Source organism: Sturnira hondurensis, unplaced genomic scaffold (assembly GCF_014824575.4).
Source record: "Sturnira hondurensis isolate 20B ecotype Veracruz unplaced genomic scaffold, ASM1482457v3 Scaffold0007406, whole genome shotgun sequence".
NCBI classification, from domain to species: Eukaryota; Metazoa; Chordata; class Mammalia; order Chiroptera; family Phyllostomidae; genus Sturnira; species Sturnira hondurensis.
The window spans coordinates 11,559,974-11,804,836 of NW_028080037.1; the positions used below are offsets into that span (position 1 = coordinate 11,559,974).

Here is a 244,863-nt window from a genome sequence, read left to right on the forward strand (position 1 = left end):
TACCTTTGTCGGGTACCGGGGTGGAAAAACCAATATCATCATTGAGCTCCTATTTGGTAGCCAAATGTTAAAAAGAATAAAAACAATAAAAGAAGCTTACACATAATGCAGTACTTTACCTAATCTTTACACACAGGGTTAAGTATTGTTATCACCCCCATTTCACAGATGAGAAACTATTATGGTAGGTACTGTTATAGAGGAAATTGAGGAAATCTTATAGAGGAAATTGAGGTTGAGAGATGTGACATGACACTCTGTCTGCAGTGCTTGGTCCCCAAGGCAGGTGTTTTGGCAGTGACGGATTTTTGGTATCGCAGCGGAGATGTCTGAAGCACCAACTGTATAACGAGGCACCGAACTGAGCCCTTTATCTCATGGAATCCTCACCACATACATGGGAGGCAGTCACTGGTATTCTCCCCCACTTAACAGATAGGGAAACTGACACCCCGTTTCACCTGGGTTCCAAATTTCGAATCCATCAAACTATACTCTATCTTGCCTTTTCCTTTCTAAGCAGCGTCATAGGTTCTCATTTGGTTGGCCTGAGAGCCCATTAATGGCCGTTAGCAGTCCCATTCCACAGCTGGCAAAACTGAGTCCTGGGAAGAACAGTTCCTTCAGCTGCCATGTGTCTATCACACAGCAAGTTGGGGAGCCAGCTTCCCAGGAAAAACCGCGGGATCCCTATGGAAACGCAAAGCAGCAGCCAGAACCCCTCCCACCACCCGCAGACTGTGTCCATGGGACCCCATGGAGTCTCACAGAACCTGGGAGGGGTTCTAGCCCTGTCCTGGCTAGTTGTTGGCCTTGAACATTCATCTTCATGACTCTGTGCCTCAGTTTCTTGTCTGTGCATCAACCCTACCTGACAGGGTTGAGTGAGGGCAAAGTGGTTATTGCATGGAAAGGACTCAGAACACAGTAAGTGCTCAATAAAGGCCAGCCCTGGGTGTCAAGAAGCAGAGGGCTTTGGAGACCCTAGTGAATGTTCGCTGTGGTATGAGCTGATTGTAGTCAGCCCTGGCCTACTTCTGGGAGCCAACCCACCCCTGCCCAGAACCTGGGAGAGGTGCCCATGGGGGAGCTCCAGGGCGGGCCCAAGTAGGCCACCTACTGCCTTATCTAGGGCAGAAGCTGGCCCTGTTTCAGGATACTGAGCAGCCGCCACACACACAGTTCCGGGCAGCTTGCACGCAAGTGCAAGGCCCCTGAAGTATTAAGGCCCCTGCCTTACTACTTTAGTTCTCCCCGCAGCCCCACCCAACCCAACACCCCTGGGAGTTGGGGTAGGGGTGGGGATTTACCTGGGAATGTGATCCCGAGGCCAGCTGCTTCCACTCTGGGGCCAGCCGCCTGACCTGGCAGCAACGTCAGGGCACGTTGCCTGGGCAACGCGCTGGGTAGACTGGGGCGTGGACAGATGGGGAGAATACCTGGCACACCCAAGCCAGGTGCAGGGCAAGGGACTGCAACAACAAAAACCCTGGGAAGGAAGAGAGCAGGAAGGAGAGAAGCACGCTGCTGGCTACACCACAGCCTTCCCAAAGTTTGGGATTTTTGTTCCACTGTAGGTTACCATGACTTGACACCACCTATGGGCCAGGCCGTGCTATTTATATCACCTATTTCCATCTCCTTCACCTTCACCCTGTGTAGTCTGTGTGATTATTACCCACATCTTACAGCTGAGGAAGGCCACGTGACTCGCACAAGGTCACACAGTGACAGAACCGGATCCCAAACCCCAGCCAGCACCCCGACCTTGATTTATTGCCCACAGTGCCAGCCACTAATTGACTGGGCGTGACCTTGAGGTCAAGCTTCTTCTCTCTGGACCTCAGTTTCCTCTGCTGTGAAAAGGAGGGCGGGGCTCATAACCCAACCTACCAATAGGACTCTGGAGCTGGCACCCCCTCCCTGCCTCAGCCGTCTCCGAAGTCCCCGTGTTATTTCAGCGTACAGCCAGGCCCACCACCTCTGGAGTCTGTGAAACCATGATGTGTTAATAGTGGGATTTCAGGCAACAGCAGGTTCCAAGGTGGCTTTGTAGGTGGAGGGGTGTCTTAGAGGTGTCTCTGACACCCCTCCAGGCAGGTGAACACCTCCCAAAGATGTTCAGTCATGGGCCTTCACTTATGTCCCACCCCAGGCACTCACACACCCCCCCACGCCACCCACCACATGTCCCGCCCCCTTTCCCACTCCTACCCTCCATCCAGCCTTCCCTTGCTCTTGGTTGAGTACAATAACTCTGCATTATGCCAATAGAGACAGTGTCCAGACAGATTTGCCACAGTCCACAGAATGACCAAATGGGCAGGCCTCTGAACCTTGGCTGTGGCCAGGGGTGCAAGAGGCCCTGAGGAGGCAGGGGACATAGGGTACCTGGTTCCTCACTGGCCCTGTATGCTCCCTACACATTGGCCTTGCTGAAATACCTGTACGTCCTCTCAGGTGTCTCTTGAACTTCTAGGCCCATGCCGTCCCTCTCCACCCAGAATGTCTTCCCTCCAGGTAGTTGATTCTTCTTGCTCCTCCTTCAGATTTCAGCTAGGGTACTGCCTCCTCTGGGAAGCCTTCCCTGACTGCCAGTCTCCAGGCTAGAGTGCTTCCCCATTTAAAGATACTTCCAGTCTGTGTTATAATGGCCCACTGATTTGTCAGTCTTCCCCACCAACCTAGGGGCTCTGTGAGGGGAGGCGCTGCACTCAAACTGTTTTATCCCTTGCACAGGCCTGGCGTACAGTCAGCGCACAATAATGGTTTGTTGAATTAATCTCTGAATCAAGAATGACTATGCCTCTTCACTTAGGGTTTTTTGTTGCTGTTGTTTTCTTGTAGGTAGGGAGGGCAGGGAAAGGATGATGGGGATAATCCGACTGACTGGTTTGAACCCTGACTCTTCAGGTTACTAGCCACGTGCCTCATCTGCTCTATGCCTCAGTTTTCCCCATCTGTGAAATGGGGTTAAACACCACATAGGCACTGCTCAAGGGGCCTGGAGGCTGGAACTTTGTATGTATGTAAGGTCAGTCACGTCCTCACTCCCCGAGGCCTGCTCATTCATTCATTCATTCATTCATTTCCTAAGGGCCTTTCCTATGCCAGCCCCTGGGGATTCAGCAGTAACCCAGACAGTCTCTGGCTTCACAGAACCCGAGTTTCATGGGGTTACAGAGAGAGCAACTAGCAGTTACTATCTAGGGCAACAGGGAAGGGAAAAGCCCAGAGCAGGCCCCTGACCCAGCGGAGGGGCTAGTGAAGGTAAAAAGGCTGATCAGTCTCCCTGTGAAGCATGAGTAGAAAGTTATTAGGAGGGAAAGGAGCATCTCACTAGAGAAGACCGCTCTTGCGAAGGCCTAGCGTCCCAAGTGAGGGAGCTGGGAATGTCCCAAGAGCCGAGGTAGGTCAGAGGCTAAGCTGGGGCTGGGGAGGGAGGCAGGGAGGCAGACACTGAGCCTCTATCCTGGTAGGGGGAGCAGGCCTGCCCCAGCCTCCCTCCCCAGCCCCCAACTGCCTACCTTACCTGCCCTCATTGCTGTAATCTAGGCCAGAGCCTAAAGGGAGCCGAGCCCCCATTGGTGCACACCACGTAGATTTTTCAGAGATAATTTAATCAGAGCTATTAATAAGCAGAAAAGAAAGAGCTCTTTATGTTCCTCCTGGAGAAAAGGGAAAAGAAGAAGCACGTGTAACCTTGTTATTCACCCAGCCTCCCCCCCGACCCTGCCAGTACCTGGAGCCTCTCTCTGGGTCAAGCCTAGGGGGATGGGGCAAGGAGGCCAAAAGAGGGGGGCTGAGGAGGCTCAGGCAGCCTCAGGGACTGGCCCCTTGCCAAGCTCTCTGACCACAGTCCAGCCTCACACCTCTCTAAACATTTTGGCCTCTTGGTTACTTGAAGGTGCCAAACTGTTTCCCACCTTGAGGACTTTGCACACACCGTTTCCTCTGCCCAGAAATATCCTTCCTTCTGCTCTAGGCATGGCTGGCTCAGTAGCCTACTTTAGGTCTCAGCTCAAATATCACCTCCTCAGAGAAGCCCTCCCTGACTACCCCATCTGAAGTTATTCTTTCCAAAGCATCGTCCTTTTGCTTTTCCCTTCTCAGCACTTATTGATGTTGGCAACTCCCTGAGCAACTTGTGGGCTGACTTGTTTATTCCTGACTCCCTGTCTAAACTGTCAGCTTTGGGAGGGAAGGGACTCTGTCACCACTGCCGTGTCCCCAGCACCTTGCATAATCACTAACACAGAGTAGATTTGATGCCAATATTTGTTGATGGAGTTGGGAGGAGTTCAAGGGGCCTTAGTTGTTGGGACGGGAACCAGGAAGTGGTGGGGGTTCCTTCTACCTGGGAGAACCCTCAGAGAATCTGGGAACCATGGAATGCCCCTCCTAGTTTGGCCACTGGGGGTCAGAGGTCCAGAGAGGGGAATGCACTTGCCCAAAGTCACGTGGCAAGTTTGTGCCAGAGCCCGGACTTGAACCCAGAGCCTTTTTGGGAGTGCAGAGTTCCATATGAGTCTCGTCTCAAATGCCAGCTCTGTGCCGCAAAGGGAAAGAGGGCTGTGCTGTCATGGAGTAGTCATGTCAGCCACCAGCCCGGGTTGGGGACTAACCACAGGGGCTACTCCTGTGAACGGGGTCAGAGAGAGCACTGGGCTGGGAGCGAGAAGGCTCGCTGCCTTCCGTCAGTGCCATCACCTCATCACATGAACCCTAGACAAGTCAGCCCACTTCCCTGGGCCTCAGTTTCCTCATCTGAAACTTGGGACTATCTACCCTAGAGCCTGCCTATCTCAAGGACTGTGGTGAAAAAATAACGGAACATTTTCCAAAGCCTAACACATGGGCTCTGCACCCATGATCCATGATTGTTTTGGTAAAACATAGCTACCAGAACAATAACATCCACCCAGTGGGTCCCCATATGGGCCAGGCAATAATACCCCAGGTGCTCCTCATACGGGGCCCGTGAACCTGGCAATCAGCCCACAAAGAGGGACCAGATGTGGATCCTGAGGCTGGGGTTCAAGGAGGCCTAGAGCTCCTGAGTGGAACGAAGATTTGAACCCTGGTGGAGTCTCTTTGCCATACAGGGTTTCTGCCTTAGCTGTCAGCCTTAAACAGCAGGAAACAGCGACTGGAGGTGGGGGGTGGTCCCCGCGACCCCCTAAGGTCATCTTCCAGCCAGCTGGGCCTGGTTCTCCCAGGCTCTGAGTGGCGGGGAGATTTCCAGGGGATTAAACACAGCCGGCACTGCCTTTTCTCTGGCCTGGAAAGGCCAGCAGGCCCCTCCAAGCCCACCCGGCAGATCTCCTTTTGTATGAAAAGTTATTGACTTATCAAGGTTAAAATACATTCGGCGCAGGCCAATAAAACAGGGATCCCTCCGCATCCCCGCTGTCATGTGCAGCCTGGTTTTCATGGCAACAGCCTCTTCTGCACATGCAATGGTTCAGTTGTGCAAAGTTCAGGCGTTACATAAACAGAGAGTTAACAACAGCAGCAGAAATCAATGTCTGGCCAGGCATGGCCTGGGGAGATAGCATTGATTGGGCCCTCATCATCGATAGGCTGGGTCCCTGCTTCCTACCCGGTCACCTGGGGCTCCTTCCTGCCGCCCTCGCCCTTGGCTCAGACCCAGAGAGCTCCAGGAAGGTGCCTTTGCCCTTGCCCCAGAGCCCCTCTCTGGCTGGGAGCCAGCAGGCACGGGGCTGCTCAGCTGTCTGCAGCTGTTTTTGTAGACCATTATTGCTCAGAGACACCATTCCGTTGCCTTAAAATATGTTCGTGCCATTGTTGGTGGAGGAAGCATCCCTTTGCCTCTCGCGCTCTTCTTGGCGATGAGGACCCATCCCATTGCCTCCATGTTTAGCCATAAAAACCACCCACACAGTAAGATGTACCCCGATGAGGTCAAGTAGACCAGGCTAAGAAACCAAACTGGCTGTGCAACCTTGGGTAAGTCACTCCACCTCTCTGAGACTCGGCTTGTTTTTCTCGAGTGGTGAGAACGGTCACCCCAACTCCATGCGTGCAGGGAGGAGGAAGTGAGGGGACACACGTGAAGCTCCTGGCTTAGGGCCTATGTCACGAAGGGAAGCTGACCCTGTGTCCGTCTTCTACTACATATTCTAACAGACACCCTCATGGGACAGGAAGGAGCGGGGAACAAGGAAGTGCTGTCTGGGCCCAAATCCCTGTTTGGGTACTTTCACCAATTTTCTAGGAACCTGGGAGTTTCAGGAAGATGCGTCGGGCAACACCAACTGTGGTGGGGGCGGGCAGAGGGAGCTCTGGATCCACACTCTACCCTCCACCTCGCCCACGTCAACGTTCAGTTTCGCTTCTCTTTCGTGTGTGAGTTCAGTGTGTGATTGAGTTTGAAAAGGGGTTTCAACTGTTCCAACAAGAGGTTTGAAAATGACAGAGCTCAATTCTCTCATGTTGCAGACGTGGGAACTGAGGTTCCAAGAAGGAAAGGGACTTGTTCAGTCCTGGCCGGTGGCTGGCCAGGGCTCTAAACCTAGGTCTGCTGGCCCCCAGGGCAGAGTGTGCCTCCGTGGTTTTGTAAAGCTTCTCTGGGGGTCATCATGCTGGGGGCTGCTGTAAGGCCAGGAGGACCCCCTCTCTCCCTGCACCTTCCAGCCAGATCCTTTTGCCTTTGATTGTCTTATATGTTGGATTCAAAAGTGATTGGCCAAGAAGTTCTGCAGGTTGGGAATGGCCATTTGGGAGGTGATGGCGGGGGTGGGGCTTGGGGGGGGTCAAGATTTCAGTGGGGCCAAGAGTTTCCTGGCGTGGGACCCCTCCTCCATCACAACACCACCCCTTCTCTCTAGCTGTGGTGGAAGATGGATGGAAGGAGGCGGGGCTGGGACAGAGCACTCAGAGATGATGGATTTGGGTCCCAACGAGAAGCCTTCGGAGTCATCTGGGGTTGTGAGCAGAGGTGAAAGGTCACCTAGCTGGGGCAGGTGGGTCAGAAAGGCACAGAGACAGAGTCAGTTTGGGGGTGGTAGGGCTGATGATGGAAAGGGCAGTGTGTGCCCAAGCCTGGCTCCCCTCTCGTACTGGCTGGCTCATTTACTCACTCATTCTTTCACTCCACGGCTCCAGTGTGCCAGGCCCTGGGCTGGGCACTGAAGAGGTCAGAATAAATGGGCACCATTCCCACAGGTAGGGAGGAGGGGGAGAGTGAACAGCGTCACTTCACCCCACCCAGCCAACAGACAGCCTGTGACCTCGGGCAGGTCCCATCACCCTGCTGGGCTTCGGTTTCCCCCATCTGGAAATGAGGACACCTGTAGTCCCAGACTGAGAATGTGTGTGATGCATGCACGTGGCCCAGAGCCCGGGGTGGAGAAATGGCAGCTCTCTTCCCCAGACCTCCAATTAAAAGCAAAGAGAAGGGTCACGTGACCCTATCTGAACTGCTGGTGTTCAGGTAAGACAAGGGCATGCATTCAAGTCTTGACCCCAGTTATAGCTGGGTGCCCTTGGGCCAAATCACTTCTCCTCTCTGGGCTTTGGTTTTCTCCTCAGCAAAATAAGCCTAATAATAATGGTAACTGCTGTATCTGGTGGTTATGAGGTTTTGATGAGTTGGTATGTATGGAAGCAGTTAGAACAGTGCCTGGCCCACAGCTAACACTCAAGCAAACGTTAACCTTGGCTGTAAGGGCTCTGATGAGCTCTGAGCCTGTTGTAGTCGTAGTAACTCAGTGAATATTGACATTGTGCTACAGGAGCATTGGCAGAAGATCTAAAACCAGTCTGGTGCCTCCCTGTGACAATTTTAACCTATCTGGAAGGGTCTGGAGCTCTCGCTTTGATCAGTTTTGCTATCCCGTCTGGACTCAGTGAGTACATGCTGTGATCGATTAGCAATGCCTGCATGGGCAAGGGAGCTGAGCGTTACAGGAGGCATGTCATCTATTAGCCATTCTTGAGGCTAGCCTAAGCCCTCCCCTTGTATAGATGGGGAAGCACAGGCTCAGAGGAGGAAACAAGACTTGGTCAAGGCCACACGGGCAGTCACAGACAGGGCTCCTGCCCCAGCCTTTCTGATTTCTCACTGGTCTATGTCATTTAATCCTGTGGAGAAAAGTCATTATTTTGCCATTACATTTCCCAGCCCATTTTCTGGAAGGGAGTTAATTGATTTAAACTTTTCCAGGATGATTCTCTCTCCTCCTCCTCTCCCCTGGGCCTCCTGGAAATGAGTAGGTGGCATCTGTGAGGACAGGCATGGATGTCACTAGGTGGGGCCGTCAAGCCGGTGTGGGGAGTACAGGCCTTGCCTGGGGCTGGGCCTTCTGGGGACCTCCACGTTTAATGACCATGGCTTCCAGGGCTCACACCCATGGTGTTGATAATCCTCATAGTGGCTACCTCTTAGGCTGTGTGCTAGGCATGGCTCAGAGCATTCATTGGCTCTTCACATCTACCCAAAATACAGAAGGGGAAACTGAGGCACAGGGATGGTTCCGGACCTGGGATTCAAACCCAAGATGTCCTGGCCCTGAATTCTCTGTTCTTTACTCTTCACAATCAAAACCCAGTTACCCCAAATGTCCTTTCAGATTCTGACCCCAGAGCTGTGAGCTTGGCTGAGGAGTGGTCATTGACACCCCATCTGATGGAGGAGGAAACTGAGGCCAAAAGGTGGGGAGTGACTGATCCTGGGTCACCCAGCAAGTGGGGCCAATGCTCTGTCCTTTGCCCCCATGGGGAAGAATGACAAGACAGGCTCAGAGCAGAGCTGGCCACAATAGTCTTCCTGGCCTATTCATCTTCCAAGCTGAAATATTTATTTACGCACCCCATTTAATCAGGATATGCCGTAATTAGCGGCAGCTTTGGGCCTCCTGCCTGTGGTATTATTTATTTCGGGTTCCGGGCAGCCACTTCCCAGGGCTGAGTGTGCACTGGGCCTGGATTTCAATCAGACGGGGCCACAGCAGAGCTATCCCGGGGGACCTCCCAGAGGCAATGCCCCCCTCGGAATGATAAATGAGCCCACAGACAGCAGACATGCTGCCCAGCTGCTCTGGGGGGTCGGCGTGCACGGCGTGGAGAAGGGGGTGTTCTCTCCAGTCCCGGGATCCTGTCACCGAGGAACGCCCCCTCCCCCAGTGCCAGACAGTAGCCTGGCACTCCCCGAGCCCAGGAAGGAACGTGTGGCAGGGACGGCACTGTGCAGGCCCCACTGCAGTCCCGCTTCTAGAATCCGAACTCGGCGAGGAACTTGGAAGGGCCATCTGTCCCTACTGCTGCCTTGGGCCAGGGGTTTATCTCAGCATCTCTCAGCCTTGGCCGTGGGACATACACACGCTCTTTTGCTTACAGCCCCCACAGCTGGGAAGTTCCCTCGGCGGTCCAACTCGACTCAAGGTACGAGCATTTGCAACTCTGCCCCCCCAGGTGATTCCACAAATGATACCCTCTGACCCTCTGTTGCTCTCTGGAAGGAGGCGGGACACACGGGAAGGGCAGGCAGTGTGGGCCAGGGTTCTTTGGACACCGGAAAGAGCAGAACAGAAATAAAAGCCAACCTTTATTGAGGCCTTCGTTGACAAGGCCTTTATCTGTGTTTGGGTGAGTTTCTTCACCTCTTGGTGCCTCTGCTCAACTGTAAAATGGGGATAAGAGCCCGCATTACTTCTTGAGGTTGATGTGAGGATTAAAAAAGTTACTACACACAGAGCCCCCTAAAAGTACCTGACACACAGTAGGTGCTCAGTAACTGTACACTTATTATTTGGTGGTTACTTCTTATACTAACCTGCTAAGTCAGATCCACACAATTTTACAGATGAGGAGACCGCGGCCAGTGCCTTCCTTGCCCACAAAATGGGCCTCATCACCCCATTTTCTAGACGAGAAAACCACGGCTTGGGGTGTCACCCCATGGCAGGTGCTCTGGGGGAGGTTCCCTCTGCCACCCTAGCTCCTCCTTTGGAAAGTGGAGACCTAAGTACTGACCTCACCAGGTGCTTTGGGAATCCAGCGAGGGCCGGGCAGGAAGCCATATTCCGGCCGCACAGGAGCTGGGGCCTGGGACCGGCTCTAAGGAGCTCCAGGCGAGTGTCTCATGGGTCGAGAAGTGATCAGAGCGAAGCTGGCACAGCTCCCAAGGGTCCGCTGCCAATTAGGCCAGGTGCCCACAGGGGGATCCCATTGTCCCTGGCCTAGTTGGGACAAGGTTTGTGGTTGAGCCTTCCCCAGGGACTGCTGCTTCCAGGCCAACTTCCCTAATGAGGCCAGTGAGAGACGCGGCTGTTAACAGGTAGGGTGGGGGTGGGGGCTTCACCTGCGTCTCATTTTGCAGATGAGGAAACTGAGACTCAGCAGGGAGAGAGAACTCGCTGAGAGCATGAGCCGTAAACCATGGAGGCTCTGGGAGGGCCCCTGATAAACTGTTCCCCGATGCCCACATCCACCAAGCTGATCTTTTGCTGTGTGGCCTTGGGCGAGTTACTCAGCCTCTCTGAGCCTCCCTTGCCTTAGGTGTCATAATGAGAATAATGGGTGGGAGTGAAGATCTCAGGGTGCTGGACACACCTGCCACTCAGAGGATTCTGACCCTGAAATAGGACAGGGGAATGTTGTAGGCAGGAGGCCCCTTCTACGTCTACAGCTGTGCCCTCTCACTTCCCCGCCCCCGGCTGTCGCTGTTGCCAGAAATGCCCTTCCAGGCCCCCTTTCCCAGGCTGGCTTGTCCTCATTGTCTGGGTCCTAGCTCTTGCTGACGCTCCTCCACGTATGGGTTGAATTCCACCTCTGTGCTCCCAGCCTTGCCCCGGTCACGGCATCACCTGCTTCCTCTCTGCCAGCTCTGTGGGGCAGGGGCCCTGATGATCTGGGGCACTTGGTGATCAGCATGAGGCCTGGCTCAAGACAAGGGTCAGTAAAGAACTGTTCAGTGACGAACTCGCCCGCCGAACGGGTGGGCGATGAGACCGATGGGTGGAATTCACCGGCGTGATGCCGTGGTCTGAATGTCTGTGTCCTCCCCACGTGGTCAGAAGCTAACACCCAAAGGGATGGTATTTGGAGGTGGGGTCTTGTCACGAATGGGGTTAGTGCCCTGATAAAAGAGGCCCCACAAGCACCCTGGCCCCCCAGCCATGTGAGGACACAGCGAGAAGTCTGCAGCCCGGTAGAGGGCCCTCACCCAACCACGCCGGCACCCTGATCTCAGACCTAGAGCCTCCAAAAGGGCGAACAGTAAATTCCCATCAGTCAGAAGGCACCCAGTCTCTGGTTGTTTGTTAAAGCAGCCCGGACATTCCAAGTAAGACCCACACCCCCTCTCCGGACTCCCCACCCCTCACTCCTCTTCTCAGAGAGCCAGGGAGCCGGGTGGTGGCAGCTAAATTGGAATCCCTGGTAACAGAAGCTGCACGGTGGAAAGCCAGGTTCTCAGCTCTGGGACCTTGTCTCACTTCTCTGGAATGGCTGGTCGGGTAGATGCTGCAGGGGAGGAAGCCGCTTTTGGGCTGCCCACCTTCGGCACCTCCTGGCTGATCTGGAAGCAGCCAGGCCTGGGTTTGAATTCCAACCTCGGCACAGTCTGGCTAAGTGGCCACTGGCAAATGACTTCCCTGCCCTGGGCCGCAGCTTTCTCAGCTATGAAACGGGCTTGCCACCCTCCTGAAGCGGCTGTGCCCACTTAGGGAGGCCTTCGGTGGGGCAGGGCATAGCCTGTCTCACGTCCTGACCTCCTCGTCCAAAGGACAGCCCAGGCCCCAGCTCCCAGGGGACTGGGTTTGAGGGACCCTCGTCATCCGCCAGTCCTATTCCTTCCTCTCCTGCCCGAATGCTGTGCGGTCCCTTTGGAAATTTCCACCGTGAGGCGAGCCAAAAGTGTCCACGATCATTTACCGAGCACCAACTACGTGCCAGGCATAGGATATTCCTGCCCTCACTGGCTCCTCCCCAGTGCCCCCATTTTATAGATGAGGAACCTGAGGCTCAGGGAGGGAGAACTGGGCACAGATCTGCGCTCACACCCCTTCCCCACCCCCACCCCAGGCCCCTGGCTCTGGAAAGAGCCTTTCCTTGGGTAACAACAGCTCTTGGCCTCAACGACTTCACAGAAAACGTAAACGAAACCCATTCCCAGTTGGGGCCCCCGCAGACAGAAGGACAGAAGGGGAGGTTACCTGGGGGGAGTGGGAGCCAGCCAAAGGAAAGGGGGCCTCTGGAGAGACCACTGATTAGGATTTTTGCTGCGTGATTAATGGTACTGATGGCCCATGTCTGAGCCTGAACCACGTGCCGACGTGCCGTGCCCACTGAGGCCTAGCGATGGCCCCCTTAGGACAGGTTCAAAACGTACCCCCATCATACAGGCGAGAAAACCAAGTCTCAGGGACATGAGGTGGTTTTCTGGGTGTCACCCAGCTGGGAGGTGGCAGGGCTGTGATTCCAATACTCGGGATGCACGTTGGGATGACCGACCGACTGAGTGACTGAAAGAATGAATTAAAGGCCAGCTTGAGGGTGCCTTTGGGGGGCTGAGGGGGCCTGAGAGGAACCTTCAGATATAAGCCAGACCCTCCTGGCCCACTGACCTCCCTCAGGGCGGAGCCTTCCGTCTTTGGCCTCTTTGGTGGAGAGGAAGGGTAGCCATCTGGTGGGCAGAGCAGGGGCAGGAGCCAGCCTCCCCCGGCCTGTCTCTGGCCCCTCAGTGCTCACACTCTTTGTGACTTATTGTTTAACTTTACAAGCCCCTTGGCTTTTATGAGGGTTATTTATAAAGCTCTGGGCTTTGATCCGCAGCATAAAAAGCAAACTCCTGTGTCTGAAAATGTCACCAGGGATTAGGGGAGCCTTTGAAGTCCCCTCCTCACAGGCAGCACCCGCCCAGCTTCCCCCTCCAAAGCACCTCCAAGCCTGGGAGCCCTGGCCAGGGCCTAGGAGCCCTCCTTTGGGGCGAAGGGGCCCCTGTCCACATGACTGACGGGTAGGGGTTCCCCACCCCCTGCCGCGCTCTTTCCAGCTGGGCACTCTTCCCAGTTCCAGGCAGTGCTGGGCCTCCCTGGTCTCCAGATGTTGGCAACATCTGTCTCTCATGTTTATGCACAGCCACAGGCTGCTGCATTGTGTCCCTGGGCCCAGCAGTGGGGACTGCGGGGCTTTTGAAAATGGATTACTAGTACTGGCTTATTGGGAGGGAGGTGGGCAGGGAATGTTAACAGGCAGGTAGGGTAGAGAGAACAGCTCTCAGTGAGGCAGGGGGCCATCCCCTGCCTCCTAACCCGGGGGTCTAATCTGCCACTCTGCTGGGGCCCCTCATTTGTTTCTTCCCCTCTATTCAGTCAGGCGACAGCTGGAGGGGTCCAGGAGAGCTCAGAGGGGCAGTGGAGAGAGGGGCTGGAGTGGACCGTGCTGGGAAGCAGCAGGATCCCCTCCTCCCGGCCTCCTTCCCCAGAAGGAGGCCAGAGGGATGACCTCGTTTGCCTCCGTTCAGACGAGCACAGTGGCCTGAGGATGTTGCTCTCTCACTCTCTCCGCCTATCGTAGGACCTCTGTGTATCGCAGGTGCCGACAGCAGGTGAGGAGATGAGGTCGCCCCTTGTCCCCCTCTGAGTTGTGTGATCTTGGCAAGCCCTTCACCTCTCTGAGCTTCCCCTCAGCACAGCAAGCATGTGCGGAGGATTAAACAGGGTCATTCCCGGGAGCACGTGGGATGCTTGATTGCCTTGGAAGGAGCCAGCGGGCGCACCTGCCTCCTTCCCCAGGCCCAGCTTCCTTTCTCAAGGCCCGGAGAAGGAGAAGCTGGGAGCCCAGGGGAGAGAGGCCTCAGCCAAGGTCCCCTGTCTGTCTAGCTTTACCCCAGACCTGGCTTCAACTAGTGGAGGGGACAGTCACTAGCTGGCGTCACATCACCATCTTCACTTACACCTTTTAAAGGTCACCGAGGAGGGATGGGGTTCTTCCCTTTATGGGGGAAAGGCAAGAAGGTGGCAGTGGGTGAGTGCAGGGTGGGGGGCGCTGAGTGTGAGGGTGAGGGGGTGGCGAGCAGGACCTCGGGGAAACTAGGGTGGGTGGAGGCGGCGCCCTGTGAGCAGGGAAGTGGACAGGCACGCAAGGAGAGCGAACTGGTGAACGAATCAACGGATTTCGATCCCCATTCCCATGGACTACTACTCAGCCAGCAACAGGAGGGACTGGACCCCAGATATAAGCAGCAACAGGCATAGATCTCAAAAAAAAAGATACATTTGCACCTGCTTTGCCATCTGCCTGCAAAACTTCCTCCCTCTCTGTGTATGAAGTTCTAGAAAGGGCAAAAGTATGTGATGGAAAGCAGGTTGGCGGTGGCCTGGAGGCCGTGGCGGGGGTGGATGGGACTTGCCCATAAGAAGGCCCGAGGAAAATTTGGCAGTGATGAAAATGTTCTTTATCTTTTTTTTTTTTTACCTTACATGACATTTATTTAATAAAGGCAGTCACTAAAAGAAGACAGTACGACAGGAACAAGAAACAATGTGAGACGCTTTAAACAGGAGCTCCAACACAAGGAAAGGTTCCGTGTCCTCGTGGTGGTGGTGTGGACATGATCGCACACATTAGGATGCAAGTGGCATGCATTTGCCTACGTTTGCGCACACACAGAGAGAAGGGCTCATTCACAGGGTAAATTACTGTGGGTTAAGGAATCTTGACATTTCAATACGTGCAAGATTCAAAAAGTAAGTCTCTCAAGCTGGCCCTCTTCCTGACGTGTAGGTGTGTCTCCACTCCTCCCAGGAAATGAAACCAAACCGCCCCCCACTGACCAGCCCCGTGGCACTGCCCCTGCCCACCCCTTCAGCTTTGGACAAAGCCCCCCCCCCTCAAGCTTCCCCCCTCCCCTCCCCGCTTCACCAGACTAAACTTATTTTGCAGAATTGGCCCCAGAGGAAGCACTACTTCCTCCAGGGGGCCCTCCCTGTTGCTCTGACGAGCGACTCTTTTAGGGCTCCCAGAGACCCCACTCCTGGCCCTGCTGACTTCCCCTCCATTTATAGAGATGTTCACTTTTCTAGGATCTTGTGAACCACACCTTTGTCCCCACGAGACTGTGAGCTCCACGGGGCAGAGATGGGGTCTTGGTTTGGACCCTGGGACCAGGACTGGCGCACGAGGGACTGTGGAAGGAGGTGATCTCGCAGGGGATGAGTTAGGCAGAGAGGGAAGCCGCATAGGGTGCAATTTCAGGCAAAGAGCCAGGGAGGGCGGCTTCAGCCGGATCCCACACCCACACGGGAGGGAGCTCAAGCCCTATCCTGACCTGGAGCGAGGGGGCTGAATTTCACCCAGACAGTCAGCCACTGGCTAAGGGCTGCCCCGGCGGGCGGGTGGGGCTTGAAATAAGCTCCCTGTCTCTCTGCATGTGCCGGCAAAGCAGCCCGAGGAGAACTCTCTGAAGGAGTCACACATGTGGGCATTTGAAAGAAAAGTACCCGGAATCTGGCGGAGGGACACAGAGAAATGGTCAAAGGGGCAGAGGGGCTCTGAGCAGGGGGATAGGTTCCACCCGCTGGGATGAAGTCTGTTTTCTTCACTGTCCCAAACACCTGCCCGGGGCAGAGCAGGAACCCAAGGAAGACTCGGTGAGTAACTAACTACGTGGATGAAGAAATAAACAGGACGGCTGACATGGCTCCTTGGTTGGAGTGTTATCCCGTAACCAAAGGGTCGCCAGTTTGATTCCCAGTCAGGGCACACGCCCAGGTCATGGGCTCCATCCCCAGTTGGGATACGTGCAGGAGGCAGAGGATCTCTCTCTCTCTCTCTCTCTCTCTCTCTCGTGAACCAAATAAACCTTGAAACAAACAAACAAACACGAGTGTAGGGCAGGCATACGCAGAGGCTCAGAAGGGGAACAGGGTGGTGGCGTTTCTGCCAGTCCGACGACAGCCCGTGGTTACATGTTCAGGGAGTTTGTGAGCCAGCTGCGAAACTCAGCACAGTAAGCCTCCACTTCACATCATCAGTCGGTTCTTGGAACCGCGGAGAGGCGACGTGTAACAAAACCAGTCTCACCACAGGGTTACCCGACGTAAATGGGAATTAAGTTCCCGTGGCATCCCGTCGACGTGGTAACAAAACACTGCTGGACGAAACGATGCTATTCAAGGACCTGCGAAATCCCGACACCAGCGGGCACGCTGCAGTGCAGTTCGGGTCTGATGCCCGACCACCAGGGTCAGGGTCAGACTCCGTAGGGGAAGGGGCACAGACCCCACCCAACAAGCCTGCCCTCACTTCTGATGATGGCTGCAAGTTCCGAGGTCCCTGCACTTAGGACCAACTGGCTATAATAAGTTCAGGTTTGATCATTTACTAGCACAGAGCACAGGACACAGGGAAGCACCATGTTTGCCGTTATAATTTTATTATAAAGGGTGAAATCAGGATGAGCCAAATGAAGAGAGAAACAAGGGGAGGTCTGGGAGGGTCCAGAACTCCGTGCTCCCGAGGCTCGATCCTCGTGGAATCAGGGCCCCTCACCCTCCCCGCAGACCAGTGTGTCTGCCAAACAAAAAGATGTGCGGAGCTCCAGTGACCGCAGTTCTGCTGGTGTGGCCAGCTGGACCACTGGCCACGGGACTGAACTGGATCTCTGGCCTCACCCCTGCTTGAGGGGTGTCAGGGGTTGTGGAGAGGGGCAGTGTATGCCCTCAAAGCCCCAACCTTTTAATTACCTTGCTGGTAGACAGCACCCCCTCACCGCCTAACTGAGGTGTGAATCAAGGGGTTCCTGGCTGACAAAGAGAACCCGATTACCCCAGAAATCCCAAGTGTTTAGAGTGCCCCCCCCCCCCCCCCCCCCCCCCCCCCCCNTTTAGAGTGCCCCCCCCCCCCCGCCCAGCATCCAGGCACCAAAAGCCAGGCACAAAATTCTTTTGACACAGCACACGGGGACGACGAAAATTTAAATGATAGCAACGTACAGCCAGATAAATCAGAGTAGAACAGTAATAAATATTCCAAGCTCATCATTTCATAATGTTTGACTATGTTTTGCTATCCTCTACGCTCTTGAGGTTATTTCCGTTCTCTGTGTCCATATAGTGGAAATACGCCCTGGCTGGTGTAGCTCAGTGGATTGAGCGCGGGCCTGCAAACCAGAGGATCACGGTTCGATTCCCAGTCAGGGCACATGCCTGGGTTGCAGGGCAGTTCCCAGCAGGAGATGCATGAGAGGCAACCATACATTGATATTTCTCTCCCTCTCTCCTTCCCTTCCCCTCTAAAGATAAATGAATGGGAAAAAATAAATATATAGTAGAAATACTGCATGGTGCTCTCTGTGTGTCTCTCCCCAGCTCCGCGTCCCTCAAAAAGTTGGTAAGTTTCAAACCAGAGCACGGACACCACCGAAATTGGCAAGTGCCGCAGGTCTGGGGCCTGAATGTACTGTGTCATTCAGCATCTAAACTTGGAAATGCCAATAACACAGATTAAACTTCAAAGTGTGTTGTGCTTATAGCCATTACCATGATTAGCACAAAAAATTGAGGACCCAGCCCTGGCTGGTGTAGCTCAGTGGATCGAGGGCGGGCCTGTGAACCACACAATCGAGGTTCGATTCCCAGTCAGGGCACATGCCTGGGTTGCAGGCCAGTTCTTGGCAGGGGACACACCAGAGGCAACCATACATTGATATTTCTCTCTCTCTCCTTCCCTTCCCCTCTAAAAATAAATAAATAAAATCTTTAAAAATTACTATTAAAAAAATTGAGGACCCACTCTTCCAGGATTCAAAAAAACCACTTTGCAGTTCAGCAAAGAAGTTGCTCACATCACTGACCAATGAGTGATGCTCCGGCACATCTTCATCGCTCCACCTTCAGCTTCCCCAGTAACACCGTGATGGGAGTGTCTACCCATATTCACGCCTGAACTAAACGTGTTCATCCATTCCAACTGCAGGTTGGCTATCGATACCAGAGTTTGGTGAAAATCAATAAAGGCATTTTATGAGAGTCAAGTGGTCTCTATGGAACTTACTTGCTGTAAGGACTGTTGTATATTTTACTATTATTTTTAAATTGTGGGCCATGTGTCACTATCTATACTCTATCTATATGTAACAATAGAGGTTACAACTACACACACACATGTGTGCATATAATGTGTACACCTTTCTCCCCAGAGAGCTGGGGCTCAGTGGCTGTTGGGAGGGCAGGTTGGATGGAGTGGGAGGGACAGGGTGCCCGTAGGAGCTGCAGTTGGAGACGAGGCTCAGTTCAGGCAGTGCAGGGGCCCGAATGTCAGGCTCCGAGAGGCTCCAAGTCACACAGGCAGGAAGTGGCAGAGCTGAGTTCATCCAAGGGTTGTGGTAGGGCCTTCCCCTCTGTCCTGTGTCCCCTGCCCACTCCCCCGAGGCTCCAGCTCACTGATTGCAGGTACCAGGGGGAGTGTGGGAAGGGAACCCATCCCAGCCCTGGATGGGTTAGGTGATTTGTCAGGTCTTGAAGTGCCAGTTATGGGGCACAAGCCTGATTAGTCACTGTGACATGGCAGTGTGACATATCTATGGGGGAATTAATCAGGCCGGAGGTGGTGGCAGGGAGGGGGAGGAGCAGAAAAGGAGGGGAAAGGGGGCACGGGGGCTGACTGCTGGAGGCCCTGGGTGGCCAGTCCTTACAAGTGGCCATCAGCCCTGCCTGGGAATGAGCAGCCACTGCTCCTGGGAGATGCCAGTGGGGTGGGTGGGGAGACAGGAGGGTCTGTCCACCTTCCCCAGAAACCCAGTGTCCGTTTTTAGACCGTTGTGGTTTTATAAATGACCACTGATGGGACCCTGCCTCTCTTGCTTGGACTTCAGAGGTTAGAGCTGGGGGAGATGGGAGCTCGGTGGGGTAGGAGGAGGAGGAGGTGCCCTAGGGCAACTAAGCAGAGTGGACGGGGTCCCAACCCCCCTCCTTCTTGGTCCTGGCTCGCCTGGGAAAATGTCAGGAACAGTCTCCCATCTGCTGGGGCGGGGCCGGCTGCTCGGGCACACGGGCCCAGGGGACCCCACCTGGAAAGTGTCATCCTAGAAGCTGGGCAGAGTTTCTTGGCTCATGCCAATGAGCTGCCCTTTCAAACGTGTTTCCACCAGGACTGCAGGGGGGCCATCTGCCGGCTTTGTTGGGATTAGGAAAAGGCATCCCCTCTGGGCAGGCCAATTAGGAAAAGGCCCCCCTCCGGGAGCAATCATTGCCCAAGGCTCCGCTTTCTTCCGGCCACTGAAGGCTCTTGGCACATACCTCAGCTAGTAGACGTGGAGCTGAATTTCGGATGCATTTCAGCCCTAATTGCACCCTGGGCAGGGTACAACCTGGACAACTATCCCTTGCAGTCCTCTTCCCATCTTTGGACGCCCAAGGGCTCCCAGGGGCCCTGTAACACTGTACAAAGAACACGGGGCTGCAGAACCAGCTACCCAGGGTCCAGTTCTGCTCGACCTCTCACTCTGTGTCTGCCCTCCCACTCCCTCTCTGGGCCTCAGTTTCCTCATCTCTCGAGGGGGGAGGATAAACTGCTCTTCCATCCTCAGGGCTCAGGATTGACGAAGATGACCTGTGCAGCTACATGGGGCCCCTCCTACAAGCTCAGGACACTTTGGGACTTTATTCGCTGGCCCCAGCCCAGGTCCCAGGCCGCACCCTCCCGAGAACCAGGTCTGCTCATTTCTCTCCCTGTGGCGGACGAAGAACCCGGGCTGTGGCCCAATGACTAAGGGGGGCTGGCAGATGACCTGAGGACTGTCCCCGCAGTCTGGGGCCTGGGTGAGAACATGACAGGGGGCCAGACCCAGCCCTCAAAGCAGTGGACCTTGGCTTTTGGGGGTCACAGACCCCTTGGGCATTTGATAGAAGCTATGGACTCTCCACCCAGAAAAATGCATCTGCACACAGTTTTTGCATATTATTCAGGGGTTCATGAACACAGTAAAGCCTATCCGTGGACCCCAAAGAACCCCCACCCTAGAAGCAGCAGGCTCTTTTCCCTCTCCCTGAAGGGGGGCCATCGGGGCACTGATTTCTTCCACAGGGCAAAGAGAGAAGAGGGAAGGAAGTAAACTGGCGTCTACAGAGCTGACTTCACATGTATTGCCTCACTTAAGGCCCTGGGCTCTCAGCAGCCTAAGGGGTGGCGACTGTTCCCAAATTACACTGGTAAGGAAGCCGAGACTCAGAGGCTAAGAGGCTCGTCCAAGATCACACAGCTGGTGACGGAGCCAGGCCTTGAGTCTTGGTTATCTGATTTCAAAGCTGTTCCACTAGGCTGGGCTGAGGCGCTTTCCCGGTGGGCAGATGCCCTGGTTGTGCCTTTGCCAGGAGGAAGAGGGGAGCCAGAGGCTTGGCTTTGCTCGTCTGATCCCGAGTGCGGGGAAGCGTCGACTGCTCTGTGCCTGAGTCCTCACGAGCCCTCTCATTGCTCCCAGGGGTGCCCGAGTCCTATTTGCTGCTGCCGCCATAAGACGTTCATCCTCTGCCCTCCAGATTATCCAGGCTTTGTCCTTGGATCAAGTCACATCAAATTATCCTTTTTCTGGGGGAACTGTCCACCCAGAGCCACAAAGTGATGGTGCCCTCGACAGTTCAGGGTTTATATGAGAAAGAATCTCATGAATGTCTCTGTGCAAAGTTGGTATCAAGAAAGTGGTCCGTAATGTTGCCCATGGTCATTCCATGTAATATGGGTTCTACAATGGCCCAGGGGGACACGTCCTTCCCAGGATTCAGCTCTGAGAAAAGTCTCTTTCTACACAACCTGCAGTTTTACTTCCCTTAAACTTTGCTTTTGGTAGATAATGAGAAGTAGGAAAACTAACTTGTTTGTCTTTTTGCCATGGCTGCTAGGAAGCTCAGAACCAGGTCTAGATTTCCAATGTCATCATTTACCTTCCCCAAGTTTTTTCTGGTATAATTCATTTCCTCCCATACTGTCAGGGGGAAAGGTGCCTTTTAAACAACTTCCAAAGGAATATGTTGACCTAGTAATTGCCTTGCAAGACTGTGGAAAACAGAGAGAGGGGAGGCAGAGAATGGAGCCCGTTATTGTACATATCTCCCCACACCCCGTTCAACAGCACGGGCCTCACACCTGCTCACTCTTGCCGACATCAGAACCTGGCTGCCTCTCTCTGTCCCTGACCCTCTTTGTACCTGGCTCTTCTATTTTATTTCCAGTTTCAACAATGTAATTTTAACAAGGGGTGTTTTACACGTCAACTGCCTGAAATCATTTTTTGGGAAGCAACACGGTTAGCGGTACAAGACACCACCTGTTTTGAAATGCACACACATGCACAGAGACACACGTACACACATTGGGTCTGAAGGCCTCCCTATGCCCTGTTTCTTGGGACTCCAGTTTGTCTGTGCTCTGCCCCTCCTCCCCTCTCCTGCAGCATCCTGGAACCCGGTGCTAGCCTGGAAGGGAAGTCCTACAGTGTCGCCTCCCTCTCCCCCAAGTCCCTGAAGGCCTCTCTCGTTTTCCCACTGGCCTGGTGTGGCCCAGCGAGGGGCACCGGAGCTGACCGCGGGCCTGTAGACTCAGGTGCGCCCAGGGAGTAAAGACAGTTAGGTCTCAGCTCCAGTTCCAGCTCCACCACTTTTTACTGCTGGGGGACTTTGTCCAAGTTTCTTGACCTCTCTGATCCTCTGTGTCTTTCTTTGAATCGTGAGAAATAACAACAAGACTCTTCCGAGGATGAGAGAGGACGTAAGATGGCTGGCACACAGTCAGGACGTAACAAACGGTCATGACTTTCACTGTCCCCTGTCCACAGTGGGCAGTTATTTCAAGTGCTGAGTCTGGACTCTTCTGGGTGACTGAGATGTGAGGAAATATTCTTTTTTAATACTTCATTTATTTATTTTTAGAGAGAGGGGAAGGGAAGGAGAACGAGTGGGAGAGAAATATCAGTGTGTGGTTGCCTCTCATGTGTCCCCTACTGGGAACTGGCCTGCAACCCAGGCATGTGCCCTGACTGGGAATCGAACCAGAGACCCTTTGCTTCACAGGCCCGTGCTCAATCCACTGAGCTACACCAGCTGGGGCTGAGGATATAGTCTTAGTCCTAACCAAGGGAGCTACCAGAATCAAAAGTCAACAGCTACCAGTCCATTCACTTATAAGTCTGTCCGTCGTCTGTCCATCCAGCCATCCATCCAGCCAGCCATCCCCCCATCCACCTACCAATTGACCAGTCTCCAATGCATGTACCAACCCCAAATCCTTGTGTCTTTACCTGTCCACATATCTGTCTGCCCCACCCTTTCATCAGCCATTATTCCAGCGCCCATTCTTCCACCTCTCCAACTTCTTTTCCTTAGCTCCTGCTCAGGGCTAATTTCCAGCGATAGAATAAAGTGTAATCCTCGCTCGGAGAGCTGCTGGTGAGATGCAGCTGATTATACTCTCCTACGTGTCTTCCCCACCCCACCCCAGAGGGCGGGGAAAGAAACTCGGGAAATGCTGCCTCTCCGAGCCCCTCTCCTCCCATTATTATCTCATTAAAGGATGGGACCCGTCCTGCCGGGAAGACCTACTTTCAGTCCTTCCCAACCCCTGTTACCCCGAATGACCTGCTTCTAGAAACTGTTTGAAGACTGCCTGTTAACAAATCCCATGGAACGAGATGGTCTCAGAAGAGACTTTGGGAACTGCTGATAAGCCAAGGAAGAAAGAACCAAGTGTCATGGAAAAAACACAGAATGGTATTGGGTTATCAGCCAAAGTGCAAAATATATATCCATGGGTTCATACTGATACAAATAAATGACTGAATAAATAAACAAAAGGGAGAATACACAAACCTCCTGTGCGGAAGAATTCCAAATAATTTTTGTGGATACTCTGAGCTCAAGGAGAGTGAGCATACCGCCCCTCCCCCAAATCCTGAAGTGTGGGCTGCGCATAGTGGCTTCTTTGTAAGGAGGTCAGCATGGAAAGGAGAGAAAAGGCAATTTTGATGGACAGCCCGCGCTCAGTCCACTGAGCTACACCAGCCAGGGCAGAAAAAGCACCTTCACAGGGGAGAAGGCTTGCAAATGTTCCCCCAGCCCCATGATCAAGGTTAAGGTCAACAGTGGTATGTGGGACATAGTATATAGCCTTCATGGGACGTGATGTGCTGTGATATGATGAGAATGGCACTTTACCTCTATGGTCTTCTCCCCCAAAACACATACCCTCAGTTTAATGAGAAAAATATCAAACAAAGGGACATTCAGTACAACACCTGACCTGTCGTCCTCAAAACTGCCAAGGTCATCAAAGACTAGAAAAGTCTGAGGAACCATCCAGGACAAGAGGAACCCAAGAAGTGATGACTAAATGTAATTTGGGATCCTGGAATAGAAGAGACATATTAGGTTTAAAACGTCTGAATAAAGAATAGACTTAAGTTAATAATAATGTGTCAATATGAGTTCATTGACTGTGACAAATGTGTCACAGAAATGTAAGGTGTTAATAATGGGGAAACAGAGTGCGGGACACACAGGAACTCTCGGTACTAACTGCGTATTTTTTCTGTAGGTCTAAAATTGTTCTGAGAGTCACAATTATTTAAAAATAAGTACATGGATAGAAGAGTAAATAAAACAAAGTAAAGTATACGGCTTGGGGAACAGCTCAGGGGATGCAGTCTGTCCTGGTTAGGAGGGGATTTCGGAAATCATTGAAGCTCGTGTGGCCTTCAGAAAGATACTTATCTTTCTAGGCTTCGGNTAGACTTAAGTTAATAATAATGTGTCAATATGAGTTCATTGACTGTGACAAATGTGTCACAGAAATGTAAGGTGTTAATAATGGGGAAACAGAGTGCGGGACACACAGGAACTCTCGGTACTAACTGCGTATTTTTTTCTGTAGGTCTAAAATTGTTCTGAGAGTCACAATTATTTAAAAATAAGTACATGGATAGAAGAGTAAATAAAACAAAGTAAAGTATACAGCTTGGGGAACAGCTCAGGGGATGCAGTCTGTCCTGGTTAGGAGGGGATTTCGGAAATCACTGAAGCTCGTGTGGCCTTCAGAAAGATACTTACCTTTCTAGGCTTCGGTTTCTTCATCGGTAAAATGGGGATTTTACAATGCCAACTACTAGTTGATTTAGAATAAGTGAGGCAATGCATATGAAGAATTATTCACCAATGAACACTCTGGGACTGTTGAATTGACCACGTCATTATTTTTGGCCAGATAAGTGGGAGATCTGGGAAGGCTTCAGGGAATTGAGCTACTGGGACCAAGCCCTGGAGAGCCTGTAGCAGACGAATGGGGTTGGGAGGGGAAAGCCAGCTTCCCCCCAAGCAAAGAGGTTCCTCCTCCCATCCTTCAGTCCTTCCCTTTGGTTCCAGGGCTAAGGGGCCTGGGAGGAGATAGAGACCTCACAGATAGGCTCCTGGCTTCCCGCCCCAGCCACGGCCCTGGCCCTGGCTGGCTCTCCGTCTGCCAGGGTCTCTGGGCTAAGTAATCGCTAATCCCTCTCTGATGAAGCACCTGTATCTGTAAGCAAATGAGCTGGCAGGTGGTGGCCCGGATCAAATATGACCTGCTCAGCAGGGGATTTGCTTACCCGTCGGGAGGCAGTCCATCCTGCTGCCTGCAGCCTGGAGGCCTCCAGGATACAGCCTAAATCGCCCATGCTCCCAGGGCAGGTGGGATGGTGGGGAGGCACCCAGAAGAGTGAAGAGCGAATGCCCCCTGCTCAGCCACCCCCCCCACCCCGGGCTGCAGGCCTATGGACACTTTCTCAATGGCTTGTGGGAAAGAACCAGGACTGGGAATCTGGGGGCAGAGGAGTTCATTCTGGCTCCACCACATACTTGCTGGAGAGCCTTGGGCAAGTGGTGTTCCCTCTCTGGGCCTAGTTCTCAACTGTCCCAGACATGATTCATTGTTCCTCTTGCCCTCAAGGGTTTGCTCTAAGTTAGGGGAACTCACAATGTTTGTTATAATCTTCATTATTAGTAGGTTGTTACTATGTTGGAAGTCCCAGGAAGCAAAGCTCAGGGGCTAGCAACTTTCCGGCGGGCTGGTAGCTTTAGGGAACTACCTTCAAGGCTAGAGGATGTATTGGCAGAACGCTGATCCAAGACTTTCCCCGAGATGGCAACATGATAGATGGCCATGCGCAGGCAGAACTTCGTTTGAATCCTACAACTGCCTCCCGTTAGCTGGAGGGACTCGGGCATGTCACCTTTCCGCTCTGAGCCTCAGTTAGCTCATCTATAAAGCAGAATGAAGAATATAATTTTGGGGGGTTGTGATGATGAGGTTTAAATGAGAGTACCCAGCACATAAGAAGCTGCCTGAGGAAGGTTCATTCTTGGAGGTCGAACCAGGTTGACCAATCAGATTTCCTAACTTTCTACTCAGCTCTTTGCTGAGACCTCAGAAAGCCTTGGGGAACTCTCCCGGCCTCCGGCCTCCAGCCTCTGCGAGCCAAATCACTGCCCACCCCCATCCCCCGCCAGGAGACTTCTGCAACCTGGACCTGGAAGAAGACCCCTTGGGAAGCGCTCCAGCCCAGGAGCTGCGGGGGAGCATGATGAAGACAGAGACGTCTGCTAATGCCATGTGGCTGCTGTGACAGTCTGTTAATGCCATTTACAACGTGCCATAATTATGTCTCACACATGCTGGCGGCCCAGCCAGCAGGAACGGTCCCCGGGCGGGGCCTCGGAAAGATTCCTTTAGCAGGCTGGGGGGTTGGGCTTTCTCGGGACGCTGGGGACTAGGGGTTGGAAGCCACTGTAAGCTGATAGGATTCCTCTCCTTGCGCAGCCTTCTTGGCTGCCCTGGGCCCTGAGAAAACTCACCCTTGCTTGGACAAGCAGAGCCCATCCTGAATTGTGGTAGAACTTTGGACAAGTCATAGCTCCTCTCTGGGCCTCAGTATCCCCTTCTGTAAAATAAGGGTATGGGCCCTGGCTGGGTAGCTCAGTTGGTTAGAGCGTTGTCCCCGATACACCAAGGTGGTAGGTTCGATCCCTAGTCAGGGTATATACGAGAAGCAACCAATGAATTTGTGAATGAGTGAAACAGCCAATTGATGTTTCTCTTTCTCTCTCCCCTCCTCCCTCTCTCTGAAATCAGTTTTTTTTTAAATTAAAATAAGAACATGGAGAAAGAGGAGAGAAAACTGTATTAAAACATTTTCTGGAGCATCCTTCCAGAAAAAATGCACACACTCACATCCAATCACGAAGGAGCCTACTTTTCCGGGGGCTCATGGGTCACCGAATTCCATCCTAAAGCTCCAAGACTCCCAGGTCAAGCATGTCCGCCTAGGTTATTTCACGGACCTACCACCAATGTCTCCACCTGGGTTCTGAGGCTGCTGTCTGCTGGATGGTGCTGCCCTGTTGTTTGGGACATAGGTGTTCACAACAATGAGCTGCTCCTTCTGGACTGGGCTCCATGTCATAAAGGGCCCGGACTAGTCTCCTAAGGTTTTTTGCTCTGAATTTGCCTGAGGCTTTTTGCGCCCGCTAATTTCTCCGACGCTGCCCGAACTCTGACATGCTAGGATCTGTGCAAGTTGGTGATGCTCATTATCCTTGAGGTTTGGTTTTTAAAAGGTCAGCTTTGGAGCCGGACAAGTCTGAGTTAGAATCTCGCCCTACTTCCTTGCTGGCAGACAACCGGCCTCCCTGAGCCTCAGTCTCCCCTTCCAGGAAGTGGGTTGTCGAGAGGGTTAAACGCATCAAAGCCCCGCAGGTGCCTCGCACAGAGGAAGCACCCCATACACGCCATTTTTCTGTCCCCATCACCCCACCACCACGCTGAGAGTCCCCCCCCTCTTTCCTGGAGGAAGCTGAGGAGCCTTGGAGAAAAGCTCTCGGGAACGAAGAAGCCTATTTCCAAGTCATTAGTCCCCCAGCGTCGGGCTGCAGGATGGATTTTGATCACGAGTGGGGTGACATTTGGCAAAAGTTGCTGATGAGGGATTGAATGATTAATCGTCATGACAACCGGGCTGGAGTAATGACAGGGAGGCGATGGCGCCCGAGTTAGACACAAAGCGGCCCCGCGAGCCGGGGCGGTAAATTACTAGGCATGTCACTGCTGTGCTTTTGGAGAAAGCGGCCGTGCGTTCCTAATGAGAGGTTAACTGTGTCCCCAAAGTAATTACAGCCGATTGAAGAGGTGGCTGGTAATTAGAGGATCAGCAGTGATGAGGCTCACCTGCATGGTTGCCATGGTGACAGAGGGTGGGTGGGGTAGGGAATGGACTCTTCCCCAAGGCAGGTGCCAGAGGCTTCTCTCGAGGTGCTAGCTATGGTGTCCACCACCAATGGGACAGGCCTTGGGGAACCCGTGGGCAAGTCCCAAGCTTCTGCCTCTAATGGCTGGGCCTCAGTCTTCCCATCTGTGAAAGGAGGGCTTGAACCCATTCGAGAACATGGACTAGGGAAGCTGAAATTCCGGAAGGTGCTGGCTGAGTCGAGTGACCACTCCTTCGGAATCCAAATAGTCTCAATTTGCCACCTCGCCCAAGCCTACCATTGCTGGGACCCAGGGAATCACTCACAATTGCCCTTCTTGGCTGAGTGACCCTGGCCAAGGATCTCAGTGTGCGTTCAGTTTCCTCACCTCAAAAGTGGGAAGAAGAACAAGGGCTCCTGCCGCCTGGGGTTGCCTGGAGAATAATACAGTGAGACCGAAACTGCGGGGCACCTAGGACAGGGCAGGGCTGTGGCAAGGGCTCTGCGCATGCCAGTGGCTACAACCCCCTTTATAATTGCCCCTTCTCTCCGCTGACCTCAGGTGGCTGAGGCCAAAGAGGCAACAGGGGCCATGACCTTCTGTTGGGAGATGGGCTGAGCCCTCCCACAGACCACAGATAACAGAGCAAAGAAATGTCCACTTGGCTCACTTGCTGTGCATCCTTAGCCAAGTCTCTTTGCCTCTCTGAGCCCCTGCTTCCTACCCATCTGACTGTCCTGCTGGGAGTAAGAGACTAAGTGCTGGATTTGCGGAGCACTTACTATGAGCCAGACCCTCACTCTGTACTTTATAGTTATTATTTAATGCCACTCTCCTATAACCCGTAAGACATTATCATTTTGCCCATTTTTGAGAGGAGAATACCAGAGAGTGAAAGTGACGATCCCAGAAGCACACAGCTGCAGCGTGGGAGAGCCGAGAGGCGAACCCGGGTTAGCCCGAATGTCTCACACTTCCTACTATGTAAGAAGGCCGCTTGCATCCCAAGGAGAAGACAGGCCCACCACCTCCATCTAAGGGGGCTGGGCATCACCCCCTGCATGGGTGGGCCTTCTAGAAAGGTCTCACTGGGATTGGCCAGGGCAGAGCCACCCCAACTGCCGTGGGTGGAGTGCACGCACCCCAGGGCCTCGTGTGAGATGCTGGGAGTGCAGAGGGCGACAGCCAAGACCCCAAACTAGTCCCTAGCTCAGCTGCAGGCGGCTCCTGGTGCCTGGGTGTGGGCCTCAGTGAAGCGCCGAGCACAGGGGCTTAATTATTCCATCCATAAATGATGAGCCCCGCTCATTTCCAGGCCTTCATGACAAATTTATGACCTTATTTAATGTGCTCGCTGCCCGACCTGCCGCGGGATCTCAGGGAAACCAGGGGCCTTCTGTGGGTGCAGCAGGTGACTTTGGCCGCCCTGAGTGGCCACCAAACCACATGTCCCCTCCAAGCACCCCCAGGAGCAATCGAGGCCTTTGCCCTAGGGTCTGATGGCCCTGTTGCCATTTGCAAACCCATTTTTCTCTGCCTTGTTTCTTTGGGGCTTAAGAAAGAGCAAGGGCTCTGGAGTCAGCAAAGCCACGGGTTCAGGTCCGAACTCTGCTACTTCTGAGTGGCACGACCTTAAGCGTGCTTCTCTGCATCAGCTTCCTGGTTAAGAGGATGAGATGAGATTAAGCAGATGCTTGGTGTGTAGTAAATACTCAGTACAGGCTAGTGGTTATCACTGCTACCGTTTTATTATTGGGGGAGCCCGGGCTCCTGAGCTCCAGCGCCAGGCTCACCCCCAGCTCCGGGCTGGCCTTGGTCATGCTCCCCCCTTAGGTTCCTCGTTTGTCACAGGGCCGGTCAACACAGTGCTCATAGTTGCCACATGCCAGAGATTCCAGGAAAATTGAGGAATGGCAGAATCACTGTTTTGGCGGTCAGTTTCTGGAACTTATGCAAGGCCTCCCGCCTGGGTGGCTGACAGGCTCTGTGTACGGGGTGGGTGTACCCCACGGAACCACAGGGCCTTGGACCTGTCGGGGAGCTCCACACTTCACGGATGAGGACGCCATCGCATGGCTGCCATGTATTAGAGGCTTACTGTATACCAGACCCATCGCTCTATCTCCTCACCTACTGTCTCAGCCAGTCCTCACCACAGCCAAGTCTGGGCCAGGTCTGCCTACCCCCGTTTTATAAGGAAGGAAAGCAGAGACTCAGAGAGGTACAGAGACTCGAGCAAGGTCACCCAGCATGACCCACCTCCAGGTCCAGGCCCCTCCACATAGCTGTACCTTGTGTATTTGCACACTCGTGCATATGACTGCCTTCCTGCGTATGTGCAAATGTGTGTGGAGGTGGGTATCCACACACATGCAAGCATGGACACACTGTCCCTGTGCATGCCATCCACAGAGCACATCTCCCAAGTCCTTGTCCAGGGCCTTTCAGCAAAGAGCTGGTTGGAGACCGGAGCCTTTTCACTTGGGGTGTGTCCCACTTCCCAGTCCCTGTGAATAGATTTGATTTGCATACTCATTTGCATAACAGTGCAGCCACACCCTCAGCAGGGCCCAGCCTGGCCCCGGACTATGCCCTGTTGACTCCCCACACTGCCTATAACTCCACCATCAGCCACCCATTGGAGGGTCAGTTTTTGTGAGGTCATTTCTATCACTATCTCCATTGGGGAGGCCATGAAACTGAGGCTTAGAATTGTGGGATGCCAGGGTCATGTTGGAGCGCCAGCAGGTGGCCCAGCCCAGGTCAGAGTCTTGGTTTGGGGACACCAACTCCAGTGTTCTTTCCCTAAGGCCATCCTGACTGCAGCCTGGAGGGAGATGGACAGGGGGGACTGGGCGGTCAGGAGGGGCTTCAGGCAGAAGAGGCTTGAAGCCCTGGAAGGCTGAGGAAGCAGGAGTGGCGGAGGGCAGGGGAGGTTTCGTGTGCGTGTTTGTGTTATTTGTGTTACAGGCTCAAGGGTGTGGAAGGGTGTGTTTAATCATCTTTCCACAAAGTGATTCAGAGCCTATTATGTCACAGGCACATAAATAATGGTAATAATGATGCCAGCAAATCTGTACTTATAGAACTCACAGTGCATTGGGCAAGTGAGTTCCAGGACTCATTAAATCCTCACCACAACCTTATGAGATGGTGATGTCATCACCCCAATTTTACATCTGGGGACAGAGAAGCAGGGAGGGGCATAGTGATGTGCTCAAGGTCACACAGCCGGTAAGTGGCAGAGTCTGGATTCAAACCCAGGCCTCGTGGGCCCATGGTTCATGGATCCACCATAAGGCTCTCAAGTTGGGAGACTGTGGTGAGTGGCTGTGCTACTCCCAGCGAGGTGCACCTCACAGTGGTATGTGCATCCCAGTCAGCTGGGGCTGCCCTAAAAACATCACAACCCGGCAACTCCAACACCAGAAATTCACCTTGTTGGTTAGAAGCAGGGGAGCCCTATTCAAGGTGCTAGCCAGTTCAGCTTCCTGCAAGAAATATCTTCGTGGCTTAAAGACAGTTGCCTTCTTGCTGTGTGCTCACACTGCCTTTCCTCAGTTCCTGGGCACAGAGAAGGATCTCCCTCTGGTATCTCTTCTAATAAGGGCACTAATCCCAGCAGGAGGAGGGCCCCACCCTCATGACCCCACTGACCCCTAATTACTTCCCAAAGGCACATCTCCAAATACCACCACACTGAGGGCTAGAGCCGCAACATATGACATTTTTTGCAGGGGGACACGAACATCCAGTCCACGACCATATGCATGCCACACACATGCATGTGCACATGCATGCGGGTGTGCACGCACACACATGTGTTGCATGTTCGCGCGTGCATTTCTGATAAGTGTTTGTGTGAAGGTGCCTATGGACATATAAGGATGTGGATGCATGTACATATGTGTGTGCATGTAGGCACATGCTGTGCCTGTGCACGTGTACCTCTGAGCATGTGTTCACGCATCTGTAAGAGGTCAGGAAACCTCATCCCAGGTCAGCCCCTCTGCCAATTGGTTCAGAGCCCTGTGAAAGCCAAGGGCACACAGAGCAGGGTAGGGTGGGGCTTTGGGTGGCTAGGGCCCAAGAGCTAGCGTTTCCTGGGTTGGGGGGAGGGGGCTCCCCAGCTGCTCATGCCTGTCACATTGGCCTCCAGGAACCATTAATAATAGATCAGCAAATTCCAAATGTAAATAGGGCAATCAGGCCCGAAAACACAGACATTCATCACCCAGATACAAATTGCGCTGCTGGCCCTGATGCAATTACTGGAGTTCAGCTCGATGCATCGGGGCCTCCCCCAGCCCGCACCTCTGTGCACGGCTCTGCACTGGTGCCCTTCCCTGCGGAGCCCCTCAGCCCCCAGGGTCTCTCTGGCCACAGCCAAGGTCTTCGGCTGTCTCAAGCAGCTCTGAAGATAGAAGACCCACGAGACTCTCGTGCTCTGGTGGCGGAGCTCTGAAGGTCAAGGAGCAGACGCCAGACCACAGATCTGCTCCGGTTCTGGCTCCAGGTTTGAAAGGACTTGCTGTGTGACCCTGGGCGCGAGACTCACCCTTTCTGAGTCTCAGCTTCCTCCTCTATCCAAAGGAGCTAACAGTACACTATGTCCTCAGGGCTTTGGGCTTTGCAACCAGGGCGACCTGGGTTTACGATCCCAGCCTTACTATTCTTGAGTTGAGAGAACTTAGGTCAGTTTCTTCCCCACGCTGAGCCTCAACGCCTTCATCTGCAAAGTGGGTATAAGCGTGCCTATCTCATGGGAGCCTGTGAGTAAAGAATAAAATCATATTTTTTCTTTTACTTGGTGAATTTAACTCATTCACATTTATTGTGATTATAGTATAATATATATAAAAGATATCATCACTATATCAAAAAATTTATGTCCATGTGTATAGAGATAATTATGTGGTTACGTGGCTGGACCCTTCCTTGACACACTTGTTTATGTTTTCTATTCATCGAACTTTCTTATGTTTCTTTCTTTCCCATGGCTGTCTATTGTACCAAAACTTACTGGCCACACAACAGCCACTGAGTCTCGAAGTTTTGGTGGGTCTGGAACCTGGGAGGGGCTTAGCTGGGCGGCTCTGGCTCAGTGTCTCCCAGGAGGGTGTGGCCGTGATGTTGACCAGGGCCGCGGTCTCCTCTGAAGGCCTGAGGGGACTGGAGCTTCCACTCCCCATGTGGATCTCCCCACAGGGCTGCTGGGTGTCCTCATCATACGGCAGCTGGCTTCCCTTACTGCCTTGCAAGAGCAAGGCACAGGCTGCCGCATCTTTAATGAGCCCCGGAAGTCACAGACTGTCACTTCTGCAGTGTCGGTTACACAGGTCCGTCTCTCCCTGTGGGAGAGGACTATGCCACAGGGGAACGGCAGGAGGCAGGGGGCCACCTTGGAGCCTGGCGGTCACACCTGTCTTGTATTGGACTGTGTGATAATGTACGTAAAGCTCTTATCCCAGGCGCTGGGAGAAATTCATTAACCCCTGTGACCCCACTGCCCAGCATAGCATCGCGCCTGGCACTGAGTAGGCATCGGCAATAATGGCATGGCTGTAGCAGAATCTGGTCTCCTTTCCCCAAAGCCATTTCCTAGAGGCCAGCGGCCCAGTAGCTACTTGCAAGCCCACACCCTCCTTTCTCGCCACGGCCCAGGCCTCGGCTCAGGACAGTCTGCGCCCGGAGGACCAGGAGCTCCCGCCTTCGCTGCGGCGGAGAACAGAGTCTAGACCGAAAGCTGTTTCCAGGCCTGTCTCGTCCTGACTTTACATTGATCAGTAATTAAACGCAGCCTCCAATTACTATAACGTTTGGCGAGGCACCAAGCTCGTGTGAAACCTTGCAATAAACATCTGCTTTATAAATTGCCTCTCAGTGCAGCGCACCAGCGGGGGTCTTGTGGGCTGCAGGCAGAGAGACTGGAGAACTGGGGAAGAGCGGAGAGGTTGGGGAGGGAGAGAGACAGAAGGAGCGGTGAGGGCGGGGAGAGGAAGAGGCTGTCCTTCCGGGATCTGGTGGGATGGGGGGAGGGAAGGGCCCCATCACCCTCCGGGAGCCCTCAGTGCCCTCTAAGGTGGAGGGCCCAGAATCTAACCTAGAGCCAGGGAATCCTTGTCTCTTGAGATTTTGTCAAGCACCACACACATATTTAATGCAAATCACTTTTCTGCTGCTTTTTATTTTTCCAAGACCTGTAACATCCTCCTCGCCTGCCATTTACATTTAGAGGGAGAAACATATAGATTTATTTGTTATGTCAGCAGCCCTGTCAGGGGTGAGATTTTTCTGCCGGCTGCTGAGGAAGCAAGGAGGTCAGTGGGTTCTCACCAGAGACCTGGAACTCCCCCCACCCGTCCCCTGAGCCAGAAATGCGCTCACGCACGCCACTGTCTGTTTCGGGTCTTGCTCAGACAGGCCACAAGGAGAGGGGAACCCCCAGAATTGGAGGTCAGATGACGTTGGGCCAAGGTATGGCTCAGCTCCTATGACACTTCGGGCAAGTGACTCTGCCTCTCGAGGCCTCTGTTTCCGTGAAATGGGCATAAAATGACCCTTGGGGGTTTGGGGAGGATTCTGGGAGTGGTGGAAGCAGGACGGCAGGGTGGGCAGATAAGGAACTCTGCAGCCAGATGGACCCGCTCCTTGGGTGAGACATTTTGACCCTGGAGCCTCAGGTTGCTCATCTAAAAATGGGAGGATCAGAGCGTCATCTCACAGAAGTGCCAGGAAGACCAAGTTGGGTGTGCCACACAGGAGCCACCTTGTATGTCCCAGCTATTGTCCTTGCTGTTCTTACTGGGCACACAGAGAATGCTCGTGGATATCGGTTTCGCTTTGTTCCGGGGAGCACGGACTCTCCGGGGACTAGACTCTTGTCCCCCTGCCTTTTCTCCACCCCTTGCCTAATGCACAGGACGGCAAGGTGATTGATCTGCCAACCCTGCCCCTGGTACCGCCGGCTGCTCTCCAGCCTGCCTGCTTGTCCGCCCAGCGCGGGAGTAGCTCATGATTTTCTAGGGGGTGGGGCTGGGGATAGAGGGGAGGACTGTCTGAGCCCAAGCTGCCAGCTGGGAGACCCCCACCCCCAATGGTCCAGGGCAGCCGAAGGGAGATGAGATATCGCGCGTCACATGCTTAGCTGGTCACGTTATTATGACCTGAACCCCCCTCCACCCTGGAAGGAAGGTGGTGTCCTCTCTCAGCACATCTGTTTCAGTTAGGTAAGGTGTGAGGCCCAACGAGTGGGGCCTACTACCATTGCTATGCCCAGTAAGCTTCCCGAGTGCCCTGAAGTTCACTGTCACAAGCCCGTTCCTTAGCATTGGCACTGACACTTGATCCTCGGCAAAAATGAAAACAGCCCCCCAAACTGGCGGAAGGGGTCCCCCTTACTTTAGCAAGAAATCATCTATAAAATGACCTCACTGGAGAGCTAGCTGGGATTTGCGGCCGGGCTCCTGGCTGGTGGTAAATGCCTGATGAGTGAATGAGTGAGTGAGTCGTCCGCCTGCAGCTGGCATTGCCGTCACGGTGCTTGCCGCACGCCCCCCACTCTTTCGGCCAGCGCTCTCCCGACGGAGGAAGCTCGTCACCTAGAGGGCAGCCTGGTCCATCTCCAGACAACGCCACGCGTGGGCGCATGCTCCGTACACTGAGCTCCAACTCACTTCCCTAAAACTCCTCTAGGGACCCCCTCACCCCTGCGGCAGGGCTCCGCGGTCACTGTCCAGAAAACCCTAGGTCGCAGACACGCTGCTGCCAGTTAAGTTCTGCAAACGCTTGCCCTGCTATCTCAGGATGTTTGTCGGTGAGACCGACAGCAGGCGGAGTTTTATTCCCATGAAGCTGTGGGCCCAAGGCAGCGCGCAGGTGTTCCAGGAGCGAGAACGTGGCAGAATAACAAGAGTGCGCCCATGCCAGGTGTTAGGCACCATCTGAATGCTTCCACATGCAGCGACTCACCTACTGCTCCCAACCCTCCCCTGAGGGCGGTGCTAGGGACCTGAGAGACGCAGCAGGTACGGGATTACCCCAGTTCCCACCGCTGCTGAGTATCAGATCAGGGAGCCTGACCCAGCCTGTCTTGCTCCAGAGTCTGGGCACCTAAGCCTTACAGTAAATGGCTATGATACCTGCCTGTGACTCAGGATTTTCTCGATACTGGGCAACCAAAAGCAAACACGGAAATAAACTGGATATGGAACTGATACAGGCAGCGGCTGTGATCCCTAATTCCTGATTTTAAATGTTTGCATCTGTCAAAGCAGCCCCGTTGTTCTTCCTAACTGGCTTTATGAATAAATACATTTTATCGGTTAGCACTCCTTTGGTGGCAAGCGACAGAAACCCCAACTGGTGGAGAATAATGGCTCCTGCAACAAAAGCCCTCTAGGGCTGTGCTGGCTTCAGGCACGGTGTGAGTCAGGGGCTCCTGGGATGTCATTCAGGCTCAAGTTTTTTGCCATTGCTCAGCTCTGCCTTTCACAGCATTAGCTTCATCAGGATAAGACTCCAAGGTGAAAACTTGGGCAGCTCTAGGCTTGTCCCAGCCCTGTCCTAGGCTCAGATCCAGGAGGAAAAGGAATCTTCTCTCCCTCCGCAGTCCACGTGGAAGTCAGAAGCTGGGGTGGCCCACGTTAGTCACGATCTGGTCCCTGGACCTTTTCCCCTGTGGCCAGTTGTCTACCCCGGAGACACCCAACGGATGTCTCTGGTATCGGGTCTGTGCCCACCTCCGATGTGTGGGCAGGGGCGGGGGAGGGTTTGACGGGGACTTAGAATGGGGAAAGGACAAGCCTCCTGGAAGAAGGCCGGGCACTATCACCAAAAGAGGAAAGGACGCAGGGCGGCTAGAAGCTGTGAACGTCCACTGGGCATAAACGCCATGCTCTGAAAGCCACTAAAACATTTCCGTCTGACGCACACTGAGCTTCCACCGAGATTCCACGTGAAAATGAATGACGTACCGGAAAACTGTTCGAGGCTGTCTGGCCTGCCACATTCTGAATGGCTGCAGAGGGTCTGCCGCAGGGATGGCTGTTAGTTCACCAGCGGGGATGGCACGGGAGGGTGTGCCAACTCTCGATGGGATAATACTAATTATTGTGGTAAAGCGGCCGTTCACTGCATGCTGGCTCTATACGAACTCGTCACAGCCAATATTGCTGGGGGAAACGGATACTCAGAGGGGTGAACTGACTGCCTCACGTCACTCAGCTCATTAAGGGAAGCCCGAGAACGAGAACCAAGTCTCCTTGCCACCAAAGCCCATATTTTCTGGTGTAAAACACTCATATTATAGTTTATAGTTACAGATATAACAGTTGTTGGGAAAAAACTCCTCAACCAATAGAGGCTATAAAGGAAAAAATTAAAACACCCTCTTAAGCGGAACATTTTAAAAGATTTTTTAAATTTCAAAATGATAAAAGTCACACCACACTCAGTAAAAAGCCAATTAAACTAGCACGAAAGTGAATGAAATGAGTGTCAAAAGTAGGGCACCACCCCTGGTTCTTTAGTCTAACTTCCCCAAGAACCGCTGTGAATAGGTTTTTGTGTAACAATCTCTCCACACGTCTAACGCACATCAAGCACAGGTGTACTTTCTTTTACATAAGCGGCGGCACACTATACAGCATCCTACCATTTGCTTTCCTGGCCAGTAATGGCTCACGCCCATTCTTTACTATTGGTCCACACAGAACCACCTCATTCTTTTTCCTAGCTGCATAGTACTCCACTCAAGTGGGTCTGCTATAATTTACGCTTACTCAGTCCCCTGTTCCTGGATACTTAAGTGGTTTAGTTTTATGCTCTTGTTTAAGATTGCCACGGACGTCCCTGTACTTTTCTCTTTGCCCATTTGGATGCACAGAATCAGCTTCTGTGCTGTAACCACCAGCCACCCTCTCCCCGACCAAGTGTGGGTTTTCCACCTGAGTCAGCACTGGGAAGGCCCCCAGCCAAGCTCCGCCCACCTTGGGGGAGGCGTGAAGGAGCCGCCCTTCCTCACGTTCCAGCCAGTCTCCTCTGAGGGTCTAGCTCAGAGCTCTCGGCATCTCCCCATGATGACGTATTTATATTTTCTGTTACTTTTCTTTTTCAGCAAAAAAGGGGGCGCTTAAAGTGAAATACCTCTTGCTGCACCATGAACAAGGACTCATAAAAGTGAACCACTCACTTTGTCTGCCAGCGGCGGTGACGAAAGATCAATAGCACACAGAAGGACCCTGTTCCTCCCATCCAGCATTGCCTGTTCGGTGATGTGGACAGTGCGGGGAAGCCTGGCCTCCTCAAATGAGCCACTGGAAGCCTGGTGGGTCTGCATACGTGGGGCCCCTTGGCCCAGGTGACAGCCCAGGTCAAGGGCCAATGCAAGTGACCCATCATTTGGGGGTGGAAAAAGCTGCCGGGTCCTACACCTTCACTGCTTTGTTCCCTCTGTCACCACGAGGGCGTGGCTTGAATGTCACATCTCCTAGGAAATGGCTCTAGAGGGATGGGTTCATTCATTCACTCAACAAACACACACGGGGTACCCAGAGGTGACCCTGCATGGTCTCTGTTTTCTACAGCAGTGAGGGCAGACAGGTAAACAGGGACTCACCAGAGAGACAAAGTGGGGTGTGCTTTAGCAGGGGATACTTGGGGACTACTGGGGCCTGGAAGGGGGTGCTGGTCCAGCCTGAGGGGTACGGTGCTCACAGGCGGCTCCCTAGAGGGGTCTATGTCTGTGCTCAGAGCCCAGGGAGCCCGGGGGCCAGCCAGGCGGAGGACAAGGGAGGGCCATGCTGAGCAGGAGGAGCGGCACGTGCAAAGGCCCAGAGGCAAGGGGTGGAGGGAGGGCAAGCAGATCCGGGGGTGTTAGAGGTTTGGTCTGATTGCAGCACACGAGAGAGAGATGGGACGGGCAGGTGGGCAGTGACTGCCTGTGGAGACCCCACTGAGCAACGGGGACCTGATGAGGACTGACACCTCTGCCTGGTGGTACTCAAGGGTGGATTTTCATTTGTCTACGAAATTACCTCTAATTTCTTAATTTTTCTGTAATGACCATGTATTACCTTTTAAATGCTAATAAAAATTACTGCAGCAGGAAGAAAGGAGAAGGCAGAGAGGTAGTAATAGTAGCAATCATGTTAGTAGTAATGGTAGTAGTAGTAACAGTGGTAATGAAAGCATAGTGATAGTCATGGTAAGAGCAACAGTGTCCTATTAGCAATAGTAATGGTGGTCACAGTAACAGTAACAATAGTGGTGGCGACACAGGTAGCAGTAATAGTGGTGGTAGTAACAATAAGAGTAGTTAAAGTAACAGTGTGGCAACAGCGGTGACCGTGGCAGTAACGGGAGCATGAGTGGGAGTGTTAGCCATGGTGGCGGTAGCATCACTCACGTTGCAGTAGCACTGACGGTAGTAATAGCAATGGCAGTAATAGCAGCAACACTTGGGACTCTGCCTTGTAGGCAGAGGAAGCCACTGAAGGGAAGGGAAGGATGGGGGTCTGAGGTCCAGGAAGACCCAGAAGGTGACCAGTGTGGAGGTGGTGTTGAGAGGGGCCCTGCGCCAGCTCCGTGAAGTGGGGGGCCCTAGAGGCTGACCATCCCTCTTAGATGATTGACCGGAGGTAAGCAGTCTGGTTCCAAAACATCCCAGCACCCCACTGGCGGCGGGGCTCTGCAGCCAACCAGACTGAGCTGCGGCTGCTGGAAGCGCGGGTGAGGGTCCCGGCTGACAGGGCTCACACCAGCCCTTTTGCCACATCCTGCGCCTTGCTTGTCTCTCTCTTCAAAAGTTACAAGCTCTGGCTGGTGTAGCTCAGTGGATTGAGCGTGGGCCTGTGAACCAGAGAATCGCGGTTCGATTCCCAGTCAGGGCACATGCCTGGGTTGCGGGCCAGTTCCCAGGAGGGGACGCATGAGAGGCAACCATACATTGATGTTTCTCTCCCTCTCTCCTTCCCTTCCCCTCTAAAGATAAATAAATAAAATCTTTTAAAAAAAATCACTTACAGTCCTCATCAGTTAGAATTAGGTTCTTCTTTTTAGTTTCTTCATCTATTCATCCCCAACCCACCCATCACCCATCATCTATCCATCCATCTATCATCCATCGTCCATCCATGCAGCCATCCATCCATCCATCTTTATTTTGGTATAGCAAAATTCCTTGATTAAGGTCCACCACAGGTTAATTTCTCAATGTCCAGCTTTGAGTGTTTTTCTCTAATCTTTGCACTTTCCCTTAGTGCTTGACTTTTGACACCACACATCCATCATTTGTATTTGTATAAAAACAAGGTATTCACGAAACCAAACAAGCCCACCAACATTAAAAAAACACACACATGATTTCCAAATGCTTATTCCGATGGGGGTCAGCAGCCACGTGTGTGGTCTGACCGCTCTGAGACGGCCATCCTGGGAGGAAGCCCAAGCGGGCTAAGTGGGGAGGCGCGTGGCGGGGAGGGAGAGACCCTGCCAGCGCCAGCTGCCTCGGCCAGCGAGCCCAGGCCTCAGGCGAGAGACCGCAAGAACCACCCAAGACATTCCAGCCCCGGCACATGCAACCTGGAGAACCAGGGAACTCTTCTGACAGCCGGAACTGAGACCCCTGGACGTATGTCTAGCTATCCAAGCCACCCCAAATTAGGGCCCAGTCCTCGGTGGGCACACACAAGCTTTCCCCGTTATGCCCTGTGCAGGTCCACATACTAAATAAGCACACAACACGCAGAGACCTGGCCTGATTAGAGTCAAAAGGGCGAGGAAGAGCCAGATTAAACATGTTGATTATACAAAATTGCGTGCCTGTTTATTTCTCATAAATAAGACATGAGCCCCACTTTCCACCCCTGAAAACACACAGAGACTTTCTGGGGGTGATATTTATTTTGTGCAAATCAGAAACTGAACTGGGAAGAGAACTCATCACCTGCCTACCGCCTGTGAACTGGGCGGAAAATAATAACCTGGAGCAATGGCACCACACCCATCTGAAAGGCAGTGACAAAGGTCCCTGTCTGGATTTACCATACTCTGGACAAGACAAGGGCTGGACCCTCTGCCCGGTCAGGTCAGCCAGGACCCCTCTGCTCATCCCAGTGGCATTTTCTTCTAACTGGTGGGAGGACAGCTCAGGGATCGGGGTCAGGAGGAGCAGTTACCTGCCGCCTGCCTGCATTGGGCAGCTGTTTGCAGGAAAGACAATGGGCAGCAGGCAGACCTGCTTCAAATGCAGGATCTGTTGCTCCTAGCTGGGCAACCTTGACCGTGCTGCTGAACTGCTCTGGGCCTCTGTTTCTTCACCTGGGAAATGAAAACAGTGCTCATTCCAGCCTCAGAGGATGCTGGGAGCATGAGAAGATGCAAGGCTGTCTGGAGCAGGGCACTCGGGGTTCCCAGAGACCCCTCGCTTCCTTCTCCTCTGTCTCCACTTAAGCGCTGCTGGAATGTGCTCACTGCCTGGGACCCCCTGTAAGTGGCCGTGTCATTGTTCCGTCATCGCTGAGGTCTCAACACCTCTTGCAGACCGATCGCCTTGTGGCCTTCTCTGCACCTTCTCTAATCTGTTGCTTACCCTGAGGAGCAGTGAGAGGACTCTTTCTGATGTCAAAATCCCATCATCGCCTTGCTCTCCTGCTCACAAGCCTGCTGTGGCTCCTCGGCGCCCTTGAGACCTCCACACTCCTCCCTGCGTCCTGGGCAGGCGCACACCCCTGGTCTGCACACAGCCAACCTCAGCTGCCTCCTGGCTGCCTCCCGCACCTCCCTCCAGCCTCTGGGATCTTCTTCTCGAGCTGGCTCCTGCCCAGGGCTTTGTGTACCCTTCGTCTGCGACCTTCTGCCCCGGGCTCCTCTTCCATGAAGCCACTTAAATGTCACCTCCCCAGGGACACGGCTCCATCTAAATTAGGTCCCCTGCCGGCTAGTCATCCTCTCTGGGAACCTTGTCAGTTTCCTTCATGACACTGATCACAATCTGTCATGATGTTATTTACTTGTGTTGACTGGATCCGGGCTGTCTCTCCGGCAGTCTGTTTTGCTCACCACGGTAACCCTGTGAACGGGTGCACAGGTCACTGCTTCATGGGTGCCCTTTGGAGGGTCAACTGGCAGGGGGAACAGCCAGGGCCAAGGGGTGCCCTGGGCTAGGGGCTGTGTGCCCTGGACAGCTGGCCCCTTGCCCCTGCCCCAGCTCCCTGCCAACCCCAGGACCCCCCAAGGAATGTTTTCCTGCCTCTCCCTAATGGCCTGACATACAGGGTCACAGTGATAAAGCTCCCTCTGATAAAAGATGCAAAACTAACATCTGGCGGTTAATTAATAAAGAGCAGCCGTGCCTGGCTGGGGCACACAGCTTGCTGACGCTGGCTTTTCCTTCACCTGCCCCAAGAGATGCTGACGCAGGGCACGAAAACGGGGGGGGGGGGGAAGATCGATGTGGAGTGGGCCCTTGCTGACAAGGCTCCCGAGGGGCAAGACACCCCTTTGTCCCTCCTTCAGGGGGCTGACTCTCAGGTCCTCCACCGAAGGAATCTCATTTATTGAGTACCTATTACATGGCAGGCCCCGAATCTCATTCATTCCTCCCAGAAGCCCTGAGAGGTGAATGTTGGTTCCCATTTGCATAAGAGGAAAGCAAGGCTCCGCCGCTTGCCCCAGAACCTAGACTCCTCTGACTTCTCTAGGAATCAGGGGCGCTGGGCAGTGCCAGCTGGGGTGTCACTTGGGGCACTTGTCACAAATGCAGATTCCAGGGCCCCGGCACCAAGGCAGGGCCCAGAAGTCTGTATTTGTAACCAGTATCCCATATGATTCTGGAGCAGGCAGAATGGGAACCTCACCTTGGAAAATAATGGCCTTGTGAATATCATCAAACAGTTATGGAGTACCTACTGTGTGCCAGGCCCCTGGCTGATCTCACTAACACCATGAGGTGAGGAGGACAATGTCTCCAATATACACACAAGGCCCAGCTAGCGGAAGAGACTCGATTAAAGACACACAACAATGCAGGCAGGTTCCAACCCAGATCCACCGAAGGCTCCTGGCCCCAGGGCTTTCCAGCAGGCTCCACGGGGCTCCCTGGGAAGAAAGAGGACCAGGCCCCCCAGAGGCAGGAGTTGCCTGTCAGCACCGGGCCACTGAGAAATTAACAGAGCTAATGTTTCCGTTATCATCTGGGGCAGCTCAGCAGGGCTGGCCCCCAACCTCAGCTGAGGGTGGCCTTAAACAAGCAGGTGGTGGGGGCTTGTGGCCAGTTCCCCAGGCTTCCTGGGCGAGGCAAGTGGCTGGTGGAGGTTCTGTTTGAAGGGATCAGGTAAGTGGCATCTGAGCAGCTCTCTGCAGTGATCAGAAGGCCACGAAGGTGGGGTAGGGGTGAGGGTGGGCAGGACGTGGGCTAGAGCATGGGAGGGTCTGATGCTCCAGAGAGGGGCAGACAGAGGAACGCATGAGACCGAGATGAGAGCCACTTCCGCCTGAACCCCAGCTTCCTCCCCAGCTCTCTGCAGGTCTATGAGGGGTTGCACCTGGAGCCAGGACCCCTACGAGACCTCCCAGAGTTGTGCTGGGGAGAAAGCAAGGTGCTGGCTGCAGACGGAGGCTTGGATGCAGTGTGGAGTTTCTGCGAGAGGCTCGGGTTGCAGGCAGACAGGCTCAAACCCCAGCCTCACGGCTTTCGGGCTACATAAACTAGTCTTCTCACTGCTCTGGGCCTCTGTTTCCCCCTTGACCCTGATCATGGGGTTCTTAGGACAGTTAAATGACATAAAATGCTTGGCACTGGACCAGGTACAGAATAAAAGCCAGCAGACATGACTGTGCTGACAAATCACCACTGTCTTATAACTACTATTCTGTTACATTGAGAGCTCACGAGGGCACAGTACTTATGTGTTTGGGGTTTCCTGTCCCAGCCAAGTCCAGCCAGCGCTCCTGTGGCCCTCCTGCTCTAGGACACACCCTCACTTGGGTCTGAGGGGCGGTGTGGCCATCCGCTGTGGGAGGAGCGCCAGCCAGACCAGAATCCCTCCGAGTAATCGAATTGTTACTGACTTGCCCTTGCGACTTGTGCCCACAGACACGACAACACTCGCAAGGGGCCGAGTGGCCCCCCTCACAGACCTCCTGGCACCCCGGAGGGCGACCAGGTCAGTCTGGGAGCCAAGGGAATGATAGGACCTGTGTGTACTTGGGGCCCCTGGCTCTGCCACTGACTTGCTATGTCATTTTGGTCAAGTCCCTTATCTTGCCCGTGACTTGGTCACCACCTCCTCCATCAGCTTCTATGGCTAGGATGGGGGATCGGGAGGGGAAAGGGGCCGAACGTGGGGCTCGTGGAGGTTTTTCTCCCACCTCCCCCAGCCATAGACAGTTTCCCTCCCCAGCCTGTTCTTGGTCTTGCTTCCTAAAGCCCTTCCCTAATCACAGCAGCGAATATCGTAGCCTGAAAGGAGACCTTGGCATTAACTCCATTTCTCACGGGGGAAACTGCAGCTCAGAGAGTAAGGAGACATGCTCCAGGCTCATGGCCAGGGAGCACCAGATCCTGGACTTGAACCCAGGTCTGTCTGACTTTTGAGCACATGCCCTCCCTTCCCTGCTGTCCTGCCCTCCTTTCTACCCCACCCTCTCCTTGGCTTGAACCAGAAGCTGGGGAGCCCCCCAACCCAACTTCCTGCCTTTCCCAGTCACCGGCCTCCTCTCCCACCCCCTCCTGGGTCCTGCCCAGGGCAATCAGTCTCTTCAGCTATGATTTGGGATGCTAACGAACAGAATGATTTGGCATTTAAATAATTACCCACTCTCTAACCGTTAGCGCTGCTGAGTCGGGAGAAATTTCTGCATCTTATTTATGAATATGGTTCCTCCCCTCATCGGTGGAGGTTTTGTAGCCCACCCCCTCCCGACCTCCTCTCTTAAATGCCTTTTCAGCAACCTTTCCCTGTAGTCCCCCCCCCCAAGAACCCCTAAGTGCCTATTAACAACTTTTCCCTTCCGCTATCAGCACCCGTTCACGCCCCTTTTTATCTTTACATTTCAATATCATTACAAATCCTAGTGTTATTCAAATTGCATCAATTATTCAATTTCTCCTCCCTGAGTGGAGGCAGCGGCTTCCCAGTGGCTGAGCAGGATAAAGCAAAGGTCTTTCAAGGAGGGTTCGAAATTCACGGGGGGATTCAGCCGAGTTCCATTAACCTGGGCTTTTTGCCTCCCGCAAACCACGGGATTGATTAAAACCCGCGCACGGACTCGGTCGGGTTGGGGAGAAGGCCTGCTGCCGAGAAGCACTGAAGGGACGGTTTGGGAGGTAAAATGCTTTGGCTACCCTGCGATGCTCGTTCGCTGAGCATGCATTGAGTTGCGGCTGTAAGAAGAGCGGTCAGCATTTATTGAGCACTTACTGCATACCAGAACAGACATCACGGCAAGCTCTTTACAGAAGGTACCTCCTCAGCCCTCAAGACAATCTGATAGGTGGTTATCATTATAACCACCCTCCCTTCTTCCAGAGAACACCGAGGGGAAGGCCCTAGCCCACGTCTGCACACTGGTGGGGACTGGTTTTGTCTTAGGGTTGGGCCTTTTAACCATTACGCCATCGGTCATAGTTATGGGGTTTGGCTGACTCCACATAGCAGCCAGAGAAGGGGCTGAGGGAGTGGAAAGGAAAAAAAAAAAGACCATTTCTTCCCATAGGGCCCCTTTTTTGAAAAATCACATGAGAAATTGTTCCTATCTCATTACCGAGAAAAGCTTTTTTTTCCCTTAAGAAACTAGGAGTTTCTTGGCTTATAGGCACCAGGAGTCACCTCATCGTTACGCTTCTGTTTGTTCTGGCTGCTGGGGACGAGGAGCTTGAGGAGCTTGAGGAGCGGCCCCCACACGGCTCACCACCGCCCGGGACCTCGCCCCGAGGCCCGATGGCCAGGCCCCCTCAGGCAGGGTCCCCCCGTTTCGGTGCCGCAGTGCATGGTTGTGAACCTCTTCTAAGCCCCTTTGAAATGAGCCCAGATGTAAGTACCTTTTAAAAGACTTTGAAGTATCCATGACGAATCTGGCATTTTACCCAAGTTCTCATTTCCTCTTGGCCGAGGGTTTATTCCCACTTTATAGATGACAAAACTGAGGCCCGGAGAGGCTGTGTGACTCGCTCAAGAGGCAGAACCAGCATGGAAATGCAGTCTGGGGCCTCCTGCACCACCCCCTTCCCATGGCTCAGTGGACACAGAAGGTCACCTATGTCCCTGCCCCGAATCTCTCCCTGGCAGGAAGGTGTCAATGAAAGAACATTCAACTGCGAGTCAGCGGGAACATGGGTCCCACCGCTTTGCTGTGCGACCTTCCTCCCTCTGGTCCTCAGTTTCCCCACTGAGTCCTGTTGGCCCCATGCAGCTCCAACCTGTGGTCACTCCTGTTCTGCTGGTTGTACCAATGCAGCCACCAGCATCTGACCTGTTGGCACCTCTGAGTGGCAGCTGCCCCTCCCCGAGGCAGGTGTGGACCCCAGGGCATTGTCTCACCTCACTAGCAGGGTTTCCTGATTCCACAGACAGGAGAAGGGAGCAGCGTGGTGGTGACGAGGCTATGACAAGCACCTCCTACACCAGCCACCTGTGTGATTCATGACCCTGGGTCCTGTCGGGCAGAAAGAACCTCCCTAACAAGATGGGACTTCCAAGGATAGGGACAGAGGAGGGGTGAGGATGGCCAGAGGCTCAGATCTGGAGAGGGCTCAGCCCCTTCCTGAACTTGAGGGTCCTAGGTCTTGGGTCCCAGACCCCAGCTAGTCTAGGAAGGTCTGAAGTCAAAGCAGGCAGGTGGCTGCAGAGAGACACATGAGGGATAGTCTTTGGAGATGGGGCAGAGAGCAAGACCCCAGGCAAAAGGGACCTCGTTTATTGGGCACCTACTAAGTGCATTACCTTCTGCCAGAGGCTGAAAACTGAGAGTCCACAGATCAAACCCAGGCCACCCACAGGGCTTCTTTGACCAACCTTGTGGTTTCAAAGGACTTGAATTAGTTTCTCACACTTACAAATAGGTCAGTCCTACATCAAATCAGGATTTGGGGTTCTCTTGAGAAGCTGGAGTACCAGGCCGTACTGAGCCCTGCTTCCTACACAACCTTGCTGGGTGTGGCCGCCTCTTTCAATGGAGCTTGAATAGTCCTCGCCCCCCAGGTCCCTCCCAGTCCCCTTGTCTCCTTTACATTGCCTGCCTGGCCCCTGTGGGCACCGAGTGTCCACCCCCTCTTATCACCATGAATGCCTTCTGGGTAGGTGTTATTATCCCCATTTTACAGATGAAGAAACTGAGTGCATCTACGTTGCATCCATCACACCAAATCCCACAACAGGTGAGTAATGGAGTCAGGATTTAACCCCACATCTCCACCCCCAAGCCCCTATTTTTTCCACTGCCACGCACCCTTTCCCACCTGAGGAGGCCAGGGCAGGCAGCCTCAGCAGCCCCCCCTTACAGTGGATCTCTCTTAAGTCCCCGGTGCTCCGATCTGGGGACTTAAATGTGAACGGCTAAAATGAATGACTTCTGAGGTCTCTCTCAGCATTAATGCAGGGTGTGGCAAATTGAATTTGGCCTCCCTTGGGTTGGAGTCAGGAATCTAATCAATCATCATGCAAGCTTCAACTACACCGCCTCCTTCGACTCTCCCAACTTCACCGGAGGTAGGTTCTACTGCCACACCCATTTAACTGATTAAGAAGCAGAGGCTGTCCCATCACTCTCCGTGGTCAGTGCCTCTGGCTTCCTTTCAGCTCTCTGATAGTGCCCTGCCTCCTACCTACCTCAGGGCCTTTGCTCATGCAGTCCCCTCTGCCTGGAATGTTTCACACCCTCACCCAGGCAAGCCTTCCTCTTCCTTCGGGTTTTCCCTGGATCTCTGAACACAGGCTGGCTCTACTATTGTATCTTAGGGTGCCCTGTACACTTCCTAGTATTAATAATGTCAGTGAGGCTCGCTAAGACTTACTGAGCACTTCCCACAAGCCAGGCGCTGTTCCTAGCACTTTAATTACATTAGCTCACTTCATCCTTTCACAACCCTCGGTAGTGGCTGTGGTTACCACCCTCCATTTACAGATCAGGCACTGAGGCACGGGGAGATTAAGTAGCTGCCCAGGGCCCCACAGCTAGTGGCTGGTGTTGAAAGTTTTACTTTAGGTTGTGTGATTATTTGATTGACACCGGCAGGAACTATGTCATGGGGAACCGGTTCTCGATGAAGAAATACCTTTTAAATGAATGTACACACTGGGACCACGTCCATAACCGCCAGGGTCTACGACAGTCTCCTCCCTCCACCTCCCCTACCAGGGTGCCTCACCCCTGGAGCTGCCCCCAGCTCCCCTCTGACCCCCAGGGTCGTGCTGAGTTCGTCAGCCTCCCCCTTTTCCACCCGTTATCCTCAGCGAAAAAGAAGGGCTGGTGGGGTTCAGCACCATGGACAGCGCCCCGCACCTCCCAGGGGACAGCCTCTCCCTTCCTACCCAAGTCTGGGGCCCTGGACTGACTGGCCTTTGAGAAATCCCCAAGGAGACCCCCGCCCCTCCTTGGTCCCCTCCTTTCTCACCACCCTCTCCCTCGCCAGTTTACTGCCAATGACATTCAGATAAATGGCTGCTGTCAGCCAGGCCGGTCCCACCGAAAGGCGTGTCGGGTGATATATGGCACCATCTTCTAGAACCACAGGACTCGCTGCTCAGGAGCTCCGAGGGGCTGCTCTCCCACCCCCATCAGCTTCCGACCCTGGGCCACATCTGGGCTTCGGGGTCCCCCTCTTACCCAGCCCTGGGGATGCGTCCCCCGTCAGACACAATTACTAGGGTCTTTAATCACACGCTGGTAGCCGGGCCCACCCCTGTTCTCCGGGCTGCTATGCAACCCCACCCAACCTTGCGCGGGTTCCTGCTGGCTCCGGGGAAGCCCTCCTGGACCACCGCGGGGCACGGGGGCTGAGTCAGCAGCGGCCTGCCGACCACCAGCTTCTGGGTCCAGAGAGAGGAGACCTGTCCTCACACCTCCGATGGCACCAAAATGCCCTCTCCAGCCCTTGGGCTTCCGCCACCTGCCAGCTCTGGCACCAGATTTGTCGTCTCTAACAGGAGACTCACGACAGTAATAGCTAACACTCACACAGCGCTGCGCGAACGCTTCGCAGGCAGTAAAGCCCTGCTGTAATATTTCAAACTGGGGCCGAACTACTCAACTGCGCACAGCACAGTCACCTGTGATATTAAGCAAACGACCGGGGCCAGCCGACAGGGAGCGGATTCTGTTACACTCCAACTCACACCGCCAGGCTTTACATTTGGTCCTTGCAACAACAGTTTGAGGTAATTACAGTTCTTAGCCTTTGTCACAGACGGGCTAGACTGAGGCCCAGAGAGCTTCACAAACTTGGCCAAAGACACACGGCCAGTAAGCTGCAGGGCTGGGGTTTGAATCCAGGAGACACAACTCTGGAGCCTCTGCTCCCGCCCCGCTCCCCCAGGCTGCCTCCCAGTGCCCGGGTGACACTTTGGTGGGAACTGGCAGGCAGAGAGGTCTCTTCCTGGTCTCAACTCGGGCGCCAACATCGCCTGCCCCTCTTAGGGGCAGCAGCAGAATCCTTGTCACTCTCTGTGGCTACCCAGCCTATTTCTCCTCCTCCAACTCCTCTGGTAGAATCAGGTGGCCCTTTGTCTTTCTGGGTCCTGCACGGTGGGGGATCTGCTTCCTTACCGCTCAGGCACCTCTCTGGTCACCCCCTCCCTAGAAGAGGGGGGGATGGGAAAAAGAGCTGCCAAGGCTTTAAACACTGCAGGTGGAAAAACGAGGAAACCCCACCAGGCTCACAGGCAAATCAAGATAAATGCCCCCACAGACCCTGTTCTTCCTCTGTAATGATCTCTTGTGCACCTACTGTGTGCCTGTACTCTGCTAAAGGGAAGGAGGAAACTCATAGCTTTGAAATGCTCTCAAGAGTGCACAGTGTGGCCCTGGCTGGTGTGGCTCAGAGGATTGAGCGCGGGCCTGCAAACCAGAGAATCGTGGTTTGATTCCTCCCAGGCAGGGCACATGCCTGGGTTCCAGACCAGTTCCCAGCGGGGGACACAGGAGAGGCAACCATGCATTGATGTTTCTCTCCCTCTCTCCTTCCCTGCCCCTCTAAAGATAGGTAAATAAAATCTTTAAAAAAAAAAAGAGTGTACAGTGTGTCTTCATCAGTCGGGGCTGCCAAAATAAACTAAGTGGCTTAAACAACAGAAACTGGTTTTCTCACTAGTTCTAGAGGTTAGACATCCAAGGTCAAGGTGCCAGCAGGGCCAGGTTCTGGTGGGAGGCCTCTTTCTGGCATGTCCATAGCCCCTTTCTCTCTATGTCCTCACACAAGGGAGAAATAGAGAGCAAGCTTCGGTGTTTTTTCAGACCATTAAACCCACCACAAGGGCTTCATCCTCACATGGCATTGTGTCCAGAGTTAGGGCTTTGGACAGAGGAATCTGGGGGGGGGGGGGCCAAGTCAGCCAACGACAGTACTGTGTGCCTGGGAGGCAAGACTCACATGGGGATGGGGGGTTGGATTCCATTTCTGGACTCACGCTGACTCACCAACGTTGTGCGGAGCCCCCAGTAGGAATGTGGCACCTCTGGGCGCTAAGGCCACAGCAGAAAAAAGACAAGCAAGGTTCCTGCCTTCAGTGGGAGGAGACGGCAACACACACACACACACACACACACACACACACATCAGTGCCTGGGCACAGAAGGAGACAAAACACTCTCCTGGATTCCTCTTCACAAGCTTTCCCAACAGCTCTATGTGACAGAGTGAAGAAGGGGTCAGGAAGGACCCCAGCCAGGAGAGGACCAGTGCGCGGAGACATGCGGGATGAAAAGCCAGCCCCGGGGAGATCCGGAGGGGCAGCACTCCAGGTGGAAGGAACAGCAAAGATCGCAGGGTGGAAAGGACCAGGGGGAGCGTGGAGAACCAAGAGGTGGCTGGGGCAGCTGGACTAAGAGCAGAGGACAAGCACAGTCCATTGTCCCTTGGACTGGTCTCATGATTCTTGCCAGGAAAGAAGGCGAAAGGCCCGGAATAAGAGAAAGGAGGGGGTGGCCGGCGTGGCATACACCACGGTGCCTACATTAGTCTGCTCAGGCCGCCCTACCAAAATATAACGGCTGGCTGACTTAAGCAACAGAAATATACTAAATATTTTCCTCACAACTCTGGAGGCTGGAAGTCCAAGTTGGCAGGTTTGGGTTTTTTGGAATTTCTCTCTTTGGCTTGTAGACAGCAGTCCTCTTCTCTCTGTGTCTTCCCACGGGCTCCCCCCCTCCCCCCTGCCCTTGGCACGTCTGTGTCCTAGTCCATCTTATAAGGACGCAGCCATATTGGAGTGGGCCCCGCCCACATTACGCATCTCCCCCTAGTTACCCCGTTAAAGACTGTCTCCCTGTGCCGTCACATTCTGAGGTGCTGGGGGTTAGGACGTCAACACGGTGTCACGAATTTGAGGGGGGACACAATTCAACCCCTCATGGCGCCCCGCTCCTGTTCTCTGACCCTTACCAGCTGGGTACACAGGAGTCCAGCCTCTAGCTGCCAGCACCTACTTCTCTCTGCCCGAGGGCTCTCGGCTTTGCCTCCTGCACCGGAACTGGGATTCACGCCCCCGGGCCAGCCCCAGTGGTGGTGAGAGCCGGTCTGGAAGTGCCCCGATGCCTGGCGCCTTGAGCTGCAGTGTGTTCCTTTCGCTGGCTGCCCCCCTCCCCCTCACCTCACTGCCCCACTCCTCTCTTCCTGGCGGGTGAGCTTCCCCTCCAAAACCAGACGCCTGCAGACTTGCACTCAAACCCTTGTCCCAGGGTTTGCTGTCGGGAAACCAGCCCCTGGAAACAGATGACTTGTCCTTCCTTGCAGCTTGGGGATAATGAAGACGGCTGGAGACCGTCCGGGGAAAGGGGCAGGCCAGCGTGAACGGGGAGCCGGGAATAAAGCAGTAACCGTAGCTCCCATTGATAAAACATTTCCTCTGCTGAAGCCTTGCCAGCAGCTCTTTGTGGAGCAGGTACTATTCTTAGCTCCCTCTTACGGATGGGGAAACGAGGCACAGAGAAGTTGAGTCACTTCCCTGAGGGTGCAGAGCCAGGCTCTCCACCAACATCCTATCTACCGCCCTGTGAGGTTGGGACCTCAGACGCCCTTTGTCCCAACTTCCCTGAGGTGGCAGCTGCCCAGGGCCCCCTTGGTGCTCACCGGGGCCTGTGACAACTCCCCCCCCCACACCCCCCACCCACACACCCACCCACAGCCGGGACCGTTATCTGTTTTGCACACGGCCTGCGCCCGTCAGGGTAATGGACTGTGCTTGTCCGCGTGGAGGTGGCCTCTGGCAGGGATGATGTATGAGGCGCTATTGTTTGATATGAATGCATTAGGCGACATTCCCGATAAAGACTTCACGAGCAGAGCAGCACTCGCTGGCAGCAGCCCAGGCGGAGGGAAGGGGACAGAGGCGGAAGCCGGCATCCCCCTCTCAGGCCTGGAAGCGGGGAAGTGGCCGCTTTCGGGGAGCCAGACAGACACAGTCCCTGTGTTCCGGGAGCCGGTCCCCAAATACCACCTCTGTCAGAAAACCTGTCTCCCAGCGAGGCCACCCTTAACTTCCTAGGATGCCCACCACCGCCTGCAGCCAAGCTCGGCTGTTCCACATCTGCCTGCCTCACTGGACAGTGAGCACCTTGGGGACAGGGACTGTGTCTCACCCCTTTCTTGTCCCCATTGCCTGATGTGGGGCCTGGCCTATAGTAGGTGCTTAAGAAACAGCCTGTTCAATTGCACAAATCAGTGGGTAAGGGTGAACATGCTGATCTGATATACAGTAGGTGCTCAATGCTGGGTGACTCCAACCCACAGTGGCCCTGCCGATTGGCTCAGGAGCCAGAGAGGAGGTCCTTGTTCCTACATTTTGATGCTGGGTTCACACACATGCTCACACAGAGACATGCATGTACACACGTGTACCTTTACATATGCACACATGCTCACACAGGTATACATGTGTGCACACATGTACAACATCTTTTCTCTATCAGGTGTAAGGTGAGACAAGGAGAGAGAAGGGCGTCAGAGCACCTGGCTCACAGGCTTAGATACCTGGTAACGATATGGTCTCGGCCTGTCCGTTTCCCCATCTGTAAAATGGGGATGATATTTACACAAACCACCCTCACAAGGACGCGGTCAAGATTGGATGAACTGCAATGAGATGATCTGGGGCCCCTTGCGTCCTTCCCACCCCAGCATACAACCCCGCCCCCAGGGCTGGCTCTCGGACTCCTGAGCTGGTGTGGACGAGGGAGGAGGCACGGGGAAACGTGTGAAGCAGGCTTGGTGGCCATACAGACTCTGGCCCGCGCCCCTCCCCCCCCCACGTCCTCTTAGCCCCTGGTCCTGCCTCCCTTTCCTTCCCCCCCAGGAGGTGCCCCACTGCCACTCCTCCCCCTTGCGAAGCCTGTCCCTTCCGTGTCTACTGTCTGGGGAAAAGAAGCCTGGGCCCCACATGTCACGGACACAGACACATTTTAGCAGAAGCTTCCAAGCACAGCGATGTGAACGTCAGGGTTTCGGGCACGTGTGGGCCCAGCTTCTGCCCTCCCACCCACCCCACACCCACCCAGGGTTCCGCAGGAAACAGACTGCAGCGTGGTGGTTCCAGATGTGATGGTTAGAGCTAATTTATGCTCCGTTCACACAGGCTCCAGATGTCACGGCCCCTCTGTGGATTTACCCAAATGACAGGGAGGGAGGGGACAGGGCTGAGGGTGTGTGGCTACAGCACCCTCCCCCCACCTGCCTCCTTTTCTTAGCCCAGCTCGGAGGGCAGCATCCCAACAGGTGCTCTTCCCCACCCCCTCAAACACTCACCTGCCTTGCTGAGCCCTGGCCCTCTGCCCCAAAGCTCCCGCCGTGCGTTCTGGCCAGTCATAGAATGTAAGCTCCGTGTGGCCAGGAGCCCCACGTCTGGCCGGCTGTACGGGCAATGGGAGCTTATCAAACTAATGGAATGGAAGGCAGTGTGACTGGTCGCAGTGGGTAGCATCGCGTCCCCCTCAGAAAATGTCTGCTGGAGTCCTAACCTTGGTACTTGTGAGTGTGGCTGTATTTGGAGAAAGGGGACTTTGCAGATGTGATCATGTTAAGATGAGATCATACTGGACTAGAGTGGGCACTAATCCAGTGACTGGTGTCCTTATAAGCTGAGGGACATCGGGACACGGGCACAGAGAGGAGAACACCATGTGATGACAGGCAGAGATGGGGGTGCATGCACTCACCAAGGGACAGCAGCTAGACTAGACGCCGGAAACCAGGAGAAGGGCAGGCAACGGTTTTGACCGCCGCAGCACCTCCAAAAGGAACCAACAGTGTTGGCACCTTGGTCCCAGACTCTGGCCTCTAGAACTTTGAGGCAACACATCTCTGTTGTAGCGCAAGGCGCTGGCTTTGTGGCACATCCTTAGGGCAGCCCTGGACACTAATGCAGTGGCAGTGAGGGTGAGCAGTCCAGCTGGCCACTTGGGCCAAGGCTTCTTCGTTTGAGACCCCCAAGTCCTCCTTCCCCAGCCTCAGCCCCAGATGGGCTTGCCACTGTCCCCTGCCCAGAGGACTGCACCAGCCCCTCCCCAGCCTCCTTGGCTCAGGCTCGTCCCCTCCATCTGTTCTCCACTTAGCAAGCAGGGGAATCTTTCCAACCCCCAAGCCGGTGCCCTCACTCCACTCCCACCTCCCATCCACTCCTCAGCCCACTGCAATCTGCTGTGCCCGCCACCCCTGAGAAGGACCTCCTCAACCCTGGATGTGCCCCAGCCCCACCGCTCTGGGGCACCAGACGCTGTTCTGACTTCCTCGTTGCAGCTCTCTCCCCGCCTCGGGGCTGGGATTGGGGCACCGTCTCTTCTCCTCCTGCCTCCCTGGACATGCTGGTTGGTTTTCGGCATGTGCAGCCTCCTCCTTTTCTGCCGGCCCCTTGCACGCCAGTGTTCCCCAGGGCTCTGCTCTTCTCTGCCTTTGCTTCTCCTCCCACACATGGTGGTGGTCAGGGTGGTGATGCTGGTGGTGACAGTGGTGATGATGACAGTGGTGGTGGGGATGGTGAGGATGGTACTGGTGATAGTGGTGGTGGTGATGATGGTGTGATGATGATGGTGATGATAGTGATGATGGTGATGATGGTGATGGTGGTGATGGTGATGATGGTGATGGTGATAATGGTGGTGGTGATGATGGTGTGATGATGATGGTGATGACGGTGATGATGGTGATGGTGGTGGTGATGGTGTGATGATGGTGATGATAGTGATGATGGTGATGGTGGTGGTGGTGGTGATGATGGGATGGTGGTGGTGATGGTGGTGACAATGATGATGGTGGTGGTGGTGATGATGAGGGTGATGACAGTGATGATGGTGATGATGGTGATGACAATGATGATGGTGATGGTGGTGGTGATGATGGGATGGTGGTGGTGATGGTGGTGGTGATAGTGATGACAATGATGATGGTGGTGGTGGTGATGATGATGAGGGTGATGACAGTGATGATGGTGATGATGGTGATGACAATGATGATGGTGATGGTGGTGGTGATGATGGGATGGTGGTGGTGATAGTGATGACAACGATGATGGTGATAGTGGTAGTGGTGATGATAGTATTATGATGATGGTGATGATAGCAATGATGGTGATTATGGTAGTGATGATGGTGATGACAATGATGATGGTGATGGTGGTGGTGATGATGGTGATGGTGGTGATGGCTGTGCAGATGTTCTGCTGAAGGTGTTAAGAGTCTCTGAACACAGAAAGTGTGCTAGGCCAGCATGTGCTGAAGCCTCAGGTTGCCCCATTTGGCACACTGCACCCACTGTGTTTCTGCACCTCCATTTCTCCTCTCTCATTGTTCTTCTTTCTTTCACACACACATCTGTGTATACACACTATCTCAGTTTTCTAGGTACGGAAGTACCAAGCACCACAATCTTGGAGGCTTAACATAACAGACATGTGTTCTCTCCCAGTCCTGGAGATCAGAAGTCCAAAGTCAACACATCAGCAGAGCCACCACCCTTTGGAGACACTGGGAGGAACCCTTCCTCGCTTCTTCCAGCTTCTGGAGTGGGTGGCAGTCCGTGGCATTCCCGGGCTTTCAGCCGCATCCCTCCCATCTCCGCCCCAGTTACCACATGGCCTTCCCCCGCGTCTCTCCTCTTGTGAGAATGACCCCCAGGGTGGATTAGGGCCCACCCTAGTGACCTCATCTTGACTTGGCTGCACCTGCAAAGACTGGTTCCAGGTAAGGTCACATGAACAGGTAGTAGGGGTAGGGCTTCACATTTCCTTTTTTGGGTTGGTGGAAGGGGAGACACAATTCAATCCACAGCGTGCACATGTCTTTTTCTCTGCGCCTGGCTCTCAGGAGTATATCAACTCTCATGTAGAATGAGTGGTATGATGCGGATTCCTTGTACTATAAAATGTTGGCCTCGGGTTACCTTTTATGTTGTCTCCCTGCATTCTTTCTTGCATCTTTTAAAAAGACTTTATTTATTTATTTTTAGACAGAGGGGAAGGAACGGGAAAGAGAGGGAGAGAAACATCAGTGTGTGGTTGCTTCTTGTGCTCTCCACACCTGGGAACTTGGCCTCCAACCCAGGCATGTGCCCTGACTGGGAATCGAACCAGCAACCCTCTGCTTCGCAATCTAGAGCTCAATCCACCGAGCCATAGCAGCCAGGGCTTTCTTGCATCTTTACAGCATTTATTAAGCTCTACACTCTGCCAAGCTCTGTCCTGGGGAACTGGAGACATAGAGACAAAGGTGACAAGTGTAGCCCCTGTCTTCAAGGAGCTCATCCTCGAGAAAGGAGAGGGAGGCTGTACAGGTCATGGCTGAGCAGTCTCATGAGGGCTTGGCTGAGGCTCTCACTGTGTCTGTGCTCCTCTGTGCCCCGCTCCACCACCCAGGGCATCTTGTTTCCTGCCCGCCTCCACCACTCAATCACCCATCTGCCTGCTGGGTGGGTGGGTCCAGCCCCCTGGGCGGCCAGGACGCCTCTGCAGGTTGGCTCCTCGCCTCTGGCTCCTGAGCTCACCTCTTTGCTCCCACCCTCCCACTCCCTCTGCGCATCTCTCATTAAAGAGGCTGAAGATCGCCCAGCCTGTCTCTGGGCTGTGCACTGAAAAGGCTAAATGATATGCTGACACCTTAATTAGGGCCCATTGTCGCGCAGCGCCAGGGAAATTGTCGGAGTGATCCCCGGAGAATGGGCGCTAACAGGCCCGTCAGAGCCTTTGATTCCTCCTGGCAGATTAGAAAATGACACAAACGGTGGCTCCACTGCAGCGCTGGTGACATGTGTGGACCACCCCCCCACACATACACACCTGTGTGGTTGTCGCAGGCGGGGGGGGGGCGGGGGGGAGGAGCACCAGCCCCGCCCGACCTCTGCGCCANGGGGGGGGGGGGGCGGGGGGGAGGAGCACCAGCCCCGCCCGACCTCTGCGCCAGGGGTCTCCCGTGGCTTCATTCCCTGCTCCCCCTTCACCTCCCTGGGCTCCCACAAGGGGCCTCGGGGCTGAAGGAAACATTTGCTCATGTTTTCGGAGCCCTGCTCTGAGTCCAGTCCTATACACGTGACCCTGACACAGCCTCCCTGCGACCCAGCCGGGCGACAGCTATTTTGCTCCTGTTTCGCTGCAGATGAGGGAAGGGAGGTTCTGAGAGTTTAAGTCACCTGTCCCAGGTCCCCTGCCTGTGGCAGGCACAGCAGGTAACCGGCTCCCAGCCTGGGCCTGGGCCACTCTGCAGATGACAATTCAAGCTCCAGAGGGGTGGGGTTTGCTGAGGTCACTGGGGCCACCCGCAGCAGATAGGGGCCGGGACCCAGACCCTTCCCTCCCACTCCTTGACCAGGGCAGCAATCTGCAAAGTGCCTGTGTAGGGACGTTGACGATAATAATGACATAGTAACAGCTGTGACCTGTCACTGAGGCTGACAAAGAATGGGCTCTGGGTCTTACAGCCCCAGGGGAATTCAGCACCACAATCAACTGTGCCGCCTTGGGAGGACAGTGTGAGCTGGTGTAGGGCAAGGCCAGCCGTTGGGGATGGGGAGGCTTCACACCCCCTCCTCTCCTCACTAGCCCACAGCCCACAGAGGGCGGGGGCCAGTCCCTGGCGGAGCCGTCCCTGGGGATGGGAGGGGGCCATGACCCCCTCTGAGCCAGGCCTCCGAGCACCCCCACCGTGTGGACACCCTTCCCTGTGCTACCATTTCTGGGAGGGCAAGGCGGGGGCGGGGATGCTGAGCACCTAATAACTGGATTTTTAACATCCAGCTGTCATCATAAAATCACAGGTGAGAGGACCTCCTGACACCATGAATTGGCCCTGTCAGGTAGAAAATGAGTGGGGCACCTCTGTGCAGAGGAGACACTCAGGTGGCACCCCCTGGATGGGCGGGACGGTGGGGCCCAGTTAGGTGTGCGGGGACTGATTGACAGCACCAAGGCTGGGAAGATGGACAGGGCAGTAGGAAAGGGCCAGGTGCCTTCACGAACTCTGCTAGAGTAGGAACTGTCACCAGCTGTGACTGTCACCTCTGTCTCTTCGCAGACAACCCAGACCTGGGGCGGGGGGCTGGTCTCCCCCCAACATCATGCCCATGGGGAATAAGAGAGAAGTAGGAACTCCATCCGAACAGCTTGGGCCATGCGCCCGGGGCTTTCACCAACACCAGGGACCAGCTGTGACCCCCCATCTCACGGAGGAGGAAACTTAGTCACCTCATCACGCCCCCTTTCAGCAAAATTACAGCACCCACTCTGTGCCAGGGCCTAATCAAAATGTCAAAGGTTAAAGACAAAGGGAGGCTCTTAAGAGCAGCAAGAGAAAAAGCAGTTAGGTACCAGCAGGAAGCTCCCATAAGACTGTCAGCTGACTTCTCAACTGGGGCCACATTGAGGGACAAAGGGACAAATTCCCAGCCCTTGCGGGATGGGCACTCACACACAGTATCTGGCTTCTTGTTTGACCTCATACGCGCGGCCAGGAGGAGGCAGGGCCAGGCTGGGAGCAGGTTGAGGGAGGGGACTCAATCTGACAGACTGCAGGCAGGCTCTGTGACCTCCGCAAGAAACCTTGCTTGCCCAAGGCCTCAGTTTTCTCACCTGTAAAATGGGTGCCTTACAACTGCTCCTTCCCAGGGCCACAGAGTCGGTGCCCAGATGGCTGGACTCCTCTCACTCCAACCCCTGCAGGCAGGAACGGCGGGTTTCACAGCTGACACAGCATTGCCAGTGAAGGAGAGTGATTCCTAGTGTATCTTCCTCTAGCCTTGTCATTTCACATGGGTCCCCAGCAGCTCTGGGAGGTCGTCCCTGATGGGCAGATGGGGAGGCCAAGGTTCAGAGAGGGGACAACTTGCCCAGGCACCATGCAGCCTAGAAATGCTGCTTCCTCTATTATTCCCCCCACCCCCCACCCCAGGCACAGTCTCTCAGCACAGGCCCCACCCTCGCCAACCAGGAAAACCGCCAAAATGCCATCACGAAACACGAGCATATGACCCAGCAATTCCCTTCCTTGGTATCTACCTTGAGAAATGAAAACATACGTCCACACCAAGCAAGCCTTGTAAGTGAACGCTCGTTGCAACATGACTCCAAATAGCCTCTAAAGTGGACGGCTCACACACGTGACCAGAGGAACGAATCAACAAAAATGTGGTCCATCCATACACTGGAATGTCATTCAGCCTTACGAAGGAGAAAGCAGTGAGACGTGCTGCGAAACTCTGAAAACACCACGCTAAGTGAGAGAAGCCAGACGCGAAAGCCCACACAGTGTGTGATTCCATTCATATAAAATGCTCAGAACAGACGAACCCATGAGACAGAAAAATCAGTGGTTGCCAAGGACTTTGTGTGTGTGTGTGTGTCGGGGTGGGGGGGATGCTAATGAGAAGGGGGTTTCCTTTTGGAGGAAAATGATGGAAGTGTTCTAAAATTGTGTCGCTGGTTGCAAAACTCTGAATATACTAAAAACCACTGAGTGATCCATTTCAAATGTGTGAATTACATGGACTGTGAATTACATCTCACTGAAGGTGTTGCAGAAAACAAAAACCAGTGCGCACTGGTGAGTAAGTCTCTGGGACCAACTCTGAGCCCCTGTGCTGCAGGGAGGGCGCAGCTCAGGGGGCCACCCCCCCCCCACCCGGGCCTTCGGAAGCCCCATGAAAGCCACATGGCCCAGCCCAGGAAGTACCACAGGGGAGACCAACCCCGAACTTCGCTGCCAATCAAAATTCATTCAATGTTCCAGGCCCTTTGATGGAGCTGGCGTCTCTGTGGGGAGCAAGAAACATGCCCCAACTTCAGAAAGCCACCAATGGGTGGGATGGGGCGCGGAGGGCAGGGGCTGACAAGCAGGCAGAAACGATGGCCCAGTGTGGCACAGTTGCAACGGGGTCAAACAGAGCGGCAGGTCCCCTAACCCAGTTCAGGAGAAGAAATAAAGCGTCTTGGGGCCAAAAAGTATTTCAGGCAGAGGGAGCTGCGCATGTGCAGGCCTGGAGACCCAAGAGAAGGGCGTAGCATATTCAGAGGGGACAAGGGAGGACGGAGGGAGGGAGGGATGCAGGACGACCCCCCGCCGGCTCTGTGAAGAGGGGGCTGGGAAGGGATGAGAGAGAGAGAGAAAGAGGCCAACAGGGCCAGGCCTGGCCTCTGCGTACCCGCTTCCCAGAGGCAGATGGACTCCAGGCCACCTGCCCTGCCCTGTTGGCCTTTTTCAGGCTGGGGTGCCTGATACCCCACAAAGGAGGGTGTTCAAGCCCCCAAATAGCGAGGGTCCCCCCAACTCCTCCCTTCCCGTGCCCTGTGAGCCTTAATCACAGCGGACGGAAAGGCGAGGCTAAATTTAACTGAGTCATCTCTGGGATGTCTTAAGCTGCATTTAAACGCCCCTAAGCTTCCCCTGACAGCGCGGGGCGTGTGTCAGGTCAGGTAAATATTTACAGCTCTCCACCTGAAAAGCCAGGCCCATTTTTCATGCAGGATTTTAACCACACAGATCACGCCAAGAGAGAGACATAAATAGAGGGAAATGAAACCATGGGCGGCCACAGTGCTGGGGCCCTGAATTATGGATATGAACCTGTCCCCAACTTCTTGCTTTTAATTAAAAAGCCCTTTTCAGTAATTCCATTAAGAGGCGGCTGTGGTTTGTGAGTCTCTCACTCGTTCTCTTTAAATTATGAACTGTTCCGTCAGCCCCTTCGGGATTCAGGGGCCGAGGGTGGGAGTTGGGGTATACAAGGATTCATGAGGTCACGAGTCAGGCCTAGAGGGGGGGTGTCTGGGCCCCAAGCCCCCTCACTGCCATCCTGTTTCTCCCCTGCCTCATGCTTCAGCCAGATCCGTTACCGTGCACCTACTGTGTGCCAGGGCTTCCAGCTCCATCATCTGTTGCACCGCCCTCAATACCAGCGAGGGGTCAGGACGAGGATGCTTAGTTTACAGAGTAGGAGAAGCCGAATCTCACAGAGGGAAAGGGCCGGGCCTGACGTCACACGGCTCTGCGGCAGAGCTGGAGCTCAGACCCAGGGACAGCTGACTCCAAGTCTCCTGCCTTTGGCCCCTCCACCAAGAGTGGAGAAGGACTGGAGCCCTCGTCCCGTCCACTGGAAGAGTCTGGTCAGGGACAGAATGCCCTGGGGCCTGGATCAGCACAGGTGTGGGATCTGGGGAGAGGGGTCCCTGAGCACCTGTTCCGTGTGGGGAACTCAGGCCAGGAGCTGGGAGTTCAGAGCTGAGAGATGCGCGCAGCATCCTTCTCTCTGCTCATCTGCAGCTTGCCTCCTCCTGGAAGCTTTCCCTGCCTACACCAGCCACCATTCCTCCTGCCATCTTCAGTCTTCTTTCCACCTGCTACCCAGACCCTCATCTCATACTCATCCACCCACCCACCCATCCTTCCACTCATCTGTTGATCCATCCATCCACCATCCATCCAACCATCCAAAAACAAACAAACCAATGCATCTCAAGCCATTACTACCTGTGAGCATATGTGTCTCCCTCGTGGAGTTCTCATAGCACCTCTGCTCAGCAAGAGCCATCATCTCCATTTTACAGATAGAGAAACTGAGGCTCTGAGGTGTTTAAGTTGCTTGTCCAAAGTCAAGGGGATAGAGGGCTAGTTACACACTTTCAGGGATGTGACAGGATGCTTAGGGTGAAGTACTAGGGCCAGGAGAGAGAGACCACCAAATCCTACCATGTGGGTGGGCTCCCATCACCCAGACCCTCCTAAGCGGGGCGCTGGCTCCAAGGGCCATCTCTTGTCCCCAGAGTGGAGCAGGGAGGGGCAGGCCCCCAAACACAGGGTGCCTATTGTGCCCGTCCCTGGGGCACAGGCTGCCTATTGTCTGCGGGAGGCTGCAGGTGGGCTCCAAGCTGCTCCTGAAGCCCAGCGCCCAACATCGGCTTGGGCTGTCACCATTGTGTGGCCACAGCTGCCCTTTGTCCCAGATGGGCTCTTTCTCTTCGCCTGTCCAGCCCTCCCCGGCCCCAGCCTCATGATTTGCACTCAGGATGGTAGAGAGAGCAGGGAGGGCTGGCAGAGCGCTCTGGCTAGTGAGCCCGGAGACCCCAGACCCTCACATGCCCTCTTTGAGCCTCAGTTCCACCCGCCCCCTGCCCCACCCCCCGGAAAAAGGCAAATCACTCCTGTCATGCCTCATCTGTGCTGGAGACAATGGCAGGGGATGCAGGGGTTCTTCTGGGTACAGATCCGGTCCTAACTCCATTAGTCTCATACTGTGTGGCCTTGAGCAAGTCGTTTGCTCTCTCTCAGCCTGTTTCCCCCTCTGCAAAGTCAGAATAAAAGAAAAGAAAAGCCTGCCTCCAAGGAGACAGAGCATGGAAGTGTTGACCCAGGGCCTGTGCCGAGACAGAGTTGCCCTTTGCATTGTCGCCCGTGGTGGCAGCAGCAGAGCTCTGTGCCACGTAGGCTACCTGCTGCCGCTGCTGCCCTCCCAAACCATCTGGCCCCTTCTCAGGTCAGAAGGGGAGCTCGTGCCTGTCCTGTCCACACTCTGGAAACCAGAATCCCGAATCCCCTCCCCCAACAGCCTTGAGTTGACTCCAAGGCTGGGGCATCCTTTCTCAGAGTCTATCTGAGGTCCACCCAGGAGAAACCTGCTATCCCCATGAGTACCTCCAGGCCCCAGGGGTTGAGGGGTGGCCATGGCGGGCATTGGCATGGACTGAGCTTGGCTAGGCAGGCTGGTGTCCGATGTGTGTGTGAGACCCTTCCCGCTGGCTGGAGTTGGGAAGAGAAGTCCTGGTCACCTGGTGCTGGGGCTTCTGTCTGCGCCCCGATCTGGGCTCACGCAAGCCTTAAATCCCACCAGGCTCGTGGAACCCCAACCCTGACACAGGGCTGCCTAAGGACCCAGGCATTACAAGCTGAGCTCTGGACTGAGTCTACGATCCAGCCACAGACTCAAGCTCATCCAATCAGGGTCACCAGGAACGACTGGGGAGACTCAGAGGTTCAGTCTGGCCTGGGTTCAAGTTCTGACTCTGATACCAGCTGTGGGACACCTGGAAAGCTACTGAGACTCTCGGAGCCTTCGTTTCCACTGTTTTGAAAAAAGTGGAGATAAGACCCGCTTCCTGGGATGTTGCTGGGATCAAATCTAATCGTGGCTTTGAATTCTCCCTGTCCCCAAAGTCGTCACACAGACGTCTTTAGCCAGTCCTGGGGAAGTGTTCACTGAATGGATGATATTTCAAAACAATCTAAAAAGAGGGACTGAAGGAAGCCAGAGATCCCGGCCCAGCCCCTAGCTCCGGAATCCCTCCCTCCTCACAGCTGCAGCCCCGCCCTGGCCAGGACCGCGCTCCGAGCCCCGCCCCAAGCCGCGGGAGGCCCGGACACGTGTTCCGAGGGGGCATTATCTGTGCTCAGTTGGCTGTAAACGTTTAAGCGGAATTGACTGTGTACTCAGCCACTTTCAAACACAACTAATCTTCATCGGGGCGACGGGAAGTGAAATATGTTATTGTCGGCGGCAGTAAATTACCCGTGCCAGAGCTGGCGCGTGAGGCATTATAGGCCGCGGCCGGCGCACTCCTTCACCAGGCCGCCACCCGGCCGCAATCCATAATGGCAAACAGCACTGGTCACCTCCTCACCAGCCCTCCCCCGGGATGTGGGACCAGCGACCAGCCGCTGGGGCCTGGCCCCGCCTACCCTGTGCAGCAGGCAGAGAAGCGACTGAGGGGCCGGGCCTGGGTTTGTTCCCACCCAGCTTCCCAGGTGCCTGGGACTGTGACAGGACCCTTGCCCAGTAGATTCATGGAGGCCGGCGACCAGATGATGGGGAGATCGAGTCCAAGGCCTGTCTGAGCCTCAGTTTCTGCATCTGTAAAATGGGGGTGCATCCACTGCTTTCCATTTTTGCCAATCTCTCTGATGTCTGGCTTAAGAGAAGACACCTGGATTCTCACACCTGCTTCTGCATTCAGTCTGTTGGGACACGTTTTGGTTGAGGTAGATGAAGAACATAAGACCCCACAAACACGTCCCTAGAAAAGGGGAGAGAGTCCAGTCGCCTTCTCAGATCACGATGGATGTGCTCTGCGACATCAAACCCAAACCCACTGGGTAGTCTGCTAACAGCTACAATATGGCACCTGAAACCACGTCGGTCAGCTTTCATACTTCATTCATTTAAAACCCATCAGTCTGTTTTGCACTTTGAATGGATCTTCTGCTTGTTTTGTAATATCATGCACTGGCCGTTGGGAACACATTGCTTTACTGAGGTATGCACCTCTTCCAAATGCTGACATATTGCATTATGCAACATCAAAAAAAAAAGTCACCTCCACGAATATCACTGCCGGTCTCTTCAGGCAAGTCTTTCCGTAGGAAGCTGTCGCACTCACAGTGGCAGATTCAAGTTCCCCCAAATTCGAACTTTTGCTCCAGTCAAATGTGATCATCAGTGACACTTCCTGCCGGCTGACAGGCAACTTTGCTCGCTTTCGGGAGAAGACCTGCCAGTAGCCAAGGCTGAAAGGCTACTGCCAGCCTGTCAGTTGATATTTCAAGTAGAAATGGTGTTTCATGGAGAGTGGCTGGTGCAGCTCGCAATTCAGTCACACGGTGCTTTTCTTTCTTTAAAAAAATTTTTAATGGATTTGAAAGAGAGAGAAGAATGGGCAGAGAGAGAGAATGAGAAACATCGATTTGTTCTTCGACTTATCTATGGATTCAGTGGTTGTACATGCCCTGACCAGGGATCAAACCCATGACCTTGGTGTATCAGGACGGCGCTCTGACCACCTGGCCGGGGCCACGTGGGGCTTTTCTGACGCAATGAATGGTACAGCTGAGGGTCTTTAGGTAGGCACTTCCTATTTGGTTACCTGGAATATTTAAAAGATGTGTACCCATAGGTTGACATTTTTAAAAACAACTAATAATTTTTACTTTTTATCAAGAACTCCCTTAAGTGAAACTGGCTTTTACATTTTTCCCTGAGAATGTTTAAGGCAAAGAATGTAACCACCTCTGAGACAGTTCAGAGCCTCTGCCGGGCTCATGCTATGAGAGAGACCAGCAGCGTCATTCACCTGTTACTTTCACCCCCTTGGCGTCACAGTGCAGGAGGCCGATCACGTCTCAGTGTCACTGTGGAAATGGGGTTAATCGCCCCGACACCCTGCAAAGGTCCTGGGAACCCCCAGAGGTCTGTGGGGCGCAGTTTGAGAGCCGCCGCCTGGGGCGATCGTCCCAGGAGCACTGGAAGACGCGGATGAAATCTGATGGGTGAAAGGACCTTAATAAACTACCCTCCATCATCGGGGGCCACCGCGTTTCTACCCCCATCGTCTAGGGCCTCCTCCCATTCAGGGACAAAGGTCCCTGTCCCTAGGCTCAGCTCCTCCCCTAATCCCAACTGCACTTGGGGGTGCAATGAACACTTTCCGGCTCCTTAGAAACCCTGCTCCAAGTCAGCTTATTCCTCAGGCTTTCCTGACCGGAAGCTCTGAGCGGGGCTCCGCCTCCTTCCTCTGCAGCTCCTGACCCCTCAGGAACCCCTGGCAGCCTCACCGCATGCCCAGCACCCTGACTCAGATATGATCAGCCCTCAACAGGGCTAGGGGGGTCCAGATGAATGGGATGGAAAGTGTGACTTGGCCAATGGCTGCGGCTGATCGGTGACACTGGCTAGTTGGTTAGCAGGACAGAAGATTCCAGGAGATCCTGCTATGGACCCCAGAACATAGGCATAAACCCAAGATCTGAGTGCCCGGAGCCAGTGCCCTCTGGGGGACTGGGACAGGTGGGGCCTGCAGGAGAGGAGGGGCTACCAGTTCTCTGAAGACTGATCTAGGTAAGTGACCTGGATGAAACTTAGGGATCCTTCTTGCTGTGTTGCCTTTGGCAAATCACTTAACCTCTCTAGGCCTCAGTTTCCTCACCCATCGACGGAAGGGTTTGGACCAATCTCTCAGACTCCTTACAGCTCCAAAATTCTAAGAGTCAGTGCTGGTCACAAGCTAACAGTCCATGACGCTGACACTCTGACTTCCTAGGAAAGGAACATTCAAGCTTTCTGGGGTCCACTGACGTTTGAACACAGCATGATGTCGACATTCAGATGCTCTCTGACATCATCCAGCGAGACTGACATCAGACAGTCCAAGGCTAACATGTGAAGAGCCCCATCCTGTGGTGTTCAAACCTGCTGCTGCTGACGTGGAGCGCCCCAGGACAGCAGTGTTCACCGAGTGCCAGCTGTGTGCTGGGTCACGCGCCAAAGCCCGGGAAACCTATGAGTCCATCACTGTCCCTTCTCAGAGCTCCCCTTTCTAGGAATGTAGACTCCCAGAGTGGCACTACAGAGTGGCTTAGGGGGGCCTTACCTGTCCCTCACCCCCAAAGTCTCATACATGAAGGGTTGATGTGGTCTCAACATAAGGCAAATGCAGCTTCGACACAGTCCTATGACCCTTTTTCTAACTAGATCCTGCCCCCCGAGAATCCAGAGCATCACTGCTGTCGTCCCAATTTGCTAAGATTTCCCTGTTCCCTGCTCTCCGTCCAGGACCTTGCCAGCAGAAACACGCTGGTGGAGGGCAAGGTCATTGAGGAAAAGTCAAAAGTCTGGGCAAGACCCTCAAAGTACCCTGCAGGGGATGTCCTGGGACTGTGGCCCAGCCCCTCCTCTTGTCTCCTGATCTCTCTGGCTGTGCCTATGGCTCCTGGGGGGCCTCCAGGAGCAGGGGAGGCTGTCACCATGGTGACACCTGCTCCCCTCCCCACCCCCAGGCCACTGCCCGGACAAAGATTCCAAGCCCCGGATTGGCTTTGCCTCTCTTGGAAAAAAAAAAAAAAGGAAAGAAAGAAAAGAAATTCCTGCAAGTTGAACAATCCTTGTGTTGGATTTGGGAGATGTTATTCCTAGTGACAGACAAGGGCAATTATCTGCAATCCGCCAGCAGTTTTAGCCTAATTTCATTACTGCTGTGCAATTCTCCCTGAGCCGCTAGTCTATCAATGTCTTGCAGAACGGATTAGCGGGCACTTTCTTCATCTTCAAATGAATTTTAGCTGTCATGCCCTTGATGAATAGAGCAGGGACAGGCGGCTGACCTGAGCCAGGGGCGTGGCCAGGGGGCGACAGGGAGGTGGCCTCGGGGCCTGGCAGGAGGCGAGGCAGTGAGGGGGGTTAGGGGAGACCAGGACATAAGTGGACGGGGAGGCACCTGAGCGACCCAGCCTTCCCAGCTCCCCCGTGTCCAGGACTTAAGGCTGTTGGCCCCACCTCCCAAGGCTTTGTGCCCCTTACAGAGGAGAGAGCTTCCCAGGTCCTGAGCTAAGAATACAGGAGGGGGTGCTTTTTCACCCTGCAGCCTCTGGGCCCCCCTTCACCATGGCACCCAAACCTCTGGAAACTCCAGCCTCTAGTCTGCCTCCCTGAGACACTGTGGACTTCACGAGGATGGAGTCCGACACTGTCATGTCACCGCGGTGTCCCCGGAGGGGACGCTCTGTCAGTTTTTGCTGGAGGACAAATGATTCTCAGTTTCACTGCGCTTGGGTCGGGGCCTGGCACATGGCAGGAGCCCAATCACTATTAGATGAATGGGTGGAGCCCTGGGTGGCGTATGAGAAAGAGGGCGGGGAGGAGAGGAAGCAAGTGCTTTATGAAGCACCTACTATGTGCCAAGCGCTGTGCTAGGGGCTTTGCTGTATGGCCTCGTCTAATCTCAGAGGTGAGGCTGCTGAGTCCGGGACAGAAGCATGTTGGGGACTGGCGAACCCAGGCCTGTCTGGCCATCCTCTGCAACTCCTGGGGGGCGCTGGGTGCAGAATGAGATTTTTATGGACAGAGTGAGTCCCCATGAAGAGAGAGGAGAAGCTTGCGGGGAAGTGATGCGGGATTGGCGACATGGGGTGCAATCCATGCCTGCTTAGGACCCCCTTGCCTCCCCTTGCCCTCCTACTTATCCAAAGTCCTGGGAAGAGGGGCTGCAGTGGGTCTGTCCCTTTTACTACCAGCTGTCCAGTCCTCACCTCCCAGCCCAACTCTGTGCCCTGGGAAGCCGACCTCCACAAGCCGCCCCACCCCCTGGCTTCCAAAGGGACCATCTGATGGGAGGCTGGAGCAGGAAAGGGAGAGGCTGGGGTACCTCTGCCCGGCTCCGCCCACCTCCACGTGGCACTGCTGGCAGCAGCCAGTGTCCCTTCAAGTCCACGGCTCCCACCTGGAGGCTCCTTCCCAGGTTCCCTATTACTGGCCTCTCCTAGCGCCATTTCTGTCCCTTCCAGTCCAGGGCTCAACGTCGCTGGCCGGCTTACCCCTGTCTGTAACTCCCTAACCTGAACTCTCTCCACCTGAAGCATTCCAGTGGAACGCTGTGTCCTGCAGGATGCTGACGGATGCGGGCGGGGTGGGAATCTAGGAGCTCACTGTGGCAGCAGCTTCCGCCCCCCCCCCCCCCCCCCCCCCCNCTTCCGCCCCACCCCCACCCCCCCACCACTCTGTGCCTGCCCTGGGCTGGGCCACAGGCCCACAGGAAACTCCCGACCGCTCAGTGGGGTGTGCAACCTGCAGAGGAGAGCAGTGAGGCTCAGAGAGGCCAGGGGACCAGCTGGGGCACCCACTGGGGAGGAGGGCTGTGTTGGGATTTGAACCATTGTTCACCTGACCCCCAGGCCTGTCATTCTAACCCGCGAGCTGCGCACACTCCACTCTTTGCCCTGACCAGAAACCAGCGCCAGCGGAGAGCAATGTGGGGCCGTGGGCCGAAGATGCTTTAGAAAGGACAGATGTTCTTCTCTGACCTTGGAAGGCAGCCGGGGTGAACCCTCTGCGCTTCCTCAGCCCCCAGCAGGCTGCCACGTTGGCAGAGGGCAGCCAGGCCCAAGAGAAGAGGGCTCCCTCCACGGTGGCTGCCCGCTGGCCCACAAACCCTAGGGAGGCTGCTTTCCTCCCGGAGCTTGTGGGAGGAGAAGGAAGGTCCCTGGCCCAGGGCAGCCCAGCCGCATTTTACATACAGGGAAACTGAGGCTCAGCAAGGCGAAGGGGTGCGCTCAATGTCCACGGGATGTCACGCAGAGCTGCCCCGACTCAGGAAGCTGGCCAGCCTTCCTCAGGGCCAGAAAACGAGGCTCAGACCAGCCAAAGCTGGGCTTCCTCCCCCCGCTTTCAAGTCCTGGCCCTCCCCGCAGGCACCTGGGAGACCTTCCCAAGTTTATCGATCGCCAGGGCAGGTTCAAGTCAATATGGTGCACTTTGCTAATTAATCTTTTCCAGATAATTGCAGGAAATTATTGGTTGGTGTGAAGGGAGGATGGAGAGGCGGCCTCCGTCCCCCACCTGCCCGGAGCAGCTTCTGGCAGAGCCCCGGCCCTGCCCCCCACCCTCGTGGGCCTCCCTCCTCCTGGGATCCAGGGCAGATGAGCCCTGCCTCCTCCCGCTCCCTGCCCAGCCCCCTTCCAGTGTCCTCAGTCCAGGGCTCCCACCAGGCCAGTTCTCATGCTGCTCTGGGATGCAGGGGGAAATGCTAGTCCCTGGTTCAAACCCCAGCTCTGCCAATGACTAGCTGTGCAACCTCGGGGGAGTTGTTGAACTTCTCTGCGCCTCAGATCAAAGACAAAATAGAGTTGACCATCTGCACCACTGGCTGCTTCTGAACACAAGACAGAGAAGGAGGCATTGACATACTGACTGACCGTGGCCTCTTTGCCAGGTGGGAGCAACCCCGACGACAACGGCCAGCACCGGACGAGGCTTTCGCCACGTGCCAGGTACTGCTTGGCAAGCCTGATGGGCGCCATTGTTATTCTCGTTCTATTAGAAAGGGAAGCTGAGGCGCTGAACGGAAGGTGCGCAGATGGTGAGAGGCGGTGACTGAATCCCTGCTCAGCACCTGGACTCTCCACTTCACGGGGCGTCACCAGGCCTAGCCCAGAGCCCCGTCGCCAGGAACAAGCCCTTCACGTGCTCATTTCAGAAACAGGGGACACTAGCCAAGGGTAGGGGTGCAATGCTAGGGATGGCACAGGCCCTGGTGGCACTGTGGCTTCCCCTGGAAGTGCCCTCACCCCAAACCCTGAGTCTGCCTCGAAGGGCCGGAGGGAGGCCTTGGGCTGGGGTGGACTCAGGGCTCCCAGGGCCTTCCCTAATGCCCCACCGTAATGAATCCAAGCCAGGCGCCCCTGGACAAAGTTTCCATCCCTTTGGGGCTTCTCCCCCTCTCCCAGGTATCATTTAATGTATCACCTCGCCGGGCCGTATATACCTGCTCCTAATAAACCTCTAAGACTTTAATGAACTAAACAGCAAATTACTTTTTTATTCAAGAATGAAATTTCATCATATTCATAATTCATATTTTATTTCAGACATCTGCTGCTGATTACATTACATTTAACTAAAATTAGATGATGCTCAGAATGCAATTACGGCTGTGCCAAACTCTCTGGCCCACCAATGCCAGCGGAGCTCAGCGGGGGCCGCTAGGAACCTAATATGTAATTAGGAGCTATTTTCTAGCTGTTTTTAAAGTCTGAAAATTAGCTGCCTTTATTAATCACACAGACAAATATAAAGTGGAACCAACGCGCGCTGAAATTTCTAAAAGGGATTTTTTGTTTAATTATACGCCGCCGAGCGCTGCGACTCGTTTTGCATGTTGATTTGTTGTGCGCTGACATTTTGACAACTGGTTCTCAATTTGTCTGTCGTAGTTAGGCAACAACAAAGCCGACGGTAATACTTTAACTTTCAAAACCTTCCGTGTGCCAGGGAGAGGGAGAGCGGCATCCCTTGCTGGGGGCCCGGGGCTCGGGCGCTGGGAGCCGCGGGGGACCAGAGACACGGGGAGAGGCCAGGCGAGGCACGGGGTTTGGGGGGTGGAGGGGCAGCTCATCAGACCAGCTGGCCGGGAGGCAGCCAGAGCCCGGCCCCAGGAGTCCGGAGGCTGGGGAGTGAGGAAGACTTCCCCGTCTAAGGCCTGGGTTTCCTCCTGGGCATCTGGAGGGGTGGAGTCTGAGGCCTCTAAGGAGCTTTATGTGCAATTATTCTTTCTGCCTGAGTCAGACCCTGCTCTAGAGCTTTCCACATTTAGCCCCTTGACCCTCTGAGGGGGGATCTTCTTTTACCATCTCACTGGACAGAGGCTGAAACCGAGACTCCGTGAGGTTCAGTGACTTGTCACTGGTCAGCTGGTGGTCACACCAAAACCCAAGCTGCGATCTTGTTGGCACCAGAACCCCTGGTCTGATCTCCAGGACTCAGCGGCCTGGCTCAGCAGCTCTGAGCAGGCGAGGCTCTGGGGCCTTGTTCTCTGCTGGTGCAGCCTGGATGGGCTGAAGCAGCTTGGTGAGGCCTCAGTCTGACGCTGTAACCGTAGGACCTTGCCCCTGCCTATTCGGTAACGTGGCGCCCCACCGGCACCCCTGCTGGGGGCTGGGAAGGGGTGCGCAGAGAAAGCTGTGGCATGGAGCAGGACAGGGCCCCCAAGCAGGCCCTCAGCCCCTGTGCGGCCCTAGCCCACTCCCTGCCCTTGGAGACCTCTGTGATGTCTACGGAGTGCGTGGGACCAGCGTAGGGGGCGGTGCCAAGGGTCTCTGTCCAGACAACAACACAACAGCAGCGGCAGACAACTTCTCCTTGTGCATTAGGGCCACGTGACACTTTGTCCCCTGTGCTCTCCCACAGACCTTATGAGGGAGGTTCTCAGCCAGGCCTCCAGGGTCCGATGAGGACTGACCCGGAAAATGGGCGCTTGGCCCAGATGCAGCTTGGACCAGTGCAGGCTACCTGCTGCCACCCCATTTGACAGATGGGATCACTGAGGCTCTGCAGGGCAAAGCACCTGCCCCCATATTGCTGAGCCATGAACTCTGATTCCACTGCTTCTGCTCTCATTGTCGCACCCCGATGCCTCCCTAATGGCCACCAGGGAGGGTGGGAGAAGGGCCTGAGTATCCAGGGCAGGACCTGGGCTGCCCTGCGTGGCCACCCTCCTACCATCCTGGCCTGTCTCCCACTTCCTGCCTGCCTGCTGGAGGGAGCACCAAGCAAGGTGGGAGCCCAGGCCTGGGGGAGCTCCCGGCCAAGGTCTCCACCGCTGCCGGCCCCAGGCCAGCAGAACCAGCGCCCACTGCCTGCCAAAACCTGTTTTCAGGAGCCAGCCCTGCATCCTCCTCCTGCCCCCAGACTCGCCTGATGAAAATGCCAACGGAGAAAAGTAGGGTTTTTTTGGGTGACAATGAAACTGTCAATAAAATCTCAAACGCAAGGAGAGGCAGTGACTATTTCACTTACTCTGACAGTTGAGATTGTGCCGGGGAAGGGAAGTGACAGGCATCTGCTGACATCAACACCACTTCTTTCGGAGAAGATCCTGCGGGGAAACGGCCCGGAGACCTGCCTCGCCCAGATGCCACTGGGGCCTGGGGTGGCCGTGGTTGGCCATCAGGGCAGCCAGAGTCAGCTGTGGAAGACAGGCAGGATGCCCGGGCTCGGTCTGCTCCCTTGCTCACGCCACGGCTCCCCTGTGAGGACGGGCAGATGCCAGGCGTGGAGCTGGGGCTGCAGAGGCAGAAACATCCCAGGAAAACCCTTCAGAGCGTTACGAGTTCTGTTGTGTCCCCGCAAAAGAGATGGGGACGTTCTAACCCCTGGTACCTGGGAATGAGACCTTACTCGGAAACAGGGTCTCTGTGGATGTCAGCACGTGAAGATGGGGTTGTGAGGGTGGGCCCTGATCGAACGTGACTTACACGGACAGGAAATGCAAAGACAGGGACACGGGAGGAAAAGGGTGCCGTGTGGGGACAGGCAGAGATGGGAGGGATGCAGCTGTGAACCAAGGGACATCGAGGACTGCCAGCCACCACGGGGGGCTGGAAGGGGAAGGAAGGGTTCTGCCCAGAGTCTTAGACACAGGATGGCACTGCTGGTGTTTCGATTGCAGACCACTAGCCCCTGGGATGGTGAGGGGGTGTTCCTGTTGTTTTGAGTCTCCTGGCTTGTGTGCTATGTCTCGGCAGCCTGAGGAACTAAGACAAGGGCTTTCCCACCCACCAGGGAGTCCACCGAGAAGCCCCGGCCCCTGGCAGGGACCACTGAGAAAGGAGCGCACCTGGTCCAAAACCGAAAGGCCCCTCCAGGCACCTGCAACCCCGCCCCCCTCCCCTGTTGCCTTCTTCTCTCCATCCATCCCTAATGCTGCCATTCCAGCCCTCGCTGCGTCTCACCTCCCCCTCCATCCACCATGCCACAGCCTGAGGACTTTCTCAAGCACAACTCTGACCTGCCCTCATGCACCCAACACCCTCTCCAGCTCCCCAGGGCCCTCTGGACGAACCTTGTTTCATGTCAGCCCAGGCTCCCCCCCAAACAATAGGTGTCATCTGCGCCTTCCCTGCACCTGCGGCAGCACTGCTCACCTTGGCGCCTTTGCTGCCTGGAATGCCCTCATTTACCTCCTGGCTCAGCTGAAATTCTACCCAGGCACTTCCTCCTCCAGGAAGCCTTCCCTGATTACCTCCCTACGCTCCAGGCTGGCATATGCACCACCCACTCCCTGGGCTCCCACGGAAATTTGGAACCAGCAGTTCTACACTGCCATTGTCAGTTTGCTTAGCCAGCTCTGCCCTGCGAGCTCTGGAGGGCAGAGTCAGATTCTGTTTACCTGTGACCCCAGTGCAGAGTTCAAGCTCAGGCAGTATGTTCAGTTGCTACCTCGGCCCCAGCCAAACTCAGGCCTTGGCCAGGGAACTAGCTCTGAAAAAACATGCTGGCTCAGCCACCTAGACCTGGGCCAGTCAGTCTCCGGCTCACCACACTGAGAGATTGCCTAGGGTTGGGGAAGAGCAACTGGTTTGGCTGGGGGCAAGGGATCTGGGCTGGAGCCCCACTCACCAGCTGGCTAGTCTCAGGACACCATCTCTCTGGACCTCAGCATCCTCATTGTGAAACGGGAACAGCAACACCTACAATGTGGGGTCTCATTGTAGTTATTATTAATGATTTTTGTCACTATAATGATGATCAACTCATTGTAATGATTACTGTGTGGATGTCTGTTTCCAAAACCCATGTGTCTTTCAAGGCCAGCTTCCCTGACCAACTCCTCAGAACTGTGGGTCATACAAGCATCTTGCAAGAGTGCTCCAGGTTTCTGTTTGTTGTTTAATTCTTGTAACTCTTTACATATTAATCCACCAAGCTCCCACCTGGATGAAATCTCCCTTACCAGTAGGGACCATGTCATACTTCAGGGGCTCTCGAGGGACCCCACAAGTGCCGGGTGAGTGATCTGACCCCTCACCACCCACCCGGGGCCCAATAAAATTCTGTGACAATCTGGGCACTTGCACGGAGGAACCAGCTGCAGGGCAGAGTGTGCCGGCTGGATCTGGGATCAGGCAGACCTGTGTTCCCACACGATTCTCTGCCTCTTAACAGGCCGAGACTGAGAGCTGGCCATGTCACCTCTCTGAGTCACAGTTTCCCCTTTTGCAAAATGGGGGACAGAATACCCGCTTTTCAAAATGTCAGGGGCAATATACACGAAGGTGCCTGGCACAGAGCGGTGTGAGACGCACGAGCAGTATTGAACCTCAGGGTCTTGGGCTGCGGCCCAGCTCCACACCTTCTGGGCTGCGTAAAGTCAGGCACACCGTGCACTAAGTGGTGGCTGTCATTTTATTGCACTGAATTTTATGAACGTCCAGACCTGCACTCCCGCAGGCCCAGGGGCCCCCAAGGGCTCGCAAAGGGAGGGAGGACGGGGTGCAGACGGGTGTCGGCAGCATCACTCCCTCCACCAACAACAGGGCATTCTTCCACCTGGGGCCTTCCAGCCATCACTTCAGAGGACGCTGGACACACTCTGTCTCACCGGCCTACTGGTTGCTGGGAGACGGAAGGTCTGTGGGGGTCTTTCTTTCTCTAAGGGAAGGAGGGAAAGACTCCCCTTCTTGGTCAGTCTTCTAAGACTCCCACCCCCACCCATTCCCAAGCCCAGCAAGGCGGGCTCGGGGCAGCCAGGGTTCCGGAGCTGAGCAGGGCGGCCATAGTGCGGGTAGGAGGGGCCCTTTTCTGTCTACTTTCCTCCTCATTTTTTCACTTGCTCATTCAGAAAACCTCAAGCTCTCACGTGCCAGGCACTGTACTAGCCCCGGAGAGGTCACCGTGAAGAAGACAGCCATGGTGCCTGCCCTTGGGGGCTTGGCAGTTTCCTGGGGAGACAGGTGATGTAACAGAAAATGACCGCACAGTTGGGAATAAAACAAAGGGAAGGTGAGGTGGGGAGGCTGTTTCAGGCCGAAGGAGCAGCAGAGACAAACACACTTCGATGGCACCTAAAGGTGCCTGGTGTCATCACCATCACCATCACCATCACTATCTCTGCCCTCATCTGCCCTGCACCCCCTGGTGATGCAGCACCATGAGTGGGGCCTGCTTATCTTCTGTCCCCGGCCCTGGAGTGTAAGCTTCCTGACTGATGGCAGCCACCAAGTCTGCTGGGCCCCCATCAGTCCCTCAGTGACTAAGACCAGTGCCTGGCACAGGGTGGTGACCCAGTCCCACTTGTTGGGCGAATAGGCAAAACGAATCCCCAGGCACCATGGGAAGTGCCTGTGTTTGTTTCCTCCCATAATCCCCTTACAAGTTAGCTGTCTCCACGTTCCAGATGGAGACACCAAGGTTCAGAGAGGTGAAGTCACTGGCCCACGGCCACACAGCCAGCCAGTGGCAGTCCTGGGATTCAATCTTAGAGTGTTCTGGGATCTTCTGCTGCGCTGCCCAGGACCAAAGTAGGGTTTTGGGGTGGGCAGGGGTGCAGCAGACAGCAGGGTCCCCTGCACCGTCCACAGGAAGCAGATCGAGAGGGACGGTACTGCGGACTCCATAAATAACGTGGTTGCCTGGGCCCTGCTGGCGGGTTAGTAGCCTGAGAGTGTGTGTGTAATACAAACAGCTCTAATCCCCTGTCAGTTAAACTGGATATCAGAGGAGACAAGCTTCCGAGAGCAGGAGGCCTAATTGAATCGAATTGAAAAGGCGGAATGGGCAGCCTGGCCGAGGAGGCGGGATGCCGGAGCCAGCAGGTGCTGCGGGCAGCTGTCTGGGCCTCCCCTGCCCTGGCTCCTGGGGCACCCCAGCCCCCGCCGCAGGGAGCTGGGCTGGGGGGCGCACCTGAGCCAGGGCACTTCACCCACTTCGGCCTCCCCTTCATTGCCGGCTCTGCCATTTTCTCTCCATCGCTGACCCTTTCTCTGTTCTCTGTTATCTCGAATAATGTCACTGCCTCTTTAGAATTTATTCATCAGAGCGGAAAGAAGCCAATGCTGACAATGATAAAAAATAATACCATCTGTGCCTCACAGGGAAGAGCTCTCACCCCAACCCCTGGTGCCACCCCCGCCAGCCCCTGCAGCCACTGCCTGGGGCAAGGCGCCCAGGGGTAATCAGATTCCCGGGGGCAGGGTGCCCTCCCACGGATGGTGCCCCCACTCCCACGCTCACTCTGCAGCGCTGGGTAGATGGGGGGACAGGCTCTGAAAGAGGTCTCGACCTTGGGCGGTTCTCTGTCTGCAGAAGAGCCTGATTTGGCCATTTTTTTAAAAATTAAATTTTTAAAAATTGGTTGACAGTATTTGAAAACAACGGATTTTAGCCGTGGCTGGTGTAGCTCAGTGGATTGAGTACGGGCCTGTGAACCACACAATCGTGGTTTGATTCCCAGTCAGGGCACATGCCTAGGTTGCAGGCCAGTTCCCAGCAGGGGACACATGAGAGGCAACCATACATTGATATTTCTCTCCTTCCCTTCCTCTCTAAAGATAAAGAAATAAAATCTTAAAAAAACAAAAAAAGCCACGGGATTTTAACAACGTACCCACGTTTCTGAATTCTCTTTTAAAACTAGATAGGAAAAGGTTAGGCACAGTGGGGTCTATCACCCCATAGGGCAACAACTGGCCTGAGCTTTGGAGGGAGCCGTGGCCTGCCTCCTCCCACCCCCAGCCTGACCTCGGCCCTCCAGGCCTCCCCTTCGCTCCTGCATCCGAGCAGCAGCAAGCCATCACCCCCTGGGAGCCGGCTGCAGTCAGAGGCCCCCGAGGGCACGGCAGACACACTGGCATCTCCAGGTCGGGGAATGCCCCTGATGGGAGGACATCCCTTCTTAAACGGAGAACTGGCCTCTCTGAAGCAGGTGGCAGGACGTGGGGATCTGGGGGTGAGTGAGAGCCCCCAGCCGGCTGCGGCAGCGCTCCCTTGCAGATGTGACCAGCTTGGCAACAGAAAGCCGGTGCTCAGTCGAAGGAGAGCTTCTTCCTCCAGGGTCACATCCCCCACCCCCCAGACCCATGATAATCTGGGGCTGGCACTTGGGGCCAGTGTCTGAGGCAGCCAGCCTAACCCACCTCATGACCCCTCTTGCCCTGTCTTCTCCCTCCTGGACTGGATGGATGTGTCCCCCAAACCCAGCCCTGCCTGCTGAGAGGGGAGGGAGCCCAGGCTTTGGGGTTGGACACCACTGTCTTCCCATCCTGGCTTGGACCCCAAAACACACAGGACAGCGATCACTGGGAAGAAGAAATGAGGGCACAAGGGCAAGCTTCCGGCACAGTGAACGGCAGCAGCATTTCTATGGATGGGGAAACCAAGGCCCAGAGAGGGCAGGACACCTGCCTAATGTTGCACAGGAAGATGCCTTTTGGTTTTCTCCTCAGAGTCGAGATGCCACGTGGACAACACTCTACTTGGAGTCCAGAGACCCATCCCAGGGCCTGGCATCCGCACCTGCTGGCAGCTGGGGCAGGGACTTCCCTCTGGGCTTTGGTTTCCTCACCTGTCGAATGGGGCTAACTACACATTCCTCGAGGGTGGCTGTGAGTGTGGGGAGAGCAAAGGAATACGGAAGCATCCAGAGCACAGGCCGGTGAGCCCACAAGGGTGAACACAGCCCCACCACTTGACTCACCTCCCCAGGGTCCAGCCCAGTTCCTGGTATGTAGTCGTCTCACATTTCATGTTTGCTGAGTGAACAGTGACCATGAGCTGAGGGGCCAGGGTCTGCCTGCAGCCCTTGGTGATCGCAGGGAGGACAGCAGCTCCCTTCTCCCTGGGCAGGCAGGACACCCAGGAGGCCCCAGGGGGCCTCATGCATCGCAGCAGAGCCTCTGTGCCTGTCAGCATTCAGGGGGTACCTTGGCCTCAGCCAGTGCATTATGCAAATGCCTGGAAATGGATGTTTTCCTTATCAGATTCAAACATTGTGTGAGAACAGACCCAGCTAATCTCCTGAGCCGGGGGGTTGGTAGAGCAGACTGTGACAGAGGCCCATTCCCTCTCTTCTGTGTGAGTGTGTAATTAGGCAACTGCCCCTTCTGCTAGCCCACGAATAGGGTGAAAATTGGTGCATTCAGGCTCACCACTCCTTCTGGCTGCTCGGAGGGAGTGGGGGCAGGCAGGAGAAGAGGGAGGCCCCTTCTCTTTCCCCGGGGCTGAGGCTCCCCAACGCCTGCCCCAGTTTTCAGAGAGAAGCTAAAAACCCCCAAGAGGGGCCAGTAGCTGGAGGTGTGGGGGAGTCACTGGGCCATTTTCCTGCAGTCTTGCCACATGACAAGTTTTACGGCTGGAAAAGAAATAAACAGTACGGGTGGTTCCGATTGGACTTCCCAGCCTGAGCCAGTGTACCTGGGCCCCGGTGCCCCTTGCCTTCAGCCGGCACCATGGAGGGCAGCGTCCAGGGTCCAGGCCCGTGTGCAAGTGCAGAGCCTTCCCACCCCAATGGGCATAGGCAGGCCCTGGGCAGCCCCGGCAGCATGGGAGGTTGTGTCCAGCCTGATGGCTGGGGCTCAAGCCTGGGCTTCACCCTCTCTTAGCTCTGTGGTCTTGGATGAATCCCTGAGCAGCTTCGGCCTGTTTCTCTGCACAATGGGAGAACTACTCAGGCGCACGGTCCACAACACTCTGAAACCCAGAAGCTTGGCATCAGAATGCCGTTGGCAGCAAATGAAACACAGGCTGTCACACCATGTACACAAGCTTTACACCTTTCGCCGCAGAGTCTGGGCTGGTGCTGCCCCGGGACACAGGGTCTCTATCCCTAACGCTGCAAACTGCCGAGTTCCAGATCACAGCTGGCTCCCAGAGTTTCACGAGGGACTGCGGTTCTGTCCTCCCTGCACCAGAGCTGCTACGGGGATTAACGGTGACAACACCTGAGGTGCTGAGCACCCCGCCCAGCATTGTTCACTTGAGGAAACTGAGGCCCAGAGGGAATTCCTGCTCCAGGCCATAGGGTCCGAAGGTGCAAAAGCTGAGCTCTGAGATGGGTCTGTGGATGAAGCACAGTGCTCGCTCTCTCTCTCTCTCTGACACTGTGGCTGTGAGAAAACCCAGAGGTAGCTCGTTACGTGACCTTAGGCTGTGTGACCTCTCTGGGCCTCAGTTTACCCATCAGCAGCCAATGAGACATTGGACTTTGTGATTTTCAAGGGTGCCCCTGACCCGGACCCTGTTCGATTCTGATCACAAGCAACTGAAACATCTGTCTGGTTGACTCTGGAGACAAGTGCCCTTGTCTGTCTCAGTTTTGAGGAGACGTGGGGTGTGGGGCCTGTCCGATTCAGCACTGAGGTATTGCTTTGAAGTGGGGAGACGGCGGCCCGGGCAGTCTGTGGTCTTCGGCAGTTCAATCAGCTTGCCCGTCTATTGTGTTGGCAGGGCCATGGGGGTGCACGGGGTGGGCAGCAGTGAGGATGGAGGGGGCTGGCGGGGTGGGCTGGGCAGGTGCCACTGGCACGGATGTGACAACTCACTTATGAGAAATAGGCAGGGGTTGGAGAGGGGGCTTTGGGAGTCACCAGCCATCCCCCAAACAGTACAAAATAGTGACTGGGAGCAGGGCTCTGTGGTCACACGGGCCTGGGTTCAAATCCCCACTCTGCCGCTTACTTGCCTTGTGACCTTAGGAGAGTCCCTTCCCTGGGCCTCAGTTTACTCATCAACAGAATGGGCATCGGAACGATACTCATGTCACTGAACTGAGCACCTTCACAGCGAGAAGACACTCGGGGCCGTGATGGGCAGGTTAGCGATGCAAAGGCTGGTAAAGCCACGGGGAGGGTCTGGCTGAATGACCAGCACAGAAGACGGCTCGTTCTGCGGGATGGCTGGCCAGGACCCTTGAATTGGTCACATGATGGAGAAAAAAAGGTATGTGTGTATAGGTGTAGGGCTGCTGTGCATGGTTAAAAGAGAATGAAAGCCAGACCTCAGGCCCTGTTCGGGATTCTGGACATTGTGGGGACAAGTGAGGTGGGGTCCGATGGCGTCTTGGGCATTACACATGAAACCTATCACAGGCAAGTTGCTTGACGTCTCTGGGCCTCAGTCTCCTCATCTAAGATGATGGCTGGGCCTCGCATACAGTAGGTGCTAAGACAGCCAAGGAGCTGGTCCAAAATCAGCTGAAGCCTGGCAGGGTTGGGCCTTGGCCATGCCCGCTGACCTGCAGCCAGCGGTCCACGGGGACATTCTCGGAGAGAAAAGGCCCTCACTCACAGGAGGAACAGCAGTGTGGCTACGGCAGCCACTCTGTTTGGTAAGAACCACAATTCTCACCGCCCGCCCCCTAACCTGAGCCTCTGCCAGAGGACAGGACATCTTCTGTGGACTTCAGGCCGTGAGCATGGCTGTTCAATCCACCAATGACTGCAGAGGCTGGGGCAGCTCTGAGTGCCGACTGGAGGAACAGCTGTCCCTTGGCTGGCAAAGAGGCCACCAGAGCTACAAGGCCACCTCTTCGGAGAGGAAGCTGGGAGGCTGGAGAGCCAGTCGGCGGTAGCTATTTCTGGAATATCGATTGACCCCAGGGATCCCAATACAGGGGGTTTAGACAGACTAGGCTGGGCACCTCTAACTGGCTTTGTGCACCATCCTGGAATTTCTGAACTCTCAGACATGTAATTTTCCAGCACAGGACAGTTATAAAACTGAGCATCTACCGAGTACTTATTATATGCCAGGCACTGTGCCAAGGGCTTTATGTGCATTTTCTTACTCAGTCTTCATGAAACCTCTATAAGGTAGGTGGTATCATTATCTCTGTCTTCAGATGTAGAGACTTCGGCCTCCAGGAGTGGACTGGCTTGCCCAAGGTCACATGGGCAGTGGGTGGCAGAGCTGAATGAGAGCCCAGGCAGAGGTGAGCGCTGAAGCACCATAACAACATACAGAAATGACCTTCGGGCTCACCTAGCTCAGTGTCCTCAGCCCTGGCTGCACACTAGAATCACCTGTGAGCCAGGAGTCCTGCTGAGATCAGGTAAATCAGACAGTCTGGGGTGGGGCCAGGCATCGATGGGCGGTTCTGATGTGCAGCACCGAGGCAGCCAATGAGAAGGGGCAGTGCTGCAAAGGCAAACTGTCTGCAAACGCACTACCACAGACAGGTGGCGGGTAGCAGTGGCTAGCCTGAGTGGCTCTGCTGGCCAAGGCGTGCAGGTGGCTGCTTTATGGGGCAGGATAAGGGGTTGGCCTCTGCTCCAGGAGTGACACCCAGTGCCCAGGGAATCAGGAACCTCTTCCTGGGAGGGGAGCAGATAGGTTCTGGGGGCCTGAGCTTCCGGATGCTCCCTGCCCTGGATTCGTCAGCTGTGTGGGTGCCTCTGGGAGCTCTGGGGAGGCTCCCAGGCCTACCTCCAACAGGCTGGAAACACCATCAACCAGTACCATCCCCAAGATAGCACCTTTTAGCTCATTCAAATCATGTGGGAAACTCTATAAAAAAACACCCAGGCCCACAACCCATCCTAAACAAATATATCAGAAGCCAGAGGAAGTAAGAGCCGGAGTGGGGGAAGCAGCAAGAATGGCAACAAACTTGCATCCGGGCAGAAGCATGCAGGGGCTGCGGGGAGGTATGGGGGTCGGGTGGCTGAGTCGGAGTCCCCTCCAATGCTGATTAGTGCTGTGTAGCCTGGGAATAGTTACTCAACCTCTCTGAGCTTCAGTTTCCTCCTCTGCAAAATGGGGCTGAGACTAGCAACTACAATCCAAGGCTGGCGCAGATGTAGAGATGATGTGTGTACTGTGCTCAGCAGTGCCCAGCACATAGTGTTCAGTATTAATATTATCATTTTATGCATTGTTTTAAAGGGTGGGGACCGGAAACGCCCCATCAGTGATGCTGGGGCCATTTTTGCCAGTTAAGCTGGGGCAGGTGTCCTTCCTATCACCCTTACATTCCTGGCAGAGCCCGCAGAAGCCTGGCATGGGGGGTGGGGAAGAGAAGCTCAGATTCTGCTTTCAGGTCAGCTCACTCACCCTCTGTGCAAACGCTGGGAAAAGGCGCCAGCTGCCCCCTAGTGGCTGAGGGCAGAAGCACACTGAGACATTTTCACCAAATCCTGAAACCCCTGTGGACACACCCTTCTTGCCCTAGGCCTCCCTTTCCTGCTGAGAGTCCCTCTCTCAGGTCTGGGACTTCTGGAGCTTCTCCGGTGGCAACGTGCTAGCTACCTGGAATTTTGATGGATTCTGCCATTTCAGAAAGAGCCTTGCAAGACTGGTACTATAAAGTTCAAATCTGGCCAAGTAGTACGTGCCAGGCTGTAAGCCCTTGTCTGTTTTCCCCACCCAGTTAATTTTAGAAATATTCCAGGACCTACATACAGCAGGTCTGTTTCCAACATGTACAAAAGTCTGTGAATTAGCAAGTGCTTGTGATTCTGGGATCTAGGAAGTTTAAACTTCCCTGTTTTGGAAAAGCAGACTGGGGCTGTGCTGGTGGACAGAGCGCCCAATGTCCTGGTGTCCACCCCCTGTCCAACCACCCTGCCCCCCTAGACACCCAATCAGGTGACCCAGAGCCCTTCTCCCCTCAGCTCCTGAAGAGCTCTCCTGGGAAAGTGCCTGGAGAAGAGGCGGGGACAGGGGAGGCAGGTGTGGGTGGGCTGGAGACTACTGGAGCCTCATCTTTTCTTCTGGACACAGTGAAGCACTGTTTACGCAAAAACCCTTTTATTCCTCCTTTGCCATCTTTTCTGCAAGCCCCTCGGATACAGACAGGAAGGAACTGCACACTGACCCTGCCTCTGGGCAACCCTTGGGCTGCGGGGCAGAAGGCAAAGACCACCACCTGGACACTCCCTAGGGGAGCCCACAGTCTAGCTGGAGTGGGGAGCAGGCCTCACAGAGTACTGAAGGTCTAAAAAGACTGAAGGTGTGAAAGGAGGGAGGAGATGAGGGTCACCCCACCAGCGGTCAGGGAAGGCTTCCTGGAGGAGGTGGGCAGGGCCTGGCCCTGAGGGACAGGTGGGCGTGCAGAGGTGGAAGAGGGGCAAGGCACGCTGCTCTAGGAGCCAGATCTCTCTGCACATGAGCGTTCCGCCAGGTCAGCCAGGGAACTTGAGGTGAGGGCAGAGGCCCAAAGCAGAGAGATCTGGGGGAGCCTCAGGGAGAACCAGAAAGAGCACCTAAGAGGCCAGCAGTCTCAGAGGGCTGTGTGTAGCCCCCCTAACCAGCTGGCTCGTGGGAACGCAGAACACGGACCACATCTGGGCAGCCCAGTCCACTGCGGGTTCCAGGTTGGCGGGACTGCAGAGGCACAGCCAGCGGAAGGGACATCACAGAGGGCTGGAGGCCTCTGTCAGTATTAGGAGCTGGGTGCCCACTGGCCAGCACAGAGGCCAACTCCAGACCCCAGAATAGTCCAGGAAGGGGCTTCTCGTGTGGGGCTGCAGCAGCATGGGCTCCTCTCAGAGGCCATCCAGGGCTTGCCGGACCGGGGCGTCCAGGGAGGCGGCCGAGTGGATGGAGACGCCAGGGGCACCAATGCTGGTTTCCCAGCAGTCGAACCCACAGCTGATCAGTGCCTGCTTCGTGGCCTCCACCTCCGGCTCCTCCAGATCTGAGGGGAGGGAAAGCAGCAGGTCACCTCTGAAACAACTGTCTGCCTGCTTGGAGAAAGTCTGCCCCATCCAAGAAAAAGGCGGGCTTTCAAAGCACACAGACCTGGCCTGGTCGTGTGTTGGATGTGACTTCCCCCTGAGCCTCTGTTTCCTTGTCTGCCAAGGGTGCTAATAATACCTAGTCCTCAAGGGATCATGGTGAGGCTTCCGTGGGATAACACAGGTAAAGTGCCTGGCACAGCACCTGGTACCATCCAAGCGCAAGGAACATTCTCTCTCACCATCATCAACCCTGAACAAGGAATCAACAGGCAAGGTCTGCCAGTTAGGACCTGGTGGCCTCCTGAGGCCTGGGAGTCCCACTGAGGGTGACTGTGGGCTTACTACAAAGCAAGGAGGGCAAGACAAGGAAAGAGAAAGAAAGGAGGAGACACTGAGGGGGAGACCAACGAGAGCTGGCAAAGGGCACAGGAGGAAAGGGAGGCGGGCGGGACCATTTGGTTCTGGGTCCTGAGGGCAGTCTGGTGTGTGGGTGACTGAGCAGCGCCAGGAGCCCCCTGCCAGCCTGGTTACCAGCACGAGGGCTTCGGCAAGCCCAGTACTTGCCTTGCACTTCCCCCAAAGACTAAGGGGAAGGAAACCCCTTTGTGTGTAGCAAGGTCATTGCCATAACAGCCACATCCTGAGGTGCCGGTGGGGAGTGTAAGGCTGACATGGGTGGTGACAGTGTCCTGGTTATTTCTCAAGCTTGTGGGAGGCATGACAGGTCAGAAGGTGGGAGAAACAGCCATCACAACGTGAGCCCGGTCCTGTGCCAGGCTCTCTAAATGCATTCTTTCCTGGGATCTTACAAACTAGGTATTAGCATCCTTAGTTGACCAATATGAAAACAAAGGCCCAGAGGGGTTAATTAACTTGCCAAAGGCCACACAGCAGAGGTGAGATTTGTTTAGAGACCTCGTCCTCCTCCCAAGGGAAAAGCCCAGGTAGAACCTTTGCGTGAGAACAGCTGGCAACCCTGCCTGTCCCCAGTACCTGGCCTGAGGAGTGTGATGCCACAGCCACCGCCACCGCTGCCAGTGAGTTTGCTGTGTAGTCCGTGGGCCATGGTCACCTGGCAGAGCCGGTCCAGTGAGCTGTGGCCCACACCGAGGGCATTCAGATGGTGCTGGTTCATATCAATGAGCTCCTGGAGGAGAAGATTGAGTCTGTTTCCACTTGGCCACATGGCTTTGCCTGCCCAGCACACAGTCCCTCTCTGCTAGCAAAGGAGCCTCTCCTTCCTGCAGGACTTCCCTGGGGCTGGGATGGAGCTGGTAGGGAGCACATCCCAGGCCTGGCCACGGACGTCTCAGCCTTCCCAAGGTTTCCTCTGCCTCTTTCCACCAGAACTGCTAAAACTTGTTGATTTCAGAGGCAGGCCACCAAAGTTACCCACCCTGCACATGGTCAGAGATTACATGGAAGAGAGATTCCCAACCAGGTTGTTTGGCCCCTGGATCCAGCTATACCTGAAGCTAACCCTGATGCTCTCAGTCATACACCAATAAAAACTCCTTTTCTGTTAAAGCCTGATTAAGATGGATTTCTGTCATTTACAGAAGTCTCAAGTAGTTTGCCACCCTATAGCTGCCTCAGATACTGATATTCAGAATAAAACCTGGTTGGCACTTTCAGCAGGCCTCACACAGTGGGGGAAGCAGTTCTGCTTTCTTGGACTATGCATGCTGAAGTTCCTTCTCTCGTGAGGATCAAAGGAGGTGTGGGATGAGGAAATAACAGAACTCCCAGCCCCCACTGCCCCAGTAGCCCTTATTACGTCCCATTCACTCCAAAGTGTTCCACACACGGTGTGCTGGGCTCCATGCTGGGTGCTGGGCTCCCCGAATGAGCACCAGCTCGTTCCCTGCTGCCGGGAGTTACTGTGTGGCAGCTGCAGTCGGGCGGGCCTGGTCTGAGTGTCAGCTCTGCCACTTCGAGGTCGCGTGTGCTTGGGTGAGGTCTCTCACTCCGAGCCTGTTTCCCTTCTGCAACTGGGTGAGAAGGGGAGCTGCTTCGTTGCCATGGGGAAGAGAGGATACCTGGCCCCGGGTCAGTGCTCAGCAAACATCAGCAGCCACCAGTACTTTTACGCTTACAGCACTGTCACCCCCATTTTCCGAAGGGGCAAACTGAGGCCCAGAGAGGAAGGTGACCTGCCTGGGGTCACTGAGCTAGGAAGGCACCGAGCTGGCCTGACACAAAGCTCATGCCCGCCCTGGCTGGACGAGCGCCCTCACGGTCCTGCTGCCGCCCACTCGCAGCGTGTGGCTTGAGCGCGCAGCTCTGCTCCAGGGTACCAGGCACCGTCCGTGGAGACCTACCTGGTTCTCCTGCCCAGGGCTATCCAGCAGGGTGGGACCAGCCCCACCCCCCAGCCTGCCAGCCCCCCTGATAGGCCCCAGCACTTCTGACAGAGCAGCAGACGGGCGTGATGGCTGGGTGGCAGCCCCGGGTGCCTTTCACCGGGCCCGAGGGCTGGAAGCGAGAGGGAAAACTTCTGGGGGCCCCTCTCTGCGCCTGAGCTCCAGGCATCATGTTGCCGAGGCAGGTTCCAGGCACCTGTCACATTCTGATCCAAAATCTGTCAAGGGCTGGATGACAGGTTGTGACACAGGAGAACAGCTCGCCGGTTTGAGCGCAAAGCTGTCCGGGAGCCGAGCTACACAGTTCAGTGGCTGCCACAGCCAAAAATACACACAGTGTATAATCAACGTGCTGTGCTGTTCTGGGGCATTCTCCAGGGGCTCGGCGGGTGTATTTTAGGCAGTACTCTATCATTATGAATTTCCCACTCAGGAGGGCTGTGTTCCCTCCTTTCTACATGAGAGGAATTGAGAGCCAGCCAGGCAAAGGCTCGGGAAAGGAGGGCAAGAGCACAGTAGGCATGTGGAGTCCTTGTGCCTGGCACAGAGTAGGTGCTCATTAAAGATCTGTTGACTAAAGAAATAAAGAAGTCAGTGTGACCCCTGGCTCAGCCACACACTACCTGGAAAACCTTGGAGGAAGTTGCTCCTTTCAGGACTCAGTTTTTATACCTGTGAAACGGGGCAACGTACCTACTTCATAGGTAGGGTGCTGTAGGGATTCAATGAGAAACCATTTGTGAAAAGACTTATGGAGTAGCAGCTTCCGTTCATCACAGAGGCTGTAGACTCTAGTGCTTAGAGTAGGACAGGCAGGCACCAGGCAGACTACAGTGGCTGTGAGCAAACATAGGGAGTGGTGGGGACTGCGGAGAAATGGACACCCACAGGGGGCCCCTTCTGTGCCTCTAACCACATCAGCTGGGGCTGTCTGATCCTGTGATTCTTCAATGAAGCCAGACGGGTTTTAGTGCCAGCCTGCACACACCAGGCCAGATGGACCGTGTCTGAGGAGGAGCCCTGGTGCTCTGGCTTCCTGAGCTGGTGGCTCACTAGGCATTGTCCTTGTGCGTCCCCATGAAAACTCACTGCATTCTTCAGACACTCCAGGGGGTGGGGCTGGGCTTTAGACCCAAGCCTGATTAAATCCAAAGCGTGAGGTCTTAACCTCTACACTAGAATTATGCAAAAGGCGGTGGGCTGGGGTAACAATGACCAAAGAACAATGTCAGACTATGTCTGATCCGAAGCACCCAGGTAATAACGAGCAATTGAATGAACGAATGCAGTTACAAAAGTAGCAGGAAAGAGGCAGCCAGGGAAGAATTCTCTCCTGGACCCACTGACTGGTCAGAAAAGTCTTGGTGCTCCTTACATAAACCTGGCCCATTGCATTTAGCCCACACCAGGCACTGCCCTCAGCGTTTCCTGCAAATACCCTCGCTTCATTATTCCAGCCACCGGGGAGGAGGTTTGAAGCATGAGGCGCGCTGGCTGGCATATGCACACATGGGCCCCCGGGCCCAGATCTGGCCCCTGAGGACTCTGAGTGCGGTCATAGCGGGGAGCCCCTGCCTAAGACAGTGGTGTGGGTGAGTGGCCCCGGATCCCGCAGACAGGCTCTTACTTCCAGCAGGAGGTAGTGCTCTGGGGCTGGGGCTGCCGCTGCCATCTCTCCTAGCACCCGCTCGCACTCCAGGGAAATGGCGTCTATGGAGGTCAGGAGGGGGCCCACGATCTCCGGGAACTGGAGAGAAAGGAAGCAACAGCCTGTGAGGTGCAGGGCCAGCAGGGGCCGGATGGCTGCCTCACAGGGCAGAGGAAGGCGGTGTCCCTAGAGCCCACAGCCACCCTCGAGGAACCCTCCTGCCCTGGCGGCCCCATCTCGGCCTTGCCCAGGTGCCCGGTGTACGCGGGGGATTCTCGTGGCAAAGCCAGCATGACGGGCGGTCCCTGTCCCACCCCCCAGCTGGAGTGTGAATAGGTAGCTCTTCCTTTTCCGCCACAACTGCCTTCCCAAGTCACCATTACCCCACCTAACCCTTCCATTAACCCATGAGGCGGAAGGAGAGCTCTGACACATAAACGCGACTGTCGCGGCCCTGCTGGACACCTGCCTGTGGGTGGACTGAGACGCACCTTGAGCAGTCTGTTCCTGGCAATGAGAATGAGAGCCTTGGTGCTGCGAGGGACTTTGGTGTTGGTCAGCAGGATCTTCAGAGCTGGCGGCCTGCAGGGTAAAGAGGGTCCACAATGAGCTCAGGATGGAGGGACTGGGTCAGGGCTAGGGGCAATCCTGGGCTCCCCCCTGCCCCATACAGAGGAGGAAGCAAAGGCCCAGGGAGGTGACATCAACAGCAGGGGGAGCACAAGCTCCGGACACCCGGCCCGACGTGCCTGCAACCCCCTGCAGCTGCACCTTCGCTTCAGCCCGGGGACAGACGGACATCTCCCTTGGCTCATCACTCGCCCATTCATTCATTTGACTTTGGCCACCTATATAGGCAAGGGTGAGGGCCTAGCCCAGCCTGGAGGTGGTAGAGCGTGGCACAGCCACAAAGTCAGAAGTTCAAAATCTCTACAGTGGAGAGTAAAAGAAGGGGCTGTGGTTCCATCACGTGAGCTGTTCCAAGGAGCTAGGGTGGAGGGAGCTGGAGCTTTAGAAAGAAAAAGTGACAGGCCCTGGGCTGCTGGGGTACACGGAGGGCAGGCAGGGAGGAAAGGAGCCAAGTTAGCTGGTTCAGTCAACACAAGGGTGCAAGAGGGTGCAAGAGGGTGCAAGAGGGTGCAAGAGCGTGCAAGCTTGCAGAGCAGATGGTTTGGGCCTGCAGAGCCCACCCTTGCCCTGCTCCAAAACCGGATGTGCTGAGGGGCGTCAGCTGCCCCCACCTACCTGCCCTGAGTAAGCTGGCTCTCCAGCGTGACCCTGCTGTCCTCACCTGCTCTCTAAGCTTTCTAATCCCTCCTAAAGCCACAATCGCAATTGTCCTTGTGGTGAGCTGTCTCTGGGGACCCGAGCGCCCCGTTCTCGTCATCCTAACCCGCCTTTTGGAGTGCCGCTGCCCAGTGACAGCGGGCAGAGAATCTGGATGAGCCCCGGCCGAGACAGCTGGAGATGGGTAGACCCCCTGATACCTTTATTCACTTTTCTTTTCACAGCCCAAGACCGTAAAAATCCAATAGGGGTGGAAAAGGCTGCCAGAAACCTGCTGGATCTCACCGCCCATAAGCCCATGAAATTAATATTGATTCTCAGCCTTGGAGGCTGGCTCTTTTTTTTTTTTTTTAACTTTACAAAAGATGAACATTCTATTTGGCTTTTCTCTTCCCTTCAAAGACAAGCCGTTCCTCACAGGGGCAGCATCCTGGGAAGCCGCATCTTGATCCACTTCGCAAACAATGCATTTTTTTTTCTATGGAGAAGTGCCATGCGTGGTTTGGTGCAAAGGGCTTCTCTATAAGCCATCGGCGGGATTAATGTGGTCTGGCCCCTCTGCTGCTCAGAGAGTCAGCCATCTGCTCACCACGGGGATCTACAGCCGGCAGCGAAGGTCAGTTTGCTCCAAGGCCCCACCCATCGGGGTGGGAGGAGTTCGGGTACTGCCTTTCATCTTTCTTAGAGAAGTCCTCTATAAACGGTCTCCCAACAGCCCCCCAAAACTCAGGGCTCCCTTGGAATCTGTGACCACACCCGGGGCTATGCCCAGTAGTGCTTGTGCGTCCTTGGCCTGGCTGCCTCCCCGGCCTCATCTCGTCTCATCTCTGCCCTCCCTGGCTGCTCTCCCCACGCAGCCACGCCACTCCCCCTGCTGCTGCTCAACACCCCAGGCACACTCCATCCTGCTGTAGGGCCTTTGCACTTGCGATTCCCCTGCCAGAGACCCTCCCCGTCCTTGAGAGCCCCATGACTCACGCTCGTATCTGCTTAGAGGTCATCTCATCAGAGGCCTCCCGAGCATCCCGTCCACCAGCTTCCTCCTTCACCTCGAGCCCCCTGCCCTGCTCTCTGTTTCCCAAAGGCTCCTAGGACCGCCTGATGTGCTCTTAAAGAGCCATCTGTTTGTAGGCTGTGTCCTCCCACAAAACGTGAGCTCCCTGAAGGCAGGACCTTTTGTTCCTGCGGAGGGCCCAGCACCCAGCACAGGAACGGCTCCATAAAGACATGTGGAGCAAACAAATAACTATGGTCAGAAAGGAGCTAAGAACTTTGCAGATACCGTTTCTGATGTCACACTCAGGATCCACGGTATAAATGAGGAGATGAAGGCCTTAGGAGACATGACTCGGCCAAGGGCACCTGGCTACCAAGTGGCAGAGGTGGACACCCCCCTCCAGACCTTCGGACCCCAGAGCCTCATCCACCTCACCATTGCCAACTGGCCCGGAGCACACTGGGGCTGCTCCCCCTGCCTTGGAAACACTCCACTCCTCACCTCCTGTTTCCCCGCAAGAGACTGTGCACGTGAACAGACCCACTCTTAATTGGTTTTATATCCCTGGGGCAGACACACAGACGGAATGCAACGGCACTGCCTCCATGAAGGACCCCAAGCCCACAGCCTGACTTATCACATCCCTCAATGTCACCCACAGCAGACGGAGAACCCTCTGGATGCCTTCGTTCTAAAGATTACGGACGAGACTGCCTCCTCCGACGGACTGCGAGCCCTGAAGGGGGAAGTGAGGCCCAGACGCCTCCGAGTCCCCGCTCTGCCCTGCTCTCACCGCATGTGGACTCAGCAGGCCCGGCAGAGCAGGCCAGCCCGGCCTGGAGGACCCATTACCACGATCCCGAGAGCAGCCAGTGCAAGCTGTTCCCCGCTCTCAGTGTAGAGCAGAGAGGCGGTCACCTGGGGGATTCTGCCCTCCAGGGAACATGTGGCAATGTCAGGAAATGTTTTTGGTTGTCACCCCTGGGAGATGGGGGAGGTGCTACTGGCATCTAGTGGGTAGAGCCCAGGGTTGCTGCTCAACATCCTACACTGCACAGGGCAGCTCCGCGATAAAGAATTATGCAGCCCTGGCCAGTGTGGCTCAGTTGGTTGGAGCGTCGTCCTGTAAACTGAAAGGTCACAAGCTCAACTGCCGGTCAGAGCACCTGTGTGGGTTGCAGGTTTGATTTCTGGTCAAGGCACATGCCTGGGTTGCAAGTTGGGCCCCTGGTCAGGGTGTGTGTGAGATGCAACCCGTCAATGTCTTTCTCTCTCTTTCCCTTCCCTTCCCTTTCTAAAGTCAATAAGTATGCCCTGGGGTAAAGATTAAAAAACAGCTATCCAGCCCACAATGTCGACAGTGTGGGGTTCAGAAACCCCAGTGCAGAGTCTCAGGAAGGCAGGCTTGGCTCCTGGAAGCCAACATGGCTGAACAGGAAGATCCCAGAGGTGCAGGAGAGCAGCCCCTTGTCACCACAGGTCATTGTGCCACTAACGGAGTGGTCCAGCTGGCGAGGGCAGGGGTCCGGGACCCGCTGCCCATCTACAAAGAAGACAGCCCTGGGTAAAGAAGGTGAGAGCCAGCCCTGGGACCCTCACAGCCTGGGGACTAATACCCCGCCCGACTTTCGAGGGCTCGGGGAACAGCCGCAGAGCACTGGTTCCAGCTTGCTCCAAACTACATCTGACATTGCACCTGACATTGCCACTAAGTGCAAGCAGAACAGAGGATGCGGAAATTTAACATGCACATTTGTCATTTCAGCTACTTCTGAAGAAGGGTAGAAAGAAACGTATAAAACGGGCTGAAAGCTGCCAGATGGCACCTCTGCGCTAAGCCCCTCACGAGCGACCCTCTTGCTCTTGCCCTGGCGGCCCCTGGCACGGCAGCTCTCTCATCGTCTTGTGGTGGCTTCTGTGTGCATGTCTGTCCCCGCCAGCCCAAAACTGTGTCCCAGATTCATCTTTATATCCTCGTTCCCAGTACCGTGTCATCAGGGACACAGAAGATATCAATTCCTGTTTGCTGAGTGAATGAGTAACTAAATGAGCAGCCCGTTCTGGAAGGTGAATGGCACAGCCATGCATGACTTCCCCTTTGATCTCTTGGCGATTTAACAGCTGACTCGAAAGAGTAGGGCTTTCTCGTGGTGATGGCCTGCCTGCAAGGGCCACTGGGGGCAGGGACAGCCCAGGGCCACCTGCGACACATACCACATAACAAAGAAACAGGGGCCCCCCACTGGACAGCCAGGCCCCAAGGTACCGTTCCACTCCTGAATTACCTCTTCAAGGATGAGATCTTTCCCTGTTGGTATCGGAGCGCTCCTCCTAGAGAGAAAACCCAACAGGTCAGAAAAGCAGATCTTTGCCTCTTGGGGAAGATGTTAGATTCGGGGGGTGGGTTTCGGTTTTGCCTCATCCAGGGAACAGACTGAATACCGTAACTGTCAGCTCAGCTCAGCTCCAGAGGCCCAGGAGGGCACAAAGGCACCCCAGGCCCTGCCAGGCAGCTCGTGCCAGGCCCCGGGCAGCAGGGTCACTCCCTTGCCCCCAGGGTGCCCAACTCCACTCTGACGGCCTCAAGGTGACACGGTGAAGGCGGCGCCCATGACTGTGTCTAGGTCCCATAAACAAGCATCCTCACCAGAGGGGGGCTTGGCTCGAGTGGTCTGCAAAGTCCATTGTTATGGCTCTGCAGCTTTAACTTCGGACGCCCCTGGGGACTCCACTGGAGCTGGAGCTTCCTAGCCCCCAGCCCCCCCCCCACCCCGAGATCTGCATCCAGGAGGCATGAGGCTGAAATCCATTCCCTTCAAAATAGGAAAATGCTAGTTTTCCCTACAACCCACTGACTGTATTCATTCCAAACTGACAGACTCCAGGCATCTACAATTGCCATGGGAATGTTAACTGTACCTGAACAAGAATTAAATTTAAAAAAATAAAAATAAAAATAAAACATAAAAAAAAAGGATAAAAGTAAAGAAGAAAAGTCCAAGGCAGCACATACCCCAGGTGCTGACAGCGTTGTCCACTCCGGAGGGGTTCCCGTGAATCACCCTCTCCCCCTGGAAGGCCCACTTGTTAATTAATTCCAAATCCTCCGCTGTCCACCTGAAGACGGCACAGAAATTCATCTTTAACACAGTGATGAGTGGGGGCCAGGGGTCTCTGCGGGCAGCAGAGGCGGGGCCGCAGGCTGGGCTTGGTGGAGACTGAAAGACAAAGGGGCTTGGGCCCTCAAACTCAGAAAAAAGAAAAACCGCTCAGAACCTCTCCAGCTAATTCGCATGCCCTTCCTTCCCTTCCCTCCAAAACCCTCCTGTTTGAGAGCCCCAGGGTGGGGTTCACACAGTCTTACTTTGCCTCCTACTAGCTGAGTGACTCTGGGCCTCCCTTTCCTCATATGCAGCCCCCAACACACACACAGACACACGACACACACAAGCCACCTCCCAGTCTGTGGCCTGTGGGCAAGTGTTACGCAGGGGGCCCAGGGTAGCCAGGCCTTCACTGACTGGGGCTATAATCAGCAGTTCACACATTGTCATGAGCAGCTTTCTCGAAGCCTCTGTCCCGAATCAAAATCTTGATTCGGGACACCGCAGAACCACCGAATGTCAAGGCTGGAAGGTCCCCCAGGGGATCACCCGGTGCAGTCCCACACTTTCAGATAAGGGAACAGAGCCCCCGAGAGAAAAAGGGGTTGCCCACGGCCAATGGCGAGGTAGCGGGTAAACCGTACTGACATTCCAGAAAACCACCTCCTGGTGCCTACAGGTGCCACACCTCATTTTTGGCTGGATTCTTCCCCCAACAGACAGGCACTGCTCCCCAGCCCCTGCTCCCCTTCTCCCTGCATGCAGGAACCATCCCATGGGACCCTGGAAGATGCTGGCAGAGGTGAGACATCAGCAGCCTCCAGCTCCACGGTGGCCGTGAGGACCAAAGCAATCTTGGCTCAGTCTGAATTCACCTACATTTTAACCTCCCTGTCTCAGAAGAGGAATTACGGGCTGTGACAGAAGTAGAATAGGTACAGCGTTTCAGGGCAGAGGAAGACAACCTCAATTCAAAGCCAGACTCAGGACGGGGGCAGTTCCTCGGCCATAGGCCAGCACACAGCATCTGGCACAGAGGGCACGCGAGCTCGGCTCTGGGTGGGAAGAGCCAGCTGTGTCCACCCTGGCAGCCAGCCCTGCAGAGCGGCCTTCTCTTCTGCTCGCTGACCCAGAGATGAGCATGGCCAGCAGGCCGCCCAACACAGCGCAGCTGGGCCCCCAAGGCTGGGACTGGAGGCCTGTCGGTGGGAGGACTCCCTCATGCCCCAGAGACAGGGACTTGTAGGTCCAGGGACAAGCCTCGATGAGAAGCTGCCGAGCTGGCTTCTGGGGTCTTGTCCCCAAATCCTGGGGCAAGGCCCAGGGCAAACTGCATCACCCCTGTGCTAAGGCAGCTTCTTGGGGCACAGTCCCCAACCACAGAAGCGTCTACTGGCGGCCCTGTTCTGACAAGCCTCACGGATGCACAGTGAGAGAGGTGACACACCTCTGCAGAGACAAGGCCAAGGACCCGCAGGAAGAGAGATGCCTTCATCTGATAGACATACCTCCTGTGCTTATTTCTTGACAGACTGTCACATTCTCCATACCCATCTGATGTGGCCTGGCACTGCCTGTCTCGGCATCGGTAATACCGTTCACAGGGGAGGACACTGAAGTGGCAAGGGGTGCCTGGCCAAGGTCCCACTGTGAGTCCATGGCAGGGGCGGCCCAATGCCTCATCTACGCCAGTGCCCTCTGCATCTGGGCTCTGGTTCTTCCCGGGACCCAAAAGAGGCAGTTGGGTGAGGGGTAGGGGTTGGGGCGGAGAGCTCAGGCTCTGCACTTAGAATGCCTGGGTTCAAATCCCATTCTGCTGCCACTAGCTGTGCGGCCTGGGCCAGCCTCTCTGTTTGGCTTCTCTGTCCCTCAGCTTCTGTAAAATGCCATGTGACACCTCTCACCTCACAGGGTGGCGGTGATCTCTTGGCAGGAGAACCCATGCTCAGGACAGGGACCACGGGAAGGACAGTGAGCAGGGAGAGGGCCATGAATACCTGTTGGTGGCCTCCCCGTTCTTCAGCGGGTTTGGAATCTCCTCACACAAGGTCAGGAGGGCAGCCGCCAGGCACGTGGAGTAGGCGGCACTGGAGCCCAAGCCAGCCCCAGTGGGCAGCTCCGACCACACCGTGATGTCCAGGCTGGGCAGGGCCCTGAAACACACAGCAGGGTGCACCGCATGACTCTCAGAGGCTGGGCACAAGATTCATTTAAACCGCTACATTGTCCCACCGGAGCTCTTCCTAAAAGTGCCTCACAGACCACCAACCGTTCCTCTGAACTCCTTTCTGCTCCCACCATGAGCCCTGGGGGAGACCTTCCATGGCCCTGCTTGCAGAACAGACTGGCCCCCCAGCTGGGGCAGCTTTGCACCTTGCCCCCACCAAGATTCCTCCTCATCCTGCAAGGCCCTTCTCAGATGCCGTTCCCACTGGGAAGCTTCCCGGGAAGGACACCCAGGGGTCGGCCTCCACCTGCCTTTTCAGACTACACAGGGCCCCACCCGAAGCCTCTGAAAGGCACGCTCTCTCTCTTTGGAAGGGGACAGGTCCGCTTCAGGTTGAACATCCAACAATGGACGGCACGTGCCGAGACCTTCATAAACGTGTCCTCAGCACGTCGCCTGGCACCCAGGGCCACCCAGGGCCACTTAAGCTGCATCTGCTACATGACAAAAAGATGGTTCTGGACCAAAAAAATTATCGTGACAACTCGCTGTGCGCCAGCTCCCACGCCAGTTCCCTTCATCTGCAGTCAACCGTTGGACAACGAGAGGGTCCAGGGCTCTGACCCCGAGCAGTTGAAAATCTGCATATAAACTAGGTTTGCCCTCTGCATCCGTGTACTTGAAACCTGAGAACTGACTGTGTATTTATTGAAAAAAAATCCAAGTATAAGTGGACCTGCGTAGTTCAACAAACCCAGGTTGTTCAAGGGTCAGCTATATAGTGTTTCTAACCCTCCCACAGTTTTCTGAGGAAAATAAGAATTATAATGGCCAATAGTTCCCTAGCAACTATGTCAGGCCCTTTAGATACACCAACTCATTTAACCTCCTGAGAACCCTTCGAGGTAGGTACTGTTACTACCCCATTTTACAGATGGAAAAAACGAGACTCGGGGTGGGTAAGAACCTCAAGCAAGCCCCTGGGTGGCCATGCTGGGATCTGAACCCATGCAGTCTGACTCAGTCCGTGCTCCCTATCGCCACGTGACACCTCCTCAACAGGACTGTCACCCTCTAGGAGCTGGCTTCCCCCAAAACACATAACCCAGATCTCATTGTAAGGTGCACTGTGGATACAGGCTTCACCCTGCTAATCAGTGTTTCCCTGGAGCCTGCAGGCTGTGCAACAGGGGTGTCCCTGTAGACATGGTATGCGAGGAGCCACGCAGTGGACCCGAGAATGGAATCTGGGTTGGGTTCTACTGAATTGAGAGGGCAGAGAAGGCAGTATGGGGTTAAGAATGTTAGCACAAGCAGCCTGGCTGGTGTGGCTCAGTGGACTGAGCTCCAGCCTGTGAACTGAAAAGTTGCCAGTTCAATTCCTGGTCAGGGCACGTGCCTGGGTTTGCGGGCCAGGTCCCAGCTGTGGGTATGTGAGAGGCAACTGATAGATCACATTTATGCTTCTTTCCTTCTCCTCCCCTTTCCCTCTCTCTAAAAATAAATAAATAAAATCTTCTTAAAAAGATTTTTTTTAAGACATCTTTTTATTTTTTTAAATAAATAAAGATTTTATTTATTTATCTTTAGAGAGAGAAAAGGGAAAGGAGGGACAAAGAGAGGGAGAGAAACATCAATCGGCTGCCTCTCGCACACCCCCAACTGGGAACCTGGCCCATAACCCACATGTGTGCCCTGACCAGGAATTGAACCAGCGAGCTTTGGTTTCTCAGGCTGGTGCTCAATCCACTGAGCCACACTGGCCAGGGCTCTTCTTTTTGTTTTTTCAATCCAGCATTAAGATTAAAGTGAACTGAGTTGAACCTCAGCTCTACCACTTACTAACTAGTCACATGGCCTTAAGCGACTAATCTCTCTGAGTCTCAGTTTCTCCCATGCCAAATGAGGACAGGGCCTCTCTTGCAGGGTTGCTGTGCATATTAAAAGCAGACCGTGTACAAAGCGTCTAGCACAGTGCTTGGCACATGGTGGGGCAGCTGGTGGCTGCTGTGACTAGAAACCTGGAAGGGAGCGCGTGCATGCTCCAGCAGCCAAAACTGGAGAAACCCTCACCCATTTTCTGGGGGAAGATGAACCAGGACTCCTTCCCCAGGCCACACACACACCTCTGCTTCCGGCAGATGGACAGGTACAGGAAGAGGAAGGTCAGCACGGCCGGACACTCGTGGTTGGAACAGTCCGCAGGGAAGTCTGCCACCTCTTTCAGCTTCTCCAGTGTCTCTGGTGTAGGTGCCTGGATGTCCCCTTGTTCTGTGCCAAGAGCAAACCAGTGCACACAGACATGTCAGAGAGCCACAGGTGCTTTCAGAGACCACAGGACACAGAGAACCACGGGGTCACAGCGGCCAGAATCTGCGTGGGTGGGGATTTGTGATCCCAGCACCACAGCGAGCCTGCCAGTGGACTTCAGGCTTCGGAGGCAGGAACACTGGGTTTGGGTCGTGACTGTGATCCCACCCGGCTTTCTGGGACTTAACCTGCCTACACCTCAGTTTCCCTCCTTGGTACACAGGGAAAACCACAGAATCTCCACACAAATCGTCATGACATAAAGTAAAAAAGGTCCATAAAATCCTTAAGGTCCACAGCTTCCAGCACATAGTAAGTACTTCATTAGTTGCAGTTTTAAAACACACGTACACACGAAAAGTAAAAGCTAGCTCGTTCACTCCAAGGCCTGGGTTTGACCTCCAGTGTACAAAACCAGTCCCAAAGGCAATATTACATTATTCCCAAAATATTTCCCTCTCCCAAAACATAGTTAGTGAGAACAGGACACTCAGATAAAACCCGAGAACACAAAATATGGAGATTTGCTCGGGCAGGAGGGAAAGGCCTCGTGGCGGCTCCTGGTGCGCCTGTGAGCGGCTGGGGCACTTGCACGGGAGACACTGAGGACACAGAGCGAGTCCCACAGGCTTACCTGGACAAATCACTCCCTGCCTGTGAGTCAGCCTCTCCAGGGGGCCCGAAACCGAGCTGGGTGTGCCTGTGTTAGGAAACCTCAGGGTGGGGCACGTATTAAGTGCTGCGTGGTGACTGAGTTAATTACAGATTAAAGGCAGCCAGGCCCATGACACTGTCACTGAGAACTCAGGCACTTCTGAGCTCTGGGATGGAGAAGAAATGTTCATTAAGAGTCCGGGCTTTGGGCTGTGGGGAAATCTGGGTCTAAATCCTTTCCATATCACCGACAAGCTGTGTGACCTGAGCAACTCGGCCCCTGAACCTCAGGGTTCTCATCTATCAAATGGGGATAAACAACCCCACACGCTTCCAGGGAAGGCCGGAATTCTAAGAGCGCTAGTATACCTTGTTCCGTGCCTGGCACACATGCAGGCCCAATGCACGCTCACTGTGTTTATTCTGCCATTAGCAGGGAACTGAAGAATGCTGCAAGAAAACCAGTGGCAGATGCCTGCAGCCAAGTAGAAAGGCTCAGATTCCCTTCGCCTTCTTGGAGATGGAACTAACAAGCCCTCCTGTACACACTGCACTCTGCACCACAGCCCCAGGCCCCCCTCTGAGCCTGCTGCATCCTCACGGCAGCCCTCCCAGGCACCAGAGCTCAGCTCAGAGCGTTCAGTGACCTGCCCAGGGAGTCGGAAGCGTCGGAGACGTGTCCCATCACACCTGGCTGCTTCTGTCCCTGCTGCAGACACAGAGAAGGAGCAGCCAGTTCTTGGGGGACATTTCCAGCCCGGCTGGGCGGCGCTGTGCACCACAAAGAGCAAGGTTCTGGTTGCTCTGGACAGCTGGTTTCTGAGGCATGCTCCCAAAAGTGAGTGGCTCTTCACTGAGGTGTCCCTGAGACCACCCTTGGGAGTCCCTTTCAAAATACACATGCCTCTCCAGGCAGGACCAAGGCTGGAAATAGTTGCTCGAAAATGGGGGTTTTCATCTCTTAGTCTGTCTCCCTCCGGTATGAGAGTGGCTGAGTGGCTGGCTGGGGACTGATGCTGATGGGGGACAGAAGCGGTTTGGGGTGAACCCCCGGAGGATTCTCATTTGCCCCACTCTGGCTGAGACACTGTCCCAAATGACAAGGCCTCAGTCCAGAGAGGAGACGGCAAACTGAGGACAGAACACATGCCCAGCGCCGACGCAAATGGTGACCCTGCAGATGAAAAAACCCCGCCTGCACACGAGCGGACACAACGTTGCCCCAGTTCACAGAAGTCAGCACGGAGGCCAGCACGTACCCGGAGACAGTCCCGATACACTGAAGAAGACAAGACCTACGGGTTTCTGAGGAGTTCATACGGCCTGATCCAATTTTAGCTAAAAAACAAGATGTCTCCCGAATCACAGGGGAAAAGGGGAAGGACTCCCATGAACAAGTATAAAGGACACATGGACAATAACTAAGGTGGAGGGTGGAAATGGGAGGGAGGTGGGGAGCACTGGGGGCGGGACAGGGCTGGGAATACAAGAAAGAAAACTGTACTTGAACAAGAGTTAAATAAAAATTTTTTAAAAACAAAACAAAAACAAACAAACAAACAAGATGTCTCCCTATCTCAATCAATTTAACGATCAACAGAAAATAATCCAGAGAGATAAACACCAAAATGCTTAAGTGTTGTCACAGGGGCATGGTGATAATAGGAGACTTTCTTTTTTACTCATAATGTTCCAGGATTGGCTATATTTTCCAATAATAAGCCTAAGTTACTTTTAAGTGACTGTTTTTTTGTTTGTTTAAGTGTTTTTCAATTGTACAAAATGCCAATACCTCTCCTCGTTAAAACAACATTGCCCACTCCTGGACCTTAAGACCCCCCCTAAAGGTAACTAATGGCCATTGTCAGTTGGATGGATATCCTCCCAGCCTTTGCCTATGCACTTCCATGCACACTGATACCTAACCCGTGTCCTTGCTCATCACGCCATACCTGCTGCTGTCACTGGTGCTTTTTTCACTCGACAGCTGGTCCTGATGATCTGTCCGTAACAGCCCACAGACATTTAGCTAGTGCATCCTTTTACACTTTTGAATTTTAAAAAAATTAATAGGTGACGCTAAGGTTACAGGGTCTGGAGAGAAAACACCCCCAAAGTGGCTGGTCTCTGGCTCCCTCAGAACAGCTTAGAATAACAGCCCAGCCTCTTCTTTCCTCCTCCCTTCAGGCCCCAGGCTCTACCCACCCCTGGTTCCTCCTCCCTGCACTTACTCAGAAAGCTCATGTCCAGCAGCTGAAGTCTGGCCACATCCCAGGCCCTCTTGATGCCAACATTTGGTAAGTTCAGGCCCACTTTCCCATTGCTGTGGGGTTGAAGCCGCAGAAATGTTCTCAAGTTCAAGGCCACGGCCAGGGCTACCTGTAGGGCAAAGGGCAAAAGGCAATGAGCCTGAGGGTGGGTGGCAACAACCACGGCTCCTGTCTTAGGAAAAAGGGGATGATGTCACGGCGCTGAGAAGAGAGAGCACCATACAGGCCATTCCTACCCAGGCCCTTGGCAGACAGTGCTAATCAACCCTGGCACGACCTCCTGCTGAGCCTGGGCACAACCGCCACCAATTAGGAGTCGACATCTACTTATATATTTGCCTTCCCCATCCTTCCCCAAACCTTCAGAGGTTCGCAACACCAAGGAATGGTTTCCCCATAAGCACCATGTTTTCAAAGGTAAGAACATAAAAAGTGACAAAGAGGGATGGAAAAAGCATGAGCTTTGGGTTTAGATGGACTTAGGACTTAGGACTTAGGTTCACTCTACCAGGGTATATGGGACCTTGGTCCAGTTGCCAATCTTCTCCTAAGCCTCAGCTTCCATGCTGGTAAAACAGGACAATAAAAGTCTGACCCCAGAAGGAAACTGTGAGAGTTCTAGGAGATAACTCTTGAGTGATCTTACCCCACACGCAGGGCTGTACATGTTATTTTTTTTGCTCTCTCACTGAGCGAGCCAGAGAAGCCTTCGGTGGGCACGAGACCCGTCTAGTCCTTGCCTGCCTGGGGAGAAACCCACCTCCCCTCTGATCTCCTATCAGGCTGAGCCTGAAGGGCTTCCCTTTCAGCTTTTAAGATTAGTCTCGGGGAAAAATGCTGCCCAATCCTCGGAGGCTGTGGGGGCCTTTTACCTTTCCATGGACCACGGCATGCTCTCCGTGAAGGATGACCTTCCCTGGAGCAGACACCAGCAGGACTTGCGACATGGCTCCTGGGAATCCTGAAAGGGCAACAAGCAGGAGGATGGATGGTTGCCAGATCATAAAGATCTTATAATATGCCTAGTTCAATCTCATCATTATACTAAGACTAACAACAACAATACTAAAGGCAGCTGCGGTGCAGTTCTAACTATTAACTGGACACCTCAGAAAGACCCGGGTTCAAACTCCAGCTCTTCTACCCCCCAGGGACGTCATCACAGCTAACTCACTGAAACGACTTTGAACCTCAGCCTCCCGACATGCTACACGGGGACAAGAAATGTACTTATCCCAGTAAGTTTGGGAGAGGTTAAAGTAAAGAATGTCAGGGAAACACTTAGCAGTGTCTGGCAATTCGTAATCACTTCATTACTGACAGCTCTTTACTACTGGTTGTCCTTGGTCCCAGGGTTTATTACTTCTGCTCTTAGAGGCAGAGATGGAAGTGAAGTCATGGGCCAGAAAGAACTCTTTCCTGGACATGCAGGCCGTTTCCAATGTAGCACAACCATAAACAGGCTGCAGAAAACAGCTCTTATGCCCCTTTTGCACTCGGAAGCAAGGATCTCTACAACAGTCCGAGAAAGTGACTGGCTGAGTCTTCAGGTGTGCGCATTTTAAGAGTTTTATAAATAATGCAAACTGCCCCCTATTCAAGGCTTTACATGCACTAATTACCTCGGTATAATAAGACCTGAACCTCACTATGAGCTAAGTACTACCGTAATTTCCGTTTCTTGGCAGGGGAAACCTATTGCTTTTTCCGAAGGTCAAAATCACGTCTCTCAGATTCGAGGTCCCGACCCCTCGGGACGGATTCTCAGAGTTGGGGGGACAGCCAGAGACGCCAGGAGCCCGGCCTAGGGTCGTCCTAAGTGTCGGCTAGGGGCTTGCACATCCCGGGCTTGCACACCCCGCAAGGTGGACCTCTCACCTGCCGCCGCCTCAGCCACTCGGCTTTCCAGTCCCGATCACTCCGAGACTCCTTCCCACAGCACACCTTTCCTTCCGTCCAGCCAATCAGAGCGTCTAAAATTTCTCCGCCCAGCTCCTTCCGTGAACCAATGGAAAACGAGATCCTGGGAGGGTTCCTCCCTGAGCTGAGCGCCACAGACCAATGGAAAATGATACTTGAGAGGTGGTGCGGCCGGCGGTAGGTGGAGTCACCCCGGGACCAGGACGGAAGCCTGGTGGGGTCAACCCCGACAAAGGGGCTTGACACTTGGCTATGTGGACCCTGGGAGGCCGCCTTGGCCTTCGCGGGTGCCTCGCGGACGGCAGGCTACTTTGTCCCCGTTTCCAGAGCCGCGGTTCCCCGGGCGCGGAAGACGGGGACAGGTAAGTGCCTGGCTGGGAGGGTAACTTGAACACCTGGAATTGTGTTCTCCATAATTACATCACACCGCAGTGAGGTCACAGGGCACCTGCCAGGTGACGGCCTCGGTCCTGACGTCACCGTGGCAGTGTAGGCACCTAGAAGCCAGAAAACAAGATTTTATTGCACAAGAAAAGCCCGATCGAAGTTCAGGACAGAGCATATCCCATGTGGGCCAAGAGGGCCGTCTTGCCTGGCTTCACAGTCAGGAGGGGCCTCGATTCTCACTTTCATGTTTCCCCAAAGCAGTTTATACTTACAGACACGGAGATACACCACGTGATCTAAACATGGCTGTCATCATACACGTTGAAACTTGCATCCCATTCAGAACCTGTAGAGTACCATGAATTAATAATGGAGTCATATATTATTCATAGATCCACTAATTTAACCTTTGAGTAATCTTGTAATGTGAACTCCGAATGGTGAACTCCGAATTTCTTCTACTTGAAAACGCCAGTTTTTGAACCTTGTTTTGTCAATTCTCTATTTCTGAATATCTTGAAGTTTCATAGAATGGAAGTGGCCTATGTCTCTTTCCCTCCAAGAGGCCCTGACCTGGTGGAATAGAGGGTGAGAGTTTGGGTAGAGTAGAAGCAACAGTTTGGGGTCCGGCATAAGATGGTCTTGGGCATGAGTCCCAGCCCTCCCTCCTCCTCCCTGGGTGACCTAGGAAGATGGGTGTCGGCTTGTGAGCTACTGTTAACGGTAAAATGAAGATCATAGGCAGTGCCCACCTTTGGGTTGTGGAAAGACACCCAGGGTAATTTCAGGAGATAACGCCCAGAATGTGCTTAGCACTGTGCAGGGATTGTGGAGAATGATTGATAAATTCTTCTGGTGAATATTTATTCAGCTTCTGCTCTGAACAAGGAACTACATCAGCTGCTCTGCAGATACGGATGTGGGCAAGATCTGTGTCTTGCCCACACAAAGGCCTTACAACTAAGGGATTGGAGGGGAGAGATGTCAACAGGGGAATCAAGGAGGTGAGGGGGCAGGAAGTGTTGCCTCTGAAGCTACGAGCAGCAAGCTGGGACCCACAGACGGAGGCGCCCCACTCTAGAAACCATCCCCACTCACAGCCTCTTGATGCCTGTTTTCTCATTAGGCCACAGCCTTCCTCGAAGACACCCAAGATCCCCAAGATTTACACCAAAACAGGAGATAAAGGTAGGGTGGGGACAGGTAGAAAATGCAAATAGAGATGCGGAAGACTCCATTTTAAAGTTCTTCCAGATCCTTTGCAGCTGTTAAAAAGTATGTGGCAGATCTCAAACACAACACCCAAATGTAAGGTGATATGAAAGAGGTCCCTAATCCACCCAGTGATCAAAGCCAGTTGCAGAACAATCCAAACACTCAGAATCGTTGGGAGAGAAATTGAGTTGTGGGGGCGGGGGATGGGCAGAAGGGCTTTCATTGTTTACCTACTTTTATGACCTTCTTTTTCTCTAACAGGCATATTATCACTTTGATGATATAAGAAGTACCAGAACATATTGTTGTATAGGAAAAAAGAATATATCAGTATAATACCATTTTCTATAGTTAAAACCAAGCAGATCACTAGTATACATTGTTTTGTGTATACACAGCAGGTCCTCTAATACCGGTGTTTCGTTCAGTGTCATTAATTAGGTTGATGAGATGCAGTGGACCTTAACTCTTGTGTAGATTAATTAGCCTGTGGTGAAATTGGTTTTGTTATACATCGTTTCCACAGTGTCAAGAACCCATCCGCTATGTTCAGTGAGAACTTGCTGTGTACTTGTGTAGTAAAGATCTAAAACAAAGCATAGGATGTGCTTAAGGCCAGTGAACTGTACCCTCAAAAATGCTTAAAATAGCAAGTTTTATATTATGTATATGTTACTACAATTTTAAAAAATATGCATAGGAATGACAAAGAAGGTTGTTAGTGTTGATGCCCTCCAGGGACCTCCGGGGACGATCTGATCGGAAAAAGTCGGTCAGTTAGCTCATTGCAGCCGGAGATGGGGCACACCATGGGGACAGGAAGGGACACACCATGTTACTGAGTGGGCAGCTCAGTAACAGGAAGTTGGAAGGACTTTAGGACCGGGCTCCTGTTCAGTGATTTGGGGAGAGTGCAAGCAGGTAGGGCTTTGCTCTGGGTTGGGTGATGTCTGAAGCAAGGCTAATTCTGTGACTAGGTGTCCTAATCCTTTCTGTCTAGAAGGGGAGAGGGGCAAAGAGGGACCAAGCGGTAACTGATGAAGAAGTGGCCATCACATTAGCCAGGAGAGGGAGATGCTTGGTTCTCTTTGGTCCTTCGGACCTAGCAGTTCAGACAGGGTTCCTGCTAACACGTGTCGGCCAGCGTCCCGTTTTGGTCTTCATCTGTCGTGATCACAGGGTTGCCCATCTGATGGTGTTCTGTTCAACCAGAGAACACCACAGCCTACCTCTGAATGCCAGGCAGGCATCTGGCAGCGCCAAAGCCTATCTGGTGTTGCCAGTCCAGCTCCTGGCTGTCGGGAGCAGGTTTTGTCTTCCCTGGGGGTTTTGATACCTGGGGGAGAAAGGCAGGAAATGTGACCTGGGCAGAGATACAGAGCCCTTTGATTTCATGTGAAATACAATTGTAATGTATATGTAACATGCATCGATGTGTCTTATTTCTTTAGCAGGATGGTTAGTACATGACTGTTAAGTTTAAAAGCACATCAAGACAGAAGTGAGGATGGTGGTTACCCATGAGTGGTAACCACCCCTGAAAGGGGGTGCATGTGGGCTTCTAGGGTGCTGGTCGCGTTCTCCTTCCTGACGTGAGTGCCCATCACAGAGGTGTATTCAGTTAGCAGCAATCCATCAACTTGTACACTTGTGAGCTGAGCACTCTTCTGTGTATATGTTATACCGGAAACAGGAAGTTTTCCGAAAAGTGCATGGCAGGAAAAAAATGTCCTATTTTAAGGCAGCTAAACATGGTTTTCACAGGGTTTTCCAGCACCTTCACTGGAGAAAGGAGGTCCAAAGACGACCAAGTGTTTGAAGCTTTAGGAACTACAGACGAATTAAGTTCCGCTATTGGGTAAGGTTGGATGGGACGGGTCCTGAGGCGAATTTGAACTGGGCAGCAGTGGGTGTGATTACCATGCAGCCCCGAGATTGCTGGTTGGTCTCCGAGGCTGCCGACCCTTGACAAGCAAGACAGCGCCTGGGGAGGCAAATTCTTTTTCCTTTTTCCTCATAGGTTTGCCATGGAATTAATTGCGGAAAAGGGCCACCCATTTGCTGAAGAGCTTGAGAAAGTGAGTAACATTGTCTCGTCCCAAGGTGGGATTTTTTTTTATCCCTGAGGCCTGGTGACTGTAACCGGATTTGCCATTCGATTATCGCCTCCTCTCTCTGTCACTGGGACTAGTTGCTCTTCCTCTGAGCCTCAGTTTCTCCATCTGGAAAATGGGGACACAGATGGAGAAATTCCCTCCCGGAGAAGATAGGGCAATGGAAAGGCTAGTGGTCTCTGCCCCCCAGGGGACACTTGGCCATGTCTGGAGACATGTTTGGTTGTCATAACTGGGGGAGGATGTTCTGGTGGATAGAGGCCAGGGATGCTGCTAGACATCTTACAGTGCCAGGACAATCCCCACCACAAAAAACGACACAAATGTCGGTAGCACAGAGGTTGAGAAAGGCGAGCCCTCCTCCAGGGGAGCTCATGGTCATTAGCATAACTGCTCTGCTCCTCGGGCACTGGAGGCTCTGATCCACAGAGAGGAATTCAGAAATGGAGACAGGGACGCCCGCCCTGGAACACATAGGACGTGTCCCAGGTTTCAACCACATGCTGACTTGTACCTTTAGGAACTGCTCCTGAGACGGTCAGCCCTCAGCCCGAGTCAGTCCTCCAGGCCAGGTTGGAGCAGACAGGGTGGCGGGGGTGGGAGGGGGCTGCCTACGTATGGGAGGCCTTGACTGCTGGAACATTCTGTGAACGAAGCACCTCCTGTGTGATGGAGAAGCATTTTCAGCCTCGTAATGGGGAATCGTTCATGCCCCCAGTGGTCATTTCTGCCCGCTGTGCGCATCTCCGAGCTGGGCTGACAGAGGGAGAGCTGGGGCTAGGACGTGATGGGCGCCCCCAGGCTTTAGGCTCCTGCCCTTTGAGTCACAGCTCCAACATCACCCCACACCCAGTGCCCCCGCATCCGCTCTGCCTCCAGCTGGGCTGGGCGCCTCTCCCGGGTTTCCACACCCCCCATGCCTCCCCTCTCATGGCAGACATCACCAGGAGTGTCAGACCGCCTCCTCTCAGCTAGGGCACCTGTGACCTGTTCACCTGCAGGCCCAGTCTGTCCTCCAGGGGCTGCTGACGGGGCCTGTGGGAGGTGGCCAGGCAGACTGGATCCCACTTGATCCTCGCAGGATCCCAGAAAGGGTGACTTGCCCGAGACCCCACAGCCAGAGATCAGTGAAGCTGGGATCCGACCCCCACGCCAGGCCAGCTCTCCCCAGCATTCCCTGGGATGATCACTGCAGTCGCCAGCCCATGGCCAGTACTTTTGCTCCCTGCCCACCAAAGCCACCAATGGCAGGCAGCCTGCAATGCACCCAGGGTCTGCTGATGGGCAGCTCAGGAGTGTCCAGTCCACTGCTGGGTCGGGGGGGTCCGTGCTAATCGGCTGCGTCGTGCTCCTGTCACCCTGTCACAGTGGCCATCTTACCAGAGGTCACAGAGCTCCGCTCCCCACAGCCCACCACCACAGAGCTCCAGTGGACCCTGGCCAGGCACAGTCAGAGGGGCGTATGTGGGTCTCATCAGCACAGGAGCCTGTGGGCCATCTGTCATGCAGAAGGGCTCTTCTGGAGCCCTTCCAGAAGAGCTCAATGGGCCACCTCTGCTGTACGCACCTCCCCCCCACCCCGCCCCCTATCACCCCTTGGAGCACAGGCCTCGCCCAGCCGTGCTTCCTGCCCTGAAACACCCCACACGCCTCCGTGGACCACGTTCTTGGTGGCCCTGTCCTTCATAACTGAGAAAGCACTGTTGAGCGCAGTCTCTTGGCTCAGCTGTAAAAGGTTAGAAAAAGCTGTCACTTTAGAGAAAAGAAAAACAAACCTCACAGGGCCCAGGCTCCGGGGAGGCACAAGGGTCAGGGTGAGAAGATCCCGGTTGACCATCTCTGGGCCCTTGGCTTTGGAACCCAGCATTACCCAGCTGTCCCCAAGGGAGCCAGGTTGCCTCCCAGCAGGGCTGGTGTCCAGACAGTTTGCTAACTAGCCTTTAAATGCCAGCTAATTAAAGGTTGCGACAGCCCCCAGCAGACCAGCCCCCGCACGCCTTGCTCAGTCAGGTGGCGCCTTTGTGCAGGGCCTCATTTATGCCCTCTGTCGCCCCCCCCCCTCCAGATCCAGTGCTCCCTGCAGGACGTCGGCTCTGCCCTGGCGACCCCACGTTCCTCGGCCAGGGAGGCCCACTTAAGTAATTGTCTGGACCCCTCGTGCGGGCTCAGAGGGTCCCATGGTGGCTGGGGCAGAGGGCGAGAGCTCTCCCGGGTGTCACCTGGGACCCTGGTCAGCTTGGCCTGCAGCTCCTGAGTGGGAAGGAGCCTTTGGAGATTGTGGGAGTGGCTTGGAGGGCACCGAGCAGATGGACGGGTGGGGGATGGGCTCTTTGACCATCTGGCCGGCTGTGTCCTACTCCGTGACTCCCCAGAGCACACCGCGTTTGGGACGGGCCCCATCCTGGAGCTGGAGCAGTGGATCGACAGATACTCCAGCCAGCTGCCCCCTCTCACGGCTTTCATTCTGCCTGTAGGTACAGGGAACCCTCAGCCTGAGGGGTGGGGAGAGGTGTGGGCTGCAGGCCAAGTGTCCTGACAGAAACACGTGGGCATTGAATAAGTCCCCCTCTTTAATGGTTTGTAGTGACAGCTCTCTCCCAGGTCCCCTGTATGCCCTCTCTGGTCCCTCCCAGCTCTGTCCACTCTTGCGGGGAGGTGGCCAGTGGCTGGTCCTGGCAGGGCACCCTGCATGCAGGTCACTGCCTACTGGGGCGCAGGGCCACCTCCCCACTCGAGGAGCTCCTGGTCAGCAGCGGGCACACCCGCCCAGCCCCCTGCTCCAGCCAACGCCCCTTCTCCTTTTAGTCAGGGGGCAAGAGCAGCTCTGCACTACATTTCTGCCGGGCCGTGTGTCGCCGAGCTGAGAGACGGTAAGGGGCCCAGGAAGAGGGAGCAGGAGCCTGGTCAGAGTGGGAGGCAGGCGGTGGGGTGACCTCCACGCCACACAGCCACCCATCAGCAGACCTGGCTCCTTTGTGGTGCCGGGTGGACACCAGGCCAGACCAGGTCCCTGCCCTCAGAGCCCTACATTGTGGAGGGCAGACAAGGATCTGTGACACAGCCAGGTCGCCGCTTGCAGAGAAACAAGCAGTTATGGGGAGCGGCGGTCCTCGTGGGCTTAGTGGGTCACTATAGCACTCACATGGTATGATATTCCAAAGGGCATTCAGTGAACATTCCCTCCTGTGCCCCAGCTGCCCCATTCCTTGGGGGGGGGGCGGTCACTCTAAGTGGGGCAGTCTGAGCTGAGCAGAAATGGCTGCCGGGCCCACATTGTGGTAGGGGCTGTGCAGGAGGCTGTGGGATGCGGGGGTGACCCAGCCCGGGCACAGGGAGGGTCTCTCTCAGTCATGCTGTGGGGGCCAACAGCGGAAGGGCTGGTGGGTGAGCCAGAGAGTCCAGGGCAAGGGGACAGCAGGGGCAGAGGCAGCAGTCCGCACCAAAAGCACAGAAAGGCAGCCAGGCATCTGAACCAGAGTGAGGGGCACGGGGCTCAGGGAAGCCAGCGGCTGAGCCGAGGCCGGGCCAGGCCAGACCCCCCCCTTGTGGTCCCATGGGGGCCTGCCTTTATCCTGGGAGCAACAAGAAGCCACTGGCAGGTTTTATTTAGGCTGTGGGGTGACATGAAGGGACTTTGCTGGGTAGAGAAGGGCCCAGGGGGACCCACATGGCTGTGGGGGGTGTGGGTGGAAGCTCTGAACAGACCAGCCACCTGTCACCCTAACCCCTGAACTCAGAGCCTGGGAGAGGAGGGACCCCCAGAACTACTGGCAGCCTTTTCAGTGAAACTAAAGGTTATTACAAAAATCTCACTGATACCACCCCTAGACCAGCTGCCACTTGGCTTCACAGAGAAATGGAAGTAAAGCCCTACTATGAGACAACAGCCAGGGCCGTGCCTGACACCTAACAGTCATTCTCTCACTGGTTCCTTGTGAGGACCCTGGGAGAGGGGTGGTGGCAGCCCGCACTTCACAGGGGACAGGAAATTGGGGCTCAGAGAGGTGACATTAGGGCCCGGGTCCCCTGAGTGGTTCGTGGCAGGAGTGTGGAGTGGGGCCCCGGTGTGTCTGGTGCAAACCCAAGCTCTGTGCACAGCCCTCCATCACGAAGCTTTCATCCGCCCTGGAAGGCTCTTGGGCCCACATCACTCCGAAAGGGATCCTGTGTAACAGAAAGAGCTTTGGCTTCAAAAGGAGATACAAAGCCCCACCTCAGCCATGCTTATAGTAGCAAACACCTGGAGACAACCCAAAGCCCCAGCGTGGGGAAGGGCTGAGCAGAGGAGGGGTCCCCAGTCCACCAGGCAGGAGACGTGCACGAGGGACACCACCCGATGAAAAGCCCCCTGGGCAGGGGACACAAACCTCAGTTTTGGGGGCAGCGTCTCCCGGCAAGGGTTACGCAGCAGACGTAACGTGCTCGAAGGTCCTGCCCCATCACCGAGGCTCGGCAGGCAGCAGTGCACCGTCCGGAGTGTCCACGCAGACCGGCAGGGACAGCAGGTCAAGCCGCAGTGGCTGCAACAGGCCGGCTTGGGGTGCAGCCCTGGGTCTTGCAGTGTGCTGACCCCTCGTGACGCTGGGCGTCCTCACTTTCCAGAGTGGTGCCTCTCGTCCAGATGGGTGACACGGATGCAAACGTGGCCAAGTTCTTAAACAGGTACGTGGATGGAGGGCAGAGACGTGAAAAGCAGGATGCACTATGGGAAGTGGCAGCAACGGGAGGGCGTTCCTTCCGTTTCATTTCATTGCACTTTGTTCGTTTCATTTCCCCGAGGACCCTCTCACAGCCAGTCCCCTCCCCACAAGGCCCCCCGGGCAGTGTGAATTGAGAGGAGACAGCCAGGCCCAGGACCCCCCAGGCCCAGGGCCCTGGCACAGGACCCGGTGCGCCGGCTGGCCCAGGGAGGGCTGCAGCTGGCCCAAGGCCTGCCTCCCTGGGTTCCGCTCCCGCCTGGGCTCGTGCAGTGTTAGCATGAGCAAGGCCAGTGCCTAGGGGCAGGACAAGAGCTGGGGACCCCTGGGAGCTAGCCTGGGTGTCCAGAAAGTGGCCTCACAGCCAGGATCTGGCCCCTTAATTGTGGTCACTCCCCCGACAGGGACATAACCTGGGCTTTGATGGGTCCGGACCCACTTCTTTCCTCTTGTGAGGGGTTGGGCCTCAGCAGGGTGACACATGTGGCATTCCTGGCCACAGCAGCAACTGTGGGGGAGCCCGTGTCACTGGAAAGGGACCCAGACCAAGGTGGGTCTGCCCCAGCACCGTCCGGAATGTGTGGGCTCTTGGCTTCATGCAGGAAAGATTTTCTGGGTGATGTTGAGGGTGCATTTATTAAAGCTGGGGTCAGCGAAACAAAGGAAAGGCTTAAGACAGAGGAGGCAAGATCACAGCAACGGGAACGAGGCTATGCGGGGCCACATGGACTTGGGAAAGGACAGCACAGTGACAGAGGTGAGCCACACTGGGCAGTGTGGACTCAGAAAGCGAGTTATGGAGGTGAAGGAGAGCCCCTGGAGACAGGTGCCAGGGGTGAGCCTGGGAGGAGCTGCCACTACCCACTGCTCCCCTGGTTGCAAGTGTTGGGGGGCCCCTTACAGCTTAGGGGAAGGAAAGCAAGAGTACATGCCTGAGGAAAGGGGGCTGGCAGCCTTTGTCTTAAGGGATTTTATCCTTTTTCTCAAAGCAGGTGTTTTAGGGGAGGTACCAGGGGAGGGTCTCAACAGAGTCTTCAACAGCTTTCCAGGTGTGCCCTTCCATGTGCAGATGTGTCCAAATGGTTGCATCACATCTGGGAGTTTCACGTCGCTCTCTGGTCAGCTTTGCTTCTGTCTTGGACTTGTCTGGTTCTGACGGCTTTTTTGTTACTTGATCCCCTGGCTTCACCCATTCTGGGGTTTGGCCAGTGCTCATGGCACCTACCGACCCTCTATTATCTGTCTCCGTGACGAGGGCAGTTTAGGCTACTCACTCTCTGGCTGGGGAGGGGAGGAGTAAACCACCTGCTCCTAAGTGTCCTTGGTTCGGGAAGATAAGATCCTGCCATTCATTAGCAGGTTGCTAATTGTGTAGTCTTATATATTTATTTACTTCTTTTCCTGGCCTTGTTGGACTATTTGTTTCAGTTTTCCTCATTCCACTGGCCCAGGGATCTTCCTAGCTTCTTACTGTCCCGCCCCCCCTCCCCCCCTCGACAGCCCTGTAATGTTCTGAGGGCTGAATCCGTCCATTCCCTCAGCAAGGAAGGTGTCAGTGAGCGTGTAAGAAACGAACACGGCAGGGCTGCCGGGGTGGGGAGGGGAGGACCGGCGGGGAGGTTCCTGCAGGGCCTGGTGTGGAGCTGGCCGCAGGGGGTAGGAGCCGGGCAGGGAGAGGCGGCGAGAGATGGAGGAGGCGCTGCTCACCCTGCATGAAAACGGGGAGAAGTGCAGGAGGCTCAGAGGTGGGCAGCTCCCGAACTCACTGCCAGCACTCTAAAGGGGTCTCCTCTTGTGGTTTTCTCCACCCCAACTTTTGCGTTGAGGCCCCATCCCTGAGGTTCAAAGAAAGAAGGGGGAGAGGGAGTAGGCCCCCAGCCACTAGAGTGCTCTGGGCCAGTGCTTCTCAGCCAGGACACCTGGCAGTGTCGGGGGTCATGTTTAGTTGGACGGCTGGGTGGAGGCCAAGGACGCTGCCCAGTGTCCCACAGGGCATAAGACAGCCCCCTCTCTGCAGCACAGAGTAATTCGGGAAGTCCGTAGTGCCGAGGTTGAGAACCCTGCTCTAGACGCAGCGCCAGCATCCCCTGGCGTGGGTTCCACCGGCAAAGTTCCAGGCCTGGCCCGGCTGCCCCAAGGCGCAGCCCCAAGGCGCAGTCTGCAGGTCACCAGCATCCCTAGGGACCTGTGCGCATGCTCCAGTTCCAGAGGCACAGGTCCTGGTCACTGGAAAGTGCAGGAAGCAGCCCAGGGAGTGGTCCGAAGTCACCAGCCCTGTGAGGTTGGGTGGGGGCAGTGGCCTTGTCCTATAGGAGCCCCCCAGCCCTGGCTCCTGAGCCAGGTGCCCGGCGCTCACAGAAGCTGTCCCCAAGTGCCACCCATCAAGCCCACGCCGGCCACTGCTCACGTCCCACTCGATGCTCTCGGGGCCCGTGATTTATATTTCCTCCTTGAAGGCTAATAGGGGAAGGACCCAGTTAGCATTGATTGCTGCTTTCAGATCATTCCGCCTGCTTCTCTCTGCCCCGCCAGGCTCAGCGACTATCTCTTCACCTTAGCCAGATACGCAGCCATGAAGGAGGGGAACCGAGAAAAAATATACAAGAAAAACGACCCATCGGACTGAATCTGAGGCACTCAGAAATAATGGAAAGCGGGAGCCTTATAAACCCTTCGGTGGTGACTCTCGGGAAAAGAAGAGTTTGCCCTTCGTGTTCTGGCTTCAGAAGATCTCTCCCAGAGGGGCTGGAAGCTGGGCTTCTGTCCAAACTCAGCTGCCTTTCAGACCCCCTGCCACTGCCCTGGGGAGCTGTGGCTGCTGGAGAAGCCGCACCCCCCAGCCCCAGCTCTCCTTGGTCTTAGAGGGAGTGGGATTGAATTCTGTGTTGCAGGAAAGAGTGGTAAAGTGATTGCTGTGAGGAGAAGGAGCTGCCCAGGAAAAGAGAATAAAAGTGGGGCAGGTTTGTACTGAGTGTGCATGGGAAGGGGTGGCGGGGGGGGGCCTCTTCCACTGCCAGCTCGGTGTGTCTGAGGATTTGGAGCGGCACCAGAGGCCCTTGGAAATGTAATTGTGACTTACCTAGGCCAAAGGGTCTTTAAATGTCACATTTATAAAGAGGAAGGCAGACAGGATTTGGGAGTTGAGTCACCTCGGAGCCACCGGTCACCGCCTACATGTGGAGGGAAGGACAGCTGCAGATCCAAGGTGCAGCCTCACAAACACTGCATGGGCCGAAGCGCGCAGTGGGGGTGCAGCCTGGAGACGCTTCTCCAAGGGGTGCCTTCCTCCATCTGGGGAGGAAGACCCGGGACAGAGAAGCACCGCCTCTCAAACGAGGGCATGTCCTGCCCAGGCAGATGGGGGCAAGAGGCGGAGGTGGGACGTTGTCAGCTTGAGACAGTGAGATCTTGAGTTTGCAGCGAGGCCGACACAGACGGGCCGTCCTTCCCTGATGCTGCACTCGGCTGGTTTACGCCTGAGTTTTGTGCCACGGCTGTATTTTATCTCACTTGTCACCACCGCTCCCTCCTGCTAGGACACGTGGCTGCCAGTGCCAGCTGTGTCCTTGGGAAGGGGGATATTTATGAAGCGCGAGGAGGCGGCCCTGAGACCCTGAAGGTCTCGCACTGCTAACTGTAGGAAATGACTTCAGAAGGGCTCACTGCCCGCCGAAGTGCCCAGTGGGCTCCAGGCAGCCGACCTGTATTTACTGACTGCCCGGTTAGCGTGGGGCAGCAGCGGGGCTGGTCACTCCGTGGTCCTTTGGGCTGGCATATCCGCCTGTGTTGAAACCATTAGTCACGTGAATGTTCTTGCTTTCACTGGCTTTCCTCACCGCCTCACCTGCTTATTTTGCTGGAGGGACAGGCACACACCATCCCTTCTGGGTCCTTCTGTTCCCAGCAGGCTGCCGTGGCTGGACCGTGAGTGAAAATGAAAGCCGTCCAGGCAGGCAGGGGCGCAGTGTCCGAGAGCAGAACTGAGAACGGGGAGAGCAGGGACATCTCCGGCGAGGCCCACGGGGGTGGACTGCCCCACTGTGCAGGTGCCCTGTGGAGGATTCTGTCCTGAGAGCTTGCCCCAAACGGCTCCTTGCCCTCAGCCCTGCCCACTCCTCTGAATCTTCCAGGAAGGAGCAGGACAGATATAGTGAAACAACTGTCCCATACCGAGTTCCAAGCGAGTGTGAAACACACCCCACAGAGGACAAGAGAAGCTCTCTGACTGAATACAGCGTCCTAAAGTGACCCTCTTTGAAACAAGGCAGGTTGCCTGTCCCCAAATCCCATCCCCACCAGCCGGTACTGGGAGGGACAGTCACAGGCCTGACATTAACCCGGGATCCTGGAACACCCTCTGCATCTGCCCTCCACCAGCAAATGTCCCCCCAGAGACAGCCCAGGTGCAGGGCTGACCTGGCATCCCTGGAGGGGTGTCCTGTGCCCCAACCTGGGAAAAACAGGAATCCTATCCTGGGGGCCCGGATGATGGAGTGGCTTGAAACCTTTACTCACCCACAGTGCCTTATGAAGCCGTCCAGGAGCCTGAGGCAAAAGGCAAACGTGCTCCCCGCCCCGCACACTTACCAAGATGCCCTCCCAGGTCTTGAACCCAGGTCAGAAGAGTTAACGAGAGCTCCGCAGTGAAAACATGTGACTCTCCAGAAAGCCCCGTGTGGCCCAGGCTGTTTGCATGCCACTGTCAGCCCTCATGAATGATTGTCCCTGTTGCCCAGTAAAGCAGGGTTGGGGAGGAACTCGGGCTTTTATTTAAAACCAGTACCTTGTTGATCATATTTTTTTGCATAAATTTTTAAAATACTGCATGAAAATACTACTTAATCTTGCCCACTGGGGTTTGGGGCGCTCCCGTACATTTTGCCCCCAAGAAAGTGCGTCCCGGCCTCACCTGGCTCAGGCCCAGGTCTCCCGGGAACATATTTAATACCATCCTCAGAGGTGAGCTGGTGGTCGGGCATCCTATCAGAGAGAAGACCCTGCCAGCATCCGGCTGGGCCCCAGCCTCACTGCAACCCTGGAGGGGGCCCCGTCTACCTACTCTTGCTTTGCAGGTGAGGAGACTGAAGCTCAGGGGAGAGGAGCCCCTCCTCTCAAGGAGTCGGCACCAGGAGGTGGGCCCAGGATGTGGCCTTGGGACACCTGGCCCGGTGCTCCTGGCCTCCCCCTCCCGCCCCGTGACACTCACTTTAATCATGGGCTGCCGAGAACAATGTCAGGCACTAATAGATTCTGCTGTCTCATTTCTCAACCTAGTTTCCCTTAACTGATATTTTTCATGGCTATTGTTAATGCGCATTTATCACTGAGTAATTTTCACGGCCTGAACTTGTAACACATCCCAATGACAAACGTCTCCTGTCCCAAATCCCCGACCAGGTGCAATGTCACCCTCGCCGCCTCCCTGCCACCTTCTTCCGACAGCCCATCCAGTTTTATGACCACCCTGTCCCAGTTATCACTACTGAACCTTTAAGCATCCAGACGCATTTCAAGTCTAATTGAATAAAATTCTCCATATAATAAATTCTGCATGAGCGCCACATATGTCAGTGCCCGGGAGGATTTGTGGCTGACCTCCCCCTTTAGACCAGGCCCGGGAACCGCACTGGCAAGACAGGACCCAGGCTGGTCCAGTCCTCCTTCCATATTGAGGGAACCAAATTCACCTTTGCAGCCCACCTGGGGTGCAGCTTCCACTTGCTTTGGCCTGTTGCTTATCTTCTCCAGGATTGTCTCAGGGAGGACAGCAGTCAAGGCCAAGTGGAGGCAGGGGACACCCGGGAACTTGGGGGAGTCGGTCCCTTGGTTCCCCCACTCCACAGAATCTGAAACTTCTGATGAAGGCTACACTCTTCCTGGGGGAGGATGCACACACATGTCCACAGTTCGCACACAACATGAGGAAGTCCGTGGAAGCCCTGGGTAAGAATCCGTGTTCTAGAATAACCAGGGCAGCCTCTCTTCAGGAGAGAATCAGACTCACGAGGCTGCCTGCCTAGTCCTGAAGGGTGAGGAGCATTTGGGGCTGGCAGGGGAGGCTCTGGGTGCCCTTTGGTGTTTGTAAGACTGTGCGGAACAGTGAGCAACAGCCTGGGGCAGTTCAAGCCCAGCTCTGCTCCTTCGGAGCTTCGGTCTCTGGCCAAGTCACCCCATCTTTCTCAGACTTGCTTCCTCACCTGTGAAGTGGGAACGGTGATACAGTTGCCTCCCTTTATCCACAGGAGATGCGTTCTGAGGCCCCAGGGGGGCCTGAAACCTGGGCGTGCTGAGCCCCGTGTGCATCTGGTTTTTCCAGTGCACGTGTGTCTGTGATAAGGGTTGATTTATAAAAGCTAGGCACAGTATGAGATGAACAATAACTAATAAGAGTTATAACACCACCCTATGATAAAAGGGATGTGAACTCGGTCTCTCTCTCTGATCACGGAGATGCCCACTGAGTGACTGCTGGGTGGCAAGTGTCTGCAGCGTGGGTGCCTCTCCGGGTGGGCCAGAGCGAGGTGGCACACAGTTTCATCACGCCACTCAGAATAACGTGCAGTTGGAAATTCATGAAGTAGATCTGGAATATTCCATCCAATATGTCTGGATCATGGTTGACCATGGGTGGCTGAAACCATGGGAAACAAAACCGTGGATGGGGCGACTGCTGTACCACCACCCAGCAGGGACACGCGGAGAGCTCAGTGAGGCCATTTTAAAGGACAGCACGCCCGCGGCACCCGGGAACAGCTATTACTACAGTCATTACCATTATCACTAGAATCCAAGCTCTGGCCCTGCTACTTTGCCACCTTGAGGGAGCAGTTTAATCACGCCGAGCCTCAGTCCTCACCTTTTATAACTGGTCATGCTACCAGCTTCCGAGGGTTCAGGCAATAAGCCCATGGGCCTGGCACGTGGTAGCAGCTCCAAAAAAAACGCAGCTCTTGTTGTTGAATCGCATTTTATCCTTTTCAAAGCACTTCGAACAGCTCAGGCCCAGGAGGAGCCCCGAGGCCCACGAGCAGCGCCTCCGGTCTGTCCGGACTTGCTGAGGGTGGGGAAGCAAGTGGCCTCCAGGGGGTCCGGTCCCCGCCAGACAGGGGACATGGCTCTAGCAACTCCGTGCCAAGGTGAAAGGGAGAGACGACGGTCACCGAGTTTGAGCGCCGGCAGGGATCTCAGAGACCACTGCCCCACTTTACAGATGAGGAAACTGAGGCTGAGAGGGGAGGAGGTGGGAAGTGAATACCAGTAACGGCCCCAGTTTGACCACTGGCTGTGTCTGGGCACCTTGAGAGCACCTTCCAGGCACGGGCAGCCTCATTTTATTCTGCCAACGGCCCATGAAGGTGGTGATATCACCATCATCCCCAACTTACAGAGGAGGGAACTGAGGCCCAGAGAGGAGAAGCGACTCACTCAAGGTCATGGGTCTCCAGGAGGCGGAGCGAGGCCTTAAATCCAGGCCCTGTAAACTCCATGACTGGCGTTTACTCGACACTAAGCTACACGCTCGACTGTTACCACAATGCTGGGATTCTATGTCTCCTTCGTTCACAGAACCCTACGAGGTACACACAGGTATTCTCCCCATTGCACAGGTGAGGAAACTGAGGTTCGGAGGGGTGAAGTCACGTGCTCAGAATCCCAGGGTCCACTGGGATGATGATGATGGTTTTGATGATGTAATAACCCGCTGACATCGAATGAACTCTTCGTAGGGGCGGAGCTTTCCAAACCACATCATCGTGGAAACACAGGGGCAACCTCCATGTGCACTTCCCATGCACTCCCACAGCCCCGTCGGATGGGTGTTAGAGTCTGTTTCAGATACAGATCCTGAGGCCCAGGGAGGCAGCACCTTGGCCAAACACAGTGAGAAAGAGGACAGACTTGGATTTGAACTTGAGTCTATCTACCTCCAGCACTTACCTCTTTGCAGTGATGCAGACTCCTTGACATCACCCTGTGGCTAGCAGCAGAGCCTGGACAAGGACGCTGGTCTTCCAAGTCCCACAGGGGTGGCCATCTTGGGACAATGGCGATGAAGACGTAATTGACAAGTAGGTAGGGCAGGGGAGAAGAGAGTACCATGAACTCAGGAGGGCCCTGCTGACCCCACTACATGCTACCTCTTCGAGAAGGGGGTGAGAAGCAGGTGTCAGTTTGGGGGACACAGGGGCAGAGGCAGCCAGGAGAACTGCTTAAATAAATAACAGAAAGGCATCCAGGACCTCGGAGGGTGGGGCCAGGGGACCTCTCTCCCTACACCGGATGCTCCCAAGGCATGAATCCTTTGGCTCGCACCCCTCCCCAATGAGCAGGTGCCGTTATTTACGATCACCTTGGAAGGGTCGAACAGACATATGTTGCTAAGGGTCGTTTATTCTTGTTTATAAAATTTATGGCTTCACCTCGATTACACACTGTCAACACGGGAAGGATTGGCCCCAAAGTCTCTTGCCGCATGACTGCCTCAGACGTGCGTACATCTGTTAACTCCGTAGGAGCTGTAGAGGGAAATAAGGCTGATGATAACTCAAAAGCTCGCTGTCCCGTCAGAGGTGTGGCCGGCAGGCCCTGAGAAAAGACATCCAGGTGCCTGCGTGGGAACCGAGGTTAGGGTCTGCCAGTGGCCACGCCAGGTGGAACTGGGATCCTGCCCCTGCCCGGCAATGGACTCTGTCCAGGGACATCGGGGTGGGGTCTGGGAGAGGAGGAACTTGATTCTGATGGCCCCCAGGGGTCCTGCCGCAGGACCTGGCAGCTGGAGAGCGTTCTAAGCCTGTGGCTCTCCCCCTGCAGACTTCAGCAGAGAAATGTTGACTCGTGGCTGCTGGGGGGCGGGGCGGGGGCGGGGGGAGAGCGGTTGGAGGTAGGTACAACCTTTCAGGAGGGCAATTTGGCGAGTCCTAGAAATGTGCATCCTTACGGCCCAGAATTTCCATGGCTGAGAAATTCTCCAAAGGAAACAGATACATTGGTGGAGCTATTAAGATTTTTTTCAGTGCAGTGCTGTTCATTATAGTGAAAATTTCCAAACAATTGTCTAACAATAAAGAGCTAGTTATTAAGTAAGTAAATATTTGATAATAAGGGACTATAAGAAATACCATAAAGTTGCCCTGGCTGGCACAGCTCAGTGGATTGAGCGCGGGCCTGCGAACCACCTGATCGCGGTCCGATTCCCAATCAGGGCACATGCCTGGGTTGCAGGCCAGTTCCCAGCAGGGGACTCACGAGAGGCAACCATACATTGATGTTTCTCTCTCCCTCTCTCCTTCCTTTCCCCTCTGAGTATGAATAAAATAAAAAGTTAAAAAATATACCATAAAGCTACAGAAAATGATAGTGCCTGTAGATTTATTACTATGGAAAATTACGCACAATCTATGAAGTAAAAAAAAAAAAGGGAACACCAAGTTAGCGCTGACTGGTGTAGCTCCGTGGAATGGTGTCCTGCAAACTGAGAGCTCACAGGTTTGATTCCCAGTTGGGGCACGTGCCTGGGTTGCGGGCCTGGTCCCCCACTGGAGGCGTGGAGGGGAGCAACCAATTGATGTTTCTCTTGCATGTCGATGTTTCTCTCCTTCTCTTTCTCCCTCCCTTCCCCTCTCTAAAAATAAAGAAAATCTTAAAAAAAAAAAAAAGAAAAACCAAGTTATAAAAAGACAATGGTGTTGGGGAGGACTGAGTAAGAGTTGGGGGTGGGTAGGGCAGAGGAGAGTAATGGGGGGAAATGGGGACAACTGTAATTGAACAATAATAAATTCAAAAAAGTAAAACAAAATGGTACATAATGGTTCTGACTCCTGTAAGAGACATATGTGAGTTTTTGTACCACAGAAAAAAAAACGCATGGAGCCGTTCCACGTGTTAACAATACTTATCTCTAAGTCATGGGGTTAGGGGTGTTTTAATTTTCATTTTTTGTTTGTATTTTCAATTTTTTTGGAAAACACTAAGTTTGGGTTGGATTTGACAAAGGCTTATGGTATAATAAACATCAGTAAAACACAGGGAAGAAACTGACTAGCGCTCTCCCTGTCTGCAATAAATCGTCTGCGTTCCTTGGGATGCGTGTGGCCAAGAGGAGGGTGCCCTCCGGCAGCCAAAGCCACTGGCCCCCCAGCATCTGGAAGCCCAGAGAGCAGGCCAGAACCAGCAGGTGCTGGTTCTGCTGGAGACTGCCACCTGTCGCAAGTGCTGCCCTTGGGCAGCCTGAACGTGGACGCTTGGCTTCCAGCACCCCAGACCTCCTCGGCATTCAAGGGCGCTGGTGTTCTCCAGTCCTGCGTCAGGCCTGGTCCACAGGTGCTCAGGATCTGCTAGTAAATTCCTTTCCTGTCCACACGAGGCAGAACTGGCTTTGGCTGCTTACAGCTCAACAATGGTGGTGGGAGCTGGGCAGTGTCCAACCCTCCGGTGTCACTGGGAGGTGGGACACTGGGGACAAGCCACCCAGCTTGTTCACCTGCGGCTACTGTTACAGCAAACCAAGAGGGACGACCAAGGAACTCTGGCCATCACTGCGGAAGCAGCAGCAAGTTCACTGTCACTGTTAAGGCAGTTTGGGGGCTGAGGGACAAGGCTTCATAAAGACACGGCAATCCCGGAACAGCTCTTGTTCCCAACGCACGAAGGAGCGGCTCCTCAAGCAGGCGCCCATCTCGTCCCACCTGGGTCCCTCAGTGGTGGGAGGGGGAGGCGCTGTCACTTGTTGGGACAGCTGTGCAAGTGGTGGGGGTCCCGAAACTCCTGCAGCCTCCTTCCACCTGGGGAGCTTCGGTAAGGTGGGGTGATGGTGATAAAGCAGAGCAGGCTACCTTTTCCTCAGGTTCCCCCTCTCCCATCCCGCTCTGCTTTCTAGCTCTGTAGCCGGGGACCAGTGCTGCTCTGCGGACTGTCACCTCTCCTGGTTTTGCCAGACGGGGGGAGATGGAGCTCTGGGATCCTCGGCACAGGTCCTTACGAATGCAGCAGGGCCTTGTTGGCGAAGTGGGTGTGATGGGACAGGGAAGAGCAGCATGCACAGCAGGCCCTGGACAAGGGACAGAGCAGCCCCTGGGGCTTTGCTCCAGTTTGGCCCCTTCCCTGGAAGGCTCTCCCAGCCCTCTCCGGCCTGCTGGTGCTGGGGAAGGCTCTGGAGTGTGCAGGCAAGGGTGCGGATCTTAGCCTCGGTGTGCAGACCCTGAGACCTTGGACAGGGGCTTCCCATCTGGGAACTTGTTTTCCCAGCCATGAAGTGGCTGCCTCATCAGTGTGGCACTAGGCACTGGGGGCGAGTGATCAGTATGTGTCCACAGATCTCCTTGGATTAGTTCTGCCACTCCCCCTCTCCCTGCCCCACAGTGAGCTCTGCGGGGCAGGGCAGTGGCCACATCCTTCCCATCTGTACCCCGGCACCCAGTCTGTAGATATAGGTGGCTCCTGCGTGCCTACTTGCTGGATGCGAGGACACAAGCCTTAACTTCCTGGCGGTCTGGATTCCTGGGCCAGCTCTGGCTGTGACACCTGCCAGCTGCCAGGCCCATCTGGCACCATCTGTGGTAGTGACAAAGCCATCCGGGCTGCACGGCAGACTCCACGTGGCCCCTCTCTGCCCCACACAGGGTGGGGCTCCGTTCCCTGGCCAGCATCCCTGGGTGGGACACAAGCAGATCGGTCCCTGGGGACGGGACCTCGGAGCCTGTGTCCGGTTCCAGGGCCCAATGCAGGAACAGGCTACTTCCCACAGTACTTCGGCCGCTCTTGCCAGTTCAGAAGTCCCAGGAAATGTGTCTGAGGCCTGAAGGAGTTCTGGATATACACATCAGCCAAACTCAGAGGTAATCTACCTGGCCACAAGCCGTCACACTCTCCAACAGGTGAGAGCCGCTAGACCACCAGGACAAAGGCAGGCCGATGGCCTGAGTGCGGGCAGAAACGGTGAGCCCAGCGTTCCTCCGGCTGTGCTCCACCCAACCGTCCCAAGGCCCTCGCAGGTCGCCGGTGTTAAAANGGGACCTCGGAGCCTGTGTCCGGTTCCAGGGCCCAATGCAGGAACAGGCTACTTCCCACAGTGCTTCGGCCGCTCTTGCCAGTTCAGAAGTCCCAGGAAATGTGTCTGAGGCCTGAAGGAGTTCTGGATATACACATCAGCCAAACTCAGAGGTAATCTACCTGGCCACAAGCCGTCACACTCTCCAGCAGGTGAGAGCCGCTAGACCACCAGGACAAAGGCAGGCCGATGGCCTGAGTGCGGGCAGAAACGGTGAGCCCAGCGTTCCTCCGGCTGTGCTCCATCTAACCGTCCCAAGGCCCTCGCAGGTCGCCAGTGTTAAAATTGTCCTCGTTTTAGTAAGTACGCTATTTTTTCCTAAACTTTGGACAGAAAACTTGTGATTAAAAGCCACCTTGTCACAGGATGAGGCTTTACATTTTTAGGTGGGCATGTCTCACACTGGAGACTACAGATGTATTTTGGGAACTCAAAACACGTTTTCCTTCGGCGGGGTGAGGACACTCTGTGCACAAAGCCCGCCTTGCATGAGTCCCTCCTGGGTGCCCCGGCTGGGTCCCAACTGCTACAAAAGGGCCTGTCGGGCTCTCAACACCTCTGTCCTGAATCCCTGAGTTTCAAGGCCAGTGTTCTGCTCCATCCCTCAGGTGCCCCCAGGCTGGTAGGTGGGCGGAACAGTGAGAGCTCCCAGCGGAGGGAAGAGCCACCCACAGTGGAGTTGGGAGCGTGGGCAGTTGAGACGGGTTTTCTGCCAAGTGCAAAGCTGGGTGTGTTGAACAGAATGAGACTGGCTGCATGTGCTGCGATCCGACCCTCACTACTAGAGAAGGGCTGAGCGTGTCCGGACGAAGCTGCAGGATTTACCCCGTGCACGTCTGAACGGTCTGGGTCCTTCACAACAGACACCTCCATCACCCTTACACGTGACTCCCTAAAACGTGCACTGAGGGGTCATGGCTGCCACTGGGAAGTGGGGGAAAGGGCGGGAGTGTGGATGGCACAGAGGTGACTTGACCTTTATCTGAAACGTGTGACTTCTCACAACAAAACTGGACGTGAATGTGATAAACTGTCAACCGCCCCTGCCCCTAACTCTGGTTAGGCAGGGACAGCCAGAGCCCGCGCCCTGCCCTTTGTGCCCTTTGTGGCACTTTCCTGCCACAGCCTATCCAGAGCCCTGGAGACACGGGTCCGGACTCTCGCCTTCGGGTAAAGAGCAGGACAAAGCCACTGGGTGCTGAAGTACAAATTTAATAAAGCCTTTGATCGTGTTTAGTCTGTAAGTTATCTGTGAAAACAGAAACCCCATGACTTTTTAGAGCCATCAAGAGCCATCAGGTGTCGCAGAACACTAGCTGTGAAAGTACAGATTTAGTGTTTTAAGTAGTGCATTGTTTCCAGCTGCTGAAGAGAACTTAAATGAAATCACAGACTGCCCCTCCTCATCAAAAAAAACAAAGCCCAGCCCCACATGCGGCTCCCAGGCACCGGGACTCGAGACGGGACCACGTCTCTGCACGCAGGCTGACGGTCACACAGGCCCCACGTGCACGTGCAAACCTGCGTGGCGCACACACTCACGAGCGCAGGAGAAAATGAGCGTTTATAGAGAGCAGCAAATCACAAAATCAGAGGTTACTAATAAATCTTAAATAGTAAATTCCTGTCTATACCTAAATTCCTTGCTGTCTTGTCATCAAAATAAAAACACGCAGTCTGTTCTCCAGAACCCAGGGGCACTCACGCAGCCAGGCTCAGGTGTGGACGGACCCTGGCACCCAGCACTCGCCCTCTGACAGGGGCCACAGACACGGGAAGGCTCCTGCTAGAAGGTGCTCAGGTGCTTGGGAGGGGGCGGCTCCATGGAGCAGATGAGAGACTGGGCGCCCAGGCTTCTCCCTGGCTTCAGGCTCCGTGGCGAGAGGCTGAAGGGCGAGATGAACTGGGTGGGGTGATGAGTTGTCAACACAGACAGCTACTACTGCCTCTGCCTCAATGCCCTGGAGCTAGAGTCAAGTCCTCTGGTGAAGATGGAGCATGAGGACAGGGGAGCACAATGGGTAGACAGGTAAAGTGAAGTAAAAATGAAAAAACCACCATGACAAGAAAACCAACCCAGAGGGCCGGCCATGAGTTTCCTGAGCCTTGTGAGCTGAGTCAGTGCGAAGGGCTCGGCCCCTGTGCTGAGGAAGGGCGGGTGCAAGGCCAAGGCTCTCGGGATTGTACAATCTATGGTGGCGGGACAGGTGCCTTCGGCTAATGCCTATTCCTTCCTAGGTAACCAGCAGCAAACGCGCAGGGGGAAGGCAGCTGCTCCTCAGGAATCGGCAGGCTTCGGGAACAGACAGCGCCTTCTAGAAGCGCAGCTGCTCTGAGGGCCAGCAAGTCTCCCCCGGCAAACCCGGGGTGCCAGTGTGAGCACGCAGAATGAGCCAGGGGAGGCCCCTGGCACCCAGGCCTGCTGAGGGCTCAGGGTCTCCGAGGCGAGAGCTGGGGAGGGGCTGCCATGTGGCTTCCTGTGCTCCTGGCCTCCCCTGCTGGCGCCTCGGCTTCCCTGGGGAGTGGGTGGACTCGGCTGGCTGGAGAGAGGTTGCTGGGGGTGGGACGGAGGCAGAGGCTGTGCTGGGTGCATAGAGGCTGGGCAAGGCCTTACCTGAGTAGTTTTCAGAGAGGGAAGGAGAGTGTCTCACGCAAACCAGGCTTTGTGCCCTCAGGCTGTCACGGAAACCGCCCCAGAGCCTTGGAGCGCCTGGGCCTGGTCCACGCAAAGCTTACTCAGGAAGTTGAGGAGAGAGAGACTCACAAAAAGACCCAACTACCAAAAGACAGGCCCCCCTCTGCAGTCACAGGCCTGGGCTTCAGGCCGCCAGGATGCGGGAGGAAAGAACCCACGATGGCGGAACCTGGAGGTTTATCTCTGACACCCCTGCCCATTAGTGTCACCTGGAGAATGTTGTGCAGAGTTGACATGTGCATCCCAAGTTCTTGAGGCCACAGGGGCATCTCATGGCTATAGAGAGGGTCTGGGGGCCACTGTCACGGACACTCCCAGGGGAATGCCGCCTCCTAGAGCCGAAGGTCCTGGGGAGGCCAGGGGTCCGTGAGGGCAGGCGGCCAGGGCCGGGAGCTAGGACAGCTCGAAGCCCGTGTTCATGCTGATGGCGTAGCGCAGCTTCTCTCGGAGGACGCTTTTCTTGCTGTAGTTGGGCAGCTTGAGCAGGTTGAAGCAGGTAGAGGAGGTGGGCAGACGGCCCCCAGGCTCCCGCTTGCGGATGGTGAAGAAGCCCCGCAGGACGCTGCCCAGGGTGTCCCCGGTGTCCTGCAAGCGCACACCACGGCCTGGGTTGGGAGATGCCTGGCCTGGGAGCCTGGGCAGGTGCCCAAACGGGAGGCCTGGGGAGAAGCCCTGGCCAGTGCACGGGTGTGAGCAGAGCGTGTGCACCGCCTTGGTGTGCCTGGGCCTGTGGGGTGCACACCACCACCCAGGCCGGCCCCCAAACTGAGGACAAGCTCCGAGAGGACAGTGCACAGCGACAATCCCCGACCCTCAGGCCCTGCTCAGGGAATCCTGGGTCACGTAGGCTCTAGGAAACGGGGCCTTCTGGTTAGCCACCAATTCTCGAGGTCAGAGCCAGAACACCATAAAATGTGTTAGGTCTCAACATTTCTGAGTGCAGCCTGACACTCCCCCCGACCTTGCTGGTGTGGTGGCCTGTGGCAGACTGTAATCTGGGCAGCCTTCCTGAAGCAAGTATTCTAGGGACCTGGATCCCAGGCTGCAGCCTCCTGAAATGCAGGGACGCTCGGAGGCCACCAGGCTGCTAGTGGCAGGGAGGGAGACGGTTGTAACAGGAACCAACTGCTGTTTGAGCACCAGCCCCACCGAGCAGGCCAGCCCTGCTGTGCTCACTCTTCCTTTACCGACCAGGGATGGGAGCGGCTGCCCAGATGTGCACCCGCAGGTGGCGGGTGTGGCCCTTGGGCGGGTGCCTGCTCAGTCCCCAGGCCCATGTCCTCACCTCTACCTCCCACACTGTCCCCGACCTGGAGCCCTGGCCAGACCAGTAGCTACTCAAATGCCCCCCAGCCACTCCTCCCTGAGGGAGTGAGGAGAGAGGGACTGAGAGCTGAGCAGGCAGGGCCAACCTGCTCTCCCAGCTGGCTACCGCTGACCTGCGGGGTGGGCCCAGCAGACAGTTCCCCGCCCCCCAGCAGTGGTACCTGGTCGTCAGACACTTCGACACAGCGGATGGAGAAAGGAGGCTTGAGGTAGGCGAAGCCCAGGAGTGGAGGCCTGGAGCAGCTGGTCACAAACTGCAACACAAGGTGGGGTCAGAGGGCAGCGGGGCTCATGGGCCCCACAGTCAGCTGCAATCTCTTCTTTCTCCAGTCACGGAATCATTAACTGCTGCCTGGCTGATGGGTGGAGTGTGCAAAGGTTACCGTGGCACACTTGGCCCAGAAACGGGGACATACCTGACATATCTTTGCAGGGCTGCTCACCGGCGCTAAAGCATGTGAACGCCACACCAGCAGACATGACGAGTCACCTGTGGGAGTCTGGAGGAGAACCTGCGGCCGAAGTGTCCCAAAACAATGCCAACTGCCACTGGGGGAGCGGCCTCCAGGGTGACTATCATGCCAGTGGCAGGACTCCCTGCTGACACCCTTCCTCAGAGATGCCAGCCACAAGGGCCCCAGAGAAGAGATGTGGAGAGAAGCTAAGGTGAGGGACAGAGCTGGGGTGCAGAGAGCCCTAGTGTGGGTCACCCCGCTTTGCTCCTGGCTTCCACTCAGCCTCTCAGCCCTGCAGGAGGATGTGCAGGAGTGTGCACCGGGCCCTGGCCTGCTGGTTCAGAGAGGTCTCTGTGAGCTCAGCTCCGGGGGGCCCTCTCTGACCAACTAACCTGCTCTCAGCACGCTGACCAAAACCAGGCCTCAGGTCAGCGAGGCAGGGGGCAGGCCGGGTGCTGGGCACAGCCAGGGACACCACCCTGCCACAGTCCTGGAATTCCTCGCATCTTCCCGATGGCAGCGCCCGTGCCACTGTCCTACATGTGCTGCGAGCCTGAGCCCGGGGCAGAGGCATCTGACCAACCCAGAAGTCCAAGTGATAACCCACGCAGGGGAGTCCTGACCAACCATTCGCTTCCTTTACGTCGGCATTAGCCAAAACTGCTCTTCCTTCTCTGGAGGATACAGGGACCTGCTACGTACAACAAGCTTGCTTCAAAATCCCATGGCGAGTTCAGTGCATGGGTCTTAAAATGAACATGACCATTTAAGCAGTGTTGTAACTGGGTGTGCAATTCCTGAGACCGTCCAAAGGCAGTGTGTGGGTCACGCTTCAGAACCAGGTTTTTACGAAAGAGATCGACGAGACAGATTACTGTCCTAACGGGTTTTCTTTCCCACCACAAAATCCGCAGAACGGCTCCCACTTAGAAAGCACCACTGAGTGTCCGCACTGCCAAGCGCTCGGTGGACCCAGCCCTGTCCCCACACCCCATGATGCTGTGTGATTTGGCCTGGTTTGAGGAGGAGACAGACCTGAAAGCACCTGTACATCCCAGTTCAGGTGTGCAAGCCTGCTGCCTGCCCCACGCTGGGGCTGGCAGGAGGGAGGGGCACTCTTCCCCTGGGACAGGAGGGGTAGTGGAGGACCAGGGAAGCCCTTGGATATGCCATCGTCACATTTAAAGAAAGCACAGTCACACCCACTGCCGTACAACAGGCACTGCAGCCTTGGGCGCAGGCTCTCCAAAGATACCACCTGCCCACTGCAGGGGGCAGGACTACGCGGTTAGGAGACACTGCCTTTCCTCTCTCTAGGCGAGGTGGAGACAGTTTTGCCCACAAGAGGCACCGATGGAAAAACAAGTCGATTCTCTTGACACTCAACTTTGGGAATTACGTCCGTCTGCCCCCCGCCGCACCACCCCCCCGAATCCCCTGAGATCTGTAGGGTGACCAGAGTGAGTCTGCCTCTGTGGACTGAAGTCATGGCCTCCCCTAGGGGAACAGCCTCTGCTTGGAATGACAAGCCAAGGAGAAAGAAATCCTACTGCCACCGCCACTGGTGACGATTCTGGGCATGAGGTTGTAAGACCACTGCAAAAACTCAGATGTTGTCCAAAGGAGACTATTTCAAGGAACTTAAATTTACCCCCAGAATACGGCAAAATGTCAACAATGAAACAGCATACAGAAGAGCAGATGGTCAGGTGATCTGATTCCACTGTTACAAAAGCAAACACATACACAACACACACAGAGACAGTGTGCCATCCAGTGTCCTGGGAAGACTTCACTGGTGTGTCAGTACCAAACAGTATGGTGGACACTGCGGGAACATTTTGACTTTAAAGATACCAGCCCAGGGGTCCCGGTCAATGTAGCTACAAAAGATACATTAATATCCGCCTACTTGATTGTGCGTATTTTTTTGGGTATTTTATTGGGACACCGTGTTTGTGAAACTGACGTTCACACTCATGAGAAAAAGGGCAGCACACAGAGGTAGTCCCTGGCGAGTAGAAATGGAGATTCTTTAAATCCTACACATTAGAAACAGAGATTAGGTTTGCTTGTCTCTATTTTCTTAAGGTAGCAAACACTGTTTACTTCTTTAACAAAAGGAAAGAAAGAAGAGGTATTATTAGCGAGGCCAGCCCCAGTGGAGGGGCCGGGCCAGCGCTGAGCCCTACGAGCAGGCCTGCCCGTGCAGGCCTGTGCCCACAGAGGGCGTGCAGCCGGCTCACCAGGCTCAGCGCCACGCGCCGAGGCCCTCTCTGGTTTCCACCTGACCTACCACCTAGGTCTGCCCATGGGACGGGGCATATCATCATGTTGATGATATGAGGTCCTCTGGATAATTTAACTTTTCCAGTGTAAATTACTGCATCGCTGGCCTTCCAGGTTTATGAGGCTGTCTGTGCACGCACGAACACATGTATAGGTAACATATACAATACCTTCAGAAACATGGCTCGCTCGCTGGGCGTGAAGTCGGAGGCCAGAATGTCCCAGAGCCAGATGATGACCCTGTGACTCCCATGGAAACCACCGTAGTACACCGTGTGCTTCCTGAAAACAATCCAGACCACGGTTCAGCCACCCGCAGACACAGGCGAGCGCCCAACTCGGACGGGTGGCACCACTAAACTGCTCAGTTCCCTTGCGGCTGGAAGTTCATGCCTTACGTCCCCGGAAGCTACGTGGGCAGAGAGTTCAAGAGCGGGCTGTGCTGTTCCCAACAGAAGACCCTGTAACTACTTCCTAACCCTTTAGAAAGCCCTGCGTTCCTCAAGAGCTGCTTCCACTTGTCTCTAGGCAGACAAATGGTTGAACGTCTGTTCCCAAGCACCTCGCCCCATGACCAGACAGGAGTGCATTTAGAGATGGGCTCCTGAAATGACTTTCCAAAAGGAACCCAGCAAGGGAGCAGCCTGCTTTGAAGGCAGCCTAAGAATTTCACCCTTGCCTCCTCACTCACTCCTTACTTTAAATCTTCCAGATCAATCTCAGCATTGTCACCGGAGATGAGACGCTGTAGCTCAGGGGTTGAGAACATCCGGATCCACTCGGGTTTGATAATAGAACGGAATCCGCTAATGAGGGCAGCTGTCTGGTTTTTGATTTGCGTGTGCATTCGAAAATGCGCCATCAGATGGATGTAGCTAATTCTGTTGCCAAGAAAAGAAAACAATGAAAATTAAGAGGACAGGGCAGGCTGTTCCCAGCCGGCTGCAAGATGAGTTCAGACATTTCTGAACCATTTTGCAAAACACAAACAGTACCAGAACATTTCACCAGAACAATGCAAATGACCATGATGAAAGCTCTCCTGAACAGTACTATGCTGGGTGCCGCCGTGGAGGCATTAAAACCTTCAAGGTCATTACCTCATTCGCTCCTCGAAAACGAAAAACACAGTGGGTCATACATCAGGACAACAGCCCCGTGTCAAGAATCAAAGTAGGACATTCTCCAGGTAAGGAGAAGGTCCTTTGTGGTACAAACGGTATTTTTTGGACTTGTATTTAATTTCGTCCTTTTGGGCATATAAAGGGGGACCCCAAGCCCCACCCCTCAAATTTATTTTTATAAAAAACTGTGTACTTCTTGTTACATATTGAAACTTGGGTCACCTTCATAGGCTCTTCATACGAGGCAGCACACCTATCGGGATGTTCTCTCCACTGCTCAAAGCAATTCCTGAACTCTTCAACTTTGATGCCTTTCAGTGCTTCTGTTTTTTATTTCACCTCTTCCACATCAGTGAAATGTTTCCCTTTGAGGACTTTTTTCATCCAGGGAAACATAAAAGTGTCGCCTGGGGTGAGATTGGGTGAATACGGGGCATAGGGTTCATGCTGTTTTTCGTCAAAAACTGCTGAACACTCAGTGCAGTGTGGGCAAGTGCACTTGTAAATCATTAAATAGACAAATACATTAGAAGAGTCTCCAAAAAAAAATTCACTGAAGCTGAAAGCAGCCTCTCACAACAACACCAGCTGGCACACTGATACAGATGGATTCCTAGAACACTCACCTAGTGGAGAAGCCTATACTACAAGGGGCCCCTCCTTCCAGAAGATAATTCTGTATTTTGGGGGATACCCCCTTGTAGAACAATTAAAATATAATTCAGTCCTCTAAAAAGCTTTAAAGCTGAGAAAAAGTGCTTCATGTTGAAACTTCAATCAAAGTTTGCTAATCTGGACCAAGCATCCAGGCCGAGAACAGGCCGGCCTGCAGAAAGTCCAGGTCAAGTGCAGCTGGGTTATGTTGAGCTCCAGCTGGGAAGGCGGGGCACTAACGACAGCTCCATGCAGACAGTCTTCTGGGTCTGTGCTGTGAACACATCAGTTGCACCTACAACTATGCACTGCACCACCATTCTTTGGACCAGGTTGAGTACATTCCTACAGGCGTGCCAGCATCGCTGATTCCTCGGCAAACCATCTAATTCCCGGAGATGAAAAAGCCTGAGCCCAGTCCAGGGGCAACTCTCACAATTCTGAATCAGTACAGTCCCAATAAATCGGTTGTACCCTGCGGCACTCGGATCTGAGTTACTGACCTCAAAAATATCCCTATTTTAAAAAATTATCCAATAGCAAACTTGCACATTAATGCAATTCAATATGACTTTTTCTATTATTGCTACTCCTTTCTCACACTCTCTGAAGCCGGTTACTAATACTGTTCCATTTTACCAAAAGAACATGAGGGACTGTCCCATTTACCACCTAGGAAGTACAAGATCAAATATCACCCTGAAGGAGGGAGAAACTGGCATTGCCAGGCCTTTTAAGATGGTCCGCAGAGCTGCACACCCTTGTTCTTACACTGAGGCTCCGTGCTGAGACTGTGTAAGAGGTTCTGCACACAGGGCTTCCGGGCAGGGTGAGAACCCCACTCAACACAGGCTGCACCGACCTGCTCCCTCCGGCTCCCCCACAAACAGCTCCTACCATCACCCGTGCAATCACATCTGGCAGATAATGCCAAGCCAAGGGTGGCGGGCTGTGCGTGGTGGGTCATGTATTTGATGGTAGTGACAAGCAGTGCTCTTATCCCTCAAGGCCCTCCTTTGAGCTAGACTTCCCGGGAGGTGTTTCACACACCTCATCTCACAGGAAGCCCTCTGAAGGGCTGGCTGGCGGGTGCATGGCTGGCAGAACAGGATCCGCTGGCTCTGCCGCCTTCAGTCAGCTCCTCCCAAGCAGGCTCTCTGTTCTCTCAGTTGTCAAACTGACGCTCCAGGGCCGAGAGTCAAACTGGTTGATTTTGATCCTGATGAGAACTGCCAGCCCTCACTACGTGTTTGCCTTTTCTGACTATTCAGTCTGAATAAAAGCTCCCAGGCAGGCAGACTGACCGAACCACCCAACCCAAGAGAGACAGGGTGCTCAGGAGCACAGGGCTGTCACGCGCATCTGATGCCAGGGACCCACCGGGTGGGACTGAGCTCTCACTTGTCACTGGAGAGAGCATCTGACACTCAGAGTACAGATCAGATGCACGGCTAAGCCTGGCAGTAGGAGAAGACCGAGGAAAGGGCCCATACCCACTCCTCTCGCCAGGTTCTACTGTTTTTTAGGTGAGAACAGGGCCGGGGGAGACAGCGCACTGAAGGGTTTTGCTTCTAGGTACCAAAGCAGCTGACACTTGTGATAGATTCCTAAGAGCCTGTTGTCTCTGACGACAGCTGCCGGACCTCAGAATCTCCCCGCGTCTAAGGAACCGGAGTGCTGCGTTGGAGTCCACCGCTGTGCTTTCCCAGGCACAGTGTTTTATACGACTGCCACCTGCTGCCATTGCAGAGGGATCCGCCCCTCCACGCTGTCTCTGCCTCAGGCCTCCTGGGATCAGGACGCGAGCCTGCACGGCTCAGAACCCACCCGTCCGCTCTGGAGCCACCAGTAAGTCCCTGGGATCACTGTGGCCTGGCTGCCTCTGACCTCAGAAGTGCTGCTGCAAAAAATACACTGTCAATTCTTATTTTGCAAATTGAATTTAATACAATTTTGGCCTATGAACTGTAACCAGTAAATTCCATTATGATATTTATGGCCTCTTTCTACTTCAATCTATCTTAATAAATTTTCAAAGTAAGCCCAGAGAGCCAGAATGAAGTATTTTCAAGTGGTGACCTTAAAAATCAAGTGCTATACTCACTTATTTTCATTTGTAACAGGAATGGTCTTCCCCCCAGGAACCAGTTCATGGCAAACGAGCTGGAGGAGAAGATGGGGAACAATTACTTGGGAGAACTCTAGAGGGGGAAGAAAGCTCCCTCTAGACGAGAGGGCCGACACCAACGATCATGGCAGGGCGAAGACGGGACGTGTGTGCTGACCGTCACTTTCATGGAAGCCTGGACGTGAGGGTCAGCAAGCCGGCCCTGGGTGATGGATAGAGAGGCTTCTTCCCGCCTGACCCTTGTTCAAACATGTATATTAAGGCTCTGGGATGGTGTGGAGGGAGAGTATTAGCACCGAGGAGCACAGTAGGATAACTCAATAAATGTTGGTGCACTCACACCCTGGAATCCTGGGCAGCTGTTAAGAAATGTGATGAAAATGTATACTATTGAAAAGGTGGGGGAGGAGGGGGAAGTGTGCATGCATTGTTTTAGTTACACACACACACACACACTGACGAGTGTACCCAGGGAGAAAAACCCAGAAGGACACAGCCCCGGTAACAGTGGCACTGTCTGGGCACCACCAGCACTACAGGTGGTTTTCATTTTCATCTTTATGCTCATGTTATAGCCAATATTTCATTAGAAGTTTGCATGAATTTTAGTTAGGAAGGAAAATTAAGGATGTCAGGAGGAAGACTCAAAATCTGATTAAAGATTTGGGAATGCTACAGAATCAACTGCTTTCCTCATCTTCAAGGACTTCTGTGGGTCACCTGAAAAACTCAAAGAGTGAATTCACTGTTTCAAGGCTCATTTTCATAGAATTCTATTACTGTTACTCTAAAGACACAGAGAACTTAAAACACAGCGACCCCTAGAGCCGCTGCTGTGTACACGGTGGGACACGCCGGAGGATCTAAAGCTAAAAGGGCCCTCAGGAGTTGCCCAGCCTGGTGTCTCCCATAAAGGGTCCCTGGGAACACTCTGTCTGTGAGCTGTGACCTTCAGACGGGTTCTGTGCGAGAGGTTCTGTGATCAATGAGCTGGAAGAGCCGAGGTTACGTCACGACACAAGGCTTCTCGGAGCCCTCAGGCCAGCATGCGCGGTAGCTCTTCAGCAGGATGGTGGGGCACGCAGGCATTTACAGAGCATCGGAGACACTGGTCCATCAAGGGCTCACAGTCAGCCAACAGTACTTCTCTGAGGTAAGGGAACTGTGGCTTGGGGAGACCCAGTGACCTCTCTTGGGCGACAGGCAGGGCTCCAGGAAGCCAGCCCTGCACTACGAGCTCACGGCATGGTCTCTCCAGAGCAGCCCTTAGGCTTTGTGCACACAGACCCTGTGCAGGTGTCCACTGGGACCCAACGGGAAGGGCCGTGGGGCACATGCGAGGAGCACTGAAAGGGCAACCTCGGGAGGCAACAGCTCTGCCACCTGCTTCCAAGGGTCTCTTCTTTCTGCTCTGCTCTTCATGACCAGTCGGAACACACAGGATTCTGTTAGGGGCACTTCTGCTCAGTGCCTTCCTGCCCCTTTCTAAGTCCCAGTCCTCCCTGTGTGACCACTGATCCTCACCATAGTAACGAAAAGCAGTGTTACAAACAGGGAGGTGCGGCTTCCATCTGGAATGACCCAGAGTGCGACCTCACAAGAGATCTCAGCAGATCTAGGGCCGGGCAGGCAATAGCCAAGTCAGCTGGGCTCGGGGCAGGAGGAACACCCTCCCCCGGCAAGGTGGGGCAAGGGGGAGGGGATGGACACAAGAGGCAGAGGGAAGAGGGGCTGCTCAGACAGGCCCTGCATCTGCGGACCTGCAGGGGGCAGCACTGGGAGCAGGGCAGGCCCCAGGAGGCCTGCAGAGGGAGAAAAAGGAGCCCAGACAGAGGCCGACCTACCTGACCCATGACGTCCTCGTCGTAGGACAGCGTCAGGCCCAGGTCGGCGATGTCCCCATCGTAGCGCTAATACAAGAGAGAAGGGGAAGTGTTAGGACCCACGAGGGCCATGTCCTTGCAAACTGAACACTCCTGCCCACCGAGTCTGTGTGTGTGCTAACTGCCGTGGCTGCTGTGCAGCCTGAAGCGAAGGCAAAGGCCACACTGATCACCTCAAGGAAGGACACCAGGGGCATCCTGTCAGTCCTGACAGGCAGCTCCCAGAGGGCACGTGGGGACCTGCAGGGGGTGGGGGCCACAAAGTGGGTGTCTTTCCCGAGGCAAGAAACCTTTTGTTGCCATACTGATCCCTGTGGGGTTCACTTCCCCCTGCAGGGTTCACTTCCGTGTCTTCCTGCCAGCTCCCCCCCCGCCCCCCCCACCATTGCACACTGACCTTAATGGAAGTGAGGTTCTTATAGAACTCGGAGTCCAGGGAAGGCAGCTCGTCCACAGAGCTGTAGAAGACGCTGTGGTGGTGCCCGAGCAGCTGGCTCAGGAAGAAGGACGCGAAGGGCACGTCCACCACAATTCCCTGGGCGGGGGGAGAGGAGACTGAAGCTTGCCATCGACATCTGCCCAGGCTCTGTCTCAATAACCGCATTGGGCCAGCTCAGGCTGCAGCGGGCGCCAAGAGCATCCCGAGGCACTTCCTAAAATTTCAATCTGGACGATACTTCCCCATCATGTATCAAACACAACTGAGTAAGGGGTTAAGGGCACAGCCTTTCAAGCTACACAGCTCAGGGATCAAACCCCAGCTCTGCTGCTGCCTGGCCACGGGGCGTTGGGTTTTTCCTCTGTAAATGAGTAACAGTGCAGCCACTGTAAGAATTAAAGGGGCAAGGTGTGGGGAGCCCAGACGACAAGGCTCTCACCCAGAGGCAGAGCGGGGGAAGCCCAGGGGAGATGCCCCACCTAGACCTACAACGCACAAGGCCTTTGGTCCACAGGCATGAACACGGATCTGTGGTCATGGCACCATGTGAGAGGGAAGGGGGAGGGATGAGATCAGAGAGGCAGGCAGGGCCAGATCAGAAAGGGCTTCCTAAGCCTCCCGGAGTCTGGATTTCATCTTAAGAGCGGCAGGGAGTGTGTGTGTGTGTGTGTGTGGTGGGGGGGGGCGGCAAGGCTCTCAGCAGAGAGGTGCCGCATTTGTAGGACACCAGGAAAACTGCCCACAGCGCGTACCAGGGCAGCGGCTGAAAGGGCAGAGAGAGGTGTATGCATTGGGGAGACTTCAATGGGACAGTAAGTGAGGCTCCATCAAGGCCTATCACAGCGGAGCAGGAAGGCTGTATGAGCTAACGGGTGCTGCTCCTCACTCAGGCCCAGCATGCCCTAGTTCCTTTCATCTGCACTATTATCATTACTGTTGCCTGAGCCCACAGTGAAGGCCACAGAGACAGGCCACTGACAGGCTTCTGCTACAGCTCCACTCCCTCCGAGGAGCAGGAATCGCAGGGCGCCGGGTCAAAGGCCGCCAGACGGAGCGCTTCAGCTCAGCTCATGGCGGAGGGGCCCAGGCCTCAGCAGGGCCTGCGGAAGTCCACAGTGCCTGACCCCGTGGCACCGAGAAGAGGAAGCCCAGACACCCTTCCTCTGAATAACAGCAAGGATGGCAGCTCCACTCTCCCCATGGCCAGGTAACAGGCAACATAGGCGTTTTACCTATATTACCTCATTCGCCATCTACAGTAATCCAATAACGCAGCTTCTGTCAACCGCACTTTACTGTGAGAACGGCAACGTAAAGAAATGCACAGCCCTGCAGCAGGTGGGGGAAGACCAGGCTCGACCAGCCGCCGTGGGCTACGCCCTACCTCCATGCTTCGCCTGCAGGCATCTCCCTTTGAAGCACTCACTCAAATAACATAAGATTTTTTAAACAATTGTAACAACTGTCAAACACCATAAAACATGGCTCACCCATCACTGTGGAGCCCTGGCCCTGGCACCACTCCCCGACCCCTTGGGGAGGCAGGCGGCTGGTTTAGGACTCAGCTGGCCTGGGTCCGAATCTGGATTCTACCACTAACTAGCAATGAGACTCTCGACAAGTGACTCCGAAGCCACTGTCCTCTACCCGAGTAGGAACAGGACAGCTGCTGCCAAGCCACAGGAACGTTGAGAGGACTGAACAATAGACAGAAAGCACTGAGTGTTTCCGCACAGCGATCTTGTTCCTGCCCCTTTCCTTGGTTTTGTCCCAATGAAAGGCAGTTTACACGGGTAGGCCTGTCCATGTAAGTGCATACAAGCCCACGGTACTTCTCGCGTCTTATCTTCCTTTTCACTTCAGGGCTCCTTCACATGCCTACCTCATACACAGCTTTCCCCAGCATCTTGCCCACAAACTCAAAGAGCTGCAGGTAATTCTCATGAATGTAAGATGTGGGAGAAGGGTAGAGTCTCTCATCCCCACTGGTGGTCTGCAAGGCAAAAAGACGGACAGAGACAGAGGTTAACAGCCTTGTAACGAGCAAACCCAGGCCTTCGCTTCGCTGCTCCCCTTAAATACCTTGAACAGGTTGAGGGCCGGGTCAAACACCCTCTTGATGATCTCTTCCAAGAACTCCTTGAAAACGCCGTCTTGGTCAATCCCCGCCTCGTCCACCCCTAGGTCATTGACGAACTTCACGCGGATCACGCCCTTCATGGCGTGCTGCGAGAGCTGCCGGAGCTGCTCATAGCCATCCTGCGGGGGCAGAATGACGGCCCGTCAGAACCTGAGGCCTGCTGCCCGACGCAGGGCGCCCTCCACACGTGCACCAAATGTGCAAGCCAGGACGCATGGGTGCAGAAGGGCAGGCCTCACCCCCGTTGAAACGACAGCCTGGTAAAAAGAGTCCGCTCACAGGCACATGACTTTCCCACTCTTTGGCAAGGGGAGGCTGCCCTTGAGGGGACTCAGGGCAGTGAGACAGGAAACTGGACGAGTCATGATAAGGTCTCGTCATCAGATGGGATGAAACCAGGATAAGATCCCACCCCTCTATTTTAACACTGAGTTATCTTTCAGCTCTTGGTAAAAATCAATCAATCAATCAATCACACTCACAGGCTGCTAGAAGATGAAAACTAAAAATACCCTCCACCCTCAACTCCTAGTACCTTTCCCCAGATCAGGAAAGGGCTTGTGACTCATGCTGAGGAATTTCAACCACATCCCAAGGGCAACGGGGAGTTAAAGCAGCATTTATGCAAGGAGCAACAGGGCTGGCCTTCCGTCTTGGAAGGATCTTTCTGCTGGCAGATCAGATGCATGGCGGCGACAACGCAGAAAGCAGGGAGACGGGGTGCAGGGGTGACGCTGGGCCTGGACGAGGGCAGGGGCGGGGGAGAAGCCTCAGCACACCTCTGGCTCATGTCCAGCTGTCTCAGCACATGCAGCCATTCAGCACATCTCCCCCAGTCCAGAAACCTCGACACAACTCCAGCATTCTGCTAAATCGTTTCATTTAGTTTGCCTCTGGATTACGGTCTGCTGAGGCCTTCCTGGCTCCTGAGTCTGTCATCTGACGTACATACTTCCGGCATGTGCATGCCAATGAGCAGCTGCTTAGGTCTCCATGTCAGGGGTTGGAAAACACAGCGCCCGAATGGGACAGGACCCAGGGAGGGGTCCTTCTGCCCAACATAAGGCCCACTCAGCAGGGTGAAACCTACGTCTTCAGATGCCATCATGAAAGCAGCAAATCAACCACAGCATCCTACTGAGGCCACCCCACGTTTCTCCCTCAGTCCCAGCTGCAGTGCTCTCAGATGTTTTGCTGACATAAGAGCCACCATCTCCAAGGCTCCACCCATCTGCCACTCTGGCTCCTTTTCACAAAGCAAATGAAGCCAGTCCAGCAAGACCTGTTTTGGGAAACCCTTGCTGGCTTCCTGCTGATCACAGTTCTCTTGTGTTCACCTGGATCCAAAGGGCTGTCCTATTGTGGCACCCAGTCTCACTCAGGGCTAGGCTCCAAAGCTAGTGAGCATGAAAAGAAGTACCTCTGAACTCTCCCAAGTCACCTGAGGGCACAGGAACACGATTTTGACTGCACGGTCCTGAAAAGTACGTTTATGCACATGAAGTTTGACTACCATTAAGTTACATGAAAAGAAGGGAAAAACAGGAAGTCACCACGCAGCTGCTGCAGCATTTAAACTGTTCTGCCTAAATTTAAGATAATCATTCTGGCACTGAATCGGGGACCAGCAGAGAATACAGACACGTCCTGCTTGCCTGCAGGGTCTTCTCCATTCTGCTTTAAAATGCCACCGCCCTGACCTTCACACACGTGGGCAGGTGCTCCGGCTACGCGGGTTCAATGACAAGGTGTTCGTGAAAGCGCTCAGCATGAAGAGCAGCACACGGTAGGGCCCACGGAATGTTTGCTGGACTCAAATTTCCATCTGACTCCATCAGACCCGTATCAGCCTCCTCCTTGAAAAGTCGTAAAGGGGAACTGGCCACCTGCCTCCTCTGACGTGTTTCCCGTTGCCCGCACCGCATAGTTGGAACAGTCTTCGTGGTGTGAAGACTAGAACTTGCCCCCCGGGAAGGTAAGTGGGAGTGAGGCATTCCTCTTCTCTGCTGCCTCTCAAGGAGCGGACACAGAGCCCTGACCTGGGGGAGGGAGAGCTGGTTTTGTCCTTCAAGGCCCGACATCCGAGTGACCCTGATGGAGAATCTGAACTTCTCTGGCCTTCATTCTGCTACTGACAGGGTGAGGGGAAGGGGTTGGGAAAGAGTATGTCTATGGCTCCTCCTGTTCTGAAACGCTAACGTTCCAGGCCCAGTCCCCCCTCTGTGAGGGGTGCCTTCCCACAGGACTAACACCTGGACCCCAACCAGAGAAAAGGAAACAGGAAAAAAGCCTTGGATAGCACGACTCCAACATCAGCTTTTGGATGCCCCCTTGTGTTCAAATCAAGCAAAGGCCACTGGGCTCCTGTTCTAATAATCAAACCACCAGGTCGTACCACCGATAACTGAATAAACAACCCTCTTCTTCCTGTTCCTAATTCAATAGGAACACCACTGGTCAGTGTCATAACAAGATACTTCTAATGGGATGTAAAGAATAAAAGCCTAAGACAGACGCCCCTCCTCTGATGTCCCTGAATGATGTGTTTGAGAAGCGGGCTCAGGTAACCAGGATGTCAAGTGACTTTCCTATAAGTGACTTGAGAAGGGGGTTAGGGACTCTGTCACTCTCAGGTAACATCAGAGGCTCTATCAACCCAGACTTCCTGTGGGTGCTGGTCACACTGCAGGGGGGTATGATGGGTGGTGGGACCAAGAATTCTAAGAGACAGGACAGGTGCATCTGAAGAAAACGCTGGAGAAGTGAGTTTCTGTAATGCGATTGGGCTTCTTCCCCTTTGGTCAAAGGTGAGATTGCAAACTGGTGGCCCACAGGCTGAATTCAGCTGGAAGACAGGTGTTATCTGACCTTCCGGTACTTTATAAAAATTCTTTAGTTCCCAACATAGAAAATCTGGGGATTTTACACAAAACCCCTAATTTTGGTCCTGTCCTAAACAATGGGAGCATCATGGAGCCCAAATCTCCAGTAGTCACTTGGGGAGCTGAGTGTTTTGGGGGGCACATGTTCTCCACCTGCCCGCTTCCTGCTGCTCCCCAACACTAGGGCTGGACACCTGTTGTCATCCGTCAGCTTGTTTATGAGGAGGCCTCTCTTAAGTAGCCTTACCTAGACCAAGGGCTGTGTTTTAAGAAAACCAGGACAGAGCAGTGGAAGGGAAGGCTATCTCCATTTGTTTAGCACGCAAACAGGGTGCTCCTGCGCTGAGCCAGCTTTACGCATTCCTGTGGCCCACGGGGTGCCTGTGGGCACCTGCATTTCTTATGGCTGCTTTTCACAATGGCAGGCATCTCATCTGTCTCCCTCTCCCTGGCAGACCTCGGTGTCTGTCACCAGTGGCCAGGGGAACTAAGGCAAGCTCTGCAGGAAAGACCCTGCAAGGGAGAAAGTAAAAGTGCACAGGGCGGGAAGGCTGCAGCCACAGCCATCTGCTGGACATCTGGCCACCAGCTGTCCTGGGATCCCGCGATGGCCCGACACTGCTCAACCTTCGAATGAGGAACTGAGGCTGGACTGTGATGAAAGGCCTAAGGAGCAGGCATGGGCCAATGAATCAGGCCAATCATCCCTGGGAATGGGTCCTTGGGGCTCGGTCACCAATCCCAGGGACTGGCAGGACCACCAATGCTGGCAGGACCGGGACGTGCAGGCAAAACCCTGGGCTCCAGAGGGTGTGGCACACACAAGGCAGATAGGTAGACACTTACTGTGACAATGTTCCAGCCGATGGTAGCCAGGGTTTTGTGCCAACAAGATCAATATATTATGACAATTTTCTGACGCATGGAAGTAAAGTGTTTTGAGGACAGGCACCTATTTCTAATTCACATGAAGTTGCCACAGAGCGGTAATCCTGGACACTGGCTTTGGCTACGGTGGGCCACTCCCTTGCATCTCGTAACTTTACGTCTACGAGGAACTCCTAGTTCTGTGACATGCATTTCCCAGTACAGCTCAGTCAACCTAAGTCCTCCCACACCCACAGCTGGGGCTGGGCAGAGTGCCGGGGACAAATGGAGGTTGCAGGGACGTGAGAGTATCTGCATAACGCACTTCCTGTCCTCATTTCAGAGAGGCACCAAGTGTCTGATACTTTACCCCAGGGGCCCTCCCATGAAAAGGTAAAGAAATATTACACTGCAGCCCCCAGCACTGAGGACGGGCTTAATCAAGCAGCTCTCAGTGCACAAGCAAGACAAACGGCCACCTCCCTGCCTCCAGAGCCTTGATTTCAGTGTCATTAGATCAGGGAGTGACAAGAACAGTTCAGAAGCAACAAATCAACCATTAATGCTCCTACAGGTTACAGAGCACAATTCTTCGGGGGCTTCTCACCTCCAACATCCGGGACCGGCGGATAGTAATGTGAGTGACGTGAGGGGAGGCAGAGCTGGTCTCGACAAGCCCCAGTTTCTCCTTCTCCTTGGTAACCATGTTGCGGAACAGGAGAACCCTCTGCAACAAAGGCAAGACCAGAAACAGGGTCAAAACCGAGGTCTCCCTAGAGCACACTGCACACACCTAACGAAGTGTGAGTCACATGAGGTGCCCCCAAAACAGGGCACTTCCACATGGGCTGCCAGTCAGAAGTACCCTGGGGGAACAGAAAACATTCCCCAAAACATGACTGGGAATCAGAACGATGGCTGAACTCCTGGCAAGGAGTAACAGTTCCAGGAAGAGTGACCCGGCTGCAGCTCGGGCCCAGTTAAAAAGAAATCACCTCCTGTTCAGTCAATAATCTACCATAACAATCTGGCAGCCAGACAAGTTACAGAGGTGGCTATATACAACCATGCCTGCTTTAAAGGAAATCAATATTATAAACTTAACAAACAGAAACATTTCAAAGGTAATTTTTTTCACTGTCAGAATTCTTTAAAACCGACCCTACAGAATAAAGGTTCCCGACCTCCTATCTGCCTCCTCTGGGCCCCCAGGCACATTCTGTCTCACTAGTGACATCTGTCGATGACCGTGTGAAAGCACCTTCTCTCTCCTTTCTCCAGGTTCCCAGGGGCCCCTTTGGCAAGCACTAACGCTCTGCCCCGTCCTGGTTTTGAGAATTGCTGCTGTAGGAGCGTTCAAACAACGATGGGGACAGCCTTATTTTCCCAAGGGGGGAAAGAGGGATTTTATGAGGCCAGAACGAAGAGACTCAATGGCAATCTTAAGCAGAATTCCCAAAAGGAAAAAAGCCCGGTGAGGACTGGGACACAGCCTGGAGTGTGTCCCAGAGGCTCCCTAACAGCTCAGCATTCTTTCACCGCACGCCCAGGCCACAAGCAATCCTTACAGTTCCACGTAGTTAACCACTTAACTGTTTACGTGCATTTATGTGCTAAGAAATTAATAGCTGTATTTAAAAATACACATATATTGAAATAGATTTTTAAATTTCATTTTTAAAAGCCAGCTTAGCAAGCCTGACATCACTGAAAAGTGCTGAACTGTGGTCTGGAGCTGGCACTTCATACAGAGTGAGGGCAACGGACCTCACTGCGTCCCCAGAAAACTTATAACCTCCTGTGACAACCCAGCCGCCCCGCACATGGTTTGTGAGCTGCAGACAGAGCGGGGACCCCGGCTGCACAGCACGGGAATGCCATAGCCCAGGGCTGCCTTCCCAGACACACGGGCCCTGGCTACGGCGCTGCGTGTGAAGTCAGACTCTACACACCGGGCTAGGCCCAGGGGACGAAGGCTGAAAACCACTTCAACGAGGAACAGTAGTTGGGGAAGGCGGCTAACCCCTGACAACAGGAGGCCCAGAAGACAAATCTCAGAAGAGAGGCGATCCCACCCTTAGCGGCCAAGGGGGAGAAGTTATAGAGAAGTCGGCCAGCCGAAGGCGAGGAAGAGCGCCCCATTCCTGGGCCGCCTCGCACAGCTGCTCGTTCTCTCTCTGGTCAGGGGCGGGGAGACTGCTGGAAGGCTCTCTCACAGAGTGCACATGTGGTGACGTCATCTCCATGAGGTCCCTCACCTCTGAGAGGCTCTGCTGTCTAGTGCAATATGAATTTAAACAGGAACATCCACTTGTGAACCAAGCTGGATGGTAAAGAATGACTAACGTTCAGTGTTACCATCAAGGTCAAAACCATGTCAGAGAACCGTGAGGAGGAAGTGTCTCTGGAAAGTGAGACTTAATTTGTAAAAATGTGACTGGTCCACTGGCCTTGAGGAGTCACAGACGCCTCCCGTGCTACCTGCTTGCGGCTGACCTGGCAGCACTGCCCAGACCTGCTGTTGCCAGGTTTCTACCTCAGGGAAGGCCGCCCCAGGCACCCAAACCAGACCCCGGAGCATCATCTGAGCTCCTTCCCTGCTCCTGCGAATGTTGCTGTTCTCCCCGCCTGCAGTGCTGCCTCCTGACTTCATTGTCTTCCGACTGCTGTGGCCCCACTGAGTCCAGGCCAGACTGCCTCTAGCCGGGGCCTCACATGACACCCACAAGGACTTTCAGAAACAGCTCTCACCAGGTGCCTCCAAAGCTGAAAGCTCTCCAATGGCTTTGGACAGAATCCCAGTTCCTGTCCTTGGTGGACAAGGCCCTTCTTACTCCAAGAGGTCCTACAGACCTCTTTAACTTCTTCACTGCCTCCTTGTATCCCCTCCCAAGAGCACTGCACTCACTCTCACCTGAGGCCTGTGAACGCTGCCCACTGCTGCCCGTGCCCCTGAACCCCTGCTGGGATCCCGCGGCACCCACCCCTGCGACACACACCCCACTCTACCAGAACTGCCGGTTTCCACTGCCTTCGAGCTCTATGCCCCATTACTTAGCTTTGTACGCGACGCAGAGTAAGAACCAATCACGATCTGTGTTGGCTGAGTGACTGACCCCATTTGTTTACTCCCAGGCTCTGCAGCAGAGACGGAAATTCAGGAACCATGTGGTGGAACAGCTGAGTGCGACTCACATTTTTGTGTGGAATGACGTGCGGGATGTACTGCAGGATCAGCTGTGCCCGTTTTCGGTCCTTATCCAATTCTTGGAAGAGCACACTAGGTTTGAGATCCCTTAAAAAGACATGGGTTTGGAATAAATAAAACAAACAAATCTATTCTTGGCAAACTACGTCCTGTGGGCCAAATCCGGCCTGCTGCCCATTTTTGTAAATGAAGGTTTAATGGAACACAGCTACACCGACTCATCACTGTCTTTGGCTGTTTTCACGCTGCAACAGCAGAGCTGAGTAGCTACACGAGACAGTGTAGTCTGCAAAGCCTAAAATATTTACCACCTGGCCCTTTGCAGAAAAACCGTGCCAGCCCTGCTCCAGTGCCCCGACTTCGGGAGTTACACAAGAGTTGACAGGTCATTGGTGGAAAAACATGGACCTGATCTCACGTTTAGCTGTTGCATGAGGGTTCCCCGACCCTGTCCCCACAAAGACCTGGCGATACTTTTTACCCCACTGATTCTCATTTTGAAAACCTGCCACTGAACTAACATAACCTATTGCTCAGTTCAGCTAAAAACTTTTCTTCTTCCTAGTGTGGATAAGAAATAGTCGCTACTGGGTTGGCCAAAAAAGTTATTTTAGATTCTCCCTACGACGGCTCTAGTAGTGCTGAGTTGTGTTTAACTTCATTCAAAACAATTTTGTTAGACTGTATTGTGTCAGCTGTCATATCAGCATGCATTTACCAAAAAAAAAAAAAAATCAAAATTGGTGAATTTTTGTGCAGCCCTTTTAATATTGAAGGTAGAAGAAAATATATAACATTTTAGCGCATTATGCTTTATTATTTCAAGAAAGTAAAAACACAAGTGAAACACACAAAAAGATTAATGCAGTGTGTGGAGAGAGTTCTGGGTCAAAAGTGATTTACAAAGTTTCTTGGTACTACTGAGACTTCCGCCAAATAACTCTTTGCTGCGGGGCTGTCTCATGCACTGGAAGATGTTTAGCAGCCCCCCTGGCCCACTAGAAGCCAAGAGTCGGAGATAGCCGACATACTCGAAGTATCTAAAGCTACAGTTACTGGTAAAAATGAAAAAATGTGTCTTTTAAGGAAAAAGACAGGTTGGACTTTTTGGCCAACCCAATCAGTGTGGCCTGGCTCTGCTGCTATAACAGCTCTACTCCCTTCAGTACACGCACATTTGAAAAGAAGCCACACTAGGTGATTGATCCATCCCCACAGGTGCTTCACCGAAACACCAGCTCTCCTCGAGCAGACACAAGATAAAGGAGAGCGACCAGCTCCCTCCACCCTTGGACACGAGCACCGAGCACTCAGGCAGCTCTGCCGAGGGCGGCCTGACGGAGGGGGCTCTGGGCCCGTAAACCCATGTCCCCACCCCTGCGCTCACTTGCGCAACCAGTGGTCCTCAGAGGCGAAGCGCCGCCGACAGTCCCGCTCGTACAGCACCATGAGCCACCCGTGGACGGACTGGAACAGCTCCAAGGCCTCGCCCTTGGCGTTCTCTGGGGGCACACAAGCGAGAGTCACACTCACAACGCTGATCGCAAATGGACAGGGGCTGGGAGAACAGCTCCTGTCACCAAGTCCCATGAAGGTCTTCCTCTCCTCACTGCCCTCCCCATGGAGCTGACAGGACTAAAGGGCACCCTGCACAGGCTTCGAGTATCTTGAGGACCCGCACTGTTTCAGACATAGTGGCTCCCGCTGCCTCCCGCTGGTGTGTCACCCCAGGACCTCTCTAACCCGAGCAGCTTTGAACACACTGGGGGGACTCTGGCCTGAGGCGTGGCCTGGCTCACATTCTATCTTCTCAAAGATAAAATCAACTCAAAGAATCAAAAGAAGATTTGGAGCAAAATTAATCATCATTAACAATTCCTGACACACAAGCAAATCTCGAAAAACACGTGGGAGAATAAGACTTCTTTAACCATAGCACTGTCTTACGAAGTCACAGACAGAACACAAAGAAACAGAACTTGTAACCAGTGAAGAAACGTGCACGTTCAGTCCACGCCGACAGACCACGAGGCTGAGAGTCAGCTGTTGCCACCGACTCCGGCCGCCTGGCCTGCGGCATCAACCAGATGGCGCTGCCGCCTTTGCCTCACCTATGATTCCATCCCAGATCATCTTGAACACGAAGGAGTTTAGAAAGGAGGAGATGGTGACCAGCTCTTCCAGTTTGAATGAGATTTGCTCTTCATAAACTTCAATGTCATCAAGGATCCTACATCAAGCAGAAAATTATTCACACCATCCACCAAGAAGAGGGAAAGAATGAGATCTACACTTCCGAAAAGACACAGTAAGGTCGAGAAACAGGCCCTGTCCTTTGGAGACACTTCCTGTGTAGGGTGGCAAGAGTCTAGGCTGGGCTCCCGAAGGACAAGGGAGAGGAGAGCTGGGGTGTGGGGGGACAGAGGGAGGACTGGCCGTGGGTCACTGCTGAGGCCAGTGACGGACACACAGGGCTCACTGCGCTGTATTCTCTCTGCTTTCAATTGACTTGCACTGTCCACAGTGAAGAGTTCAAAGCACAGCTGTGAAAAACAGCAAACTCCACTCTGTTTCCTTGCTCATGAGGGTTTGACTGTGACACTTCCTTAATTCACACCTGAAGTCACGCCTGAGTACCGAGGAATCCTGACTGAGAGTCTGTCCCCCCGAGGAGGGCTGTGACTGTCTCTGCATGTACAACAGGTGCCAGCAGCACCAAGCAGGTACCTGAGAGGCGCTTGGGAGTGAACAAACACCGTCTGGAAGGACGGACGAATAGATGAACTCTTTAACATAATCTCTATCTGACAAGACCCAACATGGCTCCACTCAGCTTAGAATCCGCCTCACTCCTGGGTCACCCCTGACCCAGCGACTCAGAGCACCTGCACCAGCAGCTACAGACCGCGCTCCTGCCTCCGCCGCTCACCAAGCCCTTCCCACCACGATTCCTGCCCAACCTGCCAGCTACAAGGCCCTGATGCCCTCCAGCCATATCTTCTGGCCTGAATATACTGCCTGAGGCCCATTGTATCTTAGGACTCTCCACCAACCTTCTGGGGAAAAGGGAATTAGGAGAACACCAAGCACACAAGTAGACACGTAAGCCTAAGGAACTGAACGGGACCAACACTTGTTAGTCCTTCGGTGTCAACCACTGTACTAAGGACCTGACGGTCCTTTTCTCATCTGCTTCCTGTCGCACTGGTGATGCTGTCTCCAATCCACTGATGTTGGAACCAAGGCCAAGAGAGGCGGGGCCTCCTGCCCTGCTGCCCAGGGTGTCTCAGTCTTCCACCTGGACTCCCTAGCTCTGAAATTTTCTAGTAAATCGTCTGGCACAGGGAGTACATGGTCGAAGTAATCTGGACCCAGATCCAGGAAATCCGAGCACCCACATTCCATGGTACTGACCCAGCTCCCCCGAAAGGATGGCAACTACCAACTGCTGAACCCCATTATACAACCCCACCTGGTCAGTGCTTCCTCATCTACTTCTAAATGTTCCCTAAGAAATCAAGTGGTGGGCGCTGCCACCCAAACATTGGCAGTTAGCACATCAACAGCTGCTTCCTCCCTGGCACCATGCTCTGGTTCCCCCACATTCCGGCAAAGCTCAGGCCCACCCAGTCCACCTACGTGACGAGGTGCCGGGAGCAGTCACAGAACAGCATCAGCATGGCCAAGAGCTGCTTCGACTCTTCAGTGTCGTTGTTGAGGCATTCCAAGAAGAGCTTTAACCCTCCGTGGGGCCCCAGCTCGCAGATGAATGCCCACAGTTTGGGCAGCAGGTCATCAAGGTAGGTGAGACCTGGAAGAGGCCAGAGAAACCCACGCCTCAGACAGGGGCTCCGTCTGGCCCATCACCTCCCTGTCCGTTAGGGAAACGAAAGACATCTGCAGGTGAGCCTTAATGTGCACGACAGAAAGCAGGGGTAATTTCCAAGAAAATCATTATCACTGTGAAAATAACAACAGCTAATGTTTAATGGCTGCTTACTATATGTCAGATACTATTCCAAGTACTGGGCTGGCCGACAAGTTCGCTTGGTTTTCTCCGCAGGATGGCTCTAGCAGCACTCAGCTGACTTTACCTTCGTTCAAAACAATTCGTTAGTTTGTACTGTGACAGCTGTCACATCAGCATGCATTAAAAAATGACCATCAAAATTAGTGAATTTTTGTGTGGCCATTTTAATATTGAAAATGCAGGAATAGAAGTGACATGTTTAGCCTATTGTGCTTTATAATTTCCAGAAAAGTAAAAACACAACTGAAATGCACAAAAAGATTTGGGCAGTGCATGGAGAAGGTGCCATGACTGTTGGTACGTGTCAAAAGTGGTTTGCGAAGTTTCATGCTGGAGATTTCTCTCTGGACAACGCTCCATGGTCGGGTGGACCAGTTGAAGGTGACAGCCATCAAATCAAGACATTAATTGAGAACAATCAATGTTCTACCACATGAGAGAGAGCTGACATACTCAAAATATCCAAATCAGTAGTTATTGGTGGAAAGGAAACATGTCCTTTATTTTACATAAAAAACTAAATGAACATCTGGCCAAGCCACTAGCTGACATGCATGTGCATCTCCCTCCCGATGTGAAACCCAATGTCATCTCCATTTTTAGAGTGAGGAACTGAAGACCAGAGAGGTCAACTGGCTCAAAAATCACACGGCCAACAAATGTCAAAACCAGTAACAACAAACCCCAGGACTGTCTGACTTGGTGTTTATGTTTTAAATCAGAGATCAGCACCTCTTTTTCTGGTCCAGAAAAAAAGGACCAGAGAGTTAGTACTTGCAGGCTGTGTGGGTCACTCTCTGTCACAAGCACTCATTGTAACCACTGTAGCGCAAAGATAGCTATAGACAATGGGAGTGTGGCTTTGTGCAAATAAAACTGTATTTATAAAAGCAGGTGGTGGGCCTGACCTGGCCCTCGGGCAGCAGCGTATCAAGCCCTAGTTTAAACTGCCTTGCAGGCTCACCACATCTGGCAAAGCTTTCCTCCCGTCTGCTTCCACTACTCTGTGTTCAAAGTGGGAGAGCAAGGACTGCTTGTGGCAGACGCCCTCGTGGCAGTCATTGGGTGACGGCGGTGTGAGTCGGCTTCCTGGGGGCTATAAGGCTCAGACACACAGGCCACATCTCGGTCACATTTATGTCTATCAACTATGCTGCTGAGTTGGAAGGTCTGGCTCTGAAGTTCCATGTGTCACTGAATATGCGACAATGGCGTGTCCCTCACCTTACTCCTCGGAGGAGAAGCCCCTTATATCTGGGTCCTTACAATGCCTTTCATGTTACATCATTACTTCATCTCAAACAGAACTATCTGGGAAAACATAAGCCTAGGATGGGGGCGGGACGACCATCAACGCTACTGACAGGTGTTTAGAGGGCAAACTCAAGGCCGACTGTAAAGGAGGCATCGTCCCTGCAGTCTGGCCCAGTTTTCCAGGGCCAGGGGGTGTGGTTATAAAATGCAGCAATCTCACAATTTAAAACTAAGCTAAAAAAGAAACTGAAAAAAAAAGAGGGAAAAAAAGAAACAGAAAAGGTAGTTACATTGAGGCAATCATAAGCACATGCCTACAGCACAAACTGTAGCTGTAGGCAAGCATCCTCACAGAGTGAGGATGGACACTCGCTGACAGCACCGAGCCAGTTCAACGGGGGCCGCATTCTGAGCCCCCAAGACAGAAACTGAGGTGCTATGCTCGGGGGAGCCTTGTCAGAGGGGTGGCACGGGGCTGCAGGACCGCCGTGCACGCGTGAGGAGCACAAACAACAGTGCTTTGCAAAGTGTGAGTAGAGAAACAGCAGTATTTTTAAAATTAGTGTATTTTCCATAATAACATGCACACCGTAGTAGACTGGATATTATATATACACTTTAAACTAGTTTATCTTCATTCCTTGTAAGTATACGTTATCAAGGTGGCCAAAAACCTTCTTTTTGGATTCTTTAATTGGGACAATGGGGGGGTGCTTCACGTTGTGGTCACCTTATAAAGCTGAAGACAGGCAGCAAAATCATCCCTTCAGTGCACTGTGCAAACCCTCGCATTAGGTGCTGGGCTGCCCAGGCTCGGTCTGGGCCCCATCCCTTCTCCCCCACACTCTCCTCGGTGAGCCTGCCCTAGGCCCAAGGCTTCACATGCCACCCCTCTGTCCACGCCCCAGTAGACTACATTCACATGACAGCAGGTGCCACACACTCAACACAGGCGAAACGGAGCTCTGGATGCCCCATCAGCCCTAGCCAGTCCCAGCATGGCAACTAGCCCCATCATCCACACTGCTGCTTGGGCCAAAATTTCTCGCACCATCTTTGAAACTTTTAGGCCCTACCCCCCAAATCCAATCTACCTCTGAAATAGATCATATGTCTCCCTGCTTCCATCTCCATCACTACACCAGCTCAGATGTCCTCAACCAGGGGGTACTCTGTCCCCCAGGGGCATTCAGTAATGTGTGGAGACAGGAATGGCTGTCATAACTAGGGTGTAGGGGAAGGTGCTCCTGGCGTCGATGGGTCGGGGCCGGGGCCTGCTAAACATCCTGCAATGACAGGGTGGCTTCCACAGCAAGGCATTACCTGGCCCGAACCACCAACCGGTCAACCGTGCTGAGGCCCAGAAACCATGCTCCAGCCGGAGCCAGGCCTGTCTCTCGTTACCGTCACTGCCATGGCGCCCACCATCACACGGAACACACCTCCCCCTTGTTTCTTACTGGTCTCTCCCACCAGAATGTAACCCCCTTGGGAACATAGACCACGGCCCTCTAACTTACTGCATACCCTCGGTGCTGGGCCATGACAGGTGTGCTGTGAACACTGAAGGTGAAGTGGTGTGTGTGAAAGGGGGAGGCAGGAGCAATTCATGATTTAAAAAAATTCAAAACGCATCAGAGAGGTTCTTAACGCCTTATGCAGCGAACGGTGTCAGAGCTTACAGACGGCCTGTCCACATAATACCCATCCACACCAACTCCTGCACCGCCACCCCAAAGTCCTGGGCACCCACCTCTGCTCACAGAGGGGACTCTCGTCCTCGTTCAGCTACAAAGGAAAGTGTTGGGCACATCACGCAAGGACATTCCACAGCTGACATAAGTGAGGTATCTGGACAATTTCTGACGTGATCAAACGCTCACAAGGTGACTAACGGAAAGGGAAGGACAAAACTGTGTTTCAATCTAAACTCACACACAAGTGCCCACTCAGGCACAGGGAGCTGTGTCAGGATCGTGGGATGAAGAGTGGCTTAATTTGTCTCTTTCCTGCTTCCTTGTCTTTCCTAGTTTTCCATGCAGAAAGAGTAGTAACTTTTAGAAAGCCAACTGTACTTCATAATTAATATAAAGGGCCAGGGCACAGGGACACACTGGAAGTGCTAGGATGGAGGTCAGTTCCGGCTGTTTAACTAACTGGTCTCTAACATGGCTCAGACATGTCCTACTTCTCTTCAAAGTGGCCAGAAGAAAATCAGCTTGTTCCGAGCAAAACTGCCAGCCAAATGTGAGAGACAGAGGATGCCCCGGGCTCCCGAACCTGTGAGAATCTGCAGCCGGATCTGGGTCAGAGTGGTCAGCGAGGTCTGGTAGAGGACACAGATGTTGCAGACCTTCTGTACCTCCGCAGAGTCGACACGCTTACCCCCGACAGGCTTGAGAATGTTCCGCACCGACGCAGACTTCTGAAATGCGCGCTTCAGGAGATCTGGCAGTGGGGAGAAGGAGCGCGTGGGCAGAAGCTCAGCCGTCTGTCAAGTCCTACCCTGGCAGTAACTAGAAGAGCATTTCAATCAAGTTCCTACTTTTTTAAAGATTTTATTTATTTATCTTTAGAGGGGAAGGGAAGGAGAGAAGGAGAGAAATATCAATGTATGGTTGCCTCTCATGCATCCCCTGTGGGAAACTGGCCTGCAACCCAGGCATTTGCCCTGACTAGGAATCGAACTGTGATCCTTTGGTTCGAAGGCCCGCACTCAATCCACTGAGCCACACCAGCCAGGGCTCAAGTTCCTAATTTACAGCCACATCTTGACAGTGCGGCTGCTCCTTGATTCAAGTCACCCCTTTGGAATAACACAGAAATGCGTTAACAATAGGATTTTAGGTAAAGCCCAAAGACGGCTTCAGAATCAGAAAATTTCTCAGAAGCCAGACAATATAATTCTTATGTGAGATCCTTTTGCATACCACTTAATGTCAGAATCCACAAAGGTAAAAATTACAAAGGTAAAAACCATGGTAAAAATTCCTAGTCCTTGGAAAGGGGAAAGGGGGAAAAGACGGGGGGCCTGGCTGACGCCCAACGTTCTGTGCTTTTAGACGGAGGAAGGGGTGTAGGCCTCAGGTACTGAGACTCAGCTTAGGGTTGCACCCTACTCTGGTTTTAAGCCTTCCCATCTGTATCCTGCCGCAGTGACAAGTCACTGAGCCCATGCTCACTGACGGCTACAAGATGGGACTCTGCAGCCTGCAGGTGGCAAAGGAAGAGCCACCCTGACCCTGCAAATCTGCTGTGGCAGGCCATCCCACTGATTTACGTGTTGGTGGCATTTCCTTAACTCTTATCAGTGTGGGCAGCGAGAAACCTCTCCACAGAACCCATCACTGACCCTGCAAGGGGACATGGCTGCGCTGGTGACAGAGTCCCCTGTACCAGGAGCCTCACCTGGGAGATTTCTTGTGTGATCAGCCACGCAGAAGAGCTCTACCTCCCCTCAGAAACAGGTCTTCCTATTTACGGGAAGAAAGAGTCACAAGCCCCTTTTCATCTCACCTACTGGAAATTCAGGGCCAAATGGAAGCTCGGAGAAAACCATGGCCGCCCCGTGGAACACGTATCAGTTGACATTCTCTAGGCATGACCTTGATTTTCCTCACCTATGTCTATTTCCTACGTTCTGTATTCTATTGCTAAGGATTTTTTCCACTGTTTTTGCTAAATGTAAAACTGACTTAAGCAGTCTCAAAGTCTTTGTGGGAGAAGCAGACCATCACACAACAGAGGGGGACAGGCACCCTGAAACGCCCAGAAGGTGCACTCAGCCCGGCAGAGGCACGGCCAGCCTGCTCCAGCCACTCACTCTTCATGGGAAGCACGTTCTGCGGGGATGCTGGCTGCACGTGGGCCGCCGGCTCCTGGTTCTCCAGCAGCTTCTTGCTCAGGATGTCACTGAAGAAGATCCGGATCAGAGGCACCCCCCACAGGAACTGCAGCTGTTTGGTGATCAAGGGCATTGACTCGTTAAGGCTGGGAGAGAAAAGGAGACGAGGTGTGTCAGTTCCACCTGTCGAATGGCCAGGGAGGGCCTTCCACGTGGCAGTGTGGCTAGGATCTGCCGGTCAACATGGTCAATGAGATAAAGATAATTTAAAAGGGGGCTCCACAAATCGCTGCTGAGGCCTGGGTGCAGGAGGCACTGACCCCTCTCCCCTCCCTGCCGATCCCCCCAGACTTCCCGTGCTGCCAACAGCACCACTGCCCTCCCCAGGCCCCCAGGCCCCACGAGTCACCACCATCTCCCGGACACCCTTCCCCTCTCTCCATCTCAGTTCCATCCTGTTCACCACTAAGATGACAAGAGCCATCTCGCGCCTGCTGTGCCGCCTCCCCTTCACAGCCAGCCCTCAGGCCCGGCCCACAACCTCACCGCCTCTCCAGCCTCCTGGGAGTCTCACTGCCTTCGGGTGCTGCTTTCTCCACTCTGCGCCACAGCCCCAGCATTGGACTCACACCCCGAAAACCGCTTTCAATGCCTCCCTGCCAGAGACCCCGCACTGGCTCTCACTGTCTTCCAGTGCCACGGCAGCAACAGCCACCGCCCACTGGGCACAGGCTGGGCCTGGTGTGGGCACTGGTGCCTCGTCTCAGTCAGTCCTCGGAGGCACCCCTCCCCCACATTCCAGATGAAGAAAGTGAGGTGAAGAGACTTGTCCAAGGTCCCCCCAGAAAGACCAGGTTGTTCACCACTGTGCTTCCTGCCCTGCACTCTGCCCTGCACAGCCTGATGCCCAGCACACGCTCCTCCGCCCTCTTCAGTGTGGGGCCGTGGCCTGGTTGTAGGCTGACAATCAGATTTTTTCAACTGGATGTCACTTAGGTACAAGGAAAAGGGAGAAAACCTGGGGATTTCCTTCCCTGGCGCTCAGGTTTTGTCTCAAGAGCACCTGTCAGGGGCCCCGGGAATGGGGCTGGAGCGGCATGGCTGCCTCAGACCTGAGACCCGCTGCAGCCCGGCCTAGGACACACCTTTCAAATGCGTGCCGCCACCTCACTTAATCTCTATCTTCTAGCCCAGTGGTGCTTCTTAAAAAACATTTTAAGTCCTTGATTAAAAGAACTTTAAAATTTCCATTCCACCTCTTGAAAAGCATCTGGAGGGACTTCAATTCCCTTTGAATCAATCATGCATCTAACTTTAGTATCCCCAAAATACGGCAGCCAGGCAATCAAAAGAGTGATGTTGGAGAAGAAAAGAGAGCATTTATAGACACTATGTGAACAAAACAAAAGACAAACCACCGCGATCTCATTTCTGGGAACAGCTGTGAGGGACAAGGCTGAGAGGGTGTGCACACAGGCTGTCTCGAGGTAGTGGCGTTATGAGACAGTTTTTGTGCTCTTTGGTCCTTACCTGTACTGTACACAGTGAACATACATTACTTCTGTACGAAGAAACAAAACAACGTAAGCCAAAATAAAGAAGGAAGGCAGAGATGATGGGAGAGAGGCAGGAGGCAGCAGGAGAAACAGCAATCTGCCTCCGGGACTCACCCATAGTCCACGGATTGGGAGAACCAGCCAAGGACAGGGTGCCAGTGCGTCAGATTGGATTTCTTCTGGGACACGTACTTCTGGCAGTAGCACAGCATCTGGGTGAGCAGGCTCACAAAGCCGTCCGTCTCCTCCTCCAACACTCGGGGGCTGAGGGAGCCCAAGTGCAGGAGGTTGCCTGCAGAGAGACGAGGAGGCGGTGGCAGAAGTGCATCGTCTGCTCCCAGCCCTGCTCCCTGCCCGGCGCTCAGGCAGCCGCGCCTGCGCACAGTGAGCAGTCCCACACAGGACGCCTGTCAGCGCTGGTGCTGCGGAGCCATGCAGGGCTCAGAAGCAGGCCAACCCGGCTTCCGGTGCCGGCTCTGCCTCAGACCACCTCTCGAACCCTGTATCCTCATCAGGAAGACTGGAATACCGACCTCCACTCCTGATGTGAGGACTGTATGACACACAGAACATCTGGTACACATAAGTATGCCATATTTAGCTAGTGTGACATTCTAACATTATGCTAAGATGTTAAAACCAGAGGTTAACATAAGAAATACTCTTTTGAAGACTATCTAAAATTCCTAGAAATCAATTATTCAAAGTACACCACAGTTATTTAACAGGCCTTGTGTGAGGATTCCCTTAAAACTTAGCCCCAAGAACCTTTTTCCATGTAAAATAAATCAGGCAATGAAAATTATGTACATCTGCTGTTTCTGAATACTTCCAGCCACAGACCCTTTCATCTACAATGAAAACACAGTCAAGCAGACGATGCAGGCCCTGCTGGGGGCCCTGCTCGGAGCCTTCCGCAGCTGCGCGCCCGCCTTTTCCCAAGATGGGAATTTTCTCAGCAGCTCATCACATTTTCAATTTCCCCTGGGCTGACAGGAAGTAAGGGCTGAAACTGAGCAGTCATTTACAGTCCCTCAACCAGTTTGCCGAGCTGATACATTTCCTATGTGATTTCAGGTTCACGTGTCTGCTTTAACTATCTCTCCGACTGCGTGTTCTCACTGCAAGCACCACTAACCCATTTTCCTGATGTCCAGAACACAGTCACATTCCAGCCAGAGATACTCACCCATCAGACAAAGCGTGTGGCATCCTTCCAAACTTTCACAGACATCACGGCATCGATCTTTATCTCTTAAAAATGTGATGAATTTACGAAGCAAGTCATGGGATTCCAAAACAGCGAGGCGCTGCAAACAAGCACAGACTGTTAAAGCGAAAGCTGATGGGAAGAATTTCCCACTAAAGCATGACCTTGACCACCTGCAGGTTACCCCCTAGTAGCCAAACATGCTATTGGTTGCTAAAAATAAAAGCAACAAAGATGAGAACCTGTTTCTTTGGGCTATTAACAAAAGTGTGCCCACAGTGGCTACTGATCCAGAAGACGACTCAGGGAAGAGGTGAGAATTAACAGAAAAAACATTTTACACTCTAATTTCTAAGAAGAAAGGCAACCGTGAAATTGGGGGGAACTCGGAGCCCACTTACCTCAGGGGTCACTGTGCCAAGGTGGGTCACGAGAGCAGGCACAGACATGATGTGTATGAGGAATGGCCGAATCAGGTTGTCTGAGAACTGTGCAGCAACCACAGGGCTAGACACAGACAAGTCACCTCACTCAGAGGTCTGCATGCGAACCTGGGACAAAAGAGCAGCCCTACCGATGCCCCCAAGCCCCTTGGAATCATGCTTCACCGGACTTCTAGAAAAACTAAAAACTGAAAATGGGGTCACCCACTAAAGGAACAGTGAGCCGAGGACAGTACAGCCATAAGAAACAGCTATGAAAAATCAGTTTTGAAGTTTAACTGACATGAGAAAATGCTCAAGGTACATAGTAAACTTTTTTTAAAAAGGCAGAGACTCTGGCTGGTGTAGCTCAGTGGATTGAGCATGGGCCTGCGAACCACACGATCGCAGTTCAATTCCCAGTCAGGGCACATGCCTGGGTTGCAGGCCAGTTCCCAGCAGGGCACTCACGAGAGGCAACCATACGTTGATATTTCTCTCCTCTCCTTCCCTTCCTCTCTAAAGATAAATAAATAAAATCTTTAAAAAAAGGCAGAATAAAAAACTACATGGGGAGAGGGGAGGGGGTAGTGATTTGGAGGGAAATAAGGGATTTTGGAAGGCATGTACCCTGACCAGGAACTGGCGACCTTCCCCCTTTGCAGGACGACACCGAACCAGCTGCACCGCATCGGTCAGGGCTGGCCTTCCAAACAGTCTAAACCCGTGTTTATACCACTATTCCATCTGTTTCCGCCACCCCTTGCTGGCCCTTCTTCAGCTCATAGGTTTCCTCTATCAACTAAAAGCTCAAAATGAGAAGGGGTTTTATCTCGACCTGCGGCTGAGAACAAACACGTGCAGGGCTGCAGACAGAAGACAAGGAAAGAATGGTCCTAGACACTCCCCTGCCCTCGCCCTCCCCCCAGACCAACACTTCCTGCTGACCAAGGGGGCGATCGCAGACCCAACAGCAGCGACCAGAGGAAAGAGAAGCGAGAGGGCCAGCCCCTCGGCTGTCCCTACTCACCGCAACGCGAGAGAAAAGGCTGCAGTTAAAGTGCTTTTGGACAGACAAGGCCGGGGTCTCGCCAGGCCACGAGTTAACAGTATCTAAAAAAAAAACACAACATTTTAACTGGTCAGGGAATGATGCCAACTCTGTATTCACTTGTTCGTGGAAAAAAAGAAAGACATTAAAATGAGTATCTCAGATAAAAAAACTAAATTGGAATGTTTTTAAAAATGAAAGGAGAGAAAAGTGATGGGTATAGAAGTTCATTATACCCTCCCTCACCTTTAAATGGTATGTTTAACTTTTAAAATAATAGTTAAAAAACCACCCTGGCTGGTGTAGCTCAGTGGATTGAGCGGGGGCCTGTGAACCACATGATCACGGTTCGATTCCCAGTCAGGGCACATGCCTGGGTTGCAGGCCAGTTCCCAGCAAGGGACACATGATAGGCAACCATACACTGATATTTCTCTCCCTTTCTCCTTCCCTTCCCCTCTAAAAATAAATTAAAATTAAAAAAAAAAACCTAACAGCTGACAAATACACCAGACATAAAATTTCAAGACAAGCAGCCTCCAGTTATGGGGTCACACAGAGGCCTCCTTGCTGGGAGGAGCTCTGGCCATCCCACTGTCCCCAAGGCCTGCCGTGGCCACGGAGAGAGCGAGGCCACGTCCCCATGGACCCCATCCAGGTGCCAGGCAGAGGGAGGGGAGGGGCCCGGGGAGGGGCCCACCCCACGCCACTTCTCACACTGAGGACTCCCGAACTGTTACTTTTAAACAGCAGTCTGGGTTTCTGACCATTGCCCAGCTACACGGGCTGGCACAAAAGGTGCAGTGTGGACAGAGGCTTTTGAGGACACAGCCACCAATTCCAGACACCAACTGAGAAGGCGCCAGAGGGAACCAGCCCTGAGGCCTCCCCCCTACCCCCCTCCACCCCCAGTTTCAATTTCAAGTGACTGGATTACACCTGGAGCCGAAGACTCGGCACATTAAAGGGATCCCAGTGGCACTGCCTCCCTTCACCCAAACCGCAAGTGACCCGAGTGACCCACGGCAGGGGGAGGGAGGAGAAGACACTGAGGCATTCAACTCTTTCTGTAAAGTGTTTCTGTGAGGAAGGCACTGGATATGCCAAAATCAAACATAAAAATCCAAGTTCAGGTTTCAGGAGTAAGGTCACATATTAGGGGACTGGGTCACAGACCTGCAGCACAGAATAAAATCCACGCTGGTTGAGATGTCCCATTATATTTGCACAAATGTGGCTCATGGCTGGTCGAAGACTCTCACCTAAACAAAGAAAAAAGTCTGAGACAAGAAAAAATCCGACCCTACATGAACTGTTTTAGGTGGGGCAGAAAGCCACAGCCCACGTCCCGGGCCCCAGGAAAAGAGGCACTTTCTGGCTGGCCTTCCTGCTCCCTGAAGCCTGGGACGGGGGTTCACAGAGACACTGCATGTCCGGGACCCTCTCCCTGCTCGAGTGTCATCCTCAGGTGACGGGGCCCATCATCCCCCAGCCAGAAGTGACATCCCCAGGCTCTGAGGTCCTGTAGCACCTTTTCTACTTCCCTCCAAGGGCCTGGCGCTGTCTCTTCTCTGTGGCTGCCTCCTCTCTCCAACAAGATGGAAGCTTCCTGGCAGGGGCCAGGGCTCACTGTATTTTAAATCCTGCCTGGAACCCTGGATAGTGCCTTAAAATAAACCTTCCTCCTGACCCGGTGCCTTTGAACACCAGCTTCCTCTGCTTTCAGAGTTGTCCCTCCTCTTCATTCTGAGGCCTCTAACTCTCCCGCCTGCTCCAAGCTCAGACAGCACTTCTCCAGGGAAGCCTGAGCCCTGACAGCAAGGCAAGGCTGCCCGCTCCCACCTCAACCCCCGCTTCTCTTGTACTCTTCCTTCCGAGCACCAGGGCATAGGACACGCATGTGCCTTGTCTCCCCCACCAGGCTCTCAGGTCTGTGAGCCAGAGTGGCCACAGAGCAGTGTCTGCACGGCATATGGCACAGAGCAGGCTGTTTGCTGAACAGATGGGTGAAGTGACTGAACGAACAGCATAAGCTAAGTATGATATTCAGGAAAGTAGGCAGCTTTACAATGCAAATTTTATGGCCAAAAGAGAATTACTTGCTGCTGAATGAGTTGCCAAATGAAATGACAAGGCTTAATGTAAGCAAATATCGTCACTGGGTGCTGCAGGAATAAAAAAAATAAGATCAGAGGGGCCAAGCTTTAAACATAAATTCCAAAAAAGGAGACTATAACACACAGTACTGAACACATTCTGGACGCCACAGCGCAACCTGCTGGGTAGTGCGAAGGGCGCCTTTGCCCGTATGGTCTCGGGCCTCCCCTGAGGCTCGTGATGGCAAAACTGCTTTTTAAAAAGGTGGAAAGGGCCCTGGCAGGGTAGCTCAGTTGGTTAGAGCATTGTCCTGATTCGCCAAGGTTATGGGTTCGATCTCTGGTCAAGGCACATACAAGAATCAACCAAAGAATGCATAAATAAGTGGAACAAATCAATGTCTCTCTCTATATATAAATGAGTAAATAAAAAAACTTTAAAATTAACGGCGAAAAGGTGCCCAAGCCCTGCCCTTAGGAAAGATTTTGAAGCAAGTCCCACAGACCTTTTCCCCGGAAAATTTTCCATGTTGAAGTGTCTGTGAAGGTGACAAGCATCGTGAGGTACAGTGTGACGAGTCTGGAGTCTTGTAAGATTTCAGGCTAGAAACAATGAAGAGAGTAAGATAAGATACACTCCCTCCAGTCCCAGACAGTGAAGCGACATTGTATAACTTGTCTGAGTGCACTTGGCTTGAGTGAGTGAGTCAGCGAAACAAGCAAGTATCCTTTTTTCTCTTGGGGAATGACCACTTTTAGGAGCTAAATGACAGGGATTTTGACCCACTAGTCAGACTACAGAATCTGAAGCATTTCTGAGAATGGAGAACTGAGAATTCTGGGAAATAAGATGGCCAGCGCTGGCTTGCCAGTTTTGTATGCATTGAGGACCATGCGTATGTTCATACGTACACTGGAGCGACTGAGTGGGATTGCAATTGAGCCTAACAGGGATGCTAGGTTCAGACTTCTGCCATTGCCACTTACTAACTATGTGACCCTGCACAAGTTTCTTAACCTTTCTGTGCCTCAGCTTCCCCATCTGTTGACAACGGATAGTATGGTTATTGTAAGGATAAACCACTCATGTACATAAAGCACTAAGAACAGTGCCTGGCACAGAGATAACTCTATGTAATGGTGGTACTATCAAACATCATTTCACAGGACTGGGCTGGGGAAAAGGCCCGATTCCTTTCTCCGCTCGGAGACATTTTAGCATGTACTCCTGCAAGGGGCCCTGGAGACCACCTAGTTCCAGCCCCTGACCTCACAGAATGAGAGAGGGCAAGTGACTTGTTCAAGGCCACGTGAGAAATCAGCAGCAGAATCAGGACTACATTTAGGTCTTCCTGGATCCAGATCCAGTGTTTTCTCCTAATGGGTGTATCTTTGCACAAACTTGAAGAAATTTTCCTCCAAAGCAGAAGAGCCTCTTCTCAAAAAGCAATCTGCGGTGGCGTGTGGACATGGACAGCAGATAGGTGAGATGACCCCTGCTCTGTGCACAATGTCTTCCTCAACCAGCAGGCCGGCTTGTGGCTTGTTGCCGGGACAAGGCCAAGAGGGCCGGTGAGCAAGGCCCCAAGACAGATGGCCTCAAAGGGACCCCTGTGACCTCTGCTGACCATCGCTGCTTCACTCAGCTGCTACCTGAGCCCTTGCAAAGCCTCTGTCCCCGAAACTTCCCCCTCCTTATGTGCAAGGTGGACATAGCTGCTGTTTGCATCTACTCACACCTCTGTTCCTCTTCTCCCAACACAAAGGTGGGCATAAGACCAGGCTGGGCCAGTGGTAGTACCCCATCCTGCTCACTACTGTGACCAGTTAAGGGTTGAGACCAGGACCCCACTGGGTCACTGAGGTCTCCCAGATTTTTAATGGGTGGGGAAGTTACCCTTCTCTCTTTGGTCAAGACAGAATATGAGGCCAGAACTGCTGGCTGCCAGGATCACAGCAGAAGCAGCCAAGGTGACTCCAAAAGGCTCCAGAGATTAGAGAAAAGAATGAGGGGAGAACCCAGCAGCCCCAGCTCGGGTCATCCCCAGCTGCCATGCTACAGAACATACTCTCTGGCAAAAGATTCTCTTTCTTCCTTAGGCTGTGTATATTATTTGCTGTGCTCTTGTTGGATTTCTGCACTTATAAATAAAAGAAGCCTGCCTAGGGTAATAATATAAACAATAAAGTATCCACTAGATGAAAAGCATGGGGAGGAAGACGACAGATTCCCTGGCATCGACACTGCGGCAAGCACAGGTTGTTGTTCAAAATATGTCAATGAACGGAGAGCTGAAATTGATCGTGAAATTTAACTTGCTCTCTCCTAGAACAGGGGCTCTGATAATTCTTTCCTGGCTTCTCGCTGATAAATCTCAGCAGGTGTAACGTAGGAGGGAAGCATGAGGACTCTGAAACACACACACAAGGCCCCAGCTGGGGAGGATACATTTCCAGTGTTTCACTTTTACCTTGAGCTGCTTAAGAAACTCACAGCAATACCAGAGAATGTCCTTGATCTGTTTAATCCACAAGAGGGTGAGATCCTTGGAAAGAGCCAGGGACACATACCACACCTGCAAGGAGGGCAAAGAGAAACGCCACGGGCGGTTACAGGGGCCAAGCGAGTCTGTTCTGGCTACTAGCACGGGACCGGTCAGCTTGGTTTGGTGCCAGGTAGGGCAGTGAGGATAGATGGACAAACAAGCAGCCAGCGAGACTTATTTTAACACCCAACCCATCCCACTTACCTTAGGTTCATTCTCAGCATCCATACTGCTCAGGATGCAGCGACACAACTTTTCAAATCTCTGCAAAGAGGCAGAATGGGGGTTTTAAGTTCCTGGAACTAGTGAACAATGGGAAAGCAGCAAGTGTCTGCCGGACACCGGGCAGAGGCACGCCTGTTATGCCAGAAGACTTACACCCGTGACCATTTTAAATCCCTCCTCACAGACATGGGGACTGAGGGTCAGAGAGGCTAAAGAAAGACTTTTAAACCAGCAGCTCAGTGGCCTGATGAGCCCTATGTTTGTTTTGGGAACTGGTATATTTCATATAAAAATCCAGATTGGGGCTCCTTTCGAAAATGAAATTAATCTGGCAAACTCGGCTTAGACTCCTGCGGACCAGCAGCAATTTCCTGAAGCAGGCTTGTTTGCCACTTTGTGAGATTCATGGACACCGACTTTTGCCTCAGACTGTTGTACCATTACTTCTTATCTTGAAATGCAAAAGAAAGAAAAGGGGAAGCTGGATACCAGTCCTGGATCCACCCTTAAACCCGGTGTGGTCCTGGGTGGCTGCCTCATCACTATCAACCATAGTTTCTTCCTCTGTAAACAGGGGCCCCCTCCCCGAGCCTGTTTGCCCTCATCGATGCGACCGGTGTTCCCGGCCAGTGAACTCCTCCCTCTCCTCTGGGCTCCGAGCTCTAGAGTAGAGCCTTGCCCACCCTGTTGCCCTCTGGAGCCCCAGGGCCTAGCAGAGGGTCTGGCACGATGGGAGACTGTGATAATGAAGGCATCACCCCGATCACCCAGAGGCATGTCTCAATGGTACCTTAAGTACCATTACAGATAACTAGCTGTTTCCTGGAATCGTATTTTCTGGGCCAATTCTAATCCCAAACATATAACCAACATGTTTTCTTTGGCTTGCAGAATTTAAAGAAATTTGAAATTAACTCGCAACTTTTACGAATTAGAAAACTGAGCATAAAGAAATTCAACATCTTTTGAACAAATCAGAGCCCGCCAGTGGCTGAAGCCGAGCGGAGACGTCCCCTTCGGGTGGGCGTGCCCAGACGCCACGGAGCCCTCTGATGTCCTCACCGTCACTGTGCACTTCCAGCTGTGACGGCTGGTACTATGTGTTGTCTCATAAATGGCTTCTTTCACTCGTTTACCTAACTTGCCTGGCTCCTGTGTGCAGCTGGGCCCACCAAGTGCTGTGATACTTGGTGAAAAGAGAACCGTGAGGAGGCCCAAGGGAAAAGGTATAAACCCTGCAACACAGGCCCCAAGAAGACAAAGGGCAGGACGTGGGACTACCAGAGTTGCTAGCTCAGGGAGCTGCTTTAAGGACCGAATGACTTTATGAAACACCTGGCAGACAGTAAGTACAACGTATATTTGCTATTATTATTTTACCTCATTATCCTCTTTAATTCTGAACAAGAACAGTAGTTTCCTGGCAATCTTAAAAATACACAGTGCACTTCTTTTACTGGCCCCAGAATCATCTGCTTTAAAAAACTCATCGATCTCTCTCCTAAGGGAGGGAAGGGTAAAAAAAAGACATTTTAAATTAGGAGCTCATAGCAGCTGGAGAGCTTTGTAAGAACTGTAAGAGAAAACGCCATCTTTTCTTGCTGTGAATTGGGAGCAAGAGAAAACATGCTGAGGGGGCCGGCTCCCACCTGATTTCTCTCTGCAGTCGACTCCGACAGAGAAAACTCCGGACGTGGGCCTGAATCCCGACGGCTGCACGCTCCCGCTCCTTCTGCACAAGCCTTTCCTCGCGAGCCTGACGGGCTTTGTCGATGAACCACGCTCTCGAGGTCTGAGAAACGGTGAACATGTCTGCACACTTGCACAAACCCTGCAAGGAAAATGGCGACTGGTTGGCAGAGCACCGTATGAAACACACACACAGTGGCTCAAGAGCAACGGGTGGGTAGGGATTCGGGCGGTGGCGGCAGAGAGCTGCTCGGGCCTCCAGCACCTTCCAAAGTGCTAATAGCTCTCCTGGCACAAGTCCCAGTTGCTCTTTTCATGCAACTCACCAAGAGCAGAGATTTTTTTCCCCCATATTAAATAATCACATTTTCTTAAGAGAAGGAGCACTGATACGGGAGCCCGGCACAGGGTACGGGCTCTGTCTAACGAACGAACAAAGCATGACTCGAGGCCTTTGTTCAACTCTATAACTGTTAAGGAGGAGTTACATTTATACAGTCCTAAAATTATTTTAGCCCTTTGAAGGCAATGGTGAGTCGGACGTGGACCCCAGTGAAAATGCATATGACACCCCTGCACTAAATTGAACAGGTTTTATGTATAACTTATCCCATTGTCCTTATGATCCTACTCTTCAAGGAGCCATGAAGCCTTCGGGGCAGAACTGGTCTGCTCCCACCCACTGACTGGTACTTGTGGGGAGAGGCTCTGAATTATCCATTGCACACTTTGCCTCAATCACCAGTAACTCTTTTCCCACAGGGATGGCTTTGGCTAGCAGCCTGGAGCACACAGCGCTGGTCCAGGGAACGTCTGGTGCTGAGATAATCTCTTTAGATGCTTATTAACTTTGTCATTCTATCCAGAAAATGTGATCAGTCCAGCTGACAAAAGCACTGAAATGTTATTCTTAAGTTCTAACTTCTAGAAAAGGATTTCTTTACTAAGTTACTCTGCTCACAGCAGCACACACATGGAAACCTCACCCACAATAAAAGGCCCGGGGGAGGCCCCTCCCATGCTGGCATACGGAGGGACCTCTGCACCCCCTTTCAACACTGCTTCACATCTGTCAAACACAAGTCTTTGCCAACACGTGTGTCTCTCATCGGCAGTTCTCAAAACAAATTGACTGAGTCCGCCTGACCACAGGAGGCGGGTGAGAAGACTGCAGATCAACAGGCCTTCTGAATCGCTCCCTCTTCCCACCCAGCAGTGGGCGCCCAGAGTGCGCACCTGAGGGCCTGCCTGGGTCGCAGAAGTGCCAAGTGATCATCGGTGGTCTTGCAGGGGACTCACCGCCAGGGGCAGCTTCTCACTTCAGTGGTGCTTCTCTTCTCTGCAGAAGGGGAAGAAAAAAAACCAGATTTAGGGTTAGATTTTTTTGTTTTTTAATCCTCACCCACAGATACTGTAATTGATTTTAGAGAGAGAGGAAGGGTGATGGGGAGAGACAGAAACATTGATGTGAGAGAAAAACAGATGGGTTGCCTCTTCTATGTGCCTGTCCTCGGACCAAACCTGAGAACTGTGCCCTGAGAACTGACCCTTGACCTTTCAGGGTGTGGCAGGATACTCCAAGCAACACCGGCCAAGGCGAGGGTTAAGTTTTATAGCTAGGGCATCATACATCTTCCTCCCTGAGTAAAAGTAGTAAATACAGTGCCTCTGGTTTAAACGACAACACTGTGTTCTCTTTAGTTAATGTCTGGTCTAAATGCTAAAATTTATCTCCACAGGCTTCACAGTTTAAGGGAACTGGTTAAAATACAGCTGACCTTGAACATGGGTTTGAACTGCATAGGTCCACTTATACATGGATTTTTTTTTTCAGTAAATACTGTAAACACATTTCCTCTTCCTTAGGATTTTCTCAACATGTTTTTCTCCAGCTTACTTTATTATAGGAAGACAGTATGTAGAACATGCAAAAATACGTTAGTCAACTGTTTCTGTTACCAGTGAGGTTTCCAATGAACAAGCAGGCTACCAGCAGTTCAACCTGGGGGGCATCAAACGTCACATGTGGATTCTCAACTGCATGGGGGGTGGTAAGTGATGCAATCCGGGCCTGTTCAAGGGTCAACTATACTTCCAAAGAAGTTATTGGATTAAAGCTTTGTGATGTAAATAAGAATAACACAGGGAATAGAATGTGAAAAAGCCACTGATAATAATGTTTACCATTTTTAACAATATAGAAAAATGTTCACACCTAAGAAACCCTGTGAATCACTATGACCTCGATTACAAGAGAAAGAACAGCACACGTGCACAGAGAGACAACACCGGGGGGGACGCTCCAGCGTGTTAAAGGGGAGTGGCTGCTCCTGGAGAGGGGAGTCGTGGGGAACCATGCTGCCTGTAACTGGTCTGCTCTCGGAGTTTCGCACAGAAAGCTCATGGCCAGGCAGCATGGCACTGGAAGGCACCTGCCCTCACTCTGCCATGTGTGGCAGGGCGAGGTCTCAGAGCCCTTCTGTCTTCCTCTGCTATGAGCTCTGAGGCTCATCACGAGGCTGAAACGAGCTGACGTGACTCAAGTACCTACGGAGGTGGCCGACCTGGCGCAGCCAGTAAGTCTGATGTGTTACTTCTATAGAGACAAAGCTTTTCTTTTTTTTAAACAAGTCTTCAGCAGAAGCCCCATCTGTCACTAAGGCTCTTGGGATAAGAAGTAATGTCGGGACCCTCGCATTCCTCAGATGAGATTTTTTTCCCTGTCCCCGGGTGCACTAAGATTTACCAGTCCTGTCACGTGGGCCTACACCGCCTTCCCCCACCCCCCCGCCGGCCCTGTTTAGTTTGGCTAGTGGCTTCAGGCTCCTGAACGCTGCGAGAGAGCTGGGCCCGTGCCATGAGCAGAGTGGTTTGCTTTTTCCTCAACACGTAGAGCCCTTCACGTGTGGGGGAGGGAGGCGAAGCAGGAGAAGCAGGGGCCTAATCCCAGTGGAAAACAGGAGGCTGCACACACATTGTAGATGCCTGCAGGGCTACAGCAAGTCTTTGGTTCCCATCTTCTGCAGGTTATTGGAGCCGGGCAAAACACAAGTTATGAAATAAATTTTACCACAGGCCAGTTGACATAAACAAGAGTTAAGGTCCTGCAGCATCTCGTCAATGTTAAAATGAATCAACACTGAATGAAACAAAGTTTTTTGAGGACCTGCTGTATCTCAAATGTTCACTTCTCCCAGGGGACTGCTCAGGATAAGATCTTTTCCTTGAGATTACTGTCCCCTCAGCAATATTATATGTTGGTTTCTGTTTAGCACATACGAGTCTATAGTCTGCAGTTTTTCTAATTCTTATACACATCCTCTACCTGTACTGTGTCTACTATAATACAATTCACCAATAATATAAAACACATCATAAAGTGCTTAAGTGCTTACTCTGCTAAATATCATGGAGAGTCAGAGAAAAGGCTGTAACAGAAAAAGCTTCGGCTCAGACAAAATAGTCCTTGGTTCTTTATAGTTCTGACTCTACCTTGTTTGGCCCAATTACCCTGTACAAACCTCGGTTTCCTTATCTGTAAATTGAGTATAATATTAATAATGTGCCTACTTTCTAGGGTTGCCACAAGGATTAAATTCAGAATTAAATGAAAGATTTACCCTTCTTATACCTCAATTTAGGCATCATGACACTGTAATTAGCATTACGTGAGAAAATATTAATAAAAGCATCTGGAAGCAAAGAGTACATACATAAGCAAGCATTACTGTACTGTCCTTAAGCAGCTTACAATTGAGTTCGTGAAACAACAGGGATAAAGGTGGGAAGATTAGGAAACAAGAGGCTGGTGATGACCAAGGTCACTTGAAAAGCAAAAGAAAAACATGTTGCTTGAGCACCCACCACGCGCCAAGTCCTTTCTAAGCGATCTCTAATAAGAACAGCAACCCTTTGAGATCATTTTGTGTCTCCCGTAACCCAAGTTAGACCATTACTTAGGGTCAGAGACATGATTTTTATTTGAACAGACAGGACTCAGTCTCTCCTTCACTTAAATATTCCCATGAGACCTGCTCAACAATCAGTCTTTTCTGGATAGGGCCAACTTCATGGAGTGTAGGAACAATACTCCAAACAGGATTGTTCAAAGGTGGAGCAACGTGCATACCAACTGCTGACTGAGCCCAGAAGGATTCTTCCTAGATGAAGAATAGGAAGAATAGGTGGGCTGTCAGGTTTAATGACTACCTCCATCTAGGGGTGTGCTACTACCAGTGTCACCTTCACAGGAAGAAAATGAAGTGTAGAGATGGGGACAGGGCTCGTCAGAGGTCACTAGGCTCCTGAATTTGAACTCAAGTCTAACTTCATAGCAATTATTTCCTTGTAAGTGAAACACATGAGACCCAGAGAGTCCCCCACTCACAGAACAGCAAAGAAAAGCTGAGAAGGTAAGGCTGCCCGTGGAGCTAAGTTACAGTCAAATTTCGAACAAGCTGTTCTTTACTGCTTCACAAAGTCCAGCTGCCTTTATTGACAGCGGAGTGTCTGGCCCGGTACTATAACTTGCATTATACAATATCCTCTGTGAAACGAGATAATTACGCCATTTCACAGGGGAGGAAACTGAGCCTCTGAGAGGTGAGGGAACTCACCCAAGGTCACACAGCGAGAAAACAGGATTCGAACCCCGATTTCGGTGACTCCTAAGACCCGTCCACAATAACAAATCTTTTCCAAACAGCGCTAGTACGTTTATGAGGGCCCGGAAATGAAAAGAGGTGGAAAAGGCTACGGAAAGACCACCCTTAAGCGTAAAAGCCAGCCGCTGGCACCTGCCCCCCGGACCAGGTGAGGCAGGGACCCGGGCCCAGGGCCACCTCCCTTAAAGTCCCCGGCCCCAACACCCAGTGAATCCACAACCCTGGCCCCGCTCGCTACCGGTAGGACGTAGACCTTTCTCCGCTCGAGGCCCCAGCGCTCGGAGTCGGAGCCGCAGATACTGTCGCCTCAACCGAATACACCTGAGCGCTGATGGACCCGGGGCAGCGACCAAGACTCCACCGCCATCTTGCCCCGGGTGTTCCTTCTCAGGGCTCCGCCGAGCAACAACTAACCAGTTCCGGCCAACGACAGTTCCGCAGAGCTTCTCCGCCCGGGAATGAAAACCTTTGAATCTTTTCCTCCTTTCTGGAAGCTGAAAATCGGAGCTGGATAAATGCCTGACCCAGCAGAGAGAAGATGCAGCTATTTCAGCTAGGCATATTGGAAGGAAAGCGGCTAACGTGTAAGAGTACATCGGATCCTTTAGGAAGGTGCCCTCTGCGGGGCGGAAGTGGGGTACTGGCGGCGGAAGTTCCCGCCCCTGCCCCGCCTCCGCCCCTGGCTCACGCGAGCTGGGTGTTTCCTGCCTGTTTCAGTCCGGGTTTGGAGACTCCGGAGTCCTCCAACTTTTCATGGTACGGAGGGCGGTTACCACCGACTGGGGGTTCTGGGCGGTCGAGAGAGCAGGGCACAGCCATCGTAGAGGGGGAAGGGACAGACAGGAGGGGGTGCGATAGCGGCTGTGGCGGTGGGGAAGAATCATTTGGGGGAAAGGATGGGGGCGAGGCCGAGGGTGGGGGAAGGGCATTAGGTGGAGAATTTGAGGGCGGGGTGAACCCTGGCTGTTGGGAATCCAGGAAAGGGCATTTGGGCTTGGAGAGTAGATATGTGTGTGGATGGACGGGGCGGGGGGTGGGTGTCTGTGAGTCTTGAGTGCTTGTTAGAAATGGGAATTGGTGATTGTGAAAAGAACAAAGAGATATCACTGAAGACCGACATTTGGGGTGGAAAACTAGGGTTTGGAGAGTTGTGAAAGAGTGAGTAGGTTATGAGGGGGCGAAGAGGGATTCCTTGGGACGAAGAGTTTGGGATTTTTGGAAGTCGTAATAGGTTTCGCTGGGTTTCGGGGAAGTGGGGAGCTGCTTGCCTCCAGGTGCCTCTGGACAGAGGCGAGTTGACGCAAGTGTAGAAGAAATCGGCCGGCGAGGGTACGTTCGGTGCTTAGAACTCCGCGGAAGGATGCTAGGGGCCTGAGGTCAGGAGGTCAGGGTACCTTCGCCCCGGAGTCCAGCGCCTTATCTGGGGCCTGGGTACCTATCTAGGCACTTCCGTTGAGGCCGGAGGTAGCCGCACCTGAGGAGTTGGGGGATGTCTCACAGTCTCCCAGCTGTGGGAAGTTTCTGTGTCTTTGGGTTCCTCAAAAGTTTATTCCTTGAACAGCTCTTTATCCTTGGATAAGAATGAGCAAAGTTCAGCCCAGACCCTCTTTTTACTTGTCTGCCAGCGTCTCTTCCCTCCAAAGTGCTGTCTTTGAAGGGATGGATGATCAGCCCCAGGGACACTGCCGAAGAAAAAGGAGCCAACCTGTATCTGAATTTGGTCGGGTCCATTTCGTGTGGAATCAGGACCACCTCAGGGGAAGAAGGCCTAAACCAGTGCTTTGCACACTGTGGTCCGCAGACCAGCAGCAACAGCTGGAACTTTTTCAGCCAAATTTTCAAGACCTATGACTGTTGAATCAGTCTGGGGTGGGGCCCAGCAATCTGTTTTACAAGCCCTGCAGGGGATTAGAACAATGATTTTTGATTCGGGCTCTATGAGGAAAAGGACGAGAGAGTGGGAGTGTGAGGACCTTAATAGTTCTGATTCTTCATTTTCTCCCCTAAAAAACAGGATTGGTGACATTTTCCTCACTAGACTGTTACTTGCCTGCTAAACACAGGAAGAGAATGTCGTTCCACAGAGCACTTGAAAATGGCAGTAGCTGTCCTCTAGGTTTTGCATCAAAACAATGCCACACTTAGGTGGTTGATTGAATTTACCGTATTTTGCTGTGTATAATGCACTCCCAAGTATAATACACACCCATGGTTTTTGTGCGCAGTATGCACGGGATTATACCCATGGTATGTGGTCATTATGCCCATGTATAATGTGCCTTCTTATTTTCCCCTTAAAAATTTGGGCACAAAGGTACACACTATACATGGCAGAATATGGTAGTTTGGTTGAAGTGGAACCACAGACTTTTGTAGAAATGCTGTCAGTTCAGGGGAAGTTGTATAATTAGTCCCAAGGCAGTGACTGAGATCTAGCTGGTTAAAAAAGCAGTTTTGTGGTTTTCAGCTCTGGCCACACATTAGAATCACCTGAGGGGCTTTTTCAGTTTTATTTGTTTATTTTTAGAAGAAAGAAGGGAGAAGGAGGGAGAGAAACGGATTGGTTGCCTTTTGCACACCCCCAGCTGGGGGCCTGGCCTAGCAACCCAGGCACGTGTCCTGACTGGGTATCAAACCAATGGCCTTTTGGTCTGCAGGCTGGTACTCAACCCACTGAGCTATGGCTGCTAGGGCTGAGAGCTTTTTTTAGACTGGTTTCTGAGCTGCCACACTCTTCCTTTCCCCTCTCCAAATGTGATGACTTATTCTGGGGCAAAGCCCAGGCATTAATACTTTCTAAGCATCCGCAGGTGCTTCCAGTACAGCCAGGGCTATGATCTCTGGTTTTAGGGAAACCTTGAGGGGTAGAAGGAAAAGTACACTGAGAACCAGGCGGCATCCATACTTTAGCATCTGTTCCTTGGGGGTTATTATGAAGAGTGTGGCTTTATCTTCCTTTTACAAGTTAGGAAGCTGAGGCTGGGTGAAACAACTTGTCTGAGCAGCAAGTAGGAAGTAGTGAAACTGGGCTGTGGTCCAGGTCGACCAAACTCTGATCAAACCTTCCACATGAGTCTCCCCCAACACACGCACAGGGGAGACAGTTCTTCAGAGAGGCGTGTCAAAAACATCAGCGGGTGAGGGGTGCGGTGCCTTTTCTCCTAATGTACTTGCCTGGGACTCCTTTCAAGTCAGCATTTTAAAAATTTATTTATTTTTAGAGAGAGGAGAAGAGAGGGAGAGAAATACCTGGCCTGCAATCCAGGCATGTGCCCTGACCAGGACTCGAACCAGTGACCTTTTGGTTCACAGACTGGTGCTCAACCCACTGAGCCACACCAGCCAGGGCTCAAGTCAGCATTTTAACCCCGTCAGCCGACTTTCATTTTGTCATTTTGTTAAGCATGCGAATAATTGCTTCCTGTTTGTGGCTCTGAAACTGTGAGGCAGGGGCAGGCTTTTATTTTTGATGTTTTTTTTATTTTTATGCGTGGTCAGGAATTCGGTGGGCCCATAGAGCAAAAGGTCTGGAAACTTCTCCAAGGCCACGATGTTAATTATAGCCTAATTAAGGCAGACTGAACTTTTTAGAACAGTGGGTTGCTATCCTGGCTGCATATTGTAATTACCTGGGGGACTTCTAAAAATCCTGTTGCTCATGTCGCAACTCCAGACCAGTTACATCAGAATTTCCATGGCTGGGACCCAGGCAGAGCATTGTTTTCAGTCCCCAGGGGATTCTAATGGGCAACCAAGGGGAGGGCCACTGTTTAGAATCGGCAACACTATACTATACAGCGGCGATGGAAAGGAGAGAAGCCTGGGCCTAGCCATCCATCTAACTGGAAGAAACTTCTTTTCCTGATTGAATGGAATCAGTAACCAATACTTCCACTATCAGTCATCTCCCTTCCTTTTAACTGATTTTGCTCTCTCCTGTCCTACCTCTAACCCCGTGAAAAGTGAAATCAGACCTTTGGAACAAGTTAGAAAGCAGGGTGGCAGGGGACTCCTCTGTGGAGAGGTTTGCTGTGAGAGACGTACTGTCTCCTGCTTTGTGTCCTCAGCTCACTGGACGGCTCACTGTGACCTGGGCTCTGGGACAGGAACAGAGCCAGAGTCTTTTCTCCTCAGGGCCCCTCCCAGCAATGAGGCGGCCAGCCTGTAGAAGAGAGGGTCAGAACTTGTGTTGTCTGTTCCGAGTCTCCATCTAGATCAGCGTGCTTTCTGCCTTTATCTCTTGGTAATTCAGTCGGGTGTCAGCAAGCTGGGATCAGTCTCCAAAAAGAGGATAACCTGAGACTCGGAGAGCATTCTCAAGTTGTCATCGTTGGGGTGTTCCATGTTGGGGTGTCTGCCACGCCAGGGACCGAGCTGAGTGCTCCGCGGTGTCCCTCACAGCAGGCCTGGAGGCCCGTACTGCTCTTGTCCCCGTTTGACAGATGGGACTGAATTCAGGCAGGTGACTCCCCCTGGCTCCCCCCAGCTGGTGAATGGCGAGGCTGGGGGCTGAATTCCGCTCTGACTTCCAGACCCAAGCCCGTAGCCACACATCGCCTCCCAGCTTCGCAGAGCTTGTTTGGACTTTCTAAAGAAGGGGGTGGGCCCCCACCCGCCCAGCCAGTTTTTTTGCCATAGCTCCATACAGACTGAGCATGACCACGAACAAAGTCCTGGGCTCAAGGCAGGACTTGCCCACGTCCTTCGTCTCAAACTCACTTTGGGAAGTGACCGACTTGTGGGTCAGGGTCCGAGCTCACAAAGTGGGAATCACAGTAGCTGTCTTCTGGCGCTGTTGGGGTTTTGAGCAGTTGCGTGTGGAGGTGGAAATGAAAGCAGTGGTACCTTCTGCGAGGGAGGGGCCCGCTGTGTTGGAGCGGGCGGCAGCGCTGATGCAGATGCAGCCAGTAAGTGACACTCCTGCAACCCCATGCTCCGAATGCACGTGACTAGGCAGATTATCTTTAACACGGTGCTGGAGAGCAAAAAACACATGAAGTGTACTTCATGGTAGGTGCCTTACAAAATGCTAGACCACATCCACAAAACTTATTTTGGGGGGTGGTGAGTTACTTCTGTCTGGTCTCTGGGGACCAATTTCCAGGGAGAGGCAGGAGCAAGGGGGCACCGCCTCCTCTGGCCTCTTTCACGTCTGGCCTCAGGCCACAAACCCAGGCGAGCCAAGCTCGGACACCCTGAGCTTTCGGAAACTCACCTTTCTGTGATGTTTTTACTGGATAAAGCAGAATCTGTTTCTTGAGGCACCGCTTGTCTCTCCAGAGGCCATTCTTTGCCAGGCTGCCAGGCTCTGACATAAGGCTCCCATGGGTGATTTCCAGGCCACTCCTTCGGGGGGACCGAGGTGGAGAGGACCGGCCACTGCCTCTGCTCTCACTGGCCAAAGGCAGGCCGCCACCTGCCAGTTCCTTATTCCAGTGAAAAATGACGTCATTGTTTTAACAGTTGTAAGTGTAACCCCGGTTCATTGTGAGAGATCTACAGAGACAGAAAGGCATGAAGAACTTATTAGTAAAAAAAAATTCTTTTGCAGTGTCGGCATTTTTCAACGTTTCATGTTGTAGCCAGTACCACGAGGAGCGTACCTGTAGTCAGAGTTGTTTATTTCCTTGATGCATCAAGGGACAGCTGCTGGGCATCGCGGAGGATTGCGACTTGCCTTGAGTGGTTTGGGAGGGTTCAGGGAATGGGGTTCTGCCCTGCGTTGGATGCTGTCGGGAAGCAGGGCTAGTTCTGGGATGGGGCCTCGGTGGTTCCTGGTTTGAAGGCGGGAACCATGGAATGGGGTAAAGCTTTCCTTGGTAAAGTGGCAGCAGGATATCGGCTAGGATAAGGGGGTACTTGGTGGGTTTTGTGTTTTGGACAGTGTTCATCTTCTCATCTTTGTTCGGACAATTACAGAGCGATCTTACTTGTGTCTGTGATCCATCAGCGGCTGAGCGGCCTTGTCTGTGCCGTGGAATTACCCACGTCCGCGTGATGTCAGGCCAGGCCTGGCTTCCTTGGTGCCTGGCCCAGGTTCAGTCAAGGTTCAACCCACTCTCGGGCGTCTTCTCCAGCTACAGAATTCTACTTACTAAGTCAAGAAATGTTTTTCACCCTGGCTGGACGGCTCAGGTGGTTGGAGCGTCATCCAAACCTAGACACTAAAATATTCTGAGTCTGATTCCAGTCAGGGCACATACAAGAGGCAGCCAGTCTATGTCTGTCTGTCTCTTTCTCTCCCCCCACCCGTCTCCCTTCCTCCTTCCCCTCTCCCGTTCTCCTTTTCCCCTCTCTCCTTTCCCCCTCCTTCTAAAATCAATAAACATATCTGCTGGTGAGGATTTAAAAAAAGTAAAGGGAAATGTCTTCTTTGAGTGCACATGTGCCAGGTGCCAGTCTGTGCTACACCTGCTCGGTCCTATCACTGCGTTCCTTTCTCGGATGCGTCTGTGAGAGCTGGTGTCGCCGCAGTGTCGGCGTGAGCCTGTTATCAGATCTTGCCGTGTGGGGCAGTGCTGGTACAGGAAGTCTCTGATTTTTCAATAGCTTGCTTCCAAGAGTTTTTACATCTGCTCTTTAGCTCTCAGAAATACTTCTTTCCTGGAGCAAGTTTTCAGAATGGTAGTTGGAATCTTACCTTCATAGACACTTATTTGATCTGTCATTCAGCTGTAAGGTGGCACTTTCGGTTGCTCCGTGTGCATGGCAATAAGGAAAGAGAGGCCTGGTCAGCGCTTCAGGCTGCAGCCAGTGTGTCAGTTTATATGGGGCATGAGGGCGTGGAAGTCCTCCTAACACAGGAGTCACTGGCAAAGTGGCCCCTGCAGAGTCAGTAGGTGAGATCAGCATATGAGGCCATCTGGGCGGAGTTTGGAGCGGATTGGGGAGAACATGCCCCTCGCCAGGGGACAGCCTATCCTACCAGTTGTTGCCCTGCTGGCCAAGTTGGCCTCTGGTTTTAAAACAAGCCAGAAATCCACATTTTTTGGTGAACTCTTCCTGAGTTGTCAACATTGAAAGTAAAGCTTGTTTTAAAAGCAGGATACACTTTGGGCTAAGCCATCTAGAGGCCAGGTTCAGCCCAGTGGATGTAGGAAGTAAACCAGGCCTGGTGCCGTGACCCTGGTGACCCTTGTGTCTTCTCCCTGGCAGGAAGAGATGTCAGGAGAAAGTGTGGTGAGCTCAGCGGTGCCAGCGGCTGCTACCCGCACCACTTCCTTCAAGGGCGCAAGCCCCAGCTCCAAGTATGTGAAGCTGAACGTGGGTGGCGCCCTCTACTACACCACCATGCAGACGCTGACCAAGCAGGACACCATGCTGAAAGCCATGTTCAGTGGGCGCATGGAAGTGCTCACAGACAGTGAAGGTAAGCCTGCCCTCCAGGTGGAGGGTTGGGGTCCAGGGCTTCAATGCTGTGGTCCAGGGCTTCACCAAGCTCAGAAGACCACCATGAAGTGCACAGCTGTCCCCACAGCTGCAGACCTCCTGTTGTGCTCAGTGTTGTCATGGTGTGCAGGGAGTCTCGAGAATGAGTAACAGGGAGACTGGGTCTAGTCTGGGGTGTGTGGTCAAGGAGGGCTTCCTGGAGTAAGTGACATTTAAGCTGAGACCTGAAGATGACTAGGAGCCAGCTAGATAGGGACTCATGGTCTTGTCTTTGTTGCTTTTGCCATGCGAAGTCGTTGATTGGCTGTGTGACTCTGAGAAAGTCACCTTCCTGCTCCAGGCCTCAGCTCTGTAAAAGGGAGGCTGGACTAGCCACCCTGGTGGGGTCCCTTCCTGTTCTCTCTGCAGTGAGCCTCTGACCTCACAGTGAAACTCGTGTGAGTCACAGCATGTTCTCTGGTCACTTGCCTCCTAGGATGGGGTTCCAACAAAGAGTCACAGACCCGGGATTGAGTCACAGCTCTCCATTCAGTAGTTGGTGACTTTGAGCAAGGTGTTGGCCCTGTCGATCCTCATTTCCCCTCTGGTGAAGTGGGCACAGTGATCCCCACCTCCTGGGGCTGTTGGCATGTAGTAGGTATTCAGTATGTGTATTTTTGGTACTTCTGCCGCCCCCCCCCCCCCTTTTGTGGGAAGTCATGTCAGTAAAAGGCAAAGCAGTGTTTAAAGTCATCTTACTGTAATTACTTCCTACCCACCTGCAATAAGGAGCCCCAGAGAAAGGGAGCGTCCTTACTGGCTGGGTGTAGGGGGCAGGTCGCCTGAGGTTTACAAGTGGCCCCGTCCTGCATTCCTTAGCCTGAGATTGCTCCAGACCAGGCCAGACCGTAGCCTGGCTTGACCCAGCTGAGCTGCTTCCGAGGCTGGCCTCAGTGCCGAAGCCCCTGCCTCTACGAGGGCGGTGGAGTTTTGACACGGGGGAGTGGGCAAGTTTTGACACAGGGGGTGACTAAGCCTGGTGTGCACAGTGCATTTCATGACCCTAAGAGGGCTGCCACCACTTGGGGTGTTCCTCTCCGTGTCCTGGAGAACGCCAGGCTGCAGGGCTGAAATTCCACGTCTTTGGGCTCCCCTTGAACTGGGCTTTGCAGAACTGCGTTCTGTCTGGCTCAGAAAATAAGAGCTTTCTGTGAGTGGGAGGATCTGCTTTGCTGAGTGACGCCCAGCACCGCCCAGAGTGTTTGTGGAAATCAAGACAATGGCGCCCCAGCTGCAGGAAGAAGCCGGCCTTATCTGAGAACCCAGGACTGCGGGGGCTTTTCTTCTGCCCTGCCCAGCCTTTGGTGGGGCGCAGGAAAAGCAAAGAGGGAGGCCCGTCTCCTTGAAAGCCCTCGCCTTGGTGGCCTAACACTTGTCCCAGAAGAGACAGAGTCCTCAGATGCCCTGTCCCGACTTGGAGTGGTGGCCTGGGGCTGCTAAGGCTTCTACATCGCTGCTGGAGGACGTCCTGACCCCTTGCTTCCTGGAACGCCCAGCCCTCCAGGGGCTCGGCGCTGTCTGCGACACCCCAAACCTCCCTTATGAAAAGCCCCCAGTATGGCATTTAGTGTTGTTTCATTCATTCCTCACCTTAATCTTTGAGGGGTGGATACCGTTCTGTTGTTACAGTTTGAGAAGTGAGAAGTCCACTTCTCACAGGAAATGCTTCTTCAAAAGCTCTGAACCCAGGACTTGCTGGCCCTTACCATCTGTTCTCCGTGGTCTGATGTGGTCTCAGCCCTGTCCAGGTCGCCTTAGTGTGGCAGCCTTTGGGTTCAACTGCTGGCTTAGGGCTGCGGCCCTTTTGGCTCCCTGTGAGGGCCTGGGCTGGCTGCCCGGGCTGGCAAACCAGGCTTCAGGGCGTCTGGCCTGCAGTCCGGCCGGCACAGGGGTCCCTGTTGGGACACGGCGCAGCCTGACCTGGGGCCGACTGCTGCCTCCAGAACACTGCTGGGTCCACAGTTTGGGGAAACTCCCTGCATGTCGCAGCTTCACCCAGAGTGTCAGTATTTAGTCTCCATGTATTTGTGTGTTTCTCAGCTCTTTTCTTGAAACTGATTTCTATTCTTTATACCATTGTGGTCAGAGAACATGCTTGCTATGATTTCATTCTCTTCAAATTTATTGTGACTTGTTTTGTGGCCTAACGTGGTGTGTCCTGGAACGTGTTCTGTGTGCGCTTCAAAAGAACGTATAGACGACCGCTCTGGGGTGACATGGTCTGAAAAGAGCACTTAGGTCCACGTGGGCTAGTGTGTCACCAAAGGCCTTCGTTTCCTTGTCGATGTTTTGTCTGGATAATCTGCTCACGGCTGTCGTGGGTGTGCAAGTCCCCTGCGGACTGTGTCACTCTTGATCCCTTTGTGCTCATCAGTGTTTGCTTTGTACATTGGGGTGGCCAAAATGTCCATGTGGCTTTTTTTGTAAAATAAAAGACAGATTTGTAATTTTCACCCATAACTTAATTGGTTTGGCTGTCTCCTGCGTGGCAGAATGTTGATGGTTCTCAGTTAATGTCTTGATCCGTTCACTATCAACTTCAACTGGTCAGACCAACCGTGGAGCATCTTCCAGCCAGAAATCTCCAGTACGAAACATCACACCACTTCTGACACTTTTGATCCGTCACAGCACCTTCTCCACACACTGCACAAATCTGTTGTTTCGCATTTCAGTTGCGTTTTTACCTTTTTGAAGTAATGAAGCATAATATGCCAAAAATGTTGCATGTTTTCTTCCACCTTCCATATTAAAACGGCTGCACAAAATTTACCAATTTTGATAAGGTTTTTTTAAAAATGCAGCTGATGTGACAGCTGCCACGATACAATCTAACAAGATTGTTTCGAATGAAGGTAAAGACCATTAAGCACTGCTGGAGCTGTCCTGCGGAAACACCCAGTGAACGTGCCCGCCAGCCCAGGGTTTAGGTGCCTCCCTGCGCTGGGTGTGTGAATGTTCACAGGGCTCGTGTCCTTCTGTTGGGTCGACCCCTTCCTCGATACGTAGTGTCCTCTGTGTTTCTTATTGCCGCCTTTGTTTTGAAGTGCATTCGTCTGGTATGAGAACTGCTACCCAGCTGTTTTAAAATTTGCATTTGCATGGAATACATCTTTTTCCACCCCTGCTCTTGTAGTCTACGTTTGTCCTTTGGTCTGCAATGGGTCGTTTGTAGACAGCATGTATGAGTATGTGGGTCTTGTTTTCTTGGCCATTTACCTACCCTGTGTCTTTTCATTAGCGCATTAATCCATGTTCACTTAAAGTGATTATTGATAGGTACATTTTTATTGCCATCTTGTTATTCACATTTATATATTATTTTTCTAATTAAAGGAGTTCCTTTACCATCTCTTGTAACACTGGTTTGGTGGTGATAAACTCCTTTAGTTTTTTTCCTTAACTGGGAAGTTCTTTTTTTCTCCTTCAATTTTAAATGATAGCCTTGGTGAGGATAGCTTTGGTTGTAAGTCCTTGCTTTTGTTTTTCATCATTTTGATATTTTGTGCCAATCCCTTCTGGCCTGAAGTGTTTCTAATGAGAAGTCATCTGGCAGTCTTATGAGCACTCCCTTATGGGCAGCTGTTGCTACTTCTGAGATTCTCCCTTTGTCTTTAATCTTTGCCATTTTACTGATGGTGTGTCTTGGTGTGGACCTGTTCCTTTTCATCTTGTGTGGGACTCTCTGCACATCCCGGACTTGTGTGTCTTTTTTCATCACCAAATGATTGCAGTTTTTAGTCATCATTTCTTCAGAAAGATTCTTAATCTCTTGTTTTCTCCCGTTTCCTTCTGGTACCCAGAGGTCCCTTAAATTATCCTCATATTTTTATGTTCTTTTTTCTTTTTGCTGCTGTGATTGGGTGTTTTCTACTACCTTGTTTTCCAAATTGCTGATTCGGTCCCCTGCTTCATCTAATCCACTGTTGCTTCCTTCTGGTGTATTCTTCATTTCAGATGTTGTGTTCTTCTTTTCTGACATTTTAAAAATGGTTTCGGGGAGGGTGTTTTTTTTTAGCTTATTCTCTCTTTGTTGAAGTTATCACCAAGTTAATTCATTTTTTTCCTCTGAGTTTCTTGAGCATCCTTATAACTGCTGTTTTCAAACCTGTGCCTGGGAGATTGCTTGCCTCCATTTCATTTACTTCTTCGTCTGGGGCTTTCTCCTGTCCTTCCCGTTTGGCTGCCTCTCTGTATTTGTTTCTGTGCGATCGGTAGACCTGCTATGTTTTCCATGTGGGTGTATTTTTAAACATTAGATAAATAAATGGTGTTAACATTGTTTGTAACCTTTCCGCTTTTGCTGTACTTAGCATTTTGCTGGTAAGATCAAGCCATTAATAAATAGTTCTACTTCAAACAGTCCCCTGATCCAGAATGTTCCCTTCTAGGAAGATACTGCCGACTTTGCATTCATGTTCTGTTGATGGTATTCACCAATAGGAGTATTGATCGTTCTGGAAAACTCCCTGGCATGTGCGTTTCCCTAGGGCAGTGCGTCCCACCCAGCCTTGGTCGCCTGTGGCACGCCCAGAAAATCCCGTTTTCACTTTGGCAAAGGACGGGCTCCGACTCTCCAGCCCCTGCCTGGCCGCTTCAGGCTGCAGCGTTAGGTCTCACGGGCCTTCAGGAGCTCAGTCCTGGAGTTTATTCCCAGGAGAGGGGTTGGCGAAGCATCTTCAGCTCAGTTGGGTATTAACAGTTGTGGCAATTTGTGTTCCCCACAGAGGCAGGGCCACGCCTTTTCATTGTTGCCAGTTTGGTGGTTGCCATGTGGTACTCTGTTGTTTTAGGTAACATTTCCTTATTTCCAGCGGGTTGAGCATCTTCCTGTGTTTGCGTTTCATCGCATAGCTGCCTGATTGCATCTGACTTAGGCGTTTTCCCATTTTTGCTTTGTAGAAAGAAGTGTCTCTTCTGGATTTTATTTTTTCATGCTTTTATGTCATTAATATAAACAACGTAAATCTGACTTGTTACAGCTTTTTTAATGGCGCCTCAGTGTTTACGTTTGTGGTGTTCAACCAGAGATGGTGTGGATCCCCAGGGGACATTGGCATTGTCCAAAGACATTTCTGCTTGTCACAGTTTGGGGGCGGGAAAGCCATTGGCATCCAGTGAGTAGGGCCAGGGGTGTTGGTGAATACCCTATAATGTGCAGGAGAGTCCCTTCATAATAAAGAAATGTCTAACCCAAAATGTCAGTGATGCTGAGGCTTAGAAATCCCGCCCTAGAGATTCTGATTCAGGAACAAGGCCGCTTCCTAGTATCTGAATTTGTAACACATACCTCAGATGACTTACCATGAGGCGAGTTTGGGAGCCCCGAAAATGCAGAGTGCAAACACCTCCATAAGGCGAGGAGAGGCCAGTGGCAGCTCCCTGTAGGAAGGGGGTGGGAGGAGGAGAGAGGAAGTACAGGGTGTGCTGGTGGGTTGAAGAAAAGGCAGGCCTGGTGGTCCAGTCCCACACATTCCCTCCCAGGGGCTTGGATGTGCCTCCTTGGGCTGCTGCTGCGCCTTCCTTCCCAAGCAGTATTGATGAAATGTGCAAAGGGTTCACTATCAGAGACCTAATGTGAGTTCCGTCAACAGACTCAGCATTGTGCTGTAGCTCCTTCCCGTGATCCTCTCCCTGTACCTTTATGCCAGCCCTGGGAGGCACCATCTTTAGAAGAGGGAAGTGCTGGACACCGGTTAAGTGAAAGACCTACATCATCCAGCAGATAGCCAGAGCTGGGTTTCCAGCGCGGGCCCACGCTGTCAACCCTGTACCGTGCTGCGTCGTCCCGCACTGTCCCCGAGCCTCTGGTCTGCCCTCTGCCTGTTCTCTCCAGCTTTGTCAAAGGGACCACCCCTGGCACCCATCCCGCTGCCCTGACATGTACAACTTTCCTAAAGAGCTCCGTGGCAGCAGGAAAGACGCCCCACGGGCTCGACTTTACCTTCTCTACATGCAGATCTGCTTCTAAGGGGTCAATTCCTGCTTTGAAAGCAACTGAAATACTTTAAAGTCGAAATGCTAATTGAAACCTCATGAAAAGTCCGCCTGGCCCCTTTGCCCTTATTTGTCCAAAGCACGATTCCTTCGCCACAAGCATTTCCTGACGGCATTGTTGAGCTGGAGCCAGTGTCACGGCCGCCTACTCGGGTATGGAAACTCAGCGACAGCCAGACAGCCAGAGTCGTTGAGACCCCTTGAGTGAGTGAGTTCAGGGGCCCCGCTCCCTCCAGGCAGCTGAGTGGCCCGTGCGTCAGAGACAGAACGTGGACGTTTTCCTCCCGGAGCAGCTGTGTGGAGACGGGGCCGCTTTTTTTAAAGACCGAGCTTCTGCTTGTCTCTTCCCCGGTCTTCTCCACCCCCGTGGAAGTAGTTCTCCTGAGCTTTTTCTCGCGCTTTGTGGTCTGGCTCTGCCTTCCCGACTCGGGAACATCGCCAAACCTCTCAGCCTCTGTGTCCATCTGTGGAAAACGCAGTGGGTGAGACCCCCCACAAAGGACGGGTGGGGAGATGATGCTGCCTTCCCACACCTTGTCAGCTGTGGGAGGAACAGCACTAGACCCAGGGTCACACAGAGGCTGCAGCTGGTGACCCACCAGCCCGGTGCAGCCTGCAGCTGTGCTCTGGTTGCCCCGGGGTGGGCTCATGACAGGTTCTTAAAAAATTAGTTTACCATTCTTTAAAAACCAGGAGATTGCACAGAAATTTGCATTTTTGCCTTTGTTTGGAGCATCAGAGGCTCCCGCAGCCCTAGACCCACGTTTCTGTCTGGCCACTCTGGGCCAGAGCGGGAAGACCCTTCCTTCCCCAGCACCCCGGCCCCCAGCACTCACTCCTCCGGCCCGCTGGAGGCCCCGTAGGCATCTGAGCTACATAATGGACACCAAGTCCATACTTTGTCATCTCGGTGGTAGGAAGAAGTGGCGGAACAGTGTCCAGCAGACACTGTCGGGGCCTTGGAAAACACCTCTTCTTCCTGCAGGCTAGGGTTCGACTGCAGCCTGCACGTCTGCATTGCGTCTGCCCTGCTGGGGGTTCTTCTTCCCACGTAGGAGGCCAGAGCTGTGAGGAAGCACAAGTGGAAGGCTCTGGAGAGACGAGACCAAGGCCCAGGAAGCTTGGGCTGAGGGGTGGTTGCAGGAGAGGTGCGTGGGAATGGCCTGCTTATCAACCCCCTGGTGATCCTTGCGGAGAGCACCCACTAGCCACTGAAACCCCGGGAGGGCTTTGGCTTGGCTGGGTCAGGGGCACGGAGCGTGCCATCTTCTGCACCCAGGTTCCCGTCCCGTTTCCTCCCCCGGACACACTCGCCTTTCAGGAGAGGAGTTTTGAAGGCCCATCCGTCTCTGGCGGAGTTCTGGCAGGCCAGGGCTGAGGTGGAGAGGGCACCGAGCGGCGGAAGGGCTCATCCCCCTGGCCCTGCCCCTAAGAATTTCTCCCTGTGCCTGGTCCTGGGCAGCAGGGGTTTCCGTATTTCGTAAAAGCAAGTTCCATTTCCCTGTGGGAGACCGACCTGCTGGAGGGCCAGGCCCATCTTTCCGATTGCTGTCTCCGTCACCGTTTTATCTCCAGCCGGTCGCTGTCCCTAGCCAGTTAGTGCGCGTTGGGGGGGTTGGGGTGGACTCTCCCATGGTGGTGCTGGTGAGTGAGGGTCACTCTCAGGAACCCAGAGGTCACAGTCTGTGGGAGGAGCCTCTGCTTCCTTAGAAATGGCTGTTGTTTCAAAGGCTGAAAAGGTCTTGTAGAAAGAGGGGGTGGATAGTTTTCCTCCAGAGACCTTTTCCTATGGTCGGGGTCATTTGGATGCATTTTATCCAGCGGCGGCGGTCTGGGCCGCTCTTGGGACGGTCTCATCTGAGGGATTTTCTAGGGCACTTTAGAAACGTACTTTAGGCCTTGGGGGGGGGGTCACAGCATCCAAAGAGCCTGAGACCAGGGGGTCCAGGGTGCAGTGGCTTCCGTCCGCAGGGTCTGGAGGCTGTGACAGCGCTGCCTAGGTTGGGCCTGGTTGGCCCTTTGCTGGTGACTGTGTGGTCCTCCTCTCCCCAGGGGTGAGGAGACAGGAGCCACCCTGGTTCTCCTTGGGGCCCTGCGAGAGAGGCCTGCCCGTGTGACGAGCCCTCCCTGCCTCCTTCCTCCGCTGCAGGCTGGATCCTCATTGACCGCTGTGGGAAGCACTTTGGTACGATACTCAACTACCTTCGTGACGGGGCTGTCCCCTTGCCCGAGAGCCGCCGGGAGATCGAGGAGCTGCTCGCAGAAGCCAAGTACTACCTGGTCCAGGGCCTGGTGGAAGAGTGCCAGGCCGCCCTGCAGGTAGGCGCCTCCCCCCGGCCCCCCTGCTCCCCTCCCTCCTTCCGTCCCTCGTCACCTCTGCACCTCAGGGGGTGCTTCCCACCTCCCTGACTTCTCTTAGGCTGAACGAGCTAACCCTGGAGCCTGTCCCCTGTGGTCAGGGTGACCCCAGAGGGGCTTTTCTTCTGTCCTGTTTAAGCCGCCTACCTGCTTTCTGGCTGACTTGTCTCCATGGTGTTGGGTCACCGCACGTGTAGATTGAGACCTTTGGTACTGAACCATGGGTCACCACAGAGCGACAGTTTCCTGAACGCATCGTGGGGCTCGCTCGCACCCGAGTCACCGCTGGGAGCCTAGCGTGACCTCTGCAGACGCAGACACCCCTCGCCCCTCACCTGGAGCTGGGGCAGGAACACCAGGGTCCAGTCTCGTGACAGCAAAATCCCTCTAAAACCAAAATACTTACAGACATAGCCAGTGGCCATCAACATCCAAGTTCCAGCATGGCCGAGGGTCACAGGAGTCCCTGTGGGTCATCACAGGGGTTGGCTCTGTACACGTGAAGGCTCTTACTGGGGCCTCTCTCAAGCCACGTGACTGTCTGCCCTGGGCTGGAGCGGTAGCCGCAGTGCCTAGCTCCTCAGGGAACTCTGCACACTCTCAACTGAGAGCCTGGGAACTCGCCGTCCGTCCAGCCCAGTGCCGTGGCCTTTACCTCAGTGTTTTCGTTTCGTGTGTGTGTGTTCGGGAAACACACATACGTCAGTTAAGAAGTCGAGTGTAACAGTACTGTCAAACACACCACTGAGTGCCTGTCCTCGCCCGCTGTGCCCCAGGCAGCCTTCATTCCTGCTCTCAGCGTTACTCACCGCGTATTATTACACTGCTCTCTACCGGTGTTTCCGTCTTCAGCGCTACCTACGGGGTTACTGTGGAACATTTACATTTAGCTCTGTGCTCCACTCCCGGCCACGACCAGACTCACACATCTCCCTTCTCCTGTTCTCTCAACGTAGGTTAACACAAGCTTGGTTTACACTGGGATGCGAACCGCTGAGCCACAGGGTACACAAGGACCCCTCCCTTCCTCCCCCTCTCCTTCCCTCATGATTTTGTTTACTTATTTTTGGGAGAAGGGGCGGGAGAAAGAGAGGGAGAGAAACATCAGTCGGTTGCCTCTCACACACCCCCAGCTGGGATCTGGCCTGCAGCCCAGGCGTGCGCCCTGACTGGGCATCAGACCAGCGACCTTTCTGTTCCCAGGGTGACGTCCAGCCCGCCAAACCACACCAGCCAGGGCATCTGTTTTCTTTCTCTCGTAACTTTTCAGTTTGCCAGAATTCGGGATTGCTTCATTGTTTTGTTTGCTTGGTTTCCTAAATACACACCTAAACTCGCTGAGAGGCCAGGCCCCTGTTGGTGGGATCGGACGGTCAGTGGCGCTTTGATTGGTCTCTTCTTGGAGACGTGCCCTTGGGTTACCTCCCTGTGGTTTGTTAGTCTGAGGCTCAGCTTCCAGGACTGACCTTCTCCCAGTTTCTATCGCTTTACTCCTTCCCGTCCCACTTTCTCAGGTTTTTTGTTCCTTTTCCTCGGTTTTATCTTTTCAGCCCTTTCACTGAATTTTCTGCTTCTGCTCTCACGTTCCTCTCTCATGTTCTGCTCTTACTTCCCAGAGCCTCTCTTCGCTCTCCAAGGGCCCTTCCCATAGAGCGGGCCGGTCCCGTCCCCTCCCGTCCCGTCCCGTCCCAGAAGCTGCAGCGGCTGCCCTCCCTGTCTGATGCCACTGGTGTCCGACGTCCTCTCTTCGCTGCCCTCGTTGTATGACCTTGTCTCCTGCTTTCTCTCTCAGTGTACTCTCATGTTTCGGAGGCTTTCCACAACGTATCATCCGATGAGCGTGGCTTGTTGAAGTTAGAGCGAGGCCCTGAAAAGCTGTGTGTGGGGGTGGTCTTTGACGTCCGGTGGGCTTCAGTGGCGAATGACAGGCTGAAAAGGGGTCCTGCTGGGGGGGTCTCTCCCGCGCTTCTGCCACCCGGCAGGTGACCCTCTCCTTTTGCCCTGTGCCTGCCTGCCCGCCGTGGGGGTTGCGCTTTGAAAATCTCCAGGTTTCTTTCACACCTGCTGGCTTAGGTCCCAGCTCTGTCCTCCGCCTTGGCTGTCACTCGTCTGCCACCTCTCCTCCAGCCCCAATTTCTTAGTATCTTTCGTCTTCTGACTTCATGTCTCATTCTTTTTTCCTTCACGGGCTTACACTTTCCTATTCTTCTTAGTCACCGCCACGGGGCTTGGAGCCTCGGTGCAGTCTCGTTTCATCCACCAGGGTCAGGGTCTGTTTTTGAGTGGCTCCCTAGGCTGCGGAAATGCGTCACCGTTGTTAGTGTTTACTGAGCGCCTGGCACATTGGAGGACGGGACTCCCAGTCGTCCCATGCTAATTCGACGGTGGTCAGGGTCCTCCTCTCTTCTCACCGTGACCGCCCACCTGCCCTTATCCGGGCCTGTCTTTGCCTGGCAGGCCAGGTTAAATAACCCAGCGTGGGGCTCGCCTCCTAGGCTGAAAGCATGTTTTGTTCCAGCAGAACAAAGATGCTTACGAGCCTTTCTGCAAAGTTCCTGTCATCACCTCATCCAAGGAAGAACAGAAACTGATAGCGACGTCAAATAAGGTAGGTTGGAGGCATTCTTTCCGCAGTCAGAGATGGAAGCGGTCCTTCTGAGTGAGCTTTGAAATGAAAACCCGAGGAAGACCTGAGGGGGGGTGAAGAGGGGGCACCCGTGGCTCATCTCGTGTCCCTGCTGAGGGGTCACGCCGTCTCTGTCTGGAGCCCCACCACAGCCGCCAGGCTGTGCCGTCTGCTTCTTGGGCCTGGTGGCAGGCCCCGCCCTGTGGGAAGCCAGCAGCTCACTGCGTCTGCACTCCCAGTAACCCTCTGCTTTTTCCGCAATAACCCACAGCCAGCCGTGAAGCTGCTCTACAACAGAAGTAACAACAAATACTCCTACACCAGGTAAGGCGGCAGCTGGAAAAGACACCAGTGCTTGCTAAGAAAGCCTCTGCTCCCCCCAGCCAGGCCAGCTCCCCTCATTCCCTTCAGATGAGGGCGATCCCCCCTGCCCCCCAAGCACGCCCACGCAGGTAGGTGGGAAGAAAGGCAGGTGATAGGTGGGAGATGTAATCCACACGCACCATAAGATTCACCCTTGCCGAGTATAGGACTCAGTAGTTTTCCGTGTACACACAGAGTTGTGCAGCCATTGCCCAGCTTTTGAGTGTTCTGTCATCTGCGAAAAAGCCCCGTGTCCATCAGCAGTCGGTCCTCGTTTCCCGCTCCGTTCCCCCGCCACCCCCCGCCCCAGCCCTCAGCAACCACTGTGTGCTTTCTGTCTCTCTGGATTTGCATGCACCAGTATTTCACGTGAGTTAATCAGGCAGTGTGTGGCCCTCTGTGCCTGGCTTCTGTCACTCAGTGTCGCGTTTCCAAGGTGTACCCCTGTCGTAGCCTGGTCAGAGCTTCATTCTTACGCCTGAATAACACTCCATTCCACGCATACACCAGCTCTTGTTATCCCTCCACCAGCTGAAGGACAGTTAGGGTCGCTTCCCCTTTGTGGCCATTGTGAACAACGCTGGCGCGCACATTCGTGTGCCTGGTTGTGTGTGGACATGTTTGTATTTCGTGTGGATGCACATCTAGGGGTGGAAGTGCCGAGTCCCGTGCTACCTTAGCTCCAGTCACCGGGGAACTGCCCAGCTGTTTCCCACACTGGCTGCACCGGAGTACATTGCCACCAGCAACATTGGCTGGTTTGTAGAACGCCTTGTGACTCTTGGGAATTTTTGGTTCTGACGTCAGGAATCTGAGGGATGTAGGAGGACTTGGTAGGATTACTGAAGACCCATAATCTGACCAGGCTAAAAATGCCCCCTCTGGCAGTTCCGTTCTGCCGCTTCTGTGGCTTGCAGGGCTCTCCCTGTCCCCGCCTGGAGCCCCGCCCCGCAGGCCCTGCATCCCCAGCCTTCCATCTCTGGCCAGCACACTGGTTCAGGGACGCCGGCTGAGCGGCTAGAGGGGTCTGGTTTGCAGTCTTAACTCTGCCATTTATTCATTTTTTAGCTCAGGTGGTTACCTGATTGCTCCGGCCTTCACATTCCCTCTCTGAGCAACAGGGACTGTGCGAGGTTGGGATGGGAGGGTGGAGGTGACGGGCCGGCACGTGGAAACAGTCCGTGGTGGCGGTTGTTACCGGCTTGTGGTCACCTCATCAAATGCTCTCTTGCAGCAACTCCGACGACAATATGTTGAAAAACATTGAACTTTTTGACAAGCTCTCTCTGCGCTTTAACGGAAGGGTCCTGTTCATTAAGGACGTCATTGGGGACGAGATTTGCTGCTGGTCCTTTTACGGCCAGGGCCGGAAGATCGCCGAAGTCTGCTGCACCTCCATTGTCTACGCCACAGAGAAGAAACAGACCAAGGTGAGGGCTTCGAGGGGACGCTCTGGGTGGCCAGTCTGATATTTGTACTCGTGCAGCTTCCGTTACCTTTTGGGTCCTGGTAAGGTCCCGATCTTACCAGGTCTCAGAGAGCCAGAGTGGCATTCCCCTTGTGACGCCCTGCAAGGCAGCCACACTGCATCTCGGCTCCTTTGCCCCAGATGCTGGCTCAGACGTGGCCTTGCACCCGGGTGCAGCCGACCGCCTGCGTCCCTTGTCTGCGGTGACCTAATGCCCCCTGTGTACTTCCTCGCTGCCATGCACCTTCATTTCCCACCAGCATGGCCGTCCCGGCCTGATCGTCAGAGGGACGGTGCTGCCTTCAGGATCCTGACCTTGGCTTTCTAGTCATGACCTTGCCCTGCCCTCTGACCGCCCTCCTCTTACCCACTGACCTAGGGCAGCCCTCCCCCCGCACGGGCCCACTTGGCCTTTCTCACCTCCCACCCTTGTTGGTTTCCTTCCAAGCACGTGACTCCGAGTGACCTGGGTTCTGTGGGGCCAAACCCACACACTCGACCTCTCTCTGCTTCTGTCTGCCATTCTGCAAAGCTCGGTCATGCTGTAAAGTGCTGTTACAGACCCGGTCTCCTGTCACTGGAACTGCACTGCCATTAGATTTTCTGCTTGCTCGCTCTCCCTGGGCCTAAATGGAACCCCAGGGGCCTGATTTGCCCTGGGCCGCGGTAGAGGTGGTAGGCTGTGTTTGATGCTAACTTACCTGCCCTGTGTTTTGGGTGGGGGATGCAGGTGGAGTTCCCTGAAGCTCGGATTTATGAGGAGACCCTGAATATTCTGCTGTATGAGGCCCAGGATGGCCGGGGACCTGACAACGCACTCCTGGAGGCCACAGGCGGGGCGGCGGGGCGCTCCCACCACCTGGACGAAGATGAGGAGCGGGAGCGGGACCGCATCGAGCGCGTGCGGCGGATCCACATCAAGCGGCCCGATGACCGTGCCCACCTGCACCAGTGAGCAGGCAAGGCAGCCGCGCCCCCTCCCGCCCTCCTCCTCCCTGCTCTACACTCAGATCCTGTGCAGGCTCCGGGCGCCTTCCACTTCCCCTGGAGTCTAGAGATACTTTTGTAATAGCCAGATGATTATTTTGATATTTCTCGACAAGGTGAATTGGTTTTTACCCAGGTGAATGCTCCCCTGCTGCTGACAAGCTGTGTCCAAGGGCCTGCTCTGTGCGGGAGCCTTGGAGCCGGGCTTGGCGGGCTCTCAAAGGAAAAGTGTGAATGAGTATGAAGTGTACGTGAGAACTTCTGTTTGCAGTATTTATTTTTGTGGATGTTGACTACCTATTTGAGCTTGGGTTTGGTTCAACAGCTCTGAGAGGGATCCTGCGGCTGGTGGCCACCAGGGGCATCATCAGTTTGCGTCTTTCACGTCCTCCAGCCCAGCACCCTGCCCGAGTCCTGTGCACTGTGCCGGGCTCGGGTTCCAGACTGGCTTTGCTCGAAGTCCGTCCTGCTACAGGATTTCGTGCCCAGAGCTTGCTGGTGAATAACTGCAGCCCGCAATGATGCAGACAGGGCCTGGTATGCTTTGTGCCTCCACATTGTTGTCCCTGTGTAGCTCCAGGTGCCTGGCTCTGTGTGCGGGGCAAGCCTGTTGCGGCCTTGGCTGGTCTGTGCTCTGATGCTCAGTGGGCCCCCACACATCTGGCTGAGGGCAGAGCTGTCCCTGGGGGTGAGTGCTCAGCTCCATGCCTGGCTCCTCCCCTTTCCGACTGCCCTCCTTGCAGACTCACTGCATTCCAGGAAGGCCCTCTGGCCTGGCTACCAGCATAGCTCACCAGCTGAGGGACCCATTCCCCCTCGGCCTCCTTCCCTGTCAAGCTGAACTCAGTGTTACGAGGAGATGCCCTGCCCTTTGCCCAGAAACTCAGGGTGGCCCTGCCACTCCACCAGCAGCCTCAGGGCAGTTCGCCCATTGTAAAGGGAGCTGGCATCTGGCGATTGATTACCTTGCGGTCTTTGCCTCTGACTTGGACACAGCACGTGGTGGCCACCAGTGAGAGGCTGTGCAGATCCCTTTGGGTCCGGTTAGTGTTGGTGTTCATGTGTCTAAGGGACGTGTGTGACTGTGGTGGGGATGTGTGCTCGTGGGGAGCTCGCTGGTGCTCAGCGGGTGGGCGTTCTCGGTTACCTACCTCGCAGTCTCCCCAGCACCTGTCGCGGGACAGAAGTGGGCTGTGACGAACACGCGCGGTGGAGACTAGACTAGGTAGTTATAAGGTGATGGGAATGTGTACGTGGTAGTGGATGGACTGTGCCTGCTTTCCAAGGGAAATGTCACTGTTCATACCAAAGGTATTAATACGGGCAGCCTCCAACACAGTGTATTCCAAAAAAAACGAGTTTATATTTTGAAATGGTTTTTACAGCTTCGACTGTGTTCATTCTGCCCTCCTTGTGACAGTTGTATGCCTTTATTTTTGTACCCAGCAGCAAAGCCTCCAATAATCTTTAAAACAATCGTGACAGAACCCAAATTGGGCAGATGCCTTTTAAACTGCTCTGTAGGGAACTTTCGTGTGTGTGCGGCCACCTGGGTTTTCTTCCCTGCTGAGGAAAGGGGGCGCGCAAAAAACGTTTCTTAAATATTTTATACTGTTTGGGTTGAACTTTTTTTAGAAAGTCAACGTGAATGTCAGTTCTGGTGTTTTCTGTGGGAATGGAAAAGCCATCAAATATCCTGTTTTTAAAAAATGTTTACGAAGAGTCCATTTGTGGAACAATCTGACCCATTTGGGCTTCTCCTTGCGACCGAATGTCTCTGGCAGCCCCTCCCTCCCCCTTCACTTTCCTTCCAACTTTGCACTTGGAGTTCCCAGTCTCTGCTTCCCTGGGATACGAGCGGTCCCGAAAACATTCCAGGTCAAGGTCGCGGGCTCCCTCCAGCCCTGAGCTGACAGCGTGGGCTGGCCCGCTGCCGTCCGTTATATTCTACAAGGACCGGTCTTTCCTAGGCTGGCACGGAGGGCGCACGAAAGTCAGTATTACACTTGAGAACCATCCCAGGAAGCACTGGCCTAAAAAGAGTACAGTTTTATTACATTGTAATAGCTTACAAATAAAGTGGAACAGCTTTTGGTCCCCTGTAATCACGTCATTTCTTCAGACACGCCATCTGTTTGTCGTGACAGAGCCTGTGCCCGTCCCTGGCGTAGCTGCTGCTGTCACCCTCCTGCAGGGGCTTTGCCCTCTCGTTAGGTGTGCTCGTCCTCACAGCGGCCATTCAGGGGCCGGCGCGAGGCCTCAGCCCGACTGCACACCCATGTGTCACTAATCTCTGTGTCTCTTTGTGCTGTGAGAAAAGATGCTGCATGCTTTCGATGCAGTCACTGTTGTTGTTGTTGTACGAGCATTTGTGGACACGTGTAAAATAAAAGTTCCGTGATGCTTCTACCTAAATCTGCTCACTGGCTCTTCTCAGAAACACCCAAGCACAGTCCAGCCCCTGGAGGGCAGTTTTCAGCAAAGAGCACGAGGCAGAGACACTGCCTCCCAATTCATCGCCTGGAAGCTGCTCCGGACAAAGACAAGTCCAGCATGGTGGCACCTGAGTGCGCACTGAGGGAACGTCTTGGGCAGAAACACTGCCGGGATTCTGAAAAAGCAGAGTCAGCTAGCTGGCGGTGCCCCCCATTTAGTACTGGGGAGGTGGGGCGTGGGGGGACACAGCCCCCCACTGGAACCTAAAGTGCCTAGCAGAAATGGTAAGGAAGCGGGTGCATTTCTAAGTTCCACTTATTTAAGGCAAAATCCAAGTTTTGCAGCCTTAGGAAATTTCATTTACTCAATTTCAGACCACATGTCACACTTCGGTGTGCGTTGGTGGCGGCTTGACAAAGGTGGAGAACCGGTTGCCTACCTTACAACGACACGGTCAAGTGCCTGTTGAGTACATATCCTATGGGGGGCATTTCAAAGTGCTCTCTCGGGGGCACTTGACTTCCTGAAGAGGGTGTTTTGATTCAGCACTCAAGAGGCTGGGGCTGGGTGCTGGCACAAGCTGCCACTCTATCTTCAGAGGGGAGGTCCTTGTCCTGGGGCTGCTGTCGCCTTCCTGGATCAGACCCTGCCTCCTGGGTCCACTCCTCTGTCAGATGTCCTCCTCTATCAGGACTTCATGCGGACGGACACCTGGAAGGGAGTCCACACTTAGGGTTCGAGGCCTCTCCCCTCCCCAACCTCCTCCAGGTAGGTTCGGAAAAGCTTGGAGAAGCCACGTTTAGAATTGGGCTCACTGAGGCCTCTTGTGTCAGGGAGAAAGTTGGGCTGCGTGACTCAGAGAGAGAGAGAGAGAGAGAGACAGACGCGACCTTTGAGCCTGGGTCAACACAAGCTCTGTGTCCCACGTGCCCAAGAGGGCAGAGCACAGGCCCTCGACTTCTTCCTGAGACGGCCGTGGCTCCTTGCACCGGGCGTTGCGTACACTCCACACCGCAGGGCCCACCCCCAGCCCACGCATCACAGTGTCAGGGTGAGACGCAAACACTGGGGAGTCTGGTTTGGCGTCTGAGCACCGAGGTGACGAGGCATGACACCCTCACTGTCCAGTGACAAGTGGGCTGTCACTGAAAACCGAGGAGGGTTGAATGCCATCTTCTGGTTCACGTTACATGTGCTCAGTCACTTCTTTTTCCCCTTTGCATTCACTGTTTGAATCGCCTCGTCCTGTTTTCCAGATGCAGAATCAGGACGAGAAAGAGGAAAACGAGCTTTTGACTTCAGTCAGTCTCTAGAAAGACTGGACCTGGCGGAGCTTTAATCTTTACTCTTGTCCACAGCGCTGCCCTCGCTCCCAGGCATGGCCACTCACCACAGTTAACTGCCCATTCTTATCTTTGTAGATCTGTTCTTCTGGCCCGGTGTCGAAAACTATGGTGCCTTCTCTCCCAGGACTGATATAAAACTGTAAACTTAAAATACACAGAACGATGAATTACTGACACAGCCGGTTACTTTCCTTTGGTCTGCAGAAGAGATTTGTTAAGGGAGTTGTACTAGTTTCAGGATTGAACTGCTGTTGTATTATAGAGCTTTATTCCATACGGCACGTTCAGTTCTTCCAGGGCCAGCGTGGTACCCGAAGAACCACTTGTCCGTCCTTACACGACAGCCCTCGTAGTGGGCTAGGCCTGCTCCAGGGAAGAGCCAAACAGGCCACTTCCCAGCATGCCCACCTCTCCCTCGGTGTAAAGGCCGGGACGTGGGGGAGCAGCAGCCCGCTCTCCCGGGGGCTCCGGAGCAGGGCCGGGGCGAGGGGCCCGCCTGAGCCCGAGGAGGAGGAGCGTGGCTCAGAGCGGTGCGCACTGCCCCTGACCGGGTGTGCGACAGTCTGCACGCTGCTGAACCACCTGGTGCCCGTGGCAAAGGTGGTGCTTCCTTCAGTTACAGAGGGAACGGCCTTAAGTGCTCACGGACCCCATATCTTTCTTTTGTGTCCTAAAGAAAGTGTAGGGCTTTTCCCTAATCAGTCTGCACGCAGCCTGCACAGTTGAGGCCCACTGTGCTTAACCAGCTGTCCCCCCAAAACAGGCTTCAACAGCATGTGGCTGTCACCTCCTCTGGCCCCAAGAGCAGCTTCCCTCAGGCACACAAGCCCCTCCCCTTTGAGTACCAGATGGTGGGACCCCCATTCTCGCATTCCCCTGGAGTCCCAACTGGAGGGGTGAGGGAAGCAGTTCTTTATCAGCAGGGCAAGGGGACCCCACTAGAGGCTCCCTGCCCGCCCCCTGCTGGGAGGGTGGCGTGGGTGAAATGATTCATGTTCCTGTCTTCCTTGATGAGTCAGTAAGCATTCCAACATTAAACTACTTCCTGAGCCAAAGGTGAAGCCACCTACCTTCCTTGAATGACATGTACGATGTTCTCCTTTTTAACCAGCATGGCGAGTTTAGTGACCGCTTCAAATACGTGCTCACACTGTAGGATGGCGTCCCCCTGTGGTGGAGAGGACAGGACAGGACAGCTTCAGAGGCGGCCACTTAAAGGAGCGTGCCCCCAGCACTGCGGTTTCTCTGTGGTCCGAGGAACATCATGGCAGTGTGCCCCCTCCCTGTGTTGGCGGAGCCTGGTGGTTGTCAATTACCTTTTGCCTGTTGGCTTCTGGTGACACATGAATGACTAAGATCCCGTCCCTCAGGCAGCTAGTGGAGATGCCTTAAGACAGACTCAAAGTTAGGAGCCAGGAACCAGACAGCTTGGCGTTAATACAGATGAAAGTGGAGGTGCACCTACCTAGGGGGTCCCCAACCCCACACTCCCCGCCCCATGCCGCAGCTGGGCCCAGTCTGCACGTGCTGCTGGGCTACAGAGGGGGCACCCTGAATAAAAAACAGGTCACTGCAGAAGGTTGCTACTGTCCAGCCTACAGACTAGGGTTCGGTGGGGAGGGGTACCACTGATACTTAGGCCAGAATAACAGGCCTGGGCAGCCCCGCCGCCGCACTGATGTCTGCCTGCGGAGGGCGGCCGCACTGCTGGGGGGCCCAGGACCCGAGTCCACCCAGCGAGCTGTCAGAGGCTTGCCTGTGGCCTACCCTTGAGCACCGAGTACTCGATCTTCTGCTTGATTTTGGCCAGCTCCACCACATAGGCCGCTTTCTGAGTGAGGAGGAGTTGCCGGGGCCGCGCCTTGAAGCCTTTCCTGTCGTATTTAATGACCGGGATGCCATACTGCAAGGAGGTTACCGTCACTACGAGGGGGGGGGTTACTTCGTGGGGGGCGGGGCAGAGCACCGGGCTCCTGGCCACTCAGCCCCGAACAGAGGCTCAGCCAGGTTTCACATAAACAGGTTTTCCCAGCACCCTGGCTCCCTCCCAGGTAGGTTTTGGTCCCTAGCTCTGCCTGTGCTGTTGCTCTTCTGAGGGAGGCAAGGTGACAGCCACCTGCCTCACAGGTCTCCGCTGCAAGGTCAGCAAAGATGACCTCTAGAATGCTCTGTGTTTGAAAGACCTCAACCAGGGGGCGATCCACTCTAGCTGCTCAGGTTTCTGTTCTCCGGGGGACCACAAGTGACAGCAGCCAGGAGAGCCACTGAGAGCTTCTTGAACCTGCCCGGGATCACAGAGCTGCTCAGTCACAAAGCCCAATCGGCGCCCCAGGCACCCTGCCACCCTGCTCACTACTCGGGCACGTTTAGTGATTAAGTTCACGGCCGTAGTTCCCTCAGCTTCCTGGAAGACTGAACAGTTCCTAGGGTGACTGATAAGGACCATAAGAACAGCAACAGGTGTCTGATGGTCATGGTCCCCAACTCTTAGTTTGTACCCACAGTGTCACAGTCAAGAGCCCGGCCCACCACACGCACCCCCGCACGTACACGCAGCGTTTCCAGACTCCGCGCAGAAAGCAGCCCCCGTCCCGACGCCATCAGGGAATCCTGTCGGAGGCCAGGACCCTGCCCCCCACCCCCCACCTTCCTTACCTGGATTTTCTCATTGCTGAGCAACTGCAGCACTTTGGGACTGATGTCTCCTTCATCTAGGGAGGGAACAAGGACACAGTGCATCATCACTAAGAACCACCATCGGAAGGGCCACTGGCATCTGCTGGCCTTGTGTCCCTCTGTGACCAAGACCCCAGCTGGGGAGGAGCCTTCAGGAAATGCTATGGAGCTGAAAACTCCTTTGATGACTTCTTAAATGGGAAAGTGAGTGCACAGATGGAAACACGCACTTACCTATCCGGCTGTCAGCAAAGGGCTGATTTAAACTCTCTGCGTAGCCTTCCTTCTTCCCCCTGAACACTGCACTGGTGACCACCTTTTGCTGCATCTGGTGACACACAATTCAAGAGACAGAAATGGTAGCCGTGGGACCCTGGGACAGCAGGGTTCAAGATGCAGGCACTGCACAAGTCCCTGGGCAAGCTGTGGGAACTTTGCCACACTTCCCCCCGGGAATCAGGATAGGGTCCTGGCTTTGGCCAATGCCCTGAAGAGTGCTGGTCGAGACGGCGTTGGTGTCTAGGGCCTGTTTTGTCCACCTGCACTGGCTTCCTGGGAGTGGAACTGTCAGAATTCCAGGGAGCAGTTTCTTCTAGGGCTGAGATCGACGGGCCAACTGCAGCCAGCGGGCCAAACCCAGCCTCCTGCCTGGTTGTGTACAAGTAAAGTTTGACTGGAGCAGGACTACACATTCAGTTACCCATCATCTCTGGCTCCTCCAGGGCTGTTAGAGCAGAGCTGAGTAACTGTAACTGGGGTCCTGTGGCCCTCAAAGCCTAAAGCGTTTACTCTCTAGCCTTTTTTGGGAGAAGTCTGCTGACCTGTGGATGAGCATAAACAAAAGCAGACCTCCAGCAGAGAGGGGTCCTGCATTTGCCCTGCGGCCTCGTCTAGACCGATCCCCATGGCAACGGCCTGAGTGATGATAACAGCCGCCCCTTACCAGGGCTCTGTGCTGAGCGGTCTGCATGCTGAATACGTGCACAAGGCAGGGGCCCAGCGTGACCCCTGGCTTACAGGCGGAGTGGCGGCCGGCTGAGGACGGCTAACGAACAGTCCAGCTGTGGGGCCTGCCCCCGCCCCCCCAGCCTCCCTACACAGCCCTCGCAGCCTACCAGCGCCTTCCTCTCGGCCGTGATCCCGCGGCAGTACTTCCGCACCAGGTTCCTCGTGCACATTTTCCTGAGCAGTTCCGATGCCTGTGCGAGGGACACGCCGCTTTTTCACCCGCCCTGCTCACACCCAAACAGAAGCTTTGAAAGCAGAGCTGCGTTCAGTTCCCCTGGTGAGCTTCCTTCGCTCCCGCTAAGCTAGTGGGCCTTGAGCGCATATGAGTCCTGGCAGCTGCCTGAAACGAGACTCCTGCGATGCTGACTCCAGGGGTCCGGGTCAGGGCTCAAGAATCTTAAGCGGTACACAGAGGGTCCTCGGGCCATCCTTTAGACAACTGTCAGGGGTGACAGTCACCTAACCCTCCTGGAATGCCACGTGAAGGACAGACACCATTTAAAAGTGCTCTGTATAAACAGACCTTCAATGGCTGTATACTTTCAGTAAGGCGATTGTGGGTTCTAAGGAATGAAATTTCTCATGCAACACCCTTGCAAGGCCGTGCTTTGTTACAGCAGCCCTTCCAAGCCAGGGAGGCAGAGCAAAGAAACACCAAAGCTCCATCTGTGCCCGGGTCACTTGCAGCTTGAGTCGCAGTGGAGTCCTTACATTTTCCAAGATGCCAGGAGGCGTCAGCCAGCTCTTGTCCAAGACATTCTTGGGGACGTGATACCGAAGATTCAAGATGTAATTCTTCCGCATGAACACGATAAAATCCTCGTTGTCGGGACAAAGAGGCCTGTCTCGATGGATGAATCCCTTTATGAACCTAAATAGGAAAGTGGTTTGTTGGTTTCTGACCTATTGCTTCACGGGGTCCTCTCTCCATTCACCTGGTTCGGAGGATGCCAAAGGGTAGAGAGTATGTGTCCAACCCGTGGCCTGCGGGCCACATGCAGCCAGGATGGCTATGAATGCGGCCCAACACAAAATCGTAAATTTACTTAAAAACCTTTTTCTTTTTTTGCTCATCAGTTTTCATTAATGTTTGTGTATTTAATGTGTGGCCCAAGACAACTCTTCTTCCCGTGTGACCCAGAGATGCCAAAAGGTTGGACACCCCTGATTTAGTCTGTCTTGTGGGCCACAGCCAGGGATGTCACCCACAGGCCAGATCTGCCCCAAGGATGGGTTCCATTTCACCCATGCTATTTTTGTTTTGTTTGGAATAGCTCGAATCAGTTGCCAACGACAACAAAGAGGAGGTATTACATGGAAGCCAGGTTTTCGGCTTTCCTTGAAAAATCAAAAGGTCTGGCAATGCTGGCCTGGCATTTCTCTACAGCAGCCTGTCATCCAAGGTGAAAAAAGCTTTCCAGTTTGCTGCAGTCTCCACCGTGCCTTACTGTCTCATTCCAGTTCACAAGATTCACTTCCTTTACCTGCCCGGCATCAGAAGGCATTTGACTCTGACTTTTGAACTCAACTCTGAGAAACTACAAGTGTACTCAACTGTGATCAGCATCGAGTTAGGGTGCTCAGAGGAAAGAGAACTGAATTCCTAAGGGTTGACATCCCAAAAATAAGGTTACCTTTCTGCACAAATCCAAGAAACTCAGCCCAGTCCACGACCACCTCTGCAGCACCCCAGCACTGAGCAGCCCTCCCCACCCCATCCCCGAGAACTCACCTCCTTACGATGAACACAGCCCACTTTCTCCTCTCGGCCTTCTTCCGAGCCAGGACTCGACGCCAGTGGGTCTCCAGTTTGATGGCTGAAAGAGTTCACTGCCGGCATTAGAAGTTGGGGCACGATCATATTTAGATGCAAAAGGCTTTTTCAGAATTAGTCATCCACGTGCCCGAAACGGCACTCGGCTAGCCCCCCGAGCTGGAAGTCAGGCGAACGTCATCAGTTCTTACTGGGGGGGGACGCTCAGAGGGACACGGCACTAGGGAGACAGAGGAACACGGGGCGCTATGGAAAGCCCCGAAATTATGCAAAGTAGCTACAGTTTCCCAAGGTCCTTTTCAGGGACAAGATGGCTGACACTTCTGATGGTACGTGTCTGTCTGACTGACGTGGTCCATCCGTTTCAATGTGTTCACTTTGTCCACATTTAAAAATTGGGCCCCATCAGCAAATTGGGGCACAAAAATTAGATTTCTGGCTTGTCTCCCAATTTTTAAATGCTTTTCATATTATTCTCAGTTAATCCAGATTTTTAAATGCTTTTTTTTAATGTCATTACCGAAAAAAAAACAAAAAACCCACAACCAACTGGAAACAACCCAAATGTTCCACCAACGAAACAGCTAAATTGTTTCTACTCTGATAGCACGGGGGAAAGCAGAATACGACCCTCAGGCTGGCTGCCTGTTTATAAATAAAGTTTAATTGCAACACTTCGGTGCCCGTTGATTTATGTATTTGTGTAAAGCTACCACCAATCTACAGCAGCAGAGTAGCTGCCAGAGAAACCGTATGACCTCACAGGTCTCAAATACTATCTGTCCCTTTAAGACAAAACTTTGCGGACCTCTGATATAGTGGACTGCTGCGCATTGATGAAAACGAGTAACTATCAATGTTTACTGATTGAATCTGCAAAACAATTTGGAGTGCAAAGACGTTGCCAAAAATACAGTGTCACTTTATTAAGTGCCAATCACGCCAGCCTATGATTACACCGAGTGGTGCACGCATGCACAGGAGAGCTACTTAGAATTCACTGGATTGGGGGTGGGTGTGAGAAGGCATTGGGGAGGGACAGAGGGAAGGGACTCTGGAGGTGCTCATGGGGCTAGTGACCTTTAAAACGTTTTTCTTTAAACGTGCAGATATCGTGGGTCACATAAACCACGTCCATGGGACAAATGAGGCCCACTGAGTCATATTCTCTGGACAGTGGAGGAGAAATGACAGCAGGCCCCAGAACTGGATCCTGAGGCCACCCCGCACCTAGGTTCCCAGACAGGGTTGGGGGAGAGGATGCGCATAGCAGCCCGCATCTCCAGGACCAGCCCGCAGGACCCGCAGGACCCGCAGGACTCTAGGAGTCGCAGGCGGGCGAGTCTCCGCCGAGCTCTCACCTGCTTGTCTTTTCTTCACATAGGCTCTCCTTTCTAGGCAGGCTCTGTATGTGGCTTGAATTCTTGCAACTTAAAACAAAACAAACGTTTTAGTAAAATGACCCTCCTGTGTGCATCGCTGCAGGTGTGACCTTGAGGGGGAATGCCAGAAGTGACCTTGGAGGCACTCCACACCGAGGGGACAGGAAGCCGATGCAGCAGGGTCAGGTTCATCCTGGCTCTGGGAGCTGTCCAGCAACTGGGGCTTTGTCTTCCTTCTACGTTTCCCCGGGGAAGGGCCAGAGCCACCATCTAGAGGTGCTGCCGCATGCTGGTTCCGTGTCAGGAGTGACATTTCATCCTCACACCTTCCCCCATGACTCCCACGAGGCGGGCACCAGCACATTTTATTAACAAGCACACAGATCAGGTGGCAAAGAAACTTGCTAACTCGCTAGCTGCAAGGCAGCGCGGCTACTGAGGCCGGGTATGACCCCAGGGCTGCAGGACCTGCCCCTGTAGCTTCTCCTTTCTCCATCCTCCTCCTCCTCCCAGTGACAGGTCCCACCACCAGCCAAGCTCCTCCAGGATCCTGCAAACCATGAATGTCCCATCCCCTGGGAGCTGAGGCGAAACACTGGCTCAGGCATTGCACAGCCTCCAGCACCCACCCACTGACCAGACCCCAGTGATCGGTGCCCTCTGCTGTGGAGGGGTCAAAAAATGAGACCACTCAGCACGGCAGTTCAGAGTCTAGGACCTGCAGCCAGAGACCCAAGTTCAAACCCCAGCTCTGCTGCTGACTGACTATGTGGCCTTCAGCGAGTGACCCTGACTGGGAAGTGGAGGTGACACTCGCCCCCCTGGGTGTGTATCCTGAGGACAGACCAAGATGATGAACACAGGACTCAGGACGCACCACACACAGCAAGCACCCGGACCACTCTCATGGCATTGTCCTCAGCAGGCCAGTTTCAAGGAAGAAGTCCTGCCCTGCCCCCTTCCCCCGTGTAGTTTTAATTTTTCATTATTTGCATTTTCCCATCACTAACTTTTCTCCTCTACCTTTCACAACAAATGCCTTGGCTGTAGGCTTTGAAGTTACGCCATCCAACATTGGGTAGCTGTACAAACACGTCTTAAATCCACTTAAGGGGGTGGACTCCCGAGGGGCAACAAAGTCCGACCCAAACTGGAATCGGGCGGCACTACAGTGTTTGTTTCCATGTGCGTCCATGACGACCTCCAAACGCTCACCAAGGCATAAATTCACATGCATGTTACCGTATCCCGTATCTTGTTCCTGCTTCCCAAAGCCAGTGCTGCTGATGTTGTAGCCAACACCATGTTTAAGATGTCGCCCAAGCTAAGCTTACTCATTTCACATTCTACTGAAGGAAGGCCAGAAAAAAAAAATCATACCTAATTGATGTTTACTAAATTCAAAGGCATCTTCTGTAGCAAACAGCGTTCTGGGGAAACGAATGAATATTTTGGTTCTGGAAGGGGGAAAAAAAGAGAGTGTTTTAATTATTAATTGGTCTGTCATCATCTGTAGTGGGTTGAATAGTGTTTCCCCTAAACCCACATCCACTTGGCACTTCAGGATGGGGTTCTGGAAAGACGGCCTTTGCACATGTAACCAAGGTAAGGAGGTCATTAGGGTGGGCCCTAAATCCAACCTTGTCCTTAAAGGGACAGGATGGAACACAGACGCGGGAAAGAAGCCCATGTGAAGGTGGGGACAGCGACTGCAGTGATGTGGCTACAAGCCAAGGAGTGTGAGGAGCCACTGGGAGATGAAAGAGGCAGGGAAGGACCCTCCCATAAAGACTTCCAAGGGAGCAGCCTCAGAGGGAGCCCACACCTTGACTTTGGACTTCAGCCTCTAGAACTGTGAGGGAATAAATTTCTTTTGGTTCAAGCCAGCTAGTTGGTGCTCATTTTTTTATGCAGCCCTAGAAAACGAATGCACCATCCTAACCTGCGGTTACTTCCCTGGGCTTTAAAAGGTGACGACAGGGAATATGGATCTAATTAGCTGAGAGAAACTCTCAATAGTGACCTGTAATGTCTATCCCACCCGCCTACTGTTGGGGGGAAACTTCCCAGGACAGCCACCGGGGGCAGCAGTGTGCCAAACTGCAGGATCCCACCTCCTCATGCCAGGTAATGGAGCAGGGACAGATCTCACCCTCTGACCTCCCTGGCCTGCCTCCCTCAGGCTCTCAGGGATCTGGCTGGGAAAAACAACTGCCTCTTGGAGCAGGGCCCAGAATAGAAGTGTGAGGCTGGAGAGCGGCCAGAGTGGCCGCAGACGGCCTTGTGCAAGTGGGACTGGATGCCGACAGGGAAAAGCCCATTGGTGGGTTCAAAGGCAGAGAAGCCCCTGAAGCTGGGATCTCAGGGGCCTGGGAATGGACCCCCTTCAGGCTTTGGGCACCGTTCCTGCAACCAAATTCACCAAAGTGACTGACAGAACAGACACAGAGCTTCCTGGCTCACCCTGATGCATTTCGCCTCAAAGCTTTCAATGTACGGAAAAGCTGTCCTGCTCGGGACCACTGCAGCTGAAGGATCTGTCACATCCCAGCAGCTCTACTGTCCCCTCTGAGAGGTCCTGCGTACATTTGAGCAGTGAACGACTCTAGACGCACAGAGGTTAGAGGATCCACCCTGGTCCCCTCCTCATTTTGCAAGCAAATAGGTTCATTCCAGGCCCCTGCCAGGTTTAGAGTCCAGAGCGCCTGTATAAATCTTCTCTAACTGGCCCGTCTGAGCACTTGGAACCTATGATATTAGAGTTTACAACAAATGCATACTTGGTCTTTGTCTCAAACCAGTGCCACCACTCGCAAAACCCTTGTAATAAAACCCCCAGAAGGACAAGGTTTGGAGAGGGGCTGGGTGCACCCGGAGAGGGCGTGGAAGCTCCGCCCCTTCCCGCACACCTTGCTCTGTGCAGCCCTTCTGTCCGGCTGCTCCTTGGTTACACCCCTTTGTAAGAAGTGAGGGGTCCACTGTGTGAGATGTTTTCCTGAGTCCTGTCAGCTGCTCTAGCAAGGCACTCAAACCCAAGGAGGGACTCATGGGAACGAGTCGCCAGTTGGCCTGGACTTGGGACTACCTTCTGCTATGGGGAAGGGACTGCCTTGCAGGACTGGGCCTTTGTCTGTGGGCGGACACCAGCTCCAGGGGGACAGTGGCAGAAGTGATTTAAACCGCAGGACACCCCGCTGGTGTCAGGAGTGCCACAGGGTGTGCTGAGGGAGGCGAGCGTTGAAAGTGAAGGAGACACACAGGAGAGTTGTTCCTGTAAAGAGCTACATTTAAATTGAGTGGATGGACAAATCCTCTGGCAAATCTACGTACTTTCCTGAAAAATGAATTCCCTGGGCTGTAGATGGATATGGCTCAGCGGCCAAAACCCTGTGACAGTGACTTGCCAGCCGCTTACCTCCCTAACTTGTACTCTTCTGGTTTGTATCCAATGTATTTGACCAGCCGCTCGACGCCCTCTGCTGGAGGCCCGTGCCAGTGTGGCCAGGTGTCGGGGCACAGGGACTTGTACCTGGGGAGGGGAGGGGCACACACGGAGAGCCAGGCTGTGAACACCCCTGTTGTCCAGCACTCCCACGCTGTCCACCCCGCTGGCCCGTTAGCCACTCAGGAGCCCTCTGAGTTGTCACGTCACTGTCACGGTTTCGCAGCGCTTGTGTTCAAGTCACCCTTATGCTACGTGGTTAACGGCCCCAGAGCACAAGGTTAATGCTGATGGCAATTCCGATGTCTCACAGAGAAGCCATGAAGCGCTTCCTTTAAGTGAAAATGTGAGAATTCTTAACTAAGGCATGTCATCATCTCACATCGTCACAGGGAGAAGGATGAGTAGGGTATAATCAGGAATTCTGAGAGAAACCACATTCCCATAACTTTCATTATGCATGTTGTTCTAATTGTTCTATTTTACTATTAGTTATTGTTGATCTCTCAGTGTGCCTAACTTGTAAGTTAAACTTTATAATGTGTACGTATGACTAGGGAAACAATAGTATAATAAGTAGGGTTCAGCACTATGTGTGGGTTTCAGGCGTCCGCGGGGGGTCCTGGAACGTGCCCCCCCCCCCCCCGCAGATGAGAGGGGACAGCTGTAGGTGTTTGGCTTCACTGGCTTAAGAGCAACAAAACATACTTTACCTTTGCAAGAAATGCTCGTATTTGCGTCGGTACGCAAAGCCGGCCCGTCTCACCCTCAGGTGCTCCATCAGCCCCAGGTACTTGACCTGGTGCCTTATGAGGAAGTCATCAAACTTGCCTGTGGATACACAGAAGGGAGAGGAGCGGGGAAGGACACACCCCAGGGCTCCATTTCAACCAGGAGGGCCCAGAGGAGGGGCTGCAAGCTGACGACCTTGTGAGCTGGGCCTAGCCACAGGCAGGTTCTGTGGGTCCTGACCGAGATTTATTTAGGGGGGGGATTGACAGGAAAATCTGGGCTTCGGTTTCTCTTGGAAAACTAGGCGATCTGGCCATTCTGAGCCTAGAGACCCACATGACAACAACAGCTGGAAGGGAGGAGCGCTCCCCCTCTAATGGAGTGTGCTCTCTGCAGATTGCCACAGTCCCCTCCACTCCCTATTGTCTTATGCCTAGTCTGCATCACTCAAAATTTGCTCTCCCTGCCTGGCCTCTGTGAGCCTCTTACTGTGTGACTCTGTTAGAAGCTGTGGCACAGTGTAGAAAATAGCCCAGTCACTGACCATTTGGAAACCCTGTGCACTGGCTGACTCAGCTGCGTAGCTCCTGAAATGGGCCAAAATCTGAGCAGTGCTCACCCAGAACCACCCCCCCCTCCCCCATTTCTTTACCTCCTATCACAAAAAATGAAAACAATTTATGTCCGCAGGCCAAGGACGAGCCTGGGGTGTTTGGGGGATTTTCACCCAGCGCCATCTTGGTTTCCCCCCCAGCCTCACGGCCCTGAGCTCCTGTTCAGAACGATTCACAACTCACTGGGCTGTTTCTTCTCATTGGGCTTGATGCAGCGGATGTACGAAGGTTCCTTGGACATGAGGATTTCCAGCAGGCTGCTCAGGCTGTTCTTAAACTGTGTCCCCACCTGCGGGGATGGAGAACGAGCTCAGTAGACATGGCTGCTCTCAGTTAATACCAAAGAGACGGGTTAGGGTACAAGACTCTGGCCCTTTAGGCCCAAACTCTCAACAGACTGTTCCACCCGCTGCATTGTCCCCTATTAAGGGAGGGCTTTGGAAGTCCTGGCCCAGGAAGCCCAGGCTCAGCCTGGTTAGGCAGAGGCTAGATGGGCATCCACCCAGAGCGCTTCACTCACTCAGCAAGTATGCAGTTAGCGCCTGGCAGAGCTGGCAACGCTGCCATGCCCGCCCCCACCTTCACATTCCTGTTCCCTCGATTCCGAGCTTCTTGTAGGGCACTCACAGCACTTCAGCTGGCGTTTTCCTAACCCCTCCCCCACTAGACACAAGCCCCAGGAGCTCGGGGACCTTGTCTGTTTTGTTCTTGCTGACTCCCCTCTGCCCAGCCCAGCGCCTGACATGGTAGGAGCTCAGAGAATGTCTGCAAGTGACCACGCTGCTTGCTAACCTTGGAAAATATGTATCTAATAGAACCTGCTGGAGGGTGATAGCTCCAGGAAAAAGGGGGGACTTCAAAGGGTAGGTGGCCGGGAGGAACTGCGGGCACCCGCTGGGTGATCTTTGCTGCCTTTCTGACTTCACAGGGGGCATCTTTTCAAGGGTGAGCATCCACTCACCGTTGGTGACCGTTGCCGGTTTTCCAACTCGGCCACCAGGAAGCACTCCTTCAGGATGCTGTTTCTGGAACTGCACAGCACCTGCAGCGAAGACCAGTGAGTGCTCCACGTGCTGCCTCAGAAACCACCGAGGGGCCGTGAGGAAGGCGCACATCCGTGTGCGCAGTGGACCAGAGCCGTTCGCTCTGGGAGCGCGTGAAGAAGAGGGGCGAAACCACAATCGAGTGTGGAAGGAAATGTGCAAATACTACATGTGCATATTCTCTGTCTGCTTGGGGAGGCCATGTGACTGTTTTTCCTCTGACACAAGGAAGCCATAGTTGCTCCCCTCCAACCCGCTGCTCCAGACTAAGTGGGTTCTTTAAGAGTGATCTCCGATGACGTCCGGACGGCCAACAGACACCTGAGAAGATGCTCAATACCACTAGTTAGGGAGATGCAGAACAAGAACACAATGAGATGCCACCTCACGCTGGTCAGAATGGCCGTGCGTCATCCACAAGACGAGAAATCCCAAGTGCCGTAGAGGGCGTGGAGAGAAAGGACCTCACACGCCGCTGGTGAGAATGTGGATTGGTGCGGCCACTATGGAGAACAGTGTGGAGCTTCCTCAGAGAAGAAAGAACAGAGCTACTGTGTGACCCAGCAATCCCCCTGCTGGGTGTCTGTCTGAGACAAACTGGAAACAGTTATTTGTAAAGATGCACGTGCCTGTGTCCACTGTACCATTATTCACAGTGGCCACGACAGGAAAATGACCTGAGCGTCCTCCAACCCATGAGTGGATAGAGAAGAGGTGGCATGTACCTATTATGGTGACATGTGCCGTCTGCAATGACACGGATGGATCCCGAGGGTATCGTGCTACGTGAAATGAGTCAGAAGGATCGGACCCGTATTTCATTCATTCACATGTGGGATAGCAAACAAAACAACAACAACAGAACGTGAATGAAGAAAACAAACAAAACAACCAAACTTGTAGACACAGACAATAAAACGGTGGTCACCAGAGGGGAAGGAGGAGAATGAAGAGGGGAAAGGGGTCACATATGGTGACAAAAGGAGACTGGACTTTGGGTGGGGGGCACACTACAGAGTGACAGGTGCTGTGTTATAAAGTTGTACATCTGCAATATATAAAATATACTTTGACACAAAACAGTTGATAGTTTCATAAAGAAAAACTTTAAAAACTTGAGCGTTCTCTTACTGGCAGGGTATATGGAAGGAGACTAGGACTTAGCCCCAGGGGCTACTCCTGGGTCTAGCCCCATCTCAAGATGTGACCTGGGGCAAGTGACAACTTCTATGGGTCTCCATTTCATCATCTGCAGAGTTCATGTCACCCAGTATATTGCCACGAAACCAGAATAAAATCTCTGCTCCTCCCTGGGGACCTCAGCCTGCTGAGCTCTGGGCCCTCTCTCCAAACATTACCCCTCACTGAACACACTGAGCTCATCTGTGACTCAGGGCCTTTGCACATGCTGGTCCCACTACCCAGAGGAACCCTGATCTTTCCATGGCCAAGACCATTCTCATTCAGGTTGCAGCTCAAAGTCACCCCCACAGGGATGTTTCCTCTGATCCTCTGAACTCAACTAAAAATGTTCCTTTAGTCTCAGTTCCTTGCTTATTTTTTTCATAGCACTTTCCACTGATGGCTAACTTCTTTGTGCGTATATTTATTCCTGGCCACTGTACTGCCTCCCACCCTGAAACTCCAGAGCTAGCACTGTGCCTGGCACACGGGAGGGGCACCACACACACTGGATGGGCTTATTAAGTGACGAGTTCACACAGATCATCTCAAATGTCTGCTCCGGCCACAGCACGCTGGAGTTCCAACACAATGCCTGGAGAGGAGAATCCAGAAGAGCAAATCGACCTGAAATCAGGGCCACAGGTAGTAGCTCATACCCATCAGAAACACGTATAGCTACGTTTCAGACTTACCTCTTTCAGATGTCTGTACAGGATATCATTGTTTTTTTCCAAGAATCCTACAAAATATCGAGTAAGAGATTTTGGAATCAGTGGCTTTGCCTAAAAATGCGATTCCATCCTCAATGACTGCAAGAGGAAATCCTAAAAATAATCTCTTGTAATCAGACAAGAGCTCTCAGCCTTGGCATCATGACATTTGAGGCTGAACAATTCTTTGTTGTGGGGACCATGTGGTACATTGTAGGACACTGAGCCACATCCTGGCCTCTGCCCACTGGATGCCAGTAGCATCTTCTCCTGTGGGGACAACTGAATGTGTCTCCAGGCATTTCCAGGGGCTCCCAGGGGAGACAACTGGAGAACCTGGAGTTTGGAGCCGAGCTTTCGACACTCGCTTCACTCTGAGTCCCGACGGGCTACATGAATGCCCCGCCCTGCCCACACGCCTTGGCCTGGCGGTAGAGAACACAAACAATGAACAACGGAGGGGGCGCTGAAGTTGAAGGGCTGCCGGGGAGACTATGGAGGTTGGATGAGAAGATCGGCCCCAACGCTGAGAAAAATCAACACCCAGACGCCAGGGCTTGTGGCGGCCAGTAGCACCTTCATACAAAGGAAGCCACGCCACTTCCGATTTTAAAAGTTGGTATGTGTCACTTAATACCCAATCAGCTCATAATTAAATTAGTAGCTAAGTGTCCTTATCAAGCCAAAACCAGCTTAAAAAGACAAGCATCAGAAATAAAGACAAGACATGCATCAGAAATGTCTCAGATCCAACCTCTTTAGATGACAGCTAGGAGGTGTCAAAACTAACATTTTCATTGGGATAGAGTATACATAACATAAAATTTAAAATTTTAACTATTTTTAAAATATTTTTTTAATTTTTTAATTTTTTAAAGATTTATTTGTTTATTTATCTTTAGAGGGGAAGGGAAGGAGAGAAGGAGAGAAAGTTCAATGTATGGTTGCCTCTCATGAGTCCTCTGGTGGAAACTGGCCTGCAACCCAGGCATGTGCCCTGACTGGGAATTGAACCGTGATCGTGTGGTTTGCAGGCCCACACTCAATCCACTGAGCTACACCAGCCAGGGCCCCTTTTAACTATTTTTAAGTACACGATACAGTGGCATCAAGTACATTCCCATTATTGTGGTCAGATTGGCAAAAAATATATTTTTGACTGGACAAGAGTTCTAATCAAAATTTTAATTTTAATAATTAGTTGATGTGCACCATGACATGAAAAGGGCTGAGAATCGCTGCACTACGTGAAAGAAGCCAGACACAGAAGACGACATGTTGCGTGACCCCATTTACGTGAAATGGGCCGCACAGACAAATACAGAGAGATACAAAGTTCAACAGACGAGTTTGCCGTCCAGGGCTGCGAGGGGGGGGGGGGGCCCAGGTGAAGGGAGGGACCGCCGCTGTGCACAGGGTTTCTTTGGCCAGTGACAGGACATCCTAAAACTGACTGCGGTGGTAGCTGTACAGCTACAAAGTGAACACACTAAAACCTGTTGAATTGCACACTTAGAGTGGGTGAGATATATGTGAATTACCTCAAAGTGGATACACACACATATAGTAATAATACAGTAAATGAAGATTTCTCACATGGCATGCTTACATGGGGGGCTGGGGAACATTTGAGATGGGTGTGTGGCATTTCTTCGGGGGACACAGAGGCACCTTCAGGGCTGCGACCTGTGCCCCGTGGGCACTCACCTCTGGTGCAGTAGGTGACCTCTCCCGCGTAGTGGAACAGGCGGAACTCCATCCAGCCAATCCTCTTTCGGCCCTTTGGACCCGCCAGCTTCTGGCTACAGCGAGATGGAAACAGACACGAGCTGAACCTTCCTGCTTCGAGGCAACAAAATGCACGAGTACAGAGAGCAGAGAGAGAAGGCCCTGGGAGGCGTGTGGGACCCCGACAATCACCCGCAGGCCAGCCCAGCGCTGAAAGCTGACCACGTGGGGCAGTGGCCAGGGAGCCTTGCTACCCACCTCATCTCGGCTGAAGACCAAGGTGCAAAGTCACCCTCCCTTCTCGAAAGCACTGAGGAATAAAAAAACTTACACGAACCACAGAAATATGTCTGTTTTTACAATGGAGTAACTTGACAACGAAGAAACAGTCTCACTACCTTCCATCTTTATGATGTCGAGAGATGAAAATACTCATGAAATACCATTTTTCAGATTCTGGCTATTCATACTTGTTAAATGATTTTTTCTTGAAATGTCCACACATACACACTGACACACACACCTCCTGAGTGTGCACAGCTCAACAGTGTCTCCGACCTTTGTGTGCGTGGCTTCCCCACACCACTGCATGGAGTTAGAGACTGCTCATTCTAATGGCCACATTTCATTCCATGTGTGACTATACCCGTTTATTTTTCCACTCTTGATTCATTTACTTATCCAGTTCCACTGATGTATCCTTTCAATATTCTGCAACAGGCTTGATAAAGCCACTACCGTTTACTGAATTCCTCTCACTGTCTGGTCAGAAACCACATCAGGGGACTGACGCAGTCACGTACGATTCTACGTGGCGGCAAAACAATGTATAATAAAACCGATGTTGCCACAGGCTATATACTAGCGTTCCCATCTTGCAGAGCGGGAAACCCGGCCACAGGAGTGTTGCTTGTCCAAGGCCAAGTGCCTAACAAATGGCTGAGCTGGGATTCAAAGCAAGGCCTCTGTGACTCCAGAGTGTCCGTTCTTAAATTCTCTCCTCACCTCAAAGACTAAGTTAATTTCTGGCTGATTCTCTGGGGTGCTGCAAACACTCTAGGTTGAGATCTGTGTGGTGGCCGTGTGGGCACAGTCACCAGGCGATACACTTCAGATCTATACACTTCACTGTGTCATGCTACACATGACCTTTTTTAAAGAAAAGACTATTTTGTATGCATGTGGACGTGTCCCAGATGAAATGATCATAAAAGATATAAAAAAATCTTTTTAAACTTGACTTGGAATCTGAGTTTGATTTTTACTAACAAAAGGTGTGTGTATACAGTAAGCCCTCACTTAACACAGTCAATAGGTTCTGGGAATGACAGCAAAGCGACGTGTAATAAAACCAGTTTCACCATAGGCGCATTGATGTAAACGAGAGTCCAGTTCCTGCGGCATCTCATCAACCTTGTAACACAACAATGGTATTCAAGGACCCACTGTGCCCAGTGTGGTGCCCTGTAACGGAATTTCCACTACGAAGCCAGAGCTGGACTCCTGGGGAGCCCTGCTCACACCCCCAAGAAAATGGACGTGCGCCGATCCTCCTCCACACGACAGCGCGTCAAACGAGATACGTACGTCTGGAAGTGCTCATGCTGCCCCACTTTCTCTTCCAGCTTCTCCAGGAAACTCAGGTCAGTCGCAGGACCGGGACGAATACATTCCTCATCCTGCAAAAGGAACAGAGACGCCTCGGTCCACAGCACCACACTCCCCCAAGTCCAAGTTGAACTGCTTTTGCCGGCTGTGGCAGAATGTCCCGGACTAGCATACTGCCACCTCACACCAGTTCAGGTGAACCTTTCAGGGTAGGGTTGCTAACCTGTCACAAGTGCTCGGCTTCTCAGATTTGACAACGACCTCACGGAACCAGAGAGACCGGAAACTCCACGGGAAAAAAAATCAACTCTGCCGCCCACCTGATGCTCTCGCTTCCAAAGTCTCCCGAGGACACTCCCAGCTCCCAGATGAGGCTGATTGAGACACTCGGCCCCATCTCGTCTCAACTACACACTGCTGGCCAAGAACATGTTCCCTTCTACTCAGAGCAAAGCCTCCACGAAAGCCCACTATAAACCCCCCACCCCGAGCCTAACCTTTCGCATTGCTCAAGCTACGTCTTTCTACTTCCTGTTTCGGGTCTTCAACGCGGATGACATTTAATTGACCGCCTAAAAAAAATTAAGGATGAATCGACCCTGTAGCTTCCATTAAAACGACAGAAACACCACCAAAAACCTGGTTGAAGTTGGTGAAAGAACTCTTACAAAGCAAAATTTCTGTGCTTTCTGATTCCATCTACGGAAAACCAAACGGAAAGAAGTATTTTTTACTAAAACATTGTAAAAGGCTGGTCTAGCAGTCCGTGTGAGCAGTGAGTGCGCCTATCCCCGCGCACGCCCGCGCACGCCCGTCCACGCCTCCTGGAGCCTGCTTCCCGGATGTGCACATGGCGGGTGTCGCACCTCCTTTGGGCCTCGGCTCACATGTCACCTCCTCGGGGAGCCCTTCCTCGACCCCCTGATGTAAAACGGAGCCCCCTCCTCGGCGCAGCTGATCTTCTCTTTTTTTCACCACTGCACAACCTACAGATTCTGCCTGTTCGCCTGTGAGTCACCAGCATTGAAAGCCTCCCCTGCGGGAGGTTCTGATCCGTTCTGTGCGCTGCTGTGTCCCAAAGCACGGGGCGCGACCGTGGCACAAAGGGAGCATTCGACGGGTGTTTGCTGAGTGGGTGCAGTAGGAATGCTCACTACGGAATGGGCACAGCTGAGCCCTCTGCACACAGCATTGCGCTGAATGTGTCCCTACAGCCCCTCTCTGAGGTAAGTGCTGTACCCATTTCCAGATGACGATACTGGAGCTCAGAGAGGTTAAGACACCTGGCTAAGGTTACACAGGCAGCAAACAAAGGGGCTGGGATTTGAACCCAGGTGGTGCCCATGCTCCTGGCAACCAGAATCACCACTCACTCGAGTCCCTGCTGGGCTCTTCCATGCTGGGTCCCCAGCAGGGTGGGCAGTGGAGGGTGAGGGGTGGGGGAAGGGGACCAGTTATTTCATTAAAAGGGAGGCAAAGAATGGTGTAGATGATCCCGAATGAAAAGCAAGGCAAGGAAATCATGTCTTATGGGCCCTTAGAATTTGTTTTAAGATCTGACATTTGGAAATGAGAACCATTGTGGATTTGAGGACACTGATGAAGACCCAGGAGTCCAAAACGAGGTCACAGGCCCACCCCGTGGAGCCTCAGCTCAGACTCGATGCATTTATTTTCTTAAAATAAAGCCTTCCTTCGTGTTTCTCGGCTTCCAGCTCAATGCTAAGCACGAAAGCAGCCGCTCCGAAGCTGCCACCAGACACCTGCCCACATTGGGTCCCCAGGTTTCTGGCTCACCCTGCCGCGTCTACGGAAGATAGACGCGCATGCTCTCACTGCAGAGGCCTCTCCTCACCGCCTCCCCGTGGCCTATCACGCAGGTCTCTGAATCGACAGGAGAGGGGAAAGCGTGGCCCAAAGCTCCAAGCAAGAATTCAACAAAACGGCTCGGCCTGTACACTTCAATCCTAGTGGGTCCACTCTCAGCCCTTTCTAATCCTGGGGAAAGCTGTCCATGCCCGGAACACCATGGGAATGGGCTCGAAGGTCAACATTCATGTTCTCACCAGAATAGAAATGATTCCCTTGTGTCTTTCTTCAACCAAATCCAGGATGGTCTTGTTGTTGAAATACTGAATTGGCTCCCACTAAAATGACAAAGAGGGAAGAATTCTCCAAGAAGGATTTAGAGGAACAGAAAATATATTTCTTTTAAATGGATTTTCCCCTCAAAAAATCTGATTTTCATCTCTAATGCTACCAAAAAAAAATAATGCTTTCTGAGTATCAAAATGATTTCCCAGGACATAAGCAGAGAAGGCGTGAAAAACAATTCTTAGTCCTAATCAGGAAAAGTCACCAATGAAATCCTATTTCTCAGGGAAATATCTTTCACTAGATTAAGAAGTCAAATGAGGAGAAAAACATCAAAATGTTTACCTCTATTCCTTCCATTTCATATTCTGCCTGTTCTGCCTTTAGGGTGCTTTCAATTAAGAGTTGCTGAAGTTTTTCATTGCAGTAATTTATACAGAACTGTTCAAAACTAGAGATGCAAAAGATTTAAATGAGTAAAGCTATGCAAGTAGACCAATTTTTTTTTAAAAAGTGCTATTTACTTTTTTGTTATATGCCCTGGCTGGCGGGACTCCGTGGGGTGAGCACTGGCCTGCGAGTGGAAAGGTCGCCAGTTGGGTTCTGGGCGGGGACGCAGGCCTGGGGTGCAGGCCAGGGGGCGTGGGAGAGGCCACTGGCCAATGTTTCTCTCCCTCCCGTCCCCTCACTCTACATTAAATATATAAAATCTCTTAAAAAGTGCATTCACTTATTTTTTTAAATTCAATGTATTGGAGTAACATAGTTTAATAACTAAAGTTCAAGCGTCCAAGTCTATAACACACCCTTGGTGTGTCGTGCTGGGTGCCCAGCACCAGACGTCTAGTCTCCTCTGCGTCACCGTGTGTTTGCCCCCTTTGTCCTCCTCATCCTCCCTGACCCCCGACCCCTCTGGTAACCACCACACTGTTGTCTGTGTCAGTAAGTTTGTCGGTTTGTTTGTGTTACTTGCGGCTTCCAGTTCTATTGTATTCACTCATTTTTAAAAGGTGCTTTTTAACATAGAAAAATCAAAACCTTTCTTAAGCAAGTTACTAAACAGATTGCAAGAGTCAAGTTCAAAGACGTTTTTATGGCTACTTGACTTCTCAAACAGTCTGTGCTAGTCTGGATGCTTTCTAGGAATGGGGACGTCAACTGCACTATGACTAGAGAGTCACCTGGCAGAACAACCAGACTCGGGTCCTAAGGAGGAACACAGGGCCTCACCCGTTCTTGTCGAAGACCTCGAACCCGTAGATATCCAGCAGCCCGATCACTGTTTTCTTGGTGAACTCCTGGTCAAAACAACACACGCTGTTCATCGCTGGCTCTCTTTGGGACACTCAGAACCTGGTGGCTGCCCCCAAGCTGGGCCTCGGCTGTGAAGTTCATGCTTCCTTTCTCCAACAAGGGCTCACAGAAGAAACGTAGGGTGGAAACGATTTCCCCGGCCCACTCCCATCCAGCTTCTATATCCATCACCCAAGCAGAGAGACCTTCCCCTCCTGCTTTACTCCCTCGTTTAACCCTCCTCCACCTCCCAAGGTCACATGCAGCCTGGAAGGGAGGAAGAGACGTGGGAAGGAAGGCAGGGAGGGACCCTACGGCCGGCCAGCCAGCCAGCCAGCCAAGGGGATGTTAATCCAGCACAGAAGGCAGGTGGTATGGATATCATGTTAAATAAAGGGCCAGGTGCTGTCAGGCGAGGATGGGTATTTAAGAGAACATATGCCTATTTTTGAAAAGGGACACCAGTTGACACTATGTATGGTGGACAGGCACACTTCACGTTGTGTGCTCAGCATGATGACACTTCATAGATGTTGTGTTTCTACAAATCGAAGGCAAGACCCTCCCCCTACAAGATTCCGACTTGCTCCGCTTTACTGCAGTGGCCTAGAGTCAAACCCGCAGTATTTCCAAGGACGCCTGTGCTGAGCTGACGTCTCCCAAACCTGCCCTCTGCACGCTGACCTCCATGAGTTTAGCCTTGTGCCGTGTCTTTAATGTCTAGGTTTCAGCGAATTCCCTTTTTATTTAAATCATTCCACTTCAGAAGGAAATGTGTCTGCAGGGTGACGTCAGTGGAGTCCTGTTTTGTCTGACCCGGGTTAAATATACTACTGTTAATACCAGGAGTCTCTGTGTACACTTAAAGCCAGCTGGCACGCTTCGAATGCTGTGGGGCACGCTGGCAGAAGCACTTTGTGGACATTTTTGTGGACCTACCCACCAGGAGCCTATGGTCCATTCTCATAAACTGTTTAGATCACACTGTAAATGATAAAGCATCGCCATGTCAGTAAGCGGAAGTCATCCAGAACGTGTGGGCTGACCTTGCTCGCTAAGGAGGCATTGACTTTGTTGACCAGCCACGTGAACGTGCGTCCGTACACGGCCTTCGCCATCGCGTCTCTAGCGTAGACAGAGAGCTCTAGCGTCAGCGGACACATCACCTGGAAACAACAACAGGTGCATTATTACGGAGGTTTATTTTTTAAAAAAAAATGTCCCCTGAGTTTTCAAATGACCCTATAATGATGACCACCAGGGAAGATGCCACCTTCTCCCCGTCATCTGTGCACAGAGCAGCTATTCTTGCATGCCAGCCACTGTGCTGAGCTAATGAGATACGACCAAGACAAACAGTTCTGCCCTGGGTGGGTAGTTCAGCTGGTTAGATCATTGTCCCTATAGGCCAAGGTTGTGAGTTCGATCCCCGGTCAGGGCACATACAAGAAGCAAACAATGAATGCATAAATAAGTGGAACAACAAATTGATGTCTCTCTCTCTCTCAATCTAAAAAACAAAAAAAGAGACAAACAGTTCCAACCTTGGTGGGCTGGGCCCACATTTGGGGCGGTGGTGAGACATTCAGTAAGTCACACAAAGGAGTCATGTTGTTCTTAAGCTGAGAGTGACAGGTACTGTAAGGAGATACAGATGATGCTGTGGGGAAGGGGAGGTAAACAGCGAAGGCTCCTTCAGGAAATGGCCCTGGGAACCGAGGGACAAGGAGTCGACTAGAGGAGACACAGGGAAGTGTTTCAGCAGAGGGGATGGCATGTGCAGAGATGCTGTGGAGGGAAGGCCTGGCGACTGTAAGGCATGGAGGGTGGGTGCTGGTGTGATGTCGGGGGATGAGGAAGTTAAGGCAGGAGACACCAGCAGGAACTGGCCGTGCGGGACCAGGTGGGCAGTGTCCGGGGGCTGCCCCCTCCCCCGGGGGACACCGTCCTGCTGGCAGCAGCGGAGAGAACAGGCGCACTCCCACCCAGAGCTGCGATTACCTCCTCGGTTTTGGCTTCGATCTTTCTGTGGGTGAGAGCTTGCAGAAGGGCTGATGGCTGGACTCCTAGGAGCTGCGTGAACGAGAACCAAGATGCCAGTCAGTGCCCTGGCATTTTCCTCACCAGCTTCTGAAGCGTTCGTGGAGTTTCCAAGCTCAGGGTTATCTGCCCTAATGGATAATTGTGCTTTAATACGAAACAGACCACTGTAGTTCTCTCAACCAACTGGCTTTTCCCCACACTCTGCTACCCCCATATCCTCTATACGTCTCCTAACCAGGAAGAACATGGTGCCAGCCATGTCCTTTGGGGGACATAAGCATCCAGCTGCCTGTCTCCCCTCTGGCCCGAGACCCCCGCGGCCTTTGAGAGCAGACATCACCTTGGCGATCCACTTGATCTCCTGGACAACGGGTATGGTCGAGCAGCCTCGGGGGTTCTCTCTAAAACAGATGTTGCCCAGGTGTAGGATGCTGGCAATAATTCCAAAGAGATTCTAGGAACGTGGGAAGTGGTGAGGAGGACAGGGAGAGAAGATGACAGCCACCTAATTGATGCATGTCATCGGGAGGGGGGATACCTGAGGGAAAACCACCCCCCACTTCCAGCCCTGAGCTCACAGACCCAATTTCTCTCATTCACTTCGGAGACTGGGGCTGGGGCAGGAGGAAAGAGCTTCAGTGCGGGGGGCGGGGGGGGGCGGCGGGGGGTGCGGGAGGCAGGCAGGGGGAGATGTCTCACTCAATCTCCTGCACAGGACACTCTTATTTTTATATTGCCCCCCTACCCAATGAACCATTTAATGTTCAAATGCTATGGTCCCAGCTATATGTATGTATGTATGTGCATATGCATGTATGTATGCATGTATGTATATATATGAATTGTCTTAGAAAGATCAACGGTTTAATAATAAAAAGACCAAAAGATGTAAAAACAATGCTTGCACATCCTACAATTTGTTCCAGTTTGTTTCCAACTAGAAGAGTAAACAATTCTGTGAGAATTCATTATCTGCAAAATTCTGGGAGACTGGACTTGAGGGGAGGAGGCAGCCACCTCCTCCTGTCCCACAACACTGGGAGAATCTGGGCCGCCAGGAAGAAACGCAGAGCACCCAGTTGACATTTGAATTTCAAATGAGCAACGAGGAATGTTTTAGTGGCAATCTGCCCCGTGCCATGTTGGGATACACTTATACTAAAAAAAAAAAATCAGTCATGGCTTATTTGAAGGTGAACCGTAACTAGGCATCCTGTGTTGTCGTTGGCTGAACCAAGCAGCTCTACCACGCAATCACCAAGAAACCAGGATTAGCCCAGAAGTTGGTTGGGTGCTGTCCCTCAAACCAAAGGGCCACAGGTTCAATTCCTGGTTGGCGCACAGGCCTAGGTTGCAGGTTCGGTCCCCGGTGAGGGCACATATGAAAGGAAACCAGCTGATGTTTCTCTCCCTCCCTTCCCCTTTTCTCAAATAAATAAATGAATCCCTTGAACACACAACAAAACCAAACAGGACTGCCCGCTCAACCCCAGACCTCACCGGCACTTCCACCCTCAGGGCCCATACCTCCAGGTCACCTTCAGTGAAATCGATGACAGAAAAGGCATTGGAGACCGTGCGCCAGTCATTCTTGTCGTTAACAGAGGACTCGTTGGCACCATGACCCTGTCGACAAAACCTGGGTTGCACGGCTGGGAGGACAGTGAGTCACGGAATACCTACCCCCAAACAGAAAAGGCTTTCTCCACGAGCGTGCAAGAGCCGGTTCTATACAATGTTCTGAATGGCAAAAAGATATATTTTACTACGATCATCTGGCACGGGATGATTTGCCAACCATCGCTTTATTCAGATTTATTTGGAAGTTTATTTAAAAAGCCTTGTCCTGGGAAAACTTACATATGAGTGGTATATTTTCTTGTGTGTTTCTAAAAAGAGATCTCCCTGCCATTTTTGCTTTAAAAAATTGAAGACACGTCTCAATAAGTATCCACTGAAACACGGAGGGAAGTGACAGCCTGAATTCCGAAAACAATCTGTGTGCACTTAGCAACCACCAGCCAAAGCTCAATGCAAGGGGACCGTCCCTCCAGGAGAGTTCAGCGTTTGGAGAGAAACACAGGCTGTGTGAAAATGAGCACAGCAGAAGTGTGATGAGACCTTGCCCACTAACTCTAGGATTGGTCTTTTAAATAAGTATCGGATCAACCAACGTCACAATTTAAAGAGAAAACATTCTAGATGAGGGTTTGATTATTTTGATTTTGGAGAACAGGGTATTCTTCGTTTCCTGGTTATCTGAAGATTCGTTTGCTTACACAATTTCCTTCCTGCAAAGGGACCTGGCTAGTGTGACATCTACAGCCCCCCCAAACATCCCTTCCCACACACGCAGCAGCCTCTGTTCCATCCCCCACCCTCAAGGCCTGGGCCTGTGGAGTCAGCCCTTCAAGTGCACCTGGAGGTTTGGGAGCAATGGGAATACGCAGCAAAGTAAAGCCAGCGAGTTTGCCAAAGTTACAGAGATCGTGAAATGAATCAAAAGAATGCAAACTCTTGAATCATCAGAGACACTGTGGCGTGAGGGGCTGGCTGAAATAACCTGGTCAGGACAAATAGACAAGGATAGAGTGTAATACTACACTCCCAAAGAGAATAACTGGATTATCGAAGGTTGGGAGAAGCCCTTAGGAAAATGAATGAAACCCTTACATATTTTTAGAAATTGACTTTCCGTGATCATGCTATGCAAAGCTGAATGTGATGCCGTCACACAGCTTTGTTGGGAAAATTAGGTCCTCAAAAAGAAAAGTCACTGTTTAATTTATTCTTGGCTCTAAGAATGAGTGCCAAGCTTGTTAAAAAAGATCGTAAGATTCTTTTATCCTCATTATTTAAGTTTATTTTTCCAGACAAATTTCTATCATCTTTTCCTCCATGATTTACTGGGCTATGCTGCTTGTTTTGGAGATTCAGCTTACAAGACCATGTTTACTCTCTTATGGCGTCCCTCTATGCTTCCTGCCAAGTGGCCTCCTCTGGTCAAAGCCAGGCCCTCTAAGAAGACAAAGATCCAAAAATCTTGGCGCAAAAATGTGCTGGTGACAGCGAATGCTGACAGGTGCCATGCATTCTGGGCACTCGGGCACGCTAGTGCTGGCTGGCATCAGTGCTGGGAAGTTAAATTCTGAGTCGGTTTTGCAGCACCAGATCTTGGGATTGCTTACAGGAATGGCCTGAACTGGTCTTTTAAGGGAGCGTGTTCATTCTGCAGCTAACAAGTCTCAGAATGGAAGGCGGGAAGGCGCGAGAAGTCGTCTCCACACCAGATTTGGGAGCGGACCACTTGGCATCGGTCGTGGGCACTGACTGTCAGCGAGTCTCCGCCAGGCCTAGGCCACCCGGCTGGGTGTTAGAATCATCAGGGGGTTCGTCTAGTCACATTGATGGCCACAGGGCAGCGTTTAATACAACCCTGATGTCCAGGTCCCACCCCAGACCAGTTGAACCTGAATCTCTGGAGGGCAGAACCCAGGCATTTAAAAAGCTCCTTGGGTGCCCTGGCCGGGCGGCTCCGCTGGTGGGAGCGTCACCCCGAGCACCGTAAGGTGGTCGGTTTGATCTGGGTTGGAACACGTGGGGGAGGCGGCCGGTGGACGTTTCTCTCACATTGATGGATGTCTGTCTCTCTCTCTCCACCCCCCCCCCCACCCCTCTCTCTCTAAAAATCAATAGCTATATCACCCTTGGGTAAGGATTAAAAAAATTTTGTTTAAGCTCCTTGGGCGATTCTAATCGCAGCCGGGGCTGAGAACCACTTGTCCAGATACCGGAGAGTTTGCTGAGACAACACCTGCCAGGCGCAACAGGAGAGACTCTGACAGGTGTTGGGGAACCGGTCGGCAGCACACCTCCCGGCCGGGCTGACCCACAGTCCTCGGCACCTCCCACAGAGGCCCCGCAAACACCCCGCCCCCCTCCACGGGGCCACCCAAGCGGGGGCTGGTCCTTCCAACCTGTGAGAGGTATCTGTACAGCTGGGGGTCTCGCTCCAACCCCAGGGAAGCGAGGAGCTCCTCTTCGCCACCTTCTAGAAGCTGGTAGAAGATGTGGAAGTTCCGCTCCCCCTGGTTCTGATAGACAACTCGAGACTTTTCTATCAGGTAACTGATGATGTGCCCTCCTATGGGGATGCCCTTCAAAACAGGACAAAACAAAACAATGTGGTAACACGGCAATGACCAAGCCACCCTCCTGCGGCCGCTGTTTTCCAGGGAACAGAAGTGCTGACGGCGAATGATGTCGGACCTGTCGACCTTCGGGGGGCAGTGGTTTCTAGGGTTTTTTTTCTGGGCTCTGTTTAAAAAGATTTTTGCCCCAAGGTCATGAAGATATTTTCTATGTTTTTGTCCAGGAGCCTGATCGTTTCACTGTTCATGTTTAGGACTGTAAGTGATTACCATTTAATTTTTGTATACTAAGTGAGGTAGGGGGTCGAAGTCATTTTAATCCACATGAGTTTCCAATTGATTGGCACCATTTACCAAAGGGACAATCCTACCCCTGCTGAGCCCCTGTGGTGCTTTTGTCATAAGTCAGGTGACCTGTACCCGGGGGTCTGTCCGGACTCTGTTCTGGTTCGTCGGCCTGTTTGTATACCCTTGTGCCAATACCACACTGTCTTAATTACCATTTTTAATACAACGTCCCACAAAGGATTTGCATTCCAGAACATATATAGAACTCTTGCAAACCAATGAAGGGGAAAAAAAAAACCCAGCCCAATCAAACTTGGGCAAAAGCCCTGGCTGGTGTAGCTCAGTGGATTGAGCGAGGGCGTGCGAACCACACGATAGCAGTTCGATTCCCAGTCAGGGCACAATTCCCGGCAGGGGACCCGCGAGAGGCAACCATACATTGCTACTTCTCTCCTTCCCTTCCCCTCTAAAGATAAATAAATAAAATCTTTAAAAAAAAATAAAGTAAACATGGGCAAAAGACTTTAACAATGACCAAAACCTCATGAATAATCAGGAAGACACAAACTTAAATCACAGTGAGAAAGCACTGTATTCTAAACCAAAGGGACCGACATACCAATTACGAAAGGTTCGTCAATAACCGGGAAGATACAGACTTAAATCACAGTGAGCGCCATCCCCGACCAGGATGCCAACAACAGAAAGGACTGACACACCAAAGGGTGGCAAAGGTGTGGAGCAACTGGGACCGTCATTAACCATCGTCGCATCGTTGGCAGGAACCCAGCAATGCCCCTGCTGGTATACGCCCGACATAAATGCATGCCTGCATCTACGAAAGACGTGTACGAGGGTGTCCGGGACACTGTTTGCAGTGGCCCCGAACTGGAAACCACCCAAAGGTCCGTCAACAGGAGAACAGCTAAATGGCACCCAAGGTCAAAAATGGACTTCCGCCACGTGCGGCAGCATGAGTGACCTCAGCAGACAGAACGTACTATCGGGTTCCGCTTTTGTGAAGCCCAAGCACCAGCAAAGGTGATGTGACTATAGAAGTTGGAACCGTGATCGTACTGTCAGAGAAGGGCAGGAGAACCTTTTGGACTCGCCACATTTTTATGTCTTGACCTGAGTGGTGGTTACACGGGTAGAGATACGGGTCAACATTCCCTGAGTTGTAGTCAGGTATCCTTTCCAGGGTGTGTGTTAAATGTCAACATCAAGTTTAAAAACACACAGAGCAATTCAGTTTTTTCAAAGTCTCAGCACCAGGCTCTGGAAAACCCGGAGATGGTCAGTCCCAATCCCCACGCTCAGCACGGGGTCCTGGTCTCCAGGCCGAGTGTCACGTTGTCACTCAGAATTACACGTCGTCCTTGAGAACTTGGTCTACCCTTCGCACTTGCCTCAGCCCCATTTAAATCTGAGCAAAACGCAGCCCCACTCAGCCGCGACTATCATCTCTGGCCACTGTCGTGTTGCCGCGGCAGCAGAGGTGCGTGGGTGCGGCAGACATGCTGGCCCGCCCAGGGGATGGCGTGTGCCTGAACAACACCTGGCTCACTTGGGAATGTTTTCCAGCTGCGTAAGCAACGGCCTCACCCTGACACACGTCCCGGGACCGGTCCACGTGCGGCTGTCGGTCATTCGCCCTCACTCCCACACAACTGACGCTCGTTGCAGAGACACCCCACAATTTAATGCCCCCCTCTCCCGTCAGCGGACATTCAGTCCTCGCCGGCGGGGTCGGTTGTTCCCAGCGCTTTTGCCGCCAGGAGCAGAGCGGCTGTGGGTGGGCTCACACGTCCGTGGGACCAGCTGCAGGGGTGGGGCGTCTCCACCTTAGATTACGTGACTTCAGCGTCACAAGATGATACAGGGCGGGGGAGGGGAAGAAGGAGGCTTGCAGCTGTGAATATGCAAAACACAGAGTTTGCTCTTGTATTGTTTCTTTTTTATATAAAGATATAGCATATTTTTAAAAGATTTTATTTATCTATCTTTAGAGGGGAAGGGAAGGAGAGAGGGAGAGAAACATGTGTCCCCTGCTGGGAACTGGCCTGCAACCCACGCGTGTGCCCTGACTGGGAATCGAACCAGGATCCTTTGGTTCACAGGCCTGCACTCAATCCACTGAGCTACACTAGCCAGGGCTTGTTAGTTCCTAGGAACTAACTTGAAAGTTCCTAGTGACCCACACCTTTGCCAACACCTGGTATTCTCAGACTTCTTCACTTCTACCCATCTAGGAGGCATAAGATGACATTTCACCGTGGTCTTTATTTGCATTTCCTAAAATGAGGACTGATCCTGGAGTTCTCAGCTCTTTGAGCCAATAAATGCCTTTCTTCCCTGAAGGTCATTTGGATTGGGTTTCTGTTGCTGGTAAATGAAGGGGTCCCCGCGAACCAGTAATAGGAGCTTCAGCGTACCTTAAAGTCAAACTGTATGTCCATGTACTTCCCAAATCGGCTGGAGTTGTCATTCCGGAGGGTTTTGGCATTTCCAAAAGCCTTGGGATATGAAGTGGGGGAAAGGGGAGGAGCTAAAGCAAACTGTCACTCACTGTCACTTAAACTCACCATAGTCCTGACCCCAAATGACATACATATTATTACAAAAAAAACAAAAACAAAAATACAGCAGGGAGCAGGGAGCCAGGAATAAAAGCTATAGTTTATCTTCTAAGAAGAAATCACTAACTACAGAGAATTTGCTGCCAACTTACTAGAGTTGGACCCAAAGAAAAAAAGGGGAAAATATCTTCTCCCCGGAATCCAATCCAGAAAGAGATTAGCAAGGGCCCAAGGAGGGGTATATGGGACCCTCAGCCCTTCCCTGCTGTTCTTGAAAGCAGCGTTGGGGGCCCCCTCACCAGCCCCCTTCTTCTTACACCACAGAGACAAACTGTTCAGCCCAAAGGTCCCCTGGGAAAATTCCTTCCACCCTTAAAGGTCTTTTATAGAAAGGACAACAAAACTGCAGGTGAAAATAACTTGTTCGAAATTATTCAGCAAGTTGATGACTTGCAGGGGTAGAAATAACCATCCAAATAATTTTAATTAATAAAACATGAACAAATAATCAAGCATTATTTTAGTGCTCCCGAATTTTGTCGTGTGCTTTTAATGCACTCACTCAATTTAATCCTCAAAGCCTCCTAAGAGGTAGGCACCATCAGTAGGCCCAGTCCACAGAGGGGAAAAACAGACCCCAGGGTGGGAAGTGACGTGTTAAAGCTTGCTGGCACATGGCTGCCTGGGGCTATCATGCCTGTTGGACTTCAAGGTCATGCCCTTAACCGCAATACTACCCCAGAGACCCCTATTCTGAACTCCCAGGCAGTGAGTGACTGACCTGCCCGAACAGAGGCCTCTTCTTACCCAGCGACCTCCCGCAGCTGCCCCACACAGGCCCTGAAAGGCTGCGTACCTCCAGCACTGGGTTGGAGAGCAGCAGCCTGTCCCGGGCTATTTCCAGAGAGTCGGTCATTGGGCAGGTCATGGCAAAATACTGGAGAATCTTCTTGGAGGCCTCCGTCTTCCCTGCTCCGCTCTCTCCAGAAATGAGGATGAGGTGGTTGGTTAGTTCCGAGCACATCATGCGGTAAGCGTTGTCAGCTATGGCGTAGCTGGAGAAGCGGAACGGAGGCAGTGGGGGTGGGGAGCGGCTGTGACTCTCCTGCCCTGGGCCCGACGCTCACAAGGACAGGACAAGGCGCCCTGCCTCCGGGAAGCCACATGCAGACCGTGGTACAAGGACAGTGAGCTCAGACGGAGGTCAAACCCCGCCACGACCTGGCCACGGATCACGCTTAACGTGTACAGGACAGCAAAGCTCAAATAGGACATGAGATCAAGTGAGGAACTGGAGTGGCCATAGAAAGAATTTTTTAATTTTACAAACTTATTTTTTACAATCTATCAACATTTCTTTTAAGTTAAGCCAGATACTAAATTACATCCCCAACAGATGTTCTATTAGTTGCAGATGGAAATAACATCTTGTCTAAATATTAAATAACTCAACTGATATAATAAGATCAATCTCATGTTTTATCTCAAAACCTAGGAAGTTAGAAGTGTAGAGACAGGAAATCGAAAAAGATTTTAAAATCTCTGGGATATCTTTAGGACAACAGCTAAAACTCCTAAGTGATTTATCTCCAAGATCAGAAGCCAAAGCATGAAGGCCTCCCAAGTTTATGACCTTCGCATGTGGCTGACTTTGCAAGCGATTTCGGGAATCTTTGGTGGCCGTGATGCAGAAAGGTTTCTGAGTGCCTTGGGAGGTGAAGAGGTGAGTACCCAGAAAAATGGAGGGAGAACATAAATATTAGCCCAGAAAATCAACCAGGAAGGAGAATGGGAAGTTTAGCAAAGCCCAAATCATACAGGAAATTGCTTGTTTTAATGGGTCTGCAGCCCTGGTAAGTTCCTACCAAGGGGCTTCTCCTTAGCTGCCATGATACCAGGTATGGGGGGATGCGGCAGCGGCAGCCCATTCCGCAGGGAAGACGCCTGTCTGGCCACTCGTAGACTTCTTGGCCGTCTCAACAGATTCCACCTCTCATCGTATCTAAGCTGAGATTCGACAATGATTTGCTATTGTTCTCCACCGCATTCACCGTTCAAAGACTTTATTTTGCATTCAAAGACTCATTTTGCAAGGCGTGGAAGACTTATTTTTCAAGGCAGCAGCAGTTTGAGTGAGTTAGGGAACCTAGTGAGTATGCATCAAAGATCTGGTTGGATGGGTGGATGGGTGGATGGGTGGATGGGTGGATGGGTGGATGGGTGGATGGGTGGATTCACGGATGAGTGGATGAGTGGATGAGTGCACGGATGAGAGGGTGAATGGATAGGAGGACAGACAGATGAATGAATGCACGGGTGGGTGGTTAGGGGTAAATAAAGGAGGGAGGGAAGGGACAAAGGAAAGAAACAGGAAAGTACCCCTGTTGCTGACCCGATGGGTGCTACTTACACGTGTGGTGGCAGCTCAAAGAAATTGACCCCTTGATAAAGTTCCATCTGGCTCAGGGTGTAGATGCCGAGCTCCTGGTACGGGTTCACAGACACGAGCAGGGTGCCAATGTAAGTCTGGGGGAACGGGCCAAAGCACTAGTGAGGGGCCCTGCAGTTCGGGTGGCCCCAGGAAGAGGCCGTCACTCGCTAGGACCCTCACGCGTTCATTCACTGTAGCTGACATGACACGATGAACAAGACAGGCGGGGAGGGGTACGTAAGCCACCAAGGGATCCAGACTGTTTCAATTAGGAATACATAAGAAAGATGTAGGCAGGGTAACCAGAGAGAGAATGACTAAGGGAGGCCAATTCAGCCAGCGGGCTAAGGGAAGCCTTCTTTAAGAAGCTGACCTCTGAGCTAAGACCTGAAGGATGAGGAATAAAGTCTTGAAAAAGTCAGCAGGAAGGGTGTGGAGACTGGTGATGGAGGGGAGAATGGCAAACGGTGAGAGGTGACATGGCCCGAGACCCTAGATCTAGCCATAGACCCTAAAGTTACATAGGTCGATAGACACCCTTTTGGTGCTAAGACCAGTTTCATTTGGGCTTCTGTCACTGACTGCCATGAAGGGCTCAGCCCAAATGGGTCAGAGAGCAGTGGGCGGGGCCCCTGGACACCTCCTTTCACTGGCTGACCTAACAGAGTGATGCTCTTCACAGCCGCGGAAGCTGTGAAGGCAGGGAGGGAACCGCCCCCGGAGGAGAACACTGAGAAATGGGTTACGTTACATAGATGAGGTTCTCCCTGAAACGCTTGCGAAGGTTGTCGAGAAAAGCAGATTCGCTGGTGTACGCGTCCAACAGCACAAAGTCCTGCACCCCGACCTTGTCCCGCGCGGTCAGCGCGCCTTCCATGTGCAGACGAATGTGCCTCCTCCGTACTTCTTCTTTCTGCAGGAAACAGAACGGGCCTCGGCAGCTCATTTATTCTGATTTGCACATCTAATGTGGAAATAGCAAGATGCTAAGCCCTGGGGATGGTACAGAGCCAAAATGGCATTATGCTATCTTCATTAAGAGCTTGCTGGATGGCGGAAGATCGCAGGGGGTTACCAGGGCCAGAGCTGGTCTGTGGTCACCACGCAGAACAACTCTCTCAGGCACAGGTGAGCAAAGTGGGTCAGGTCAGTGCTGGGCAGGAGACCTGGCGCTGCACCATTTGAGCTGGGAAGACCCTGGGAAACAGCTGTCCAGGACTCAGGCCACCTGAGGCTGGAGCTTGTGCAGACAGAGTGGGGTCACAGCCATGGCAAGAGGTCTGGCGCGTGTGATGTCTATTTTGGGAGGACCACGGCAAGGTAGTCACCAATGTCTGGTCACGGCTATGAGGTCTCCAAGGGACGCTGTGCTCTGGGCCCATAGTTAGTGCATGTCCCCCCAACCCACCACTGTGCAGCTGAAAAGCAAGGAAAAGCGAAACATTAGCAAAGGGAGCCAGAAACCTCCTGCTACTGCAATGGCCCTCCAGCGCCCTCTATTGACACTTCTCACATCAAGGAGAAATGCTTGTGGTGGGGCTTCATTATCACAGAGTAAGTACTGAAGGGCGGATTTGGGTTTGAAAGAGGACAAATGAACAGTTGGCACACGCAGACATGCGAAGGTTCTGGAACAGCTGAAACAACCTTGAAAAGGAAAACGAAGTTAGAGGACTCCCACTCCTTCACTTCAGGTAACCAAGAATGTGTGTCCATTGATTTTTGACAACTAACAACTGTCAAAACAATTCAGTGCAGAAAAGAAAAATCTTTCCAACCAATAGTAGATATCCATAAGAAAAAAAAACCCGCATTTCCATCCCTACTTCACACTATACACATATTTAAGTATATAACATATTACATATAGTAGTTATATAACATAATTTTATATTATATTATGTATAGTTAATATATTAACTTGAGATGGATCTAAGACCTGAATGTAAATGCAAAATCCATATAAAGCTATTAGGAGAAAACAGGGCAAAAATGTCTTTGCACCCAGAGGAAGGCAAAGTTTTCTTAGAATGCAGGAAGAAACTATAAAAAAAATTAAAAAATTAGATTTCATCAAATATATAACTTCTCATCAAAAGACACTGTTTTAAAAAAACAGTAGGCCAACCACAGGCTGGCATAAAATATTCCTAAAATATATACCCACAAAGGATCTGTGTCAAGAATGAAAGACTCCTTCAGCTCAATAATAAGTCAAAATCAAAAAAAAATTGGGCAAAAAACCCGAAGAGCTCACAAAGGAAGACAGATAAATGGTCAAGAAGCTCGTAGAAAAGCGCTCGACATCATTAGTCGTCAGGAAAACGTGAGTTAGAGCCACAGCGAGGTACCACCAGAACAGGTCCAATGCAACAGACTGAGGGCATCGAACAAACAGCAGCGAGGCCATTGGCAGACGAAACTCCCGCGCGTTGTCAGCAGGAGCGCAGGGCGACAGGACCGCTCTGGGAGAGTCTGGCAGTTTCTAATGAAGTTAACCGTGCCTCCCCCCTTTGATCCAGCGAGTCCATTCCTAGGTGTTTACATAAGACGAGTGTGAACATGCGCCCACAAAAAGAGGCCTGAACATAAAGGTTCACATCAACTCTCTTTGGAGCGGCCCCAAACTGGAAAGAGTCCAGCTTTCCATCCACTGGAGAATGGAGGTGGGCCACCTACACAATAGAACGGGTGCGGCGGTAAAAAGAAATGACTGGAAGGCGCAGTGACACAGATGACTCTCACAGACATTCTACCGAGTGAAAGGACCGGGGCACAAAAGACTTCCTGCCGCACGATTTCGTGTATACAAACTCTGGGACAAGCAAAACTAATCTACGGTGAAAATCAGAACAGTTGTTGCCCGGTTAGAGGGGATTGTCTGGCAGAGGACATTTTTTGGAGCGATGGAAATGTTCGCTAACTCGACAGGGCTGTGAGCTACATGGGTGTATCTATTCGTCAGGATGCCCGTTAAGATGGTGTGCATTTTTGAGACATGTAAACTTTCTTTTAAAAAGAACCCTAAAAATAATCAGCTGGGGAGGGGGTGGTGAGGCGGTGGAGGTATCAAGGGAAATAGAATGATGGGGTTGACTGTTGAAGCAGGGTATGGTAGGAATTTATTACACTATTCGGTTTACTTTGTATAGAATTGAAATTTCCCATCGTAACTGTTTTTACAAAACAGAATGGCCACCAGGTGTCTCCCTACACTAGCCAAAGGGAACTAGAATAAACAATGGCCCGCTCTCTAAGGTTGAAAATGAGACATTTAGATCAAACACGGTTTCAGTGATTCCAAATACCCTCATTGCAAAGTTTTGTTTCGTTCTGTTTGGTTTTTATAAGAGGCAGTACAGCACAGTGATTGTGCACAAGGACTTTGGCGCACAAGCCGGCGCGGGTTCAAATCCCACCTCTGCCTGTCTCTTCCTGGTGGCGCAACCTTGGGAAAGTCTCTCCATCCGTCCACGTCCCAGCTCTGTTCCTTGACTGTAAAATGGAAACCGTTGCACCCACTTCCCAGGGTTGTTGGTCTGAACAGAACCATGGAAAGCACTTGGGACAGTGCCAGACACGTCAGCGCTGTAAGCAATTGCTTCCAGCTTCATAATATGATGATCAGAAACAAGACTACGATACAGCAAAAGTCTATCCGTGAGTCGTCAGCAAGACTCCACTGGTAACAGGCTGGAGTCTGGAATGGTATCTAGAGCTACACCCGCAACATCAGATGCCTGCAGGTGGAGGGTGTAGAGAGAGACGAACAAAGCTTCTCTCTCACCTGCACGGGAGCCGGCAGGGTGGTGTGCTGGCGAGAGCAAGCACCCTGCAGCCTTATGCAACTTGCAGCCCAAAATGAGCTGACCAAACCCCCTACATTAAGGAATGCAACAATGAAATCATATGAGAAACTTCAATACATGAAGTGAAGGAAAGCAGAGCCTTCCTGATTAAAGGGAAGGTGAAAATCTCACCAGGCTGCCCGTGGACATGCAGAAGAGTCTGGGGAACCCCTTGCTCACAGAGAGCTTGCAAAACCTCGGAGCGATCCCTGACTCAAGTTCCCCAAACTTGATGATTTGAGCATTTCCTCTACACTTAGAATCAGACCTGTGCGACCACCAGGACCGTTATTTACTTCGTGTATTTCTTCAAGTAGCGTTTGCCCCATGACTACATCTAGTGAAATATTTTTTATGAAAAATGTTCACGCGTGAAAGCGTTAAGAGCGTAAGAAACCGAATGGACTCATTACTCAGCTTCAAAAACAGCAAGCTGTGGTGTCCCTTGTTCAGGCCTGCTCCCCTCCTCCCCACACTTCAAGGTCAGTCGCCAACATCCTACCCCTTTTTAAGTGTTCAGTAGGTATCTCTGAAAGACAAGAACGCTTTTTCAGACATACGTGCACAACGCCCTTGTCATACATAGGGAACTTCATGATGCTATGATACCAAATCAAATCTTCTGTAATGACAATATTTTTTACACTCACTTTAGTCACATCGGGACCCAAACGAGGCCTGGACGTTGCATTTAGCTGATGTCTCTCTCGCGCGTCTTTTGTTCTCTAGGTTCCCTCTCCTTTCCTTTTCCTCTGGAAGTTATTTGGTGGGGAAATTGAACAATCTGTCCTGCAGAATTTCCCACATTCTAGGTTCCGACTGCATTCTTATGGGGTCATTTAACGCGTTCTTTTTCTCCTCCTGGATTTCCTGGAAACTGGTCCACGCACGTGGCTGCTGCACTGGATGGCGAAGTGACACCTGCGTGAGCTCGGAAGGTCACCCTGGAGGGCTGGCCCACCAGCTGGATCCAGCTGTGAAAGACTTGAACCCTTTGAAATTTCAGGTTCTTTCTACAGCCCAGGCTATGGTCAATTTGTGGGTGTTTGAGGCAAAATGCAAACCCTGAGACTATGGGGTGCAAGGGTTTTTACTTGTATTAGTCAATTGTGTTGTCTAAATTTTCTGTGTTCTACCGATTTTTTGTTTTTGCTGTTGCTGCCTGTCAGTTTCTGAGAGGGGCTAGTTTAAGATCTTCCGCTATGAAACTGTCATAAAATAATTACAGCACCGTAGGTACGTACAATGGAGCTCTTTGCATCTCTGAAAAGGAATGAGGAAATGTTGCTAGAAACGACTCTGAAGTCACATCTAGGATGGATTTCCCAGTAAAAAGACAAGGCGGAAAATTGTATGTAGAGAATGCAAATGTTTGCCTAAAAAGGAAGGAAACACATCTCTATGTATATATGCTTATATTTAAGAAACAATTTTAGCATTTTAGACATTTTTAAATGGCTATTTACAGAAGGAAGAAGGGAGTAGGGTGGAAAGAACAGAAATAAACTTAGTAGTTCTTGGAAGATGTCCTCTTTTGTTCTTTGAAACCATTATATGTTTTACATGATTATAAAATAAAATTTAATCCCTGCAAATAAGGAGTAAAATGAAGGAAATGAACCCAAATGTGTATCAGGTTGCTGGTATAGTTACATACAGATCAACTATTTCACAAGAGCTCACAACACACCACAATGTGCCCGTGCTGCCCAAGTCAAGTACACTCGGAGGACAAATAATCCAAAACTTTCAAGCTGTGCTCAACACTCTCATGTTGGCGATAGCATTGGTATTGCTATTTAGAGATGATCGTGTGGAATTAAGCCAGTGAAAAACTGATTGGGTTACTGAACTGGAGTTTTTGGATAGGAGAAAAAGGAAGAGGTAAGAAAAATAAGATTACGTATAAACCCCTTCGTTATGCATTTGAATTAATGGGTCGGAATAAACTCATGGTACAGTTTATTTAAAGACGACCTTCATGCTTCCGTTACGATCAAGAACAAGGCACGTGTGCCCACTCTCCCCACTCCTGCTCCACATAGTAGTGAACGTTCTAGCCAGAACAGTAAGGCAACAGAAAGGAAGAGAAGGCATCGGAGGTGGAAAGGAAGAAGTAAGATCGGTTCTATTTGTAGCTGACATGATGTTACATAGAGAAAATCTTAGACTCCCCCAGAACTGTTAGATCTAATCGACACAATAAAAAAAGTTGCACAATACAAAGTTAGCATACAAAAGTCAGTGGCATTTCTATACATTAACAACAAATTATCTGAGGAAAAAATAAAGAAAATGATTCCATAAAACACACTTTTGTGAGCTCTCAACCAAAAGGCTTAGAAACCGTGACCAACCCAGTAGTAATGAGCGCCCCCTAGTGCCACACTGTGGTATCTACCACCTTTCCACTGAAAGTAACCCGGGCTCATTGGGAAGATTCAAGGTCAAGGTTGAGAATGTATAAGGTAAGCCCAAGACAGCTTGGTACCCTGATCAGGAAGGAAGCTACCAAAGACTATTAAGGCCATGTGAAGAGGACTCAAGAACCCCACTTAATAGGGTCCCACTGGCCAAAAAATGGGACAGTTTGAGTATCAATAAAGAAAATAACTGCCACGGAATAAAGCACATCAAATATAGTTAAACCTATGGGCTCACTATAAAATTAAAAACTCAGGCCCTGGCTGGCGTAGCTCAGTGGATTGAGCGCGGGCCTGCGAACCAGACGATCGTGGTTCGATTCCCAGCCAGGGCACATGCCTGGGTTGCAGGCCGGTTCCTTGCAGGCTAACTACCAGCAGGGGACGCACAAAAGGCAACCGTACATTGATGTTTCTCTCCCTCTCTCCTTCCCCTCTGAAGATAAATAAATAAAATCTTTAAAAAAAAAATTAAAAACTCGTTGTCACCTTCAGCGGATACTAAGGAAACAGCTCTGGTAAACTGAGCACATATTCAGCCTTTCCTTTCCAAACTCTATCTCAGGGCAACCAAAGTGTTAAGGAAAGTTCCTCTTTATAGAAAGGTCCCAGCTAATGTGTGAAGAAAGAATGATAGAACTGGAATATTACCATTTTTGCAAACTCCTAAGAAAATGTGTGTAAGAAAACTGACATTGTGAAAAGATGGCCAGACCGGTGTCTCCTGCTGGAAGTACAAGGTATCCAGCCATGTAATGTGAAAAATAGAGATATTTATTGAAGGAGATACAAGAAACATTGTACACGGGGCAGTGACATCTCAGTCCCCTTCGAAGTAGGCACCTTGGGACCTCACACAGTTCTCCCAGTCGCCATCAGCTGCCCCATCCTGTTTTCTCGAATCTCATCGACGGTCTGGAATCTCTTCCCTTTCAAAGGTGATTTTAATTTTGGGAAAAACTAGAAGGTGCAGGGCACCAAATCTGGGCTTTAGTGGGGCTGAATCACCTGGTTGATTTGATGTTTTGTCAAAAAACTCTGCAAGAGCCCTGGCTGGCATAGCTCAGTGGACTGAGCGAGGGCCTGCGAACCACATAATCGCGGTTCGATTCCCAGTCAGGGCAAATGCCTGGGTTGCAGGCCAGTTCCCAGCAGGGGACTCACAAGAGGCAACCATACATTGATCTTTCTCTCCTTCTTTCCTTCCCCTCTAAAGATAAATAAATAAAATCTTAAAAAAAAAACCAACTCTGCAAGAGACGTGATGCATGAGCAGGCAATTTGCCGGGATGAAGCTGCCAATCACCAATTGCCCAGAGCTGAGACCTTCTGAATCATCCGAATAGTTTCCATAAAGAAATGTTCAATCTTATTGAAAATTTGTCACAGAATTGTTGCTCTACTGGCTCAGTCATTTTGAATGTGACAGCCGCACAGTACACATGCTCACTCAATGGTGTCTACCAACCCCAGTGACTAGTGCGGCAAAGTCATCATTGTTCCCGGATATTCATTGCAGTCCACTCTCCTTGGCTGCCAGGTTACACTGATCTCATGCAAACTGTTCTCACTGTATTAACAGTGATTGGACTTATTCCGGACAGACTTCGTACACTACACTGTCTACGAAGGGGGTTTTTTTTCACCCAAACAAGTCAATTCCACATCTGATCAAATCTCTGTTAAAGAAAACTGTGAGGAAATCTGTGTGTTACAAGAAATGAAACATGAAATGCAGTCCTGCCAGGTGGCTCTCTTGGTTGGAGCATCATCCTGTACACCAAAAGGTTGTAGGTTCAATCCCTGGTCAGGCACATACCTAGGTAGCAGGTTTGACCCACCAGCTGGGGCACTGAGGGAAGGCAACTGGTCAGTATTTCTCTCTCACATCGATGTTTCTCTCTCCCCCCTCACTCCCATCTTCCCTCCTTCTTAAAATCAATAAACATATCCTCAGGTGAGGATTAAAAAGAAAGTGGTGATCCTCGTTTGTTTCTCCTCTAACACAGAATCCTGCAGCTGTCTCACACCTAAAGCTTTAAAACCAGCAGGGATTTCAGGCTGACTCTGGCGAGCAGGACCTACTCTGTCTGTGTCTCTAATTCAGAGGAGAAATGCTTATCTGTTTCTTTTTCTTAGTACAGTACTTCAATACAATTATCCCCATGGGGAAAAAAGCAAGACTGTGGATATTTTTAGTGACAGTTCACACATCTTCCATGAGGACCAGAGAGACGTCTTCCAGGGAAGACACGTTCTTCCCTCTAACCCATGAAGGAGGGACCACCAAAAATTCGGACCTACGCCTTCCAGGAAATTTTAGCCTGCGAGCATCAGCGAATCACAGCCATTCTCGTGTCCAGGACCCTGACCTTATTAGTGAGGTTAAGTGAGGGAGACAGACAGACAGACAGACAGAGAGACCTTTGCGGTGGTGGCTGTCTAACTGGCAGTGAAACAGCCTTGAACTCTGAAGCTGACACCTCCACACTGATTCAAGAGGCACAGAAATACCTGTTTGTTTTGTCATAAACTGATCAGAGCCGGCACACAAACCCTCAGTGTCTCAGTCCTTAGTGAGACACTGAGTAGCCACTCAAACCTCAGGTGACATTGGAAATTCTCTGCACTCTCACATTAATATACACACATACAGACACCCCTCCAAAAAAAAAAAAGATGAAGTTCAGCCAAGAGAAAGCACCGCCGGCCACGCGTTCCTGGGACCCCTTGATCACTTCTAGGAGTCTGGTGCAGGCTGACCCTCCGGACGCTGGGACAGCGCAGAGGTTGGCGGGAGCTGCTTCACTTTCCCAAATCAAAAGGGGGCAAAGTGAGTGAGAAAATCTCCCGAGCCCCAAAGACTCCTTTAAACCCCGCAACTTGAAATACTGCATGTGTCTCATGGCTGCCATCTTGAAAAACATTAGTTTGCCAAAGGCAGCCTTTGAGCCCTGCTGGGGATGGGAGCGCTCGCAGACGGCCCATTGAAACCGGGCAGCACAAAGGCCCCTCGGCCACAATCACCGTGCTTGTGAAGGACAACATTTTTGTGCCCAAAATAAAACACTTTAATGCGGTACAATCCATTACACATATAGTCCTCCATTTCCTTTCAGTAATTATTCATTAGAAAACATTTAACGTCACTGCGGATTTCACACTGGGCAGTCTGGACACAATGAACAAGAGATGGCCCATTTATAAGGGGCCAGGGGCCCTCTGTTCCAATCTGAGAAACTCCACGGAGGTGGGGCCCGCAGCACACAACAGGCCGGCTAAATTGTGCGGTTAACGGTCAAAGCCCCCCTGCCTACTTTGACACTCATTTAAAGATGACAGGGAACAAAAGAGATTTGTTCTGTGCGAGCCTTTCTTGTTACGCGGTCTCCCTCGGCTCCGCGCATGAAACCGCCAGCGGATTTTATCCCACCTGCCACCTCCCTCCCGCCCTCGCCGGCTCTCTCCGCTGCTGCTCGGCTTGTTCCCACTTTAACACAAAGAGACAGGTAAAGAATATCGTGAAAAGCGGCCCATTCAGCATGTCAGCTTTCATAACACAATTGCCTGTCAGGTTCCCTGCGAGCTAGGAGGAATCTCAGACGTCTGGGTTCAGGCCAGAAATCCAGCCCACAGTTCGGTTAGTCCTCGGGGCGGCTCCCGGGCCACCTCTTGGGCGCAGGCACCGAAAGCCATCCTGAATAGCGACAGTTTGAAACTGTGCTCCATGCCGACTCCCAGTGGGCTCCACGCACATTCCTTTACTGCCCACGAGCTCAAACTGAGCTTCAAACTCAGACCCAAAGACCTGGAAGCCTGTTGGCAGGAAAGATTGGGAATTAGCTCTTGTTGGAGCCATTTCTGAAGGGTAAAATAGGGCAGTGTACCACCAGAGGCTCCTTCCTTCGAGTGCTGAGGGGGAGTGATGTTTGTGAAAGCCTGGCTGGATTAACTGGCACGAGTCATCCTGCTGAAGTACTTTCAGACTCCAACACTCTGGTGTGGTTTCTGGTTGGCACCCTGTGTAACGCAGAGCGTACACTCCACCCAGATGCTTCCAGAACACCCTGGTTGAAAAGCAAACCAGTGATCACAAAAAGGCACTGGCTCGCACGGATTCTCAAGAAGGGTCCCCTAGGCCACCGTGCTGTGACCATGGTGATGACCGCCGCGGTGTGTCGCAGTGCCCAGGGCGGAAGGTGCAGGGTGAGAGCAGCGGGTCCTCAGGCAGAGAACACAATGCACAGTGAAGCCAGGGGTAGAAGCTCAGATGGTGGTCAATGAGATTCTAAAAGCAAAACAGTTTTTTTTAAATCCTCACCCAAACCCATGATTATTGATTTTAGAGTGAGGGGAAGGGAGGGAGAAAAAACATCGATGTGAGAATCAGACACAGACCAGAGCTGAACCCACGACCCAGGAATGTGCCCTGACTGGGAATCGAACCCACCACCTTTCAGTTTGTGGGACGATGCCCAACCAACTGAGCCACACCAGCCAGGGCTAAATGCAGAACAGTTTTGCTGTTCTATGTCACAGAACAGCAAGCAATGGCCCTGCATGTTTTGGCTACAAGGAAAGAAAATTTAAAATATATTAATGTTAATGTAGGACATGAACACATGATATGTTATTACAATTCTATTTTATAATGTCATATTAATTTTGTTTTGTGACATGAGAAAATCATGTGATATTCAAATTTGTGTCCATAAATACTTATTCACCCCCGGTCACACCTGTCATTTACACGTGTCTGCTGTTAGTCTCCCACCGCAGCAGGGATGGGTCGTCGTAACAGAGGCCTCATGGCCCACAAAACCTAAAAGACCTACTACCTGGACCTCTACAGAAAAGGTGTGCTGACCCCGTGCGACATCCTGTTTAGCACCTGTTTCTCTTTTCCTTAGGGCCCAGACTCCTGGTCAATGTTATTTAAAACCCGCCTGCACCCAAGACACCCACAACAGAATTTCAAATATAACCCTTTCCAAGGACACCCCGAATGGTGTACGGTGCACCCCTGAATTTGAAGTCGGGATGCCTCTTCATTAAGATGGACTTCATTCCCAGCACCGTTAAGTGCTGACAAATAAGGGCATTCTGAACTCCAGTGGGGACGTTTCCTTTCCAGACCCGTGGCTGCTTCCCCGCTCACCAGACACGCGGCAAAACTAAACAGTGCGAACAGCAGGTAGCAGTTTCTCCTGCAGAACTTGACCAGTGTTTGCTCCACAGACAGACAGACAGACAGACAGGCATGTCTGGCTCTCCAGGAAAGCCCTTTTTGAGGTGCCATCCCCAGTTCTGGGTCAGTGCTCAGAGGGCAGCTCCAATTTAAACCAAACGTACCTCAGGCAAACAAGTGTGGCCTGATTACTTTGATTTAAGGGGTCTCGGCTATGGAAGTGACAAGGATCGAACTTGAACTACACGAGCATGATCACATTGCGAGTTTTTAAGTGTCTCATTTGTCCAACACAGACAGCTCAGCCCTCGCACGGAGGGACTCTCTTGTCACTTAACGATGGCAGGACTGCTGGGGTTTTATTATCCGACTGTGGCCTCTGAATCACTGCTGTGTTGAGTATAATTATGAATATCAGCCGACAGAACAATGCTGCTAAACGACCGCAGGGCTTAGATGGTCTCCTAATGAGACTCAGAGCAGTTCATGGTGTCTTAAATGCCCCATGGGAGTTGCAGGTGGAGGAAAAAATGCGCGGTTACACGGCCATACTTTTCAGCATAAGTAGGGACCAAAAACTATTAAATGCAAGGCCTAGATAGCCCTCACTGCTTCCCAACAATAAATACATTACATAAATAAATGTTAGGAAAAAAGATCTTAGGACATTTGAGGTCTTTGTCCCCTCATGCATATTTTTAAAACATTTTTAAAAAGATTTTATTTATTCTTAGGAGAAGGGAAGGAGAAAGAGAAGGACAGAAACATCAATGTGTGGTTGCCTCTTATGTGCCCCCTACTGGGGACCTGGCCTGCAACCCAGGCATGTGCCCTGACTGGGAACCAAACCTGCGACCTTTTGCTTCACAGGCCAGAGCTCAAGCCACTGAGCCACAGCAGCCAGGGCCCCTCATACATATTTTTAAAAACTGCAATATAGTTGACCCGGTAACATTATATCCATTTCAGGTGCACAGCACGACGACTCCATTTTTGTATGTTGTGTGAAATGATCGCCACAGTAAGTCAACGACCCTCACCATACATCATCATGAATTTTTCTTATGGTGAGAACTTTTAATATCTACTCTCTTAGCAACTTCCGAATATACAGAACAACATTATTAACTAGAGTCACCAAGCTGTCCATGACAGCCCCGGAATTTATTCATTTCATCCCTGCAATTTTGTACCTTTCGATCCCCTTCATTCAGTTTGCCCAACCTCTACCCTGCCCCACCCCCTCCTCTGGCAACTGCCAATCAACCTGTCCTCTATTTATGAGCTCGTATTTACGAGCTTGGTCATAATGATTATTTTTAGGTTCCTGTATAAGTAAGATCATACCGTTTTTGTCTTTCTCCATGCCTACAGCTCTTTCAAATAGTATCACTCCTTTTTTTTGTACGATTATAAAAGAATTAGCCCTGGAAGGGTGGCTCAGTTGGTTGGAGCATCGTTCTTATCACCAAAAGGTTATGAGTTCAATCCCCGGTCCGGACATATGCCTAAATTGCGGGTTCAATCCCTGGTTGAGGTGTGTACGGAAGGCAACCAATCAATGTTTCTCTCTCACATCAATGTCTTTTTTTCCCTCCCCTGCCACTTCCTCTCTTTCTAAAATCAATAAACATATCCTTGGGTGAGGATTAAAAAAATAATATTCCAGACCAAACTCAGTTGCAAAATTAAAAATGAAGGTATTGGAAATGAGATCCAAGAGGCAGCTTATCTAACCCAATTATTCTCTGAAGCCATCATATATATGACTTAAAAGTCACTTCACCTACATTTTAGTGAAACTGCCTCCTCATCCAACGTGAGAATGAATCTATTAGAGGCTTAATGAGCTTAATTAACCAGCACTTAAGACGCTCAGGGTGAAAATAATTACCCTCAACTATGGTGGTTGTTCCATGAATCTGGAGATGTCAGAAACTGGCGTGGGACCACACACGCATCACAGCAACATCGCGTGTCCCGGCACAAATATTGTGCCATGGCTACGCAAGACGTAACCTTTGAAGGTCACTGGGTCAAGGGTCATGGGGCCTCTCCGTGCTATTTTTGCAGTGCTTTGAATCTACTCTTACTTTAAAATCAAGCATTTTAAATTACCTATTGCATTTTGACTCTTTGATGTGTTCTAAAGTCACAAAAATGGATCAAGTCATGAAAATACGTTTGAACCATGGCAGAGGACGTATTTGGAACCTGGCGGAACCCACCCTCTGTAACCCTGGACACGGATACACATCAGGAGTTTCCTCCTCGTTACCTCAGAGGGGAACTTCCTGACCTTGACCCAGACCCTGCCAGCCGACTCACTGGCAGAAGAGAAGCAACTGCCCGGGGATCCGCGTAAAGTGAACTTTTGAGTGAACCACCCTGAACTGTCTCTGCCGACATGGGGATGATGCCCAATCAAGTGGCAGGAAGCACTCAGTCTGCATCAGCACCATTATTTGGGCGGCTTTCCATCATTTTGCTTCACTCCTCGAACCCAGCTCCCTCCGAAGGTCATTTCTAAACGGCTCCATCTCTGATATTTCTGAGTAGGGTTTCTTTTTTTCTTAAATATATTTTATTGATTATGCTATTACAGTTGGCCCATTGCCCCCCCTCATTCCCCTCCATCCTGCACACCCCCTCCCATCCACATTCCCCTGCTTTAGTTCATGTCCGTGTGTCATAAGTTCTTCTTTATGACCAGGGGGTCTTTAGCTTCTACATTTCCCATACTATTCTTGCCCTCACCCTGTCTATTTTCTACCTACCATCTATGCTACTTGTTCTCTGTACCTTCTCCCTCTTCTCCTCCTCCCACTCACCTGTTGCTAACCCTCCATGTGATCTCCATTTCTATGGTTCCGCTCCTGATCTAGCTGTCCTCTTAGTTTGCTTTTGTTTTAGGTGTGGTTGTTAATAACTGTGAGTTTGCCGTCCTTTTCACTGTTCATATTTTTATCTTCTTTTTCTTAGATAAGTCCCTTTAACATTTCATATAGTAAGGGCTTGGTGATGATGAACTCCTTAAATTTGACCTTATCTGAGAAGCACTTTATCTGTCCTTCCATTCTAAATGAAAGCTTTGCTGGATAGAGCAATCTTGGATGTAGGTCTTTGGATTTCATGACTTGGAATACTTCTTCCAGCCCCTTCTTGCCTGGAAGGTCTCTTTTGAGAAAACAGCTGACAGTCTGATGGGAACTCCTTTGTAGGTGACTGTCCCCTTATTTCTTGCCTCTTCTAGGATTCTCTCCTTCACTTTAATCTTGGCTAATGTAATGATGATGTGCCTTGGTGTGTTCCTTCTTGGGTCCAACTTCTTTAGGACTCTCTGAGCTTCCTGGACTTCCTCGAAGTCTATTTCCTTTGCCAGACTGGGGAAGTTCTCCTTTATTATTTGTTCAAATAAGAGTTCCACTTGTTGCTCTTCCTTTTCTGGTACCCCTATAATTCGGGTGTTGGAACATTTAAAAGATATCCTGGAGGTTCCTAAGCCTCTCTTCATTTTTTTGAATTCTTATTCTTCATTCTTTTCTGTTTGGTTGTTTCTTTCTTCCTTCTGGTCCACCCCATTGATTTGAGTCCTAGTTTCTTTCCATCACTATTGGTTCTCTGTGCATTTTCCTTCATTTCACTTAGCATAGCCTTCATTTTTTCATCTAATTTGCGGCCAAATTCAACCAGTTGTGTGAGCATCCTGATCACCAGTGTTTTTAACTATGCATCTGATAGGTTGGCTATCTCTTCATTGCTTAGTTGTATTTGCTGTGGAGCTTTGATCTTTTCTTCCATTTGGGCCATTTTTTTTTATCCTGTCCCACCTGTTATGTAGTATGGGGTGGAGCCTTAGGTATTCACCAGGGTGGGGCAACCCAGTTGCAGGGTTGTCACCTGTATGGGGGGGGCACGGTCCAAGAGGGAACAATGGTGCTTGCTCTGCTCTCTGTTGAATTTCACTCCCTTCCGCCTCCCACAAGCAAACTGGGCCCTTCTGGTGCTGGTACCCGTGTGGGTGGGCTTGTATATATTCTAGGACCCTATGGGTCTCTCCAATGAACTCTCCTGTGAGGCTGGGAGTCTGTCCCTGTGCATCAACCCCCACAGGTGTTTTCAATTAGTGTTCTGAGGCTTTATTTCCCAGTGCTGGGACCCTGGGTTGCATGGTGTGTCTTGCTCCCCAATTTCGCCTGGTTTATCTGTGCACGAATGTGGGACCACCAGTTCAGCCAGCCGCCTTGTGTGCTGTGCCCCTCCACAATCTGCCGCCTCGCTGGGTCTGCCCGTTGCCACCCTGTGCCTGGGGTCTGCCAGCCACCACTTGAATGCTCGTCCACCTGCCGCCGCCGCCTTGCATGCCTGGGGTGTCTTGGGTGCCCGGTGCCACCGCTTTTTGTGCTGCGACCCCTCTCCATCCAGCTGCCTGACTCCACCCCACCTACCAGTCTGGATGAATGTGTCTATTTTATCTCCTTGGTTGTCCAACATCCAAACAGTTCAATTTTCTGTCAGTGCTGCTTGTTATTTTGTTTCTAAATTATTGTTGTCCTTATTTTGGTTGTGCGAGGAGGCACAGTGTGTCTACCTACACCTCCATCTTGCCGAAAGTCTAAATAGGGGTTTTAAAAAAGCTTTTTATTTTGAAATAATCGTACACTCACCAGAAGCTGGAGAAAATAGTACAGGGAGGCCCCAGATACCCTTCAGTCAGCTTCTCCCCAAAGTAACGCAACTCGGGGTCCAGGAGATCGACACTGGGACAATCTCCAGACTCGAATCCGCTCTCACTGGTTTTTACACACACTTGTGTGTGTGTGTGTGTGTCTCCATGTAATTTCACCACATGTACGGATCCACGTGACCGCTGTGGCAATTGAGCCGAGATGCAGAATCGTCCCATCATCCCTAAGGATGCTCCCTTTTCTAGCCTCACCCACCCCCCTGCAACTCCTGGGATCCGCTCTCCAGCTCTATAATCACATGGAGTCATACAGAACATAACCTTCCGAGGCTGGCTTTTGTCACTAACATAGTGCCCTTGACAGTCTTTCTTCCACATGGTTGGGTGTATCCATAGTTTGCTCTTTTTTGTTCTAGAGTTCCATTCAAATGATATCTTACCAAAGGAGTCTGGGAATGAATTCACAACTTGAGGAAGAACAGCTCTCTTCATTTTAAAAAAGTGTAACTACGTACAGATAAAGCTGCGCGCACACTTCTACATAAACATCATGTTGCCATGACGACAGAAAACGCCACGTGAGACCTTGCCGGAGGACAGGCCTACCTGTTGCATTTCCTCTGCGAGACGGGTACCACGTGACTACTTCCTCTCTGCCAACCAACCAAGTGATTTCTCCCACTGAAGCACGCTTCCCAGAGTCACTATTTGGGGATGTAACGCAGGAATGGCAAGTAAAACCTGGACCTCTGGGTGTTCCAGTGCATTCTGGTCAAGGGCAAGGCCACTCTCAGGTGCCCGTTGCCAAGGTGCTACAGAAACGGACAATTGCCTCCCTGGATCGATGACACGCCGTAGCTAGAGTTTCTCTATGGTGCAGGAGGCTCCTGCGGCTGACTGCTCCACTGTTCTGACAACGACGGGCATAAATGCTTCTGTGCCCTCTCAGCTGTCTAGAGCAGGAGAGAGAACCTTTCGGCTAATGTTTTCTCAATAGACAACCCATGAGATGGTTATGCAAAAAATACAAAGACATAAAACAGGACAAGTTCCTCCATCGCTATGCCTTTAAGTAACTCCTGGAAAAGGCCAAGAGCTGTGACACTCAGACTCTGTCTCCTGTTGCCCCAGAGAATTCTGTCACTGTCAACAAGCCTGTGAAGATACCTCTAGGTCGGCTTCCTAAGGTCTGATCTTTACCAGGGCCAATTCCAAGCTACGACATCAAAA

At 52.9% G+C, this 244,863-nt stretch overlaps 5 protein-coding genes across 11 annotated transcripts; 2 read left to right on the plus strand and 3 right to left on the minus strand.

The window, feature by feature from the left end:
- Positions 1 to 83,513: 83,513 nt before the first annotated feature.
- MVK (mevalonate kinase) lies at positions 83,514 to 102,586 on the minus strand. The gene is made up of 11 exons (XM_037052302.1): positions 102,520 to 102,586; positions 101,514 to 101,602; positions 100,603 to 100,750; positions 97,534 to 97,678; positions 95,238 to 95,393; positions 93,150 to 93,253; positions 92,422 to 92,467; positions 88,344 to 88,434; positions 87,832 to 87,951; positions 84,835 to 84,988; positions 83,514 to 83,798 (listed from the first exon to the last, which is right to left on the minus strand). The coding sequence occupies exons 2-11, from the start codon at positions 101,586 to 101,588 to the stop codon at positions 83,647 to 83,649; spliced, it is 1,191 nt and encodes a 396-aa protein (XP_036908197.1). The 5' UTR covers positions 101,589 to 101,602; positions 102,520 to 102,586; the 3' UTR covers positions 83,514 to 83,646.
- Positions 102,587 to 102,738: 152 nt separating this feature from the next.
- On the plus strand, positions 102,739 to 113,937 carry MMAB (metabolism of cobalamin associated B). Of its 2 annotated transcripts, XM_037052303.1 has the most exons (10): positions 102,739 to 102,923; positions 104,075 to 104,136; positions 105,928 to 106,021; positions 106,184 to 106,241; positions 107,297 to 107,459; positions 108,343 to 108,415; positions 108,650 to 108,751; positions 109,083 to 109,147; positions 110,880 to 110,939; positions 113,507 to 113,564. In XM_037052303.1, the coding sequence occupies exons 1-9, from the start codon at positions 102,814 to 102,816 to the stop codon at positions 110,933 to 110,935; spliced, it is 783 nt and encodes a 260-aa protein (XP_036908198.1). In that variant the 5' UTR covers positions 102,739 to 102,813; the 3' UTR covers positions 110,936 to 110,939; positions 113,507 to 113,564. The 2 variants fall into 2 exon arrangements, with proteins under 2 accessions (XP_036908198.1, XP_036908200.1); XM_037052305.1 differs by lacking the exon at positions 107,297 to 107,459 and having other exon boundaries at positions 108,650 to 108,747; positions 113,507 to 113,937.
- Positions 113,938 to 126,010: 12,073 nt separating this feature from the next.
- Positions 126,011 to 170,104, minus strand: UBE3B (ubiquitin protein ligase E3B). 4 transcript variants are annotated; one of them, XM_037052307.1, is made up of 28 exons: positions 170,019 to 170,104; positions 166,270 to 166,372; positions 164,994 to 165,175; positions 164,725 to 164,845; positions 163,324 to 163,383; positions 163,045 to 163,149; positions 161,080 to 161,176; positions 159,654 to 159,739; positions 158,457 to 158,539; positions 157,406 to 157,511; positions 156,984 to 157,104; positions 155,909 to 156,086; positions 154,218 to 154,384; positions 152,675 to 152,842; positions 148,750 to 148,921; positions 147,222 to 147,340; positions 146,498 to 146,612; positions 145,098 to 145,197; positions 142,510 to 142,629; positions 138,096 to 138,272; positions 137,896 to 138,006; positions 135,972 to 136,109; positions 135,536 to 135,601; positions 133,668 to 133,726; positions 130,484 to 130,666; positions 129,956 to 130,067; positions 127,203 to 127,295; positions 126,011 to 126,300 (listed from the first exon to the last, which is right to left on the minus strand). In XM_037052307.1, exons 3-28 carry the CDS (start codon positions 165,152 to 165,154, stop codon positions 126,109 to 126,111), a joined length of 3,210 nt encoding a protein of 1,069 aa, XP_036908202.1. In that variant the 5' UTR covers positions 165,155 to 165,175; positions 166,270 to 166,372; positions 170,019 to 170,104; the 3' UTR covers positions 126,011 to 126,108. The 4 variants fall into 4 exon arrangements, with proteins under 4 accessions (XP_036908202.1, XP_036908201.1, XP_036908204.1 ...); XM_037052306.1 differs by having other exon boundaries at positions 169,951 to 170,093; XM_037052309.1 differs by lacking the exon at positions 170,019 to 170,104 and adding an exon at positions 169,936 to 169,979 and having other exon boundaries at positions 166,270 to 166,367.
- Positions 170,105 to 170,353: 249 nt separating this feature from the next.
- On the plus strand, positions 170,354 to 193,339 carry KCTD10 (potassium channel tetramerization domain containing 10). Of its 2 annotated transcripts, none has more exons than XM_037052311.1 (7): positions 170,354 to 170,453; positions 176,853 to 177,066; positions 185,272 to 185,441; positions 187,999 to 188,088; positions 188,378 to 188,430; positions 189,704 to 189,899; positions 190,668 to 193,339. In XM_037052311.1, the coding sequence occupies exons 1-7, from the start codon at positions 170,451 to 170,453 to the stop codon at positions 190,890 to 190,892; spliced, it is 951 nt and encodes a 316-aa protein (XP_036908206.1). In that variant the 5' UTR covers positions 170,354 to 170,450; the 3' UTR covers positions 190,893 to 193,339. The 2 variants fall into 2 exon arrangements, with proteins under 2 accessions (XP_036908206.1, XP_036908205.1); XM_037052310.1 differs by having other exon boundaries at positions 170,378 to 170,453; positions 188,002 to 188,088.
- Positions 193,340 to 193,967: 628 nt separating this feature from the next.
- On the minus strand, positions 193,968 to 228,382 carry MYO1H (myosin IH). 2 transcript variants are annotated; one of them, XM_037052313.1, is made up of 31 exons: positions 228,239 to 228,382; positions 227,467 to 227,582; positions 225,913 to 226,111; positions 224,913 to 224,993; positions 222,016 to 222,195; positions 219,566 to 219,664; positions 218,379 to 218,492; positions 217,997 to 218,068; positions 217,042 to 217,161; positions 215,933 to 216,000; positions 215,048 to 215,153; positions 214,675 to 214,755; positions 212,588 to 212,679; positions 210,980 to 211,074; positions 209,255 to 209,301; positions 207,296 to 207,376; positions 206,518 to 206,623; positions 205,702 to 205,819; positions 204,962 to 205,075; positions 202,927 to 203,003; positions 201,526 to 201,594; positions 200,123 to 200,207; positions 199,102 to 199,261; positions 198,498 to 198,581; positions 197,617 to 197,710; positions 197,362 to 197,417; positions 196,474 to 196,609; positions 196,023 to 196,093; positions 195,777 to 195,874; positions 194,751 to 194,850; positions 193,968 to 194,071 (listed from the first exon to the last, which is right to left on the minus strand). In XM_037052313.1, exons 1-31 carry the CDS (start codon positions 228,362 to 228,364, stop codon positions 194,048 to 194,050), a joined length of 3,069 nt encoding a protein of 1,022 aa, XP_036908208.1. In that variant the 5' UTR covers positions 228,365 to 228,382; the 3' UTR covers positions 193,968 to 194,047. The 2 variants fall into 2 exon arrangements, with proteins under 2 accessions (XP_036908208.1, XP_036908207.1); XM_037052312.1 differs by lacking the exon at positions 193,968 to 194,071 and having other exon boundaries at positions 194,497 to 194,850.
- Between the last annotated feature and the right edge of the window lie 16,481 nt (positions 228,383 to 244,863).

Excerpts from the sequence above, each read along its gene's own strand:
- MVK (XM_037052302.1), bottom strand. The coding sequence starts at position 101,588 with ATGTCGCAAGTCCTGCTGGTGTCTGCTCCAGGGAAGGTCATCCTTCAC. Across the intron at positions 100,751-101,513 it reads ATGCCGTGGTCCATGGAAAG|GTAGCCCTGGCCGTGGCCTT; the intron begins GTAAAAGGCCCC and ends TTTGCCCTACAG. Across the intron at positions 88,435-92,421 it reads AAGATCTCATCCTTGAAGAG|GCCGCCAGCTCTGAAGATCC; the intron begins GTAATTCAGGAG and ends TTTACCCTGCAG.
- MMAB (XM_037052303.1), top strand. The coding sequence starts at position 102,814 with ATGTGGACCCTGGGAGGCCGCCTTGGCCTTCGCGGGTGCCTCGCGGAC. Across the intron at positions 106,242-107,296 it reads TTGCTGAAGAGCTTGAGAAA|GGGCTGCTGACGGGGCCTGT; the intron begins GTGAGTAACATT and ends TCTGTCCTCCAG. Across the intron at positions 109,148-110,879 it reads TGTCGCCGAGCTGAGAGACG|AGTGGTGCCTCTCGTCCAGA; the intron begins GTAAGGGGCCCA and ends CTCACTTTCCAG.
- UBE3B (XM_037052307.1), bottom strand. The coding sequence starts at position 165,154 with ATGTTCACCGTTTCTCAGACCTCGAGAGCGTGGTTCATCGACAAAGCC. Across the intron at positions 156,087-156,983 it reads CCACACGCTTTGTCTGATGG|GCAACCTCCTGCACTTGGGC; the intron begins GTGAGTATCTCT and ends GTCTCTCTGCAG. Across the intron at positions 138,007-138,095 it reads CGGCCCTCAACCTGTTCAAG|ACCACCAGTGGGGATGAGAG; the intron begins GTATTTAAGGGG and ends TTTGCCTTGCAG.
- KCTD10 (XM_037052311.1), top strand. Across the intron at positions 185,442-187,998 it reads AGTGCCAGGCCGCCCTGCAG|CAGAACAAAGATGCTTACGA; the intron begins GTAGGCGCCTCC and ends GTTTTGTTCCAG. Across the intron at positions 188,431-189,703 it reads AACAAATACTCCTACACCAG|CAACTCCGACGACAATATGT; the intron begins GTAAGGCGGCAG and ends GCTCTCTTGCAG.
- MYO1H (XM_037052312.1), bottom strand. The coding sequence starts at position 228,364 with ATGGAAGGCGCGCTGACCGCGCGGGACAAGGTCGGGGTGCAGGACTTT. Across the intron at positions 216,001-217,041 it reads ATGCCTCCTTAGCGAGCAAG|GAGTTCACCAAGAAAACAGT; the intron begins GTCAGCCCACAC and ends TGTTTTGACCAG. Across the intron at positions 200,208-201,525 it reads TGTGAAGAAAAGACAAGCAG|CCATCAAACTGGAGACCCAC; the intron begins GTGAGAGCTCGG and ends GAACTCTTTCAG.